This window comes from Schistocerca piceifrons, chromosome 7 (genome assembly GCF_021461385.2).
Source record: "Schistocerca piceifrons isolate TAMUIC-IGC-003096 chromosome 7, iqSchPice1.1, whole genome shotgun sequence".
Taxonomy (NCBI): domain Eukaryota; kingdom Metazoa; phylum Arthropoda; class Insecta; order Orthoptera; family Acrididae; genus Schistocerca; species Schistocerca piceifrons.
Genome location: NC_060144.1, coordinates 259,457,208 through 259,745,565, shown reverse-complemented (window position 1 = coordinate 259,745,565; position 288,358 = coordinate 259,457,208). Strand labels below are relative to the sequence as shown.

The 288,358-nt window shown below is 42.6% G+C and overlaps 2 protein-coding genes across 5 annotated transcripts; one reads left to right on the top strand and one right to left on the bottom strand.

The window, feature by feature from the left end:
• The first annotated feature begins 159,698 nt into the window (after window positions 1-159,698).
• On the top strand, window positions 159,699-253,217 carry LOC124804955 (vascular endothelial growth factor D-like). Its single transcript, XM_047265342.1, has 7 exons — window positions 159,699-159,897; window positions 239,699-239,804; window positions 248,356-248,382; window positions 248,584-248,768; window positions 249,610-249,720; window positions 251,782-251,966; window positions 252,755-253,217. The coding sequence occupies exons 1-7, from the start codon at window positions 159,715-159,717 to the stop codon at window positions 252,819-252,821; spliced, it is 864 nt and encodes a 287-aa protein (XP_047121298.1). The 5' UTR covers window positions 159,699-159,714; the 3' UTR covers window positions 252,822-253,217.
• Window positions 246,385-280,446, bottom strand: LOC124804956. 4 transcript variants are annotated; one of them, XM_047265343.1, is made up of 5 exons: window positions 280,401-280,428; window positions 273,941-273,997; window positions 273,791-273,846; window positions 273,505-273,689; window positions 246,385-248,310 (listed from the first exon to the last, which is right to left on the bottom strand). In XM_047265343.1, the coding sequence occupies exon 5, from the start codon at window positions 248,283-248,285 to the stop codon at window positions 247,560-247,562; it is 726 nt and encodes a 241-aa protein (XP_047121299.1). In that variant the 5' UTR covers window positions 248,286-248,310; window positions 273,505-273,689; window positions 273,791-273,846; window positions 273,941-273,997; window positions 280,401-280,428; the 3' UTR covers window positions 246,385-247,559. The 4 variants fall into 4 exon arrangements, with proteins under 4 accessions (XP_047121299.1, XP_047121300.1, XP_047121302.1 ...); XM_047265344.1 differs by lacking the exon at window positions 280,401-280,428 and adding an exon at window positions 279,948-280,289; XM_047265346.1 differs by lacking the exons at window positions 273,791-273,846; window positions 273,941-273,997 and having other exon boundaries at window positions 280,401-280,446.
• Window positions 280,447-288,358: the final 7,912 nt, after the last annotated feature.

The window sequence follows — 288,358 nt, the reverse complement described above, 5'->3', positions numbered from 1 at the left end:
GGCATTCAAGATGGTCCACATAGTACAGGCACTCCCACTGCCATCAGCTATTGGATGCAGCCTCCAAGCCGCATTTGGAAACTTTCTTAAGGCCGGTACTTCTTTAAGGTCCGTTATGAAATGCTCACCTTCCCTCCGCGAGCGGGATGGCTCGGCCTTGCTAATGTGCGACTCCAAGTGGCATCTTTGTACATGGCCACCATGCACAAACAGTGGAATGGGGCGTCTCCCGTATCCGCACCTTGCTGGACATTATTATACGCCGCTCGTGCCAGTAGGCCATCTGGCGCACATTTTTGATTTCGTTGTTGACTTCTGTTATGCCCACACTCCGCACTCACCAAGTACGCGCCTTCCTGGAACCAAACATTTCTGCGACAACGTCGAGCTTACACATCCATCGACGCAGTAGTCTATGGTTTATCGTCATGTCCTCCAGTCTTTTCTTCCCTCCAACGTCCAGGCAACATGGTGCCATGTCGCTTGCTGAAAATTCACCATAAATCAACGTCTTCACGCGATAGGACTGTCGGACACTCCACTTTGTACTACTTGCCACCTCATGGATAAGTATTCCCACCACCTGACTTGTGGTTTCACCAAATGACGTCTGGAAACAGGGTCGCCATTTCGTTGCCTAGTACCTCCGCGTTCCACCATGCTCGATTGACCCATGGACTTTTATCACTCCTGAGGAACTTATTTCCCCACCACCAAAAATCGTGCCATTTTATGGATCAAAGGATGGGTGTCACTTATCTGTATACGATGGCGATAAGTTATGCCTTGACTTCTGGCAGTATTTTCAAACCACTCACAATGAAATAGAGTACCGACCGCGATACCTTCTTCGCCAGTCACCTTAGCGCAATCTTTACGTCAGCCCCGCTCAGCTGGATGGTGCCACACGCGGACGGCACTTCCAGTCCACCTACCACCCCACCCCCCCGCTGACGTCTGAGACTGCACGTGCTACATTTCTATATCGTACACCACAGCGAGATGGGCGCAAGCGGCCCTTTCTTTTATGCACTATACCAGAAGATGCTGGGCATTCCCCTAGCTTTATTGTCCCCTCCCCTTTGGTTTCAGTTGTCCTTTCGTGCGCTTCTGCCTGGTAGTGGTGCCAGGGACGCTGTGGCCAGACCTCGCTCTTTCCCCATCTGCCAAGCAGGAGGTTGCATGCATGTCTTGCCATGCCCCCAACCCTTTTTCCCTCTCTGTCTCTCTGTCAGACCTCTTAGTTTACTTTCAGCATTTTTTTTTTCATTGCCCCATTATCTCGTTAATGAAGTTCGAGTGTTGTGTCTAATGTTGGTTCTGCAGGAAGGACGGCTTTTACGTTGTATTTACGCTTGTACGAATAAAGATGTTTTGTTTAACCTGTTTCCTGTCTTCCTCCCCCCCCCCTCCAAAAAATAAAATGTTATCAGAGGAGACCAGTTCAGAGATGGGAAGATGGAGATATCGTGGCCCAGCCTCGAGTTTCGATCCCTGCCCACACTGTCTCCACCTGCTCGAAGCGGACCATTCCAATTCCCATTTCATTCTCAAAAAAAGAAAAAAAACTTCTGTAGAGCACTTGCCTTTGGAACCATAGGTCCCAAGTTCGACTTTCAATCCGGCACACAATTTTAACCTGCCAGGAAGTTTTAGGGCATCTGTTCTTTATGTGTAAGTTTAGCAACCGTACAGGATGTTTCTGCAGGATATTTCCGGAAATGGTAAAATAGACTAATTCTAAGAAAACATACAATATAACATATGTCCAATAGGTATAAGTTTCTATTTCCGTGTTGGGTGCATTTAGCAATTTTGAGTTCTGCTTATGAAGCTGTACTTGAGTTTACATAAATAAATTTTTCAAATGTAATTGTGATTTATTGGCATGTTGTGTTACCGCGTTGTCTTTCAGGACCAATAAATACTGGACACACGTCATATGGCCTCTTTTATTAGAATTCATCTATACTAACACCTGAAATATTTACTCTCGAAACACCCTACATACTAACTAGAGATAGAGAGAGAGAGAGAGAGAGAGAGAGAGAGAGAGAGAGAGCAGCAAAGGTCTCTACAAACCTCACAGTGCTCACCTCAGTTTTGCGCTTAAGCGAGATGTTATATTTACAGATCTTCCGTCTTTTCTGGATGAAGTCAACAACGGTGAACAAGGCGTAATCAGCTCAGTCGACGAAACATACTTTTAGCTGCGACTAAATGACACGTTCATTGTATGGCTGTGAAGAGGTATCCATTTTCCACGTTTTTCAGGAGAATTAATTACGCTATGATAAAAGAAATTGCTGTGAGAATCTTTAGCTGAAATACCAAGTTCCAACTTTGTCAGTTCCTCCTTAAAGAGAACCCAACGTAAACTTAACGTATGCTCTAGCTGCCTTAATAAATTACCGCGCTGACGACAGAGCTCTTGCGTAGCAGCAAACGGTAGTTCCCCTACGTCCTTTACAAGCGTTGCCTCGCGATTGCTGAAGACCGAACATCGCAACCATTCAGTTTCTTCTTTCCGCTCAATGACTGACAATATTTATTAGGACGTATTTATTACATTCACATATATCATGTGCATAACAACAAATGTTATCAGCATTTTGCAGCTAAATGTTTATTTGATTATTACCAAACATAATTTACATATCCATACAAGGCATAATTAGTTGTCTATAGAACTAAGAAAATTATTTAATTATTGTTATCTTATTAGGAGATACGTAATGTTGTCTGACAGCAGTTTTAAGTTTCCTATTTACAATAAATCATAACCCTTTAATTGTAAAGAACTAGACAATTTAATAGGAGATACTACATATCTCTTAACAAAAGATAAATTTCCTTATTTTATAGACCACTGCAGATGCTTAGACGAATAGTTGTAATATATTTAGCACAATAAAAATTCACATTTACTTGCAAAAGACGGATAACATTTGTTCCTACCAACCTGATTAACATAACTGAAATAGCAACTGACGAAATAGGCTGCAACTATTAACGATAATCTTTATTCCATTGTATTTGATTTTGCTGTATACCATAACATACACAGGAGGAAAGGAAATTAAATAGCAATAGTTATTACTGTAGGGAAATCAATGCAGCTGTAGTTTCTAGCCGATTTTCGGCATTAATTCTGTAAAATTCTTAGTTAATGTTTTGTAAACTCATGCAACCTAAACGCTACAGGACTGTTTCGTTCGACTTCACTTCGGCTTCTTGAGTGGTGGAACTATAAATTGCTGTAAGAGTTTTCACTCAGTTTAATAATAATAATAATAATTATTATTATTATTATTATTATTATTATTATAACTATTATTACTATTATTATTGCAATGCTAATGTCGTAAATATTCTTCACAAAATCTCGCGAGACTGAAGCTCCTAGTATTAACTCACGAGTTTAAGTAGCCTCAGAGAATGAAATCATGGCCTTCCGAATAACTGGTTAACAGCTATACCTCGCTGATACCTGCTGGAGCCTTCTACATACATAAAAAAAAAGTTTTGCATCACCCCGGTTTCCAGAACTACTGAAGATAGACGTTGACTGTGGATATTGCATCACAGACACAGTCTCTTTGAGTGTTCAGAGATCTCACTAAATCCGTCCAAACATGTAAACAGCAGTGGATGAACAGCGCCTATTAGACAGAGGGGGTCAGACAGCCGATTAGTTCCGGTCATTCCACTAGGAAGGAGGTACACGGCTCGTGTTGTCTGTAGTTCAACCATGCCTATACGGTCAATACCGCGGTTCGATCACGTCCGCATTGTTACTTTGTGCCAGGAAGGGATCTCAACGAGGAAAATGTCCAGGCGTCTCGGAGTGAACCAAAGTGATGTTATTCGGACTTGGTGAAGATACAGAGAGACAGGAACTGTCGATGACATGCCTCGCTCAGGCTGCCCAAGGGCTACTATTGCAGTGGATGAGCGCTACCTACGAATTATCGGTCGGAGGAACCCTGACAGCAACGCCGCCATGTTGAATAACGCTTTTCGTGCAGCCACAGGACGTCGTGTTACGGATCAAACTGTGCGCAATAGGCTGCATGATGCGCTACTTCACTCCCGATGTCCATCTCTGCAACTGCGACACCATGCAGCGCGGTACAGATGGGCCCAACAACAAGCCTAATGGATCGCTCAGGACTAGCACCACGTTCTCTTCAGCAATGAGTGTCGCACATGCCTTCAACCAGACAATCTTCGGAGACGTGTTTGGAGAAAACACAATCAGGCTGAACGCCTCAGACACACTATCCAGCGAGTGCAGCAAGGTGACGGTTCCCTGTTGTTTTGGGGTGGCATTATGTGGGGTCGACGTACGCCGCTGGTGGTCATGGAAGGCGCCATATCGGCTGTACGATACGTGAATGCCATCCTCCGACCTATAGTGTAACCACATCGGCAGCATATTGGCGAGGCATTCGTCTTTATGGACGACATCCAGTTCTTCCGCGCCGGCCGAAGTGGCCGAGCGGTTCTAGGCGCACAGTCTGGAACCGGGCGACCGCTAACGTCGCAGGTTCGAATCCTGCCTCGGGCAGGGATGTGTGTGATGTCCTTAGGTTAGTTAGGTTTAAGTAGTTCTAAGTTCTAGGGGACTGATGACCTCAGAAGTTGGGGGGGGGGGGGGGTGGCTGTTTGGGGAAGGAGACCAGACAGCGAGGTCATCGGTCTCATCGGATTAGGGAAGGATTTTTTTATTTAGCGTATGGCTATACATGCAACATTAATACATCAAGTGTTAGACATTAAAATCTTATAACAATCATAAATATATTTTATGTTTATATTGGTCAGTTAAAAGGTTATATCGAGGTTTGAGATCCATTCTAGCGCCGATGGGGATGCCTCCGGGAAGTCGGACCAGTTCCCTGCATATGCTCGCAAGGAGCATTCACCAGGGAAGGATGGGGAAGGAAGTCGGCCGTGCCCTTTCAAAGGAACCATCCCGGCATTTGCCTGGAGCGATTTAGGGCAATCACGGAAAACCAAACCTCAGAAGTTAAGTCCCATAGTGCTCAGAGCCATTTGAACCATTTGAACGACAATTCCCACCCCCATCGTGTACATCTTGTGAATGACTTCCTTCAGGGTAACGGCATCGCTCGACTAGAGGGGCCAGCATGTTCTCCAGACACGAACCCTGTCGAACATGCCTGGGGTGGATTGAAAATGGCTGCTTATGGACGACGTGACTCACCAACTACTGAGGGATCTACGCCTAATCGCCGTTGAGGAATGGGACAATTTGGACCAAAAGTGCCTTGATGAACTTGGGGATAGTATGCCACGACGAATACAGGCATGCATCAATGCAAGGAGACGAGCTGTTGGGTATTAGAGGTACAGTTTTGTACAGCAATCTGGACCACCACCTCTGAAGGTCTCGCTGTGCGGTGTGCAACGTGTGGTTTTCATGAGCAATAAAAAGGGTGGAAATGATGTTTATGTTGACCTCTGCTCCAATTTTCTGTACACGTTCCGGAACTCTCGGAAACGAGGTGATGCAAAACGTTTTTTCATATGTGTACATTTACATTCATGATATGTGGTGGAGGTTACGTTTGGTAGCATTATCATTTCTCCTTTGTTCCATTCGCGAATGACAATGGGGAAGACTGAACGTCGGCAGAGCTCCGAATTTAGTCCAACTTCTGTTATCCCCGTCTCGGTCATTTCGATAGTTTTATGTGATAGGGAGTATTTTAACGATTAACTCTCCTAGGAACATACTGTACTCTTTCATAACTTGTACAAGACACCATTCCGTGGTACCAACTCCTCTCTTGAAACGCATGCCACTGGATTCTTAAGATGACTCTGACGCTCTCGTGCTTCTTGAGACGAAACACAACTCTTTTCTGTAGATCTTCTAAACTCTTCTACAGGGTCGGCAAACAAAAGTGGCCCGGACGAGCGGATAAGATTGGATGTGAATGTTTGCATTTAACCACAAACAGTGACGAGTGCAACCACGCGTACGCTCGCCAAACCTTGGAAAACATCCACAAAAACCTTGGAAAACATCCACATAATCTTGACACGTGACAGTTATCAGCAGAGGTCAGTCTGGTCGCAGTCCTAGCTGGCCACCCAGGTCACCTGATCCATCAGTGTGCGATTACTCTGTGTGGGGAGCCCTCTTGTTTAAGGTGTACCGCAACAGCCCTCACGGTCTTCTAGAACTGCAGCAGAACATTTCGGATGAGACCGTAGCAGTTTCAGCAGTCCAGCTTCGATCCGTCTTCAGCGACTTACTGAACAGAGTTCAAACGTGCCAAGAGATGAATGGTGGTGACTTTCAATATCTGCTGTAGTCAGGTAGTACCGTATTTTCTTTCCTCTGTTGATTTTCTTTGCACCCTGGAACCCTGTATTACCAATTTTTATTTTAAGTTGACGTTATTGAGTTAAATACTATTTTCTGAAGCGAGCAGAGAGATTTTCTCCACTAAACAATTTTCCAGACTTTAACTACGCTTTTACACTCTTATAAATAACTCAATTTAGAGCTCAAGCCTGGAAGAAGTCAAGGATAAACCACTTCCAGTAGGGCCACTGTAAGTAAAGCAATAACGTTCAAACACATCTTCGGACTGTGAAGGCTTTACTTCATTTACACAAGTTCCTGTAATAAGTTGTCGGTAAGTTTCTGGTGATGTAGGTGAGAGTGTTGAACCTATGCGATAGTGTACCTAGGAACACATGACGTTTATTGCTCTGTATTTCAGTCTAGTGACTGGTTTTGGAATCGTATGGAGGAATGCGCACTGGAGACAGCCGTAAGCAGTTACCACCTTTTCTACAGTTTTTTTGTTGCTGCATTTGTAAATATTTTTATTTCAACATATTTAAGTGCTGTATTACCATTAACCCTATTGGAATACATAGTTAATTCGTCACTTACTGAATTTTATGGCAAATAAAAGACTATATGTTTTTAAAAAGGTCTCCGTTGTTTCCCAATATCCTTAGCTACTGCAGTCCCCTTAAATTTCCTTTCCCCAGAACTCGCTGAATCAGAAAACATCTATGTCGCACCCATGTAATTTTTTTATACCTGCCATTATAGTTATTGTTATTATTGTCATTATTATTATTATTATTGTTATTGTTATTACTGTTGTCTCTATTAGTGGGAGCAGATGCAATAGTACAGCTGCTGCCATTATTAACTTTATTAGTTCATAGACAGTATTATTTACTTACATTGCCACTTCAGATACTCAATTTTAATATTGTTTGTCATATTAAAATTGTTATTTTCAGGCAACTATGATGTTAAATATGTACTGTATGTGTGAAACCTTGGTTTGATATAAGACAGGGCCTGATGCTCTTATCAGATCTGGTTAAATGAATTAATAAAATCATTTAAATTAGTTGCGTTGCGTGTGGATGGTTAATCCTTACCTCGTCGGTCTGCACCGTCTTTTACCTTTACCTTTACCGTTTACAACCGAACATGTTATATCTACAAATTAATTGAATTTCGTTAATTCTTAATTTTACCTGTATTGATAATGGAAATTTGTGTTAGTTTCCAGTAGCTCCAGTTTCAAAATTTATTTAATTTTAACTGGCTTCTGCGTAATAGTTCTGCTTAATTTGATTTCATCTACCCATTATTTGCGTTTAGTAGAGTAATAATGTACCAGACAGAAGACTAAATACAGTATTTTCGCCATTGCAACGCTTTTAAATTTCAATAGAGTACTTATTTCTAGGTACGTAACCACGTTCCAGTGTTATCACATTTGTAAAACCTTTATTTTCCAGAGAAACCTTTGTAAATGCAGAAAGAAACTGCAGTACCATACATAAAAAATTAACGTCATTATGGCAAAACAAAGTAAGAAAATATGTTAAACCTCTGTTGCAGGTATGTCTAGAGACGAAAGTTTGGAAACATATTCCAAGGTTCAACACTTACCCCTTCTATTACACATAAAAGCAAGAAGAAAGCAAACTGCTACAATCGCACAACGTAAGACCCGTCTTCGCGATGACTTACGTTGCTTCCCACAGTTACTAGAATTTTGAGAAACTTCAAGGACTTTGTGTCAGACAATCTCGAAAACTCAAATTGTAATATGGTTTTTTGAGAAAGAACACATAAACAGTTAAAAGCATAATGAAATACGAGTGTATGCCGTGTTACCGAGGTAGTCAAGAAAACGAGAAACAATTCCAGTGCGGTACCAAGAACGTTATACGAACCCATTCAGAGGTAGTCGATATACAAATTAAGGAGGAAAATTAATGTAAAATCGGACACCGTTGTATTTTATCATTTCTCTCCATCTGTACTAGTTTACAGGTGAATCGTTCCAAAATGCTATTCATACCTGCAATCTCTCACGCAAAAGGTCTTTCGAGTGAGTAGACCACTTCTTTCTCCAGTCATCGTCACGGACAGGATAGTCCATTGAGTTAAGGTTTGGATACTGAAAGGTGCCATACACCACCTTACATCCTTATTTCATCTCCATCACAAAGAAGCGCAATTTGCATGTCAGGGAATCTCGAATTGATTCCATATTGCCGGCCGCGGTGGTCTCGCGGTTAAGGCGCTCAGTCCGGAACCGCGCGACTGCTACGGTCGCAGGTTCGAATCCTGCCTCGGGCATGGATGTGTGTGATGTCCTTAGGTTAGTTAGGTTTAAATAGTTCTAAGTTCTAGGGGACTGATGACCACAGAAGTTAAGTCCCATAGTGCTCAGAGCCATTTGAACCATTTTTTTTATTCCATATTTCCATAAGAATTTTGACACCGTTCCTCATAAGCGATTCCGAATATCACGAGTTTCTAAAAATCAGTTGAGAAAGACCAATTGGTCTCATACAAGGTTGCGGCCAGTTTCGTTCCGTGGGCTTAAATGGTAGTATCGTAATGGCGGGAAACAACGTTCAGAACGGAGCCAACATCCTTATTTCGGTTTTCAGTACCTCTTTATCCTACTGATTATGCGTTTCATAAACACTTAAAAGCAGATGTATAAATGATGTTTTATGTTAGGACCGTAACCAGTTGAGTAAAGACAATATTTGTTTTGCCAGGCTCGTTTCACCTCAGTGTAATAAGGCATCATCATTGGCCTGAAATACATATACGTTTTCATTTGCATGCAGCACTTTCCAGTTAAATATTCTGCTGTTGCATATGTAAGTCACAAACAATTGTGACCGAGGTACTTTTTGCTCATTATGTGTCTTTTTACGTAGGGACTTCAGAAAGTAAGTTACACATCTCGTCGCACTCTAGAGCAATTACGCAACAAGAGAAGCGCATTGCCAGTAGAGAGAACTTGTTCCGGATGTCCTACAGAGACATTTCAGCTGCGGTACGAATAACAGGTGCATCACAATGTCCGTTTGAAATAGCGTGGCAACTGGAAACATATTTCAAGGATGTAGTGTGTGGGACAGTGTGATTCTTGAGCACGGAAGTTTTAAATTACAGAGTCACCTGAAATTCTGGCGGTATGCGGACAAAATGCAGAGTCACTCTCAGCAGTAGTGAAGTGATGCTAACAATCTGACGAAATTCGCATCGACCTGGGTGATCCGACGGAGAAGTACAGATCTTGCTCCATGTGGACACCATCTTTTCGATAATCTGAAAGTACGTCTGGAGGGAAAGAGGTTTTCCAGAGATGAGGACGCATTCACACATCAGTTCCCGAATGGCTTCGTGACAAAGGGCAGGATTTTACAGTCGAGGAATACAACCATTTCTAGAACCTTCCGAGCGTTGTTTGCAGAGACTTGGTGACTATGTTGAAAAATAGTGGCATGTATCTTTGTCACTTTTACGCGCGGTGCCGGCCGGAGTGGCCGAACGGTTCTAGGCGCTACAGCCTGGAACCACGCGACCGCTAAGGTCGCAGATTTGAATCCTGCCTCGGGCATGGATGTGTTTGATGTCCTTAGATTAGTTAGGTTGAAGTAGTTCTAAGTTCTAGGAGACTGATGACCTCAGAAGTTAAATCCCATAGTGCTCAGAGCTATTTTTTTAAGCGCAGTGCACCATGCAACAATGGTTGGACTGCTATGGTAATGTGTAACTTCCTGTTTGAAGTCCGCTTGTACCTCCTGTGTGTACTGATGTTCTACATGTGCTCCTACTTTACTGCTAGTGAAGACGTTATTCTGTCTGTAACAGTAAAAACAGACAGACAACATTAAAGATGTTACGTAACGACCTATTCTTTCAGTCTCATTTTTAGGGAAAGTTTCGCTCTAAACCATCTCGCTGTCGATTGGATGTTAAATAATGCAAAATTATTTTAAAACAACGTTACTTCTCTGATTATCGACTGATATAAACAACTCATCTCTTTTCACAGTATCGCCACCAACAAATTATTTCATAACAAGAACGTAAAGATTTGGAAAAAAATAAATAAGTATTCAGGATCGAGTACAGGTCCAGGACACACTTTTAATCTATCAAGAAGGTCTTAAGAGTATTATTCCATTGGAGACTGAGCCAACATCATTGCTTTCATATTCTGTGTCCCCAAACAACAAAACATTTTTTACAGATAGGCCTGTTTCAAAATAAGTTGCTTAATTTTTTTCCAGACACGAAATATTCGAAACTTAATTGGCATGTACGTCGCCTAACATTTTTGACAACTATGAATAGCAGAGGACAATACTTCTGATCAGTATTTTGTAATCAATGAGGATCAGATATTTGTCGACCTTGCAAAATCTTTCTCCCTATAATACACTGATGAAAAAAAAAATGGTTCAAATGGCTCTGAGCACTATGGAACTTAACATCTGTAGTCATCAGTCCTAGAACTTAGAACTACTTAAACCTAACTAACCTAAGGACATCACACACATCCATGCCCGAAGCAGGATTCGAACCTGCGACCGTAGCGGTCACGCGGCTCCAGACTGAAGCGCCTAGAACTGCACGGCCACACCGGCCGGCACACTGATGAAAAACTCAAATGTGTATAAACGGGGCGTACATTACAAATGCGGGCTTCCAAGATCACTAGCGCTTCCCTACAATTTCCACGAACGCGGGGTTATGGTGTAAAGAAGGAATGAATATTGGGTTTAACGTCCCGTCGGCATCGAAGTCATTAGAGACGGAGCGCAAACAAGGAAGGTGTCAAGGACTGCGAAGGAAATCGGCGTGCACTTTCAAAAGAACAACCCCGGCATTTACCTGGAGCGATTTAGCGAAATCACAAAAACTCTAAATCTAGATGGCCGGACGCGGTTTTGAACCGTAGTCCTCGCGAATGCGAGTACAGTATATGGGGTCATGCGTTAAGGTGTCCCCCATAGTGACATCTTAGCCAGCTGACAATAACAAACACATTGGTCTAATGTATTGGGGGCAGGGAGGCCCCGTTATCATCTCGCTTATATTTAGGTCCAAACAGTACGCTTCCCGATGGTAATTTGTGAAACAAAAAAACACAGGATAGTAAGTCATTTTGTAAGATACTTAAAAATAATGAGAAGGTCGATTACACTTAAACATTTAAACATTGTAACGTCATCTGTACTAGAACTAAATTCGTTTTCCAACGATGTATGACGCATATAACCTGTAAAAAAGAATAACACAAGAACTTCCACATTCTTCATAAAATAATTGTAACATAAGTTGTTTCAGAATCACTGAAATACAAGCCAGCAGCAAAGTAGGTCCTATCAGTAATACGCTGAGTGTTTCATCTACGTTAATGAGTGTTATGAAACGTAAGACGAAGGCCACACACCTATTTACGAAATTTCGATCACGCCACACCCAGAAACCGGTCCGTGTGAGATTTTCTTACTTTCAACACTCCTCTAATACATAATACATATCAAGTACCGTTTAAGTGCCCGAATACGCATTAAAATTTATTTATTAATTCTTTTCTCTCAAATCCACGTTGAGTCCATAATGCACAACTAGCATCTGCGTGCTAATGTCTAACATGATCAAAACCACCAGATGTTTCACGAACAATGGCTGCAGCTTCAACCAAACTGGCAACCAGCTCTTCTGGGGTATCTGTCAGTATTCTCGTATAGCAAGCAAATGCCACTTTCGCTTTGATGTAAACGTACTACATTTTCAGCAGCACCTCTAAAACAGTACTCAAGCAGCAGTCTGAACGCCTTTTCTGAACTATTCTAAACTCAAGGCCTTCACAGACCCCTAGTGGGGAAACGGTGCATCTACGATTTTTTGTCGCATAAAAAGCGTCTTTCTACCTCCTCTGAAGACTCTAAAATTTTGTATACGTAGTCTTTTTACACCCTGCATATATACTGTGCGACGACGCTGCACAGCAATACGACCAGAGACCAGTAGCAATGAAAACCATTCAGCACTCAACAATCACTTAAATTGTCATGAAAACTGCAACAACTAAATAAGTCAAGAATTATAAGGCGTTTCCACGAGGCGCATAGTAATATGAAAGTTTTGAGTCACTATACACGCATCTTCAGATTTAGCTAACAAGAATACAAACTGTGTGAAATTTTTTTGAAATGATAGAAATGTAGAAACATAGTATTGGTATTCAACAAGAAACAATCACAAGTACTCACTACGGTTGTATTTTCATAATGTAGATGAACAATCACAGATTCTCAGCGTTTGCAAAGTTAACCACATTAAGAGTCCAAGCGCAGTGGAGGATGGTCATAATAAAACTGAGTACACTCAAAAGATGCTTGTCAAGATGTGCAAAGCACGGCTACTGAACGAGCCAGGCCTAGCAAAAAGCGGGGGAAAAACAATGATTGGGACGCTAGTGAGAGCGGGGATAAAATGCTTAAAAATTAACTAACATCTGTTGTTGTGGTCTTCAGTCCTGAGACCGGTTTGATGCAGCACTCCATGCTACTCTATTCTGTGCAAGCTTCTTCATCTCCCAGTACCTACTGCAACCTACATCCTTCTGAATCTGCTTAGTGTATTCATCTCTTTGTCTCCCTCTACGATTTTTACCCTCCACGCTGCCCTCCAATACTAAATTGGTGATCCCTTGATGCCTTAGAACATGTCCAACCAACCGATCCCTTCTTCTAGTCAAGTAGTGAGTACCCATCTAATCTTCAGCATTCCTCTGTAGCACCACATTTCGAAAGCTTCTATTCTCTTCTTGTCTAAACTATTTATCGTCCATGTTTCACTTCCATAGATGGCTACACTCCATACAAATACTTTCAGAAACGACTTCCTGACATTTAAATCTATACTCGATGTTAACAAATTTCTCTTCTTCAGAAACGCTTTCCTTGCCATTGCCAGTCTACATTTTATATCCTCTCTACTTCGGCCATCATCAGTTATTTTGCTCCCCAAATAGCGAAACTCCTTTACTACTTTAAGTGTCTCATTTCCTAATCTAATTCCCTCAGCATCACCCCACTTAATTCGACTACATTCCATTATCCTCGTTTTGCTTTTGTTGATGTTCATCTTATATCCTCCTTTCAAAACACTGTCCATTCCGTTCAACTATTCTTCCAAGTCCTTTGCTGTCTCTGACAGAATTACAATGTCATCGGCGAACCTCAAAGTTTTTATTTCTTCTCCATGGATATTAATACCTACTCCGAATTTTTCTTTTGTTTCCTTTACTGCTTGCTCAATATACAGATTGAATAGCATCGGGGAGAGGCTACAACCTGTCTCACTCCCTTCCAACCACTGCGTCCCTTTCATGTCCCTCGACTCTTATAACTGCCATCTGCTTTCTGTACAAACTGTAAATAGCCTTTCTCTCCCTGTATTTTACCCCTGCCACCTTCAGAATTTGAAAGAGAGTATTCCACTCAACATTATCAAAAGCTTTCTCTAAGTCTACAAATTCTAGAAACGTAGGTTTGCCGTTCCTTAATCTTTCTTCTAAGATAAGTCGTAGGGTCAGTATTGCCTCACGTGTTCCAGAATTTCTACGGAATCCACACTGATCTTCCCCGAGTTCGGCTTCTACCAGTTTTTCCATTCGTCTGTAAAGAATTCGCGTTAGTATTTTTCAGCTGTGACTGATTAAACCGATAGTTCGGTAATTTTCACATCTGTCAACACCTGCTTTCTTTGGGTTTGGAATTATTATATTCTGCTTGAAGTCTGGGGGAATTTCACCTGTCTCATACATCTTGCTCACCAGATGGTAGAGTTTTGTCAGGACTGGCTCTCCCAAGGCTATCAGTAGTTCTAATGGAATGTTGTCTACTCCCGGGGACTTATTTCGACTCAGGTCTTTCAGTGCTCTGTCGAACTCTTCACGCAGTATCGTATCTCCCATTTTATCTTCATCTACATCCTCTTTTATTTCCATAATATTGTCCTCAAGAACATGACCCCTGTATTGACACTCTATATACTGCTTCCACCTTTCTGCTTTCCCTTCTTTGCTTAGAACTGGGTTTCCATCTGAGCTCTTGATATTCATGCAAGTGGTTCTCTTTTCTCCAAAGGTCTCTTTAGTTGTCCTGTAGGCAGTATCTATCTTACCCCTCGTGGGATAAGCCTCTACATTCTTACATTTGTCCTCTAGCCATCGCTGCTTAGCCATTTTGCACTTTCTGTCGATATCATTTTTGAGACGTTTGTATCCCTTTTTGCCTGCTTCATTTACTGCATTTTTGTATTTTCTCCTTTCATCAATTAATTTCAGTATCTCTTCTGTTACCCATGGATTTCTACTAGCCCTCGTCTTTTTACCTACTTGATCCTCTGCTGCCTTCACTATTCCATCCCTCAAAGCTACCCATTCTTCTTCTACTGTATTTATTTCCCCCATTCCTGTCAATTGTTCCCTTATGCTCTCATTGATACTCTGTACAACCTCTGGTTCTTTCAGTTTATCCAGGTCCCATCTCCTTAAATTCCCACCTTTTTGCAGTTTCTTCAGTTTTAATCTACAGTTCATAACCAATAGATTGTGGTCAGAGTCCACATATGCCCCTGGAAATGTCTTGCAATTTAAAACCTGGTTCCTAAATCTCTGTCTTACCATTATATAATCTAACCGAAACGTTCTAGTATCTCCAGGGTTCTTCCATGTATACAACCTTCTATTACGATTCTTGAACCAAGTGTTAGCTATGATGAAGTTATGCTCTGTGCAAAAATCTACCAGGCGGCTTCCTCTTTCATTTCTTAGCCCCATATTCACCTACTACGTTTCCTTCTCTTACTCCTTTTCCTACTGTCGAATTCCAGTCACCCATGACTATTAAATTTTCGTCTCTCTTCACTACCTGAATAATTTCTTTTATCTCATCATACATTTCATCAATCTCTTCGTCATCTGCGGAGCTAGTTGGCATATAAACTTGTACTACTGTAGTAGACGTGGGCCACAATAATGCGTTCACTATGCTGTTTGTAGTAGCTTACCTGCACTCCTATTTTCCTATTCACTATTAAATCTACTCTTGCATTACCCCTATTTGATTTTGTATTTATAACCCTGTATTCACCTGACCAAAAGTTTGTTCCTCCTACGACCGAACTTCACTAAGTCCCACTATATCCAACTTTAACCTTTCCAGTTCCCTTTTTAAATTTTCTAATCTGCCTGCCCTATTAAGGGATCTCACATTCCACGCTCCGATCCGTAGAACGCCAGTTTTCTTTCTCCTGATAACGACGTCCTCTTGAGTAGTCCCCGCCCGGGGATCCGAATGGGGGACTATTTTACCTCCGGAATATTTTACCCAAGAGGACGCCTCATCATTTAATCATACAGTAAGGCTGCATGCCCTCGGGAAAACTTACGGCTGTAGTTTCCCCTTGCTTTCAGCCGTTCGCAGTACCAGCACAGCAAGGCCGTTTTGGTTAGTGTTACAAGGCCAGATCAGTCAATCACCCAGACTGTTGCCCCTGCAACTACTGAAAAGGCTGCTGCCCCTCTTCAGGAACCACAAGCTTGTCTGGCCTCTCAACAGATACCCCTCCGTTGTGGTTGCACCTACGGCACGGCTATCTGTATCGTTGAGGCACGCAAGCCTCCCCACCAACGGCAAGGTCCGTGGGTCATTGGGGGGGGGGGGGGGGGGGAGGGGGGGGGAGGGACTACCGTCTAGTGCGTTCATAAAAAAACTGGGTAGAGTCATTTGAAGAGCTTAAGATCACCCACCATCTCTGGAAGTGATGGAATTAAGTTCGTTCGTTGTCGACCAGGATAAGACTTGCCTGAGTGCGTCACTGTCAGTATGAAGTATCCCATAGGTGTCACGGTCAGGGGCTGCATGGCAAAGCATGCCATTGGGCGCATGTAAGTGTTACAGGGAAACATAAACGCCAAAAAGAACCAAGAGGAAGCCTTAGTGTTGAAGTTGCTGCCCTCTACCCGTGATTTATTTTTCAAGGTAACAACGAACAGAATAGCTTTCAGGAAGACAGTGTGTTATTTCATCGCTAGAATTAATAAGAAATGGTTCGCTGAGCATCGCGTTAGTACGTTGATTTAGCCTGTCAATAGTCCCTACCTAAACCCTATAGATAACTTCTGGTCAAGGCTGAAAATTTTAGTTTCACGACGCAATCCCAGTAGAGGTCATCGTCAATTCACGTTTGAGAGAGGCCAAAACAGAAGATCTCCGACATTTGGTAGACTCAGTACCACGCGGAATAGAGACAATGATTAATAAAAAGATATCCCACAAAATACAGGGAAGCATTGCAATAACTTCTTTACAACCAAATTGTAACTTTCTGTCTGAACATGTTTAATTGTGAGAATTTGGATTGATTTTTTAATTGTTTTACTTATTTTCTTATATTTTAATTCAAATTTCCAAACATCAGACATTGGAGTACGTGTCATGAATATCTATAATGAATTAGAATGTATATGTCAGCTAAAAAAAAAAAAAACCTAAATGTAATATTCAAACAATCTCTTCAAAGTATCCACAATTAACGCCACTGCACAGGGTGATTCAGCAGCCCATACCGTTGGGTTCACGTAACCTGCAACACCTTCAAATACCATCTGCAAGATTTCCGTTTTCTCTCACGCACTACGCACAATCTGTTAGTTCTATACAAAAAATGAACAGGGTCTCTTTGGAGGAAATTTAATGTAGTTAAACTTTATACTAGGATATGTTTTCTCTGGAGGCTTTAGTTTTCGAAAACTTACAAAAGTGACCTTCGAGCGCATTGAATTGCTTTAACCGTGGCCTCCAGCGAAAACGTACCCGAGTATGAAATTTAACTATATCAAATTTCCTAGAATAAAGTTCTGCTGTTTCTTCTGTAGGTCTCACAGCTTGCACGTAGCAAGCGAGAGAATATGAAAATCTTGCGTATGGTATTTCAAGGCATTGCAAGTTGCATAAAACACAGTGGTAACCGCAGCTGACTCACCTTGTATAATATACACTGAAGAGCCAAAGAAACTGGTACACCTGCCTAATATCGTGTAGGGCCCCCGCGAGCACGCAGAAGTGCCGCAACACGACGTGGCGTGGACTCGACTACTATCTGAAGTAGTGCTGAAGGGAACTGACACGATGAATCCTGCAATGCTGTCTATAAATAGAGATCTCTTTTGAACAGCACGTTGCAAGGCATCCCATGTATGTTCAATAATGTTTATATCTGGGGAGTTAGATGGCTAGCGGAAGTGTATAACTCAGAAGAATGTTCCTGGAGTCACTCTGTAGCAACTCCGGACGTGTGGGGTGTCGCATTGTCCTGTTGGAATAGCCCAAGTCCGTGGAAACGCACTATGAACATAAATGGATGCAGGTGATCAGACAGGATGCTACGTACATGTCACCTATCAGATTTGTGTGTAGACGTATCAGGGGTCCCATATCACCCCAACTCCACAACGCTCCACACCATTACAGGTCCTACACTAGCTTGAACAGTTCCCTGCTGAAATGCAGGGTCCCTGGATTCATGATGTCGCCTCCATACCCGTACACGTCCATCGACTCGATACAATTTGAAACGACATTCGTCTGACCAGGCAACATGTTTCCAGTCACCAACAGCCCAAAGTCAGTGCTGAGGCGCCCAGGTGATGCGTAAAGGTTTGTGTCGTGCAGTCGTCATGGGTACACGAGTGGACCTTCGGCTCCGAAAGCCCATATCGATGATGTTTCGTTGAATGACACGCGTTGATGGCCGAGCATTGAAATCTGCAGCAATTTGCGGAAGGGTTGCATTTCTGTAATTTTGAACGATTCTCTTCAGTCGTCGTTGGTCTCGTTGTTGCAGGATCTTTTTCCGGTTGCAGTGATGTCGGAGATTTGATGTTTTACCGGATTCCTGATATTCGCGGTACAGTCGTTAAATGGCCGTACAGCAAAATCCCCACTTTATCGCTGCCTCGGAGATGCTGTGTCCCATCAGTACAGAAAACAGTACTTAAGATATATTCAAAAATTATAAACCAGAAATTAAGCAAAATAGGAGAAAGCACATTAGTGTAGGAGTAAACTCGGTTTCGCAGAGGAAAATCACACACAGGGAAGCTATTCACCCCCCAGCCAAACAATTGAAAATCGACAGTATCAAAAAGAAACACTATAGAGCTTGATATAGTCAGTCGAGAAACATTATGTATCATCCTACTGAACAGACGCATCCCTGTGCATCTGACTGAAGTAAACTTCGACAATAGTCATTGTCATAAAGGAAGATTAAAAGAATTACATAGATTTAGGTGTAAAATGTCATCAGTGGATTTTGTTTTGCATGTAGATGATGTGTCACGTATCTTGATTAACACGACTAAAGCCACGACGTTCAAAAGATAAGAATCGATTAAGTGCAAAATTTTCATTGGAAATCAAGACAACAAGAAGGAGTTAACACCTTTTTTTGACGCTCACTATCTTTCAGAGAAAATATGGTCAATGGTGAAAATACAAGTAGAAGGTTTTAATTTTATCACTGACATATATTGTAACCTCCCCACCGAAATTTAAAAGAAATGCCAATATTATTTAGGAATGCTAATGGACATTGCGCTAAGTGTAACCTCTCCACTGAAATTTTAAAGACAGAAATAATAAATGAATAGGAGCCAAGAATAACCCCCCTGCAATGAAATGTACTGACAAAGGCAACAAAAATGTGAAATTCGCAATCTGACTCTGGTGTAAGCTCCCACAAAAATAATAAAAAACACTTCAGTGCTAATGAAATTCAATTAAACCGAAATATCGGTCTTTGGCCCTGTGCAAAATCAGAATTAAATTCTTACCTCATTGTAACTGCTAGTCAAATTTCTGCTCTTATTCTTGCGCACGGCTTGGAGGAACTGCATTGCAAATAATAATATTCCTTTTTTTTGTGATTTTACTGAAATTTTTCTTTAACGGAAGTGGAATGAAATGGGAAGTGCAATTAAATAAATTTTGTTTTGTAAAAACTGCTTTGGAATAAAAATTATTATTGGGGCATTTGTTGGAAATTAATTACAATAAATAAACTTTACTTTATCTGATGATTACGTTAATTAACAATATACCTCATTCAGCCTCTTGACCAGAATGCCAACAGCCTACATCACACAACCGCACTGGGCTGCTACCACTGACCGACCGCTCTGCATGACGACTACTAGCGTACTGCACGCCACTGAACAGAGCTACTGACTGCAACGACTACTGACAGAGTACAGCTCGTAACACTCGCACGGTCAAGCGCATACACTCTGGTCAGAGACGCTGCAATGCCACGCCATCGCTGCTACGTTACATACGTGTTTCAATATACAGAAGTTTAAAAAAATAAAATTTTAAAGGGAGACAACAACGTAATTCTATTAAAGCATGTCCATTCCTACAATGCTGTGTGACAGTCAAATATGAGAAATACAAGAAACAGAGTTACAGATACCGGGGATGAGATTTTCATAAAGTACAGCAGGTGACAAAAGACAAGAAGGTTACAAAAGAAAAGAAATGAGGGCGTATATACTAATACAAAGCACTAATGAAAGCATTTAGGACTACTAAAGAAATGGAAAAGCTGCTTAGACGGGAGGGACTACAATCGTATTCCGAAAATGATGTACATGTATCAGCTTAATGGTAGCCCAAATAAAAGACTGAAACAAAATCAGTAGTTGCCTAATTCAAGAAAGAGAGAAGAAGACGAAGTAATCTATACAGTTCACCGCAGACGATATCTCTTGCAAAACCTGAGACTAATACAGATCGAAAGGAGAGTCTCCAGTGACGACCAGAGTCCGATTGCGGAACGCAGACGCTTGTGCAACAACGTTCCGGAATCGTCTGAATCATTCTCGCTCTGCAACGCGCTAGAGAAGCGAACACACGGCGACCCTTTCAGCAGACACACAGTCTGATTGTGCGAATCGCTTGCATCCTATCGGGAGGATACACGTCACTCATACCTGTTTACCCGGCCAGTTTCTCTGTTGACAGTACACACACAAATACAGACGTCACTCAGCGACTGGCGCGTATCTCGTATTCCTGGATTTTGTATATTTATAGACACGTTGGTCTCCGCATATTATTTTTGATGACTTCATTCTGTTAGAGAAGAATCTACGTTAACACATTTCGAGTTCGCTGAGTGCCACCAAAGTAAAAAGAAAAGCACAGCTGTAGCTTTTTCTTCATTTTCCAAACACATTTAGGCAATAAAATACACCGTTTCATAATGTTCTGAATGTTAAATAGTTAATATGTCAATAAATCTCAGACTGCCTGTCCTATATGACCTCCTGTTGCGTAATATTAAACAACAATTTTAAAAAAATTCAGCTTGTTACATAAACTCCTCTTACCTTCCGGCCAGTGCCTGCAACGAAACGGACACACCATAAAGTTGAAATAATAATTAAAGTTATAGAAACAAAGTTTTACAGAAGTTATAGAACGCAACAGGGTGTATTTTATACTTTCAATACTGCTGAGGCCTTTATACAGCTAACGTCTTTTACCAAATAGTATGATGCAGTATTCCAGTATTCTCGCAAAGAAGTGCATAGTGATATAACATTTGATACTCTTCCTGTATAGTTTCATTTTATGGGAGGATGTTCCCGAAAATGTAAACATTTCTTTTAAAAACTTTACTACCGTAATTAGTAAGGTATAGACCTGAACTTTTGCGTGTGCAAAGGAAAAGAACTGTATTTTACTGGAAAGAATGTAGTAAAAGACCTGGTATTAGTATTTTTACACACATGTTGAGTTCTAATTTGTATTCTGTTTATAAAAGCTATAAATGAAATTTTAATCATGAAATGAATTTGAAAATTTTATTGCAGTCATAAGACAATCGCTGAACCACAATCATTAATTTATGTTATAATTGCACTGTCTGCGAAGTTATGAATTTTACACAAACAAAATTAATAATTTTTTGGAAAAGTGCAGTCCTATTAGTCAGAACTGAAACAAAAGATATAACATTTCTTTAGTTCCAATGAGACAGCAACATATTTTGAGCTGCTGAAAATTTCAGAGCATTAGCTAATATACTTTTAGAGAAATGGCTTCAAAAAATACAAAAAAATGTAAAATAGAGAAAAAGTGCCGTTTAAAGATTTATTTCTAATACGAGTATTTCAACTTGTAATATGCTTCCCCGCATTTTAAAATACTTCTTGTTGGTACTGCTTATCCTCTGAGTTTCTCCCCTTTCTCTTTCTATCCGTCTGGACTGTATTTTTAAATCAGACAGTGCTCTGTGAAGTTTCTTCATCCTGCTCTGATCGATGGTGTAAAATGCTTTTGCGGTAAACGTGACTAGATTTACACCAGTTCTCTTCAGTACTTCAATTCTATCATTTTTCTCTTATTTAAATATAAAACTGCATCATAGACTCCTGTATTCAGTACATTAAGTCTACAAATTGTTCTTTTTGAACATCTGATCCAAATTAAATTATATAGGCTCTCACTCGCATTTTCCCCATGAAGACACTTGCTCAGTAAATCATGATTTGCAATAAACCTTTGTGGGATAGGGGGGAGGGGGTGGGAAGGGGGGGGGGAGATAAACTGGATTCACAACAGGTCCTCGTAGTGAGTGCTTGCTTATGTGAGTAGGTTTCATTGCTTATGTTGTACTTGCACCTATCGACATTCGGGCACAGATTATGCATTGGTGTTTGGCCGGTAGATATTCTGTGAAACTAAAATGTCCAGACAACACGCCTCACTGCCTCTAAATTCTTTGTATTTTTCCTAATAGATATCCCATAAAACAACTGAAACAATCAATTGCCGGCCGTTGTGGCCGTGCGGTTCTAAGCACTTCAGTTTGGAACCGCGTGACCGCTACGGTCGCTGGTTCGAATCCTGTCTCGGGCATGGATGTGTGTGATGTCCTTAGGTTAGTTAGGTTTAAGTAGTTCTAAGTTCTAGGGGACTGATGACCTCAGAAGTTAAGTCCCATAGTGCTTAGAGCCATTTGAACCATTTTTTTTTTTTTGACAATCAATTTAATTAAGAGTAAACTTAAGTTTTCCTCCTAGAGATTTTTCATCTTCACGCACTCATTTTTCATCTCCTCGGCAAGTGACAAAATTTACCACCGTGCCTCTTTTAGATGTGATCAACACATTGCAACTTTTACGTTGGAGTATTTTATGTTTATTTTATCTATTAACGTTTTGAAAGAAGAGTCCTCTTCACCAAAGTGTTTATTATGCCTAACATCATAATGGTCCTCAGATTAGGAGAACTCACAACTACTAAGTCCTCCCTGCCTCCGCTTGAGCCACAATAATTTTTAGAACATACTACTGGATGCTTTTCTTGACACAATTTTTCATGCCTTAGTGCTAGATTTTCTCTCGTTTCACCTTGGTGGCAGTATTAAGACACTATTACTTTGTACTACATCCAAAATTTTACCCAAATCAATGTCAGCTTTGGGGGCAACACGCTGTAGAGATGTGAGCCCTCTCTTCAATGCCTGCATGAAGAGAAACACGCTGATCAGTAGTATTTGTAGGAGATCCACTATTATGGACATATACCCCAGCATCTGTTTCTTTTTGGTGTATTTCCACCATTCCTTGTGACACTACCTGAAGGTTTCCTGCTGCTGAGTTGCTCTTTTAAAGAGCATCTCATAGGAGCAAACTAGTTTCGTCTTTACTTCATCCAAGATGCACAAAAACTAAGTCCATTTCGTAATCACAATACATGAAATATTGACCAGCTCAAAACAGTTCATAGTTTAACATGATGATTTACAGATTAACATATGTGATATAAAGAAAAGTAACTCATCCTCAGTTCCGTGGTACAAGCGGAAAAAGTTATATTCTCGAATGAATTCAGACATCTCGAAACGTAAAGTCCCTTCAAAAGTTGAGAGTATTGTAGTCGCCGTTCACCGTCCACACTCTATCAACAACCTGACAGAATATCACATTTTATTACAGGCAGGTCTGCCTTCTTTCAAAATGAACATCCAAGAGTTCAGAATCGCTCAGTCGAACACTTTGTTTGAAAAGCCCAGTCTCTACTTGCGTAGTGTTCCATTACTGTTTGCTTCTCCGTTGGCTGAATGCTGTCCCCACCAAAAATGCGTCGTTCTTAAATTCTACAGACATGATTTGACTTAACTTGAATGCTTCCCAGACTAAACAAATATATTACAACAAAACGTAAATAAAGAAATGTTATAAATATTCAGTCACAGTCAGATCATTCACAATTATTACAAATAGAGGTTTGTTGAGAGTTGGCAATACTCTCTTAGGATGTAAAGGTTGGCTACAGAGCGCATACTCAAGCTCTGAAATCTAAGAAATTGTTGTCGCGCCTCGCAGCGCACGGATTAACTAGTGGCAGTTTTGAAGCCAGTGTAGGAGCCCGCCTACTGTGGTGCGCACGTGTGTTGGGCGAGGGGTCGTCGCCAAGCTGCTGTACTGCCATCTCCGCCAGCAGCGACACAAGATTTGGTATTTAGTTGAAATTTTTTATAATTTGCAGCGCGCTTATTAATTTAAAGAAAAGGGTTTGTGTATGTGCGTAGCAGCAGACGGTAATTTTGATAATGATAGGAGTTGAATTCTTAAAGGGAAACCATTGTTAGACTAAGTATTGATTTTTGTCACTGATTTCTTTTGTAATTGTCATGGAATTGTTTCACTATGTATTCAATTGAGAAGTATTTCAGTCTGTCTCAAGATTTTGATTAATTTGTAATATTGCTTTAATGCCACTGGAGGCAGATTTACAAAGAAAGCGATTGTTCAAAGAGCTTCTAGCGTTTTGTTAATTGAATGAGAAGGAATCGCTATTAGAATATAGTTTTTTGTTTGTGTTATCATTTATCTAGCTTAGACTCGACCAAACCCTTTCTCTTGAATTATATGTAGTTGTAGTAAGCAGCAGCAGCCGCAGCAACAGCAGGAGCCACCATACAGAACATGCATTGCACTCAGCATGAATAATAGGTTTTTTATGTTTTTGTTAAATGATGGAATGCAGCAGATCAAGCAGTGGCAGCAGAAAGACCAAGTAAGTTATTTGTTGCGCACAGGACCAATAAAAAAAATAAAGTTTTGGCGATGTCTGTAATAGTAAAGTTAACAAGAGTACAAGCACGAGATTTTCAGTAGAAAACACGAGATAAGAAGATAGAGCTCGCAACTTTCATTGTTCATAAATAAATAAGCCAGTACTCTTGTGCAAGTGCATACAGAACATGCATTGCACTCAGCATGAATAATAGGTTTTTTATGTTTTTGTTAAATGATGGAATGCAGTAGATCAAGCAGTGGCAGCAGAAAGACCAAGTAAGTTATTTGTTGCGCACAGGACCAATAAAAAAAAATAAAGTTTTGGCGATGTCTGTAATAGTAAAGTTAACAAGAGTACAAGCACGAGATTTTCAGTAGAAAACACGAGATAAGAAGATAGAGCTCGCAACTTTCATTGTTCATAAATAAATAAGCCAGTACTCTTGTGCAAGTGCATACAGAACATGCATTGCACTCAGCATGAATAATAGGTTTTTTATGTTTTTGTTAAATGATGGAATGCAGCAGATCAAGCAGTGGCAGCAGAAAGACCAAGTAAGTTATTTGTTGCGCACAGGACCAATAAAAAAAATAAAGTTTTGGCGATGTCTGTAATAGTAAAGTTAACAAGAGTACAAGCACGAGATTTTCAGTAGAAAACACGAGATAAGAAGATAGAGCTCGCAACTTTCATTGTTCATAAATAAATAAGCCAGTACTCTTGTGCAAGTGCAAAAAATAACAATGAAATGTCGTTAAATATTGTTTAATAGTAAACTGTTTATTAAATAAGTACAGAAAAATGACTTATGTGAGGTATTCATGTTGTATTCATTTGCTGTGTAATTTTGGAGAATATGATGTTGTGACAAACATTTGCATAATAAAAAATATATAAAAGACCTCATAAGTCAATAAATAAAAGAGTGGCTTTCAGAGATGATGGCTATCAACAATGCTATTGTCTGAGATACCGTTTGTTGAAATCGCATGAAGTCTTTAAAGATTGTTAATTCAGAGGTTCATTGTGAAAATAAACATTTCTGCTGTGAAATATTAATTTCTGTAGTTTTAAAGATGTTGAAAATATTAAGTGTCATTAGATGTGCCCCTTGCTGCTCGTTGTCCCATAATATGGCAGGAAAGCAGACTGAGACCTATATAAGCGGAAAACCACGCCAGCCCCAGCAGTCAGTGGTCTTTTACTCCCAGCGATGATGGTGGAGATCGAAAGGTCGAACGGTTTATTTAAAACGACGTGACTTTAAAACGGTTAAGATTTTATTCAGTTACACTTTCATCAGTAGCACCATCGACTACGCGAACCCCTGACCTGTGAGCTGCCAGCTAATCCTGATGGTTCCAAACTTCGAACTGGCACTGCCGAGGCGAGAACTCTCAGTGGATACCATAGCATGACACTCCATCCAGCCTGAGAGACTCGTGGGTTCGAATCAGGGTTACTGTATGCCTCTGCCAGCTCCCTTTGGATTGAGGCAGAGTCCAACCGTAAACTCGTTGCTTGCATCAGCGAGGCTGCCATCGCCGCCAACCGCTGCCTCAGTGGACTCAATCGCTGCTTCTGGCTACGGTCAGCACCTGGTCCGTAGTCACGGACCTCCTGCATGAAAGCAGCGATTAATGAACAATGCTGTTGCTGAGTAAGCATTCTTGACTCTGCACTACTTTGATACTAAATATCACACCGCACAGTTCCCTGCACACGCCTCTTTGAAGACAGGAGTTGTCACCCTGCAACACTGGCGGTCAACACAAACACGACACCATTACAGAAACTTTGGTAGTATCACGTACAGCTTCTGAAATGTCTTTATTTTTTTAACCCTTTCATAAGTAGGGGGTACTTTCAGGAAACCACAGAATAAATTACCTCCTTCCCTACCCTGTCCAGGACATCTTGTAGCGGTACTGAACTGGTCTCTGCTTGGTAACACCGCGCTTGATCTCCGCAAAGCTAGTCAAGTCTCCGAAGTAAACACTGCAAAGACGATTTCACGGAAATCCAGATATTGATGGCTCCAGTATGCAAGTATTGACATACTTGACTGTGAAGTGCAGAGGGGCCTGAAGATGGCGTTACTGAGATGCCGACACTGGTTGTCTAAATAAAATAACTTCTCAAAACATAAGGTTGTTTGGCGGCGAGTTTCCTTGGTAAATATTTCGTAGGCTGCTGTCCCAATTCCGCAATAGACCAACTGAGAGTAATAATAAAGAATGAGATTTTCACTCTGCAGCGGAGTGTGCGCTGGTATGAAACTTCCTGGCAGATTAAAACTGTGTGCCGGACCGAGACTCGAACTCGGTCCCGAGCTCGAGTTTTAATCTGCCAGGAAGTTTCAATAATAATAAAGTCTCCCCCTCTGCAGGAATCACAGCAACTGTTTGAGTGCAAGACGCGGTCATTCGCTAACATAATATGGAGATTTGGGTCGACCCTGCAGCGAATAGCCGAAGTGATTAATGCGACCACTCGCATAAAGCGCTAAATAGGGGTTCGAGTCCCGGTCTGGCCCAAATTTTCATTTGTCATTAATAAATAGTATAGCTGCAGTCTAATCGTATTCACAATTCCGAATACGTTTCTTCCACTTCGTATAGCTGTCGACTGTAACAGTGTCTGCTCCTTCAGAGATGCGTGCCTGTCTGAAGGACATTGCATAATACACGGTAAAACTCAGACACTACAGACAGTAGATTTCTCGAAGTCTACAAATGCTATACACACGTTTGCCTTTCCTTAACATTTCTTCTAAAAGAAGTCGTATAGTCAGTACTGTCTCACGTGTTTCTACATTACTCTGGAACTCAAACTTATCTTTCACGGAGTCGGGTTCTACCAGTTTCTCCAGTCTTCCGTAAATAACTCGTGTCAATATTCTGCAACCATGACTTGTTAAACCTTGTAGTGGGACGAAATTAAGCGTCACCCATCCACCAAAGTCAGCCCAGTTTGCAGGTGACTATAAGTTTAATTTAGTTTTGTTTATGTGTTTTCTTATTATTTATAATAGATGTGAATTATCTAAAAGTTTTGTATTTTTTTATGTGTTTCATGTACGGAGAGATCGGCGCAACGAACGGGGACAGCATCTTCGTTGCCGCGACCAGAGAGGAAATTGCTGGCCGCTATACGTCGCGGGTCGACAGCCAAGGAGCAACAGAAGATCCTGGAACCGAGTTGTTGCGTCGTGTTTCTAAAAATTAAAAATGAATTTTTATACTCTTTTTGTACAACAATGAAAAAAAAAAAAATAGAGCTTAATCTTATTGAGAAGTCAGTCACTGTCTGTCAACGCTCAAGTTCACATCTGTATGTGTAGGAAGCTAATAAAATAGTGTATGCTATTAAAGTCGAAACCCGTGTCTTGAAGATTTATTTATGAAGAGTTATGTGAACGGATTAATAATATATTTGACAAGATTATTGATTCCGAGAGCGTTGGCCGAAACTTTGAATCTAAAAAGTTTATTTAATGTGTGATTCTGATATCGATTAGATCAAGATAACGTGTGTCGATATAATTTTCTGAGGAGAAACAAACGAAATTTAAAATCGGAAAATTTACGAAAAAACCAATTGGCCCAAGTGATGTAATTCTCTGCACACGACTCAACTGATGTTTTACAGTTTCGTTCAAGAACCATCCTATGACAATTTAAAAAGAATATGAATCATTTTTGAAGTGGGTTGTAACTGACGTAGGTGACGAAGTCTGCACATGGTCATACATATATCAAACGAAAACCTAAATACGTAACGTTACACCGCACCGTGGCGACCTTAGAAACAGGACTTGTGTGCAACTAAGGCACACAGGTACGAAACAAAACATCAAGAGTCCTTCGGAAGTCAACGCGAGTTTTCGTGGAGCCTTCACCAGCCAGCGGCGACTTCGTGGGTGTGGGCATCTGACGGAGTGCAGCCAAGCAGTACGGTCACGCAGTTGTTCCACGAGAAGGCGCATCTGTTGGGCAGCAGCTGAACGCTGCAAACCCCGACAACCTTTTTTCTCCCTAAACTAATAGGCCCAGTACGTCAGCTGCGGGGCGTTCCTCCGGCTGGTGTTAGAGGTGTTGCTGAGGGCTTCGCCTGTCTACGGCGGTGCCGGGCGTGGTTGCAGCCAGCGACGTTTTCGGTGTTCGACTCAGCGTCCTGCCGGTTGCGGAAGCGGGGTCGCAGCATCTCAGCGGCTGCATCGACGGCTGTTACATCTGCAGCCCATAGCAGCACACTGATCATCGAGAACTACAAATTACAATATTAGTGTCCGGTGAGTTTGTTTCAAGTTGGAAGTGGAGTGTTGTACATAGGAAGTGTGCTTTTACAGGATTGTTGATTACAAGTTTGCGTGTGTAAATAGTTAATATCTTACAATAATGTCGGGAAGTGAAATGTCAGACGAAGAGCAATCTATGTCCGATAGGAGCGTGAGATCCCTTTTTAGGGCGATCGCTAAATTGAAACAGTCTAACGAAGAATCTATGGCTAGATTAAAACAGTCTAACGAGGAATCTACTGCTAGATTGAAAGAGGAACTAAAACAGGAATTAAAACAGTCTAACGAGGAATCTACTGCTAGATTGAAAGGGGAGCTAACAAAATCAACAGACAGGTTGCAGGAATATCTTAATGAAACCAGTCGAGAATTAAGTGATAAAATAGAGTCTTCTAAAGTTGAAATGCAGGAAAAATTAGTAGGACTTAGTAATAAGATTGCTGATAATTGTAAAAGGTTAGAAGAGCATATCCAGGAATCGCGCGAGGAAAAAGCTCGCATGCGAAACGATATCACTGACTTAACCGAGAGACTAGATAGTGTAAATATCTTAGTTGTAAATGAAATACAGAAAAATAACGATATGTTACGAGATGAATTTTCTATGCAAACAGAAACTGTTCGCAGAGAATTATTGAAATCTATTAAAGAGGTCTCTACCAAACCTGTAGAGATTTCTTCAATAGATAATGTAGAATTAGAAACATTAACTCATCAAGTAGAAAAGGACCATACCGAAATCGAAAACATGAAATTTTTAATTACTGAAATATGCAGTAATCTTGAGACTGCCAAAGATAATAATATTGACGAAGGTACAGAGCGTTCACATCGTGAGCACAGTGAAGAATCGATATTAGCTAATCGCGTATCCAATACAGAAATGCGGATACAGGAAATTACTAAACGGTTATCGGAATTAGATAATAACGAGAACATTTCAGGTAGCAGAGGTAATAACATAATCAGAGACAACAGTCGCATCGAATTTGCTAGCACGGATGACAACAATATGAACAAGGCAATCACGGCAAGCCAATCCGATGCAACTCCGTCTCTGTCAGCTGAACAAAATCCGACTATTTCTCTCGCAGAATGTCTGGATGACATAACAACAAATTCAAACGTAGCAAGTCGATTTCCTGTATTCAAACCAGGAGGCGAACTGCACCCTATAATCTTTATAAAAGCTTTTGAAACATCATTATCTCCTAAATGGAGTAATGAAAAACGCATTCAATTTGTAATAGGACATTTAGAAGCAGAAGCTGCGGAATGGGCAGTACTGCATAGAACTGAATTCAGGGATTGGGATGATTTTGTTAAGCAGTTTAAACAAAATTATTGGTCAAGAGGAAAACAACAACACTTAACTTTAGAGTTGTTAGACCCTCCTCCATATTCTAAACGGTGGGGAGGTTATAGGAATTATTTTGAATGGCCTTTAAACTGTGCTAAATTAATTGAAGAACCAATTATTGAAAGTCATTTAATACGAGTCCTAAGTAATAGGTTACCGTATTACAAAAAGGAAAGAAAAATGTTATTCTACGAATTATACAAAACCTTAATAATGGGGACGAAACAGTTAACACCCGGGGTGTGTGGTTATATTTTAACGACTTGTTGTATTGGAAAGCACAGAGGGAACACCAGAGATGGAAAATCTGCATTCCGAAAACTGTTGTGGACGAGTTAATTACTTATATTCATGAAGGTTACGGGCATTTTGGGATTCATAAATGTATTAAACATCTAATGAAGTATTATTATTTCAAAAATATGTCCCGTATTGTGAGAAGTATTATTAGGGCTTGTGAACCTGTCAAAAGGTTAAAGTTAATAACAAATCCAAGCGTTATAAATTATATGCTGTAATTCCTCGAGGTTTGTGGGATCTACTGTCATTAGATTTTTTTCGGCCCTCTGCCTCAGAGTTCAGGAGGATTAACATGTGTTTGTTGTAATGGAATGTTGGTCCAAACATGTGAAACTGTATACTTTGAAACGAGCGAATACAGCAAGCGTTATACGCTGCCTCACCCGAAATTACTTTGTTAACTGGGGCATTCCTAAACGACTTATGTCTGACAACGGTAGTGCCTTTATTAGTCAAAGATTTCAAGATATGTTTGATTAGGGCTTCGCCTGTCTACGGCGGTGCCGGGCGTGGTTGCAGCCAGCGACGTTTTCGGTGTTCGACTCAGCGTCCTGCCGGTTGCGGAAGCGGGGTCGCAGCATCTCAGCGGCTGCATCGACGGCTGTTACATCTGCAGCCCATAGCAGCACACTGATCATCGAGAACTACAAATTACAATATTAGTGTCCAGTGAGTTTGTTTCAAGTTGGAAGTGGAGTGTTGTACATAGGAAGTGTGCTTTTACAGGATTGTTGATTACAAGTTTGCGTGTGTAAATAGTTAATATCTTACAATAATGTCGGGAAGTGAAATGTCAGACGAAGAGCAATCTATGTCCGATAGGAGCGTGAGATCCCTTTTTAGGGCGATCGCTAAATTGAAACAGTCTAACGAAGAATCTATGGCTAGATTAAAACAGTCTAACGAGGAATCTACTGCTAGATTGAAAGAGGAACTAAAACAGGAATTAAAACAGTCTAACGAGGAATCTACTGCTAGATTGAAAGGGGAGCTAACAAAATCAACAGACAGGTTGCAGGAATATCTTAATGAAACCAGTCGAGAATTAAGTGATAAAATAGAGTCTTCTAAAGTTGAAATGCAGGAAAAATTAGTAGGACTTAGTAATAAGATTGCTGATAATTGTAAAAGGTTAGAAGAGCATATCCAGGAATCGCGCGAGGAAAAAGCTCGCATGCGAAACGATATCACTGACTTAACCGAGAGACTAGATAGTGTAAATATCTTAGTTGTAAATGAAATACAGAAAAATAACGATATGTTACGAGATGAATTTTCTATGCAAACAGAAACTGTTCGCAGAGAATTATTGAAATCTATTAAAGAGGTCTCTACCAAACCTGTAGAGATTTCTTCAATAGATAATGTAGAATTAGAAACATTAACTCATCAAGTAGAAAAGGACCACACCGAAATCGAAAACATGAAATTTTTAATTACTGAAATATGCAGTAATCTTGAGACTGCCAAAGATAATAATATTGACGAAGGTACAGAGCGTTCACATCGTGAGCACAGTGAAGAATCGATATTAGCTAATCGCGTATCCAATACAGAAATGCGGATACAGGAAATTACTAAACGGTTATCGGAATTAGATAATAACGAGAACATTTCAGGTAGCAGAGGTAATAACATAATCAGAGACAACAGTCGCATCGAATTTGCTAGCACGGATGACAACAATATGAATAAGGCAATCACGGCAAGCCAATCCGATGCAACTCCGTCTCTGTCAGCTGAACAAAATCCGACTATTTCTCTCGCAGAATGTCTGGATGACATAACAACAAATTCAAACGTAGCAAGTCGATTTCCTGTATTCAAACCAGGAGGCGAACTGCACCCTATAATCTTTATAAAAGCTTTTGAAACATCATTATCTCCTAAATGGAGTAATGAAAAACGCATTCAATTTGTAATAGGACATTTAGAAGCAGAAGCTGCGGAATGGGCAGTACTGCATAGAACTGAATTCAGGGATTGGGATGATTTTGTTAAGCAGTTTAAACAAAATTATTGGTCAAGAGGAAAACAACAACACTTAACTTTAGAGTTGTTAGACCCTCCTCCATATTCTAAACGGTGGGGAGGTTATAGGAATTATTTTGAATGGCCTTTAAACCGTGCTAAATTAATTGAAGAACCAATTATTGAAAGTCATTTAATACGAGTCCTAAGTAGTAGGTTACCGTATTACATAAAGGAAAGAAAAATGTTATTCTACGAATTATACAAAACCTTAATAATGGGGACGAAACAGTTAACACCCGGGGTGTGTGGTTATATTTTAACGACTTGTTGTATTGGAAAGCACAGAGGGAACACCAGAGATGGAAAATCTGCATTCCGAAAACTGTTGTGGACGAGTTAATTACTTATATTCATGAAGGTTACGGGCATTTTGGGATTCATAAATGTATTAAACATCTAATGAAGTATTATTATTTCAAAAATATGTCCCGTATTGTGAGAAGTATTATTAGGGCTTGTGAAACCTGTCAAAAGGTTAAAGTTAATAACAAATCCAAGCGTTATAAATTATATGCTGTAATTCCTCGAGGTTTGTGGGATCTACTGTCATTAGATTTTTTCGGCCCTCTGCCTCGGAGTTCAGGAGGATTAACATATGTGTTTGTTGTAATGGAATGTTGGTCCAAACATGTGAAACTGTATACTTTGAAACGAGCGAATACAGCAAGCGTTATACGCTGCCTCACCCGAAATTACTTTGTTAACTGGGGCATTCCTAAACGACTTATGTCTGACAACGGTAGTGCCTTTATTAGTCAAAGATTTCAAGATATGATAAGACAATATGGAATCAAACATATCTTAATTTCGAAATATCACCCTCAAAGTAATTTAGTAGAAAGAGTCATGAAAGAATTAGGACGATTATGTAGAACTTATTGTGCACATAAACATACTCGGTGGGCCAAACTAATGCCTAAATTCGAAAAGATATTAAATGAATTGCTTCACCTAACGACGGGATTATCACCTATAGAAATTTTAGGCAAACGAATTATAGGTGAGCCTTTACTAGCTGCTTTACCTTGGCCACCAGTAAATGAGATACAACAAGATATTCCAGACGAAAAAGTTTGCGAACAGATTGTAAAAAATGCCGAACGGGGAATTAAAAGTTATAATCAACAGGCTGTAGAACCCTCATTTCAGGTAGGAGATCTTGTGTTAGTACGATCTCATCCTAAAAGTTCTAAGATCGATAAGGAATGTAGAAAATTCTTCTTTATCTTTGAAGGTCCATATGTTGTACATAAGATTGTACATCCCAAAGCATTACTTCTTATGGAACCTTCATCAGGTGTAATTAAAGGATTATATAGTGTTGATCAAATGAAACCCTTCATTCCTAGATAAGTTAATAATTAGTATATGCCACACACGGAAGAGCATTCATAGTTTATTCATGTGAAGTTTTTCGTGATAGTTACGTATTATTTTAAAGAATGAAACAGAAAGCTTAAACAAGTGTTCTACAATAATCTACTGGTACTTCAAAAAAAGAGAAAGATAACCAAAAGGGGGATTTATATGGAGGAAATTTTGCTCTTAGGTCTAAAGGAATTTTGCGTATTTTAAATTTACTCGGATAGTAGGAACCAAAGGGGATGGTTGATAGTTTTAGGGACCATGGGCGTCCAGAGCTATATGGCTCACGAGAACATAGCAGAGTGCCTTTAATAGAGGTTTGTAATAGTGTTAATATAGAACACACCAAACGGGGCTCTCTCGCTTGTTTCTCCTAAATAAATGGCCATTACCCAACAAGGTGTCCGAAGGTAAAGAAAGCCGTGCCGAGATTCTAAAGAAAGTTTTGCTTGATTTCTTCTTGACCTCAGGCATAAATAAGGCATTAGGGAAAAGAATGACGTAAAGTAAATAGTACTATTAGTTATTGTGAGAAACGTATTGGTAATATACATTCTTGGAAAGAATAACTCTAGTAAATAAATGAAACTATAACTAATCTATCACAATTTGAATGCTCTGTCCTAATGTACAACGTTAAAGAACGTACTAAATTAGTATTTATTAGCAACTATTAACTGAAGAGGAGCAATCTCCCTATATTCGGCTACGAATTACCATAATAGCACAATTAAGAGTAAATGACAAATAGTCACAACAATATCGTATTAAAAGGATTAAATCTATCTAAGAGCAAGGGCTCTAGGTTACGTAAAATGTGAGAAAAATGTATTAACAGTTAAATATTGTATATTGAAAAGTTTTAATTTCGGTTAAAACCTGACAAACTGAGCTTGTGGGTGGGGTATGTAGTGGGACGAAATTAAGCGTCACCCATCCACCAAAGTCAGCCCAGTTTGCAGGTGACTATAAGTTTAATTTAGTTTTGTTTATGTGTTTTCTTATTATTTATAATAGATGTGAATTATCTAAAAGTTTTGTATTTTTTTATGTGTTTCATGTACGGAGAGATCGGCGCAACGAACGGGGACAGCATCTTCGTTGCCGCGACCAGAGAGGAAATTGCTGGCCGCTATACGTCGCGGGTCGACAGCCAAGGAGCAACAGAAGATCCTGGAACCGAGTTGTTGCGTCGTGTTTCTAAAAATTAAAAATGAATTTTTATACTCTTTTTGTACAACAATGAAAAAAAAATAGAGCTTAATCTTATTGAGAAGTCAGTCACTGTCTGTCAACGCTCAAGTTCACATCTGTATGTGTAGGAAGCTAATAAAATAGTGTATGCTATTAAAGTCGAAACCCGTGTCTTGAAGATTTATTTATGAAGAGTTATGTGAACGGATTAATAATATATTTGACAAGATTATTGATTCCGACAGCGTTGGCCGAAACTTTGAATCTAAAAAGTTTATTTAATGTGTGATTCTGATATCGATTAGATCAAGATAACGTGTGTCGATATAATTTTCTGAGGAGAAACAAACGAAATTTAAAATCGGAAAATTTACGAAAAAACCAATTGGCCCAAGTGATGTAATTCTCTGCACACGACTCAACTGATGTTTTACAGTTTCGTTCAAGAACCATCCTATGACAATTTAAAAAGAATATGAATCATTTTTGAAGTGGGTTGTAACAGACGTAGGTGACGAAGTCTGCACATGGTCATACATACATCGAACGAAAACCTAAATACGTCGTTACACTACAACCTATGAGTCTATAGTATTCACACCTCTCAGCGCCTGCCGTCTTTAGTACTGGAATTATTTAATTTTTCTTGAAGTCGGGGGGTATGTCACCTATCTCAAATATCTTGCACACGAGGAGGAATAACTGTGTGACTCTCCAAGAATGTCAATTATTGTGAGGGAATACCGTCTACTCGGGACCATGTTCCCACCTAGGTCTTCCAGTTATCTGCCAATATTACCAAGCGTTATGTCACTTTACTCATCTTTCAAGAGATTTCGAATGCTGTTAACAGAAGTATAAAAAAATGGCTCTGAGCGCTATGGGACTTAACGTCTGAGGTCATCAGTCCCCTAGAACTAAAAACTACTTAAACCTAACTAACCTAAGAACATCACACACATCCATGCCCGAGGCAGGATTCGAATCTGCGATCGTAGCGGTCGCGAGGCTCCAGACTGTACCGCCTAGAACCGCTCGACCACTCCGGCCGGCAAGAAAAGTATAAAAAGCGTGTTTAGATATATATGTCGTTGTATTTTTTAAAAACTTAGCTGGTTCAATATTTCAGTTCATACAAGAGTTAAGAGCATGAAACGTGCAACAAAATCGTTTGCCGTTATTGCATAGTATCAATCGCCGAAAACATTGTTTCGACATCTTCAATCGTTCATGTCTTACGCGAGTCACTTTGCATATAGTAAAGTGGACAGTACTGTCTACCAAACATTTTAGAGCGAATCGCAGAGCATAGGTGTAGATACACCCCAGGGGCTACTAAAACCAGCAAGTTGTTCCTTAGTTCTAAGGACAATAGTCAATAAAGTCTACGTCGCTATGACTATCAAGGAAAGAGCTCAGGAGAGAACCCACGCATTTAGAAGAAGCAAAAAATGTGTCAGTTTACAAGCTGAAGGGAGCGAACAGACGAAACTGCTGAGTCACTCTGGCTAAGCCGCACCCATTAGGTGAGTAAAGAACGTGGGGACAGTGCCCTCGAGTCAGGCCAGGAAATCCTGCTCATGTGGAACACCGCTGTACGTGGAAACACGGCGCTGCTGGTACATCTCCAGTTCGTTTTATTGCAACATGTCTCATTTCTGTCGTCAGTGCAAACAGCCTTCTCAAGGTGGTGGTGCACTGCCGGGGAATGGCTCTTCCAGCGCCAGCACTTAGCTGGATACGGGACGAAACAAGCTGACGATTTGTAGACAGAAGTTTTACCTATGTCCTGGGCTAAATTCCTAAGTTTTACGTAGTGCTCCGCGGAGTGATACTGCTGATAGGGATCCAAAGATCGAATGGGGATGTTAAGATATACGAAGTTAATAACGTTTGTTTTATAAAAAAAAACTTAAAAGTTTTCATATGAAAAATTCGGAGGCATTACTTTTCGGCACGCCCTCGTGTGATTCTGGCCTTATCACAGGGCAGTTATCCTCCTGAAAGTTACCGCCGCCACCGGGGATCAAGCATGAGTGTGTTCAGGTGGTCCGTACTAATGATCACATAGTCAATACCTGTCGCGGTGCCTCGATTACTACCAACGACGTACCTGCAGCCGTCCCGTAGTGCTTACAGGGTGTCCACAATGAGACTCCAACATTTGAACTCATAAATCTAAGAGGAAACGCAATTTATTGACGAACAAATAAAGGGAAATCATACAGCTGCTCATCAAGTTTTCATACACAGGTGGACGGTTCAGTACACTTGAAAATGGGCGCCACGTGTAGCGCGAAGAATATCAAGTCTATAATCGATTTCGTGCCATGTGTTGCGGAGCATCTGTTCTGTGACAGAGTTTATGACAATTCTTATGCGCTGTTTCAAGTCTTGCAGGCCCTTTACTGATGTAGCGTACACCCGGTCTTTCACATAACCCCACAAGAAAAAATCGAGGGGGGTTATGTCGGGCGAACGTGGCGGCCAAGGAATTGGACCTCCACGGCCAATCCATCGTTGCGGGAATGTGTCCTTTAAAAATTTCCGGACATCAAAGCTTCAGTGGGATGGTTCACCGTCCTGTTGAAACATCACATTTGGCTGCAGGTCTGTTATCTGTGGCACGGCAAATTGTTCCAACAGGTCCAGGTAGATGGCTCCATCCACAGTCGGCTCCTGAAAGAAAAACGGCCAAAAATGCGATTTATCATCAAACCACACCACACATTAAGTTTCGGACTGTCGCGCATGTGTTCCCTAGGTGCATGTGGATTTTCGGACCCCCAGATGAGCACATTGTGACGATTGACAGCCCCTGACACGTGAAAGGTTGCCTCGTCAGTAAACATCACGCGTGATAAAAATGTCTCGTCCGCGGCAATACGATCTAACATGACACATGCAAATGCTTCTCGCTTTTGTCGATCATCAGGCTTGATTTCTTGCACAACCTGCACTTTATATGCGTACAAACGTAATCGCTGATGAAGCACTTTGTGCACTGTTGAACGTTTCATACGAAGTTCTCGTGTTGCCTGTCGCACTGACTGCTGTGGACTTTGTTCGAATGCCCGCCGCCCTTGTTCGACATGATGTTCGCTGATCCCAGGCTTACCACCACCATGCCCTTTCGCAACACTCCCAGTAGCCAAAAACTGATCACACCACTTGTTTATAGTCTTGAACGACGGGGGCGCTTTGTTGTAAACTCGACGAAAGTTTCTTTGCACTTGGGTCGCCGATTTTGTCTCTGCATACCACCAGACCACTTGTGCACGCTGCTTCATATCCTCCATTTTGCTAAAACAATTGACTGCAGCTCCACTACGGCCACTTGGCGTATCAAATTTGCACACCACAAACTTGTTGAGTTGCTCTGTCTGCCCCTTCAGGATTCACAGGTCCACCATCTGAAATGAGAAAGATGTAGGATATTAAAATGTTGGAGTCTCATTGTGGACACCCTGCTTATTTCGAGTAGTCGTTAGCCTGCATGATAATGTAATGGCACAACGTCGTAAAAAGAAACGTGATTCATCCGATTCGGCGACACATTTCGATTGATCCACGATCCAGCTTCAGTGATGCCGTGTTCACTGGAATCGTAGTGTGGTTGGGTCAACGTCGGTGCCTGCAGGGGTCGTCTGCTGCTGAGCTCAAATCTTTCAAATGGCTCTGAGAACTGCGGGACTTAACAACTGAGGTCAGCAGTCCCCTAGACACATAACTACCTAAAACTAACCTAAGGACATCACACACATCCATACCGGAGGCATGGTAGTAGCCACGTGGTTCCGGACTGAAGCGCCTAGAACCGCTCGGCCACAGTGGACGTCTTCTGCGGAGTCACCCAGGTTCAACAACGTTCGCTGAGCGGTGTGCTCCGCAACACTTGTGCCTGCACCAGCATCGTCCTCTGTCGCCGGATCTACTACAAATCGCCAACTATCCCGCTTTACAGAGCGGGCAAGTCTCCGGCTCCACGTTTTGCGCAAGACGTGGACGGCCAACACCTACACCCGGTTTCACGATCCTTCAGCCGCTTTCCATAGATGCTCATGACAGTAGCACGAGCACAGCCAATCAGTTCACCATTTCCGAGAAGCTCGTCGTCAGGCGACGGGTCACAGCAACCTGCCCTTTGCAGAGTGGATTACGTCGGTGGGTTTTACCATTTGTGGACTGTGCCTCCACTAAAACCATTTCCCATTCGTCTCTGCTCCGTTTATATAATTTCCTTACAGCGTCACGTGCCCTCAAAGCCATTAGGCGGCATTCGCTCTCCGTGGCCAGCGGACATAACGCTTTGGCTTATAAGAGAAGGTATAAGAATATGTCGTTATTGTTTATTTATTTATTTATCACTTATTTAGCCTGGCCGGCTAAAGTTTGGACAGCAACGAGTGTTTGTTAGTTTTGAAATTATACAAAACAGTCATCCTAACTTCACAGGATTGGTCATGGACTACGGCTTCACACCTACGTGCTCATCCTAGCCAAAGTTATGTATGCATTTGATAGTTACTTGTGTTTTTGACTCTATTAAAAGTGTTAAAGTTACATGCAGCACCGGAGTGCTTCACCTCTCCTGCTCCTACTCACTTCCTTCACTCTCGGCCTATATTACAGAAGCAGTTCACAGGAGCAGACCCACGCACCGCCTATCCAGGCGGGATAGAAAACCATGTTTAGTATTATCAGAAGCGGAATGGGTAAACAAGAGGAGCTGATTGAAATGATAGTGACAGTGTCCGTTAGGAATGAACCTGACTGAAATGGGGAAGTACTCCAACTGGAGGTAAGGAAAAGTTGTGGTGGAGGGAGACTGACAAGAGTGAACTGCATGGTATGAGAGAGACAGCTGTTGTGACAGAAGGTGGAACGTCAGCTGTTGTTTAGCAGGAATTTTATTTCTCTAATATTTTGAAGAAGATTATTCCAAAGGTGGGTTCCTGATACAGAAAATTATTTAGAGTTGCGTTTCGCAACCTTTTTAGCTGTGTGGACCACATATTTTGTAAAAACAACTTAGAGTCCAGTAACTAAATATACAAATAAAAAATATAAACAAATACCCACATTCAAATATACAGAGTGATTTACGAAGATATGCAAATATTTTAATGTTATTCTACAAATAAAACTAAAGAAAAAAGTTCATATAAACATAGGTCGGCAAATGTTTAGTTACGGAGTCACGGCTAATAAAAGATTTTGCCTGAAATTTAGCAACTTCGCTAATATGAAGCCATTGTAAAACTGTACGAGGTTAAAGTAAAGCACGATTACCATTTATTTTGTTGTTATTGGTCTGGTGAATCTAATAAAACATGTCGCAGACGTTTATCTGAAGTATATCCAGTTGTTGTTGTACTTGCTGGCACGCATTCAAGACACGACCATGTACTGTCCGCATATCGTTGACTGGTGTGGCGTAGACCAATTCCTTAAAGTGTCCCCATAACCAAAAGTCTAGGGGTTTTTAGGTCTGGCATGGAGAAGGTGAGGGCCGCCTTCCCCCCCCCCCCCCCGCCCCCCCCCCCCCCCATCAAACTAGCGGTCCTGAAATGTCTGCGTCAGATCTTCGCGTCGATTGTGACTCAATTGTGCTGGTGCGCCATTATACATGAACCACATTTGTATTCGTTGCTGCAATGGCATAGCCTCCAGCAGTGTAGGCAATACATTGAGAAAGTTCAGATAATGCGCCCCAGTTAACCTTTATGATAGCACGTATGACCCTATTAACCTATCGCCAAATACGCCTGCCCATACGTTGATTTCGAATCGGTGTTGACGCGCTCTTTCCTGAATTGCTTGTGGGTTTACATCTGCTCATACATGCTGGCTATGGAAAATCACAATACCGTCTCTTGTGAACCCTTCGTCATCGGTAAAATGTCTTTGATATGAACAGTGGATCTGCGGCCCACTTCTCCAACAGCCATTGACAGAACCGCCATCTGCCATGATGATCCTATGGCCTTAATGCCTGAATGCGCTGTAGGTGATGTGGGTGAAGCAACTGTTCAAGAAGTACCACCCAGATTGAGGTAAGCCTTCTGCTGCTGCTAATAGTCGTAGGTGCTCCCAAGGGTTTCTTCCACCGAACGTAGCGTATAGTCCTCCACTTCAGGCGTGCGGATTGTGGAGGGCTTTCCACTGTCAGTCTTCTGATGTACAAGGGTACCTGTGTCTCTCAGACACTGGAAAAGTCTGCCAAACACCTTGTCAGAGGGCACTCTGCGTTGTGAATATTTTTCAGCGTGGAAGGCACGGGTGCGCAGGCTTCATGCATTTGATAAACCATAACAGGGTATCATATCCGTCACTTCACTTGTCGAGTAGTAGACTTACATTCCATACAGATGGTGGAAGAAAGAAAATACAGATGTACTACACCATATGTACGTATAAACAGTGCAGTAACAGTGAACACATAAGAGAATCCGCCTTCGGAAGAAGGTAAAAGATCATGATACGTATCCAGGGTTGACGGTACTGTACAATAAGGTACACAAACATGACGGAAACTAACGTAGCCTAGAACTCGACTCGAACCACACAACTGTCTGTAGACCACCTAATGGTAGATAGAGTACTGTGAGTAAGACATCATAATACCCTTCCGACACATTGATGGAGCGCCAATGCCACGACTGTCCCAATATCCGCAACCAAGCGTCGCGCAACCCTTCCGATAAACACGTGTTTATCTCGGAAAGTATGCGTTTCCAGACCCATGTTTACTGGACTTATTTTTCTTGTTTCGATGAGTACTATCACCTCTCAAAATATTCGACACTTTTTTGAACACCCAGTATACGTGTGTGTGAATGTGTGGTGTGTGTGTGTGTGTGTGTGTGTGTGTGTGTGTGTACTAAGCTTAATTAGTAAATCACACTGTGCAAGAAAGATTGAAATTATATTTTTTTTTATAAAGAAAAGAATTTTATTATGTTTACTTAGCTGTCACGATTAGATGAAAGCCCAAAATCTAGTGATGAAAGTTAAAAAGAGCTCAGTGGGACTTTTAACACTGTTGATACCCACGAGAAAACGAATATCTTGATTAAAACTGGTTAGCTGTAGCCTCAAACCACTATCTATAATGAATCTACTCCTGTACTTATATTTCAAAAAAAAAGTAAATAGCGGTTCATCAGTATCTCCACCGGACTAATCGAAGTGGCACAGTGGCTAACGTTCTCAACTCTCATTCGAGAGACCCGAGTTCAATTCTAGGGTCGCTCTTGCAGATATCGGTTTTCTGCCATCACCCATGACACTCCATGCAAATGGCGGGATGGCTGCTTAAATAGGGCCACGGCCGCTTCTTCCCCTCCAGTAGGAATCAAAACGAGCAAAGCTCTGTCTCTCATAATCTTGGACATGGACGGGACGTACAGCACCAACCGTCCTTACTATTTCTTGCTTCAGGATATTAAATGATCGAATTCAGGCGAGTTGTTCTTGTGAACAGTTGTGTCCGAGAAACTACCAAGTCGATAGTTTACGATCGGATCCTGGGATCTTATGTGTTTACCCCATGAGCGACAAGCCTACGCCACCCTCTGTAGTGCAGTCTGTAGGGGTGTACACTTCCAGCCGCCGTTGGCACACGATATTGGTAATTTTCAACATTAAAGAAAATACTGGCAGTCCTTCTTAGCAACTTCTTTCGATCTATTCTCTCTCTCTCTCTCTCTCTGTCTGCCTCTGTGTGTGTGTGTGTGTGTGTGTGTGTGTGTGTGTGTGTGTGTTGTGTGTAAAAAAAAGAAAAGAAAAGAAAAAAAACAGGGTAGGTTTTGACATGACAGAATGAACCATTCCCCTGCCGCGCGTGGCAGCCGCGCGGTTTTGGAAGCCTTGCCACGGTTCGTGCGGCTCCCCCCGTCGGAGGTTCGAGTCCTCCCTGGGCATGGGTCTGTGTGTTGTCCTTAGCGTAAGTTAGTTTAAGTAGCATGTAAGCTTAGGGACCGATGACCACAGCAGTTTGGCCCCGTAGGAACTTACAACAAATTTCCAAATTTTCAACCAGTCCCCTGTGAGTGCTGTAGGCTAGCGACACAGCATTTCAACTCCTATTTCAACTCGCTGACCTACACGACTGACGAGTGAAACCTTCTGAAGCTCCTGATAATTTTTATCTTGTCTTCTAGTCTCGGCCAGTGCTCACGAATGGTTCAAATGGCTCTGAACACTATGGGACTCAACTGCTGTGGTCATAAGTCCCCTAGAACTTAGAACTACTTAAACCTAACTAACCTAAGGACATCACACACATCCATGCCCGAGGCAGGATTCGAACCTGCGACCGTGGCGGTCGTGCGGTTCCAGACTGTAGCGCCTTTAACCGCTCGGCCACTTCGGCCGGCCCAGTGCTCACGACCCAGTGCCATAATGCCCACGCACTGCTAGCGTGTCGGTGCCCACAGGTTGGGAATCGCCGATTTAGAAAACATGACAGCGTTATGTGATGGTACAGAGAGAATTTTACTTTGTTGTAAACAAGTATTTCTGCTGTGCTGTTTCGATAGTAGCGTAAGAGTTGAAGACATAAGAGGAAGAGCAATGATTAAGAAGGCGATAAAGCAAATATAGAGTAGGATAGTCTCTATGCTTATCGGCGCATAGCCATGGTAACTGTTTGTAGGCAGGTGTGATGTGGTCGAAAAAGTGTACGTCATAAGTGTATTGTACACAAGCATGTTACGATTATATTGTGGCGAAGAAAAATATAGAATAATCTGTAATCAGAGCCTACGCTGCGCTCTAGCATGTGTCTGAACGACAGTTTTCCGAAACAGTTAACAAAACGCAGCCGTACTAAAGAACATACAGCTCACACAAATGGTTTCCAGCTAAAATCGTCTTGTGCTTCGTTTCAGTGTACTGATGGTGTGTCTGTCTCGTGGTAAAGTGCTAGAGTGATGAAAAGAACATAGATATGCAAAGAGAAACAAGTACCAAGGAATCATTTCTTGTGTACTTCAGTAATAAAGCGATCTGATTCATACGCGGAGGGCAATCGTTCGGTTCCGCGTACCCGCCAAAGATATTTCCTTGGTGGCAAGAGCGCCAGATAAGGATAACGTAAGAGTTTTTTTTTTTTTTTTAAACAAGTGCCTTAGGTTCGAAACGGCCGCGAGCATTAAAAACATGCCCCTTCTGATTCTTATCCCGTAAATCGCATCAAAATAAAGATAGAATGCTAGAGTGCATTGTGCATCAGAATGCCAATTGTTCTGAGGTGGGATGAGTCACAGAGGCTGCAGTGGGAGTGGAAATGATCATGTTTAGTTTGTAGTTAAGATATGATTTAAACAACATTCTCCGCCGAAGCTGATTCTTCGCGTTATAGACTTATTTTTCCCTTCGCAGTTCGCTGCAAGAATAATCGGATATCAACAACAACAAAAATTCAGACTGCAACTTCTAAGAGAAATGTTGCAAATGTGCATATCGTAGCATACTGATGGCGCGAAATCGCCACATCAACAAGCCTTCGCTTTCCAGCGGAATTAATCTAATTAAACATCTCATAAGCTAGCAGAGGCAATTAGTGATATAAAAAGCACAAATTTAATAAATTTTGGTGGCTAACTCATTATGTCAAGGGGGATAAAAAGCTGACACACATGGCGGGGTATAAGCTATAGCACGGGATGGAGCAGAAGGTAAAGTTACGTGAGAATAAAGCGTCAGCGATAGGAGTGAAAGAGGAGAAAGACCCATAGAGTTTTGCAGTAAATTTCAGCTTTTAATAGTAGATATACTGTTCAAAATTCACTAGAGAAAGAGGTCTATTTCAAAAAGCTAAGGGGCACTGAAGATGCGGGTATCATCATGGTTAGACAGAGATTCTATAATCAGATACTGATTTATAAGGTGTAACCAGGACCTAATACGATCTCAGTTCACACTTATGTAATGATTCCCAACCAAAGTTGTATGAAGCTGCATAATACTATGATAATGGATACCACAACAGATGGTTTACTTCAGGAAGAGGAACGAATGTAAGAAGTTAAAAATATTAAGGAAAAGAAGGGAACACAGCAATTTATGTTACTAGGGAATTAAATCAAAGTGACATGTAAGGACGCTGAAGATAAATGGGGGCAGGAAAGAGGAAACGACCGTCTGGAGGACACAATCTGCATAAGGAAAAGATAAAATAAATTTCGAAGAATTGAAGAACAATGGCTATCACATCAAGGGCGCAAAAGGTATTCTGTTGTTAAAGGCAGATGAGAGAGCAGACAGACGGAAAAAAGCTCAACGGACAAAAAATTAATCACTCCACGAGATCATTACAAGCATGATTCAATACCGTGTAATTCCATCCCTGGACTTGATAATCGCCAGGATTCGGTTTCTAAGTGAGCCCACTATGTTGTTCAAATACATCACATACAGGTTAAGCTACACGTTGAAGATTTGATCGCACAGTTCCACCGAATTGCAGGGACGCTGATGTCGACGTTCTACCCGCTGTTCCACGTCCAACAGATTTTCTATGGGATTCAAGCCAGGTGATTTTGCAGGCCCGTCGAGATGTAATAGGGTGAGGGAGTGTCAGAAAACTAGTCACATGTTCTTCCAGACCGATGAATTGCTTCGCTATTGTCTTAATGTGCCTGTGTGAACAATGGCCTCTTGCGAGATGACCGACTTCAAATGTTCCTTGCATGTAATTCCCCTCACAGTGTTGTCTCGCTTACAGGCGGGCCTCGGTGGCCGTGCGGTTCTAGGCGCTGCAGTCCGGAACCGCGGGACTGCTATGGTCGCAGGTTCGAATCCTGCCTAGGGATGGATGTGTGTGATGTCCTTAGGTTAGTTAGGTTTAACTAGTTCTAAGTTCTAGGGGACTGATGACCTAAGATGTTAAGTCCCATACTGCTCAGAGCCATTTTGTTGTCTCGCTTACAGGTAGAGATGCTGCCTGCAGCAATTCCTGTCGGGTTTGAAAGTGATTTTGATTCTCAAGTGGTGAAAGAGCCTCCAGTCCCTCAGAGACAGGGTATTTTTCCGACTATAATTCTGACGTCGTGTTTCGTCGCCATGTGCATTACACCATTGGTTGTAGACACGTTGAACAGTACACCGCGAAACACCAACAAATCCCTCAACTTTACACGCCGTATAACCACGGGCACGACCAAACGCAATTGCTGCTTTTTGCCACGGTCACGTCCTTACATTTATTCGTGTTTACGTGCAATATCCACTTGAAACACAAATGTCTCACTGATCGCTACTGCCTTATGCTCACGTAGAGGCACTGCGCGTGCGGCTGAGAACGTAATTCGATCGCAGCGCCATATGTAAAGGTTTAACGATTCGTCTGTGCGAGGGCATTAGGATGACTTAACTTTTTGTGCGATGAGATTATTACAGCGGACTTCATGTGGTGCAGTTATGGCCTCTCTGCTAGGAAGAAGGTGCGCCATAAGCTCCGAAGTACATTCTAATATTCTTACGAAATTTGAATAAAGAAAGTTCAGCTCAACCGCGTCGCTCAAATAAACCTGACCTCCATTCGTTAATCATATACTCGCCATAATACTGTTGCGACAAGAAACCCGAGAAGATTTTATTGCTCTCACACGCCGCGAGAACATTCGTTTCCATGTCTGTCGCATTCGTAAGTTACAGCTGCATCGGATGTAATGCAAGTGTTCAGGTGTAAAAGGTGGAGTACAATGCTGCGGAACTGCTAAATGAGTTCTGTTCTTTCGTACAGCATGTGCGCATTGCTCTGCGTAGAGCATCACCCACACAAAAAAGACGACCTACAATGGACTCGAGAAGGCAAATAGTAGTGTGTTCACTGGCTACACGCTTGGGATGCTGCAGACGTGATTTCTGTCTATCAGAGTTCCCTGTCCAGCTTCATCTCGCAGGGCAGTCAGGTACTTCATTAGGTAGCTATATGCCACTGCTGCAACTTGGTAGGTGTATTTTTCTTTTTTTCTAAGGTGGAAGCCTCTCCACGCTCGCACAAGCATGGTGACCAACTCAAAAGGTCTACTATCACCTGTGCATTGTTAATAATTAGACTCGAGGAGATCGCAGGAACGAGGAACTGCGCTGTTATCCGTACGTCTGGGTAAGATTAGCTATTAATACGGGCGCATCTGGGTGATAGAAATGGTCGAAAAAGCTTGACAGACTCAAGCTTGAAAGAAGAGTGGTTTTAAGGGCAGAGGGAAAAAAGTGCCAAGGGGAAAAAAAACCTCTGCGACAGTGTCAGGGCAGGTAGTAAGGGCAGTAGCGGTTTCTTGCTATCTGCGACAGATCGTGCAAGATAAGGTTATGTTAGTGGTTGGGTATCACGCGCCAGTACCATAGAAGCAATGCCAGATTGTCATAGAATGATCAGTCCTGTCGAGGAGTTAAGCGCTGCTGCTGCTGGCACCGCTGGCACCGACGTCGTCTCCTGGGCCACCTGCTGCTGCTCCTCCTATGTCGCTGCGTGTTCCGGTTGCTGCGGCTGGGCTCGTGTGGATTCTCCTGGGCCTGCTGCAGTGGCTTCGTCCCTGTAACAAGGAACTTAGTGCATCAACGCATGCGTTGCCATTACGCCCATAACACTACCGTCCGCTACTGCTATACCATAACCTTAAAGTTGGAGACAGGTCGTGAAATAAAACTATATTGTTGAAGCAATTATGGTATAACTTAACAGAGCAGTGTTACCCTATGAGAGGAATTTTGTTATGTTGGCCGTGTTGTACCTAACGGAGGTGGCTTATCGGAAGTGGAAGTTAGAATTGCTTAAATGTTAAGTAGTCACAAACAATAATTTACCTATCTACACTGTTCAAAGAGTAAGGAAAACGGCCGCCAGCCTAATTAGGCAAGAGAATTATTGACATTCTTGTTTATGAAAATAGGTATGAGTAACTTTAACGGACAAACACAACCTGTAGTTTGCCATACGGGAGTGCAATGAACTCTGTCACCTGCACATGTTCACGTTAAAGAAAAAGCTAACAGTTATAAGATAACATGGCTATTTGCATAATGGCATCAGAAAACGACATATACTTTTGCCTTCCAGGTTTGTTCAAACTGAATGGTCTCAATCATATTACTATCAATATTCACTGTAGAATCATAAAATCGTCATAGGTTCAATATTACTTTCCAAACATTTTCCTGTCTTATAAAAAAAAGTTGTATATGTAGTTCACTGCAAAATTATGAACTGGTCATAAGTCTCTCTCTCTCTCAGCTAAATACTTTTCTAATTAGAATGAATGTTAAATGTATTTCACTAACAAAAAATTTCAACTGAATTTAGAATAAAAGAAGTTACTGTTTTCATAGATAGTGGTCTTTCTATTAATTGTTATTTAGCATGAGCACAATAGACGAACTATAGATCCTGTTACAACATTAATATGTACTTTTAATACACAAGGGGATTCCAGTGTTGTATAGAAGTTCACTTGAATAGGAAGAGTAATTGAAACTTGCTATAAATAAGTAGCATTGTACATTTGAACTACTGTCAGTGGAGGGGGGGGGGGGGCTTAATCTTGACCACTGTAACAGAGCATACTAAACACACTTTCAACACACTAAAGAAACAAGATATTAGTTCTCAACTCTTACTGCAGTAAAACACAACTTGACATATCTGTAAGAAACTGACTCACCTTTGCGATTTGCAACAAGCAGCAATGTAATCATTTACTAAGCAAAACTTTACCATCCTCAGTTTTAATAACTTTTAATTTTGAAATTGGCAACAACAGATTAATAAGCAGTTTTAATAATAAAATTATTTTCAGCAGGCATCATGTACTTCAGCACACTCTCTTGCCACATTAACTTTAACTTTCTTTCAATGTAGGACACTCGGTAAGCACTTTAGAGTGGGAGGGACCCTAAGTGGATCTGTGGCTGAGGATAAATCACGGTAGGTACAAGAGTTCAGTTAAATTTTACTTTGTATTTGAGTACACTAAACATCCAATGCGCTGATCCTTCACTGTACATTATTATAGTGTTCCGTTACAGTGATTGCGCAATGTTGTGGCGATTGCATGTTGGTAGGTGGATTTGCAGGTAGAATTGCTGGACTCTGTCACTTCTTGGTGGCGATGATAGACATCAATTCCAGAATAGCTCCGGCTCTTTATTCATCCATCTGAGGCATGGGAAAGCGCCAGGAAAAGCCTCTCTCAGAACCAACACAATATACAACTTTTACATGGGCAGTTCACAGTTCGGTAGGTCGTCCCCGACTGACTCTTGGTTCCACCTTTTCTACCTAGGCCAACCACAATTTGCGCGCGCTACGCAGTTCCGTTCCCGAGGGGAACCACAACACCTTATATATACATAAAATAACTAAGAACCCTAAGTGAAGGTCAGCAATTTACATAACAGCAAACTAACATTTTAAATGAAACAGAACATTTGCATATATTGGTTGATCTACACAAAATTATTTAAATAAAATTATTTAATTTTAAAGATAACCAAAGAGATTATATGAGGAAGACAAAAGATCATTCGCTCATATTGTGCATATTACAGAGATTACACTTCATTACAGTATCGTAGTAATCGTACACTATTTACAGAAGTTCAACGATGGGTTGTTGAACAAAATAGAAAGCTAAATGAATCAACAAAAGGTATGTAGTGTCTAAGCTATGGTGTTACACGCCCTCTGCTGCGCCGCGTCGTCAGTGACTTGGCACAGCTTCATCAGGCTGGTGCTGAACAGCGGCAGCCCGCCGCCGTTCGGCTTCCTCCTCTACAGCATTGTGCAGCTCTGCCGCATCTGAACCTCCAGCAGCTCCGCTTGTTCGGTGAGCTGCGCCGCTTGAGCGTCGGAGAAATGCACGCCGCTCGCTCGCGCTTGCGCGATGAGGGCTGCCTCTTTGGCTTCTCGGTCCCTTGCGAGGGCCGCCACCACGGCGATCGGCGTCGCCGTCGATACCGCTGGGGCGGCGGTTGTCTTCTTTGCGCCTTTCACCTGCGGTGCTGCTGGGGCAGCCGCTGGGACAGGCACGCGAACGTCCTTCTACGAGGTCGCAGGAGTGTTCGTAGGTTCTACTGCACGGAGGCCTTGAGCGAGGACTGCACGCAGTTGCCTCAAGGCCCCTTCCTTCTCTGCAGCCACGGCGGCTGCGAAGGCAGCCCTCTCTGCCGCCATGACGGCTTTTAGGGCTGCGGTGGTCTCCTTCACGGCGGTGCCGAGGTCGAGGCCACAGTTCTTCTCGGGGGCGCAAGCTGCATCCCGACTGCCCGTCGCCGGGCGGTCGTCCCCGCTCCTGGCTGGTGGAGCAGCTTCTGCGCTGTCCCTCAGCTGCGCCGGGCTGGTCTGAGCCCTACGTCGTTGCCGACGTCGTCTTCTCTTCTTCCGCTGCGTCGGTGTGGCCGCCGCCGCCTCGCCGCTTTCGGCACGGTTGCGGCTTGAGAAAGCCGGGCAGCCGCGCCCGCTGGCGACGTTCGGACCGCCACATCGGACGCAAGTCGGCAGAAAGTTACTACCGCGGTCGCAGGCGCGGCTGTCGTGCTCACCTGAGCACTTGACACACCGTGCCGCGTTGCGGCAATACTTCGCGACATGGCCCTCGCCCTGGCACCTGAAGCACTGGGGCTGGGGTTCCATGGCGGTCGGGAGAGCGTCTGTCGTAACAGGAAAGCCTAGCAACTTCCAGAAGCCAAAGATGTAGCTCTCGCCGTCGGCAGTTTGCACGTTCACGGCGTAGAGCGGAGCCCTCTTCCTGTTGGTCCGGTTGTGCAACCTTGTAGTTGCATTGCCAAACCCAGCTCGCAGCAGCCCTTCCCGGACCACTGCCTCGTCACAGCACCAAGGTAACCCCCTTCGGAGTGCCTCGGTCGTCTTCTTCCTTCCGACTGAAGGTGCCTTCTCACGCGCTGGCGGTGCATCGACAATGTGGTCGGCCACTGCGACCTCGATCGCCCTGTGGTCAGCCACGTTCGCGGCCCGAACGCAAACCAGCGAGTCTGTATCTACAGACTCGTAGACTACCTCGTTCCTAGCGCAATTCGTCATTGTGTCGAACAGCGCTGCCCACCCGCCTTTGCACTTGACGTACAAAGGGAGGACAGGCCGCGACTCGTCTTCTCGGGGCTTCCTTGCTCGGTCGGCAGACTCAGTGAGTTGCACAACCGAAGGACCCTTCGTAGCAGCAGGTTTCCTCTGCGATACTTCTTTCCCATGCTGTGGGGCGTAGAACACGACAATCTGCAGACGTTGTGAAAACAGCACACACAGCACAGAAACTTCTTCACAAGCTCTCAACGGCCGAGTAAGCGTAGCGCGCAGCGGCAGCGATGGGTACACCTCGCTAACTCAGGCCGCTCTAGGTGTAGATCACCTACAACAAGCATGGACAATCTTTGGTGACCCGCGGAAGTGAATCATATTTACTAAGGGTCACGGGCCGCCACGCCAGGTGACGTGACAACGCTCCTTGTCAGAACTAAATAGTCCGTAGACGAAGCACAAGATCGGATTAAGCGAAGGACGAAGCAGGAAACTGGCCGCGTCCTTAGCACAGGTACCGTCAAGGCAAGCGAATGCACGGAAAACCTAAATTCGGATAGCCAGGCGGCAATTTGAACTGCCCTGCATGAAAATAAAATGAATGTTATAAGGAAAAAGTGGAAAACCATGAGAAGATGAAGAAGATAAAAAAATTTACGCAGGCTAGACACTACATTTCTTCAGTTAAGATGCCACATTTACTTAAAATAGGGGTAAAATTTTATAAGTTTTCCAAGGATTCCTTAAATATTTGTATAGTTCAGCAGATAATCGGAAACACTGTTCGCTATTAATGAAAATAATGTCATTCTCAAAATTGTCTCGAATGAGATGTTAGAGCCATTCGAGATATGAAGAAGGGAAAGCCACCTGGAAATAATACTGTTTCAATAAAATGATTACGAAGGCTTTGGTTCACTTTCAATAAAACCATACCAAATCCCTGAGAAACAGGTCAGTTATTAAACTTACGTTAATACACCGAAGAGTTGTTACACCTCTCGTTTGATTCCATCACAGTATTTTCTGAAACTATGAACTGAAAGACGAGACAGGAAACCAGTTTCCATATCACCAAAACTATTCTGAACAGTCCTAGACAGAAATTTTAGTTCCTTAAACTGAAAAAACGGAATAGTGTTAATGGATCGTATCTGAAGCATCTTAATTTCGATCATGACACACTACTGTTTGCCTCTAATGCATATAACTACCAACAACACATAGAGGAAATAGGGAAAGTTTAAAAGCAGGCTTGCAAATCAACTGCAATATGATTACATTAACGTGTAGTGAGCATAAAGAAAAGAAAAATTTACAAACTAACAATGGAGTCATGATATGAGCTGATGATTTTTTGTATTTAGAGCAGTTGAAGACAGCGATAGGACATGTAGGAAATGAAATAAATATGAAAGTAGAAACTGGGTGGAGTACTTTCAGTAAACCAAACAGCGTTTTAAAAATGAAGATTAAACTTGAAGCGGGTTGTTTTAGTATTGAAAATGATCTACTTCTTTGAGTAGTTAGATAGAGCCCTGATCTATGAAGCTACGCCCTAATATATGTTCAAAGCCCAGTACTGGATTGAAAGCGAAATGTGACCACAACTAATTCAAGAAAATTATTGCAGTAACACATTACCTTACGTAAATTTGCGTAACGGTAAATGAAATTTGCATAGCAGTGTACTCGTGCATCAAAATGTACGTAATCATTCGTTAAGCTCTACGAAAAACTACTGAATGTGGATGCTTTTACCTTTTAACCAAAAGTAGTGCAATGAGGATGTTTCCTCGTGACTGCAATTACTGAATTTATACTCGAAAAATTCATCACTGAAATGCTTCGTCAGATCAATAGAATGATAACTTAGTTCAAAGACACAAACTGTACGTACGTGAAAATGGGGGCTAGCCTCACTACCTCGTGATACATCTAATCTAACGTTAGATCGCCTTACCAAAGCGATCAGCAATCAAGGTCCACACTTACCTATACGCATCTGTCGATTAAGCATGCATAGAGTGTTATGTTAACTGTTAATGAAGTAAAAGAGTTGTGTACGGCTGAAGAATTTGACGATTTGCGCACTGATTTGTCACTGATGGAACAAAGAAAGATCTTAGTAAAAGGTGTCGATATGGCTCCACACCTAGCATGCATCTATTTTGTGTGTAACACAAAGAAATGGTTTAGGAAGAGAGAAGAAGTAGCAGGAATACCGAAATAGTTAGTATATTGTTCTCAAATTGATCAAACAAATGATACAAGTCACGTGGATTCTCAGTACCAATGACATGAATCGAAATTTTAGTAGAAGCCAAGAAATTATAGGTCTTCTAACATTCTGCGTGGTGTCTGTTTGTTCTATATCGTGTCTCCCTACCACTTTCGCGCAACGACGCTCTGACCGTGTTTTTTAGGTAATTGACTAGTTTGAACCTGGGACCTGTTGCTGGTAAGAAGACGCCAGACCACACATGACATGTAGAGTTCAGTGAGACTAGCGATGATATAACCAAATACTTAATGATTTCAGCGTCAGCTCCACTGCACTCCCTGTAAAAGAATCTTAATACTAACTAAATTTAGTCGAAGGGGTTCAAGGCTTTCCTATTTTTAGTTAGCTGGTAAAATAACGTCGAAAAAGCAGTTAAGTTTACCATTGGAAATTTTATTCTACTCACAAAACATTGTTTATAAATTGCACTATTGATAAAAGGAAATGTTTTAATACAGGATGGTAAAAAGCAACTGCGTTCAACAAAAAATGTGAACGAATATTCCCTGAATGGGTTTCCAAGTTCTACAATGGATCGAAGGATGACCTATGCCATATCACATCTATAATCTAGGTTTAAATAAAGTTTCACAAAAGAGAAAACTATCAAAATGGTCTACAGTGACCCTCAATTATCTTTAATTACTTATCTAACTTGTCGTAAATTACAGTGGCTGATGTGGCTTCTCAATAACTATATAACAGAAAAATCATCGCGTTTCAGATTTTTACTTCAAGTGGCAAATGTGAACACCATGAGATTTAATTGACGATCGACACTAGTATTACGTAAAAAGGGGGTGTAACAGATGAGACTTCTGCAGTTCTGAGTGAAGATTTACGCGCTGTTATGCGGCATCGCGTGCGTTCATTACCTTGTCAGTGTTCGTCAGGGGGCAGTGGGCAGCACATCTCCGCTCACCTCGCCGTCTCGGAAGCAACTCTCTCCTAACTTCTCCTTACTACAATTTACCGAAGTTGGTTTAAAAAAACTATCTGGCTGTGTTTTCATCTGACCAATCAGGGTCTCAATGTTAACCTTAAGCTCTGCCTACCAAAATTCTGTCTATCCAATGAGAAACGTTATACTTTTCGTGGGGGGGGGGGGGCAATGCTTTTAAAGTTTGTAACGTAACAGAGACGCGAAAAAGTCTCACGCTAAAACTTGCAGCTGGTGTGGTCCTTTTAGTGTTATCGTAAGATCTATACTGTTCTTCTGGAGGGCTCTATCTTTTAACATGGGCTGGGGGGGGGGGTGGTCCTGACGTAACAGAGACGCGAAAAAGTCTCACGCTAAAAGTTGCGGTTGGGGTGGCCCTTTTTATGTTATCGTAAGATCTATGCTGTTCTTCTGGAGGGCTCTAGCTTTTAACATGGGCTGGGGGGTGGCCCTGACGTAACAGAGACGCGAAAAAGTGTCACGCTAAAACTTGCGGATGGGGTGTGGTCCTAGCGGTTAGCTGGCCACGTGGGTGTCCGTCCCTTATCGTAGGACCTTCCAGCTTAGCACGGGTCTGCTCCCGGCTTCTGTTCTCGTTTCTCCCCTCGGAACTGCGTCTGTCTCACGGTGGGAGGGTATGACATGCATTTAGGCATTCTTGGGTTAGTCTGTGGTATTCCATTTGCTCACTCGTTACTCGTATTACTTTGGTTAATTTAATGTCACGATTTATTCGGAGTTATGTGACATACTACTGGATTTGCTTATCATGTCAGGGTTTTCATGGAAGGTGTTGGATTTGCCTGACACCTTACAGTCTCTATACACGTCTACCAGTAAAGCAATAACCTAACCTTATGCAAGAGAGGACGATAAGACCGAGAGTATAGTGCAACGGTATAGAGTACATATTACTGTATCCCACAATCAGCTTCCTGCTTACGAAAAACGTGCGGTCTCCTAGCCTTTATGATGCCACTTGCCCGACCACCGAGTCATGTTACAAATTATTACAGGTTCTTCATTCGGAAGTACTACAGAAAAAACTTTATAGATATTTACGTCACACAAATGAAATGACCTAAGCATTGTCTACGAATAACCATGGTAAAATGACTGGAGTGAATCTCACCACAACCACCAACATCGCATACGTCGCCTCTCACCCGCCTCGCTTCGAGTTCAGGAACACAGTGTCCCATTCAGACACACACAGCCTCATGGCGCAGACAACCACCCGCGTCCCTCATTTCCTGAAGACCCGAGCGCCACGTCAAAGATGAAAACTCGCATCAGCAGTGCCACAAAGAGATAACCCAATGTAAACTAACGGGGCCAACGTGCTGTAAATGTCGTATGACTAGGGCCTCCCGCCGGGTAGACCGTTCGCCGGGTGCAAGTCTTTCGATTTGACGCCACTTCGGCGACTTGCGCGTCGATGGGGATGAAATGATGATGATTAGGACAACACTACACCCAGTCCCTGAGCGGAGAAAATCTACGACCCAGCCAGAAATCGAACCCGGGCCTGTCGCGCTGACCACTCAGCTACTGGGGGCGGACTAACGTGCTGTTACTCTTTTCTTTGTTGCCGAAGGACAAACACCGGTAGGCATCCGTTGGGTAAAGAAGAAAGTATATGGGGCAGCATGTCTGTTGAAAACCACCTTATGAAATAGTGCGCCAAGTTCCGTGCTGCTGCTCCATGATAACGCACGTCCCCACATCGGAAGTGTTGTAACGCAGAAGTTACACCATTTCAAGTGGAAGACACTCGAGCACCCGCTGTATAATCCTGATCTCTCCAGATGTGATTATCACGCCTTTAGTCCCATAAAACAGTCTTGAATGGTCGACTATTCCCGTCGGACGAGGAGGGGCCGCAGGCAGTTACGGACTGCTTCACGCAGCAGGACACGGTGTTTCACCAAACGGGTATCGTCAACATGGTGCGTCCTCAATGGTAACGGCGAGTTTGCCTGATTAGCATACCACTTGTGGACTGTTCACCATTCGAAATGAAACTTTTTGATTGTCCTTTATACTGTGCCGCGATTTAAAGAAAGTCATAAAACTTTGTGTAAAAAAGACAGCGCAGTTTAACATCCAACTTCCTCACTGTATCTAAAAAAAAAAAAATGCACATAGCATTTGTTACCAACCATGAATTATGCCTATGCCTGTGAGACATGGATTTTTGAAGCCAAAGCTATTCAAAAACTGAGAGCTTCTCGGCGACCAAAGGAAAGAAGATGCAAGTTGGGAATTACTACGAAAGGCAGGAAAGCAAAGGAACTGGACAAGCATGGGTTGAAGACTGCACATTTAGCCAGGCGAATACATGGTATATGGTTGGATGAAGTCTTCTGCAGGATTCCAAGATAGGCCTAACAAAGGGCCGTGAGGACGTCCTTATCTCAGGTGGGTAGACGACATTAGGAAACACGCAGGAAAACTATGACGCGCTCAATAACTGATATTAGTCTTGACCACCGTACTTATTAATTTTCTTCTGCCACACGCTTTTACACTTGTTTATTCATATAAGAAACCTAAAATGGATTTGTCGAACGCTGATACAAGGTGTCTGGTCTACATTACATGGTGATATTTCAGTTTGCAATCACATCTCATCACGTAATGTATACTACGGAAGCGAAATAGGTAGCAAAATAAAAAATAAATAAAAATTGAATGCTGCAAGGCAGTGTGCTCGCCTCTTCTCTAGGTAACATCTACACTAACAACCAGCTTTTGCCCGAAGATACAAACAGCTGTACCTATGCGTATAAGACAGTGAAAACAGCGCAAGGAAGATCGTTGGCGGATGTGGAACAAAAAACTTAAAAGCACTTAAAAGCTTGGATCAGCACCGTATAGAAAACAAGCTGAAGTCAGACAGTACTAGCACGAAAGTTCGTGCGTCTCATTTTGGCAACCGACAAGCCTCAAGTGAACTGAGAATCCCATGGTGAGATACGATATTAGAGCCCCGTGGTATTGTAGTTGTAAATTGTCGTAGCTGTGTTGGGAAAGAACGAGAGCTCCAAGCCCTAACAGAAAGCACTAAGGCTCAAATAGTTGTGGGTACAGACAGCTGGCTAAAGCCGCAAATAAGTTCAACCGAAATTTTTTCAAACGATCTAACAGTGTTCAGAAAGGATAGATTAAATACGGTTGGTGGTGGAGTATTTATTGCTGCCAGAGGTAGTTTGCCTTGTAGCGAAGTTGAAGTAGATAGTTCGTGTGAAATAGTATGGGTAGAGGTTACATTTGACAAGCGGACTAAACTATTAATTGGATCGTTTCACCGACCTCCCGACTCAGAAGATATAGTTACTGAACAGTTCAAAGAAAACTTGAGTCTCTTATCAAATAAGTACCCCGCTCATAAAATTATAGTCGGTGGTGACTTCAGTCTACCCTCGATATGCTGGAAAAATTATACGTTTGAAGCCGGCGGCAGGCATAAAACGTCATCCGAAATTGTACTGAATGCTTTCTCAGAAAATTATTTTGAACAATTAGTTCATGAGCCCACTCGAAGCGTAAATGATTGCGAAAGCATACTTGACCTTTTAGCAACAAATAATCCTGGACAAATAGTGAGTATTGTGACGAATACAGGGATTAGCGACCACAAGGCAGTTGCTGCTAGACTGAATACCGTAACACGTACAACCATCAAAAAGAAACGAAAAGTATATCTATTTAAAAAAGCTGATAAAAATGCTGTTAACGCCTTTTTAAGAGACAGTCTTCACTCCTTCCGATCTGATCATGTAAGTGTCGAAAAGTTGTAGAATGTTTTCAAAGAGATAGTATCGACAGCAATTTAAAGATATATTCCGCATAAATTAATAATTGATGGTACTGATCCCCCATGGTACACAAAACGGGTCAGATCGTTGTTGCAGAAGCAACGAAAAAGGCATGCCAAATTTAAAAGAATGCGAAATCCCCGAGATTGGTAAAGTCTTACAGAAGTTCGAAATATAGTGTGTACTTCAATGCGAGACGCTTTTAATAATTTCCACAACGAAATTCTGTCTCTAAATCTGGCAGAAAACTCAAAGAGATTCTGGCCATACATAAAGCACACCAGTGGCAAGATGCAACCAATACCTTCACTGTGCGATAACAACGATGAAGTCACTGATGACAGTGGCACTAAAGCGGAGTTATTAAACACGGTTTTCCGAAATTCCTTCACCAAAGAAGACGAAGTAAATATTCCTGTACTCCATTCAAGAACAACTGCCAAGATGAGAAACATAGAAGTAGATATCCTCGGCCGGTGTGGCCGTGCGGTTCTAAGCGCGTCAGTTTGGAACCGCGTGACCGCTACGGTCGTAGGTTCGAATCCTGCCTCGGGAATGGATGTGTGTGATGTCCTTAGGTTAGTTAGGTTTAAGTAGTTCTAAGTTCTAGGGGACTGATGACCTCAGTAGTTAAGTCCCGTAGTTCTCAGAGCCATTTGATATCCTCGGTGTAACGAAGCTGCTTAAATCACTTAATAAAGGCAAGGTCTCCGGTCCAGATTGTTGCAGAAGCAACGAAAAAAGCATGCCAAATCTAAAAGAACGCAAAGTCCCCAATATTGGCAAAGTTTTACAATCTGGACCGGAGGCCTTGCCTTTATTAAGTGATTTAAGCTGCTTCGTTACACCTAGGACATCTACTTCTATGTTTCTCATCTTGGCAGTTGTTCTTGAATGGAATTCAGGAATATTTACTTCGTCTTCTTTGGTGAAGGAGTTTCGGAAAACCGTGTTTAATAACTCTGCTTTTGTGGCACAATATTCCTCTCAGAATATTCTGATAAAATATCTCCATATTTAGCAATTATATACAACCGCTCGCTCACAGAAAGATCCGTACCTAAAGACTGGAAAATTGCTCAAGTCACACCAATACCCAAAAAGGGAAGTAGGAGTAATCCGCTGAATTATAGGCCTACATCACTAATCGATTTGCAGTAGGGTTTTGGAACATATACTGTATTCGAACATTATGAAGTACCTCGAAGAAAACGATTTATTGACGCATAGTCGGCACGGTTTCAGAAAATATTATTCTTGTGAAACACAACTAGCTCTTTATACTCATGAAGTAGTGCGTGCTGTCCACAGGGGATTTCAAATTGATTCCATATTTTTAGATTTCCAGAGGGCTTTCGCCACCGTTCCTCACAAGCGTCTTCTAACCAAACTGCGTGCCTACGGAGTATCGCCTCAGTTGTGCGACTGGATTCGTGATTTCGTGTCAGAAAGGTCACAGTTCGTAGTAATAGACGGTAAGTCATCGAGTAAAACAGAAGTAATATCCGGCGTTCCCCAAGGAAGTGTTATAGGCCCTCTATTGATCCTGATCTATATTACCGACATAGGAGACAATCTGAGTAGCAGTCTTAGATTGTTTGCAGATGATGCCGTCATTTACCATCTTGTAAAGTTATCAGATGATCAAAACGAATTGCAAAATGATTTAGATAAGATATTTGCATGGTGCGAAAAGTGGCAGTTGACCCTGAATAAGGAAAAGTGTGAAGTTATTCACATGAGTACTAAAAGAAATCAGCTAAATTTCGATTACGCGATAAGTCACACAAATCTGAAGGTTGTAAATTGAACTTAATACTTAGGGATTACAATTACAAATAACCTAAATTGGAATGATCACATAAATAATGTTGTGGGGAGAGCAAACCAAAGACTGCGATTCATTGGCAGAACACTTAGAAGGTGCAACAGTTCTACTAAAGAGACTGCTTACACCACGCTTGCCCGCCGTATTATGGAGTATTGCTGTACGGTGTGGGATCCGCATCAGGTGGTACTGACGAATGACATCGAAAAAGTACAAAGAAGGGCAGCTCGTTTTGTATTATCGCGAAATAGGGGAGATAGTGTCACAGACATGGTACGTGAATTGGAGTGGCAATTATTAAAACAAAGGCGTTTTTCGTTGCGACGGGATCTTCTCATGAAATTTCAATCACCAGTTTTCTCCTCCGATTGCGAAAACATTCTGTTGGCACCCACCTACATAGGGAAAAATGATCATCACGATAAAATAAGAGAAATCAGGGTTCGCACAGAAAAATTTAGCTGCTCGTTTTACCCGCGTGCCGTTCAAGAGTGGAACGGTAAAGAGAAAGCTTGAAGGTGGTTCATTGAACCCTCTGCCAGGCACTTTATTGTGAATAGCAGAGTAATCACGTATATGTAGATGTAGATGTTTCTCCACTGGTAAGTATGGTACCGCAGCACACGCAGCTGGCTGCCTACGACCAACTTCAACTGACAATGAGAAACTTCTTTGACCTGGCTGGTTTCCTGTCGCCATCCATCAGAAGGGAAACAGCAGTACTAGCGGACAGTCAAACAATCTACTTCAGCTTCACGTTACACAACTAGTTATTCCGCACGTAGTTTTATTAGGAAACAATTACGTGCTGTCCATGGACATTAAGTGATTTATTCATTATGATATTTTATTTCATTAAATTTTATATAATACAGTCACATGTGTCTGTGGCGTATAAAAGATATGGAAAAATAAAATACCAATTCTATTAGATTTACTGCAGACTCCAAGGAACAAACCACTTTCCGACTGGAGAGGTGGATAAAATCCAAGGAACGCCTCTAGAACCTACTATCAGAAGAGCTACAGGGCAAACTGGACATCGTGGACATGTTTGAGTCGTCTTCGAACTGGTCCTCCTAGATACAGCGAAACACTGTTCCTTGGTGTTCAATGACCTTGTGAATGTGGTGCAACACGTACATTTACACGTATGAACTTCTTTCTTCAATGCCTTACCTAGTGTTCTTAGGAAGATCTTGTTTTCCCGCAACTCATTGTAAAGGAAATGGCTCAATTCTGAACTTAAACCATATACTGCATGATTATGAAATAGTTGTTGCAATATATGTGACGCTCCTGACACTATTGGTAATAATAATAATTCTTGATATCATTTCGGCCATCTGCAGACCATGTTGCTTCAACTGTCGTTTTTATTTTCTTTGTGCCATGAATTTAACAGTAGACTAGTATTCCCGCAGTCACTTCTTGTGCTGTTCTTTCCATGCTTCAGTCCACGTTTCTCCTAGTTTTCATTTTAAACTTCCATTTGCAACCAAGGTACCCTTGGAGTTTCTCCTGGAGCAGAAATCGCTTCTGGATATCCTACTGTGTTATCCATGATTCTTTCAGGTCTTTTTGTATCTCACTGAACCACATTTCCTTGGCTTTCTTGTTGAGGAAGTAGCGCAAGATACAAATTCTCAACCGTGTATGAATATACAGAGTGCTCGAAGGAAGTGTCTCACACACTGAGAGGCGGCAGTGCTCAACTAAATAAGAAAAATAAGTCCAATAAACATGGATCCGGAAATGCATGCTTTCTGCGATAAAAACGTGTTTACAGGAGGTGCTCAACGTGGCGTCCATTCATGACAATACACCCCCCCCCCCTTCCCTCCGGCGTAAGGAATGACGCGTTCTTTGAAGTACACTCGGTTGTTGTTGTACCTGCTGGCACCCATTGAAGAGGCAACCCTGTACTGTCCGTACATCGTTGACTGGCGTGGTGTATGCCAATTTCTTCAAGTGTCTCCACAAACAAAAGTCTAGGGGATATACGTCTGGGGAACGAGCAGTCCAGCGGTACTGAAATTTCTGCATCAGATGTTAGCACACTTTGTGACGAAAGTAGTAGCACGTATGGCCCCTTTAGTCTATCACTAAGCAGGCCTGCCCATACACGATTGCGAATAGGTGTTGATGCCCTCTTTCCTGAATTGTTTGTGGATTTACGTCTGCCCTTACATGCATTATGGAAATGCACACCATCCCTTGTGAAACCTCCCTCATCGGTAAAAAAACTTTGATATGAGCAGTGGATCTGCGGCACACTTCTGCAACAGCCATTGACAGAACCGCCGTCTGCCACGGTGATCCCATGGCCTTGTGGCCTGAACGCGCTGTAGATGATATGGCTACAGCAATTGTTTCTTCCACCGAACGTAGCACACGCTCCTACATGTCAAGTGTGTGGACTATGCGGAGCTTTCCACTGTCAGTCTTCCGAGGTGCAAGGGCACACGCGTCCCTCAGAAGCTGAAAAAGTCTTCAGAGGGCCTCTGCGCTTTGTATATAGAGGGCACGAGCTCACAGGCTACGTCCATTTGCTAAACTATAGCAGAATACCATATCTGCCATTTCACTTGTCGAATAGTAGGCTTCTACTCCTAATGAGTGGCGGAAGAGAGAAAATTTAAATGTACTACACCATTTATACGTAAAAACAGCGCAATAACTGTAACAACAGTAAACACACGAGGAAATTCGCGTTTGTAAGAAGGTAAAACATCACGATACGTACCCAGGATTGACAGTACTGTACAAAAAGGCGCACAAACACGACTAAAACTAACGTAGCCTACAACACGACTCAAATCACACAATTGACTGCAGACCATCACATGGCTGGTATAGTACTGTGACTAAAGACATCATAATACCCTGCTAACTCATTTGACAGAGCGCCAATGCAACGACTGTACTAACATCCGCAACCAAGTGTTGCGAAGCCTTCCTGCAAACACGTGTTCATCAAGGAAAGGATGCGTTTCCAGCTCCATGTTTATTGTTTGGATGAGTACTACCACCTCTAGAAGCATTCGAAAATTTTTTGAACACCCTGTATAACAATGTGGCCATAGAAAATTACCCCCCCCCCCCCCCCCGTAATAATTGTGTCTATAAACTTTTCCGCATGTGAGTTCATGGTAGAGTAATCTTCTTAACTCACAATTTTTCTTGCCTGGACCTCGTATTTTCTTCAGAATCTGTCTTTATATAATTTCCAGTTTCTCTGTTAGATCATTTCTATTCATAGCAAGACATTTTGCGGCACATAGAGCCTCCGGTCTTATTACTGTGCAGCAGTGTCGTGTCTTGTCATCAATCGACATTAATTTCTTCTCGTAGACATTTTAGACATTTTTTACTAATTGGCACGCCGTTTCCATTTCCCTGATTCGCGAAGCGTAGGCTCCTTTCTTGGAGGCGTTGGAGTGTATTCCTCTTTTAGGTATTTAATTTCCACCGTCTGTTTGATTTTCCGTTTTTCCGCCTCTAGTTCACTGATTAGTGACTCGATATTTATTATAAATTCTGTTGTCTCGAAAGACATAAATTATGGATTCCTACCATTATTACTTGGGTATTAAGTTCATTCATTTGTTCTATAGCTGTGTCTAGGAATCAGAGAATAATTGTGGGAGTGTCTGAAAAGGCCAAGGAATCACTTGCAAGTTCTATAGCCACCTTTGTTGCTCATTCCTTTTCATCACCCGTACAGATTTGAAAAGTGGAGGAGAAGGACCATCTACTTGCCTGGCTTCCGTCTTGATATCAAAAGCATCTGAAATCTCTTCCATAATAATTTTGAAAGTCAATCAGATAACAGACCTTGTTTGGCTCCCGGTATCCAAGCCAAATTATATCAGAATTTCCGTGGAATCGTAAGGGTTTCTTTAAATCCACGAAGATCACCACGAATTTCTTAGTTTTGTTTCAGGTAAGAGGTAACACATTTAAAATTCAATAATTCCTTCCTAATGAATAATGTGGCTTGATGGCTACGTGGTGAAGAGCCATACTAGGGATTTACACATCTTGGGATCGGACTTTTGTGTCATTTATCACTTTCTTCACCTCCTTTATGTTAAAATGCCAAGTTCTATCACGAACCGGAGTCCACGTTAAACTGCAGTGCCCTCAAATAATGTTTGGGTAAGTCAGTCCAAACTATGGAGGAGAGCACCACCTCCTGCAGATGAATATTTGGCAAAGAATTGTGGCGTTCAAAAAACCTTACAGTTAATGGCAGCTTTATCTTACCTTCTGTTTCCAAAGCTGGTCTGCACGGCACATGAACTTCTCTTCTCAAACCCTCGTTGGTACTCATTCAGCTGTGAGACCAATTGGTTTTCTGACCTGGAATGAAGCTCATTCGAAAGAATCTGGTATCTAAATTGTATTGAAAATTCTTAAAGAGGAACAGTAATTGTAAAATAGACTTCAGAAATGATGTAAGGTTGCTGAAAAATATTCAGTGTTTTTTTTGTAAAACAATAAAGAAATTCATAAATATGTTAAGCAATCTTACAGCATTTTTAAGTATATATAAGTATTATTCAGAATCAACAATAATAATTGAAGGCATTGGTGCAATAATTGTCGAAAATTAGTTTGTACCATCTCTGCGTACTTTTCAAATTGTTCTGTCATGTGATGCAAGAACAATGGGGACCAATTCAGAATGACTTATGGAATGGACTTGACGACGTCGGGTGTTTGGAGCAAAAACGAGGCATATCCAGAGCTTGACTTGTCACTGCAGCAAACTGCAGTCAGATTCTGGCAAGTAAAATACAACAAAGAAGTTTATTGTGGTTGATGTAAACGAGATTTACTTTTAGACTTTTTGTTCCATATAAAAATGCACTTTCGGTCTTACAGAAACTGTGCTGATAATGAGAAGTTTATTCTTTCAAAGTACATGTTCTTTGAGTATATTACTGCACACAAGCATGTAGTTCGATACAGTGCATCATTATCACGACTTATCTATCGCGATTTAGTCTTTCAGACAGCCTCAACTACATTCACTTTCCTGAGGAAAAACTTCATACAGTGCCTCTACCAGGGCAATCGAAGAAATATGAAGGTGTGATTAAGTTTGGCTAGAAGTACGTGCTAGCCACAGACATGGAATTCTCTAATAAGTAGGTCTGTGACAGAACTGTTACGAATGCTACATACAGTTAATCAGAAGGAGTAGCAAAATGAAACTTCCAGACCCGTGACTTCTATTAACGTAACCATTTTTTTAATACTCAGACTCCCCATCGTAATCATTAACCTGTAAATTGCTGATAGTTATTGGTACAAGAGTGAGACAAGTCCATTTTTTTAAAAATTCAAGAAATGTCATAGTAAGTCTTTGTTTAATTGCATAATAAGTTGTTATAGTGTGCTGGTGGCATAAATAAACGTTGGGAAAAGACAAGAAAAATGAATGGTTTTACAATTTCGGGATAGATTTTTTGTTTTATTCGAAAGTGTGTAAACGTGACTTATCTGACTTATGTCGTAATTGCACCAGTGCATTCAGTTACAATAACGTCTGTAATATATCTTGATTCAAACAATTACTGTTACGAAACAGGACGACGGTGCTGAAAGTAATTTAGAATTAGAGTAATGATTGTCTCGTCACCGATGCATGTTGTCGACTCATGAAGTCAGGTATTTGTTGTTATCACTGAGGAGACTCACAACCCACATCATCATGCCCTGGTAGAAGCTTAGTAAAACTCAGTAAGGGCATTTTTAAAAACGTAGCCCTTATGTGCAGCTACATCTGTACTCCGCAAGATCAGTAGGATGTTTAGGGAAGGTCTTACGGTGTACAGGAATTATTTTTCTCCGTCTTGTTTCAATCACAGATGATACGCGGGAACCAAGTTCGTCGGTCCTGCTCTGCATATGTCCTCTTTTTATCACTGTGGTCATAACGCGAGACATAAGTTGAAGGAAGTAGTCTACTTATTGTTTCAGTGGGGGCTAGCAGAAATCTGCAAGCAAGGCTCTGCATAATACACTGACGGGGAACAAAAGAACAGCAACAAGAAAAACGAGCTGTGCTACATAAACGAGAGTTAGTAGGCGTGTTTCTACGTCTGAAAGATGATGTCTATTCACTTTTCGCGCCAGTTGCCGTTATGAGGATGCAAGTGATGTTTGTTACCTTTGGTATCGAACGTGCTAAGTTGATGTTAGTCAAGAATGCCATGACGGCGACGAGCCATTATCAACACCTCCCTCAGTTTGAACAAGATCTTGCAATAAGGCTACGAGAAGCTGGATGTTCCATCTGTGATATTACAGGAACACTTGGCAGGAATGTGGCCACTGCGCATGATTGTTGCTGTGAGCAATGCTCACGAGCATGTACGATTGCAAGAAGCTCGGACTTCGGATGGCCACGTGGCCGTACTGAGAGGGAAGACGATCGTGTTCGCGATATGTCTCGGGTGTATCTGCAGCAGCAATTTGAGCAGAAGTTGGCATCACAATAACACAGCGACCTGTCACAAAGCGGCTACTTGAACGGCAGCCACGAGCCAGACGCGCTGTAGCGTGCATGCATGCCACTGACCCGAAACTACCGCCGTTTGCGACTTCATTGTTGTCAAGCGAGATCTCACTGGAGGGTAAGGTACAGATATATTGAGTTTACTGATGAAGTCTGCCGTGTGTTGGTTGGAAAGAGGCAAATTGAGGACCTGCAACCAACCTGTCTGCGTGCTAGACACATTGGACCTGTACTTGGAGTTAAGGTCTGTGGCGCCATTTCGTACGACAGCGACAGCATTCTCGTGGTTAACCCGCGTACCCTGACTGCAAATTTTTACGTCAGTCTGGTAATTCGAGGTGTTGTGCTGCCATTACATGAACGGCATTCCAGGGGGTGTTTTCCAATAGGATAACGCTCGCCCAAATACCGCTGATGTAAGCGAACATGCTCTACAGAACGCTGAAGTATTGCCATCGTGTTCCACAGACAGCATTAACCGTCCCAGTATTGACCGACCAAGTGCAGCAGGCATGGAACTCCATCCCACAGACTGACATCCGGCAGCTCTACAACACAATGAATGCACGTTTGCACACTTGCATTCGACATTCTGGCAGTTACACCAGTTATTAAACTACCAGAATTTCAGATCTGCAACGGCTTTCTCGTACTTACATTAACCTGTGATCTTACAATGTCAATCTCTTAAATATGTTACGTAGACAAACGTATTCCCGAAATTTCATTACTCTACATCAATTATTTTTTGATTTTTGCAATTTTCTCTGTCATTCTATATTCTGGATGAAGGGGTGCGCTCTTGCTCTACGCCTTTGATATTATTTCTTTCATAACTAGATCACATTAATTACATAATTCATAACTGTGTAATGGCGGCTGCCAACAATGCCTAGACGGTACAAAATAATATACCCCTCAGACATCGACTGTCTGGTTCAAGCTCTCGTACAGAAGTAAGTGTACCTCAGTTCAGTTTTAGTGAATAGTCATTTCACGCCGTTAACACCGCAATGGAAAGAGCGCCGAGTACTCGCGCAGGTGAACCGACAATGTCCACCGCATCTCTCTGGAGACTAATTCGCGGTATATCGTAAAACTATTGTTTATTTTTTTCTTCAGAGTTATAAAATATCGTTTTACAATTGACAAACAATATGCGATATTTTACAGGTACGAGAGTCTCGTTACTGGGAGACTGACAACCCGCACCATCGTGCCGTAGGAGAGGGTTATTAAAACTCAGTAGGGTTACAAAAAAAAAAAAAAAAAAAAAAACCAGTCCATATCTGCACTTGCATCCATACTCCATAAGACACACCTGGGACGTTTAGAGAAGATTGTCCTGTGTACGGGAATTCTTTTCTTCCACATTATTCCAATTGCGGACGATGCGCGGGAAGAAAGGTTGTCGGTTCTGCTCTGTATGTGGCTTACTTTTCTCATCGTCGTCATAACGCGAGAAATAAGCTGGAGGAAGCAGTGTGTTCACTGATTCAGTGGGAGCTAGAGAAAATCTCCCAGCAAGGCTCTGCATAACAGTTCGAGGAAACTTTTTTTCTGTGATTCCTTGCATAAGAGACTTTCTGGCAGACCGCAACAAATGTCTGTAGTAAATTCAGCTCGTCAGCTTTAGATGGAACGCATCACAGAGTAAGAACCCTTAGGCAGGTGAAAAACAGTCGTGCATTATCTCTATATGACAAATACCTATTGCAACACCACGAACACAGTACGAAATAAACGTGAAATTGCATGAAGGGACCTAATGTTTGGCTGTGCAAATGATTAGCATTCATTTCAGTGCAAGGGGTAATGCCATGTGCAATCCGTATTCAAGGAAAAATACACAGCAGGTTTCTGAGTCAGAAGTTGCATTAGAATTTTCTTGTTTTGTGAGGTCATGTAATAGGGCTACGGGAAGCTGGATGTTCCTTCTGCGATTTCGCAGAATGACGTGGCAGGGGTGTAGCCACTATATATGATTGTTGGCAGCAGTGGTCGCGAGCATGTACGGTTGCAAGAAGATCGGGCTCCGGACTGCCAAGTGACACTACGGAGAGGGAAGACCATCGTGCTCGGGATATGACGCTGCTGCATCGTATTGCATTTGGAGCAGCAATATGAGCAGAAGTTGCCACCACAGTGACACAGCGAACTGTCATAAATCGGTTACTTCAAGGACAGCCACGAGCCAGACGGGCAATACCGTGCATTCCACTGACCCAAACTACCGCCATTTGCGACTTTAGTGATGTCAAGCGAGAACTCATTGGAGGGCGGGGTAGAGATCTGTTGAGTTTATTGAACTCTGGTTGTGCCTCCGTGCCAATGATGACCGTGCATTGGACAGAAGGAGGCCAGTAAGGGGCCTGCAGCCAGCTAGTCCGCTTCCAAGCCACACTGGACCTACTACACTAGGAGTTATGGAGTTACGGCCTGGGGCGCCATTTCGTACGACCGCAGGATCATTCTCGTGGTTAACCCAGGCACCCTGACTGCAAATTTTTACTCAATCTGGCGATTCGACTTGTAATGCTGCCATTTCATGAACAGTATTCCAGGGGGTGTATTCCAGCAGGATAACGCTCGTCCATATAACGCTTTTGTAACCCAGCATGCTCTATAGAGTGTCGACATATTACATTGGCCTGGTCGATCACCAAATCTGACTCCAATCGAACGCATATGGGACATGATCGGAGGACAACTCCACCGTGTTCCACAAACAGCATTAACCGTTCCTGTACTGACCGACCATTTGCAGTAGGTATGGAACTCCATACCACAAACTGACATCCGGCACCTGTGCAATACGATGCATGCACGTTTGCATGCTTGCATACAACAATGTGGCGGTTACACCGATTACTAATGTGCCAGTATTTCACATTTGTCTCGAGGAAGAAGGAGAAACGTCGTACAGTACTTTCAGAATTTGGCAGCTGCAGAACCGTGGCTTATCGAGACTGCGCTTTATAGCTGCGCGAGACTGTATTTGGAGTTAGTCGGCTGTCATGAGAAAAAGGAGTCGAGGGTTTCAGGAGAGCAATTCAGCACCACGCAGGATCTCAGCACCTTTGCGCTACGAGGGCCGTTTGGAAAGTCTGTGCAAAAATAAAAACTACTTACGTGTTTGGGGTAAACCTTTTTTATTTTTCGACATAGTCTCCTTTTAGTAGACTTATACACTTCGCCCAATGCTGTTCTAATTTGTTGATACCTCCAGAATAATAGGAATTGTCCAAGTCTGCAAAATAGCTATTAGTTGCTGCAATCACCTCCTCGTTTGAATAAAATCTTTGTTCCGCCAGCCATTTCTTCAAATTGGGGAACAAATAGTAGTCCGAGGGAGCCATGTCTGGAGAATAGGGAGGATGTGAAACGAGTTGGAATCCTATTTCCATTAATTTTGCGACCACAACTGCTGAGGTGTGCGCTGGTGCATTGTCGTGATGGAAAAGGATTTTTTTTGCACTCCAATCGCCAGCGTTTTTCTTGCAGCTCGGTTTTCAAACGGTCCAATAACGATGAATAATATGCACCTGTAATAGTTTTACCCTTTTCCAGATGTTCGATGATAACTATCCCTTGCGAATCCCAAAAGACAGTCGCTTTAACCTTTCTGGATGAAGGAATGGTCTTCGCCTTTTTTGGTGCAGATTCTCCCTTGGTAACCCATTGTCTAGATAGTTGTTTGGTCTCAGGACTGTAGTAATGCATCCATGTTTCATCCACAGTGACGAAACGACACTTAAAGTCCTGCGGATTCTTCCTGAACAGTTGGAAACCATCGTTGCAACACTTCACACGATTCCATTTTTGGTCAAGCGTGAGCAGTCGTGGAACCCATCTTGCTGATAGCTTTCTCATGTCCAAATGTTTATGCAAAATATTATGTATCCGTTCATTCTAGATGCCCACAGCACTAGCAATCTCACGCACCGTAACTCTTCTGTCATCCATCTCCATATCACGGATTTAATCAATGATTTCTGGAGTCGTAACCTCCACAGGGTGTCCAGAACGTTCAGCAACACTTGTGCGCCTATGGCCACTCCGAAAATTTTGAAACCACTTATAAACTGTTCTAATCGAAGGTGCAGAGTCACCATAATGTTATCCAGCTTCTCTTTAGTCTCCTGAGGCGTTTTGCCTTTCATAAAGTAATGTTTAATCACCACATGAAATTCTTTTTCGTCCATTTTTTGACAATCACTCGACTTCCTTGATTCACACGAATGCCAAACACAAAGAAATAGACCAATATGGCTGAAACTTGGTGTGTTTTCTTTCCAAAGATGCTACTAACTAAACACGGCCTGAAACGCGCCGGTGGTGCCATCTCTCGGACTTTGCACGGACTTTTCAAACGCCCCTCGTAGTTTCTGTGTGGACGGACATATTGCTCGATCGAGAATGCAGCACCGTACTGCTACGTCACTTATCCTGAGCCAGGAATTGGGCTATCGTGCATTAGGACCAGTAATCGACACGGACAGCACGAAGACGTCTGTCTGCAGCGCCACAGACTGTCAATGCGATGGTGTTGTTCTACTTCCTTTGACACTGCAAGGAAGATAAAGCGCGCCGACACCATCTTTCAATAAAATAACGCAAGACCACGTGTTCAGAAATAGTATCTGTCATGCTGATCGGTCGTTAAGATTCTTTGTTACCTGTGGAAGAGTATTTGCTCTGTTTGGAAACATCGCACGGAATTTGCTAAAAGCTAGGTACTGTTAGGTCAAGGGAGGGCAACCGGCGGCCCGCGAAAGAAATTTGAAACATCGAGGGAGAGAGAGAGAGAGAGAGAGAGAGAGAAAGAGACCTCTCACTGTACTCCGCCCGGGACTCGTTTTCAGATATTACCTCCAACGCTCCTCTCGCCCCTGGTTTGCAGCCCATCACGCAGGCCAGTGAAATTTTTGTGTACTCCACGCATACTCAGAGCCATTTCGTCTCCGCTCTATTTGAACAACAAAGAGAAACGCGTTTCCATTCTTAGCACGATGTTATGGCCCATGTGGTCATGTGTGTGCGGGGGAAACAGGTCGTTACCTTGAGGGTCTGCGGGAAGGAGTATTTTCGCCTTTGGATCGGTGCTAACATTCACACGTTATTTACTGCTTATGGAAACAATCCATACCGATGCTATCAGTTATCAAAAGTAGTTTTAGACAAAATATTTAAAAAGTGTTTCGCTCGTAGTGGTTGTGGATATTAATTCACTAAATTTCAAATAAACTAAAGACCTGTCTGAGACCAAAAATTGCAAAGATACTCCGAATGGTTTTCCGACTGAGACTCTCTGTCTCATCGCCGTATCTTGTTTTTCTGCTCTTTCTCGTATAACATTATAAGTAACTAGCGAATCCAGCAATGCTTTGCAACTGTTAGATATCGTAATGTCCTTCTCTCCCACCTCCTCTCTCTATCCTTCTCCTCCTCTCATCTCCCTTTATCCATCTTCTCCACTTTCCACCTATATCTGTCCATCATCTTTTCCCCTCCCTCAAATGGTTCAAATGGCTCTGAGCACTATGGGACTTAACATCTATGGTCATCAGTCCCCTAGACTTAGTACTACTTAAGCCTAACTAACCTAAGGACATCACACACATCCATGCCCGAGGCAGGATTCGAACCTGTGACCGAAGCAGCAGCGCGGTTCTGGACTGAAACGCCTAGAACCGCTTAGCCGCAACGGCCGGCTCCGTCCCCTCTTCCCACATTAATCTGTCTATATCCTCCTTCCTCTTTTTTATATCCACTTCCTCTCCCCTTTTCTGTCCATCTCCTCCGCCCCGTTTTCTCTGGCCTCGTTCATTGTTATTGCAAACGCAGCCGAGCCTTCATTGGCAGAATTCAAAGCGAATGGATTAAATCGGTTGGAATCATTAGTAAGCAAGGTATGAGACAGGCCCTCCTAGCTGCTGGATCTGTGAGGATAATAGCTTTAATAACAGCGTTTCGCATGGTTTTAATCTACGAACAGGTAGGATTATAATATTAGCCGTAAACATAACTTTTTTGTTTCCTGTTAAAAAATACTGCGAAAACAAAACAAAAACGCACATTTTCGTATCACACAGCTTAGCATGCTCTTTCTAGGAGCCGGTTTAACAGAAAGTGTTAATGTTTAATATGTCTATATCTCCAACGATTTAGGTTGCGTGTAGTTAGTCAACCAAGCAGCTGGCGCTGATTCAAAAGTGGGACCTGTGTTCGAACTGACTGGCTAAAAGTATTTCGATTGCATTGCTTTTCATCAGTCCACCAGTCCGCTGGTGCTGATTGAAATGTACGAGTGACTCAAAACACCTCGATCGTGTTGCCGTTGTCATCCAGTCATGGAGCGATTACGCGCTGGCATTCCTAATTCGTGCAACACGTGCCAGACATCATCAGACTCAAATCCCGCCTTGTTGTGCTACTCCACGCAAAATTCAATTTCGGCATTCGCTGTTGTTGTATGCACTCGATGTTGTATGCTGTCTTCGGCCATATTGCCTTATATTTGTTGCATGGAAATGATGATTGCAAAAAGTAGTCGAATTTGACGTACAGTAGATGAAATAACAGCATCAGCGTGGGTATGATCTGACTGAATGTCACCCTCGAGCAAATGTAAACACTGATAGGCTTCTCGACGTCTTGTGCGCAACTCACCATTGATAGTTCATAAAAATTCAAATGAAGTCGGTCCACGAACGTTACAGAATAAGAAACGCAGGTAAAAATATTCGCCATTGATCGGATGAACTGTATAAATGCGCCCTGGCGCGACGGTTCAGTATACATTCACGTATACAGGAACAGGCTTTCCGTGTTTCCAGCGTTGCAATTTTTTTAATGATGTGTTCCATATGAAATACGAGGCGTGTTTTTTAAGTAAGGTCCGTTTGAACATAATTACACAATGAAAGGTTATTTCAGAAAACTAAATTTATTTTCAGAAAGTACCTCTTCACTCTATCTTTTCGACATAGTTGCCAAGTTTCTTCAAACATGTATCGTATCTCTCAACCAATGTTAAAATATCCTCTTCATAAAAACTTGTCATCTGCTCCGATAACCAAGAGTTCACTGCCATTTTAAAGTCGTCGTAATTATTGTAACGGTTGCCACTGAGTTGTTATTTGAGGTGGAGGAACAGATGGTACCGCTCAGTGTAAGATCAGCACTGTAGGGTGGGTGGTGTGGTCTAAAACTTCCCAGCCAAAACGATCCAATAAATCGCGGGTCTAACCTGCAGTACGAGGTCTTTCACTGTTATGGAGAAGGACAATTCCCTTTGTCAGCATGCCGCGTCTTTTGTTTTGAATCGGTCTGCGTAGCTTTCTCAGGGTTGGCAGTTTGCTTCTGCATTGATAGTGGTTCCTCGTTGCATGAAGTCAACCAACAAAACATCATGCCTATCCCAAAACAATGACGCCATGATTTTGCATTGGGACAGAGTCTGTTTGGCCTTCACCTCTACAGGTGAGTGTATGTGTCTCCATTCCATGCTCTGTCGCTTCGATTCGGGCGTGATATGCGAAACCTATGTTTCGTCTCCTGTTACGATCTGACTCAAGAAACGGTCACCTTCTCCGTGATAACGAGTCAAGAACTTCATCACACACTCAGATCTTTGGTTTTTGTGGTCCTCTATTAGGAGTTTCAGGACCTAGTGGGAGCACAGTTTCCTAAAGTTTAGGTGTTCAGAAACAATGTTGTAAAGCACTGATCTCGACACGTCAGAGAGACATGTCATTATGAAGTGCCTCTTCTCACGAATCCTCGCTTCAACTGAAGCCACCAAATCGCCTGTAATCAAAGACGGAGAGGTCCTCATCATGGACGTTGTCACAGCCATCTTTGAATTCTCGTACACACTTACGCACTTTGCTTTCACTCATAACAGTTATCACCGTACACTTCGCAAATCTGTCGATGAATTTCTGCAGCAGACAGGTTCCTTGCTGACAAAAACCGTGTCACTGAGCGAACCTCACACATGGCGGGCGAGTTGATAGTCTTAAACATTTTGAAAGCACAGAATAGAACCGTACAGGTTAGCTACAGAGCTGAAACTGAGCACAGTTGTTCCCGAGGCATGCCGGTACATGACGCACGTGCTCATTGCGGTATGCGCGCGTACTACTAGTGTCTACGACCAAACGTACTTAAAAAACACGCCTCGTATCTACGAGTAAAGCAGCGATCTTGTAAATGGATCAGTTACGCATGTCGTGAAGAAGCTTGTCAGCATTGTCGCTGGTGGTTGCTAAGCTGTCTACCCTGCGTTTGCTGCCGTGAAATAAACTCGCTGTCCATTCTCCAGGCACACAGCTAAACGAACACAATGTGATGATGTTCGTGTATGGTGAATAAAAAGATTCTTCAAACCGCTTCATTGCTGCTAACATATCTTCCCATCTGATATTGTGAAACTTCATGGTTGGCATCAGGAACTGCAATAACAAATATAGTCATGTGGCTTCCTTTAGTGACGTACTTGCAGACGTATTTGATGGACTTCACAGAACTCCAGTACTCAACATTGCAATGCGCTATAAATGTTTTGGAAAGCAGCGGAGGATACGAAACAATCCAGCTGTTGTCGACTACAGCGTCCTTATTTTTCATTTTCAACGTTACGCAGTTATCCTGTGCAAAGCCATGAGAACCGTCATTGCCTGTGATTTAGTCAGCCAATTAAGCATGCTAATAACGTTGGAACATTTGTTTTCGATCATGCACGGTGATTTCCGGTTGTGATAGCCACAGGGTCATCAATCATATTCGTTGTCACTACTTCATACAGCTCTGGATCTGTTTCGGGATCAGGAATTTCTGCGCAAATGATGGCGACAATTTCACGCGGTCTAATTCTCTCGACCATCCACAAGAGAATATGTGCATGTGGCAGGCCTCTTTCTTGCAGCTCCACAGACTACGCCGATCATCGCAGATCAACGAAGGCATGATACTCCGTAATGTAGTCCATGAGCGCCTTGAGTTTCTGATTGAATGCTCGTGTTGTAATGTCGTGGCGATCGCTGGATGATAGACAGGACAGTAACAGCTGCGTCATTTCGATCTATTTCAGGTTGCAAATGAAAGTGATGGATAAGTCTGGTCGACCGTACTGGCGGACTTAGGTCATCGCATCTTGCGCGTATTCGTGCATGTGCCTCGGGATTCCAACATACCTCGCTGGCAAATGGTAAGTCGGTCGCAGATGAATGTATTCTTCCAAACACTATTTTTGCTGGTTTAAAAGTATGCGTATCAGATATTCTGTTTTGATTTTGACGTAAATATCAGCAGTGAACTGATGAAACAATCTGCGGCATTTCAATATGTGATTGTTCTCTTTTCGACGTATCATCAAACGGTAGGCGTAAAAATTTATACAGCTGGCCTTTTTTTTTTGTGCCTCGACTTATAAGTGAACAATGAACTTTTGTTAGGAACTGAATTGAAATACGACTAACATCACTGCTACTTCCCGTTTAATGGCTTGATTATCGTATCGGTTGACAGATGCAATGAAATGAAATGTCATGTGACGAGGGCCTTAATCATTTTCATCAAAAAATGCTATCCTTCCTCTCCTCAGCAAAATATCAGCGGATATTGTGATGCATCACACGAACGATGGGCTTCGCAGATACGCTAAAGGTTATCACCATCACGCCGTCGAAGCACACTGTCGCGAGACACCAAATTCTCGTCAATAGTCACAATAACATCTTCATGCAACGTCGGTGCTTGAAGGGTCTTTCATGTTCGCCTTCTGGTCTTTATCACTATTTTGAGACCATTGGCCGGCATCATTTCTAGTCCAGTCTTGAACAGTTTGACCAATTGGTTGTGTTCATATAAGAGTTGTTATAGTTGCGGTATAATCTCTCGCTTTACTGCACGACTGATGACACAACGTTGATTGATGCCATCATCACAACCTATGAGGAAATAAATGTGAATAAATTTGTGATCAGCTTTCACTGGCGGCAACAGTGCTCCTCCTCGACGGTGAATTTGTCGTTGAATCTGCAAAAATGAAGACAAATTGTTGATTTATGAGCCTCGTTGAAATTTTGTTAATCGTTGATGTTTGTTTGTGTGATGCATTTGTGTATGTGATAAGTGATGCAGTTGAAAGGGAATTTACCTTAAAAGTTGGGTTGAAACATTGTTCTTCGATAATAGTCTCCCCAAATGACGTCATTTGTAAGGAACTGTTGTTATTTTGTATATTCTGCAGGAAATGCTTCGATCGAGGCTCTTGGTCAGTTCAAGGATGCCTGTAGCTGTGGCGACGGTGTCAATTGTGGTAATTTGACCACGCTCGTGCCATAAAGCAAGGATGCTAGGAGATGTAGCGATGGTGTCAATTGTGGTAATTTGATCTTTCCTCTCGCACAACATGATCCTCGTGGTTTGCGTCGAAATATCAAAGCATTGCAATGTTGGTAAACATTGTTCCTTCTTCCGACGTCCACCAATAGATCCGCAGCGGAATCGAGTGTTGGATTGTATCTGAAAGCCAAACTTTCAGTTCGAATAGTTACGTTTGATCGTCTGTTTTGCCAATGTTGCAAATCATCTTGTGCTTAAGCGAGACGAATTCCGGAGTCGTAATGGATCGCGCTTGAGAAACTATTACTCGATTTGCCTGCAAACGCTGTCTACGCGCTTCGTCAGTCTCATTGACTCGACGATGACGTAGCTGGCCTGCGTTGCGCGTATGCCCACCGATATTCCGACGCCTCACTGGTGGCCCAAAGAAATAAACCACAAACTGAAATCAATTGAATGTTTTCAACACAGCAAATTATCACGAACTGACGTCGCTTGCTCCATTGTACCGTTCAGAGGAGTTGTGCTCGCTCATGTAACAAAGTGTACAGGGGAGCGTATGTGGTTTTACGTTGTATTTTAGGCTATCCTCATTATGTGTGTTATAGCGCAATTCGCCTCATACGGTCAACGTGTGGGCGCTGAAGACCACGATATTGAGCGCCCTCCAGATACAGCAACATCAACAACTGACATCAATGCAATCTTTGCAACACACCAACGATATTATGATCGCCACTGATAACACACTGATATGTCGCTTTCAGTTGTATTATTTTTCGTAAAATATCAGTATTCAATGCGGAATTTGTTGTTGTTATAAAATACGCGGCAGCAGAACTGTTAAACAAACGTCAAATTTTTTTGTTATGACAACGTGACAGCAGGACTGTTAAACTGACCATCACATTTCGTTCATTGAGATTTTCATACAGAAATGTTATCCAGTTTGCCGACTTTTCCGGTGAATGCTCCAAAAGCTTTCTTTCATACAAACCTTCTGAGAACTACGGGAAAAAAGAAACCCAGCCGAATAGGTCGAGCATTATCAAATGATGATCTTACATGCGGCAATTGATTTCTATTTGTATAGATTCTTGTCAATTACGGATGTGTTACAACACTGTTACTGTTAAAACTGAAGATAATTTAATGAATTAGCTGCAATCAGTTGCTTTCGTAGGCCTTTATTTTTCCTTGGTGACATTTCAAGATGTCTACCAGCCAATATTGAGACGTTTATTTTTACTTGTGTTTAATGAATATTGTTTCTTTACTAACGGCGTTGTAGAATTTAACAACGAAAGTTTCTACGACAGCTGCTGTAAAACGTGATATGTGGTTGGTATGTGGAGAAACAATGTTCACGTGCCATAAATGAATGTTAACATCTGAAGATTGAGTGAACGCAAAATCAATGTACACTCGAAAATGCGCTTCTTGAGATATAACTGGCGTGGTATGTCGGGAAAGGGGTGTCATTTATATCTGTGCATTATCCCACAACCATTAACGTCTCTAATGACATAGTCAACGAGATTTCGAACCTCAAACATCTTTCTTTTTGTTACCTCGTCACACCCTATTGAGATCCGCCCCAATAGCTAAGTGGTCAGCGTGACGGATTACCGTCCTAGGGGCCCGGGTTCGATTCTAGGCTGGGTCGGGGATTTTTTTCCGCTCAGGGACTGGGTGTTGTGTTGGCTTCATCCCCATCCGGCACGCAGGTCGCCCAACGTGGCGTCGAATGCAATAAGACCTGCCCCGTGAGGGGCCTCCCGGCCAATGACGCCAAACACTCATTTCCATTTTTACCTTACTGAGACATTATGGTTGCCGTGGAATAAACTAATGGCATGCTCTCATTAAGGCCATAAATTGTTTTGTGTGTGTATCCAAAACTACGTTGTAAAAATGCAAGAGAGGGCCTGGATACTCTTATCAGGCCAGAGAAATAACAGACTGAATCACTAGTGGTTAGCACACTGGACTCGCATTCGGGAGGACGACGGTTCAATCCCGTCTCCAGCCATCCTGATTTAGGTTTTCCGTGATTTCCCTAAATCGTTTCAGGCAAATGCCGGGATGGTTCCTTTGAAAGGGTACGGCCGATTTCCTTCCCAATCCTTCCCTAACCCGAGCTTGCGCTCCGTCTCTAATGACCTCGTTGTCGACGGGACGTTAAACACTAACCACCACCACCACCTGAATCACTAAATAAAGTAATTTAGAGGCTCTTCACTATCCAACACGTGTATAGAAGACGTGAGCATGGACAGTGTTCCTCGGGAACTAGTCGAAAAATTGAAGAGTGAAAATGTCGAACAAAAGTTCTAATAGCTAAATCTCACACTTGTCGCGAAGAAGCAATGTATCTGTTTCTGTATACAACGTACCTACATTCAAAAAAATTAGAAGGTAATCTGATACTACAGAATTATGTTGCTCGTCTCATCACTGCAAAAAATGATGAGGCAAATTAGAAAATGAATAATTTATTAAGAACGTTCTAGGTGCCGTACCGGGGAACCGATTCGTTCTAAGTGCCAATAAGAAAATTTTTGTTTCAAGTGCCATTAATACTGAGGCACTAAGCTATGATAAAAAAAATTCCAGAAATACAGCAGTAATGTTTTAAATAGTAGAAACATGTCTCGTGTCTTTTCAGCTTTTTTATAAGAGAATAAACAAAACAAACAAAAACACAGCGGTTAGTGTAAGTTTAACACGAAATGTGTTGGAAAAACGCCGAAAATCAGTCGTCATGGAGACACAAACTACCTAAGTACAACTCCAGGGCAGCACATTTTCATTAATAACGTCACAAATCGCCAATGAAGATCTTCACAAATCAAAAAAAGGGAAACGCATATGGACATAGAAACAGCCTTGCATTTAGTTACAGTAGACGAACCACATCTTAAGAACAAAAATTCTAGGAAAATCCTATCAATGCAGACGTTTCTCACACAACTCCATACTTGGGATCGTGTGTCGCTAAGTTTACTGCAAGTTTCGAGGAAGAATTAGCAACATTGTCAACAGGTCTTTCTGATTTGCAACTGATAAACATAGCTGCTCTTGAGATACAGTACGATATGGCATACATCAGCCATGATCTTCCTTGTTTTGAATACTCTGACATTTAATGTAACGCTCTGTAATATCTACTTGAAATGGATGAGTGAGAGACATTTCGACCATACTATTTTTGAAGATCCTAAACACCTGCATTGACAAGGATGTTTCAGCAGCATCTTCAAAATCAAAGAACATCGTTGTTTAGTGGCTGTTTCTCAGTAACTCAGTTTTTTTTTCTTTTATAACATTTTTCAGACAGGCATTATTTTTTGTATGTCTAGTCTTCTGACAGTTTGCGGGGTTTCAGCTGTTTACCTATGTAATGAAGTGAAACACCTGCAGCCGTGGTTCTGATGTTATTTTACTGTGTTGGAACCAGTTGTGATGACACCATTCACTATCTACAAGCCCTAACTGACGCTGAGGTGGTGAACTCTGTGCTGACGTAAACTGTCGCCAACACACCGGTCGGCAAAACTAAAGCGAAGATCGATTAGTAGGCGCTGGATCAAGCACGCCTATCGCGAGAAAAGCCAGAGACACACCCGCAAGTAATGCTCCGCCAACGTCCTCTCGACAGCATGTATTTAGACCGCCGCCGCTGACCGGAGGGCGTCATGTGCTCACTCACTCATCCAGTTTGGCGTCTGTCAGTTTATGTGCTGAGTGGGCTTAGTACATCACAGACCACGGCAACCAGATCAGTGACTATAGCGGGACTATTACTGATGAGCTTGTACCACAAACATGTACTCTTTTCAAGATAAGTGAACGTTTCCAGTTCAAGTAATAAAGAACCGTATTAATCCATGTGTGCATTTGTGTTGTAGAAAGAGGATACCAGCCATCCATAACAACGTCCTCCCCCTTGCTTCTTTGCGGTACAAGACTCTTCGGTGGAGAACGAGGATAATTCAGTGGCGATCGAAGTTAATCAACTTGGCCAAAGATTTTGCTTGCTTCTCTTGTGTTTTAGTTTGCAGGGGTGATCGTGTACAAGTGTTTCTATTTGCTAATATGCTGTTGTATTCTTGCATGCATTCCAGGAGGGAAGCCACAGAACTAATTAAATTTCTCTTTTCAGAGGCTTTGCTTGCTTTTTGATATAAAGTATTTGTGTAAACCACGAATTCTCTGCCTCCTCCATCCCCATCCCTGAGCCTCAGCCGCAGACAATGTGATGGATCTAATGCAAGTTTTTCAATTTCACAACCAACAAATCGTTACCTTACCGACGATGGTACAAAGACTACTGGCTACACAAATTACATCGGCTGCACAACCACAACTGACCACCCAACCAGCCCAAGAAGTGGCCGCCAACCAATATACCATCGTTCCGGCAATTTAAGGAAACAGAAGAGGAGTAGGTTGAATACCTGACTCAGTTCCAAGCACATTGTCAAGTTCATCGCATTCAAGGTACAGTAAAATTACAATACTTCCTTTCGATTGTGGGGTTCCCAGTCTTCAGGTTAATAGAAAAACTATTACCAACAGCATCTCCCAACAAACTCGTCTATGACCAAGTAATTGCTGCATTAACTCAATATTATAACCAATAAGTCCAAGAAGCTGCAGCTAAATATCAATTCTTTCACTTGTAGAGGAATCCGGAACCGACGTACTGCCAGTGGAACACCGACTTAAAGGGTATGACTAGGAAGTCTAAATTTAAGTGTATTTGTGGCAACTTTTTCAGTGATTTAATGATATGTGATGCAATAACATTCAGCGTCACACATAGTAGAATATGGGAAGAGGTCTTCAACTACTCTGATCCATCACTTCCGCAAGTACTGCAAATCTTAGAACAATATGATTCGAGTGCCATAGCAGCCGATAAGTTTGACCAAGACCCGATTTGTCGGGACGAGTCTCCCCTTGTTTGCGACCGCCCCAAGCAACCACAACAATGAAGGCGTACACAGCCGCGTGGACAGCCATGTAGATATGTAAACAGGCCTGCGAATTTAGCGAAGTCTTGCCCTTGATGTTTTGCTCGCCATAAAAGACAGGGTTGCCCATCACCTAATGCAACGTGTTATACGTGTGGAAAAAAAGGCCATGTCCAAGCAGTTTGTTTGCAATAGCATATTAACTCCAATTTTGCCCACTCCCAGAAAAAGCAGGCTCGTGCACATGCAGTGACCGCTGTGTTTTCAAAACGTACAACAGGTTCTGACAAAAGTAAGATTAAGGTTGTGCCTCCTTCTCGCCCTAGTGTTGTGCAACGACATTCTAATAAACTATTTACCACATTATGAATTGCTGGCCATCGTGTGAACTTTCAGTGAGACACAGGTGCCTCACTAGCTCTGCTTTATCGCACCATGTACAAACAGTTAGGCTCACCACACTTCCTAAATCTAGCAACCACCTCACTGCTTACAACGGACAGGAAATTCCAGTGCCTGGACAGTGCAGTTTCCCTGCCACTTGTAAATCTCACACTAGGATAGTGAATTTTACTGTTCTGATATCAAGAGACAATGAGAACATATTCGGTTTAGATGCCTTTGATTTCTCTGGACTTAGCACCCGTAACAACATACTTTCTCTGTCGGCTTTTGAACCAAAAGACAGTGTAGCTAGCTTGTTAAAGAATTTCCTGAACTATTTTCAGAAGGAATGGGAGAAGCTAATAACCTTGTAGTGCATGTTACGTTGGAAGACAATGCACAGCCTAAGATTTTGCAGACTCTCCCCATTCCAATTGCTTTAAGAGACAAAGTAGCCAGTGAATTGAAAGAACTGCAGGATGATGGTGTAATTGCTCCTATTCAAGCTAGCCGATATGGGCAAGTCCTTTCGTTTTGTTGCCTAAGTCTTCTGGTTGCATTCGCATTTGCGTTGACTTCAAGTCCACAGTCAACCCGCAGACAGTAGTTGCCACCTATCCGTTACCTCGCCCTGAGGAACTCATGGACACGCTTGGTGCAGAACGCTAATTTCCTAAGATAGATTTGCGTAATGCCTACTTGTAAATTCCATTGGATGAAGAATCACAGAAAGTGTTTGTTGTAAATGCACACTTAGGACTGCTCGAGTATTGGCGCTTGCCCTTTGGCAGTGCTTATGCACCCGCCATTTTACAACTTTAATGGGAAGATCTGACTGCAAAAGTGTCATTTGTTCAAACTACCTTGACGATATTGTCGTCACAGGTCGTACGCTAGAGGAACACATTGCCAATTTGTGTACTCTTTTTCGAGTGATGTCAGATGCAGGTCTCAAGTGTCATCTCGAAAAGTGTGACTTTTTTCAAACTAAACTACAATACTAAGGTCTTGTGATAAACAGTCAGGGTGTGCACCCCATCCAATCTCATTTGCTTGCAATCTGTGACCTGCATTTTCCTCGCAATGTGTCTGAAATGCAGTCAGTACTAGGTGAAATGACATACTTCATTTTTTTCATTCTGAACGCTTCACAGATCACAGCTCGCAGCTCATTTATACATCCAGCGTCCTGCTGCCCCCCCCCCCTCCCCCTGTCTTTCGCATCCTCCCTACACGACAACAGTGCAGGAATGTACTGGTGTATGCTGTCGCCAGCATACTAGTCTGCAAAGATTAAGTGAAGATCGATTTGTAGGCGCTGGATCAAGGATTTATATCTCAAGAGAGGTCAGAGACACGCCCACAAGCAACATGCTGCCAACGCCCTCTCGACAGTTTGTATTTAGACCGCCCCCGCTGATCGGAGGGCCTCACTCACTCATTCACTCATCCAGTTTAGCGCCTATCAGTTTACTCACAGAGTGGTCTTAGTTCATCACTGGCTACGACGGTACATTGCGACCAGATTAGTGACTAGCAAGACTATTACTGATGAGGTTGTACCACAAACAGGGACACTTTTCAAGTTAAGTAAATGTTTCCAGTTGGTGTAAATAAAGAACAGTATTAATCCACGTGTCATTTGTGTTGTAGGAAGTGGATACTGGCCACCCATAACAGCATCGTCTCCCTTATTTCCTTACGTTACAAGTATCTACAAACTCAAACGCCATTAGCGACCAACGTCTATGAGCTGGCTACTGTAGACTACTGTAAGAGTGATGTGTCTGCGACCATATCATAAAATAACACCAAAACGACGACTGCAGGTGCTTCACTTTACTACTCCTCTAACTTTTTTATATTATTTTTGAATCCCAATTACAAGGGCGTGCTGAAAAGTAATGTTTCCGAATTTTTTATTCTGTTCACAATATCGTTTGAGGTAATATATGTCATGCGGTCGATTTTCCCGCTTCGCTGAAGTTGCATCCCTCTGCCGTTAGAAGGCTCCGAATTGTAGCGCTTAACATGACGTTTTTCAGGGTAATTACGTCGCTCTGTGAGAAACAGCGAGCTGTAACCTCTCAGAAAACTGAAAGCACGAATTCTAAATCTTCTTCCATACGTGGATCACCTTCTCCTTCAGCATGACAGTGCCAGACTGCACACGAGCGCCGCGACATCTGCAACAAACCGAAGTTTTCGGTCCATTTTCATCGATTATCCTCCATGCAGTCCCATCTTTGCTCCATCCGATATTCAACTGGTTCCACAACCTGCAGAACACTTTCGAGGGCTTCACTTTGACAGTGATGAAGCGCTGCAAGAAGAGGTGAGACTGTGGTTCCGTCAACAGAGTCAAACATTCTACAGTTTCGGTATCAAGAAACAGGTCTCTCCTTGGGAGAAATGTGTTCGTCGCCAGGGTGACTGTGTTGAGAAGTAAATAGTTAGATATGAAAGATAAGATGTTGGATGATAATAACGTTTGTTGTATTTAAAAAGTTTTAAGAGTTTTCGCATAAAAATTCGAAGGCATCTCGTATCTCCTTCGGCTACAGAGATGTTTTACGTCTACATCTACATTTATACCCCGTAAGCCACCCATCGGTGTGTGGCGGAGGGCACTTTACGTGCCACTGTCATTACCACCCTTTCCTGTTCCAGTCGCCTATGGTTCGCGGGAAAAACGACTGCCGGAAAGCCTCCGTGCGCTCTCGAATCTCTCTAATTTTACATTCGTGATCTCCTCGGGAGGTATAAGTAGGAGGGAAGCAATATATTCGATACCTCATCCAGAAATGCTCCCTCTCGAAACCTGGACGCGATGCAGAGCGCCTCTCTTGCAGATTCTGCCACTTGAGTTTGCTAAACATCTCCGTAACGCTATCATGCTTACCAAATAACCCTGTGACGAAACGCGCCGCTCTTCTTTGGATCTTCTCTATCTCCTCTGCCAACCCGACCTGGGACGGATGCCACACTGATGAGCAATAGTCAAGTATAGGTCGAACGAGTGTTTTGTAAGCCACCTCTTTTGTTGATGGACTACATTTTCTAAGGACTCTCCCAATGAATCTCAACCTGGCACCCGCCTTACCAACAATTAATTTTATATGATCATTCCACTTCAAATCGTTCCGTACGCATACTCCCAGATATTTTACGGAAGTAACTGCTACCAGTGTTTGTTTCGCTATCATATAATGATACAATAAAGGATCCTTCTTTCTATGTACTCGTAATACATTACATTTGTCTATGTTAAAGGTCAGTTGCCACTCCCTGCACCAAGTGCCTATCCGCTGCAGATCTTCCTGCATTTCGCTGCAATTTTCTAATGCTGCAACTTCTCTGTATACTACAGCATCATCCGCGAAAAGCCACATGGAACTTCCGACACTATCTACTAGGTCATTTCTATATATTGTGAAAAGCAATGGCCCCATAACACTTCCCTGTGGCACGCCAGAGGTTACTTTAACGTCTGTAGACGTCTCTCCATTGAGAACAACAAGCTGTGTTGACACAAAACAAAAACTTAGTTGCACTCTGATTACTACACAAACTGTGCATCAATTACATGGAAGAGACCTTGATGCACAGCACTTGTAACTCCAGAAGGAAGAAAAGCTTGTGACAAACCCCATGTGACAGCTTTAAATAAATGCCTTGAGTAGTTTCTCTATGATTCGACACTTGAAACTAGTCTTGGAACGTTCAACAGAGTACCGGGAACACAATAGCATTCAAAGTGCGTTTTGACAAAAATTTTCATCCTTCAACAGACCTGTTGACATACAAAGCTGATGAACATATTGGGATCGTGCCTCACGAGAGCTGTGGCTATATCAATGCGTAAGTGCGGAGGTGCTTGCGTGAGCGCGCGGGCGGCGTGGGCAGAGCATGAGAAAGAGAGGGGCGGAAGAGGGAATGGAAATACGCATTGTTGCAACCAGGTGTCGTTAAGCTGCGCCGGATGTCAGCACCAAACAAAGACACCGGGATGTGGGCGTCACTTCCTGGTCAAGTGCAATAACGTGTGACGCGGCAGTCTTTATGAAGTCCGATGTGCGGGTGACCCTCAACGATCATAAACAAGTTAGTTGGTTGATGTTGGCCAGAGTACCACAAAACTGTCAACGTCTCTTCATTTTCACATGATGAAAGCCTAATGACGGCATTTTTCTCTGGATAAGTTCACTGATTGTTGCCGACAGGAAACGAGGAAGTTGGTGGCATCTCTTTCTGTTCATAAATTCACTGATTGCTGTCGATTGGAAACGAGGAACTCAAGTGTGCGCTATTAAAAATCGTCCACTATGGTCATTGAGTACAGAACTTGTTCTAGGATAAAGGTCCTGAACATCCGTACACAAGAAACAATGTACATCGCTTTGCTACAGAATTCTTGAACACATACTGAGTATGAATATAAGAAATTTCCTTGAGACAGAAAAACTTCAGTTTACAAATGAGCGCGGATTTAGAAAGCTTCGCTCGTGCGAAACAGCTTGCTCTTTTCTCACATGATATCCTACAAACCATGAATGCAGGGCAACACACAGATCCCACATTCCTAGATTTTCGGAATGCGTTTGACACAGGCCCTACCGCAGATTGCTGACGAAGCTCCGAGCATATAGATTAGGTTCTCAAATACGTTAAGTGAGACTTTTTAAGTAATACAACACAGTACGTTGTCCTCGAAGGGGAGTGTTCATCAGAGACAAGGGTATAGTCAGGGGTTCCCCAAGGAAGTATAACAGGGCCGCTCTTATTCAGTACATACATAAATGATCTGGCAGACAGGGTAAGCAGCAATTTACGGCTGTTTGCTGACGACGCTCTGGTGTGCTGGAAGGTGTTGTCGATGAGCGATTGTAGTAGGGTACGAGATGTCTTAGAAGTTCTACTTGAATGGCAGACTGCTCTAAATGTAGAACAAAGTAAGGTAACGCGGAGGAATAGAAAAAACAATCCTGTAATGTTCAAATAAAGATTTAGTTGTGTGCTGCTTGACAAGTGACATCGATTAGGTAACTAGGCACAACGCTACAAATAAATATGAAATGGAATGTGCACGTCACATTACTAGTAGGAAAGGCAACTCCTCGACTTCGTTTTATTGGGAGAATATTGAGGACGGCGTATAGAACACCATGTGACCCATTCTTGAACAGTGTTCGAATGTTAGGGATCACCACCGGGTCGAATTAAAGGAAGACACCGAAGCAATTCAGAGACATACTGCTAGACTTGTTACCGGTAGGTTAGATCATCACGTAAGTATTACGGAAATGCTTCGTGGACTCAAATGGGGATCCCTGGAGAGAGACGAGGCTCTTTTCGCGAGGCACTCAAAAATGGTTCAAATGGCTCTGAGCACTATGGGACTTAACTTCTGAGGTCATCACTCCCCTAGAACTTAGAACTACTTAAACCTAACTAACCTAAGGACATCACACACATCCATGCCCGAGGCAGGATACGAACCTGCGACCGTAGCGGTCGCTCGGTTCCAGACTGTAGCGCCTAGAACCGCTCGGCCACTCCGACAGGCTCCGCGAGACACTATCGCGGAAATATAGAGAACCAGCGTTTGAGACCGACTGCAGAACGATTCTACTGCCACCGACGTATATTTCTCGTAAGAACCACGAAGATAAGGTGAGAGAAATTAGCGCACGTTCGGAAACTTATAGTCACCCGTTTTTCTCAAGCTCTGTTTGCTAGTGGAACAGGAAAGAGAACGACTGGTAGTACGTGGTGCCCTCCCCCATGCACCATATGGTGGCTTGCAGAGTATTTACGTAGACATAGATGCAGATGTCGCGCATTCAAGACGAATGTGACGATTTACAGATCGTTGTCAGAGAACTGTTGCCGAACTATTCTCTCCGCCTTCCTTGTAAGGTCCTTATCAATCTACAGAAAGAGGATGTGCTTCACACATATTACTCATTCATGACTTTGTACCATATGAAATATTCAATTTTTTCCGTTTTCTGTCATTCCTTAGTTGCTTCAAAACTCAGCAACTAAAAGAAAGGCAGTTTGTTTTTTGCCATAAGCGTTTCACTTCTTTTATTTGTGAAGCATATCCAGGTTTCTATTTACACATAAAATAAATGTATTATCTAGCAGTTACAATAAGTTCCTATGTTACATTTTGTCAAGTTTTCTGTTGTATTTCAGATTATAAACAACTTTTGTAGCACAAATTTTGTAGTGTTAAATTACCTTTTGGTGTTAACTAGCGATTTCCTAAGTTGTTAGTCCGTATGTGCGCTCCTGGAGATTTGTTCAATCGGTTCCCATGCTCCAGCTGGCCGAGTTTCGGCATTTTTTCACCGACATTTATTATAACACTTGACTCGCACTTTTCATTTTGTGATCAACATGTGTGTGTTTGGAGAGTGTAGTGTTGGCAACTGTCGCTGTGTGTTTATCTTGTATTTGTGTTGTGTATGTGGTTTGATGTTTTTTATTTGTTGTGAGTGTCACTGTCTGTGTGTGTGTGTGCGTGTGTGTGTGTGTGTGTGTGTGTGTGTGTGTGTGTGTGTATTTTTATGTATCGTTCGCTGTCTATTTTTTTAAAAATCGGAAATCGGTCAGCTGGAGCATGGGTACCGAATGAACATATATCCAGGACCACACATGTGGACTAACAACACTGGAAATCGCAAGTAACTCCAATAGATAATTTAGCATCACAAAATTTGCGCTACAAAAGTTGTTTCTAATCTGAAAAACAACATAAAAACATGACACAGTGTAACGTAGTAACATACTATAGGTAATGCGTAATACATTTACTATTTGTATAAAAAGAAACATATATTACAGGCCACTGAAGATGCTTCATAACTCAAAGAACCGAAACGCATATGGCAAAAAACTACCTTTCATTTAGTTCCATAGACGGAACATACCTTCACTAACAATGTATAAGTTTGAACCTAATGGATAGAGAGACCCTGAACACGGAGAACTGCGCATACATTGCAGCACGCAAGGAGTTTTTAGTCGCAAAGCCCAGTTTCACAACGACGAGATTTTAATGGCTCGAAAGAAGGTTGTTGTGAGATGCTAAATGTGGCCACGGCTTTTTGGTGGTGTCGGCCAGTGTGTAAGTATTCAAGTAACAGTCACTCACGCAGTAGTTGTCCTCGACGTAATGTCGTATTTCAGGAAAATGTAACAGCCCTACTTCGTTCACACTATAGGGCACGAGCAATGCTGATCGCCATCTGGTCGTTCTGAGAGAGTTGCATTCTGCAATGTCGCTGTTTCCGTTTCGGGGAAAGCTTAGTTGAGTGAAAAGCGCTGTTACGAAGAAGCCTGAGAAATCTTTATTGGTCTGTTTGCTTTCACCGTAACACTCAACTTGCTTCTCACAGGAGTCACGGCCAGAACGTACAACTTCCTTCAGCTGTTCTAAAAGGAAAGCAGTTCCTTTCTTCAACATGTAATTACATCGTAGCTGCACTGCACATAAACTTATTATTTACTTGTCAGAAACATAGCGATATAGTGCACCTCCAGTGTAAACATGCTTTTTGACATTCGTAGGAATGGAAGGAAGGAAGTTAAGTGTTTTAACGTTCCGTCAACGTCGAGGTCATTATAGACGAAGCGCTACCTCGGATTGTGAGTGATGTGGAACAAAATCGGATGTGTCCTTTTGAAAAGAACCATCCTGATATTTCCTTAATCAGTGTAGGTTCAAATGGCTCTGACCACTATAGGACTTAACTTCTGAGGTCATCAGTCCCCAAGAACTTAGAACTACTTAAAGCTAACTAACCTAAGAACATCACACACATCCATGCCCGAGGCAGGATTCGAACCTGCGACCGTAGCGGTCGCGCGGTTCCAGACTGTAGCGCCTAGAACCGCTCGGCCACACCGGCCGGCAATCGGTGTAGGGAACAGGTGGAAATCCTAAATCTGGATCGAGACACAGAAATCAGAACTATTGTCTCCCAAAATGCGAGTCAAGTGTCGCTCTGCTTTCGCTATTTGCGTCATTCCTTTCTGCATCAGTATCGTTCAAAATAATACTCAAGGAATACAGGTACACTTGCTTCACTTAATTAAAATGAACAGCTGATTGGAACAGAAAACAAAAAAATATGAGTGTATTACAAAAAAATATGTCAATAATGCAGCATTTACTCAACATTTTCGAAAATTTTCACTTCATCTAATGCAACTGTTCAACCTTCTAAACCAGAAATAAAAGTATATGTGGAGTATCTTCTGGAAATTGATTACAGTCAACGTTCTTTGCCTTCAGAGCCTCTTAATTTCTAGAGATCAGGGCTCCTCCTAGCCAGAGCATCTCGTGAGAAATCCAGTATTGCCACGTGGTTAGAAGACGAAGACCAGAGGGTGGATTTAAGAAATTTTAGACGTGTTCGAACAAATTACGGTAGATAAACTTCTGACACATCTTCTTATGCACTGTGAAGAAGCTTCGGTCAGTGGATGAGTTAAGGAGCTCTAGAACGTTGTGGCAGGCTTGTTCTCCATCTCCTTCTCCTTCTCCATCATCATCATCATCTTCTCTCTCTCTCTCTCTCTCTCTCTCTCTCTCCCTCACACATTCACACACATTTGACCTCTCTACATTCTTTCTCGTTTTTCGCTCTCATTATCTGTCCCTCTCTCTCCATGTATATCTTTATCTCATTATCCCACACTTCCTGTTCTATCTCCCTTGCTCCCTTTGTCTCCTTTAGATCATTTTGTTTCCTGTCTCACTTTTTTTCTTCATTTCTCTCTATTTTTATTGTATCCCTCTCACTTTACATCCATTCTCTTTCTCTCCCCTAGTCTCTCCCTCTCAGTTTCTTTTTCTTTTTTTCCTTTCTGTCTCCCAAAGTCTACTAAGTGCGTCGCAGGGGTCACTTCTTATGGTATAATACATTAAAGTTCCTTTACATTCTTCAAAAACATTAAGTAAGTTGGGGAAGGGGGGGCGATTCATATGAGAATTGGAGGGAGGAGAGGGGAAACTGGACAGGTCGAGAGGGAGGTGGATATATTTACAGTATACGCCCTGAGGTCCAGTTTCTAAAATTCTCTACGCACATTTCCTCAAGATTCAAATGCCCAAAGTTATAGGTTTTCAGCATTTCTGTCACCTATCGCGCCAGTAGACATAATTGTGAGCATTCTATATTATCTCTTTCTCTATATTCTCTCTCTCTCATATATATATATATATATATATATATATATATATATATATATATATATATGTACACAAGGTATATATATGTACACAAGGTATAAAAGGGCACAGCCGAAGCTGTCCTTTGTACTCAGGTGATTCATGTGCGAAAACGTTTCCACACGACGGAAATTAACAGACTTCGAACGCGGAATGATAGTTGGAGCTAGGCGCATGGGACATATCATTTCGAAAACCGATAGGGAATTCAATATTCCCGATACAAAGTGTCAAGAGTGTGCCGAGAATATCAGATTTGAGGTAATACCTCACACCACGGACAAAACAGTGGCCGACAGCCTTCACTTAACGATCGAGAGAAGCGGCGTTTGCGTCGAGATGTCAGTGCGAACAGACAAGCAACCCTGTGTGAAATAACTCATAAATCAATATGGGACGTACCACGAACGTATCCGTTAGGGCAGTGCGAGGAAATTTGGCATTAATGGGCCACGGCAGCAGGCGACCGGCGTGAGTGCCTTTGCTAACAGCACGATAACGCCTTCAACGCCTCTCCTGGGTTCGTATGGGTTGGACCCTATACGACTGGAAAACCGTGGTCTGGTCACATAAGTTCCAATCCCAGTTGTTAGGAACTGATGGCAGGTTTCGAGTACAGCGCAGACCCCACGAAGCCATGGACCCAAATTGTCAACAGGGCACTGTGCAAACTAGTGGTGGCTCCATAATGGGTGTGGCCTGTGTTTACGTGGCATGAACTGTATCCTCAGGTCCGACCGAACCGATCATTGACTGAAAATGGTTATGTTCGGGTACTTGGAGACTATTTGCAGCCATTCATGGACTTCATGCTCTGAAATAACGATCTCATATCACTGCACCACAATTGTTCACGATTGGTTTGAAGTAGATTCTGAACATTTCGAGCGAATGATTTGGCCTCACAGATCACTCGACATGAATCCCATCCAACATTTACGGCACATAATAGTGAAGCTAGTTAGTACACTAAATCGTGCACCGGCAACACTCGCTTTTATGGACGCTAAAGAGGTAGCAAGGCTCGATATTTCTGCAGGGAATTTCCAACGACTTGTTGAGTGCATTGAAACCTGTTTGGTAGGTACTCAGAGAGCGCGCAGGATAAAGTTACGGTTGTGGATGGGGCCGTAAACAGTTACTGTGAGCTGCACAATCAAACACGCAACTTTATTTTTCTAAGAACCACTTACTTACACATTGCTTTAAAGATCACAATTAACAATATGGCTGAAGGCCTAGTTAAAGAATACTTGAGATGCTTTCCGGGCTGAAGGCCTGGCTTAGAAATCAAAAGCCATTAAAAATAGAAAGTAAAAAATATTTTAAAAAAATACATGCAATTGAAACAATTAGCGGCTGAAGACCTACACTACACGTCTGAAGGAAGACTACAATTAAAACACATTAATAAACAATTTTACTAACCAAGATATTTCCTTTTAAACTTACAACAGAATGGCCGAAAGCCTAATGAAAGAAATATTAACTAATTGCACGACTGAAGGCCACAAACAAATATGAAACAACGGCTGAAGGCCTGAACAACAAGTCAGACAAACAATTTAAAATAAACCCTTCCCTTCTTATAAAAAATTTTTCCTTTAAAGAATACACACGGCTGAGGGCCTTATTAAAAGGGGTTCACGTAAATCCTCGGCTGAAGGCCACGCATAACACATCGATCAACTACCGGCTTAGGGCCTGGATTATAAACAATTTCAGATAGAACTAATTTTAAGGAAAATTTTATTTTATAAAATAAAATCAGTCTTCAAAATTTTAATTTAACACAGCTGAAGACTTTATGAAAAATTTAAAAGAACTGAATTAACAGACGGCTGAAGGCCTTGCACAATACTAACATGAAAATCACAATCTAAAGCATACAGAACAAATTGTGCTCAGTAGTGCTCCAAGGGTCGGTCTAAGAAGGTAGCTCAAACGTAAGGTGAGGAGAGACAGGCAACCAAGAGTTGAAGTTAAATAATCGGATGGCAACCCAAACTAGGGACGGCCCAAGGACAGACCAACAATTTAACCAATCCCCTTCCGTCCGACCAACGGCACAACGATGGAAAATATCGACCGAGGACGAGGATACGAACAGCACTACGCCTTCAGAAATTGGCGACTAAGAACAGCCAAGGGAACAATAACCACTCTCAGCGAAATATGAACCAAACAAAAGGCTGTCAAACTAAACGCCGTGCCGGACAGCATCAAAACGATGATGAAAGGCACACTGCCGGAAAACTACACTAGCGACCAGGGCAGGTAACTGGAGCGTTAACGGCCACAGGGCAGAAAATACCGCTGGTGCACTTCACTAGCAAGTAACAGTCAATTTAATAATTAATCGCAATATAGGAAGAAGGCTACAAGATTTCACCGACTCCAACACATCATATGTTGCTGCCAGCCCGAACAGCCCAGGGAGCAACAACGTGCAAATCAACGAAGAGATGTCACAATAGCTGAGGTTTCATAACAGGTTAACTGATCCCTCAACTTCAGTGTACAGGTTCGGTGGGCAACGAAAATTTTTGCTCTCGCAGCTACGGTCTTAAGACATCTTCCTTCTGAACAATAACAGACGTTATTTTGAGATTTTTTTTCTAAAGTGTTGGTATGGAATCGGCCATGTTGCTAAAGGTAGATGTTAGCAATCGGTATAAAACTTTAGTCAATCATGTACACTACAAGAAAATACTAAAAAGTAAAGATAAAAGCACTCTAGAATGAACAAGGAGAAAACAAAAGAGAACTGTGTAATCCTTCCACCTTGGGGAGAGAATTTTCAGAAGGTTAAGTGAAACTTCAACTAAAAATTACTTTCCGAATTTCCAATATACTAGAAGCTAAAATCCTTGATTACGACCGAGCGAGGTGGCGCAGTGGTTAGCACACTGGACTCGCATTCGGGAGGACGACGGTTCAATCCCGTCTCCGGCCATCCTGATTTAGGTTTTCCGTGATTTCCCTAAATCGTTTCAGGCAAATATCGAGATGGTTCCTTTGAAAGGGCACGGCCGATTTCCTTCCCAATCCTTCCCTAACCCGAGCTTGCGCTCCGTCTCTAATGACCTCGTTGTCGACGGGACGTTAAACACTAACCACCACCACTTTGATTACGTAAGAAGTACATCTTGTAAACATATATAGACTAAAGAATATTATATGTCGACATTTAATATTCACTTCAGAAGGGAAAGTCCATAGAAAATGATGTCACTAAGAAATTAGTGGTGTTATATTAAGAAAAGGGTCTATTTCACAAACTGGAGGAACTTGAAATTTATCAACTCTGGACTGAAACACAAGACAACATATTCAAGGAGCAAACAGAACTTCAGAATATATGTAAGTACAATTCCAATACGATCTTGAGTAATGTTGTGTCTAACGTAAAATGTTAACAATTGTATGTACATTCTTGAATGTGTGATCTACTATGATAATATCGCAGGACATTGTAATCACAGTGTAAAGGTGCCTATAAGGAGGAAAAATATAAACCATTTTTTCACAGTTTATTTCACAACCAAAAAGGTAATACGCCACTTATACGTTCTAATATTACACAGATCATGCACATATATACCTGCTATAAGTATTATCCCTGTGTAACACTTCTAGATGAGGCGTTTTCACTAGTAGAAAGTTTGCCTAAGAAGAAATAACATACATGAGGTATGTTCCTTTTCCTCTAGTTGATATTCTGTGACCTGCTCTTTCTAATTTCTTAATTATTTATCTAATCGTAACTGTTTTGATAATTTACTGAATGAAACACCATATCATGAGTTATATTCTTTTACAAATTACATGTTTTACAGCATAATTAGCATAATATTGTAAGAAGTGCTGATATAGAATCTTGTCAGATAAGCATTAATTAAATTACAATCTTACATCTCCACCTTAAATAGTAGTAGCAAAGAATACTATTGAATGGTATTGAGCACAGTTGTAAATATTGTTAACTCTCTGTGACTGTATGCAGCATATCATATTAGATAGTCTTTGAAGTTCGAAAGCATCTCTGGTAAGTGGTGTTTTGATGGGTACATTCGACTGGCAGTTGACTTAGTGTTTTCGAATAGTCATCTGATTGACGATTATTTCACTTCTACTACCATTATGTTCTCTTTGCATAAGAAATGTATCAGCCACTACGTGGCAACATATGCAAAGTAAGAGAAAAAATTCATTAGAATGTCTGGTGCTTACTTTTTATAGACTATATCTCAACAACACTGAATGGTTTGAATGCATATGTTATAAAACATTCAATTTTTGAGACACGTGTTTGTATATAAAATAAATAACGGACTTTGATCATTGTATGTTTGCATACATAAATTAGTCTTTCATACATCAATGTCATTACGTGTCACAAAAAATTACCGTCATGAGAAGCAAACAGTACATTTTAATGACGCTGATTTCAAATACAGGTACGGGAAGTCAGGGCGGAGTGGGATACTTAACGTTTAAAAATTTTTGTAAAATAAAGAAGCAGAAGAAAACACTTCTCGTATAAAAATTCGCCTTGTAGTATAATCTAACGTATCTTATTTGGAAGTCGCTTAAAACTATACATAACGTATTTTTTACATTTTTTTCCTATTCTGCCTCACTCATGAAGCGGAGTAGGATAAGGGAATTTTTGTGAAATTATTGCATAAATTGTTAGAAAGAACTTCTTAAAACTAAAACATAAAGTTGTTTCTGAAAAGGTAAGAAAAAGGAATATGGAATCATCAAAAAATCGCAAATAATAACAAAATATTGTAATGTCATTTTGCAAAATGTACAGTTGTTTTTAGTACTTAATATCGAGTTACTCTTTCTGTTTCTTTATTGGATCCGATCGGTTGTGCACCACATATATTTTTTGGTTTGCGAATAGGTAATATGAGATGTCTAGTGACAAATCCCAAAACCCAGTCCTGGCCAAGTAGACAAGTTTCTTCCTCAAATCTGTGTGGTGAGCCGTTTCTTTCGCTAGCTGACAGGCTAAAGATTGAGAATGAGATATTTCATCATTGAACTAAAATATCTACTCTCCAGAGACTTCAGTTACGCTACTGGCTCGTCTTTTTTTCAGCATTGAGCACGTTTTTATAGTTCTCATCTGATTTGTCAAGTCTTTATTTAGGATTATTCTTAGTTTCACGAACGTATCTTTGCAATGTTGATTTGGGTATGTTAAAAATCCTTAAATGCTTTTAAAACTCCATTTCATAAGACAAAATGGCTAACGCTGCCATTTCCATTGATCTAAAATCCCATCGCTGTCTATCAGCCTTTTAATGTAAGTTGGCAGCATCTGGAACACCTATGGAAAAGAAAATATTACATAGTTTGAAATCTACTTGCAACAAAAAATGACTGTGCAGAACGGGACACTGTCTCAGTCTGCTCCGTCCCATTTAACCCCAAGAGTGCATTTCATATCAACAGTTTTTATGAAACATAATAACTGAAGGATTTAAACGTTTTATATAACTAGTGTGCAGCAAATGGGATGTACTTTAGTGATTAGCTGTCATTTAAGAGCGTAAAATTACGAATTAACAAGTTATTTTGCATCTAAACTCACCAAGAGCTATAAAAACGTAAATGAAAAAGTGAAGGACAGCCGTTCACATACAAGTCGTAATTCAAGCCAAATCAAAATGGCTGTCACACCTTCCCTTTGATTCTGAGACATTGCTACATGTCACTACAGTAGACTGCAGTAGTCTCCAGTCTAGAAAATAACACAGTACCGTCGTGCACAGTTACCCTGTTCCGCCCCCAGTTCCCCTACTTAGCTTTCATATACCATTTCTACCTTAAGCAATAAAGATATTGCATAATATAAACAATATCGAATGACAATATTACTCAAAGTAAGATTTATGGAATCGTACCTTTTTGGGAAGCTACTTGGATGAGAACACGTACAGATAATAATACTGAGGAGTGAATGAATGCAAATTATTATTATAAGTTATTCAAACTGATAAATATCAGAAATAATTTCGGCAGAGCAGAATTTATGACGATTAAGAGAAGTAACACCTTGAGTAGGTTGGTATGGGTCTACAGCTTTGGTTGCTAGGCTTAATTTCATAAATAAGAAATCATCTAAAGAATATTTTAAGCTAGTGAATTGTACAAAATTAATTGTGTATTTTATACATCTATAGCTGTAATAGAGATTATTTTACTCATTTCACCAACCGTCATTACAAACTTTTAGTACAGTCATACACTGAACTGGATTGTGGTAAAGGATATAAAATTGTGTTTTAATAATACTGCCAATTTAATTTACCATATGACAACTTAAGGTTACCGGAAGTGATTTATCTAACTGGTTCCACATTTTAACACTTCCCACAAATAACAGATTTAGCATTATATTGGAAACAAAGTCCCATGCTTCTTGACAGAGTGAAGGGGGACGATGCGAGATACTCGCACTGCCGTACTAGGCAAGGTCCTAATGGAGGTGGCTTGGCGTTGCCATCCTCCGACCGTAACGTGGATGAATGAGATGATGAAGACGGCACAACAACACCCAGTCATCTCGGGTATGACTGACCCCGCCGGGAATCGATCCCAGGACCCCATGCTCGGGAACCGAGAACGCTACCGCGAGACCACGAGCTGCGGACAGCATCATATTACTGAACAAAAAGAAGAGGGGTAAGTGGTGACCATATTACTGAATCTGTAAGCCTTCAGTACAATGAGTAATGCTCACTGTTAAGCAGTGTCAGATAAAATTTTCAGCTGTCGATGATAAGCGTTTTGTACTTGATGGTAATGTAAGTATCTTGTCTTTGGTAACAATAACTCAAAGAAATGATATGCTGTCATTTAATGTTCTCTCCTCCAATACGCTAACTTTCGTATGTCCTGAAAGATTCAGAAGATATTTAAAAAATGTCTCTGTTTATTCTGCTGAGAGACTGGTATGACATAGAGAGAAATTTTATTTCTGCAATAGTGAAGACACATGCATCACGAGCTGGGACGTCTACTGCTGGTACAGAATGTGCGAATGTTCATAAGAGAAATAGTTCTAAATCGTTGCGGAGGAAATTGCGTCTGTTTGTACCTCAATACTCATATCAATGACAAACGATTTCAGTGTATCATCATGAGACCAAAAGCCAACAAAAAATGTGAGATGCCACCACATGTCAGTGCAACTTATTACCGGCGTTTCGCACCACTTATTTCTACTCTCTTCTTCTCCTGACAACATCACACTTTATGAAATACTGTTACTGAAAATTATTATTCGTTTCATATGCTTTTGCAGTTTTTCAAGCGATGATAAGAAATGAACCATGCTCTTCTGAATATTTAGATGAGGTTAGATACATCCAAAATGAAATTTCACTGTGCATCAGAGTTTGGGCAGAACTGAACTTCCTGGCAGTTGAAAACTATTCGAATCTTTAAAACAGTTGCAAGCTGCCAGGAAAATTTGGAGTTCAGATATACCTTTAAGTTACATTCATAACAACCAGTATATCGATTCTGAGATAATCGAATTTTTTTGCAATAAATAGGAAAATTATGCATCTGGCTGTTTCAAATCCTTTCCTACATTTAAACTGCTATGTCAGTTAATTAATTATTAATCCAACATTAAATGGAAATCAGGAATTATTAAAATGAAGCTATATTTGGAATTACTTAGAAATACACTTTTGTTACAACTTGCGACAAATTTAGACCATAATAAGTATCAACAGATTATAAGTCTTCATCTAGTATGATCGACTCCAATCTGTACTCAAGATGACATTTTGGCATCCTCTTGTTACACGCTTCTATGTTAACAGACCTCAGTATATTTTTGAAGGTGGTTATAATCGGTCATAACTGATAATCTATTGATATTCTTCCATTCACTGACTGGGACTTCTGTGCTGTTTGTCACATTTCCCGTAATTAATAACTCACTTTCCTATCTTTAAATCTGCGATATCTGTCTCTGCCTCCTTAATACTAAATACTCTCCATAGACCTACACACTGAATATTTTATGGGAGATATGAAACCTCTTTTAATTCCTCTATCAGTTTTAGCAGAATCAGTGTTTCTAATCTTCAGGGTAGTTTTAGGTTTTGATCCATATATAAATTGCCTCTTAGTAAAAGATCTCTCCAGTCTGTCGTTTAATATTTTCAGCTGTAGTTAGAACGCCTCTGTTCTGAAAGGGATGCTAGCGTGGCTGTTGGTAACAGCCTGGTCATACGTGTGAGGGCTGCAGGTGGATGTATACAGCATCAGGTGCACATCGCAGGACTAATAGCTCACCCTGCAGCTTCTGAAGTTGGATGTACCTCTTGCAGAAGAACACACACACACACATTTATGAAGTGGTGGCTCAAACTGGTCTGGGCGGACACTTGTCTGTTTACCAGAAAAGAGAACATAAATTCATTTTAAGGAATGCCATTGATTTATTCAGCACCGTAATTCTTACCAAAACACTGGTCAAAGTACAATCTCGAAATTTTACACAACATTCCACGTCACTGTTATCCGGTCCCGGTAGCTGAGTGGTCAGCCCGGGTTCGATTGCCGACTGGGTCGGAGATATTCTCCGCTCAGGGACTGGGTGTTGTGTTGTCCTAATCATCATCATTTCATCCCCATCGACGCGCAAGTCACCGAAGTGGCGTCAAATCGAAAGACTTGCACCCGGCGAACGGTCTACCCGACGGGGGGCCCTAATCACACGACATTTACATTTTTATTTACGTCACTGTTTGTGTCACATGTCACAAACTTAACTTGCTAATTATATTGTCGATCACAGTTTAACATCACCGAATGAGTAATGATCAATGGTGATTGTTCTGAGCAGTTCACAAACTTCTGCTCAATTAGTAATAATGGCGTCGTGCACACAACCACTCTTGGCTATGGCTACCATCCAGTTCTATTGTAAGCAGCAGTGGAGTATGTCTCCAAAGGAAAAGCTATGCTACCGTATTAGGCCATGCTGCACTCATGCAAAGAGGAGTGGAGACGCTTTCTGCAAGTGAGCTGTCTCGCCTTACCTCGCGACCAAGAAGCAATAACGTCGCAATACGCTCCCCAACAGAAGGGCTTGAGATATATTCCACAACATTATGACTTTCCTTGTTCCTTTTTTTGCTATAAGCTTTACGGAGTGTTCAGTTGACAAGGTCAAAATCATGTTGATACGTAATGAAACAAAATCACAAATTCTTGTTTTAATCTAAACTGATTCCAATACTACAGGGTGACTCAAAAAGAATACCAGAACTTTAGGAATTTAAAACTCTGCAACGACAAAAGGCAGAGCTAAGCACTATCTGTCGGCGAATTAAGGGAGCTATAAAGTTTCATTTAGTTGTACATTTGTTCGCTTGAGGCGCTGTTGACTAGGCGTCAGCGTCAGTTGATGCTAAGATGGCGACCGCTACTGTAACTGGACTACAGTATCTGAGATGTTAGAGAATTGGCTGTTCCCTCAGCTCGAACAAGAAGCACAACATTTCATATTTCAGCAGGATGGAGCGCCACCACATTGGCACTTATCTGTCCGTAACTACCTGAACGTCAACTACCCGAGGCGATGGATCGGCCGCCAGGCAGCCCGTGACAGAGCACTTCATCACTGGCCTCCAAGAAGCCCTGATCTTACCCCCTGCGATTTTTTCTTATGGGGGTATGTTAAGGATATGGTGTTTCGGCCACCTCTCCCAGTCACCATTGGTGATTTGAAACGAGAAATAACAGCAGCTATCCAAACTGTTACGCCTGATATGCTACAGAGAGTGTGGAACGAGTTGGAGTATCGGGTTGATATTGCTCGAGTGTCTGGAGGGGGCCATATTGAACATTTCTGAACTTGTTTTCAGTGAAAAAAAACCTTTTTAAATACTCTTTGTAATGATGTATAACAGAAGGTTATATTATGTTTCTTTCATTAAATACACATTTTTAAAGTTGTGGTATTCTTTTTGAATCACCCTGTATAATCAGAGAATCAACACCGCCTCTTGCCACATTTCCTTTTCTAAACCTAATTCAAACTACTTCTAAGTATGTTACATGGTATCTTTATACTGGGCCTGATAGTCAGGCCACCATATTACATGCCACATTGCTGTTTGCAGTGTGTGTGTGTGTGTGTGTGTGTGTGTGTGTGTGTGTGTGTGTTATCTTAAGAGAATTGTTCTGCAAGCCGAGGTTTTAAGTTTCCTCGCACAGCTCTTTCCCGCTGCAGTTTTGCCTTGAAATTGACAAGGTGGTCTCCTGTTGAAACACCAGTGTTTGTTGACAACGTCACACGGCAATGTTCCCATTAAGTTATTTGAGCATTATCTACGACGGGAGAAATTCAAGTCTCACACATAATAGGTGTTTATGTCTTTCTCTGCATGGGGTTATCTCACACCATATGTCTGGAGAGACAAGTGGAGATAAATGGAAGAGTGTATCCCATGGTGCAGACACTCAGTAAATAAGTCTACCCGACTCGCTAAGAGCACGTGTTTAACAAGGGCAAAATTATACCTGTCGGGGATAGAATATTCACCAGCAGCGAAACACAAAAATAAAGCTGTAGTTTTAACTGTTTTTGCTGCTGCAGCCGCCCAGGATGTTTCCGGAATTTGTTGTTTCTTGCCGGTTTTTTGTTTTCTTGCGTTCAGACAGTGCTGCTTGAAACTCAATGTGCCGTCAAGAGTGACCCCAACATATATTGGCTCGAAACTATGTTCGAGCGGAACTCTTCTCCAAGTCACTCGAAGTTTCCTGAGGCTTTGTCTGTTCCTCAGAAGGAATGTGCACGCCTATGTTTCGCTGGGACTTGGTTGTCACTGTTTATTACATTAATATTTATCTTATGAATACAAAGAAGCATTAAGATTTAGTTCCATCTGTTTAAAGTCTCACTCTGGGAACATAGGGTAAGATCATTGCCACAGATGACACTTCTTTTATTATTAGGCAGTGGTTGGTCGCTGATATAAATATTAAGTAACAGAGGAGCCAAAACACTGCCCTATGGTAAATCGTTCGTTTGGTCCCTTCATCGACTGCGTTAATCTTGAAATTCCACGAAAATCCGTCTATTTTGAAGGATGTCTTGAATTCTTCGTGTGAGATGGCAATCTTTAGTGATTCCATACTTTTTGCGCAGGTACATTTGATGGTTGATTGTGTCATAAGTTGCTGTTATGTCAGTTAATGCTCCCCAGTGACCTTTCTTGTATCAAAGCCATCTTCACTACTCTGGGCTAGATTTAATACTCCTTACCAGATATAAACCTAACTTGCTGTTGTATTAAGAGGGTTTCAACTGCTTCTAAGAGGCCATTATGAATCATCCGTTCAAAGATCTTCTAGATATGATGTAGACTGGTCTGTCACTCCCTGGTTTGAAAATGGCGACAACGCAAGCTTCCTCGATAACTCTGAGATCAGACGGTTACTGAGATAGTTGTTGAAGAAGCTAAGGAGCCAATCATCCGGTTTTGTACCAAAATGTTTTACCTGCTCGACTCTTGTATCGTCTAAGCCAGCAGCTTCGCCATCTTTAGCAAGTGATATTGCCCTCTCCAGTTCTGCTTAAGGTCGTCTTCCGGAAATGTGCGTTTTTCAGTTGAAGACTTATGAATGCGGCAGTCTGGTTTACCATTCTCAAGCAGGGTACCAGGTATCTGACCAGCAGCAACGTTGGCGTACGTATATTTCTTAGTCGGATCATTATTTAATTTCCTCAGCAGTCTCCATGATTTTTGACTACTTCTGGAGATATCTTGTTCTTCCATGAGTTCTAAGCACTTCCCTCTTTTGGCGGCAGCGATTGAGCTGTTTCAGCGTTGGCCAGATAGAATCGTTTCCATGCCCCATCGGTCTTCCTCGAAAAGTTAAAGGTACTTCTTTAGGTGTCGCTTTATGCTCGGAGTAAATCTCTGTAAGTTATTAGTTCTGCAGCCGCTGGCGATAGTCATCCGTGAGCATTTATGTACTATTTCAGCAAATTGGTCACAGGGCACGGTGTGGAGAATGGTTCAGTTATCTTCTGATCCAATATGGCTTTGAATTTCTCCAAGTTTGCCTTTCTGAAGTTAAACCTTCAACAGAATGGTACTACCTGTGGTCTTATTGTCGACATAACTCGAGATTTTGGTCGATGTTGGGTGTTTGGGACTGGATTGCACATTGTTCAGCAATGTTATCGTCAACATACAGAAGGTCAGGATTGTAGCCACACCTCCATCTACCGCTATTGAACGATACGGGTTGTTTGTTGTCAGCTGACAAGAGTCTGCCCGTTGGAGAACAATGTCAGTTTTCATCGTTCTCATTGCGACCCTATATAGTACTATGATTAATGAAATATCCAATTACGAACTTCACTTTTCCTTTATTAAATTCTCAGGTTCATCGAAATCAAATTTGATAGGTGGAGGTTTATATACAGAGGCACTAACAATCGTTAAGTTCAACGGTGATAATCGCTAAGTTGTTTCTTTTGCTAACATCAGTGGATAAGACCTATACCAGGTTTCGCAAACACTGTCGAGGGACCTCTCAGAAACTGGAGTTTGACGTCTGTGTCTATGGGTTTCTTCGCTGCACAAGACATCACATTTCTGATCGATGGATAGTTGCTACAGCAGACGTGCTTTAATTGCACATAAGCTTTCAACGTTGATAGAAATTATTGTTATCTTTGACCCTGATGAGGACTGAAATTTAGCTGGAAGGTTACGTTCCATTTTAGGGATGCATTTGTGTGAAAGGATGAGCCGGTAGTTTGACCGTTCTCCAAGGGACGCCCGATTTCAATTAACTCCAAAAGTGTTATAAAAAATGGACGTGACAGAGTAGAACTGTCGCACTGAGGGTGTAAAAACTTAATTACGTATACAGACAATTCATCCACTCCAGGAATCGAGGATGTCGACGACTTTTGCCTGATATTGACACTGATACTGGCAACATGTGGGTCCCAAGGACTCCAAGACTTTCGGGAATGATTTAATTCCAAGTTTAAAGTCTTATAACAAATGAAAAAAGAAACGTTTTTTCGTATCATATAATTACAAATAACAAATTCCTTATTTCTTTCTTTACTTATACTGTGAAATATTTCTTCTTGCCAAACGTCATGATCCTACATCAAGGGGAAGTACTCTATAGATTTTAATGAGGCAGTTTGCGAGTGTTAAAATATGCGACGTAAATGGCCGTATCTTTTGACTGCAAAGTTTTTACACCACTAGAGGACTAAAGACCTCAGTATGTGACATAAATTGAAACTTGACACGTCTACCCGTTCCTGAGAAAGAGAGGTTTAACAGATGAAGGGATAGGTACAGTCGGATAGCAAATGACAATTTTTTGAGTGTTATAATTACAAAGTTACACTTTCGAATTTTTTCCTTTATTTGTACTGTAAAACCTCTTTTCTTCGCAAATTTCATGATTCTAGACCTACGGGAATTACCCTATTGGTTTTGACATATAAGTTTGCGAGTATTAAAAGAAGTGACATAAATGGCCGTATCTTTTGACAGCATTGACTTAGAAGCGTAAACGTTTTACACTATTAAGGGACCCTAGACCTTAGTATGTAACATAAATTTCAATTTGACAAAAAGGGGTCGTAACAATCGGACAGACAGACAGTTTTACCAACTGAGCTACGGAACCTTAAAAATGGATGTGTGTGTGTGTGTGTGTGTGTGTGTGTGTGTGTGTGTGTGTGTGTGTGTGTGTATCACATTTCCTCCTAAACCTCTGGACCGATTTCAACCAAACTTTGTACACATATCCCTTACTGTCAGGCAACAATCTCTGTGGCTGTTGGGGAGTAAGAAGCACCTACCTATTATCACAGTTCAGAAAATATGACATTACAAACAATGAGGTCCGCGAAAAACTGACGTATGATGCTTAAATTTATTACTCCTGTGCTACTCACTGCATCCGCAATAAATCTCGCAGGCAGCGTCCGCAAATGCCACGCACCATTTTATCAAAAACCAGAAATTAAAATTCGTTGTTCTCGGATGCTAATTTACATTTTTGCACTTTCAGTTGGTTCAGAGATCTACAGACACGCTACGCACTGTTTTGGCTTTTCACCACGGCTATTCTTCAGGAAATGCTGAAGCAGCAACAAAACAGAATACCAAAATTTTCCGTGTTTTTCCAGGCTTGGTAATAAGGATTCATAGCCTAAGGTCTCTACTTTGTTTTTCAATGTTTTCAGCCGCAGTGTTCTCACTTCCACGCCCAGCCTCCCCAGCACTGCCTTTCATCTACACAAAATACACAAGCAACGCATCAGAACTTCAAGTACAGTGCGTCTCCTCTCAGTTTTCTGTGTGACGACGTGGTGAGCAAACATTTTGGTGAGCAAACATTTCCTCGTCCACGTCTTTACCAATCGAAGCAACAACAGGATATTTCCGCAACTGCGTCGTCATTGCGCCAGCTGAACAAGAACGTGTAGCGGAAGTTTTATAAACCTCAAACTGCAAGGCTAGCAATATCTAACGTAGTACTTCCCTTCAAAGACATTGGAAACTGAGATCCCTGTAATTCTTGAGATCTACCTATGTTGCATTTGCAAAAAGCATCCCCTTATCAGCCGACTCTCAAATTCACAACTCCGATGGATTTACTTATCCTGTCGTCACTGATTGTCCAGAGCTACAGGTCCACGAATCCATTTTATCACAGGTGATCTTGGTTTTATAAACAGCAAACAAAACTTTGAGTAGTACTGTTTATCATTATCCACTTCAAAAACAAAAACTTCTTGCACATGGTTTTGTTGCCAACATACTATTTAATAAAATCCAAAAAACAGACGCACCTGCCTAACTGACTCAACACTCTTCCACTATCCACAAAACTGCCCGTCTTCGGCGGAGGCTCCTTCTTTTATTCTGATGGTTTGTGACGTCACCGCCACGGCATCAAACAAGTCCACCCGTGTTATGAATCAAATTAAGTTTTTCATAGGTTTAAGTTACGCTGATGGTCAATTCTACGGATAATCAGAGCATGTAAATCACATTCGGACTCCGTCACAAACTGCTGGTTCTATTCACATGCAAATCGTGTTTACAATATATTGATTTAACCGACTTGAAAGCGGTTGGAAGGTATAAAACATACAAAAACAAAAATCACTACGAAAATGCCAAAAAATAATCATTACATATAATGTTACTGCGATGTGTATCCGACTGAAAAGGATGATTCTTCTTCGTTTTTCGAGCTTTAGTCCCGTATCGGCACAGGGTCGGCATAGTTATTAACGGATGTGGCACGGTTAGTTTGAAGGAGTGACTGGGTACCCTTCCTGCCACCACTCCGTTACGCCCTGGGACGGAATGTGTGTACCCCAACTGTTTACGTTTAGTGTAATTCATGTGAAAGTGAGCGTAAGTTTTCTAAATGTTTGTGAATCGTGTCAACTGTGGCGGGACTCGGGAACCGGCTCGGTATTCATGTAGTGAGATGTGGGGAACCGCCTAAAAACCACATCCAGGCTGGCCGGAACACCGGCCCTGTCCTTTATTCCGCCGGGCGGATTCGATCCGGGGCCGGCGCACCTTCTCGTCATGGAAGCGGCGCTTTGAAACGGACGGCCGTCCGGGAAGATTTGCTTGATGATAGCATTACGAAATAGTTGTTGCATTCCGTTCAGGCAAGCTGTGTGTGAATTATCTATGTGATCCTATCGATGTTTTAATTAATTGAAAGTAATTAAAACATTCCATCGGCCTTGCCATAGTGATAACACAGGTTCCCATCAGATCACTAAATTCAGCGCTGTCGCCCGCATCTCGTGGTCGTGCGGTAGCGTTCTCGCTTCCCACGCCCGGGTTCCCGGGTTCGATTCCCGGCGGGGTCAGGGATTTTCTCTGCCTCGTGATGGCTGGGTGTTGTGTGCTGTCCTTAGGTTAGTTAGGTTTAACTAGTTCTAAGTTCTAGGGGACTGATGACCATAGATGTTAAGTCCCATGGTGCTCAGAGCCAGCCATCAGCGCTGTCGGGCTTTGCTTTCACTTGGATGGGTGAACGTCCGGTCTGCCGACCGCTGTTGGCAAGCAGGTTGCACTCGGCCGTCTCTGAGGCAAATTGAGGAACTACTTGACTGAGAAGCAGCGGTGCCAGTCACGAAAACTGACAACGACCGGGAGGGCGCTAAATAAAATGTAAATGTCGTGTGACTAGGGCCTCCCGTCGGGTAGATCGTTCGCCGGGTGCAAGTCTTTCGATTTGACGCCATTTTGGCGACTTGCGCGTCGATGGGGATGAAATGATGATGATTAGGACAACACATCACCCAGTCCCTGGGGGGAGAAAAATCTCCGACCCACCCGGGAATCGAACCCGGGACATTAGGATTGACATTCTGCCACGCTGACCACTTTATTTATTTATTTATTTATTATCAATAAAGATCACTCCGTTAAAAGGAACATGTAGATCATTCATGGTATAGTATGTGCAATACATATTGAGTGGTGAGAGAAGCGTGAGATTCATTATCAGCTGTCAAATATGCACACCGGGTGACTCCCGGCACATCCCAACTGCGTGGTGGGTCGAGGAAGACTGCCTGAAGATAGTCGGCAAAGGTTTTCCGATAGTATGACCATCTATGAACCTCATTGTGGGCTTGCTGCAAGAAATACCAAAAATCAAGTCGCGACTTGGCAGCATCCCCATAGAGGTACGCGGTCGTGCAACCTTTGACCTAGACCACTCAGCTACCGGGGGCGAACGGAAGCGCGGTGTGCTGACTTGACACCCCTTCATATCCGCATTCCGTAACGCCTACAGACTGAGGATGACACGGCGATCGGTCAGTGCCGTAAGGGTCTCCCGAGACCTGTTCGGACGGAGTTTAGTTTAGAGTTTAGCCAATTAAAACATAGTTTTTTAAGTAAAACTATTCGGAAATCTGAGGTATTTTTACTGCATACTTCGATTATAGCTCAATCCACGAATGATGGCGGTTCGCGCAGGTCGAGAAATGGACGGAAAATGCACAGTTGCCGGTTACAAGCGACAGTTGCGGTACGCGCATACACGTGCTTTGCGCTTGGTGAAATTATGTCTGACGCATGCTTGCACAGAATTTGTCGCGCACCACCACCACCTGCCATGACAACTTACAACAAACGGAATATAAATTCACTAAATAACTCGTTAGGATCACGTTTAAAGATTGCATTGGGTAAGACATTTACAGCAGAGTGCTCAGAACACTACTAAACGCTCATTGACTGTCGGAGAATACGTGACGTAGATGCGCAGAACAAGCCTAAACTTGAGCGCCATCGTTTGTGACTGTAGAATACCTCAACTGCTTCCAAAGGCTTCCCTAAAAAAGCATCAAAATTAAGGTGAGCAGTGCTCTCGTGCCAGACTTTTTAGGACTAGTTCATTGAAGCCATATCCCAAAAAATCTTTGATGTCACTGTGATTATACCTGGTTCTAATCTCCAGTACATGTTAGTAAAGCACGAGATAATTTCTACAAGAGACTCTAAATATGAAATCCTGAACCACACGCAAAAGGCTGATAAAGTAAACACAAGTAAAGAAATCGATATGGAAAGAGACACGATTTCAAGCAAATCTGTGAAGTGAGCGAAGGTGTCTGTTATATTACTTCAGAACAGGCTTTTACTAAGTATAATTTTAGCTTGTAATTTACAAAGGAGTTTTCAACTGAAGCAGTTAATTTAGGGAAAATAGTGTGGTCGCAATCGGTCACGCATTCATTAAACACATCAAAAGACGTTTTGCATCACCTCTGTTCCTAGAGTTACAGAACCTGTACAGAAAACTGGAACAGAGATCAACATAAACATCATTTCCGCCCTTTTTATTGCTCATGAAAACCACACATTGCATTTGTACCACCATAGAGCGAGACCTTCAGAGGTGGTGGTCCAGATTGCTGTACACAGCAGTACCTCTAATACCCAGTACCACGTACTCTTGCACTGAAGTATGCCTGTATTCGTCGGGGCATACTATACACGTGTTCATCAATGCACTGTTGGTCCAGACTGTCCCACCCCTCAACGGTGATTTGGCGTAGATCCCTCAGAGCGGTTGGTGGGTAACGTCGTCCATAAACAGCCCTTTTCCATCTACCCCAGGCATGTTCCATAGGGTTCATGTCTGGAGAACATGCTTGTCTCTCTAGTCGAGCCATGTCGTTATCCTGAAGGGAGTCACTCACAGATGTGCACGATGGGAGCGCGAATTGTCTTCCATAAAGACGAATTCCTCGCCAATATGCTGCCGATATGGTTGCACTACCGGTCGGAGCATGGATTCACGTCTCGTACAGCCATTACGGCACCTTCCATGAATAATAGCGGCGTACGTCGGCCCCACGTAATGCCACCCCAAAAGAGCAGGGAACCTCCACCTTGCTGCACTCGCTGCACACTGTGTATAAGGCGTTCAGCCTGACCGGGTTGCCTCCAAACACGTCTCCGACTATTTTCTGGTTGAAGGCATATGCGACACTCATCGATGAAGAGAACGTGATGCCAATCTTAAACGGTCCAGTCGGCATGTTGTCGGGGCCCATCTGTACCGCGCTGCACGGTGTCGTGGTTGCAAAGATGGTTGCGCATCATGCAGCCTACTGCGCACAGTTTGAGTCGTAACACGACGTCTTGTGGCTGCACGAAAAGCATTATTCAACATGGTGGCGTTGCTGTCAGAGTTCCTCCTAGCCATAATCTGTAGGTAGCGGTCATCCACTGCAGTAGAAGCCCTTGGGCGGCCTGAGAGAGGCTTGTCATTGACAGTCACTGTCTCTCTGTATCTCATGTCCGAAAAACATCGCCTTGGTTCACTCCGAGACGCCTGGACACTTCCCTTGTTGAGAGCCCTTCCTGGCACAAAGTAACAATGCGGACGCGGTCGAACCGCGGTATTGACCGTCTGGGCATGGTTGAAACACAGACAACACGAGCCTCCTTCCTGGTGGAATGACTGGAACTGATCGGCTGTCGGACACCCTTCATCTAATAGGCGCTGCTCATACACGGTTGTTTACATCTTTGGGCGGTTTTAGTGACATCTCTGTTTTAACAGTCAATGGTCTGTGTCTGTGATACAATATCCACAGTCAACGTCCATCTTCAGGAGTTCTGGGAACGAGGTATTGTAAAACTGTTTTTGATGCATATAAAAAGAGCGGCGAGTTAAGTAGAATTATATCACACTGTGTCTCATGGCTTCCTTGCCAATGCACTAGCAGGCTGCTTGTTTGGCCCGTTACGAACTGTGACATATCATTCACCTGTATATCTGTATGGGAAGCGTGACTATTGTGATCGCTTGCACAGTGCGTTGTATTTGTGTTACGTGGAAGGCGGACCACGGCACCGGTAGCTATCCTCCAATGCAGGATATTACAATACTGACGCCCACATCTATTTGACGGGTGAACCACTATCGAGTGTGTTCAGACCACGGCCGGTTTAAGGCCCAAGCGGCTTAAGCCTCCGCTTGGCTCCAAGCTAAGAGGGCGCCGAGGACGCCACAACTGTGAGATTTCTATACGGGAAGTATTGTAATTAGAAGCGGCCGCTTGGGTCGCCGAGCTGACAAGGGGATCGTACAAACTTCTCACCGATTTCGATCGTATTGACGCGGTGTGTAACATATGAATAGGACTTCAACATATGAAAACAGGAACAGGCAACTCTCAATCGTTGTCGAGAAAATCGAGTATGAAACTCTTAGGTGATCTTATACAATCTGTACGGTCATTAGAGTTCAAGAAATCCGCAGTCAAGCGAATAAGCGCAAAGTTTCATAATCGGCAGGCCTCTGGATTGAATTTCACTGCCGATACTTTTTTTAATTCTCACGTATTTCTAATAAGATAAAACTTCCTTACGCTGAAAATTACTACCCGTGGTCTTCGCTGGCAAGACACCAATTGCTCGTTTCGATCAAGGCTGAAAAAAAAAAACAGCTGATTAGTACGAATACATATACAAGAAACGTTACGATAACAAGGTCCGACAAACTCACAACAGCATAATACAAGAATTTGCTAAGCGACATCTTGCAGCGATACGTGAGACAAGAGCAATTTATTTTGCTTCTCCATTCATGGAGAGGGAAAACGAATACGGGTTTGTATGACTAAACCTCTTAACATGTAGTATTAAAGTAGTTCCTCAAAAACGCACTCCGCTGGTTCAGCCTTGCGACGTTTGTTTTTACAGGTAGGTGAAGAACCTTATAAAACGACTGCAAAATTAGGTACACATCATGGAACAAAATAGAGAGACAGAATCTGGATAAAATCGCATAAAAATTCAATCAACAGTTGTCAGCACAAATAATTGTTGATATGCTTCGATGTGTGTGGTACGCTGCGGAACTGTGTAACGATTTACAAACGTTTATGAATGTAAACCAAGACTGTTCTGCAATAAACACACTGAAAAGCCACGCACATGCAAAAATTCAGCGTTCATTACATGTCCTGTATGTTGCAATAATTATTGTTTTCCCTGTTTCTACAATAAGCGTCATTCTGACACGTGCAGAGCTCCCAAGGTCACACGTTACACTTGCCACAAATGTGGATACCATAAAATAAATGAAATGACTATACTGATTTGAGTGAAAGTTCTCATGTATCCTTTTTTTTCAGAGGCCTTAAGAAACATTTTTTATTCCTTTTTAAGGTTACAGACTATAAAACTAATAAACGAATCATTAACTAATGATAATTTGTACAGCCATAATAAATCTGTCGTTAGAATTACGTCTGAATGAAAAAAAAAACAGCAGCGAGATTCGATCCATAGTCCTTGGGTTTGTGAAGTTTAGAGCGTATTCACGCAGCTGCAGATTGATTGACACCTAGCGACCATGCAAAGTATATAAACACGCCAAAAATTTTCAAACTCGATTTTGTCGGAAACGGCTGACAGTTGCGTCTTCCTGTTTACATATGTTGAAGTTCTAGTCGTATTCTAGTCGTACCCTTCACATCCTGTCAATATGAATCAAATTGGCTTGGGGTGGGGGGGGGGGGGGCGGAGGGAAGTTGGTACGGTCCCAATAAGAGAGGAGCGCCGCAGTGCAGGTACAGTGCGTATCCAAATTAGTAGTGAAAACAGCCATGGGTGAAAGTGTGTGACGAAAAAGAGAAGGAGGTGTGGTGGCAAATGATAAGTCTCTTCTGTGGAAAATGTTTTGCTGGAACCGGCCCTGGTTATGACTTTACTTCAGAAGGCGCATCGAGGAAATCTAGGATCGTACTAAGAATACCAATCCCCAATATAATGATACGCCAGGCACTTGTAATTTTTGGCCAAACTGTAGAACTGAAAACGTCGTACACTACACAGAGTGAAGCCTAAATCTTCGGACAAAATTTCGTTTTTTGTTTAGAAATGTGTTCTGAGTATTTCGGCTTAAAGGACCCTTAGTCTCCGGTGGCTCGTTGCAGAGCTGCCCTTTTTTTCCTTGGACTTTATCCCGTATCTTCATAGGGTCAGTAAATTGACTATGTTAGTGGTACAGGGTGGCCCTCCCTGTGCACCTCAACGGTCTGCATCTGGTGTTATTCAATCTGAAGGTGTGCGAACGTTTTCTAAATGCTTGCGAATGGTGTAACCTAGGTGGCACGTGGGTAAGAGCCGAGTATTCGCCTAGTCGGATGTGGGAGACCGCATAAAAACCACATCTAGGATGACCGACAAATCGGCCCTGGTCGTTAATTCGTCGAACGTATTTGATCCGGGGCCGGCGTGCCTCTGCGAATCCCGTAAGCGGCGTGCTTACGCGCGCAGTTATCCGGGCCGGTCGGGCTCGTGCGGGAGTAGCAATGTAACAACCATTTTCTCGGTCTGCCGTCCCAGTTACCTCTGTTTCTGCGAAAATGCCTTCACGACAGTGAAAGGCCTGTGACATTCACTCAGCAAAAAGTACAAATTAAAATACAGTAAAACTCTCAGATACAAGTGCTATGATGCGAATATCGTAGTTTTGGAAAGAGTTCAGCATAGCGTCGTTGTGTGATTCAGCATTGCATTCAGTGAGCCCATATATGAGGTGCATATTGGCCAGCTCTTCCTCGGCAAACCAATCCATTCCGCCGTGTTTCACCGTTAATGTAAACCAAACACTGCTGGAATAAACAATCCCGAGACAGAACCGAGTTGTACAGAATGCAAACTTGAGAACTGCAGAAGGGCCGAGTGGAGACATTTCTGCGCGAAGTCACGATAGCAGTTGGGTACCTGTGAAGCGTCTCTGACACTAGTAAAACATTGTCAAAGTTAGATTATTTATTAACTATGTTTACAGTCGTCTTTTTGCACACCGGTGCCAGCCGGTGTGGCCGAGCGGTTCTAGGCGCTTCAGTCTGGAACCGCGCGACCGCTACGGTCGCAGGTTCGAATCCTGCCTCGGGCATGGATGTGTGTGATGTCCTTAGGTTAGTTAGGTTTAACTAGTTCTAAGTTCTAGGGGACTGATGACCTCAGATGTTAGGTCCCATAGTGCTCAGAGCCATTTGAACCATTTTTGCACACTGGTCCTGTAGCCGACACCTCATTCAACAGCGTGTTGGATTGCCGCTGACGGCTGCCGAGTCAGTTCCTCGTCTGCAGGCCGAGGAAAAGAGTGAGTGTCCTCGCGCCCCGGCGCGGTGCCGGCGCGGCTATGGTCCAGCGCAAATGTCTCGTACTAGCGGCTGGAGTGTGCTCGATCCCACTCTGAATTATATGTTGACTCTTAATGACACATTAGCGATGTGGTGTTGGAAGCCGTGTGGTGGTCTATCTCCTTCCTACTAGCCAGGTAGGTTTCAGTACCCGGAGGCGCTTAAATGTTGAACATGAACGTGACCTCACGTGGCACTACAGCCAGTTTCCGCTCTGAAGTCCGGTGCTGTCAGCACTCCACGATGTAATGTTGCCGGACGACAGTCAGCTTCTCCACCAGCAATGGTGGGTGGCAAACAGAATGAAGTTCATCAGGCGAAGACCATCATCTCAGGTACATGTCCGCCTTGGTTCGTAGACTGTTCTGGAGTATCTAGGACATCGATTCGCTAAAGTATCGTAATCATGGAATCGAGTGCTACTACTGTGAACACCATCGATCCCTACGATCAACTCCTTGAGAGATGGAGAGCGCGAGTATTTAAAGAGAGCTAACGTGAGGCTATGACGCGATGCTCGGTTCGTAATGACCACGTGTATTGTTCTTAATCTGCTACATTCGCTTAAAAGGCTCTTAACTGCTGTTTAGGTTCTCTGGTGCTGGTCCAAATGGCTCCAAGCACTATGGGACTTAACATCTAAGGCCATCAGTCCCCTAGACTAAGAACTACTTAAACGTAACTAACCTAGCGACATTACACACATCCATGCCCGAGGCAGGATTCGAACCTGCGATCGTAGCAGCAGCGCGGTTCCTGGCTGAAACGCCTAGAACCGCTCGGCCACAGCGGCCGGCTCTGGTGCTGGTTCTTAGGAAATAGATACAGTTTCTTAAGACATCTCTTATGAGCCAAACGAATATGCGTGTCACGTTTCCGTTGGTTTTCTGTCCCGAGCTGTTTTCTGCTGAGCTCGTCCTCTCTCTCTCTCTCTCTCTCTCTCTCTCTCTCTCTCTCTCGCCGCGATATTGTAACGTGCCGAGGCCTCACCCACTTACGACATAATGCTTATTTTCTGGTTCTGTCTCTGGCTCTAGTGTGACCACAGTTTTTCTTGTAGCAAAGCGAATGAGTTTTAATAAAATTTTCTAATTTTTGACTTCTTACTATTCTGTGCCGCAACAGAACGAAGAGTAAAACGGGCATTACTGTTGCCAACAGTAAATACCATGCCTAAATGGAACATGTTTGTTTCCAGACAAGACATAGTGCACATCTGACATTTTCATTGTTATACATACATTTTCAGAGAAATACAGATACCAAAAAAAAGGGAGTAAAATGATCAAACGAAATGTAATTATTCTGCAATGAGCACCAAGAAGAGCACGGTTGCCTTACACCAAAATACTGGGTCAGTTCATGTCGTTTTTACAATGTCATGAGTTTATTTTGTTAGTATAAAATACACTGCATTGAATTACATTAGACAATAATAAGCCTGATACACTACTCCGTGATATAACCCCTTATCTTTCTCAACCACCTCCTGCCAACGTCGAGATAAGAGTGCTGTGAATCTCCTGTAGAACCGTTGTGGCTTCGAGTTGAAGAAATCTGTTACCCAGTTGCTTAGAAAAGCTTCATCATGAAACAATTGTCCCTGAATGTTGTTGGACTGGAAGGATAATAATCAGGAATGGCTACGTCTGGTGAATATAGATGGCGGGGCAGTGGTTCCCAAACAAGTTCAGCCATCGAATCTATGGTGATTCTGGGCAGAAACGGTCGTGCATGGTCACAGAACACGGTTTTACACGATGTTTTATTTCCAAATAACAACAGCGAAACGGGTTGACTGTTCAGTAAAAGGAGTAGTTTTTATCGTTTCATTTCTTTGTAGCAGTTCATGTTGAAGAATGCCAGTTTAGTCCCACCCAACGCACATATTTTTAGAACCTTGTTTTTTACTTTTTAGGGGGTGCATCATCTTTCATGTGAAGCGTTGCTTTTATCAATGGGCTGAGCCGTTCTTTCCTCTTCTGGAATTTCACGTACAAACACAATTTCTCATCTCCTGAAACTATGTTCCCAAGGAATAGCTGGCGCTTACGATAAGCCAATCAGGTCAGCAAAGACGAGCATTACGATTACTTGCTGATTATGTTGGTGTAGCTTGATACATGTGGAACTCACGTAACCAGATTTTGCACCATACCCAACTGACGCAAATGGAGCACAGTGCTTGTATGATCATATTCCATGATTTGTGCCAATTTTCGCTTTTTTTTTTTTTTTTTTTTTTGCGTGGATTGTTGTGAGCCAAGTGATTTACGTGCTTTCCAACAAGAAGAGAATGAGGTCCATGATATCAAATTTTTTCTTCTCAGAAACGGAAAACCATTTCGCGCTGTCCTCTCAGCAAATTCTTCCCTCCGAACACACCACAAGTTATTATCGATTATCGATTAAAGTCGATTATGATTAAACTCTAAGAGTAAAACGTGTCGGTTTCTTTTTCTATACTTGACACTCCGCACTGATTAGCCCTGAAACGGCCATAACGAGTTCCGATACTTCTCTGAATTTTTGTTGCTGAACTTCCGTGCCAGATTTACTAATCTGTCACTCCTTCTTTCATAGTTCATAGGCAATTTCTTGCTCTTTGTTCCATTCTTGCTTTGTCTTTGTTTAATTTTGTGCCTACCTTTGACTTGTAAAATTACCGCGAGAAACTGCCAACAGTACATCGCGATGCGTAATGAGTGTAAAAGCCGACTTGAATAATTTGACTGATAATACTAGCGACGCTCAGTATCATAATGATAATCAGTGCTTGCCGACCTTCAGTAATGATTCTAATCTAAATGATGAGCAAACAAATTCAATTATGACCACAGAAAATTTAACGACAATTAATGACGCGGCACGTTCCGCTACAATGAACGCTGCCCAGTTTGATACAACCTGATTTGCAAAATTTACACAGTGAACAGATAAATGTTTCTAACGAAGATGAACAATGTACTCAAAATACTTCTGATTTCTTTGATTCCGATGTAGTGACCAACAGTGCACATACAATTGGCAAACCTTTTCATGAATCAGACAATAACCAAATGGTTACACAAAACGTGACTGATGTAGATACACCATCACACAGCACAGAGAATAGAGTCGCTAATTTTGGCATGGATCAAGTGATGGCAGTATTGCTACAACTTAATGAAAATCTCAAACAGTCGAATGAAAAACAAGACAACAATCACAGACAACTTAATGAATCAAACAAACAATTCAGTAAACAGATTACTACCGTTGCCGTCCAGTGTCATGATACTAGAGAACAATTACGTGAGGAAATTAAGGCTTGTGCTGGGAACAGTAATGAAGAAATTAGATCTGTTGCACAACAATTACGTAACACATACATCCACAACGAAATTACTTAGAGATGAAATCAGTGCAGTTGTTAAACAATGTTCAGAAAACGCAACACAGTTACGCGACGAGTTTAAATTTATGTCAGCAGAACTTTCACGCACTCTGGATGCGAAAGTCGATAAGAAATTTGAACAACAGAACAACCAAATTGACGAACGCTTTAATCACCACCTACAAAACAGTGAAATTCGTTACCGTAAATTCATACAGGAACAGAATAAAGTAAAGAAACAAGTCACGGAAACAATTACTGCACAGAGACAGGAAAAGAAGCATAAGTTGTTTACGAAAGCAAAAACATACTTAGACACCAACATTGCTACAGTATCAGACGAAATCAATACTATCAAACAGTTGAACACTGAATTGCACAGTGGATACATTCCTGCCAAGTCATTCTGCAAAACAGCAGAAGGAACATCCAGCTTCTCGTAGCCCTATTACACGACCTGTTCAATCTCAGTGAGGCCTTGATAACGGCGTCTTTGTCGCCTCAAAGGCATTCTTGACTAGCATCAACTCACCACGTCCAATCTCAAAGGTAGTCACCGCAGCGATTACTTACAACAAACCTTATTTGCATCCTCTTAGCGGTGCTACTAACGCCACTCTTATTCAACTGGTGCGAAATTCGAATAGATTTTCGTTTATGCCGCGCAGCTCCTTCTTTGTGTTTCTTTTTTTTTCCCGTCAGTGTATTTCATATCCTTAAAAACTGGTACTGCGCATCTCTTTCCTAGAGCCCTTTCTTATGGTGCTTTTATCTGACGATCTGTTACTTGAAGTGGAAACACGTTGACTTTCGCCAACTTGTTCTTGATGCTTCTCAAGTGTAAATGTAAAGAGTAGCATAGGATTATTTCTCGTTCCATTTTGTGGTTGACTTAACTGTGACAAGTGATGGAAACGAAGCTCATTAACTGTTAGTGGACACCTCTTCTCCAAAAGTAGTGCCTAGCCTGTAGTACCTTCCCAGCAAGACTGTCACTGCTTCACAGCGTCTTATGCACCCACTCCATATTACACTGCGAGAAAAACTGAGACAGCCCCAACACTATTGAGTATGCTGGCGGTCGGGAATTCTGTGCCGTCACCTCTGGATTGTGCACTGGCGGTTGACGTGTTCTAATAACGGCTAACGGCAAGCAATTCTGGGGACGTGGGTCGCGTCAGTTGAGCAAAATGACCACGTAGACTACGATCCAGGTACGGATTCGTATACCGTATTTATGTTCCGTGTTACGTCAAAGGCGCCTCTGTTAATGAGAAGTTACCACAGCACTCTTTCCGTGAGGTGCAAGGCTGGCGCCGTAGAGGGAGAAAGGAGCCGGCGGACTGCAAAACCCACAGTGTGGCAGCAGCACACAGCTTACGTCACACCAGGAGGAGGGGGAGGAGATTAGTGTTTAACGTCCCGTCGACAGCGAGGTCATTAGAGATGGAGCACAAGTTCGGATTACGGAAGGATGGAGAAGGAAAGCAGCCGTGCCCTTTCGAAGGGACCATCCCGGCATTTGCCTTAAGTGGCTTATGTAAATCACGGAAAACTTAAATCAGAATGTCAGCACGCCGCTCTGAACCGTCGTCCTCCCGAATGCAAATCCAATGTGCTAACCACTGCGTTACCCCACTCGCTACGTCACACAAGAGCAGGCATTGATGCTACACATGCAATATAGAAGTATCGTTCACAAAGAAGCAACGCATTTATTGATAGTGTGAAATAATCTCAGTACTGATTCTGGATAAATTTATTCATGCAGATGGTAAATTCTGAGACAGAATGAAAACGCCCTTGGAAATAAACTGAACACTGCACTTCATAGGGTTCTGAAAACATATCTGAAGCGTCTCAATCTGGCATTTGGTGTCGCCTCCTCTCAGCGAAACATAAAGATGCGCACAGAATGTCACCAAAGATCGTTTACAACATTTCATATGGTAACGATGAGCTCCTCGTCCCGGCCCTGGACGCCTAAGCGATGTATTCGGTCGCTGTTGATCCTCTGCCTTTAGGTAGGGTGTCATACACAGTCGACGAACGACATACGCACTACTAATTTAACAATTTCATAAAACAAAAATTTAATCATGATTCTCACTGTAAGGTGCTTGATATGACAGTTCAAAACGAAGAGCCATTGTTCCTACACAAAAAAATGTACTTCAGTATGTAGGTTCAAAAATAAGTAATCTGATTACATACAAAAGGTTAAATAATGGATTATGTTTCAACGTGTTGTGTGCTTACATGCACTAGCATGTATCAGTGTAAAGGACATCTTTACTGGCACAATAAATTATGCTTCATTCTCATTATAGCATAGGAGACAAATTAACCAAATTGGTAATTACAGAAAATTTGACATGTTTTACCTTAATTGTAATTTCTATATAGTTCTAGTCACAGTCATTCATGAGTGTGTTCAGGAGATTAAATAAAGAGATTGAGTATCACTGTGTGTGTCTATGCACGTTAACATCTGTCACTATACAAACATCTATGAGCACTGTCAGTCGTGCTCCCCTATAAATAAGTGATGTCACAAAGACCAAAATTAGGGAGAGTTTAACGTAAAATTACTATCAAGTGTGAGTGCACTAAACATAATCCTCATGTGGACTATATTACAAGAAACGAAACTTACAAAAACAGATAATAACACAAACCATTAGACTTAATTGATTTAACATGGAATGAAAAACATTACAAAATCTATACAGTTACCACAGTCATTTGAGGCGTAACACAGTTTATTTCGTGGACTCTTCACATCACAATAACTCTCATATGCGTATCACAGACCTGTAATGGAAAGGAAGGGGGTGAAAAGCTTCATAAGGATTGATGGCTCTTCATAAGGTGAAAAACATGGATCGCGGTTATGGAGAGAACGGAAAAGGGCTCAAATACGGCTTCCATACAGTCTATCCTACCAGTCCCAAGAAAGTCACTCCCAGGCCACACGAGATCCAAGGCATTCCTTCAAAAATCGACACCTTTCTGTCTTTCAACTGACTCCACCGTTACTTGACCTAGACTCGTTAATGACTGTTCATTAAGGCCCTCAATTTGCAATTTACAGTGGACCACGCCTATTTTCACTGTGAAAAGTGTTCTCGCAGGAGCCACACTGCCACCACTCACTAAAATCGTGTCCATGACTTCCACAGTTCAAATGCTCATGAACTGACCAAGCATTGCATACTCTTCATAGGCATCCGATTGGAGTAATGAATATTTTTAATCTGCCCAAACATCTTTTTTGTTTTTAATAAAGCAAAGTCACAGTGCAAGAAACAGTTGGCGTAGACAGTAATTAGTGTTCTTCTTAACCACATCATTGGTCACATTATTATCTGAATACAGGTACGTATTACAACGAGCCAATATAAGACTCTCGTTTACATAATGTTCATTACTCGAACGCCAGTGTATCGGCCTGTTAGAAATGGTTGTCCCACCACAACAAATTATTTGTAGACCAGCTATTTTTGGCAAGATTACCATTGCGGATATATCTGTGTTCACAGATAATAACGAGTTTCAGTCGCTCACCTGGAGGTGGCGTCATAAGTTGTCCTGCTGGGAAGAGAATCCATTGTGAGTCGCGGCCATCCTGCTAGGGCGGGGGTATCGTCAGTGCTTCAAGCTAGCAGGCACTTGCCTCGGGTGGCAGGCGTGTCGCCGGCGACGTCTGTCTGGAAGCAGCTCACTGCAGGTGAGTGACCCCCATGGTGTTAAGAGCAGCAGACGTGGCCCAGGGGAAGCGAGTCAGCCCTTCACTTTACCTGCTACGCGAGTCTCCTCTTGCGTCTGCTCGCAGCCCATCGGATCATGCAACAGTCACAAGATTCAATCAAAAAGTTATCCAACTGCACCCAACATTACAGTGGCACATGATAATCTTGATGTTAAACGTTCCCATGAGTGACCTTAAGGTGAATGTGAATCCCCAAAAATGAGAAAAAATTTAATGAAAGAGAACTTTAGCTTGATGTTTTATTGCTAGTTTATAATACATCATTAATCGAGGCAAAGAAAGCACGGTTTCCACAGCAAAAGTCAGGTGCAAATCCTGACTCAGACTCATTACTCACTACCTTGTATTGTATGTTAACCGGGGACCTAGAAACGACGGAGAGGCTCCGTCTCCGCTGCAGCCGCAGTGGTCCACAACCCCACGACGACTACTGCAGTCCATTTCACCCCTCCGTCGCCCCACACCGAACCCAGGGTTATAGTACGGTTCGGCCCCCGTTGGACACCCCAGGGAACGTCTCACACCATACGAGTGTAACCCCTATGTTTGCATGGTAGAGTAATGGTGGTGTACGCGTACGTGGAGAACTTGTTTGCGCAGCAATCGCCGACATAGTGTAACTGAGGCGGAATAAGGGGAACCAGCCCGCATTCGCCGAGGCAGATGGAAAACCAACTAAAAACCCACCACAGACTGCGCGGTTCACCAGAACTCGCCACAGATCCGCCGGGTGGATTCGTGCCGGGGACCAGGCGCTCCTTCCCACCCTGACAGTCGTGCGTTAGACAGCACGGCCAACCGGGCGGGCACTCATTCTTGTTGTGGTCTTCAGTCCTGAGACTGGTCAGTAAAGCTGCATTACCTTACTCAAATCTCATTACACCAAAAAAACTTAAATTTAAAAAAAATACTGGTGCTATCAAAGTCAGTCCATCTGATGGCTTAAGTGAGACATGCTCTATGCATAGCAAGTTCAAAGATGGTGGTGTAATCCAAATTAGACAACACATGCCAGCAGTACAGGCTGGTGCAACTACGAAAATAATGCAGAGGAAGATACAATTCCTAAAATAAATATCGTTAAGATCACTCAGCGTTCGATTGGCAAAAGCTGGCGTCAGGCAAATCGTCAAAACATCTCAGCAAGTACCCCAGGGTATAATTCGCATCTGGCTGTTGGCCAAGAACTCATAATAACATGTGGAGTGCGTTCTATGACCACGCAAAACAAAAAAATCCGTAAATGTACCACACACAAAAGTCATCTCTCGTGTCACAATACGACTGGCTGCAGTGCTACACCTTTGCAAACTGTAACATAAGTGGCAGAAACTAACGGTTTCCCTAAAGAAAGCTTTACCACGTCGCAACAAAACTTATTTCACACAACAAGAGGACAGAAAGCCAGAAGGAAAATGAGGTGAGCCACCGTAAAAAATACAATTCTACAGGAATAATACATTACACTCTGTTACCTTACACGTCCTTTATGCTTCTGAAAGAGAAGAAATAATACGTATCGTTAGGACCCGCCGACGAGTGACCGTAGCTACACCTCACTATCCAAAACATTTGCGAGACAGGCATTAAACTCATTGAATAAGTGATTACCACGTCATTAGACCGGTAAACATGCAACTAAAGAACATGATTTGTGAGGAACATTTAGCTCAAAATCCTTAAGCATCATTTCACCCATGACTTATCAGCAACCACAAGTTCATAAAAACAACTTACATAAAAACTTTTTGCTAAACACAAATAAGAACTTTACCAATTTTAATATATGTGGCAGGACACACTTCAGCTTTTGGTGTTGCCCACCTCAGCCACCAGGTCGTCTCTGACTTCATCATACTTTAGCACAAAGTGAGTACTTGGCCCCTCCATGCACACATTTTCAGCTCATTCTTTCGTCAAGTTTGTTGATTATAGTCCAGAGCTGCGTTCCGTATTTCCCCTATCAGCACTACTCCATTTTCCCTCTCCATCGGCTGTCCCTGCCAACAATTTCCGAGACAGGACCTTTCCTCTTAATTTGTCAGTATCTGGCTTCTTCAATCATTATTTTGATTTCTAAATCACCTCCCATTGCTGCTTTCACCCACGTTAACAATAATAATGTCATTGTCCTATGAGCTTATGTACTGGTATCTTTCTGTTGCCAAACTCGCTCTCCTGTTTTCCCTCATGTACTCGTCGAAGTGTATTCAGATTAATTTAAGTGGTTCCATATCACTCTCTTCAACACAAAGCGAGATTCTGTTGGCTTCGTGTTAATTACCAACTGAATCAGCTCCCCGCTGCTGTAGAGCTGGTCGATGCGCTGATCCATTTTAGAATTTCGTCGAAATACGTTGATTAAGACTAAAATCGCTGTGCTGCCAGTGGTGGGGTTTTCATGATGCTTAGTATCACCCTATTTTGTTCCACACTGAAGCAGAACAGTTTCATAAATTCGAATTCAAAATCTGTGAAGGTTCGACAGTAACTTGTGACCGGTAATATTATCACAATCACTTTTACTTTCATGTCACATCTCTTACTGTTACCATCTTTGGTCGTGACTTTCATGAGAGTGTGTTTATGAACAGTCCATGTCGTTCTGTAGTTTGAGTGATATAGCGTAATAAAGCACCTTATTCCCTACCAAAATCAAACACCTTATTCCTTCATTACCTAATAAGATTATTGTGTTGTGCGAATGTGCGTGTGGTACTATTTTAATTAGTTGTTACTGTAGCTGATTACACAGTTGACCTTATTTCGCGTTTTTCATTGTTTGTGGGACAGTATTTAAGGTAAAACTCATGTTTGACAACTACTTATTCATAATTCGTTATTTATATTTTATAAGCAACCGCTGGTTTTTAATTATTTACGAGTATAAAGAAATATACTATACACTCTTTCAGTGAGCAAACATAGTACACCAAATTTTCTGTATTTTCGGCAATTCAGATACTTTAATGCTGATTTCGTTGAAATGTAACAAGCGCGGTTGTGTCAGCTGTAATATAACACCGTAGATAAGAAAGTGCTGATGCTGATGTCAGCACTTTCCTACTCGGAAACTAGAGTGACCCCTACTGACATTAAAATTTCTTACATCAACGTTTGCGTGCAATGTTATTTCGCAGGATTGTTACACTACTGGTCATTAAAATTGCTACACCACGAAGATGACGTGCTACAGACGCGAAATTTAACCGACAGGAAGAAGATGCTGTGATATGCAAATGATTAGCTTTTCAGAGCATTCACACAAGGTTGGCGCCGGTGGCGACACCTACAACGTGCTGATATGAGGAAAGTTTCCAACCGATATCTCATACACAAAAAGCAGTTGACCGGCGTTGCCCGGTGAAACGTTGTTGTGATGCCTCGTGTAAGGAGGAGAAATGCGTACCATCACGTTTCCGCCTTTGATAAAGGTCGGATTATAGCCTATCGCGATTGCGGTTTATCGTATCGCGGCATTGCTGCTCGCGTTGGTCGATATCCAATGACTGTTAGCAGAATATGGAATCGGTGGCTTCAGGAGGGTAATATGGAACGCCGTGGTGGATTCCAACGGCCTCGTATCACTAGCAGTAGAGATGACAGGCATCTTATCCGCATAGATGTAACGGATCGTGCTGACACGTCTCGATCCCTGAGTCAACAGATGGGGACGATTGCAACACAACAACCATCTGCACGAACAGTTCGACAACGTTTGCAGCAGCATGGACTATCAGCAAGGAGACCATGGCTGCGGTTACCCTTGACGCTGCATCACAGACAGTAGCGCCTGCGATGGTGTACTCAACGACGAACCTGGGTGCACGAATGGCAAAACATCATTTTTTCGGATGAATCCAGGTTCTGTTTACAGCATCATGATGGTCGCATCCGTGTTTGGCGACATCAAGGTGAAAGCACATTGGAAGCGTGTATTCGTCATCGCCACACTGGCGTATCACCCGGCATGATGGTATGGGGTGCCACTGGTTACACGTTTGGGTCACCCCTTGTTCGCATTGACGGCGCTTTGAACAGTGGGCGTTACATTTCAGATGTGTTACGACCCGTGGCTCTACCCTTCATTCGATCCCTGCGAAACCCCACATTTCAGCAGGATAATGCACGACAGCATGTTGCAGGTCCTGTACGTGCCTTTCTGAATACAGAAAACGTTCGACTACTGCCCTGGCCAGCACATTCTACAGATCTCTCACCAATTGAAAACGTCAGTGGTGACCGAGCAACTGGCTCGTCACAATACGCCAGTCACTACTCTTGATGAACTGTGGTATCGTGTTGAAGCTGCATGGGCAGCTGTACCTGTACATGCCATCCAAGCTCAATGCCCAGGCGTATCAAGGCCGTTATTACGTCCAGAGGTGGTTGTTCTGGGTACTGATTTCTCAGGATCTATGCACCCAAATTGCATGAAAATGTAATCACATGTTAGTTCTAGTATAATATATTTGTCCAATGAATACTCGTTTATCATCTGCATTTCATCTTGGTGTAGCAGTTTTAATGGCCAGTAGTGTAGTTAAGTAGCCTTGAAACAACATACAGCAAACTTATAATCCTAGGGGAAATCAACACAGCTCTCCCTGGTCATTAACCAGATTTATAATCAAGCAAGATGAGTGAGTGCAACACTTGTTACCTTCACTGAGTAGTAAGAGTTTTGGGCACTGTACACAATGATAACATCGTCACAGTGCGAACAACAAGCTTAGATGTGTACCTTGTTACGTTTATTGTTAGTGGCTCGTCCGACCATGGAAAAGTTTTACAATTTACAAATTTGAAATCAAAGTCAAGACATATTAAAAAACATTTGTTTGCTCGAATAACTGACATAAATCACAATAGAATTATCAGATAACAAGAATGTCTAAAACTCAAATGAAATTATAAAATGATGATAACACTGTAGGGAGTTACCAAAAAGTGTGGAAGGCTATATGGAGAAAGCACAACAAGATCTGCTCATATGGGTAAATCACAAAATCAGAGTTAATGATAGAATAAGAAGTCAAAAATAATAAGAAAAGTAGAGTGGCAAAATAAGCAAGTAACGAGCCTCCCAGAAAGTCAAAATTTTGACGCTTAGATTTCCCTAACAGCAGTACGGTGATCAGCACCAGATGGTGGACTGCAGAGGAAATGCGCAGCACGGCGGCAGGGAGCAAAATGGCCCAGAATCTTCGTTCACAGCCCTCAACTGCCTAACTTTCGAAAATACCATGTGGAGGGGATAATTCATTGCTATTGCCATTGGGACGGACTAGAATATCCTTATTTCAGGAAAAACATGCGAACACTTACGCAAATGTTCATTCTTGGTGTACAAAACGCAAATTAACAAAGGCGAGGCTGGTACTGGGTTGTAGCAGTGACTCCTCAATTGGCCGGCTTCTTCACGCCAAGCACAGTAGCTGCGCAACTCAGTTCAACTGGTTGACCAAAATTTTGGAGCGAAGCAAATGAATTTCTTACACTGGCCCCGAGACGACGCGGCAACTCTACTTTTGATGTTTGTGCAGAAAAAGTAAAAACGTAAATTAAACTGTCTGGGAATAGCATTAGCGGCAAAGCGCCCCTACCTTCAGCTAGAAAAGATGCCAGCTCTGCTCAGAAAACCTCAAAGCAGGCTTCACTTCCGTGAAAACTGCCCTTCTTCCTTGGGAGGTTTGATTTTTCTAATGAGATTCCCTCACGGCCCTCTGCCGACATCAGGACCCTGAGCCCACACTGGGTGCGAAAAATGCAAGGCCTCCCTCCCAAGCCCACATGGCCATTACTGAATAAAGTAACCATCAATAAATGGCAGAAAATGAAGCAATATTGCTTAGCAATTTTGGCATGTAAAGCATATATTTTGTGAAGATATAGCGGACGAGATTACTTGGACTCTGCAAAAATAATGAAGATGAGTGGTATCCACATATTATCTCTGGTGCTGTGCTTTGTGTAACGGGGTATACAATTCTGACTTCAGTTATAATGGGGTTCTAGGATAGCTGGGTGTGGGCGGCGATTTTCTGGCGAAGATGGCTGCAGGTACAGCGGGAGAAGGCAGTTTATTGACACGACAAATTCTTTATTGCAATTTTTTTGCAGTCACTGAACTTCGAAGCTGCTAGTATGAATGAAGAGCGAGGAGAAAAAACAGTCACAGCATCTCGTAGTAGATCGGCCTCCTCTCCGGTCTTGCTGATGGAAGCACTGAAGGGCGCTCTAGCTGTGGCTGCTGCTGTGTCGCTGGAGACGCGTGTTTCCTGGTCATAGTGTGGATGGACACATCTACTTGCTTTGCAGTGAATACGTCAGTCTGCGAGTAGCCGCCCAATGGTACTTGGTGAGCAAGTGCTTTGTTGTTACCTCAGCAAAGGCAGGGATGGGTGGATTACTGCGACGTAATTCCATGAAGGTGGTGTAACCTCCCAACAGATAAATTCCGTAACCTTGCATTAATAAACTGAGTAACCTCCAAATAAAAATATGACTCATATACAAACTTTCAAAAGAAATCTCGTAATGTAACCTTTGAATAATTGACTGACTGTGAATCTAAACTGGTAAATCTGGACGTCAGCAGTGCTGCGTCATGGCCCTGAAAAATCATTCTGAATAAACTGAAAATTCTTACCTCAATGACGTCGCCGGATAACGCGTATACAGGGTGGTCCATTGATAGTGACCGGGCCAAATCTTCAAATGTGTGTGAAATCTTATGGGACATAACTGTTAAGGTCATCAGCCCCTAAGCTTACACACTACTTAAACTAAATTATCCTAAGGACAAACACACACAACCATGCCCGAAGGAGGACGCGAGCCTCCGCCGGGACTAACCGCACAGTCCATGACTGCAGCGCCTGAGACCGCTCGGCTAATCCCGCGCGGCCCGGGCCAAATATCTCAAGAAATAAGCATCAAACGAAAAAAAACTACAAAGAACGAAACTCGTCTAGCTTGAAAGGGGGAAACCAGATGGTGCTATGGTTGGCCCGCTAGATGGCGCTGCCATAGGTCAAACGGATATCAACTGTGTTTATTTAAATAGGAACCCCCTTTTTTATTACATATTCGTGTAGTACGTAAAGCCCGCATCTCGTGGTCGTGCGGTAGCGTTCTCGCTTCCCACGCCCGGGTTCCCGGGTTCGATTCCCGGCGGGGTCAGGGATTTTCTCTGCCTCGTGATGGCTGGGTGTTGTGTGCTGTCCTTAGGTTAGTTAGGTTTAAGTAGTTCTAAGTTCTAGGGGACTGATGACCATAGATGTTAAGTCCCATAGTGCTCAGAGCCAGCCAGTACGTAAAGAAATATGAATGTTTTAGTTGAACCACTTTTTTCGTTTTGTGATAGATGGCGCTGTAAAAGTCACAAACGTATAAGTACGTGGTATCGCGTAACATTCCGCCAGTGCGGACGGTATTTGCTTCGTGATACATTACCCGTGTTAAAATGAACCGTTTACCAATTTCGGAAATGGTCGATATCGTGTTGATGTATGGCTATTGTCATCAAAAGGCCCAACGGGCGTGTGCTATGTATGCTGCTCGGTATCCTGGACGACATCATACAAGTGTCCGGACCGTTCGCCGGTTAGTTACGTTATTTAAGGAAACAGGAAGTGTTCAGCCACATGTGAAACGTCAACCACGACCTGCAACAAATGATGATGCCCAAGCGGGTGTTTTAGCTGCTGTCGCGGCTAATCCACACGTCAGTAGCAGACAAATTGCGCCAGAATTGGGAATCTCAAAAACGTCGGTGTTGAGCATGTTAAATCAACATCGATTGCACCCGTACCATATTTCTATGCACCAGGAATTGCATGACGACGACTTTGAACGTCGCGTACAGTTCTGCCACTGGGCACAAGAGAAATTACGGGACGATGACAAATTTTTTGCACGCGTTCTATTTAGCGACGAAGCGTCATTCACCAACAGCGGTTACGTAAACCGGCATAATATGTACTACTGGGCGACGGAAAATCCACATTGGCTGCGACAAGTGGAACATCAGCAACCTTGGCGGGTTAATGTATGGTGTGGCATTACGGAAGGAAGGATAATTGGCCCCATTTTATCGATGGCAATCTAAATGGTGCAATGTATGCTGATTTCCTACTTAATGTTCTACCGATGTTATTACAAGATGTTTCACTGCATGACAGAATGGCGATGTACTTCCAACATGATGGATGTCCGACACATAGCTCTCGTGCGGTTGAAGCGGTATTGAGTACCATATTTCATGACAGGTGGATTGGTCGTCGAAGCACCATACCATGGCCCGCACGTTCACCGGATCTGACGTCCCCGGATTTCTTTCTGTGGGGAAAGTTGAAGGATATTTGCTATCGTGATGCACCGACAACGCCTGACAACATGCGTCAGCGCATTGTCAATGCATGTGCGAACATTACGGAAGGCGAACTACTCGCTGTTGAGAGGAATATCGTTACACGTATTGCAAAATACATTGAGGTTGACGGACATCATTTTGAGCATTTATTGCATCAATGTGGTATTTACACGTAATCACGCTGTAACAGCATGCGTTCTCAAAAATGATAAGTTCACAAACATACATGTATCACTTTGGAACAACCGAAATAAAATGTTCAGATGTACCCACGTTCTGTATTTTAATTTAAAAAACCTACCTGTTACGAACTGTTCGTCTAAAATTGTGAGCCATATGTTTGTGACTATTACAGCGCCATCTATCACAAAGCGAAAAAAGTGGTCCAACTAAAACATTTATATTTCTTTACGTACTACACGAATATGTAATAAAAAAATGGGGGTTCCTATTTTTAAAAAACGCAGTTGATATCCGTTTGACCTATGGCAGAGGCATCTAGCGGGCCATCTGGTTTCCTCCTTCAAGCTAGACAAGTTTCGTTCTTTGTAATTATTCCTTTTGCCCTTATTTCGTGAGATATTTGGCCCGGTTACGATCAATGGACCATCCTGTATATCTACTCCTACAAGAAGTTTTTCTGGCACAGACCAGTGCAATGCTGGCCGCTGGATTTTGTTATGTATCAAGAAAACTGATTTTATTTACTATGGCATGACTATGGACAGTAGAAATTACTAAAAACTTTAAATTCAAATGAATGACTGTCAAAAGTTATCTTTATAAGAAAGATTATTATTGAAAGATTTTTTTAAAAAACACCTACATGGGACTTTGATATAACAATATTACAAAAATCAGTTGTAGCAATTAAATATGCGCGCGGGAATAAAGAACAATAACAATATGCTTTTACCTTATACTACATCGCCCAGGCACCACCATCGTTCTCCACGACCGGCCTTGGTAATTCCACAATTCTAGTACTCTCTACGAGCGACCTGACCCAACCTCCCGACTGCGAGCTACTACTACTACTACTACTGCTGCTGCCGACACTGCTCTCGATTCTATTGTAGCTTACATATCGCAGGCAGCGCGTGAGCAATCCATCTGCTCGAGTGCGCTAGCAATAAATCCTTTAGTCATGGACCTTTTACAGTGGCAAAGAGCTGATCTGCCCGAGTGCCCGACAGATTAGGCGGAGGGCGGAGATTTGGGGCCCAGTGGCGGAGGCGACATAACCACTGCGCTGTCCAACACAGACTGGACATCACAGTGCTGCTCATCTCTTCAACGATCACGGCTAGTCCCACAGGGCTTTCTATTCAGCTGCTCCCAGTTGATTTTGCGGAAGTGTCTGCGTGTATGCCATGTGGGAATGTTCTGGATTAGAGGCTGTGCCCAAGCTCCGGCTGCTGTAGCTTCTTGTGGGCTGTTCCACTCCCACTCAGCAGTCTGACGACACGGGTGCAGCGACTTCTTTTGAATTGCCGAAATGGCTGGGGTAGTGGTTTCTCCCATTGCAATTGTATCTGAAAAGGAGGCTCCTGTCATACTTAATAGCTCTGGGCGTCTTTCGGTTTAGCACACGCCAATGTGTACTGAATTTTTTAGCCATTTTGCAGCTTTTGTAGTTACTGAATAAATATAGCGGCGGTCTACTTTAATTTTCTGAGGTGTATCGGTTTGGCGCCGAGGAAAATTATGGTTTTATAATCCTGTCCTAATAACCTTTACTACCATTTACTCGTACTATTCTTCAAAATCATTTCCTTAGCATTTCAGTTACATTAAATAAAGTAAGTACCACATGCGTGTGTTAAAATATGTGTTAATGTCATAATGGTTGATTAAGAAATGAAGCGGAGATCTGGCACATAGCTTATTCCTCCAGAATTGTCACAATAGCATCGAGACTCAATCTAAAAAGAACACCATGAGCGATATCACGTATCTTTGTCTTCATAAGACACATAACGAGGTTTTAAATCCGCCCCTTGCTAGATAATTATGCCGATTCGTCAGTAATGTACTTCAGCCATCGGGATTTGAATGGACTACCAATAAACCAAAGGGTTAGTCACCTAGCTACTGAACATTTCCAAGTATTGAGTAGCACTATACCTTGAACTAAGCGATCTGGATACTTCGTTAAGGAATTTAGCTTCATTTGCATTGAAGATCTCTATATTGGCCTCGAAACAGCGCTGACCCTTCGTCCAGAGCGCAATCGCCGTGCGGCCAAACCGACATACGTTTTCTGTTGCCTCCCAGAACAACTTAAGGAAAATGCTGGGACGGTTTCTTTGAAGACGCCACTGTCGCTTTCTGTCCTTTCCGTGTAAATTCTAATTTTCTGTCCTTGATTCTTACACACTGTATCCGAAAGAATCTACAGTTTAACCTTCCATTTCGTATACTTGAAAGAAAACAGCCCTCGGTCACTATTTTTAACGAATTAACCGGGTTTTGACACTGCTAGGAGTCTCTTCCTCAGAATTTAAATCAAAGAATGATCTATAACATGGCCACAGAATTATGACTAAAAACGTCTGATACAGAGTATGAGTACAGAATCAACGTGAAAGATTGGCAGTACTTGTATGTCATTTATGAAATAATAAATATTCCAAAAGGGCATTAGTCACAAAGAAATTTAAGACAAAATACTGTGATGGCGAGCCACTAAGGGCTGCTCGTTACTTGCGTGGTTACAGGCTGCAAAGGTCCGTTCGCAGCCTGTAACCACTGCAGTCGTAACCTCCACAGGGCGTCCAGAATGTTCAGAAACGCTTATGACCATATGGCCACTCCTAAAATTTTGAAACTACTTATAAACAGTTCTAATCGAAGATGCAGAGTCACCGTAATGTTTATCAAGCTTCTTTTTAGTCTCCTGAGGCGTTTTGCCTTTCATAAAGTAATATTTAATCACCACATGAAATTCTTTTTCGTCCATTTTTTGACAACCACTCGGCTTCCTAGTTTCACACGAATGCCAAACACAAAGAAATAGACCAATATGGCTGAAACTTGGTGTGCGTTCTTTCCAAAGATGCTACTAACTAAACATGACCTCGATACGTGCCGGTGGTGTCATCTCTCGGACTTCGCACGGACTTTTCAAACGTCCCTCGTATAGGCTGATCTGAAAAAATTAATTATTCTGGCCCAGAAACCTCCGTATTCCGCCTCCGTCGCTCATTTGGTTTTCGATTCAGAACATGTAATGATGGATGAAAAATTTAAACGAGATGCAGAGACTGCTGAAGCAAGATTGAAATTTTTGCGTACCTTGCATTATTTCTGAGGACAACAGGCTTGCAGTATAATGAAATAAAAGGTGGATTTCACAAAAGCATTTGAACAAATACGAGCGCGTTCTGAAAAGTAATGGCCCCTAATTTTTTACCCTGTTTTCAGTATAGGCTTAGGTACTGGATGACATGAATATTGCTTGGTTGACTTTCCTTCTTTTTTTATCTCCGGCGGTACTGCGAAAGGAAACTGCCCTTCGATTGTGCCATTCCAGCACTAATCGAAGCGCTAGGTTTTCAGGTACCAGCCAGCCAGCCAGCCGAGCAGCAGCAGCAGCGGTCCCGGCCAGCAGCAGCAGCGATACCGGCCAGCAGCAGCGGTCCAGCTGGCAGGAGCGGTCCAGCCAGCCACCCCTCCAGCAGCAGCAGTCCAGCCAGCCAGCCCTCCAGCAGCAGCGGCGGCGGCGGCGGCGGCGGCGGCGGCAGCGGCCCCGGCCCGGTCCGCGGCAGCAGCAGCAGCAGCAGCTGCGGCATTCCCTGCCAGCCGACGCCAGCGCCAGCGCCAGTAGCGTGGGACTCTGGTCTTCGTCCGTCTTCGTCTTCGTCTTCGTCCTTCTTCGTCTGTCCCCAGTTTTTTCCCCTCCTTTTCGTCCTGTGCTTTTTTGTTTATCCCTGTCGACATGTCATCTCGCACCACCACTGCCACTACTACAACCACTGCCATTGTGTACACGTCGCCCTCCGCCGCCACCACCACCATTACATGGTGTTCCCAGTCACACCCCCCCTCTTTCCCTCCCTCCTCTTCTCACTCTCCCTTTGCCCTCGCTCTTTGTCGCCCCCCTCTCCAGCTTCTTCCCTCCCGCTCCTCTCCCTCTGATCCTTTCCCCCCACTCCCACAGCCTGTCACTGCAGCTCCAGCTAGAGTGGTGGCCCGTCGGGCCACTGCCCATGCCCTACTCTCCCCCATCGCCTTCGCCATCACCACCACCACCGTCGCCGTCGCCTTCACTGTCGCCATCTCCAGCGCCGACTGCTGCATCCACGCTGGGACCTGCCCCTTCCCGCCACCTCCCTATAGCTCCCGTGCCTCATGTCACCACCCACCCTTCTGCCGCCGTTAAATGCCCTAGTGGCACCTCTACCTCGTCCACTCCCAAAAAGGCCCCGCCCTGTCCTCCTTCCCCCCCCCCCCCCAGCATGCCATGGATGTCTCCCCACCTGGCCCTGCTCCCTCCACCTCCTCCTCCTCCTCCTCCTCCTCCTCCCCCCCTCTTTATACAAATACCTCCTCTCCCGTCCTGATCCTTCCCTTCTCGAGGCCCGGAATCTCTCCCTCCTCCTCCGCCAACACTTTCCTGGTGCCCCCATCCCCTCCTCACTCCCAGACGGGATTCAGTTCTCATCTCCTCCCCCAGCCCCACCCTCCATACTGACATCCTCTCCCGCCTCCCCATTACCCGTTTTGGCCCCAACGCCTCCCTCACCCCAGCTCCTTCTCCATCTCCTACCCGCCAACCCCAACCCCCGCGTCGCCCGCCGACCCTCACCGCCGTGATCAATCGGCTTAGTCTGACGATCACGGAGGCAGAGGTGTTGGAGGAGCTCAAGGCGCATCCCACGCTGGAGGTGCGGGCAGTCCGCCGCATTTTTTACTCGACCGGCCCCACCCGCCTTATGCGGGTTTTCTCTGAGGACACCCCCTCCATTGACCGTCTCCTGAAGGAGGGTGCCCTCCTCTTCAACCAGCGCTATAAGGTCGACCCCTCCCATTCCCCTCCTCAATCTCTGCGCTGCCAGATGTGTCTGCACTATAACGCACACCCAACAGCCGAGTGCCGTGAGGCCCCCACCTGCCCGCATTGTAGGCAAGCGCACTTCCTCTGGCAGTGCCCTAACCTTCAATCCCCTCCCTCCTGTAATACCTGAAATCTCCCCCATCCCACCTACTCCCAAAAGTGTAAAGCCCAACCCCCTCCGACCACTCTGAACTCACTGTCCCTGTCCGACCTCTGGACGCCCCCACCCCTCCTGGCAATTCCCTTCGTCCCCCCCCCCCCCCGCCGCTGAGGACATCATCAGGTTCCTCACCATTGTCCTACAAAACGTCCACCCTTTCCAGCGCCTTCACACCCTCCAACAGGTCTCCCTCGCCGCCCGTTTAGTCTTCCACCTCAAAATGTATGCTACCTAATCCCACAACCAGGCCCAGTTCACCTTCTCCCATCTTGATGCCCTCGTTTAAATCCCTGTTATGGCGCGACAGCACCATATCCTTTTCAACAACATTCGCTCCCTTCCCGCCAACAAGAACCTCTTCCTGCATACCCTTGCCACCCACCGCGTGGATGCCTTCCTCCTCAACGAAACCTTGCTCCAACCCCACCACACCATCCACACATTGCCCTACCTTCTTCACCGCTCCGATAATCCCCTCCCGATTGCACGTGGCGGAGTTACCATTGGTCACCACCGCCAGATCCCAGTTCGGCTCCAACCTCTCCTTCCCGACCCCACCGAACACCTGATCCTTAGTCTCTCCTTCCCCAGCCTTACCGTCACCTGCGCCACCATCTATGTCCGTCCTAACGCCCCTATTCCCTTTGACTTCCTCTCCCATATTGACCGTACCTTCTCCTCCTACGTGATCGCCGCCGACCTCAACATCCATAGTCGTTCTGCCGCCCAGTTACGGCGGTGGCATCGGTTCCTCTCCTCCCTACAAGGCGACCTCATCCCCATCCCCCAGCACACCCGTCCCAAATCCAACTCCACTCCCGATGTTATCCTTTCCTCCCCTAACCTACTTGGCCGCATAACGGTGGGTGTCCTGGAGCCTATTGGTAGCGACCATCTCCCTGTCCTCCTCACCGTTTCAGACGGTCATCGCCCCCGCCCCGACCCTCGTAATAACCCTCCCCCAAAGTACGTCCATGGCTATTCCCGTGCCTACTGGAATGCCTACCGGGATACCCTCTCCACCCAGGTCGATAGCCACCCCTTCACCTACCACCACCCTGACGATGTAACCCATGACGCCTGCTTTCTCCAGCAGACCTTGTCTGAGGCCGTGGAGGCCCATGTCCCTACTGTCGCCATCCACCCCCACCGTCCTACCTTACCCCCACAGGCCGTCCTCCTACTCTGTGAATCCCGCCGTCTCTACCGTGCCTTCCTCCACACGTGTGACCCGGACACACTCCTATGCCACTGGCAACTCCGGCGATACATTCGAAATTTTCTCATGGCTAAGAAACGCCGGGACTGGCGACAGACATGCACCCATTTAAATGCTACCCTACCTATAAACTCTTCCAACTTATGGTCAGCCTTATGTCGCCTTACCGGAACTAAACCCTCCCCCTACTATCCTCTTCTCCATGATGATCACCCCTTCCCTGCCACCCTTAGTAAGGCCAATCACTTTGCCTCTTACCTCTCTGATGTCTTTTCCATCCCCAATGATACCCAGTTCGATTACTCCCTCTTCCCGGATGTCCGCAATCGAACTGACACGTCTGTCCCTCCCCTCGCACTGGTTTCCAGTACTTGGACAACATTGCACACACGGAACTCAATGCCCCTATCACTACACAGGATCTCATTGTTACACTCTGCACGAAACGCAACATCGCTCCTGGTCACGATCGTGTCACCTACCGTCACCTTCATGAAGCTCCTGTCTCTTTCCTCTCCACCCTGGCCAGGCTCTACAATATAGTCCTGTCCACCGGTTACTACCCCGACCTGTGGAAAACCTCCCGTATCCTGATGTTCCGTAAACCTGGTAAACCGCCGTCTGCCGTCTCCTCCTACCGTCCCATCAGCCTTACCTCGGTCTTCAGCAAGGTCCTGGAATCTATCCTCACCCGCAGGATCCACCAGCATCTCCGCCAGCACCTCCTCCTTCCCGTTACCCAGTGTGGCTTTTGGCCGTCCTTCTCTTCCGACGACCTTCTCCTTCACCTCACTCATCTCCTTTCTGAACAGCTTAATTCCCGTTGCTCCACAAACTTCCTCTCCCTGGACCTCGAACGTGCTTATGACCGCGTATGGCATTCCAGTCTCCTTTTCAAGCTCCAAATCTTCGCCCTTCCCATTAACTACATCCGTCTGATCGGCTCCTTTCTCTCTCACCGTCCTTCCTACGTCACCATCCATAACACGGATTCCTACACCTTTTTTCCCTCCGCCAGTGTGCCCCAAGGCTCCGTCCTCTCCCCCCTTCTGTACTTTTTATATACGGCGGACATGCCGCCGCCGTCACCCCCCGTCCACCTTCTCCAGTTTGCCGATGACACCTTCCTTGCCCTTGCCCCACCCTGCAGCGCTCCCAGCACCTTCTCCAATCCCATCTTGACCGGTTCACCGCTTGGTGCAACCAGTGGTTGCTCAAGGTCGATCCCTCCAAAACCCAGGTGATCATTGTAGGCAAAACCACCTCTTCCTTTCGCCTTCTTGATTTCTATCTCACCATCTATGGCCGTCCTATCGCCCTCACCCCCACCCTTAAGTACCTTGGCGTCACCCTCGACCGTCGCCTCTCCTGGACCCCCCATCTCCAGACGATCCAAGTCAAGGCACACTCCCGACTCCGTCTCCTCAAGCTCCTTTCCGGCCGTACGTGGGGTCTGGACCCCTCCACCATACTCCACACCTATAAATCCCCCATCTGCCCTATCCTTTGTTACGCCCATCCGGCCTGGATCTCCGCCCCCCCCTTCCTTTTATAAATCCTTTCAAATCCTTGAACGCCATGCTCTCCACCTCGCCTATCGCATCCGTCTCCCCTCCCCCACGCGGATCCTGTATGATCTCATTCCATTCCCCCACCTCCTCCCTTCCCTTGAAAGGATACGGATCCTGTCCACCTCCCGTAAACTCGATCCTCCTCACCCGCTTCTCTCTCCCATCCTCTCCCACCCCCACCAGCTGCTGCGCCTGTATTCCCACATCCCACCCGGTCTCCATCTCTCCACCCTCCTTACACTCGCCCAAGGTGGCTTCCGCCAGCTTCCCCTCCCTGACGATGCCCTCCTCCCCTCCATCTACCCCTCCTACCAACTTTGATCCTCCCTCCCTCTTCCTGTGTTTAATCCTTTGGGCACCCTCCCTCTCTCCTCCATTTCTCCCCACTCCTCCCCCGGGCTTCCCCTCCCCTGTCCCTCTACTCCTCCCATCTCCTCAGCCATTGCCATCTTTGTTCTCCCTTCTCCACCCCTCTCACCCTTCTTCCCCTCTTGGCAGGTCAGCGGACTCGCACACGCTACGTGGACTTTCGCGCGCTGGAGGTCATCGCCATCAGTGTCTCGTGTGTGCCGTCATGTTTAGTGTTCAGTGTACACCGTCGCACTCCATCGTTCACCTGTGCCATCGCCATCTTCAGTGTTTGTGCGTCGTGTCAACAGTTTGCAGTGTGGTTTATCGTCGAGTGTGAACGGCTCCGTGTTTGTCTTTATGTGTCTACTGTTTTTATTGCCCACCATTCTGTAACTTCTGTGTATTCTTTCTGTTTTTTCTCATTGTGTATTCTATAGCTGAAGAGCAGCGTAGAATGCTGCTGACAGCCTGCCCGTTGTACAGGTTTTAAAATAACAATAAAGAAAAAACAAAACTTTCCTTCTTCGCTGATGCAAGTTGCAACCCTCTGCCACTAGAGGGCTCCGAATTGTAGCTTGTAATAAAGCTCTGTATGGGGAAAGTACGGCCAACTTGCCAATGGCCGCCATTTTGGGCCCACTGCGCCGTTGGTGATACATGTGTTTTAGCTTGTAACATGGCGGTGTGTAACCCAACTATGTTGGTGCATGAGAAACACCATGCTATAATCGAGTTCCTAACGGGAGAAAACGTGCCTCCAATTGAAATCCATACAAGAATGAAAGTTGCATATGGTGATGATTGTATCAACATCAGTAATGTGGGATGCCGTAATGAAGAAAAAGGTGGTGTTAACGTGTGTGACAGATCTCAGAGTGTAGGGCCGCCCACGGAAACTGACGAGACTCATCGGAGTCTGGTAACAAAGACACAGCTCTCAGGTGTACAGTCCATCGTTACCGAACTGCGGTACAGAAAACTTTGTGCACGGTGGGTGCCTCGAATGCTCACTCCTGACATGAAACAGAGCAAATTGGGCATCTGTGAAAAATTTGTTTTGTGATTGGAGCTTGACAATGATTGGTTCCATAACAACAATGTGACAGGTGATGAAAACTGGGATCACCATTTTCACCCCGAAAATAAGAGACCATCAATGGAGTTCCGCCACAAGGGATTATCGACGGCTAAAAAGTTCGATGGCATCTCATCAGTGCCAAAGTCATGCTAACAGTGTTCTGAGATGTTCAAGCTGTGCTACAGTAGTAATTCGTGCCTATGGGCACCACAATAAACTCTGAAAGGTACTACGAGATCCTCAGAAAACTGAAAGCACGAATTCGAAGAGCCTGTCCACACATGGAGCACCCTCTCCGTCAGCAAGACAATGCGAGACACCACATAATCGCGGTGGCATCAATAACAACCATTGCCTTGGGCTCGCTGTCCCGACTTTCAAATTTTCATGTTTCCAAAAGTTAAAGAACACTTTCCAGGACTTCACTTTGATAGTGACGAAGCGATACAAGTAGAGGTGACGTTGTGGCTCCGTCAACAAAGTGACAGTGATGGTATCAACAAACTGATCCCTCGTTGGGATAAATATGTTCGTTGCCGGAACGACTGATTAGGAAATAAATATGCCGATGTGAAGAATAAAGATATAGAAAGTTAATATTTTTTATTTGAAACACTTTAAGAATTTTCACATAAAAATTCGAAGGCATTACTGTTCAGCACGCCTTCGTATACTTTGAGGTGGCGCAGTGGTTAGACACTGGACTCGCATTCGGGAGGACGACGGTTCAATCTCGCGTCCGGCCATCCTGATTTAGGTTTTCGTGATTTCCCTAAATCACTCCAGGCAAATGCCGGGATGGTTCCTCTGAAAGGGCACCGCCGACTTCCTTCCCCATCCTTCCCCAATCCGATGAGACCGATGACCACGCTGTCTGGTCTCCTTCCCCAAACAACCAACCAACCAACCAACCGTATATTTTGATCGACTTCAATGGAAATAATGGCTTGAAAGTAGCTGCCGGTACCTTTCCTATGTAGCACATCGGCGTCGTGAGTGATGTTTGCAATGCTGAATGGTCTGCTCACGAATACCTCTCCTGTGCCAAAATTTTTATCTCGTCATCCCAGAGTAGCACTTGCAACCTACTTCTCAATTATTTGCTGGATGTATTCCAGTCTCTGCTTTCTACACAGTTTTTACCCTCTAAAGCTCCCTTTAGTACCATAGAAGTTATTCCCAGACGTCTTAACGGATGTCCTATCGTCCCCCTTGTCTTTCCATACACGTTGAACACTGTAAGCTACCGAGCGAGGTGGCCCAGTGGTTAGCACACTGGACTCGCATTCGGGAGGACGACGGTTCAATCCCGTCTCCAGCCATCCTGATTTAGGTTTTCCGTGATTTCCCTAAATCGCTTCAGGCAAATGCCGGGATGGTTCCTTTGAAAGGGCACGGCCGATTTCCTTCCCAATCCTTCCCTAACCCGAGCATGAGCTCCGTCTCTAATGACCTCGTTGTCGACGGGACGTTAAACACTAACCGCCACCACCACCACCACCACCACCACCACCACACTGTCAGCTTTTCTACAGAAAAGTATGTCATCTTTCTTCATTACTAATGCTTTGCCTAGTAAACCACTGAGTTGGTAATAAATCTATAACAGCTATAGCCTGTGTCACTTTCGCAAACCATCCTAACAAGCAACCCACAATTTGGAAACATTGCAGGTTTGTACGTTCGAAACCTTAGGCATCCTCTCCATAGAATCATCCCCTGATCCAAAGGCAACTATTTATTTGGTTTTAAAGTGTGCTGAATTTATCGAGGAAATAATCCTGCATGGATTAAACTCTGAAGAGTATCCCAGAGCTATTGTTCAATTACTTATTGCCATTAAAACGCCAGAATGTCAAAATATGTTCAAATCTATTGCGACTCCGAGTCTACGAAAATGTTGGGGTGGTTATTAGAGGGTCAGTTGACCAATAATCTTTCCACCGCTGTTTTCTTGTTTGTCCCAAAAGAATAATTAGATCGAAGAATTTATTCTTATCTTTTTGTGTATCAGAAGGTCACTGGAGTTCTTTAGGCGACGTTTTACGTTTCGCTGATGTTTGATCATAATATATATACAACTCCTCGCAGAATGATGCAACCAAGTCGTCACCAAAGATCAGGTTAACCACATTGGCTACAGTATCACATGGCGTTGGAAATGCAATGACACCTGGATCACCTCCAAGCAGTTGCATTTGACAGCATTGCCATGTTACACTTCTTTACAGTTTAAAAATGTCACTATCACTGGAATCGTCCTCAGAACCATAAATTCATTTCTTCACACAGTCATTCGGATTTTCATTCCCACTAAGAACATCTGAATATGCATCGTCAAAACCTCCAAAAATATTTCAGAGTCGTTCATTTCCTTCCTTTTCTGAATAGGGCCATATCCAGAACAGGAAGAATTTCAAGATAAAAATGATACCTTTTTGAAGTATCAAAATACACTCACAATGCTAATTAGAAAAGGGTAAATGAAGGCAATCACTTTTTCTACTTTCCCTATGGGTGTAAACACCTAATTCGACGAAGTCTACAGGTAGCGTGTGTGGCAAACACAAGTTATCTCGCAATCCCTCTGCAACCGACGGTGCGCGAGAAAGGAGTAAACTTGGATCCTTCCCCAGTACATTAATGTAAAGACTGTAAATGAACTATAACCGTATTTTCTATCATTTGCATTTAGTACAAGTAATCATATATAATTAAAGCAGGATAAGAAGCATTGCTGGTAACACTTAAGACAGGGCATTATTGCTCTATCGTTGCGTAATTTTGTTGTTGCTGTCTTAAGTTCGAAGACGGTTTGATGCAGTTTTTCCTCAATTCGATTCAGTACTTCCTCATTAGTTATTCGATCTATTCATCAAATCATAAGCATTCTTCTGTAACGCCACGTTTCAAAACCTTTTATTCTCTTCCTGTCTGAGGCGTTTATCGTCCACGTTTCACTTCTGGGCAAGACTACATTCAAATACATTCAAAAACGACTTCAAAAGCTTAAATTTACATAAGATGTTGACAAATTCCATTTTTCAGAAACGATTTTCTTACTATTGCCAGTCTGCATTGTATAAACTCTCAACTTCTGCCATCATTAGTTATTTTTCTGCCCAAATGCCAAAACTCATCTATTACTCTTCAGGGTCTCATTTCTTAATCTAATTCTCTCAGCATTGCCTCATTTAACTCGACTATATTCCGTTACCCTATATTTACTTTTATTGACATTTATTTAATAGCATCATTTCAAGACACTACCCATTTCGTGCAGCTGCTCTTCGAAATTCTTTGCCTTCCCTGACAGAATTACAATGTCGCGGACATAGAGCATAGATTACAAAAATGTCTCACTCCTTTTTCTATTTGTGTTTTTCTTTCATTTACTTTTCATGTCCTTCGACTCTTATAACTGCAGCCTAGATTCTGTACAAGTCATAAATCACCTTTCGCTCTCTGTATTTTATCTCTGCTACCTTCAGAATTTCAAAGCGCATATATCATTCAATTAGTAATAGCCCAGAATAGGCAGCAAGTAAAGATAGCAGTAGGTTATGATCACGATAGAACTTTCTCGCTCTTTTCCTGCAGCAAGAATGGACTTTTAAAAGTGAATAAAAAGTGATGCCAGACGAAAACTGAACGAAGGCTAGTATAAAAATTGCGGATGTAGCAGTTTTACCACAGTAACAGTAGAACTACACTGAAGCGCCAAAGAAACTAATACACCTGAATAATATCATGTAGGCCCCCGTGAGCACGCAGAAGTGCCGCAACACGACGTGGCATGGACTCAACTAACGTCTGAAGTATTGCTGGAGGGAACTGACACCACGAATCCTGCAGAGCTGTCTATAAATCCGTAAGATTACAAGGGGGTGGAGATCGCTTCTGAACAACACGTTGCAAAGCATTCCAGATATGCTCAATAATGTTCATGTCTGGGGAGTTTGGCGGCCAGCGGAAGTGTTTAAGCTCAGAAGAGTGTTCCTGGAGCCACTTGTAGCAATTCTGGATGTGTGGGGTGTTGCATTGTTCTGCTGTAATCGCCCAAGTCCCTCGGAATGCACAACGGACATGAATAGACACAGGTGATCAAACAGGATGCTTACGTATGTGTCACCTGTCAGAGTCGTATCTAGAAGTATCAGGGGTCCCATATCAATCCAACTACACACGTCCCACATCATTACAGAGCCTCCACCAGCTGTAACAGACCCTTGCTTACATGCAGGGTCCATGGATGCATGAGGTTGTCTCCATACCCGTACACGTGCAGCCTTCGTCTCCGAAAGCCCATATCGATGATGTTTCGTTGAATGGTTCGCCCGCTGTCACTTGTTGATCGTCCAGCATTGAAATCTGTAGAAATTTACGGAAAGGCTGCACTTCCGTCACCTTGAACGATTCTCTTCAGTCGTCGTTGGTCCCGTTCTTGCAGGATCTTTTTCAAGCCGCAGCCATGTCGGAGATTTGGTGCTTTACCGGATTCCTGATATTCACGGTACACTCATGAAATGGTGGTAAGGGGAAAATCCTCACTTCATCGCTACCTCGGAGATGCTGTGTCCCATGGCTCTTGCGCCGACTACAACACCATGCTCAAACTCACTTAAATCTTGATAACCTGCCATTGTAGCAGCAGTAACAGATCTAAAACAGCGCCAGACACCTGTTGTCTTATATAGGCGTTGCCGACTGCACCGCCGTATTCTGCCTGTTTACACATCTCTGTATTTGAATACGCGTGACTATACCAGTTTCTTTGGCGCTTCAGTGAATTAGGTTGCTTCATAAGGTCGTACCGTTTTTCCATAAGGTTAATAAACACAACAGATGCACATAACAGAGACTTTAGTCATCAAGTTTATATTCTCCTTCAATATTTACAACAATCTGCCAACGCTGGGGTAACTGTTCGATTCCGCAACTATAGAAAACACGTAATTTTGAGGCGAAAAACTCGCCTAGCCATTACGGAGCGCATTTTCATCCGGAAATGGAGTTCTTTGAAGGTTGTTCGATAAGGAGCCGAAAAGGTAGAAACCTGAACCGGCAAGATCAGGTGAATAGGATGGGTGCGCAATGAATTCCCAACCGAAGTCCTGTATACCATTTTTTGTCAGTCTAGCAGAATGCGAGCGGCGTTATCGTGGGTAACATTATTTCACGCAGTCTTCCTGCTCGTTGTTCTTGGACTGCGTCTGCAAGACGGCTCAGCCCCAATAAACGTCAGCGATGATCGTTACACCTAGGGAAAGAATTCTAGTGCACCGCACCGTCGATGTTCCACCAGGTGCAAAACGTTATCCTTTGTGGACGCGCGAAGGTCTTAGTACGAGGAGTTGCTGTTTTGTTTGGAATCAACCATTCCTTTCTTTCCCTTGTCTTACCATAAAGACACCATTTCTCATCACAAGTAACGGTAAAGGATAGGAATGGTCCGTGTTGCTCAGGAGCCAATTGTTGACAAGCCGCTGATTTTTGTGATTTTGGCTTAGGGTATACGGTAGCAATACACTAGATTTTGAACCTTTCTCACTGCATCCAATGTCACACGATGATGGAATGATCACGGTTCATCACATTTGCCATTTGTCGACTACACTGACGTGAATCATTGTGGATTAACACATTTAAACGATCTTCATCGAACCACGAAGGTCTCCTGAACGTGGAGAGTCGTTAATGTCAAAACGATCCTCCTTAAAACGAGAAAACCATTTTCTTTCCGTACTCAGTCCGGTGACATTATCCTCATACACGGCGCAAATGTTTCTGGCTACCTCCGCTGCTGTCACCCCCCTGTCGAACTCAAACAGAACAATATGTCGGAAATGTTCCGATTTCTCTTCATGGCACTCCATTTGCTAGTGTCCACACCTTCATTCACTATTTCCAAATGACAAAATACCAATATGTAAACTCAAATAGGAACAGTGAACTAAATATAAAAAATGACAATCTATAAATAAACCCTTAGTAACCGGGATACCAACAAGCAAAACAAAATCGCTACTAACTTATGCACCAACCTAATAGAAAAAAAATTGCAAATGTAAAACGAAAAACAAACTTTTTTAGCGAATAACTATAAACTATAACGATACATTTTAGTCATCTTGCTAACAGACGCAACGTCAATCAAATTTGCAACTTTAATGTTCTGGTCTGCTTCTTTCAATTTCTTTTGTCTGCCTACAGTGTCTCTTCTGCCATTTCCTCTAAATGAACAAACTTTTGGCATTATGTTCAGGTGCGAGAGCCATTTTTCTTTATTTTATTTTATTCCTTCTTCGATTTTAAAAATATGCTATTCTTTCCGAATAATGTCATTATCAAAACTGTTCAGTCTCGTGTATTCTTCTCGGACTTCAAGGCATCTCATTTCTCATGTGAGTATATCATTAACAAGATGTTTTGTATTCGTCAGCCAAGTCTTGAGCGTACAGGAAACTTTATACTTCCTCTTTCTCCTAGACATTGTTCTGAAGATTGTCGTGGTACTTTTCAGTTTCTGATCGATGTTACTATCAGTGTCATACGTTATATCGCAGCCAAAGTATTAGAACTGAGACCTCATTCAATATGTTTATTATCTAGAGTTACTATAGTTCAGTCTGGATATTTGCCCCTAAAAGCCTTGGCCTCCTGTACACTGATTTTTGTGGTATAATCGTATCTCGAGTAGATCTGTTGAAGATAGTACTCGGATCTTTAAAGGTCGTCCTCAGTTTTCTTAGAAAACATTACAAGCAAATAGTATTGAATTACAAGAAATACTTCAGTTGATTGATGAAAGGAGGAAGTACAAAGATGTTCCGGGAAAATCAGGAATACAGAAATACAAGTCGCTGAGGAATGAAATAAATAGGAAGTGCAGGGAAGCTAAGACGAAATGGCTGCAGGAAAAATGTAAAGACATCGAAAAAGATATGATTGTCGGAAGGACAGACTCAGCATACAGGAAAGTCAAAACAACCTTTGGTGACATTAAAAGCAACGGTGGTAACATTAAGAGTGCAACGGGAATTCCACTGTTAAATGCAGAGGAGAGAGTAGATAGGTGGAAAGAATACATTGAAAGCCTCTATGAGGGTGAAGATTTGTCTGATGTGATAGAAGAAGAAACAGGAGTCGATTTAAAAGAGATAGGGGATCCAGTATTAGAATCGGAATTTAAAAGAGCTTTGGAGGACTTACGGTCAAATAAGGCAGAAGGGATAGATAACATTCCATCAGAATTTCTAAAATCATTGGGGGAAGTGGCAACAAAACGACTATTCACGTTGGTGTGTAGAATATATGAGTCTGGCGACATACCATCTGACTTTCGGAAAAGCATCATCCACACAATTCCGAAGACGGCAAGAGCTGACAAGTGCGAGAATTATCGCACAATCAGCTTAACAGCTCATGCATGGAAGCTGCTTACAAGAATAATATACAGAAGAATGGAAAAGAAAATTGAGAATGCGCCAGGTGACGATCTGTTTGGTTTAGGAAAAGTAAAGGGACGAGAGAGGCAATTCTGACGGTACGGCTAATAATGGAAGCAAGGCTACAGAAAAATCAAGACACTTGCATAGGATTTGTCGACCTGGAAAAAGCGTTCGACAATATAAAATGGTGCAAGCTGTTCGAGATTCTGAAAAAAGTAGGGGTAAGCTATAGGGAGAGACGGGTCATATACAATATGTACAACAACCAAGAGGAAATAATAAGAGTGGACGATCAAGAACGAAGTGCTCGTATTAAGAAGGGTGTAAGACAAGGCTGTAGCCTTTCGCCACTACTCTTCTATCTGTACATCGAGGAAGCAATGATGGAAATAAAAGAAAGGTTCAGGAGTGGAATTAAAATACAAGGTGAAAGGATATCAATGATACGATTCGCTGATGACATTGCTATCCTGAGTGAAAGTGTAGAATTACATGGTCTGCTGAACGGAATGAACAGTCTAATGAGTACACAGTATGGTTTGAGAGTAAATCGGAGGAAGACGAAGGTAATGAGAAGTAGTAGAAATGAGAACAGCGAGAAACTTCACATCAGGATTGATGGCCACGAAGTCAATGAAGTTAAGGAATTCTGCTACCTAGGCAGTAAAATAACCAATGACGGACGGAGCAAGGAGGACATCAAAAGCAGACTCGCTATGGCAAAAAAGGCATTTCTGGCCAAGAGAAGTGTACTAATATCAAATACCGGCCTTAATTTGAGGAAGAAATTTCTGAGGATGTACGTCTGGAGTACAGCATTGTGTGGTAGTGAAACATGGACTGTGGGAAAACCAGAACAGAAGAGAATCGAGGCATTTGAGATGTGGTGCTATAGACGAATGTTGAAAATTAGGTGGACTGACAAGGTAAGGAATGAGGAGGTTCTATGCAGAATCGGAGAGGAAAGGAATATGTGGAAAACACTGATAAGGAGAAGGGACAGGATGATAGGACATCTGCTAAGACATGAGGGAATGATTTCCATGGTACTAGAGGGAGCTGTAGAGGGCAAAAACTGTAGAGGAAGACAGAGATTGGAATACGTCAAGCAAATAATTGAGGACGTAGGTTGCAAGTGCTACTCTGAGATGAAGAGGTTAGCACAGGAACGGAATTCGTGGCGGGCCGCATCAAACCAGTCAGCAGACTGATGACCAAAAAAAAAAGTATTGAATTTAAGCGCATTTATTTATGTGGTTTAATTGCTCCATTCTCTAATTACGTCATCTATGCAAATGGTAAGATATAAACCACGTTCTTCACGTGTTCCCCAGGTGATATCCTGGTCTTTTAATGTAAAACAAATTTCTTTTACTTCCGTCAATGATCACTAAACTTTTGGTCGTTAAATACCGCTTTCGGTCAGCAATGACCTTCTTCAGATCTGCAGCAAAAAATGGGAAATGAAAAATAGCTAGTGGACAGACTACTTCTTAAAACAATAAAATATGCCTTAGTGAAAAACTGTTACTCGCTACTGTTCCTAACAAACTGCAGTTTTCATTTTAAGTGATGAGTCTGCAAGTGATGAGTCTCCGTTCTCGAGCCACGGCCAGACCCAAACTTCCATACGTCGTCATTCGTGCGTTACAACATGCACTCGTACACACATTGTGTAATTCCTGTACAGGGGAGGCTATCTGAACTGAAAGTCGCTGCCTGGTATCGACGGATAAATACGATATTGCAATGCCTGTGTTGTTAAGAAGAACGGTGCGATGTTCCTTTGGATACGCAAGCAATACGAAAAAAAACAGGCACTATGGCGACCACAGCAGTTATGAAATACATGAAATGTATTCGCAGCTCTAATACGGAATGACAGTAAAAATTTGTGCCTGACCGGGACTCGAACCAGTATTTCCCGCTTTACGCGAGTAGTCACCTTAACCGATTTCGCTACCGGTGCACGACCGACGGCTAGACGCAAAGTTCCTTATGTCGTCTTTCCTGCGTGCTTGCCCGAAGGAACATTGTGTAATTCTTCTTAACCGCTTGGAATATCGTGTCAGATTTGACAGAGGCTGCAGACGGATGACCGTTCTAATGTGGGGTTGGATGGATGGGGAAGAGTTATAGTTGAGAGGATGGATAAATTTCGGATTTCATTATCTGGGAAAGTGAATCGCTTAATAATAATGGGCGTATGGCATTGGTGGCCGGGAGACGCCTCGCGGGGCGGTTCGGCCGTCGCTCCACAAGTTCTTCAACGCCTCTACGGCGACTTGCGAGTGAATGAAGGTGAATTGATGATGAAAGACACACAACACCCAGTCATCTCGAGCCAGGGAAAATCCCTGACCCCGCCGGGAATCGAACCCGGGACCCCGTGCGCGTGAAGCGAGAACGCTACCGCAAGACCACGAGCCGCGGACAATCGGTTAATGTTTCATTGTAAAAGGAAATGGAGAGTGTAGTTGTGGCATTGGTGGAATGCGTCAGTATAGAGGTATGACAGTATTCGAAATTGGAGGGGAGGCAATAGGATTGTTGGAGTCGAGTTTGTGAATAGTGTGGGATGTATGGAGGCGTTCAATGTGTGTGAGGGAGGTAGGAATTAGACGTGATGTAAAACATCCATATGGGAGGAAGGTAAGGCAGCGTGCATGGCGTTCAAGGATTTGGAGGGAGTGACAGAACTTTGGTGGAACAGATTTCCATCTGACATTGGTGCAGGAAGGGATACGTCGGATCAAGGTTTGAAAGACTAGAGGAGAGTGGGTAGCCGCAATTTCCATGTCACCCAGTTACACTACTGGTCATTAAAATTGCTACACCACGAAGATGACGTGCTACAGACGCGAAATTTAACCGACAGGAATAAGATGCTGTGATGTGCAAATGATTAGCTTTTCAGAGCATTCACACAAGGTTGGCGCCGGTGGCGACACCTACAACGTGCTGACATGAGGAAAGTTTCCAACCGATTTCTCATACACAAACAGCAGTTGACCCGCGTTGCCCGGTGAAACGTTGTTGTGATGCCTCGTGTAAGGAGGAGATATGCGTACCATCACGTTTCCGACTTTGATAAGGTTCGGATTGTAGCCTATCGCGATTGCGGTTTATCGTATCGCGACATTGCTGCTCGCGTTGGTCGAGATCCAATGACTGTTAGTAGAATATGGAATCAGTGGCTTCAGGAGAGTAATACGGAACGCCGTGCTGGATCCCAACGGCCTAGTATCACTAAAGTCGAGATGACAGGCATCTTATCCGCATGGCTGTAACGGATCGTGCAGCCACGTCTCGAACCCTGAGTCAACAGATGGGGACGTTTGCAAGACAACAACCATCTGTACGAACAGTTCGACGACGTTTGCATCAGCATGGACTATCAGCTCGGAGACCATGGTTGCGGATACCCTTGACGCTGCATCACAGACAGGAATGCCTGCGATGGTGTACTCAACGACGCAACTGGGTGCACCAATAGCAAAACGTCATTTTTTCTGATGAATCCAGGTTCTGTTTACAGCATCATGATGGTCGCATCTGTGTTTGGCGACATCGCGGTGAACGCACATTAGAAGCGTGTAATCGTCATCGCCATACTGGCGTATCACCCGGCGTCATGGTATGGGGTGCCATTGATTACACTGTAAGTAGGCTGTTTAGGTTTTTATATTGGTAACACCACGTAGCGCTCTGTATGAAAATCACTGGCTGTGCTGTGTGCAGTCTGTGGCTAGTTTGCGTTATTGTCTGCCATTGTAGTGTTGGGCTGTTGGCTGTTAACAGCGCGTAGCGTTGCGCAGTTGGAGGTGAGCCGCCAGCAGTGGTGGATGTGGGGAAGTGAGATGGCGGATTTTTGAGAATGGATAATCTGGAGATGTGTCCATCAGAAACAGTACATTTGTAAGAATGGATGTCATGAACTGCTATATATATTATGACTATTAAGGTAAATACATTGTTTGTTCTCTAGTAAAACCTTTCATTTGCTAACTATGCCTATCAGTAGTTAGTGTCTTCTGTAGTTTGAATCTTTTATTTAGCTGGCAGTAGTGGCGCTCGCTGTATTGCAGTAGTTTGAGTAACGAAGATTTTTGTGAGGTAAGTGATTTGTGGAAGGTATAGGTTAATGTTAGTCAGGGCCATTCTTTTGTAGGGATTATTGAAAGTCAGATTCCGTTGCGCTAAAAATATTGTGTGTCAGTTTAAGCACAGTCCTGTATAATTTTTCTAAAGGGACGTTTCATATGTCGACTCTTAGCCGAGGATACCTCACTGGAATCTTCTGATTTTTTTCTTGTAGTTTGTGTAATTAGTGTAGCTATTGTTTATTGCTAGCGCGTAATTGTAGAGAGAATCTCCTTTGTAGTTGCAGTCTTTCATTGTTGTACAGTAAAACAGTTGTGGCATGCAGGTAGATTTGCACCAAGTATTTCGTAGCTGCACTAGCAATTAACGAGATATGATTTTCAGTGCTTTGTTAATGTGTTCTCTTATTTTTGCTCTTCAAATTGTGCTTTTCTGTGTTATCGTGTGAAATATTGTGGCAATAATGGCGTGTGAAAAACGTAACACTAGGTTCCAAAGTTAACTGAGAAATAATAGTGACGACGAGCGTAGCTTATCAGCACCACTGTGTAATGAATTAACAGACATTCCAAGTAGTAATTTGGTAATTGTGCATAGGGAAATGGAGCGGGCGGCAAATAATGGTGTAGACAGTGAAACAAGTAGTGAACAGGGAAGGATTATCGATCGATCGGACGGCAACAGCTCGCCTCAGGAATCCGAAATGACAGAACACAATATTGCAAATACTGTAGACTCAGGTTTTGGGTCCTCACCGTTTTCTCAAATGAGTCAAGACACATTTTCTGCTTGTCAAAATGTTAATGTTGCCGGTGAAAATGCACTGCCAAAAAGCATAGAGAAACAGATTTCAGACACTAATACATTATTATTGCAATTATTGCAACAAATGGAACAAAATCACAGACAAACACAGCAAAAGCTTCAAAAGTTAGACACAATGCTTGAACAAACACGTGAAGATTTAACTACTGAGTTACATAACATTGAATGGAAATGTCAAAAAGTCTGTAATGACGTAAAAACACAAATTTGTGAGCATTTTCAACCTATTTTTTCGCGGCATGAAAATGCATTACAGAATCACGAAGCAGCCATAAAAGAACTGCAAACTATTGTTCATGAAAATCATGAGACCTTGCAAGCTAAAATTGACTCAGTTGCATCTACCGATTCGGTTACACAACTTGCAAAAACTCAGGAAAACTTAAAGGACACAGTAGATACTCTGAAAATTGGTTCAGAAAGACACATGGAGGAAATTAGTTCATTATCAGAGAAAGTAGTTGAACTTTCGGATCAGCTAAATAATTTATCTACGAAGGTAGATGATAATCTAAATGACACAAAACTGGTAGTCTTTAATGACACAGAAGAGTGCGAACAAATTAGGAAATTCAAACAAAATCAGAATCAAATTAATACGCAACACCAAAGAGAAATCCGGGAAGTACAAGATCAGCTGACACAGGTAACACAAGAATTACGTATTTCAGAGGACACTCGCACTCGAATACGGGAAGAGGGACATAGAAATACGGAACAGCCACAAAATAATAACACAGGGCATTTCGAAAATTATGAAAGAAATTGGCAAGGTACACCGAATTTTGAGATGAAACCGCCGAAACGACGCATCAATAACCGATATGCGACTCGCCGACACGATGATTTTGACTATAAGCTGTTCATTACTACACGTAAATTCAAAACATATAAGAATTCTGGCAACGACATTCATCCACAAGCGTGGCTTCATCAATTCTCTCATTGTTTTCCGCCCAACTGGTCATTAGAGCATAGATTAGAATTTATGTGTGGTTACTTACAGAATGAACCAGCTGTGAGAATGCTATCGGTCATTCACGATTGTCACAGTGAAGGAGAATTTTATCATGCCTTCCTATCAGCATATTGGTCTCAAGCTACACAAGACCGAGTAAAACATAGCATCATAATGATGAAACATTTCGAACAATCTGAATTTTCCAGTCTTGTGAAATATTTTGAAGACATGTTGCACAAGAATCAGTACCTGTCAAACCCATACAGCCCCTCAGAACCCATCTGCATTTGCTTAATCAAATTACCTGAACATTTACGACATATTATTTTAGCAGGACGTTGCAAAGACGACATTGAAGCTTTTCAGGGACTCTTACAAGAATTAGAAATTGACACTGACAATCACGGAATGCGAAAACAGGAACACAACAATTACAGGTCACATCCGTCGCAATTCCGCAATGAAAGAAATAATAACTGGACACGACAAGGCTAATCTCACAACACAAATGGTGACCAAAACAGACACCACCCGTATGACAATCGTTGGCAGAGTAGTAATAATTACAGGGAAAGATCACCTTTCCATGGTAGTGACTATCACAGAGACAATCAGAGAAACAGATAATCTGGGAACCAAAATAATTATTATCAAGGGAGACAGAATAACTTTAGATGCAACGGTCCAGCGCGCAGTTACGATTCAGGAAGAAATTCTCCACCACTTAACCGACAAGAAAGAAACTACAGGAACTACCGACATGACTACAGAAGATATAATCATAACGACAGACCTGAATTTCGTCAGAACTGGCGGGATTCAAACAGGGCTGGGCCCTCTCGGGAAGGCGAATTTGTAGAAGTTAGGTCTCCTAATCCCAGTAACTACGCGCGACAACAAAGGTAACAGACAATGACCCGCACCGCAGGCAGCCACCTGCGCTGGCTCGGCTTGAGGAAAATAACATAAGCTAACCTTGAGAAAAATTCCAGTATTCCTTACTGACGTATGCAACATGATAATTACTTTGAAGTTGATACTCTGTGCTCTAGAAAGAGTAAAAGTTTACACAATATTTCACATGTAAAACCGTTTATTGAAAGATAATCTGCTTTTTAACTTTGCCTTTGCCATAAAACTTTTCACTTCACATTTCTAGTATGCTTTGTCAGACTTAGAATCTGTTAACATGCAACAATGTTTGAAGATAAATATCCAGTCAAGAATCAAGAGAACTTATTTAAACAGAAATTACGAATGCATTGTTGTAGTGAACAGACGACACAGTGTTGTTATTTGGACATTCTTGCTTGTTAGTAGCACGATTACATAACGACTATCAGGCTTACGTACTTAGAACATATACTGCTAATGAGATTTTAATGCAACATTTTGGTTTACTTGAAAAGATAGTCTTTATTTGAAGTACATTCAGTGACATTAAAGATGACTTAGCATTTGGTTTCTTTGATAGCTACACGATTATATCACGACGCCACTAATATGTGGCACAATTTACATTGTTGCTTTTGTGGTGTATCTGTTTTATATGTGCACAGTTTTTCTGAATTCTTCTGGAAGGTAAAACATGTTTTAATAGTAACTTTTGTGGTATAGCTACAATGAGACAGCCTTTTCCGTAGCACAACAATACGTTACATTATAGTACTTTCTTGATCATGGTAAGGTATGTAATAACTACGATATCTATACGCAAACAATTTCACTTTCGTTTATGATGAGGTAAGTACATTGACTTCAGCAGAATTTTGCTTACAGAGGAAGATAACTACGACACTCCCACAGAATTATCTTACAGCAAGACGCACATTTAGCGCTACAGGACACGCATTTGAGTGATTAATTTTGCACTTAAACCATTTATTTTTCAAGATTTTTGAATTACAAAGGAAGTTTTCCGTGATATATTTCATTCCATTGCTGTAATCTGTAACAACTGAGGGTATAATTACCTTAATCCTCAGGGGGGTACACGCTTACTTTGTGTACCATGTGTTTGGCAAGCACAAGGAGCCCTAGCTAATATGGTATTTGCTTATACAACTTTACACATCGGTACCATATTTCTCTAACACAGAATTACACAGCTATCTGATTATTTAACAGAGAAACAAAAAATTTTTTACTATGTCAGTGACACATGTTTACGCAATTACACAGTTGGATAATTTCACACTTACGAAATTGTATTTTGTCTGTACTTTGTGAACAGTTCATATTTTTCGGAACCATTGTGATACTATGAGAGCTTTGAATGATGTATTTGGTATGGGATAATGATCTTTAAAGTACGTTTGAGGTAGATGACACTATTGAAATGAGCAGAGAATTTTTGAAATTATTGTAGAAAGCTACGACGTTTTTGAGATTTGGCTGAGTTTTTATGATGCTGAGGTATGTTTATGATCAATAAGCTGATGCTATATGAGGAATTTGATTATGCTATGTACAGGGCTATTACAAATGGCTGAAGCGATTTCATAAATTCACTGTAGCTCAATTCATTGGCATATGGTCACGACACACTACAGATACGTAGAAAAATGCATAAAGTTTTGTTCGGCTGAAGCCGCACTTCAGGTTTCTGCCGCCAGAGCGCTCGAGAGCACAGTGAGACAAAATGGCGACAGGAGCCGAGAAAATGTATGTCGTACTTGAAATGCACTCACATCAGTCAGTCATAACAGTGCAACGACACTTCAGGACGAGGTTCAACAAAGATCCACCAACTGCTAACTCCATTCGGCGATGGTATGCGCAGTTTAAAGCTTCTGGATGCCTCTGTAAGGGGAAATCAACGGGTCGGCCTGCAGTGAGCGAAGAAACGGTTGAACGCGTGTTGGCAAGTTTCACGCGTAGCCCGCGAAAGTCGACGAATAAAGCAAGCAGGGAGCTAAACGTACCACAGCCGACGGTTTGGAAAAGGCTAAAGCAGGAGCCTTACCGTTTACAATTGCTACAAGCCCAGACACCTGATGACAAAGTCAAACGCTTTGAATTTTCGGCGCGGTTGCAACAGCTCATGGAAGAGGATGTGTTCAGTGCGAAACTTGTTTTCAGTAATGAAGCAACATTTTTTCTTAATGGTGAAGTGAACAGACACAATGTGCGAATCTGGGCGGTAGAGAATCCTCATGCATTCGTGCAGCAAATTCACAATTCACCAAAAGTTAACGTGTTTTGTGCAATCTCACACTTTAAAGTTTACGGCCCCTTTTTCTTCTGCGAAAAAAACGTTACAGGACACATGTATCTGGAAATGCTGGAAGATTGGCTCATGCCACAACTGGAGACCGACAGCGCCGACTTCATCTTTCAACAGGATGGTGCTCCACCACACTTCCATCACAATGTTCGGCATTTCTTAAACAGGAGATTGGAAAACCGATGGATCGGTCGTGGTGGAGATCATGATCAGCAATTCATTTCATGGCCTCCACACTCTCCCGACTTAACCCCATGCGATTTCTTTCTGTGGGGTTATGTGAAGGATTCAGTGCTGAAACCTCCTCTACCAAGAAACGTGCCAGAACTGCGAGCTCGCATCAACGATGCTTTCGAACTCATTGATGGGGACATGCTGCGCCGAGTGTGGAAGGAACTTGATTATCGGCGTGATGTCTGCCGAATCACTAAAGGGGCACATATCAAACATTTGTGAATGCCTAAAAAAACTTTTTAAGTTTGTGTGTGTATGTGCAAAGCATTGTGAAATATCTCAAATAATAAAGTTATTGTAGAGCTGTGAAATCGCTTCAGTCATTTGTAAAAACCCTGTATTTATTATGATGAAATATTGAAGTGTCACCGCAAGATTGACGTGTCGACAAATATGTACATGTGTAATAAGGTAAGGAGTAATGAATATTGATTAGGGACTCTGATATGTGAAAAAGGATGTTGGAAACCAAGAATCGTACTTTAAGAGTTATGAAATGTGTGTACATGCGTGAATGTATCACAATGCTGCCGAAAATTTTTTGGACACTGTTATATTTATAGGATTTTGTTTCTACAGATTCGTAACGCAAATATTTCGACCTGTGAAATTTTATTTGTATCAAACTGTCACTGTAGCAGAAACTGATGTTGTAAATATTTCAGTAAGGAAGGTAGGTCACTGTAAGCACCCAGCTGCGCGACAGTCGCCTGGAAGAAAGACGTTAGTGTGTGCCTTTCAGAGGCACAGGTGGAGAAAAAAGAGGCCATTAACCTCGCTATTGACATTCCTTTGTAGAAAGCATCGCAAATATGACACGCTCAAACTTGAAAACATGATTACACTGTAGAGTTCTTAATTTATGATATTTACTGAAATGAAATGATGAGAAACATTTCACATCTATTGTCTTGCTAGTTGAAAGATTGTTTACTGCATTATGAAATGCCATATGGCTAGTGAATGACGTTTAACGCCTTGCTTTGCCTATTTTGTTTAATATCTAGTTTCTAGCTGCACTGCAGCATTGGTTAAAATAAAATTTTATAGATGTACTAATATAAATATTTTCTGTCTACAGATCCAGTAAATAATAATTTTGTGATATACTTCCAAAAAAATGAGGGAGCACAAAAAGACATTTCCCTTCACAGGAACTGCATACATAATTTTGTTTTCAAGTACTTGGTAATTTATTTCACAGAATAAGTTTTTGTGGTGCACCCCTTTAATTACATAGACATTAAGATGTAAATATACATTTCCCTTATCTGTATTGTTGTCTTTAGTGTAATATTTTTTCTGCTTGAGCTTTGTCGTATTTAGGTATAAGTTATAGCATTTGCTCCTGCTGTTTGCCAGGCATAGTGTTACTGAATTTGACTTTGTATTACTCTGTTAAGCCAGTTTTACTACTGATTTATTTTTCTTGTTTGCTGCACAGTGCCTTATATTAGTTGTAATATTGCAATTGGTTTGCTAATTTAGATTTCCTGCTGCTTCCTTTGCCAATCTGAATTTTTTGTCATTGCTGTTTGTAGTAATTGTTTTCTGCTGCTGCATTGCCTCGTCCCTTAGTTTAACATTTGAGCTCAGTAGATTTAAGTTAGCTTAAGATGGGGTAGGCTACATAAGAGAACGAGTTGTGATGAATTGGAAGAAATGCATTGAGAAGCTATAAGAAAATGGTTTGGCCAAAAAAGTATTTTGAAAGAGGATATGAACAAAAAAGTAGGGTTTAGGGACAACAGGTTTAGGTAGGATTTTCTTGTAAATAAATGATGAGGTAAGATAATGGAAAATAAATAATGAGGTAAGAAATATGTGAACATATAAATACAGAAAGCAAGCTTGGATTGGATTTTTTTGGTGGAAACAAATGTTGAAATAAGACGAAAGATCTATGGAATGAAGTTTTGGGTTGGACTGCAGTACCAAATGTTACACTGAAAACAAACCCTGCCCTTTCCTCTTGTGTTATTCTGCTATGTGTTTGTGTACCCTTGTGTATTTGTGTTTTTCCTGTCTTTATGTGTTTAACTAATAAGATTTATGTTGTAGAATTTTTCAAATACTATGTTATTTACTTTGTAAAGACGTTTCAACACGTCTCGGTTACCTGTTGTTCGCATTGACGGCACTTTGAATAGTGGACGTTACATTTCAGATATGTTGGCTTTACCCTTCATTTGATCCCTGCGAAACCCTACATTTCAGCAGGATAATGCACGACCGCATGTTGCAGGTCCTGTATGGACCTTTCTGGATACAGAAAATGTTCGACTGCTGCCCTGGCCAGCACATTCTCCAATCTCTCACCAACTGAAAACGCCTGGTCAATGGTGGCCAAGCAACTGGCTCGTCACGATACGCCAGTCACTACTCTTGATGAAGTGTGGTATCGTGTTGAAATTGCATGGGCAGCTGTACCTGTACACGCCATCCAAGCTCTGTTTGGCTCAATGCCCAGGAGTATCAAGGCCGTTATTACGGCCAGAGGTGGTTGCTCTGGGTACTGACTTCTCACGATCTATGCACCCAAATTTCGTGAAAATCTAATCACATGTCAGTTCTAGTATAATATATTTGTCCAATGAATACTCGTTTATCATCTACACTTCTTCTTGGTGTAGCAATTTTAATGGCCAGTAGTGTAGTAATTTATTGTAGACTTGCTGTTGGATAGTTAGCATGTGGGGTTATAATAGTTGTCAGTCAAATGCTGGTACAACATATTTTAGTGTTTCTTAGTAGGGTAAGATAATCGTAACTGGCGATGATGATGATGTTTAGTTTGTGGAGCGCTCAACTGTGCGGTCATCATCACCTGTACAAAGTCCCAACTTTTACACTACCCAATTTTTTTTACACAGTCCAACCTAGCCACTGTCACGAATGATGAGGGTGATGAAATGATGAGGACAACACAAACAACCAATCCCCAGACAGAGAAAATCTCCAACTCTGCCGGGAATCGAACCCAGAACCCCGTGATCCAGAGGCAGCAACGCTAGCCACTAGACCAAGATGCGGATGTATAGCTGGTGAGGTAGTCCTCATGGGAGAGAAAGCTCTGAGCGGTTGGTCCAATAATTATTGCTTGAGTTTTGCAAGGGTTTCGGTTGAGAAGTCACTGCTTACACGAGCAGGTAAATAGTTTAAGATATATCTGGAGGAATCAATGGGATTACTGGAGTGTAGAGTAGAAGGTTAGGAAAGCGGTGTCGTCAGCTTATTGATGGAGGTGAACAGGTTGTGTTTGTAGCATATCGGCAGTGTAGAGAATATAAGGAAGGGGAGAGAGGAAAATCCCTTTGGGTACGCCTGCAGTAGGGTGGAAGGTGTGGGAATTGGTACTGTTAATGTTGACAAACTCATGACCTCCATTATCTAATTACCTCATATATGCACATATCAAAAAGAGTAGGTGATATGACACAATTCTGACGTACTCCTCGGCTGACATTCTGGTCATCCTAATACAGCTCTGCGTGTCTCACAATTCCCGAGAAATCCGCGGGGACGACGTCTCCTGCGTCTCGACGACTTCCGTCCACTGGAGTCGAGAGCGGAGCCCGTCAATCTTTTCGGGGAAGCCCGAAGATACTGGACGTGACGCAAACTGCGAGTCCCTTCACGCCAGGTGGCAGCAGCTTCGCCTCGAGCCGTTCTACTTGTCTGCCGGTGCGCCGCGGCAGGTGTTCAGTAGCTCTACGACAGTCGGCCGGTGAGGATGGTGTCAGCTGCGCGCAGGGGAGCGTTCTGCGCGGCGACTGCGCTGCTACTGCTGCTGCAGGTGGTGGGCGCGGCAGAGTACGCCAGGCAGGGCTACAGCAGGCGACGGGGCATCAAGATACCGCGCATCACCACCACGTCGACGACGAGCACCCAGGCTCCAGAACACCCGCCAATGCAGGTATGCGAGTGCTAAGACCCGCGCCTATCGGTATATTTTCTGCTCCGTTTCCACTCGATTGCTGCAGTCGAACGCAGCGCTTTGACAGCTGTGGCTACGATCGTGGTAGGCGTTCACGCTTCTCAGCTACGTCCTTCACGCTGACACCCGCACCTGTTTACATTACCGTGAGTCTTGATGGTGGCCGGCCGCAACGGAGAGCTTCGCTGCGGTTTCTGGTTCCTACATGATTATATAGAGTTCAAGCAATGTTAAAAAATATATCGGCTCAACCACTTGTTGAGCCGATATATTTTTTAACATTGTCATTCACAAGCACGACCACTCATCCAGTATGGATAAAATCAAAGAGTTCAAGCAGTTTGCCCCGCTCCTCCCCCCCCCCCCCCCTCCGCCGTCTCTCTCTCTCTCTCTCTCTCTCATTGTTGTTGTTGTGGTCTTCATTCCTGAGACTGGTTTGGTGCAGCTCTCCATGCTACTCTATCCTGTGCAAGCTACTTCACCTCCCAGTACTTACTGCAACCTACATCCTTCTGAATCTGATTAGTGTATTCATCTCTTGGTCTCCCTCTACGATTTTTACCCTCCACGCTGCCCTCCAATGCTAAATTTGTGATCCCTTGATGCCTCAAAACATGTCCTACCAACCGATCCCTTCTTCTAGTCAAGTTGTGCCACAAGCTTCTCTTCTCCCCAATCCTATTCAATACCTCCTCATTAGTTACGTGATCTACCCACCGTATCTTCAGCATTCTTCTGTGGTGGTGGTGGTTAGTGTTTAACGTCCCGTCGACAACGAGGTCATTAGAGACGGCATTCTTCTGTAGCACCACATTTCGAAAGCTTCTATTCTCTTCTTGTCCAAACTAGTTATCGTCAATGTTTCACTTCCATACATGGCCACACTCCATACAAAGACTTTCAGAAAGGACTTCCTGACACTTCAATCTATACTCGATGTTAACAAATTTCTCTTCTTCAGAAACGATTTCCTTGCCATTGCTCTCTCTCATATACATATCTATTTCTCTGTGAAATCTTAGTTGTGGCGCCGGCCGCGGTGGTCTAGCGGTTCTAGGCGCTCAGTCCAGAACCGCGGGACTGCTACGGTCGCAGGTTCGAATCCTGCCTCGGGCATGGATGTGTGTGATGTCCTTAGGTTAGTTAGGTTTAAGTAGTTCTAAGTTCTAGGGGACTGATGACCACAGATGTTAAGTTTTTTTTTTTTTTTTTTTTTTTTTTTAGTTGTGGCGACGGATAGGTTTGTAGCGTTAACTCAATGTCTAGGATAGGATTAAAGGTGATAATTCTGTTGCGAGTTGGCGGGGCCGACGAATGTGGCTCCGAAGTAAAGGCTGTGCTAACAGATTGATCTATAGCGTAACATGTCAAAGTAAGCTCCATATGAAACTTAGTCTGACATTTATCGACGGGTATTTAAAATCCATGTATGCAATTTCTAAACAAGAACAAAACAAAAAAAAAATATGCACTTATTACGATACGCGTTTCATTTCACTGATTTAAAACGCCGACAGTGGTAGCATTTTTGTTATATTTCCACTTCGTCTGTTCGCACACTTTCGAGGTACTGTCACGGTTGTTTTTGATTTAATGTTACATTGGTTGCCACCACTACAAATTTCGTGAAACACGACAAAATGTGGTACCAATAGTGTTTGTTTACGTTCTCGTGGTTAAAATTACGTCTGTATGTTGTGTATGTGTAGTGTTGCCAACTGAAGGCTAGTTTTCGGATACTATGGCCACACAAATGAAGAAATCACTTTGGCATATTTACCTAACCTGTCGCTTTAAAAGCTAAAACTGCACCGCACATTTAGAAAAGCTCTATTACGAACACAAATCTGCGTCGAGTATTTTTGTGCGTTTTATGTAGATGCACCGTATGGAAACGCTGCATAGCTCTAACCACCATAATTTGTTTCCAATGTGTATGTTGAATTTGCCGGGAGAAAGTAGTGACAGCTAAGGCACATCCGTTTCGCGAATCAGTTTCATGAGCCATCCTTGCATAAACGGACAGATTGATGAGATATCTTTTTTTATTTCCTACTCGGGGGTTAAAGGCTTAGTCGGAAAGTCATGATATGTCAGTGAGTGAAACAGTTCTTGTTCCGCATTAACTTCAGTGAGACGAAAATACAAAGAACACACTAAACTTCGTCAATAACGGCAAGTGAACTACAATTGCTAGCTATGAAAGTGAAAACATCTGCTACTAAATACATTGTATGTGTAACATTTTTTTTAATAGGAAACTACATGCCAGGGCGAACTAGAGCCCAAAATAGCTGCCTATTCGCGAGTCTTCTGCAAACTCACTACGGTCCGGAAAATCTAGGTTTTGATTTGGCACTGTTTTGGCGTATCGAATGTAGTAAGCGCATCGTAGGAGTAAAAGAAAAACGTCATTATTTTCAAAACTGGTCAAGAGACACAAAGAAACAGAAGTGTGCTACAAAACATCACTTAATTTGAATGAATGCGTGTTTCGGTAAATAACTTAGAAAAATTCACTATCCCAACGTCGTATTAAATGTGTTAAAAATTTAAATATAAGTTACAGCCAAAAATAGGTACAAAAGATACTTTTCGCACAGCAGGGGTAGTGTTGTGCTGCACGGTACCGGCTCTGCAAGGTACGTTGGCTTCTGGCCTCCCCCCCAACCCCTCGCCACCCCTTCCCTCTGACCCACAAAAAAAGATCAGTTTTAGCAGTACACACGTACTGCGGAAAACGAAGCTCTAAACTGTAATATTATACTGATCAGATAAAAGTAACAGTTCTAATACATAAGTTAATTCAGTGATAAGAAGTAAGATGTAATTATAAAAAAGAACAGCATAGAAACACCACGAGAAACAATAATACAAAAAATTAATTGTGGCTGGTACCGTGGTAATTTTCTCGACAATTTTATTTTTGTGTCTGTGCCACTAATGTAAGTTCGGTCACGAAATATGAGGTTTTAAGCTTTTAGTATGACAAGTGTAAGATAGTTTTTGAGTTCGAAGGAAAATGTGTTAAACCTCAAGTGGTTTTTAACAACTGACATACGAGAGGCAGACACTCTGGCAGCTCATCTACAAGTACCAGGGGATAAACAGCCTACAACGTAACTTTACAAGGCAATTTTTAATAATTTCTCGAATTTCTGCCCAAATTTCGACGTCCTACGCAACTATCTAGCGCTGCGAACTACATATAACGCATTCGTGTGGAATTAGTGCTGGAGTTCGATGTGTTGAATTTACAGTCTCAATTTTTTGTGTTTCACAGGATTATTTTTGATTATGTTGAGTTTATTTGCAACATCCCTCACCGACGAACCAGAACCAATATTAACAGGATAGGACTGTCTCGAAATAAAATTGTAGGAGTCTAACTAGTTCGGATTAGCAAACAGTTTGTTGCTGTTACAGTTTTATCTCTGTCGGCAAAGTCTTTATTTACAATTTCACGTTTGGCAGTGATGCGTAAAGGGTCTGCTCTGTTCAAGGAATTATCCCATTTATAACAAGGAGTAAACTGAAATCATGATAGAGGTTCGAATATTGTCCACTGCCGACCAGGCTGTTATTACCACTGTAGCGCCTCGTGGATCTTCCTCGCACGAAATATTTGTGACAATTCTACGTAAACATTCTGTGTGCATGTCTGTGCGCGTGTGTGTATTGCCACGCACGCTGAAGTTCTGTGTCCGACTGTGAAGTGTTTTCATCAGAACGGTACAAAATTTTCTGATTTTATTCTGTATTATATTTTTTTTTTATTTTGCTGCGGTTAGGCGTCCCTTCTGCGTAGAAATGCCAGTGGTGCCCGCCAGACTACACCGGCAAAGCTGCAGTAGCCATAAACAAGTTCGGATTAAAAGAGTTGCGTGCTACCAGCACTGGGTTACGTATTTCGAAGCCGCAGGATCCGGTCTTCGTCGGGACTTCCTTCCGCTGTTTGTCATAAATCGATACAGAGCCAAATACGTCGTCCAGAACAGTAAAAATACAAGACTGTTCCACCAGGTATTTGAAAGAAACTTAATCTTTGAAAATTCCAGCCAAACATATAGATTCCTATAGTCTTCATATTTGGCTATCTTTGTGTGTAGTGTAGGATGGATAAACAATGTGCACTTAGGTTTCCACAAAGGTCTGATCCGACTATTTGCTCCAGGGCAGCGTTTCTCAACTTTTTTTTTCAGTGAGGTATACCAAAGTAAGTTTCAAACTTCCGCGACCCCTACATGTGATTTTTTTCCGCGATTCAAAAAACCAAACACACACAATACATTTTTTAGTGGCGAACTACTATGAGCTACAAATTTGGCAACTTTATTACTCCAAGAAATGATTTGGCCATAAATTTGTTCTGTTCTAGATCTTTTATCTGCGGTAGATTAGAAGACAAAAAAATCTAGCGTCACACCTGACTCGTGTTCGCGAGACGGTGGTTGAGAAACGCAGTAGGATTCTTTCACTTCCTTCATCGACTTGCCTAAGAGATCTATATGACAATAACTTGTTCTGTAGATTATTTTGATTACATAAACTCTCTATCATACTCAATGGAGTCTTGATATCAACTGCACATACACCCTTACCAAACCCCAAAATATCCCGCGTTCGAACATATGCTAGTGAAAACAGGAGATGCGATTAGAAATGAGTGCTTATTCTCCACGCGAATTCATCTGTCAAATATCTAATCGGAAGCATCTGACTCCCTTTCCACAAATTCAAAGCATGGTTAGTCTGCAGAAATCTAGTATAGCGTTGTGTAAATTTTTGACGATATGCTTCCTTCCAGATTTGGTCACTATGTTTTGGAGCTGCCGTGGTTTCTTTACTGTTAAACATCACAAAGTGTTCATGTCGCAGTAATTTTGTACATACGAAGTATTGCTTTGACCCAACAAAATAGCTGAGAAATCAGTTTAATTCGGACAGTGTGTATTTAAGTTTTTAATTGCAATGAAAATATGTCAACGATGCAGGAACATCGAATGTCATACGCTTCAGAATTTTATAAGTGAAAGATCAGAACAATAAAACGTCGAACTATCAAATGCCAAAACGAAAATAACAATAACCACAATAATAATCATATTGCTTAAACGAATTTGGAAAATCTCAGTTCAGGATAGCGGGATTAAGGAATAAATCCTTAATTTTCTTCACATTTTCTCTTACCTTCCATTTTACATTCAACGTAACACAATCAAACAGACCTAAGGTGCCTGCATCGTTTGTATTCTAAAACGCAAACAGGCGTAAATGTTCACTGCTCCATGAGAATTTTGTTCATATTTGATCAAACTCTATCAAATTTACGTTTTCAACAGGTTCGTTGGCCTGGGTGAATGTGGTTTCCTTATTCTGTAGCAGTGAACTCCTTAATCGACGTCACATTCTCCCATTGAAGCAGCGATGTACTTCAACACAGTTTCTGTTTTATGTCCGCGGAAGTGAAAGGGGGAGGTGAAAGTTAATGTTAGCATGGGTAGCCGTTATACAATAACCTTGAAACGTGGCCTCGGAAGACACGATTATCCGCTTCGGTTGCAACATCGAGGCCTTGATTAAAATGTCTACCAGCTTAGAAGCATGCGTGCAATGATCGGGACTTGCCAGTTACACTGCACTCCTGAAATCTGGTCGTCAGCTGTTTGTACCTCCTATCTTCAGTCGATATTTGCTGTGTTTAAGTCGTTCCTTTGAACTGGAACGAGATAGGCGAAGCAGCAGCGGTTTGTTGGCCCCCAGTTTTCAACTAGCGCTTGAGTGACAACGGTTCGTCGGAAAAAAACCTAAATAGTGAAATCTGTAGATAATTTTACATACTTCCATTATGAACAGGGTGTCATTTACGAAAAGATGATAGTTTTAGAGTTATGGAAAAAAAACGCCAATAAATATTTTCACATTCGCATTTTTCAAGGTAGCGTCACGAAATTTTGTTAACAAACCACAGATTCGGATTCAGCACCGCAAAACGATATAGAATGGAAGAAATCAAAAGTACCCCACAATTTTCCGGCTAGGGGACTTGCTGATCACATATTGATTGTATTAGTGCGGACGGTTATTATATTTCAAAGATGATTCGACGAGAATTCAATGTAAGCGGTCTTTTATTTTGGTCACACTTGTCGAACCGAAAGAAGCAAGGGAAGCTGACCTTACTCCCATAACGAAATCGTTTAACAAGTAGTACAAGCTCGGATTTAGACAAGCGTGGGATAGGAAAATCTGCTACTGTCATCTCAAGCTCAACAGAGACAACAGAAGGAATCGCCCGCGGCATTGCCGAGAGAGTCGTGCGGAAGAAGCGATTTAAGAAAACCACGAAATGAAGGTAACCATCCGTTCTCCTCACCTTTTACGGAGATATTAAAGCCTAAATTCAAAGCTGTTGCGAAGATTTCTTCTCGTGCCGCTAAGAGACCGACGTCGGGATCTGCTTTCAGATCATCAGCGTTGCAGCCAGGGGCGTTGGAAGCAGACAATGAGCGTAGCCGGGGTAAACATGAATACAAGTTTTCCCCAGGACAGCAGGTATTTGGCCCTCGGCCGCAGCTGCTAATCTCAACTGCTGTTGACCGACCCTTTCAACAAAAGATGCAGAACACCATGAGCCGGACCCTTTTCAAATCTGCATTACTGACCGTTGATGCCGGGAGCGAACATAGTATCCCTGTGAGAACATCCTGGTTTTCCTACAGCATCAGAGGATGGATTCATAAACAGTACGTTGTCGCTTCTTTTCCTCTGTCCTTAAGATACCGACGTTCACGAGATGTTAAATTCTAGTCTTCCTCATGTTTCCGTTTAACATCATCATAAGAGATTTTCTGGATGTCTTGTCGAAAAGTTCACGTGATACATTAGTTGAAATTATGTCTTATTTAGCTCTTATTCTGCAGCATCGCCTCCAAATGTAGTCCCCACGGGAGTTGAATACACCGTTCTCAACTTTTCTGTCACTTTTGAAATGCACCACGGAAGTCTTTTTTTTTTTTTTTTTTTTTTTTTTTTTTTTATTAGGCTGCTTAATACCCTCTGCAATTCCGCTTAAATCTCTTCCACCGGTAAATCGTCACCTCTTTTACCCGATGTTCATCCTGTGGAAGGGGAAGGAAGTCACACACAGCTAAGTCTGGCGAGTTCAGCGAGTGTATAATACTGCAAACGTTCTAAAACATCACGATATACCAGTTGCATGTGAAATGTACGGTGAATGGTTCAAATGGCTCTGAGCACTATGGGACTTAACAGCTGTGGTCATCAGTCCCCTAGGACTTAGAACTACTTAAACCTAACTAACCTAAGGACATCACACACATCCATGCCCGAGGCAGGATTCGAACCTGCGACCGTAGCAGTCGCGCGGTTCCGGACTGCGCGCCTAGAACCGCGAGACCATCGCGGCCGGCTGCGGTGAATGGTCTCTGACAATAAAGGAAAGAAGAGTTACAGACAAAATACCTTCACTGGCCTTCAAAGGAATCACTCCTAGCTACAACAGACTTTTAACATAGGTCGTAAAGCTGTTTGACACGTTTAGCAAACCTACTTGCGGAATCGCTCGAGGTGCTGTGGTCACGGAACTTTCCAGACGCAGCTCGTATATACATATTACGGGAGAGAGGGAGAGGAGGCGGCGGCGGCTTAACGCTACTCTTGTCTCCGGTTCAAGTTGAAGGAATCTTTCATTGTAGCTATTGCTGCGTGTGTCTCAGTAATAGTGCTAGACCACATCTTCAAAGGTCTTGGTTGGATCCCCAGTTAGACCTAGGGTTTTAGTGTCATTTATTACTTTTTTCCTCTAGCAATGTTTGTTGACGTGAAAAATGCCGGAGTTGCACCATGGTTCGGATTCCACATTAAACTGCAAGTCCAACTATAACTGACCATTATGTCTAGTAAAGCATTACGATGTTTAAACCAACTTTCGGGCTGATGCCAACATTTCCTTCAGCCATATTTGCAGTAGCAACCTTTGAAAGTAGTAAGTTTGAATCGCTTCGAAGCAGTCGTTTTAATTTCCCTATAGACTGCTGATGACCTTGAAGCAGTCGTATCACATTTCCCCGCAGTCCTTCTCATGTTAAATACTTCTCACAGGATACATTCATAAGTTCTAACATAAAACGTTGTTACCAAAAGCTTGCTTCAACATTTGTGCGTTTCTGCAGCGGTTTTCGCAAGTTTAAAACAAATTTGTACACACATGCTGCTTTCTCAGGTCATCCATTGCCAAACCGCAAACTCGTAGACACGCAATAGAAGTAAGCCCACCATCTAAGGTAACCACTCGACTCGCACCCGCTTGGCCACAGATGCAAGGTGGTCATATCGGTATTTCGGTGCACTAGTAACCATTTGCGAGCGAAAGTCAAACTTGGGAAACTTTGGGTAACACACAGAATGTAGAAATAAGACTTCGGCAGTGTGTTCAGCCTGCATTGTTATAATCTGTCTTGTAGTGACAGGTGTTCTCTTGAAAGCGAAAGCTAGTTCATCACTTTGTCATAACTGGATCTGTGTGTTTCGCCATTTCGTAACAGGAAAAATGATTGATGAAAGCTGCAGATGATGATTTAAAGCAATATGGCCTCCCGCACTGCCAAACTGACCTTAAAATCTGTTCTAACAATTTTGAGTTCCAACTTAAGCGCCATCGAGATTAAGAAGCAAAGGGTTGTTTAATTAAAGTTTCGCTACTTGACAGGCACCCCATGAAAAACGAGTCATCGTAGGACAATGAAACTTTGTGGAGGGATTGTCATCATTCGCGGAAGGGAACTAACGAATAAACCATTGAAAGGAACACATTCTAATTTCCACATTAGAGATTGACATTTGTTAATTGCGTGCCATGCTTACGTTCCACGTTGCAAATGTTGCTCCGTGTAACAGCCATCTGCATACACAACAGCCTAGAACCAAACTAGAGATACAATTTTACAGTCTTACGCAGCACTTTTCGAACGGTGGGCTATGGAATAGTCATGCCATGACAGTTCGTGCACTCCTTTAAGATCACACATTGCGTCCAGCATTCTCAGCCATGGCAACAGTAACTTCAACAGTTTGTGGTGCAATTGGCCGTCGGCCTCTCCCAGGAGCTATTCCCAAATCGCCAGTTACTTCGAACTTCCGAGGTATGTTCTTCAAACACAATGCGTAAAGAGGACCTGTCTGTATTCCTTTAATGGGTCAATGCTCGCAAAGAGTAGCACCATTATTGTTGATATATTGATAATACAGCTTTACGAGTTAAACCCTGCTCACCTTGTCTAGACACACGTTAACTGTCTTCAACTGTAATGCACACCGATGCTTGTATCGAAGCCCTACGTCGCCATAACAGTACCGGCGCATATCAGCAAGTCATAATACCGACGCTACTAACAAATTTTGCATCGCACAGTCTGAACACCATTCCTATAAAATTTGATACCCATTGAGTAAATAATAGAGGTGGAGTAGTATATATATATAACGAAAATGGTACCGATTACAGCGCGTGAGAAAACAGGATAAGAGAGTCTAACAAAGTTCGCGTTTGACACAGGTCAGACTCACAACGTAAATATCCATATCGGACTCTCGGTAAGGAATATGCCTTTTTTTTAGTCATCAGTCTTCTGATTGATTCCTCTCCAGTGTCAGCCTCTACATCTGAGTAACACTTGCAACCTACGTCCTCAATTACTTGCCGGAAGTATTCCAATATCTGTCTTCCCCTACAGTTCTTACCCTCTACAGCTCCATCTAGTACCATGGGAGTTATTTCTTGATGTCTTAACAGATGTCATACCACCCTGTCCCTGTGCCCTCGCAGGTACTAATGCACATTTTGCACCTGTTATTCAAGCTGGCTACAAAACTATTAAAGACTCCATGGGAGATGTTGTCCTGCTTCTCTCCCAAGGCTGGTTTCAATTCTTGCACGGCTCGGGGAGGTGGTAGTCGTTGAGAAGCACGTCTGTCAAGGGCATTCCAGGCATGCGCTGTAGTGTGTAGGATTTATGTCCGGGAGGTACGCAGATCATTCCATAGTTCAATGTCTTCACTTTCCAGCGAGTCACACCCCTCAGTGGTCCCCTGTAGGCGGGCGTTGTCGCCCATAATCGAAAAGTCGGGACCTACCGCACTCATAAACAGACGGATATGACCCAGAATAATCTCCATGCAATACCGCTGTGCTGTAACGGTACCTCGCGCAAAGATACGCGGCGGCCATTATGCATAATGCCTGCGCACACCATAAAGCTTCGCCATATGGATGGCGTTCATAAACATTCTGTGGAGTGTAACGTGTTTTCTCTTCTCTCCACACCAACTGGTGGTGAAAATCACTTATCTTAGCGAAAATCACTCTGGGCCATTACTGCTGACTCCAACCAACATTCTCCCTACTCTCTTCCACAACGATTGTGTGGTTGTGAGACGCATTTAACAGGCTTCCGACCATACTAACCAGCCTGATTCAATCGCGCGTAATACACTACTGGCCATTAAAATTGCTACACCACGAAGATGGCGTGCGACAGAGGCGAAATTTAACAGACAGGAAGAAGACGCTTTGATATGCAAATGATTAGCTTTTTAGAGCATTCACACATGGTTGGCGCCGGTGGCGACACCTACAACGTGCTGACGTGAGAAAAGTTTCCAACCGATTTCTCATACACAAACAGCAGTTGCCTGGTGAAACGTTGTTGTGCCGCCTTGTGTAAGGAGGAGAAATGCGTACCATCACGTTTCAGACTTTGATAAAGGTCGGTTTGTAGCCTATCGCGATTGCGGTTTATTGTATCGCGACATTGCTGCTCGCGTTGGTCGAGATCCAATGACTGTTACCAGAATATGGAATCGGTGGGTTCAGGACGGAACGCTGTGCTGGATCCCAATGGCCTCGTATCACTAGCAGTCTAGATGACAGGCATCCTATCCGCATGGCTGTAACGGATCGTGCAGCCACGTCTCGATCCCTGAGACAACAGATGGGGACGTTTGCAAACAACAACCATCTGCACGAACAGTTCGACGACGTTTGCAGCAGCATGGACTATCAGCTCGGAGACCATGCCTGTGGTTACCCTTGACGCTGTATCACAGATAGGAGCGCCTGCGATGGTGTACTCAACGACGAACCTGGGTGCACGAATGGCAAAACGTCATTCTTTCGGATGAATCCAGGTTCTGTTTACAGCATATGATGGTCGCATCCGTGTTTCCTCCCTGCGGGTCCGGGGATTAGAATAGGCCCGAGGTATTCCTGCCTGTCGTAAGAGGCGACTAAAAGGAGTCCCACCCCCTCAAGGGGGTCGTTAGCGCCTGCGTCCGGAGACGGACGGTTCCACGACCTCTATTTGCGGTCATTTTGCTTTTTCACTTCTCGTTTCTTCCTTCCTTTGGTTGGTTCCTTTCTTTGCTCTTCTCCATCTCACTGTCTTCCTTACTCTTTCCCTTGTCTTCTTCTCCTTGCCTTCTCATTGCCTTCTTCTCCTTGCCTTCTCATTGCCTTCTTCTCCTTGCCTTCTCATTGCCTTCTTCTCCTTGCCTTCTCATTGCCTTCTTCTCCTTGCCTTCTCCTCCTTGCCTTCTCTGGTCTCCGCCTCGGCGTTTGAGACAGTCTGTCCTCTCTCTCCCTTTCTCTCTTCTTTTTCCTCTTGTTCCTTCCTCCCTGTGCGTGCCTGAAGGCCGACCCACGCGTTCGCACGCGTAGCCGGTGACGGGGTAACGCGTAATTCCCCGCCCTGGGTAGACATGTAAGGCACGCACATACCCCCTGGTAAAGGCCAGGCCCAGGGAGGGGTGATTGCCTGAGCTGATACCTTCTGACCATGCCGATTGGTCCCTCCGTCTGTTTCTCGGGAGGTGTGACCTGAGGTGTAAACATTCACCTAAGGCGGGAGTGCCCTCTGAGAGGGTCCCCACAAGGAAGGAGTGCGCCATCGGAGACGCTGGCAATCATGGGGGATTCCTCCGCAATGGATTTCACTCCATCTGTCTCGACTTCTGCCCAAAAACGGAAACGTGACCAGCCACCAGTGACTAATGTACTACCGCCTGCCCCACAGTTCCTCGTCGTTTCTCGATCTGAGGACGGAAAGGATTTTTCCTCTGTCAACCCTTTCGTTATCCCGAAGGGCGTAGATGCCATAGCCGGATCTGTCAAATCTTGTACCAGGTTGCGTAACGGTACCTTATTACTAGAAACTGAGAGCGCCTTTCAGGCACAGAAACTGCTTCGGGCCACACTCCTGTACACGTTCCCTGTGTGGGTGGAGGCTCACCGAACTTTGAATTCGTCTCGTGGTGTGGTCTATACTAGCTCCCTCGACGGATTGACTAACGAGGAGATTCAATCTTTCCTCGCTGAGCAGGGCGTGACGGCTGTCCATAGGGTCAGAAAAAGGTCAACAATGACCTTGTACCGACCCGGACACTTTTCTTGACCTTCGATAGTGTTAAGCTGCCATCGCGCATCAAGGCGGGCTACGAGGTTATTTCTGTTTGCCCCTATGTCCCGACACCTACGCGCTGCTACCAGTGTCAGCGTTTCAATCACACTCGACAGTCTTGTTCCAATGCGGCTAAATGTGTCACTTGTGGCACAGATGCCCATGAGGGTGACTGTCCACCTCCGTCTCCTCGTTGTGTGAACTGTCAGGGTGACCATGCCGCATCCTCCCGCGACTGTGTCCTGTCTATAAGGAAGAACGCTCTATCCAAGAAATTCGGGTCAAAGAGAAAGTGTCCACCTCGGCTGCTCGCAAGCTATTGGCTAGTAGGAAGCCCACGCTGCTCCCAGCGGGGAAATACAGTACTGTCCTCGCCTCTCCTCGGACTACCAGGGAGGTGGCAACCCAAACATGCGATCTGACCTTCAGCACCACGGTCGTCCGTTCGGCCAGTGCTAAGATCGCGCGGTCGACGTCTCCTCTTCCACCCATCACCCCACAGACACCAGCCCCTTCATCAGCTTCTGCTAAGACGAAGACCCCGAAGTCAGATGCACGGGCCTTCAAGAAGGAACCGTCCCGTGCAGACTTCCTACGTACCTCGACCTCCCAGCCTTCGACCGGTACTTCCACCAAACGTCCTTCCAAGAAGGCTCATAGGAAGCACAGTTCTCCTTCTCCGCCACGGCGCATTTCTTCTCCTGCGCCACCCAGCGGTTGCCGCCCCAGGCCGTCATCCGTTTCGCCTGGCCGCACCGCTGGTAGCCGAACATCTGGCCGTTCACCGGCCGAGGAAGCTCCCCCTCCCGGCCATCTTCCCAAGATGGCCGATGAACCTATAGACCCAATGGACGATGACTGTCCGCCTACTGATAGCGGCGGCAGTGCTCGCTCAAAGCCAGGCCCTCAGCGGCCTTCGAGGTGACCCCTTCTTTCATCTTCCTTTTCTTCTTATGATGGCACTTATTCACTGGAATATTCGCAGCCTTCGCTCCAACCGAGAGGACTTGAAGTTGCTGCTCTGCTTGCACCGTCCGCTCGTCCTGGCCCTCCAGGAAACGAAGCTACGCCCATGCGATCAAATTGCCTTGGCACACTACACCTCTGTGCGTTTTGACCTACCCCCTGTGGTAGGTATCCCGGCTCATGGAGGGGTTATGTTGCTGGTCCGGGATGAAATTTACTACGATCCCATCACGTTGCACACCGGCCTGCAGGCAGTTGCCATCCGCATTACTCTCCCCACTTTTCCATTTTCCATTTGTACCGTTTACACTCCATCGTCATCTGCCGTTACCAGGGCAGACATGATGCAACTTATTGCTCAGCTACCTGCACCATTTTTGTTAACTGGAGACTTCAATGCCCACCATCCCCTTTGGGGCTCTCCAGCATCCTGCCCGAGGGGCTCCCTGTTAGCAGATCTTTTCAACCAGCTCAATCTTGTCTGCCTCAATACTGGCGCCCCTACTTTTCTTTCGGACACATCTCACGCCTATTCCCATTTAGACCTCTCTATATGTACTCCCCAACTTGCACGCCGGTTTGAGTGGTATGCACTTTCTGATACATATTCGAGCGACCACTTCCCGTGTGTTATCCATCTCCTGCAGCATACCCCCTCTCCGTGCTCATCTAGTTGGACCATCTCCAAAGCAGACTGGGGGCTCTTCTCTTCCAGGGCGACCTTTCAGGATCAAACCTTCACAAGCTGCGATCGTCAGGTCGCACACCTCACGGAAGTCATTCTCGCTGCTGCTGAATATTCCATCCCTCACCCTACTTCTTCTCCACGTCGCGTACCGGTCCCCTGGTGGACCGCAGCATGTAGAGACGCTTTACGTGCTCGTCGACGTGCTTTACGCACCCTTAAACGCCACCCTACAGTGGCAAATTGTATCAATTATAAACGATTACGTGCACAGTGTCGTCGTATTATTAAAGAAAGCAAGAAAGCCAGCTGGGCTGCTTTCACAAGCACCTTCAACAGTTTTACTCCTTCTTCTGTTGTCTGGGGTAGCCTGCGCCGGCTATCTGGCACTAAGGTCCACTCACCAGTTTCTGGCTTGACGGTCGCGAATGACATCCTTGTGGCCCCTGAGGATGTCTCCAATGCCTTCGGCCGCTTTTTCGCAGAGGTTTCGAGCTCCGCTCATTACCACCCTGCCTTCCTCCCCCGCAAACAGGCAGAGGAGGCTAGGCCACCTAACTTCCTCTCCTCGAATCGTGAAAGTTATAATGCCCCATTCACCATGCGGGAACTCGAATACGCACTTGGCCGATCACGGTCCTCCGCTCCAGGGCCTGATTCTATTCATATTCAGATGCTGAAGAACCTTTCTCCTGCGGGTAAAGGTTTTCTTCTTCGTACTTACAATCGCATCTGGATTGAGGGACACGTTCCCGCATGCTGGCGCGAGTCTATTGTTGTCCCGATTCCTAAGCCGGGGAAGGACAAGCACTTGCCTTCCAGTTATCGACCCATCTCGCTTACCAGCTGTGTCTGTAAAGTGATGGAGCGAATGGTTAACTCTCGATTGGTTTGGCTGCTCGAGTCTCGACGCCTACTTACCAATGTACAATGTGGAGTTCGTAGGCGCCGCTCTGCTGTTGACCATCTGGTTACCTTGTCGACCTTCATTATGAACAACTTCTTGCGGAAGCGCCCGACCGCGGCTGTGTTCTTTGATTTGGAGAAGGCTTACGACACCTGTTGGAGGGCGGGCATTCTCCGCACCATGCATACATGGGGCCTTCGCGGTCGCCTCCCTCTTCTTATTCGTTCCTTTTTAATGGATCGACAGTTCAGGGTACGTGTGGGTTCTGTCCTGTCAGACACCTTTCGCCAGGAGAATGGGGTGCCACAGGGTCAGTTCTGAGCGTCGCTCTCTTCGCCATCGCGATCAATCCAATAATGGATTGCCTCCCAGCTGATGTATCAGGCTCCCTTTTCGTGGACGATTTTACCATCTATTGCAGCGCGCAGTGTACAAGTGTCCTGGAGCGCTGTCTTCAGCGTTCTCTTGACCGTCTTTACTCTTGGAGCGTCGCCAATGGCTTCCGTTTTTCTGCCGAGAAGACGGTCTGTATTAACTTCTGGCGCTACAAAGAATTTCTCCCACCGTCCTTACGACTCGGTCCCGTTGCTCTCCCAATCGTGGAGACAACAAAATTTTTAGGTTTTACATTTGACAGGAAACTTAGCTGGTCTCCACATGTGTCATATTTGGCTGCCCGTTGTACCCGTTCTTTAAATGTCCTCCGTGTTCTCAGTGGTATGTCGTGGGGAGCGGATCGAACCGTCCTACTTCGTCTATATCGGTCGATCGTCCGCTCCAAGCTGGATTATGGGAGCTTCGTATACTCCTCTGCACGGCCATCCATCTTACGCCGCCTCAACTCCATACAACATCGGGGTTTACGACTTGAGCGTTTTATACTAGTCCCGTAGAGAGTCTTCATGCTGACGCTGGCGAATTGCCACTCACCTACCGGCGCGATATACTGCTTTGTCGGTATGCCTGTAGGCTACTGTCAATGCCCGACCACCCGTCTTATCGTTCCTTTTTTGACGACTCTCTCGACCGTCAATACGGGTTGTATGTCTCTGCCCTGCTACCCCCTGGAGTTCGCTTTCGTCGCCTCCTTCAACACCTTAATTTTTCACTCCCTGCAACCTTTCGAGTGGGCAAGAGCCACACGCCACCTTGGCTCCAGGCTCAGGTCCGCGTTCACCTTGACCTCAGCTCGCTCCCAAAAGAGGTTACCCCCGGTTCGGTCTACCACTCCCGTTTTGTTGAACTTCGTTCGAAGTTCATCAATATGACCATTTATACAGATGGCTCAAAGACCAATGACGGGGTCGGGTGTTCTTTTATTGTCGGGGCACAAAGTTTCAAATACCGGCTCCACGGCCATTGTTCGGTCTTCACAGCTGCGCTCTTTGCCCTCTACCAGGCTGTTCTTTACGTCTGCCGCCACCGACATTCTGCTTATGTCATCTGCTCCGATTCCCTGAGCGCCATCCAGAGCCTCAGTGATCCGTATCCGGTTCACCCTTTCGCGCACCGGATCCAACGCTCTCTTCAGCAGCTGGTGGACGTCAGTTCTCCGGTTAGCTTTATGTGGGTCCCTGGCCATGTCGGTATCCCTGGGAACGAAGCTGCAGATGCCGCGGCCAAGGCTGCGGTCCTCCAGCCTCGGACAGCTTCTTGTTGTGTCCCTTCGTCGGATTGTAGCGGGGTAATTTGTCGGCGCATTTTATCGCTGTGGCATGCCGATTGGGCTGCACTTACAGACAACAAGCTTCGGGCCTTGAAACCTCTTCCCGCGGCTTGGACGTCCTCCTCCCGCCCTTCTCGGCGGGAGGAGGTCGTTTTGGCCCGGTTACGCATTGGACACTGCCGGTTCAGCCATCGCCATCTGCTGACGGCTGCGCCGGCGCCGTTCTGCCCATGTGGGCAATTGCTGACGGTCCGCCACATTTTAATGTCCTGTCCGGATTTTAACACACTGCGTCTTGATCTTAGCCTGCTATGTACTCTAGATGCCATTTTAGCGGATGACCCACGAGCAGCTGCTCGCGTTCTTCGTTTTATCAATTTGACAAACCTCTCTAAGGACATTTGATGATGCTGTTTTTTAATCCTATGCCTGTCAGTCTGTCTTTTATGGTGTTTTCCCTTTTAGTTGTTGTTTTAAACTTGTGCCTCGCGGTGCATTCTTAACGTAGTCAGGGCGCTAATTACGATTGAAGTTGTGCGCCCTAAAACCACAAAAAAAAGCATCCGTGTTTGGGGACATCGCGGTGAACGCACATTGGAAGCGTGTATTCGTCATCGCCACACTGGCGTATCACCCGGTGTGATGGTATGGGGTTCCATTGGTTACACGTCTCGGTCACCTCTTGTTCGCATTGACGGCACTTTGAACAGTGGACGTTACGTTTCAGATGTGTTACGACCCGTGGCTCTACCCATCATTCGATCCCTGCGAAACCCTACCTTTCAGCAGGATAATGCATGACCGCATGTTGCAGGTCCTGTACGGGCCCTTCTGGATACAGAAAATGTTCGACTACTGCCCTGGACAGCACATTCTCCAGATCTCTCACCAACCGAAAACGTCTTGTCAATTGTGGCCAAGCAACTGGCTCGTCACAATATGCCAGTCACTGTTCTTGATGAACTGTGGTATCGTGCTGAAGCTGCATGGGTAGTTGTACCTGTACACGCCATCCAAGCTCTGTTTGACTCGATGCCTAGGCGTATCGAGGCCGTTATTACGGCCAGAGGTGGTTGCTCTGGGTACTGATTTCTCAGGATCTATCCACCCAAACTGCGTGAAAATGTAACCACACGCCAGTTCTAGTATAATATATTTGTCCAATGAATACTCGTTTATCATCTGCATTTCTTCTGGGTGTAGCAGTTTTAATGGCCAGTAGTGTAGTTGTGGCGGAGACTAGTGTACGGGTAGCGCTTGCAAGGACCGCACCGATCTGCCTAGGAGTGAGATGTCTGTTCGCTTCCGCCACTAGGGCTACGAATCGATTCTGTTGAGGTGTGCTGTTCCGTCTACGGCACCGGCATGCTTTCGCCTAGCATTTGCACCTCCAGCTGCCTTTCTTAATCACGAAATGACACTCTTGGAAAACACATTTCTGCAGCCACAGTAGTGACATTTCGACTGGTTTAGAGTCGTTCAACTAGTCGTCGACGACCGTAATCGTACAAATGGTGTCTTGTAGACGTGTTCCGTACCACACGGAATGTGGCACTGATCAGTTCCGCAACGTCATTCGTCAGACATCGTACTGCACGAACTGTCGAATGCATACAGAGCGTTCGAGCAGAGGCTTCGCTACAGTTAACAGGTCCCGACCTCTACGTTTGCTTTTACTATCACTGATCGCCAGTTCCGTTGCAATTGTCGGTCGTTCTGTAACAACTGGCAATTCTTCCTTAGCAAGTGTAACTTGTTCCTTAGCAATTGTGAAGCAGTGCAATTTTCCTCGTGCATTGGTTCAAGTATATTACATACAGGGTTGTTGAACCGTTGGAAATCGACGCAAAACAAATGTGTAAAATTCGTTTCAGTGAATGCACGCAGTGGGATCACAGGTAATGCAGTTTTGGACGTCTGTCCAAAGAAAGTACTGCCGTAGGGCGCATAACTTGGACTTAAATAACATGAAAATATAAGAATGCTTAGTCTCGCAGAGATAAATATTGATTATATTTTGTCGGGCTTCAGTCACTTAGTGGTTTAAAATCGGCAAGCTTGCGAAGGAGTAATTCTTGGCCATTGTGAAGTGATTTGACCCCACTTGACAATGGCTGAGGAGTACTCTGTCAAAAGCTCGTGGATTTTAAAGCAGCTGTTGCGACTGGAAGCCCGAGAATTTTATCAACAAGTAAAGATTATTAAAGGACACTGTTTGGAGGCGTGATAAAACACTAGTAACGCGAATAACAGCCGGTTACAAGATAAAAAGGGAACAACTATGCACCAGTTTACACGACTGTTCCTGTCAATGAAATAGCCTACCTTCCATATTCCGGCCCTTACGTGGATGGCTTCTTTAACTACTGAACGGTGACACTTTTTTGATCTTGAAAGGAAGACACCAATCACCTTTTTATCTGTCTGTGCCAAAAGACACAGAATTACTGCAGTTCTTACATGAAGTCGTGGAGCTTAGTCACCAGTCTGTGTTTACAGGAATCCCTTAACAACGAAAGATCACAGAATTTGCGAAGGGTTGTTCAGATACGTACTCTTCCTACCGACATCCACATCTGATACTGACATACTGTAGCCAGCCATATGCAAAAAATGTTTCATAATATTTTACTTTGCCTTACAGTGCAACCTGATTGCACTGAGCGAGGTGGCTAGTGGTAATACAATGGACTCATGCTCAGGAGAGTGGAGGCTCAAACCCCCTTCCGAACCATGAGTGATATCTCTAAACCACTTAAGGCGAATTCTGTCATAATTCCTTTCAAAGGGCACGGTCGACTTTCTTCCCCAATCCGAGCTTGTGCTCCGTTTGCATTTACCTCATCGCCGACGGAAAGTTATACCCTAACCTTCCAGTTGACCTCTGATTCTGTCGTTTGGGTAGTCCATAAACGTATGCCTGTGTAACTGCGTGCATGCGTGCCCATCCACTTGTGAAAAATATCAAATTTAGCTCGGTATCGGCATCCCGGAGTGACTTTCAGAAGTAGGTAGACGATCAAAAACCTGGGATAGACACTTCTGAATTACTAGCGTAACACTAAACAGACTAATCTACCGATATACAATAAATTCGTTTAATTTGATTTTTTATTGCCACTCAAAGGTTCTCAAACATTTTGTTAATACCACCCTGTTCACCATGCTATATATTCTTTTCTTCACTGACTGACCGCAGTTTCAGCAAAATTCACTATCAACATATTTTTGTGTTACGCTTAGATATTTTCATGAGGTACGAAAATGTAATTTACTCGGTGTGGTAGTAATATTATTTAGTTAAAACGATGGTCATAATATTAATTTCCTTTCACAGAGGGAGTGCTCTTCACAATGGGGCAAATGCATGCTGATACACACTGACGACCAAGCGTTTAGAAAAAACAGCATTTCTTGTGCGGCTCGGTTGATGCATGAGCCATTTATATTAGCGTCCTTTCAAGGCAACGTTTAGCTCAGTCGGCTCTCTATGTGGAAACTTCTTTTAATTCCATATTTTCCGAAATTTACCTTAATTAGGTTACAAATATGAGTAAACCGGTATAACGCTCAATACGTTGATTTCATTAATATTTTCATAACGCTCCAGAAAAGGAAAGGGGGAAAGGAAATTTGAGATTGCGAATACATTTCCAGGATGGAATTGTAAGGCCTACATAAAAGCTTCGTATATAAAATTAGGTACTTATTTTACAGTGGACGATTTAAGCGTGCTGGGAAGATGTTGATCGTAAAAACAGGTAAGCTGTAATTTTATTGGTGGTCCTTGCACACGTTATAAAGGCCGCATTTTATTTATTACATGGCTGTATTAATCTATACAAAAACAAACTTTCTTTACGTTCATAAATGGTTGTCGCACACTTTGGCAGCAAACGACGCACAACGAATCATTTGGCAAGTACAGCTAATGAAGTACAGCGGAAAGTATTTTGATGCACTTTCTAGAGATGTGATTTTTTTTGTCCTTAGCTATGAAATAAGGGCAGTTTTTAAACTTTTTTTTAGCAAACTCCTTACCTGACAATAAAAACGGACACCGGAGGGTTGCACTAGCGGAGTGCATTTGTTGTGACTTGGCAAGACAGCCAAGCCACTAGGAGGTAGCCGAAAGGCACGCGTTTAAGCTCACGCAGGCTGGCGTGAGGTCTGGAACAGTTAAAGGAGTCGAGTCTAGTAAAAAAAGTACGTAGCTTCTGGAATACTTAACTTTAATCCATAATTGGTGAACATCGGTCTGACGGTACATGCATCACAAGATAAATAGCAAATGATAATGGCGCCTTGCTAGGTCGTAGCAAATGACTTAGCTGAAGGCTATGCTAACTATCGTCTCGGCAAATGAGAGCGTAATTTGTCAGTGAACCATCGCTAGCAAAGTCGGCTGTACAACTGGGGCGAGTGCTAGAACGTCTCTCTAGACCTGCTGTGTGGCGGCGCTCGGTCTGCAAACACTGACAGTGGCGACACGCGGGTCCGACGTATACTAACGGACCGCGGCCGATTTAAAGGCTACCACCTAGCAAGTGTGGTGTCTGGTGGTGACACCACAGCATTAGGGTGTATCACTTCAACACTGCACCAAGACAATACTTCTTTGTCTGGAAAAATCTCATCGTATAGTTATGGAATTGTTTGACCTCCCCACGAGTCAATTAAAAGAAGAAATTTGTTTTCCTGTACGTAGGGCTTCATCGCATCAGTCAGAAATTTTTGGTGTAAGGCTGTTGTTAGTTTCCCATATTTTGATGACAATAATGAACGACACTCCTATATTTTGTCGAGCGTTCATTCACCGCTTCTTGAATCCTCGGTCCGAGAGAGCCAGAACTCTCTTGGAGAAATACCAACCAGCTCCGTTGCCGTAGCTTGCGTGAACCCCAACGTCCGATAGCCAATGTTACAGCACAGAAAAGCTATTTCTAGAGTGCCACTGCCAAGGATTACTCGAAGATCAAAATAAAACTAAAGGCACCCATGCATAGGCCTACCAGTCGGCCGACACTTGACTCTTCAAACGCTGTCGTGGGCTCTCATTGATGTCTGGGAACAGATACCGCAATGTGACCTCCGTAGGCGTACAAGGAGCATGGCACATAGGCGTCGGGCAGTGATAAACGCTCACGGATGGACTACACATTATTGAAGCTCTCCAAGTCCAATGAAAAGCACGCAGGAATACGGGATGAATGATTGTTTCCACTTTGTTTTCCTCATCTGTCGCACATTCAGTTCTTTCTTACGTAAACAATCGAGGCTGTAATAATGTTTTGTTGTATACTACTTGATTTGTGAAAGATAAAAGTATAATTTGATAACATACACAGTCAGTAATTATTGCTCAATGGAGTATAGCAGACGCCCAAAGTCATGTTCCCCTAATTTTTTTGAGCAGTGTACGTTGACATCTCAATCTTTCCTTCAATTATTCCATAGAAATTGAGAATGTCATAGGAAGAAACCCTGTCACATACATGTACACGCATATCATTCACACGTTCTGTCAACCAAAACAAAGAATACACCAAAAATAATAATGTAATAAATAACAAAGTAAATTGTATTAAATATTATCGATATGAGTGGTTTCTTTACTGATACTTGTTTTTTTTTATATATTCTTTTGGTGCTTATCATGTAGGAAATATTTTTCTTTCATTCCACCTCTGAAGAAGATTGTGGGCTGCAAGTTTTCAGCCAATAGTTGTAGTTTGTGCTGTTGTGACACCATTCATTTAGGACAATCCTGTGCTTTTTTAATTTTGTAGGATTTATAGAGCGATTGTTGAGAGTAAGATTCTGTTCATTAAGTTTCCTTAATTCCAAATCCCGGAATTTGTCCCTTACGGCTGAGGGGGTGAAAACCTCTGTCGAGAAAACCTCAGCTGGGACTGGTTACATGTTGTTCGGCTTAAAGTTCTTCATATTATGTCAGTGGTCAAGAAAATCTAGTAGATGTAGCGAATATTGTCTTCTATTGGATTTGATTGAAGCAGTTTCGCTCAGTATGTTGTTCTTTCTATATCAGGCAGCTACATCATCCCAAATCCACGGCGTTCTTGGTCTGTTGACAATTTCATTAATTTCTTCGTTTTCCAAACGATTCTGTTGGTGAATTCGATACTGCGTCTTTGAATTTCGCAAACGTAAACGTTGTAGGATCTTGCTTAAACTGCATAAAATTAAACATTGTAGGGTCGTGCTGTAGGAGTGATTTTTCCTTCATGTGTCATTCCTGTCCCTTATGAGGAGAGGCGGGCGCACAGATGACCTAATGCCATTTTGACGCCTTAACACTTATCTTAACTGTTGGGACTCTGTCTTTGAACATAGGGGTTGATTTCTTATGTTCTTCTCTTATATTCTATTCTTATCTATTGTATTCTGTTTTAGCTTTTGTATTTTTGGTTGGTAATTCTTTGAGCTGGCTTCTGGTTTCTGTTGTCTGGTATTTTTTCTCATAGTTAGTTTTATTTTGTTTTCGGTTTCTCTTCATTTTTCAGATCTGGATTTTCTTGCCTAAGGTTAACTCTCTCTATACTTTTTGTCTAATTTGATCTTCTTTAAAAAGTCTTCTCAGAAAAGTTCCTCTAATTCTTGAACTTTAATATTATGTACGCCTGCACAGGTGCACTGCTGTAGTATGTTATGATCTGGTGAATATCAAACAATTCACTACATTTTAAATGCCATCGCTTTTTATACAATAATCGTGATTTCCTACTCATATATAAATGTTTAGTTTCGTTGTTGTTGTGGTGGTGGTGGTCTTCAGTCCTGAGACTGGTTTGATGCAGCTCTCCATGCTACTCTACCCTGTGCGAGCTTCATCATCTCCCAGTACCTACTGCAGCCTACATCCTTCTGAATCTGCTTAGTGTATTCATCTCTTGGTCTCCCTCGACGATTTTTACCCTCCACGCTGCCCTTCAATACTAAATTGGTGATCCCTCGATGTCTCAGAACATGTCCTACTAACCGATCCCTACTTCTAGTCAAGTTGTGCCACAAGCTCCTCTTCTCCCCAATTCTATTCAATACCTCCTTATTAGTTATGTCATCTACCCATCTAATCTTCAGCATTCTTCTGTAGCACCACATTTCGAAAGCTTCTATTCTCTTCTTGTCTAAGCTATTTATCGTCCACGTTTCACTTCCATACTTGGCTACACTCCATACAAATACTTTCAGAAACGTCTTCCTGACATTTAAATCAATACTCGATGTTAACAAATTTTTCTTCTTCAGAAACGCTTTCCTTATCATTGCCAGTCTACATTTTATATCCTCTCTACTTCGACCATCATCAGTTATTTTGCTCCCCAAATAGAAAAACTCCTTTACTACTTTACGTGTCTCATTTCCTAATCTAATTCCCACAGCATCACCTGATTTAATTCGACTACATTCCGCTATCATCGTTTTGCATTTGTTGATGTTCATCTTATATCCTCCTTTCAAGACACTGTCCATTCCGTTCAACTGCTCTTCAAAGTCCTCTGCTGTCTCTGACAGAATCACTATGTCATCGGCGAACCTCAAAGTTTTTATTTCTTCTCCATGGATTTTAATACCTACTCCGAACTTTTCTTTTGTTTCCTTTATTGCTTACTCAATATTTTCGTTTCATACTTGCTGAAAACTCACTTTTATGATTGTTGCAAAAAATATCTCGGTTGAAAATTTGAGAATTTCATACAGTTATTTCCTATGATGCAGTTGGTTTTCTGTATCACCATCTCCAGATATGTAGCGGAGTTCCCTTACAGTTTCGTTTGTAATGGTAGTATGCTGCTGTCATGCTCCTAATCATGAATCGTCTGCTCTTCCGTTCTCCTGTACCTCAGTTCTGAAGATCGCAGTTTATACACACGTCTGGTCATTCTTCTAATAGGCTTTCTTCCTCTCTTAGTCGTGACACGCAATTTAAATTATCACTGTTAACCTCCGTTAATGATGGAACAGTCCACCATTTCCTTAACGATGGATCACACTGAATCACGTTTCCAGTCTCCAAATCGACATCATTCGGTAACCACTTGCCAACTCTTTCATGACTTACAAAGTAATTTCTGGATCGTATTAACCACGAATTCCCTCAAAAATGGATTAAAGTTTCCGAAATTTGCGCTCACAGTATCATCCCATTGTCCACCTACCAGCACGGCTACTCAGACTCTCGCTGCTTAACAAAGTAATATCCTGCTTTATTAAGGTAGTGCAGATATTATGTGCTTAATTAGACCATCTCGTTACATTAAACCCAGTATACTGTTTTGGTTCATATTTTATACAAAATTCTAATAAATTTTCATAAAATATGTAGTGTACAGAATATTTTTTATACAGTTGGTGACCTATTTCCACCAATATATATATATATATATAAAATAATAACACAAGAAAATAACGAAAGAGTGACTTACAATACAGGTAACGTATTAATAAAACAAAAGTGTACCAAAAAAATCGCTCCGCCACATGCGATAGATTTTCCTGGAACTATTGTATAGCATATCAATAATAATAAAAATAAAACAAATAAAAATAATTGGTGATGCGAAAACTATTGAGGCTTTTTCAATAAAACGTTATTAACGTCTTTATATTTCATATCTACATGTTTATTCCTCAACATAGTCACCTTGGCAACGAATACGTTTCTTCCAATGAGAGACAAGTTTCTTGATACGGTTACTGTAGAATGTTTGATTTCGTTGACGGAGCAACAACCTTTGCACTGCTTCGTCACTATCAAAGTGAAGTCCTCGACGGTGTTCTTTGTTTCGGAAATAGATGAAAATCGGATGGGACCAAGTCGGGGTATAATCGATGACTGTGAACCCAGGGCCTAGGATTCTTGCAGATGGCGCGGCGCTCGTGTGTGGTTTGGCATTGTCTTGCTGAATGGCAGTGTGTTCCATACGTTGACGAACTCTGGATTCGCTGTTTTTCATGCATCGACATAGTAAGATTACACAACACCGTGTTACACGCTACAATTGGGCGCCGTCTAGCGGCAGAGGGCTCCAGATATGTAGGCATGAAGAATAAACAGATAGAATGTTAATAACGTTTGTTTTATTTAAAATGCTATAAGTCTTCATATAAATTTGAAGGCATTACTTTTCGCACGCCCAGCGTACGATGCTAATTCCGGTTCCAGTCTGTCGGAGACATAATGAGAGACCTTTCGTTCGAAGAACTAAAATCTGCGAAACTTACTAAATAGCGGCGGATGACTCGCCAAGAAGTTCCTGCTGACTCATACGCACTGAAAGAACACTCAGGTTTGCGGTCAAAGGCTTTCTGGCGCGCTTCTGGTATTGCCGGCATGTCGCCACCGGCTTACGCAACGGAAGGCGAAGGATCGCGATGGTTACAGTAAAGAACGCCTTCATTTACACGCTCGTAGTTGGCAACAGACTGAAAGAGTAATATATTTGCCCGTTTTGGCCTATCCCTGTTATCATCGTACGACCCAAGACGCTTATCGACTGAGGTTAGAACAAAAATTGGTAGATATCCGGTAAGACTCGTGATACTAACGAATACTATAAGCTTGGGACCATTCATGTTGAACTATCCAACCCCAGCAAAGGTGTTGAGGCTTCTTCTGGACAACACACTACAATATATCGAACAGTTATCAGGTTATTACGAAAACATGAAAAGCTTCGAATATGTCAAGCGCTATGAGTTGTGTGCCACGGGAAGCCCAAACGGACAGCATCAGAATCTTATACTAGGGACTGATGAACTCTGTAAGGCACTACAGGAGTTTCCTTTCGGTAAGTGCGTACTACAAAAACTAACTATACTTAAATTTCGGCCAATTAGGCTGTGCCGGGGAGCGACGAGGTCGTAATCAACTAACGCCCATCTAATAACAGCCAAATAAATGCCTTTTGACATGCATAGACAACTATCATCTGAAAAGTTCCTGCTTCAGCATTCCTTAATAACTGACAGATTCATTGGCAAAGCTCAGCGTTTGGCAAAGAGAGGATACACAGAAGAAATCAGAGTGAGATAATGGACCGCATATTCGCATACGAGCTGTCCCTGACAAACGTAGGATATTTGGTACTGCTGAAATCTTTGGAAGGCATTGTGGTTAACCAGGCGACACATGAAGTAAGCTGCAAATCCTACGTCGATTACTGAATCAGAATTAGTGACTCATTAATCATTTAGATAGACTTCTTATAAACAATCATTGTGTAAGAAATATCACAGGGCATCACAGACATACGCTACCGTGACGCCCTCTGTAAAGGATGTTGCAACAAATTCTGATCGACAGGAGAACAGTGCCGCTGTCCATGAGAGCTAACTATTTCCAATGCCAGATTCCACATTTTATCACGAGTAATGAAATCACTCCTCGAACGTATTTCAGTGGCACATCTGAAAACCGAATCACAGAAGGATGACGTCAGATTTTAAAAATCACAGTTCTTTTCCAGATCCATGGAAATTGGATGTTCCCGTGAATGGAATTCTGATGGTACAAGAATTCATGAAGATTGTCATCGCCATGGAGCCATAGTACAAAAGTATCACCCCATGCCTCAAAGGGAGGACAGATTTAAAAATTGCGGACGATAACGCATTCTTCTCAGTCTTCCATAAAAAAATATGGCCTCCGGCACTGGCAATAGTTAGGTCTCGTAGACAATGGTACAGTTCCCCTGTTAAGCCGAATTTGACACACACCCTTTACAGAGGGCTTCGCTGTAACACATCTTTGCCGCCCGTCTGGTATTGCTTCCACTATTACATTCCGTGTACTTTTGCGCAAACTGACCTCCATATCGGTATATAAGGTGGCCGGTAGCGATTTACCGTCATCCTGAAAACCTCTTTGAGAAGGCTTACACTTTGCCCCATTATCTCACTTATCAGTTAGGTACACATCACCCCGACACTTCAAATAAGACCTTCACGCTCAAAATACAATTTGAACTATAATAGATTACAGATAACCATGATATATGCAAATAATCTTTCAGATACATAAAAACCGCATCTTTATTACTCATTAAGCCAGCCGGGTACAGCCCCACGGTGCTTTCATGAGACAGTTCAGAGTCGTCTGAATTGTGTACAGCCGAAATATTAGCTGAAGGCAGTCTGATTAAGGCTGAATTACCGCAGTTTTATGGATCGACTACTATGCCGCTCTCTCGGTAGCTGTCACATTATTATGGCTGTTCGGTGTGAGAATAATGTCCCACCTACCTTGTAATAAAAAACAATTACATTCTTGGTAATTTGCTATTTCCGCGTCATACTCTCATATGTAAATAATACATTTGCATCCCAATCTTTGGACTATCTCCTACACTCACAAAATTACCGTTTTAAAGTACTGTCTTCTCATCGCCTTGAGTAATTATAACAGGAACGCTTCACCTACGTGAGCCAAAGACTGCTATTTTTTCTGGCATTCAGTTACGATGCGCTGCAACAGCTAAGCAATATTTAGACATCGTACGGGCTATGGAAATTGCGCAGAAAGCCGTATAGTCAACCGACAGGTGAAAACAACGGAAATGAAAGAAAAGTGGCCTTGTCCCTTCGTTTCAGTTTTACCCCAACTAAATAGATATCACATGCTCCCTAAAATCGTGTAAAATAATTTTCATGCCGCGTATCTTGTGCTACTCAACAAATCGATTTAGGGTATGTGACTGCATGGCCACGCTGTTTTTTGGACCAAAATTTCGGCGCCTTTTGCAAGCGTACACCGCACTGATAAATACCACTTCCAGCAATTGCTGAAATATTAGTCTGTAAACCTACATGACGATGCGATCAATTATCTGAATCCTTACTCTCTACTGAAGATTACAACGGCCGCGGAGGCCTACACATGCTCTTATTGTCTTCTGTCAAGATGTCAGCAGGTAACCAGACTGGAAAGAGGAGAGAGAGAGAGAGGAAAGAAAGTCACTTGTAACGCGTAGTGGAGTGCTACACTGAAGATCAGCGGTCAGTGAAACTGTGGTATCATTGTTATATATTGCTGCTGCTAACAGCTTGGAAAAGGACATTGTTTGTGCAATCGTACGTTGTACTAGCAACAGTTAAGATAACACACTCTGACCCCTCACGTAGCAGTGAAAGGTACTTGTCACTACTCTTGTATCTGGCTCGCGTCTGTTTCACCTCGTCGGTTCAACACATTGAGCAGCGTGCCAAACTCTGTCGTACTTCATCAAGACGTATGTAGCAGCAAACATCACATGTGCGGAGGAGCAAAACAGAACCGCAGAGACGATGGCTTTATAGGCTGAGCTTCCTTTCCACGTAAAACAGGGTAATCACCTTTCCCGGAGACCTCGTAAAAACTGTCGGCACGCTCGCCGACATTCAATGGGGGCCATTGTTTTCTTATCCTGTTATCGACTGAGCAGGTTAACTTTATAGTGGAGACATGAAGCAAGAAAGAGCCAAGCTGTGCTTGCACACTGCAATGGAAAAAGAGAACGTAGATGAATGGGTTAATACCTTCATCTGGTAGCGTTCCGTCCATCCAAGAGCTGTGAGGCGTCAGCAAGATAAACGTTATAATATGAAATGTCAATTCAGAAACCATACAACACTTTTTCAAAAATGAAAAAAATATTTGACTACATATCGGCCATGTATGCGATTCTTGCTTTATAAATGACTAATTGTAAAGGGCTGTCAAATAAGAGACAATGGTAAAAAGTAAATAAACTGTTCATTATTTAAAAAGCAATCGCTATAGCTGATAACACATTTATTTCACTGTACGACAAGACTCAATGCTTACATGGAAAAATGCCTGCTGTTGATGGGAACTGACTGTACCCAGGGGTGCACCTCTTCGTCAGAAGCAAATAGACGGCCAAGAGTGTCTTCCTTCAGGACTTCAAAATTATGGAAATCGTATGGAGAAAAATCTGATCTGTCTGGAGGATGTGTAAGGTCTTCCCAGCGAAACTTCTACAGCGTAGTCGAAACAATCTTGGCATCGTGTCGGCGGTCGTTTTCCTGCAACAGAATTATACTGTCCGTCAACATTCCTGGTTGTTTGAACTAGACGATGTGCTTCACTTTTGCAAAGTGTCCACGTCGGCATGTGATTTCCATATTTTTGGGACCCTGAAAAAGACATTCGTCATTTTAGATTTTCTTTGGACGAAGAGCTGCACGCCTGGGTACAGTCATGGCTCCGTAGGCAACTGCGAACATTTTCCCTTGAAGCTATTGGCCAACTTGTCTTTCAGGGGTATAAATGTGTCAACTTATAGCGAATACTTCCGAAATAATAAACAATCTTTTCCCTTCTGTCTCGTTTGTGAGTGCCCCTTATTCTTCTATTTAAGAATTCCTCCGTTTTGTATAGGAGGAGATGTTAAGGCGAAATATTTGAAAACATTTCACCGCCGTCTGTATTGTTACGGAAAGATTGGGTCATGCGTCCTTTTCACGAGGAACAAAGGCACGATTTTGTCCATATACGTTCCAGCTGTTAACTATTTCGCAGCGCACTACAGTGTCCTATTGACGGAACGAAAGAGACACTCACGCTCAGGTAGACTTCTATGGTCACTTAAGGTCGCTATTTTGCGTCCAGTTGCTTTTTCCAAGGTTCCCCGCAGCTAAGAGGATACCTGATCGGGTGTCTTGTAAACAAGAAGCGGCAGTTGGCTCTGGTTTCATTGCTAGAGTTCGACCTAGCTCTGAATTTGCTCCGTTTGTTTCCAGTGTTTGTAAGCTGAGTACACGGTAGTTAAATTGTATGTTAGGGACACTCCCGTGGCGTTAGCAACATCACATCGTGGCTGACGACTATTCTTACCTGTGGTTTGCGCGGGGACCGCTCGACTGCGCCCACTACCTGCCAACCTCATTGTTCTTCACCCCATTTTACTATTGTATTCGCGTGCTACTGTCGTCCATTATGTGTTTAGCATCTATGGCAGCCGCCGAAGTGGCCGATCGGTTCTAGACGCATTAGTCTGGAACCGCGCGACCGCTACGGTCGCAGGTTCGAATCCTGCCTAGGGGATGGATGTGTGTGATGTCTTTAGGTTAATTAGGTTTAAGTAGTTCTAAGTTCTATGGGACTGATGACCTCAGAAGTTAAGTCCCCTAGTGCTCAGAGCCTTTTGAAATATCTATGGCAGTTCTCTAAGGACTTGCCTTCTTGAGTGGCGCCTTCAGCGATGTCTCGATTGTCTTTACGCATAGACAATGGCTTTCACTTTTCCACTGACAAAACTGTTTGAATTTCTGGCTGCGTAATGAGTTTGTTCCACCGTCTTTACATCTGAGACGTGGTGCTCTTCCGTTCGTTGAAATTACGAAATTTCTGGGGCTCATGCTCGATCGGATACTTTCTTGGTCCTCCCATGTGTCTGTTCTCCCGCTGTACGCAGTCCCTCAATGTCCTTCGTGTCCTCAGCGATAGTTTGGAGCTGATCGGACCACCCTCCTCAATTTGCACCGCTCTCTTGTCCCTTCGAAACTAGACTCTGCACGTCCGTACAACAATACAGTCCATCATCGTGGCGTACGTTCGGCCACTGGCGCCTTTTACACTAGCGTGGTTGAGAGTCTGTAATGCAGAAGCTGCAAAACTACCGCTGTCATACCGTCGTGATTTTCTCCCCAGCAGATAAGCATGCCGTTTGTTTGCCATGCCTGGCCACCCATCCTATGCCGCCTCCTTCAATGACTCGTTTGATCGGCAGCATGGGGCGCGTCCCTCTTCTGTTGCCTCCAGGAGTTCGCTTTCGACTATTGCTCCGACAGCTTAACTTCACGCTACCTGCCACTTTCCCGATGGGTGTGAACCCGTCACCACCTTGGCTTCGTGCGGCGGCCCGTGTTCACCTCGGCCTTCATTCGCATCCTAGGGACACTACTCCAGACTCGCTCTATCGCCGTAAGTTTCTCGTCCTTCGCACGGAACTTCGCGATAGTACCTTTGTGTACACTGACTCTCGAACTGCCATGATGTCGGGTGTGCCATCGTCATTGGCACTGAAGATTTTCGGTATCGGCTTCCGGAACACTGCTCGGTACTTACAGCGGAGTTCTTCGCTCTGTATCAGGCCACACAGTACATCCCGCGACACAGGTTTTGCAGTCATCTGCTCCGACCCTCTCAGTGCCCTTCAGAGCCTGTGTGTGCTGTACACCGTCCATCCCTTAGTGCAACGGGTCCGGGAAAGTTCACTTGCTCATTCTTGATGGAGCCATTGTGATGTTTGTGGGTCCATGGTCACGTCGGTCTGACGGGAAACTTGGCCGCTGACGCTGCTGCCAAGGCTGCAGTCTTCGTACCTCGGCCGCTAGTTCTTCCATTCCCTCCGATGATTTCTGTGTTGCCGTCTGCCAGCAGGTAGTGTCGCTGTGGCATCATCAATGGTGTTCACTTCGTGGGAACAAGCTCTGGGGAATTAAACCTCGGGCACGGATGACCACAGAAGTTAAGTCCCATAGTGCTCAGAGCCAATTAAACCTCACCCAGCAACTTCACAGACCTCCTCCCGCCCATCTCGCCGCGATGAGATCATTATAGCTAGGTTGTTTATCTGGCGCTGTCTGTTTAGCCATCGCAATCTGTTAAGTGGTTGACCCCCACCACTTTGAACTCATTTCCTCAACCTTTGACGGTTCGCCATTCCCTTACGGAATGTCCGTTTTTTTAACCACTTACGTTCTAATATACGGCTGCCGTCTGAGTTACCGGCCGTTTTATCTAACGACGCGCGGTCTTTTTATCCGTCGTAACAATATGGCGAAGGACAGTTAATTTTGTTCTTATAGTGTGTTTATGACCATTTCTCCGAGAGAAAGTCCCTGTTTTTAGCTATCTTTCCTTCCGTCGATTGGGCTTAACGTGTAGTCGCTTTTAACCCTTTTTTCGTCTTCGTGTTCTACGGTTCTGACATGGATGCGTATTATCTTGATTGTTTTTGCGCCCTGAAGCAAAACAAAAAATGCGTGTTTAGCATTTTTACTTTTACTATTACGCATCTCCCGGCTATCAGGAATTACTTATCAGTTTAGAGTCTTTCCCGACTCGGATTGGTCGTGGGGGAGGGGAGAGGTGAGCGGTGACGAGTTTGGTTTCATACGTAGCGGAGTTATCTTTGGACATAGACGATCGTCTGATCTCTGATCTGCAGACTGGTCCTCTATTTGTGTTTAAAGTATTCTTTAGCGCTGGCGTCAATATTGTTTTCAGTGCCTCGATTTCACCAAGCGTACACACGGTCAAATTTCTGGCTGACATCACTAACTCCAGATCGGCTACAACTAGAACAAAAGACTAAAGACCTCTTTGTTTATCCCTCAAAGGTAACAACCTACGGCTCACAATGCCACAGATTCAATGAAATCGTGCTGTCGAAACTTAATATAACATCTTTTACTCATAGAGAGAACAGTGCGGCTCTGTGTGTACCATTACTTTAGCAAGAATCCGCATATTAGTTAAAAGAATAATTTTACATGCCAATGTTAGAAGAAGGCGTTTTCCTACTTTTCCGGCCGGCCGGTGTGGCCGAGCGGTTCTAGGCGCTTCAGTTTGGAGCCGCGCGACCGCTACGGTCGCAGGTTCTAATCCTGCCTCGGGCATGGATGTGTGTGCTGTCCTTAGGTTAGTTAGGTTTAAGTAGTTCTAAGTTCTAGGTGACTGATGACCTCAGATGTTAAGTCTCATAGTGCTCAGAGCCATCTTACTTTTCCTGGTCAGTACTGAAGTATTGTTTACAAATCTGTTGCACAAAATTCCCCACCCCTTCCTAGTTGCATAAGAATATGAGTGACCCCACCCCTATTTTTCCGCTATTGTGTGTTTCTAACAAAAACTGTTAGTTATATCCAGGACATTAGTACGGTATTGAACTGGTACACAAAATTTTGTGGAATGCAAGCGATTTGTCACCGATTCATGCGCCTTAGAGTTTGACTTCACGAATTGAAATATCTGCTCATTTAGATAAGGATTTAGGCTAAATATTGTTACGGTACGGCGTTGTTGAAGGCACCGAATAGGCCTGGTGGGATTTTGGAAAACTACTCAAAAATTAAATGAGAATGACGCAACTGGAATTTGAACACGCTCTTCTCAAGCGTGAAGCCACGGACTCCACCTCTGCCTCGTGGCACTTGACTGTCGAGAAAATAGAACTTAACTTGTATTATACATGGGGCTTCTTTCTTGCGAATCGAACGGACAGATGCATGAGGGAACAGAGGGATTCGCCTAGCTGCATACAACTATAAAAGATCAGTCATGGATTTAAGTAACGCACAAATCGAAGGATGGATATACTGACCGTAGGTCTGAGATAACGATCCAACGCAAAATTGGTAGATGAAATTAGCTAACATACAGATTTATTTGAATGAGTTTACCTGAAGACCATAATGCATACGAAAGTCTAGAGGAGGGAGCGGATGCCAGTTGATACGACGATCATGGCGATGAATCTTTAAGACCTGTTTTGTAATTTGCTCCTCCATAAGTCGCTGAACTTCATCCGCACTAAAGATGAACAGCTAGGAGCCGTCCGCTGAATACATGTGGTTCAGACAGGTTCAATAACACATTTTCCTTTTTTAAGATCTGAAAACTTCCTCTACGACTGCTGAAAATGCAAGCTCCTCCCACGACGGTTCTTTCAGTTCTCATTTCCCACGGTTCTCACGAAATGTAACGGAAGCTGGAGCATTTAAGTATATATAGTGCGTCCAGAAAGTTCAGAGACTGACTTTATTTCCGGCGTATAAGCGCCGTCAGCGCAGTGACTACAGTGGCAGCTTGGACTAACAACTGAAAACAACAGATGTGCATTCTACAAGTCAGCTGTAAACAAGCAGTATTAAGTAGTAAACATGTGACTGTAGAGTGTCAGTATGGTTACAAATAGCAGTGCAGCAACATCTCTAAATTATGGTTAAAGATATTCTGGAGATCGCCGTGAAGAAGAGAAAAGTTTGTGTAAAGTTTGTCTCGCACACCTTAACACCCAAACAAAAAAAGAAGATACGAAGAAGACGCATGCCGCGAACTTACTGAAATAGAAAAGCGCAGACAGTTGATTTCTGGAAAATCTTCTCTCGCGACGAGACTTGGTGTCATGAAAACCACAAAGTGCAGACATTCACATGAAAGGTCAGCGCTTTGACGACATAACCGACATTCAAGCCGATGTGACGCGCGATTGAATAACGCCCCAAAGAAGGACTTAACTGACAGATTAACACGGTTCTATGCGTTGTACTGGAGTAGGGGAAGACAATGTAGAAAACCTGAAGCATTAAAAACTGCATACTTACTTTTCTCTACTTCATTAATAAAGTCGCAAAACTAACGTACGAGGTATGTTGAACCCATACCTTGTTTCTCAAAGGCTGTCACGGCAAGATTTTGTTGGAAATCTTGATAGTTGTCTGTGAACTTACAACAAAATGTTAATTACGGGTCATGTTTTCAAAGTAAGAAACGTTTTGTAATACGGCATAGTCGTAAAGTACGTTGATCGAGCGAGGTGGCGCAGTGGTTAGCACACTGGACTCGCATTCGGGAGGACGACGGTTCAATCCCGAGTACAGCCACCCTAATTTAGGTTTTCCGTGATTTCCCTAAATCGCTCCAGGTAAATTCCGGGATGGTTCCTCTGAAAGGGCACGGCCGACTTCCTTCCCCGTCCTTCCCTAATCCGATGAGACTGATGACCTCGATGTTTGGTCTCTTCCTCCAAACAACCCGAAGTACGTTGAAGTGTTTCCAAAAACGTCACTGCGGTACCTTTCGCTTGCGTGAACATGTATTTATACGCGTTTAGAATGTACCTGCCGACTGAAAATGCCGCAGACAGTGAAATACGCGTTATTATTAGTTTTTTGCGTGCAAGAGACGTGAAAGCTGCCGAAATGAATTGACAGATAAGTACACGGACAAAACGCTATGAGCGCTGGTATGGTTAGAAAATGGTGCAGATCATTTAAAGGTAACGGCACAAATGTGCACGATGAGAGACAAAGCGGGCGACTCTTCATTACTGCTGACCTGCTGCAGAAAGCCTATAAAATTTCGGAGACAGACGCTGCGCGACTTCGATTTCATCATCAGCTCACACTCTTCCTTACATTTCAAGAAGCGTTCCGTGGTGCGGAATTGCGACACAAGCTTACATTATCGGAAGAGGTGCGTACGCTGGGTTCCAAAAATGTTCATTGATTTGCAAAAAAACAATTGTTTAGCCAGTGCTTCCTCCGGAAGTACTGTCTCGAATGGTTTAAGTTTTTAAATTATATTGTGACTGATGAAACTTGGGTTGTTCACGTTACTTCGAAATCAAAACTGCAGTCCTTGGAATGGAGGAATTTAACATTCCCCAAGAAACTGAAGTTCCAGCAATTTCAACCCAAAAAATCATGTGTATTGTGCTTTGAGATAGGTAGGGTGTTTAGTGTTTGTTTTTCGCCTCGGGGTAGCACACTAAATGCAGACAGTTTTGGGATCTTAGACACTGCGCAGTGAAAAGCAGAATAAAAGTTGTGGCATGCTGAATATAGGGATAGTTTTGCTGCATGACGACGGCAGACACCACGTGGCCAATCGTACTCAGTATCTCGTCGCGCCTTATGGTTGGGAACAATTTGATCCCCATCCGTATAGCCCTCACGTAGCTCCTAGTGATAATCATTTTGTTCTTGTTCTTAAAGAGGTACCCTTCTAATAAGTGGTACGAGAAACATGTCAAAACGTCAGTGTAGGACTCGTTAAAATATCAGACGATAGATTTCTAGGATGAATTGGTGTTAGAAGCTAATCATTCGAAGTGATAAGTGGTTTCATATAGGTGGTAATTATACTGAAAAGTGGATTAAGGTCCAGGCTTTCAAGTAAAAATAGCTTTTGTAATATTTTTGTTTTTGTTCTATAACTATACTTACCTTAAAAACGTGCCTCTTAGTATCCATTGAATCGTTTCTAAATTTCTTAGACGTGCAAGGGCCGATTATGCAACATATATTTCTAAACGCAGCTTATTCTTTTGCTTGATTGAAATCCATTTTTTCTATATATTGCTGCTCCACGACCATGTAATTTTTAACGACGTTAGTGGGAAAAGTTTTACTACAGATACTCTTGTCCAGACAAGACCACTTCTTCTGTTCCAGAACTTGAAACTAGTAAGGCAACAAGAAGTGCAAAAGTTCAACAGGGAATTAAGTTTATTTTTCCTGCACCGCAGTCAGCCCCGTGTAAATTTGACACTCCTATACGAAGACGTGTGCTCACGTGGCGTAATGCATACTGTTTCCGTTGGATGTAAGCAGATCACTATTTCGTTCTGGTGAGGAACTGCAGTAGAAAACTACGTTATAAAATGTTTACGATTTGAAACTCAGTTGTACGCCGCCATTTATCCACAACGGTAGACTCAGTGACTGCCCATTTGACTGATGTCCCGCTGGTACTTCATGGCCGCTGGCTGAGAAACAGTGAACAGAAACTACGCAGTTACTCTACACAACACTTTGTGAATGGCAGACTGTATTGTGTCGAAGTTATTGCAAGGTTTATATTTCCATAGGAAGCAAGAAAGCTGAATAAGGTGGTTACAACCTCTGAGATAACTTGCTGAGAAAGTTTTTCTGTTACTGTTGCTCCTTTACTCTATACAGCACTGTCTCGAGTTGGAATAAAGGAATTAACTTCTCTATAGTAAAATGTGGGCTTTGTCAGGAAAGAGACAAGCACTGGATTCTTCGAAGAAGTCAGAAATATCAAACTGCAAAGGTATTCCAAATTGGAATAATGCGTTTCGGAAAAAAGAAAAGATATAAAAAACTACAGGCCTAACATCTTCCATTTTGCTGGGTAAAAGATAGACTAAAATTATCAACTGCTTACGAAAAACATTAACTTTTAGTAGAACAAGCTTGCCTTGGAAGTGAACACAACACGGTTGAACATTTGCAAATTGTTAACGAAACTATAACAGAGCATTGAGAATAAATTACCTCTTTGCCCAGAATTAATTGGTTTTGAGAATTCTGTGGGCTGGTTTTCAACATCTGAACTGACCGCCTTTCGAAACAAGGCACACATTCAGTACATATTAATATATTGGATATCATATACGTCAATGCTCCAGCTTCGATCACACTTGATCAGGATGGTAGATGATTCAGATAAGGATGTTCCGCATCGTGTAGAGTATTCTCAGAAGTCCTAGAGACAATTTCCGGTTTCATCACTTGAAAAAATGAAGAAAAGTTAATGGAACACAGCACAACCACCTTGGGTTTGCTGGCGACGTTGCACAGTTTGCCTGTATTGCAGATGAACCTCTACGGTAGATCCAAGAATTTAATAGACCAATTTCGACATCAGTTCTTAAAATCAGTTGTCTTTAATGACTGTGCTGTCGACGCTAAAATTAACACTAACCTTCCTTCCTTCCTCCCTGGAAAACAGTTACAATAAAGAGAAAATAATGTAAAGCAAGTATTTCAAAACGAAAACATTGAAAATTATCAGTAAAGCCAGACAAACAGTGAAAGCATCTTTTTTACAGTAGTTGAAGATAATGACTAGGCAGACAGAAAGAAACTGTTAAAGCATATGTTTGGTCCGCCAAATAAGGTTTACGCAATAAGCTTCTGATGTACGTGAAAAGGAAGTTTACGTTTAATTCTGGTACTGAGAACGGAATTTTTACTGTAAAAACACCCCTTGGTCTATCCAAGAACTTCTCGCCGATCTTGGCGATGCTGCTTGTTCGGTTGATTTCCTTTCGGTTCCCGCACAGCTTGGGTATCCTGAGTAATAAACTTGCTGGTCGTGTGGCTTAGAGTGGGAGGGGGGGGGGCAGCTACCCCTCCGTTCTCCGTGACCCCTCCTAGAGCCGATTTGCGACTTAACGTCAAATCCCTTTTTTCTCTGTTGTGGGCCGAATCTTATGGAGCTACCCCTCTGTTTAATAAACTTTGTGCAATCAAGGAGACTCACACCACGTGGCATTCTTCCATTCGACTCTCCCGCTGGGAATCTTACCATCCTCTGCCGTCTTCGTATCGGCCGTATTCGATTGACTCATGGTTTTTTACTCCACAATGAGCTGGCCCCCTCCCGTTTGTAGTTCTCCCCCCCCCCCCCCCCTCACAGTGATCAGTATTATTTTGCTAGAATGCCTCCACCTTCCTCGTCCTGGTTGTTAGTGGATGACCTCGAATGCTTGCATTTGTCTTCGCGAAAGTGCTTTGTCCTCCCACGCTTAAGTGCTTGAATTTCCCTCTGGAACTGGAGTCCATAGGTTAGTCTTGGCGTTGAATATAGAGGCCTTGCTTCCACAACAGCAAGCTTCTCCCTGCCCCCCGCCCCATTTTCCCCATGTTTTATCTTGCATTTTGTGCAGTTTTGTTCCCCAATTTCTTCTTCTTCTGCCCCTGGTGTTGTCCCTGCTGTGTCGTGATCGTGGTATGATGTGGGGATCGGGAAGGCTCAGTGGCGATGTTGGTGTCCCAACGAGTGTAGCATTTCTGGGGCGCTCCTGCTGTAGCCGTCCCCTCTCCCTCCCCCCTTCTTTCCTCTTTGTGCTGCCCTGACGTTCCTTTTACCACTCTGCCTGTTTTCCCATCCCCTTGACTGGACTTTACTATTTTTGTTGTTCCTCTCTTGGTTTCTGTCACCTTACATCATGGGACCAATGACGTAGCTGTTTGATCCCCTCCCACAATCAATCAATCAACCAACCAACCAACCAACCAACCAACCCCGTACAAAGCTACTTCAACATTTTACCATACAGGTACTACATCTGCTCACCTGCAATCGCTTAGGCGGGAAGTACACCAGTGTGAAAGCTCCACCGTCTTGTCACTCTTAAACTACCACGACCTGCTCTCCTCTCGAAACATTTAACATATTGCGTTCGTGCGATCACATTCCTTGGAATCCAGTTTCTGTTCCTGTCTATTTCGAAGGCTTAGATTCCACACAAAATATTGAAATAAGAGTGCGTGCTCCTTTCTTTCCTCCACTAGTTTGTAGGAAACAAATGTAGTGAACAAGACACAGGGACGATGTTAATGCATGGCGAGCAGTTTCATGAGCCGTAAGCTGTTGTGGTTCGCACCTGTCACCGTGCAGGTAGCAGCTTCCTTCGGCCGCAGTGTTTCGTAACACCGTTGCGGAATGTTCGAAGAAGAGCTGCGACGCACGACTCAGAGGGCCGCTTTCTCGTTTTGGCGCCGGCGTACTGCCGCGACCTCGCCGTCAGTAACGGAGCGGCGCCCACTGGCTTTGGAGTAAGGTGCACCTAGCTGGCACTCGACCAAGGCGGCGCAGCCGGTTCGCGGCCCCGGCGCCGACGAGCAGTGCCAACCTCCCGGCGTCTCTCATTGCGGAACGAACCACTCGCAGCGCACACTTGCAGTTATAGATTTCCGTTTCGCGAGAACGTTTCTGAGAACTCTAGAAAGCCCAGGTTTCACGTTTCTCTGCGGATGCAAATTACATACTACACGCACTCTGAATCACTGGTGCCGTCACGGTAGCTGCCGGATCCACTGTGCAAGCTCAACTGCCTCCGAACTTCTATTCACGTTGATTGATAATCACGGAATTGTTGGCAACCATTTTCGCCAAATTACGGAAACACGGCCGCATACATTAAAATTAAAGCGTAAGAGAAATTCACCTTGAAAACAAAGTGACTCGTCGTCCTTTATACCTCATCTGATAAAAAGCATCCGCACACTCGTATGTAATGCGGAACTGACCACCAGGTGTCACCCGAAAAGGACCCGGACCCTCCAGTATAAAAGGAGACAGGAAGTTTTGCACTGTCAGCAGAGGAGGGAATGATTCGGTCAGGACAGCTCAGCGACGTAGAATTGGACTAGCCGTTGGATGTCACCTGAGTAACAAATCCATAAAGGACATTTTGAATCCGTCTAAAGCTGCCTAAGTCGACTGTTGGAGACGTGATTGTGAAGTGGAAACGCGAAGGAACAGCAGCAGCCAAACCTATAGCTGGTAGACTAACGGACGAAACCATCGATCATGGCAGAACGTCATTGGAAAAAGAATAGCTAGAAACGCGTGGACGGGATCGTTCGTCAGTTCCAAAGTGCTCCCAGCAATCAAAGTAGCATAATGACTCTACTTACTGAATTAAAGAATGAGGTACAGTGATCGAGCAGATACTTACAGGCCACACGTTTCCATAATCAATGCTTAGCGACGTTCGAGGTGGCGTAAAGAGTGACGCCACTGGACGGTGGATGAATAGAAACGGGTGATTTGGAGTGACGAATCACCCTGTACACTGTGGTAATCTGATGGTAGAGTTTAGATTCGGTAAAGGACTCGAGAATGTTATCTGCCATAGTGCGTAGCACCAACAGGAAGTACGGAGGAGATGGTGTTGGGGTACAGTGGTGATTTTCGTCGTTAGAGTGCAGTCCCCGTATTGCGCTTAAGAGCCCACTAAGTGTGGGAGGATATGAATCCATTTTACACGCCGGCTGCTGTGGCCGAACTGTTCTAGTCGCTTCAGTACGGAACCGCGCTGCTGCTACGGTTGCAGGTTAGAATCCTGCCTCGGGCATGGATGTGTGTGATGTCCTTAGGTTAGTTAGATTTAAGTAGTTCTAAGTTCTAGGGGACTGATGACCTCAGATGTTAAGTCACATAGTGCTTAGAGCCATATGAACCATTTTACACACTGTTTACTATGTACAGTAGAGCAATAGTTTCGAGGCGATGATTTTTCTTATCAGTGTGACACTACACACCACCATAAAGAATGCGAGGCAATGGTTTGTGGAGAATAACGTTCCTGACAATGACTGGCGTGCCTACAGTTCTCACCTGAACCCAACACGTTTGAAAAGAGTTCTAACATCGACTTCTCTCCAGGCGCCAGCTTCCAACATCACTACCTTCTCCGATTTCGGCTCTTCAAGAAAAATGGATTTCCATTCCTCCACAGATATTCCGACGCCTCACTGAAAGTATACACAGACGAGGTCAAGGCATCAAAAGGCGAATGGGTGCACATGTCCACTAATAGGTGCGCAGATACCTTCGATCAGATAGTGTATAACAGACATTCCACCTTTAAACAAACTGCAAAGGGATCGTTAATACTCCACTAGATTTTTCTCCTTGCTTATTCGTTATTTACAGAGTGAAGTGCTGCAATAGCTAATGCACTGGATTCGCAGTTGGGAGTTGAGGTTCAAATACCCCATCTGGAATAAGATATTCATTGTCACGCAAAATAGCTTAAGGCAAAACGCAGCATAATTCATTTGAAAAGGAAACTGCCGATTTCTATTCCCACGATTGTCCAATCCAATCTTGTGCACCACTTTTAAAAAAAACCTGTTGTCTACGTGATCTTAAATACACATCTTCCTTCCTTTCTAACAGTTAACACTAAACACACTGAAATATTTATGGCATGAGTGTCACATGTAGTTCTGCTTCTTCGTGGTTATTGTATTGATAATATTGGGAGAAAATATTTGTGTGTTTCCCACTGGGAAAATGCACTGCTGGTGTGGTCTCTTGTTCCTGTTGGTCGGCAGAAGGCGGTCAGGGAGTGTCAATAGGAGGGCCGAATGTCCCCGGGGAGTCGAGCAGTTTCGCAGAAGTGGGGCCCTGGCTCACTCCGTGCTTTTGTTGCCTACGTCGGCGTGCCACCGTGTCGTTACTGCCTTTTATGCACGGACATGTAATGATACCACCCGAGCAGCGTGAGAAAGTCTGTTACTTCCACTTAAAAATTTTTGATGTATCCAACCAAATGAGTGGCCCTCATCCACGCTTTGCGTGAAGAAGTTAACCAATGAGAGGAACATTGCTCCATGCCAGTACCAACCTCTGACAAACGTCAGTTGGTCTTCTCTGTGATAATCGTCCAACATTATTTTGCTATGATCACTTTTTCGCTCAAAGTTCCTTACATTTTTATGGGTTTGTACTTCCGATCAACTTACTACTGTTGAATTACAAACTAAAAATTTCTTTGTGATAAGTACCTTCTAGTGCAACATCCAACTGTTTTAGTTCGTTTTTAACTCTCCGTTCCAGGTCATAGTGTTTATTTTTGGATTATTCCTACTGTCAAAAAATTCAGCTACAGTACTTGTCCACGAAGTATAACTGGTTTGACCTTTTTTTATATGATACAATTTTAACCGTCCTGTTCTAATGTCACAGTAAATGTTTCTGTGCAGTTTGATCTCCTGGTTGCTTCTTAGCCGGAACTGTTGGACTATGAATTTCACTTCCAGAAATTTTCTTGCAATTGTTCCTTCTCTATTTTTAATATTTTCGATGTTTGCTTTTTTATTCAAAAACAAAATTTCTAATTATACACACATCCTGTTTCAATGGTGGAACTGTAATGATACAGTTCTGTGTATGGAGATCGACCTCTTGTCGTAGCTATTTTGAGTTGGACGTTAAGGTATATTGTGTTTTTTTGCAGTTCATAATGGCTGGCAGTCTACATGCGTCATCCTCCATGAGGCCCCACCTATGTCTAACGTAGTTGCACAATACACGCGCCCTATGTTATCTGTAAAGATTTCTCAGAATGTAGTCCTCAGGCGACCAACTGCGTCTACATGGTTGCGAGTGGGGCAGTGATGTCAATGACCAATCGACTGTGCTGAGTGTGGAGCTTCTAAATATTGATTATGCTTCAGCCTGAGGATGTATAAAAGGAAAAAGTGTGGCATCGTCTGGTAAAATCGAAAATTAACTATTTCTAGCCGGGCTCTCTCCTATTATAGTAAAGGATCTTGCGATTTCGTTATTTACTTTGTTTTCGTGATTGACTGCACAGTGGACAGGTAACTTTCGTACTAGTGAACTTCCACAGGACAGCCAAAGTATCTGACAGAAAAAGTTATTTACATTTTACAGTACCCTAGACAAAGAAGAAGCCTTCATTATGAGTAAATAACAACTGAAATAGATAAAAAAATATTGAACATTGTTTTAACTGTGAAAAAGTCAAACGAGAAAAATGGTTTTCGAAGTTCTTACATTCTTAGAAAGCAAATAATATGCAAAGGGTGAAGCAAACAGGCGATATTTACTGCTTTAGAAATTCTGTTTGATGTGTTCTTATTTATAGACTGTTTCAAGTCTTTGCGTCAAACATGTAGGGGTAATAGATCGCGTCATGGGGGACAACTTTTGTTAGAGACAGAAGTTTGCTAATACTCCCTGACGCCGTCAGGCGTCGTTTAACGCCGGTCATGCCCCTGAAAGGCGGCAGAGAATATGGACTCTGTGGCGTTCGTATGCAATATGTGTTGCCTACATCCAGTTATCTGCACCACGTGAAAGGCGGTAGGTAACAAAATTGAAGTTCCTGATTCGCTTCTAAGACATCTTGCTCCGCGTAGACACGCTCGCTCTTATTGTTTTCTTGTTGAAAAACACTCTACCAGTTTCCTGGAATAAGTAATACGCAGCACACCTGCTTAGTGGACTCTGTTAATTCGGTGAGGTCTCGTCGACCCAGGACCAACGAATTCACCAAAAAGACACCTAGCGTCGCCAGGAAGAGTCAGCGAACATTTTGTTTCTAAAACGAAGTTGTTCCCCGCTTTGTATGACACATACACGTTTGACGCAAAGACTTTGACACCCTGTTTTCTCGAGCAGATAAATGTACAGGGTGGGCTATAAGTCCCTGTAGCCCTGTAACCCCTATTTAGTATCATGTTACCTCTTATCAGTTGGAATTCATGTTTTCGCAGTCTACTTTTAATTTGTAGCTATGGTAGACGCGAGAGGTCATAGACTATTCAGGAGCGCTTAGTGAAAAGGGTGTGCGTGTGCGCGTGCAAACACATGGGAGTGGCAGTGAGACAGATTAATGAACCATTCCAGGAAAGATTCAATAAAGTTACACGGCGAAAGTCAAGGCATTTGGATTGGGAAAGACGCGCTTTTAGTTTTGGCAGTGTTAAATACAGACCGCGGAGAAGAGGACACGAGACGAAACATGTGCTGGAATTAACCGCTTCGACCGAACAATCTCCTGTGAAGTCGAAACGTAAATGTGCTTCGGAACTCAGTATGCCGAGGACAACAATGCGAGATCACATGGAAAAATACCGTAAGTCTGATCTTTTCGATCAACGTTCGTAAACGAGTTATCGCATACAGACTGCGAAGAGCGCATTTTAGCATGCCGTGCTTTCTTAACTCAAGTTTACAAATACAGTGAACCGTACCAGCGTTATGTTTTCAGATGAATGTGCCATTTATCGCAGCTCGCGTGCTAGAAATACTGTTGCCTGGGCCAAAGAATCCTTATTACAATATCTAGTTACAAAGGAACCTGCCCCCGCATAATGATATGGGCAGCGAAGACACATCTGCTTGTACCATACTCTTCCGAAGGGACTGTGAATGGTGCAAATTCTTTACACATGTTACAAACATCGTTAGTACCTCAGCTTGAGGAAAGGGACATCACGGAAAGAATGTGCAGCAAGACGGAGCGCCACCTCACCACGCTCTTGCAGTGCGCGAGTTTCTAAATGAACACTTTCCATGACGGTGTATAGATCGTGGTTCATCAGCAGCACAACTTCCTTGAAACGGCCACCAAGAAGTTCTGACCTCACGACACCTGGCAATATAGGGAGTCATAAGGCGCATGTATCTGCACGTCGTTGTGGCACAAACGAAGAACTGCGTACTATTGTTAAGGATACATTTCGCACTACGGCACCGGACATGATTAAATATGTCAAGAAGAACGTGGACGCGTATGGAAATGCGTCTGCAGCATAATGGGAACACACCGATTTATTGACACTTAATAAGTAAGTACTTGGGCTAAAACAAATCATATCAATTTGCATTCGATGCTGGAGGGTACAGGGACTTCCCGCTCACCCTGTGTATGCTTCGAAATGTTTGGACGATGCGTTTCCTATTCCTTCAGTTCTCAGTAGGCTATAGTTCGTCATACAATTTCTGTCAAGATTGCCCACTTCGATTTTGGTCAGTAATAACCTCTATTATCAGTACTTGTCCATATATTGTTCTTGTTGTTGGTGTTGTTGTGGTCTTCAGTCCTGAGACTGGATTGATGCAGCTCTCCATGCTACTCTATCCTGTGCAAGCTCTTCATCTCCCAGTACGTACTGCAGCTTACATCCTTCTGAATCTGCTTAGTGTATTCATCTCTTGGTCTCCCTCTACAATTTTTACCCTCCACGCTGCCCTCCAATGCTAAATTGGTGATCCCTTGATGCCTCAGAACATGTCCTACCAACGTTAGTTATGTGATCTACCCCTCTAATCTTCAGCATTCTTCTGTAGCACCACGTTTCGAAAGCTTCTATTCTCTTCTTGTCCAAACTATTTATTGTCCATGTTTCACTTCCATACATGGCTACACTCCATACAAATACTTTCAGAAACGACTTCCTGACACTTAAATCTATACTCGTTGTTAACAAATTTCTCTTCTTCAAAAACGCTTTCCTTCGCATTGCCAGTCTACATTTTGTATACTCTCTACTTCGGCCATCATCAGTTATTTTGCTCCCCAAATAGCGAAACTCCTTTACTACTTTAAGTGTCTCATTTCCTAATCTAATTCCCGCAGCATCACCCGATTTAATTCGACTACATTCCATTATCCTCGTTTTGCTTTTGCTGTTAACCGCGCGACTACTACGGTCGCAGGTTCGAATCCTGCCTCGGGCATGGCTGTGTGTGACGTCCTTAGGTTAGTTAGGTTTAAGTAGTTCTAAGTTCTAGGGGACTGATGATCACAGCTGTTAAGTCCCATAGTGCTCAGAGCCATTTGAACCATTTGCTTTTGCTGATGTTCATCTTATATCCTCCTTTCAAGACACTGTCCATTCCGTTCAGCTACTCTTCCGGGTCCTTTGCTGTCTCTGACAGAATTACAATGTCATCGGCGAACCTCAAAGTTTTTATTTCTTCTCCATGGATTTTAATTCCTACTCCGAATTTTTCTTTTGTTTCCTTTACTCCTTGCTCAATATAAAGATTGAATAATATCGGGAAGAGGCTACAACCCTGTCTCACTCCCTTCCCAACCACTGCTTCCCTTTCATGCCCCTCGACTCTAATAACTGTCATCTGGTTTCTGTACAAATTGTAAATAGCTTTTCGCTCCCTGTATTTTACCCCTGCCACCTTCAGAATTTGAAAGAGAGTATTCCAGTCAACATCGTCAAAAGCTTTCTCTAAGTCTACAAATGCTAGAAACGTCGGTTTGCCTTTCCTTAATCTTTCTTTCAAGGTAAGTCGTAAGGTCAGTATTGCCTCACGTGTTCCAACATTTCTACGGAATCCAAACTGATCTTCCCCGAGGCCGGCTTCTACCAGTTTTTCCATTCGTCTGTAAGGAATTCGCGTTAGTATTTTGCAGCTGTGACTTATTAAACTGATAGTTCGGTAATTTTCACATCTGTCAACACCTGCTTTCTTTGGGATTGGAATTATTATATTCTTCTTGAAGTCTGAGGGTATTTCGCCTGTCTCATACGTCTTGTCCATATAAAGTTACTGTAATAAGGCTTCCACGTAAAAAAAAGAAGTCCCTCGTACCCTGACTTTCGCCAATGAGGTGCAGCTGACAACTCTCACAACACAGTGTTGACGCCAAAGTGTTAATGAAGACGACCACTGGTGAGTCTTCATCTCTTAGTATGCCCTCTACCGTTGTTAGTTCCGGCTTTGAACGACGCGAAAATTGGTAGTAATGAAAGTCACCTGAAGCCGGAGCACGGTGCTAGCTGCTGCAAGGCGGACACTCGCCGTCGCGTCAGATGTTCCGCGAAGCCTGGTTCGCGCTGCCGGTTGGCAACCGGACGTTAACGGGGTCACCGGTCTGGGCCGAGCTGCGGCGCCGGCCCGGAAGGTCGCAGACGACGCGGCGGCCGCAGTCTCCGTCGCAGCGCTGAGTCACGAGCGGGCCCACGTTGGCGGAGCGGCGGGGCATGCTTGCGTGCTTCCTGCGGCCGAAGCCTTCCGGCGCACCGCGCTGGGCGTTGACCACACAGCTCCGCTTACAGGAAACACGAGCATTTCGTCAGTTCCGCCTAGAATTTAGGGCTGGAGATACACTACTGGACATTAAAATTACTGCACCACGAAGATGACGTGCTACATACGCGAAATTTAACCGACAGGAAGAAGATGCTGTGATGTGCAAATGATCAGCTTTTCAGAGCATTCACACAAGGTTGGCGCCGTTGGCGACACCTACAACGTGCTGACACGAGGAAAGTTTCCACCCGATTTCTCATACACAAACAGCAGTTGACCGGCGTTGCCTGGAGAAACGTTGTTGTGATACCTCGTGTAAGGAAGAGAAATGCGTACCATCACGTTTCCGACTTTGATAAAGGTTGGATTGTAGCCTATCGCGATTACGATTTATCGTATTGCGACATTGCTGCTCGCGTTGGTCGAGATCCAATGACTGTTAGCAGAATATGGGATCGGTGGCTTCAGGAGGGTAATACGGAACGCCGTGCTAGATTCAAACGGCCTCGTATCACTAGCAGTCGAGATGAAGGGGACGTTTGCAAGAAAACAACCATCTGCACGAACAGTTCGACGACGTTTGCAGGAGCATGGACTATCAGCTCGGAGACCATTGCTGCGGTTACCCTTGACGCTGCATCACGGACAGGAGCGCCTGATATGGTGTACTCAGCGACGAACCTGGGTGCACGAATGGCAAAACGTCATTTTTTCGGATGAATTCAGGTTCTGTTTACAGCATCATGATGGTCGCACCCGTGTTTGGCGACATCGCGGTGAACGCACATTGGAAGCATGTATTCGTCATCGCCGCACTGGCGTATCACCCGGCGTGATGGTATGGGGTGCCATTGGTTACACGTCTCGGTCACCTCTTGTCCGCATTGACGGCACTTTGAACATTGGACGCTTCATTTCAGATGTATTACGACCCGTGACTCTACCCTTCATTCGATCCCTGCGAAACCCTACATTTCAGCAGGATAATGCACGACCGCATGTTGCAGGTCCTGTACGGGCCTTTCTGGATACAGAAAACGTTAGACTGCTGCCTTGGCCAGAGCATTCTCCAGATCTCTCATCAACTGAAAACGTCTGGTCAATGGTGGCCGAGCAACTGGCTCGTCACAATACGCCAGTTACTACTCTTGATGAACTGTGGTATCGTGTTGAAGCTGCATGGGCAGCTGTACCTGTACACGCCATCCAAGTTCTGTTTGACTCAACGCCCAGGCGTATCAAGGCCAGAGGTGGTTGTTCTGGGTACTGATTTCTCAGGATCTGTGCACCCAAATTGCGTGAAAATGTAATCACATGTCAGTTCTAGTATAATATATTTGTCCAATGAATACCCGTTTATCATCTTGGTGTAGCAATTTTAATGGCCAGTAGTGTATTTCTCTTGCTCGTTGGGTTACGTTGGCTTGTTGCGTCGAAGCAGTTAAGGGATAACACCACTGTAACGGCCTTGAAAAAAGCGTGTTCTTGATTTTTTTTTTCGGAAGGAAAAGTGATGGAGAAATAATGCTTGCGGTAACTGAGCCTGTATTTAACTATTTTACAAAAAAAGGTCGGAAAATATTACAAAATGGCGACACTGCAGCAGTTCTCCCGAGGCATGTTGAATTTGAGACGATCTGCGGCACGCACTGTAACTGGTGCCAATTTGAATCTGGGAATAAAAAATCGATGTAATGTACATGAGGACAGTTAGTGAATCCGTAGGGGTTTTAGAAATATTGATATTTGTGAAGCTGGCGAGTGTCTGAATAAAACCGCTCAATTTTCACCCAAAAACAGGGGAGTCATCTGTTAATAACGATTGTTTAAATTAACTAATCTAAAATGCCGTACGTGGTTCACTTTGAAATGTTATTTGAAAGTTGTGGTTAAATTTTCGAGTAAAAAAATCGAAAATTGTTGGTTATGCTGCGTGCCGTTTAAAAAAATCAAATTCCGAGAAAAACGCGTTTGAAGTTTTCAAATGTGTTAGACATGAGCAAATGAAAAAATTCTTGTTTTACAAAAACTAACCATTAATCTGCTACCCCAGAACTGGCCTGTCGTACTGTTGCCGTTGCGATTGATATCATATTCCCTAGTTTATCACAGAACGATTGAAATATCCGTCGTGGCAATTCCATGAACGCTTAAAATTTTAGTTTCGTTCTCCCTCACTCGAAGCAGGCGTATCGCTAGGACCATTAGATTGTTCATTTCACATGCGTTCGGTATAAACTTTTTGTTATATCAACTTCTGGGCAGTTTGGACAAGCATTAATTATTGTGAATCCTAAGCGTCGAGTACCGTACCTTGTACTTGCAACGTGATGTCTGCATTGCACATTTTACATTGAGTGTGTTGAGAAATAACAGAGAAAACAGCAAGAAAATTTATACTTGTATGGCTCAATCCGTAATTCACACAAAATCCTGGTCATTGTCTTTGTTCCGTAGCAGAGGCACTTCCGAACTGCTCTCAGCCTCATATCTATTCTTTGGACGCTATGATGACATTGCTTCCACACCGCGTTGGATACGATGTTTTCGTACTTTTCTGCCCGAATGTATTTTCTAATGGTTCTAATGGCTCTGAGCACTATGGGACTTAACTTCTGAGGTCATCATCCCCCTAGAACTTAGAACTATTTAAATCTAACTAACCTAAGAACATCACACACATCCATGCCCGAGGCAGGATTCGAACCTGCGACCGTAGCGGTCGCGCGCCTCCAGACTGCAGCACCTAGAACCGCTCGGCCAATCCGGCCGGCGAATGTACTTTCTTACCACTCATTCTTACTTGAAAGACAGAACTGTATACTATAAGATCAGAAACTAAATAAATCAATATAGCACATAAAAATGAGTAGAAGCGAAATAATTGTCTTTTTCGTACACTGACACTTGCTGACGCCAAGTTGATGTATTATTCTTGTGAAACGTTACTAACTACGCTCACACGCTACGGAAGGTATCAAGTTGGCGCAGAAAGGCCGTTTCGCGTCATTCGAGACGCCAGAGCAGCAGCACAAAATTCGATAGGCCAATTTTTTTTTAAGGGATTAGACTTCTTGCCTCATATTTTAGAAGGTTCAAAGCAACTTTTAAGCCAATAAGACTCTTTTTAAAATTATACAGTGGTGTTTCGAATTAAGAGAACGCTGGTGGCTTTGGAACACTGTAGACGGTGTAGAACCAGGCTTTCACGTGCCCCACCTTTGCTGACGTTTAAGTCGCTGCAGTGAATTGGTGTGTATGTGCCAGTGCAGTGGGTTGTATAGGCGTGACAGAAGGGCAGAAAAGAGGTGTTGCTTCGGACGTTCCCAGGAACACATCGTGATTGATTTTGACCGATTTGTTGTTATATAAATGCGCAGTGTCGAGAGTCCCTACAAGAAATAACTTCCCACACCTAGCCGTGTAACACGATATAAAAACAGTGGTAGTAGGAAGATCCTAAATAGCAACGACCGGAGACGGTGGTCATTGACAATAGACTTCAAACCTGACAAGAATTGCCGCAATCACTGAATGCATGTCCACCTGAACCAATTCGAAAGCGAACATTGCGAAGGGAATTACAAGCAGTTTATATTTGAGTACGTCGCAAATGGTCATTCGCCATACACACACAAAGCTGCCCATTTGTAAGGGGTCAAAAAAACACAGACAGGACAGTAGCTGGCTACGGACGTACAGCATAGTTCGACGAGTCGCGCTTCTAATTTCTTTTAAAATGATGTGAGGTGTCGGTTGCACCGATGGCCCAACGAGACGTTAAACCTGCAGTGTGTGGAGGATTTAGTTTTCTGACCGTGACATGGGTTGGGTCATTCAGGTTATCGTAAACATGCTCCAGGGTGTTCGATTCAGCATTTTCGCGGACCAGTTGTCATTTTCTGATGAGAACTCTATGCACACTCCACGTTGCACGATTACAGCCATGTTCACAGGTCTGCACGCATACATGTACGGATTGACGAATACTCGATCATCCAATCGTACCTCGACTGCCAGACTGAATCGTCCCATCTTAATCACACAGAAAATGTTCGGTACTATTTACAACAGCGAATGGAAAGTAGCAATCAACATCCCTGGAGTTCGATAGCTCTACGGGATCAAGGAGTGCCTTCAGCTGGATATGGTTTTGAAACCAAATTAATCTCACAGTAAGAATTTTTCTTACGCCACCACAATGTTTTAGTTCATCCATTCGAACAAAACACGACACGAGTGCTATAGCTGTTTCGCTGATGAACTCGATATCTGAAACTTGCTCGCAGTTTAAAACTGTGTAGACAGGGACTCGAATGTGTAATGTTGCCTACGGTGAGCAATGAGCTTACCGACTGAGCTATTCAGGCACGACTCACCATCCGCATTCACAGCACGGACTCTACCGACACCTCTCTCCTATGTCGTTAATTTCAGGGAGGCTTTGCTGGATTCCTCGCGGGAGTAGAACTTATGGAAGAAAGGGCATTCCGAAGGAATGGCTTAGTAACAGCCTAGGAGACGGAATACTGAAGGTGTGATACGCATTGTGCCACGTGAGCTCAGCCTTTAAGGGTAGGTTCGTATCCAGATCCGGTGCACAGCTCTAATCTGCAACAAAGCTTCAAAACAGCGCCCACTCAACTGCACAGTGAATAATTCATTCTGGTAACTATACAGTTGTTTTTGCGCAACCTGTTCAAATAGCTCTAAGCACTATGGGACTTAAACTCTGAGGTCATCATTCCCCTAGACTTCGAACTACTTAAACTTAACTAACCTAAGAACATCACACACATCCATGCCCGAGCCAGGATTCGAACCTGCGACCGTAGCAGCAGCGCGGTTCCGGACCTATAACCGCTCCGTCACAGCGGCCGGCTTGCGCAATCTGTACAACTTAAAAATTTCAATGGTATCGACACCAGCCCTGAGCTTGACAGAGATCCTGTCACCTTGTTCTCGTAAGAATGCCACGCCTGTCGGATAGCTAGCATAATACTGTCAAGTTTCTAAGAGCTTGGTGCCGAGGGCGTTAAGAACCCCCATCACAGCTGATACTATAAATCCACCAATCAATTCCATTCTGATAACGAAAAGACATACGGTTGGGGGCACGCTCGCACGGCAGCATACAGCGAGAGCTTTCGTCCATCACACAGCACTGGTACGCTACGGCAAACCGACCTAACCCTATCAGCAGAAATCTCCAGCCGCACATTGTAAGCTGGAATAATGAAATCCTCATGTCACATTTTCTACCGTTCTCCTGGACGATCGCCTCCCCTCTTCTCCCCCCTCCCCCCCCCCCTCCTCCTCCTCCTCCTCCTCCTCCTCCTCCTCTGCAGTTGTAGGGAGAGGCTGGCTTTGCAGCATCGCCACACACACCAGAGACTACTGAGGTCCTTGTCAGACCAAACACAATGAAAGGGTTGTTTCTGGTTCTGCAGGGGGGGGGGGGGGGGGGGGACGGTCCATGGGAAGCTATCTGCAGCGTGCATGGAACACAGACGCTTCCGTTGACTGCCCCCTCTCCCTTATTTTATATATCTCACTATATCTCACATTCAGTAGCTACTAAACACAAAACTTCATTGTTCGTTGTAAAACGAGTACAACAGATTTCTGATGATGAATTCAATCCACTTTGTGTGTTCCATCTTCTTTCGTCACACAGAGTAGGGAGTAGCTTCTGTGTAACATTTCATCAAATTTTCATCAAATTAAATGTAACTGGACATAAAAATAAACTGCTGTGGCAGCCACGTTAAACACACACACACACACACACACACACACACACACACACACATTGTTTACCAGTCTTACACCCGATACCCGAGTTTGATCAAATGAATGAGCTGAAAAGCAGTACTGAGTATCATTTAATGTCTCATATGCTGCTGAATTAATCTCTTGTTGCATCGATAGCCTTCCAAAAATAAACTTCCTTCACTAGCATGTTGGAAACGAAGCATATGAACAGTTTTAAGACTTAAATCGGAAATTAATCAGTTGACAAACTAGTAAGACGTTAATATTTTATTGGGCGCTAATGACCATAGAAGTTTTGCGCCCTAAAACCACAAACAAAAAAAGTTAATATTTTATAATGTTTTACTGCATGATATTTTTCAGCATTCATTTACTATATGTCAAGCGGAATTGTGGTGGCTGCTCAACGGTAACCATCAGATCATAACGTCACAATGATCTTAACTGCTTGTAAGCACGTACCTCTCGAGAACATCCATCTTTTAACTCACTGTATCGTATCAGTCTACAAGGAACAGCTGCAATTCAGTTACCAGACCGAGTATCCCGATTTCGAGCTTCAGACTTCTCTTTGTCACTGCGGTGGATCGCAGGCTCTTTTCACATTGTAATCAGTTAACCGACCTCCATTGATAAAGGTCTAATAAAAAAAACGTAACCAGGGACGTTCTTACTTCTACTCTCGCATTATCCATTAGAAGAAATTTGCCTGCTCTATTCCAGTGTCTCAAAATTCCGTAACAAATGGACTGATATGTGGAGTATTTCAAAAATGCATAGAAAGGCAGTTGGCTTTTATAACGTGAAGACCGTAAAACTAAAAAAAAAAAACTTAAATCGTGTGGTGGTGAGGGAATTAGATTAGGAAATGAGACACTTAAAGTAGTAAAGGAGTTTTGCTATTTGGGGAGCAAAATAACTGATGATGGTCGCAGTGGAGGATATAAAATGTAGACTGGCAATGGCAAGGAAAGGGTTTCTGAAAAAGAAAAATTTGTTAACATCGAGTATAGATTTAAGTGTCAGGAAGTCGTTTCTGAAAGTATTTGTATGGAGTGTAGCCATGTATGGAAGTGAAACATGGACGATAAATAGTTTGGACAAGAAGAAAATAGCTTTCGAAATGTGGTGCTACAGACGAATGCTGAAGATTAGATGGGTAGATCACATAACCAATGAGGAGGTACTGAATAGAATTAGGGAGAAGAGAAATTTGTGGCACAACTTGACTAGAAGAAGGGATCGCTTGGGAGGACATATTGTGAGGCATCAAGGGATCACAAATTTAGTATTGGAGGGCAGCGTGGAGGGTAAAAATTGTAGAAGAGACCAAGAGATGGATACACTAAGCAGATTCAGAAGGATGTAGGTTGCAGTAGGTACTGGGAGATGAAGAAGCTTGCACAGGATATAGTAGCATGGAGAGCTGCACCAAATCAGTCTCGGGACTGAAGACGATGACAACAACAACAACAACAACCTATACATGACGCTGGTCTTCCACTTTTTGTTCTACTGTATTAGTATTTATTACTAATCCACTATAGTAGTTCTCACTGTAAATCGGAAATTTCTGGTCAGTTCCTATGGGACCAAACTGTTGAGGTCATCGCTCCCGAGGCTTACACACTACGCTAAGGAACACACACACACACACACACACACACACACACACACACACACACACACACACACACGGCCGTGGGGGGAGGGGGGGGGGAAGGGACTCCAACCTCAGATTGGAGGAGCCGCGCGAACCGTGGCAAGGCGCCTACAACCGTGGCAAGGCGCCCACAACCGAGCGGATGGTTTCTGCTGTGCTCGCAACTTTAAACTATATTGTCTGACAAGTTATGCAGGCGATTAAGAACTCCAATACTAGAGTGTATCACAAGGCTTACCAATAAAGCGTGTGAGCAACCAAAAAGGCCGCCGCCCAGTGTTGTTACCGTTCGCAGGTGTTAAGTTCTCTGGTCAAGAAGGAAGGTTACCTGGCCGCGAAACGTTGCCGAAGCCGTGACATAAAAGCGCTAGTCCCTGGGTGAAGGCACGTGCTACGCATAGGCAATTCTCATCTTGTTGGACACGTGGAGGCCATTTTTCAGCCGACACCTGCTTTGATGCTTCCTAGGTAACAGTTCTGGGTCCGAAATTTCTGATCCTTTGATGTAAAAGACTACATAACGATATTTTCGATATTCGTCCGGTTCTTAACAGTCTTAAAACATAATGAAATTTGTTGCTGTCAGCGGAAAAGGGCACGTTTTTACCGTGCACGAAACAGATTTGAAAACGTTAGGAACGTCTTAGAGCTATTAGAAAAACTTTCTTTCTAGAACAGCTACTATTTTTGGGACAGAAACTTTGTTGTATTGGTTGCGGAAGATTACTGGTACTGGAATTGGAATTCTAGACCAAAAGATAAACAGGAACGGCTTCTGCAGGGAAGATGAGCTGAGAACATCCAGCTAGAAGATTGCGTGCTGAAGACGTCACTTATAAGATGACTGCAAGAAAACACCAAGAAGGGGACTCGCGAGATAATAGGAGTAGGAAACAGGAAAACGGCAAGAGCTGACAGTCGAAAATAATAAATTGACAAAGCGTTTCGTCTCAGACAACTACCGTCAATCAACTGCAGCATGGATTTTGATCAAACCAGAATACCTGCAGTTATTTAAGGTGTGTAAAGGATTTTTTGCTACATCTCGTCAGAGAATCATAGGCTTCGCCATGCGTCGGACACTAAGACTTCTTTAATTTCTTAAAAAAGTAATGATGATGCTGTAGTATGGGCCAAAAACACAAGGCAATGAGGTTAATTTCTTTCATGTAGTACGTCAAGAATTAAAATCTATATTACAAAACGACTATCCCGAACGCATTTGCAGGCTGCCTGCTTAATGGCCTCGAGGGGGGGGGGGGGATTGATTTTGTTACTTCGCGTAGTTATTGACTGAATTTTTTTTAAAAACAGGTTCCAATGGCTCTGAGCACTATGGGACTCAACATCTGAGGTCATTAGCCCCCTAGAACTTAGAACTACTTAAACCTAACTAACCTAAGGACATCACACACATCCATGCCCGAGGCAGGATTCGAACCTGCGACCGTAGCGGTCGCTTGGTTCCAGACTGAAGCGCCTAGAACCGCTCGGCCACCCAAGCCGACGGTTAACTAGTTGCTATTGTCCCTACGATTTAAATTTACCGTTAACATCAACCTCCCATTCAGACGAAAGAAAAGAATGTGTTTGTAGTGATCCAGCAGCAGTCAGAGAGAATAGGATAATGTTGGTGTAGCCGTCGAGAGGAGTAACACCTGCGGAAGATTTTGGAGAGGAAAGAAACCTTTGTGAAGTGGTAGAAGAGTCTCGTTTGAGGAGAGGAAACTGATCTGGAACTGAGGAGGAAAGTAGAGCGCTCCAGGATTTTCCCGAACGAAAAGACGTAAGTGAAAATAGCGAAAGTAAGTAGATGATGAATTTAAGAGGTTAAGTTCATTCATCGGCCTTTGTCCACATATTCGACCTGTTAGATTTCTGTAGTGTTGCCTTTTCTTTTGAACGAATAATAAGTCAATTTGCGGTAGGTTAATTTACAGTCGTGTGTTATTCAAAGACACTTTTATGTGCTGTGTACTGACTGAGAAGTGACGATTTCTATGAACGTTTGTTATTCCATAGTGTAAGATGTGTAGGTCGTTGGGACGGAGGATTTACAAATGACTACTAGCTATTGCGTCGTTAGCCTCTGGGCGTAAGCGGCAGCAGCTTGCCAAAGGAAGATTAATGCTAGAACGTGATAATAGTTAAAGATACCTATAGGCCGTGCTAAGGCACTGACGCATTTCTATGGCTGCCAGAGGAACGCGACTCACGTCCGCTACCGACTCACCCGAGCTGTCAAGGCCGCGCGCGCCGCATGCTAATGAGCACCGACCCAAACAGCTGAGTCAAGGCTGTTCCTCCAATTTGGCCCACCCTATCGCCTTCCTAGGTTTCCGTGGCTACCAACTGTGTGTGTTCTCACATGCTGCAAGCGCTATAAGAATTTCTCATTTTTAAAAAGCAATATTTGGAAGATAGGAAGAGGGGAAACACCTGACAAGGGAACCTCCCCATCGCACCCCCCTCAGATTTAGTTATAAGTTGGCACAGTGGATAGGCCTTGAAAACCTGAATACAGATCAATCGAGAAAACAGGAAGAAGTTGTGTGGCACTATGAAAAAAATAGGCAAAATATGCTAACTGAATAGTCCATGCGTAAGACAGGCAACATCAAGGATAACGTGAGTTTAGAAGCGCTGTGGTCCGTGGTTAGCGTGAGCAGCTGCGAAACGAGAGGTCCTTGGTTCAAATCTTCCCTCAAGTGAAAAGTTTAATTTTTTATTTTCGGACAATTATTATCTGTCCGTCCGATGGGAGGTAACTGCGCCGTGGTATGGGGACGCTACACCTAAACAAACATCGAAACACACGACGTCAGTCGATTACAGCGCACGGAAGAGAGAGTATTCCTGCTAACGAGGCTCCCTGGCTGGCAGTTGACTGTTCGCTACTTTGGACGAGAGTGCATGAAATACGTGAGATGTATTCCGTGGGCAATATGAATCCAGCAAATATAGCTCGCGACTTCAATAACAATCGCATGGTTTTGCGGTGCGGTCACAAAACACAGACACTAGACTTATTACAGTGAACAGAGACGTTAATGAACGAACGGACAGGTCATAACTTTGCGAAAATAAAGAAAGTAAACTTTTTACTCGAGGGAAGACTTGAAGCAAGGACCTCTCGTCCTGCAGCTGCTCACGCTAACCACGGGACCACGTCGCTCCTTAGTTGACACTATCCTTGATGTTGCCAATCTTGCGCATGGACAACTCAGTTTGTATATTTTGCCTATTTTTTTCATAGTTCCACACAACTTCTTCCTGTTTTTTCGATTGATCTGCGTTCAGTTTTTCAAGGCCTATCCACTGTGCCAACTTATAACTAAATCTGAGGGGGGGGGGGGGGGGGGGTGCGATGGGGAAGTTCCCTTGTTGTGAGTTACTAACTTGAAATTGTGAGGAGGGGTCCTCTGCTTAGGCGGCAGAGATGGCGTTTTTATGAACGAAATTTTATTTCCATTATGTTATGGTATGACCACTATCATCTTTGTCATTGGAATAGTCATCTTGTAAAGTAACCATGTTTTATGAGTTTCGTTCAAACGAATTAAGAAGAAATCTGTGTCGCCATAAAAATTCTGTTTTGACGATTTATGGCAAGTTTAGAATCATCCTTCCTGTTGAAAAGTTACGAAGTCGATAGCCGAATTGAAACGTGGCCGTCGTACCTTTGAAGATGATCCCCTTGAAAGCAGTCTCAAAACTGAAAATGCAATTAGAAAATGCAGAAATCGTACTGCCCGACAGACTTCTTTAGAAGGTGACGCCATATACTTACCACAAGAAAGAGCTTTGAAAGAATAACTACGAGACGGCTTTGTTAAAGGTGAGTACCGCGTTTCATGAATGCTCACCAGAAGCAGATAGAAAAATTAAGATCAAAGCCATTCTAAAGACATAAGTATCGCCATTCTGGCCACAGACGGGCTAATCGGGACTCCCGGCCGCTGTCTCATTGCCTGCCAATGGCGTCATTTAAATGCGGTGTGGAGGGGTGGAGTCGGCACACCCTCTCCAGACCGCTATCGGTTTAGTGGACCTGGTGCCGCTACTACTCAGTCAAGCAGTTTCTAAACTGGCACAGCGATGCTGAGTGCTAGTACTTAGAATCGAACCCGGATCCTCCGTATGGCAGGTAGCCGCGCAGCCCACTCAGGTACTGGGACAGACTTTTAAAAAAAGCATAAATTGTAGCCAGAAACTCAAAGGCAATCTAATGAAAGGGTAAAAATCTGTGTATCAGCTCGGTGGGTTTAATAATTTAAGAAGGGAAAGGGAAACGTTGAAATCACAAACAGCATGAATTAGTAAGTGCCGCGACGAGACTTTCAATCGGGTGAGTATAGGCTTATAAATACAAACTCAGAGGTAATGCAGAAGTAGATCTAATGATGAATAATAGGAATTTGGGTAATATACTTTGAACAACATAGTCAGCGCATTATCATGGTCTGGAGAGATACGAAGCTCAAATGTTCAAATGGCTCTGAGCACTATGGGACTCAACTGCTGAGGTCATCAGTCCCCTAGAACTTAGAACTAGTTAAACCTAACTAACCTAAGGACATCACAAACATCCACGCCCGAGGCAGGATTCGAACCTGCGACCGTAGCGGTCTTGCGGTTCCAGACTGCAGCGCCTTTAACCGCACGGCCACTTCGGCCGGCCAGATACGAAGCCAGCACCCACCAAACAGTATATGCTTATGTATCAACGAGCTTCGCAGACGATGAAGAGATTGGAAGAGTGTATGATCAGATAAAGGAAATTATTGGGATAGTTAAGGGAGACAAAAATTTGTTGTGGGCGATTGAATTTGACTATACAGAAAAGGAAGAGAAACAAACAGTGGAACATGGACTAGGGTAAAGGAATGAAGCCGCCTGGTAGAATTTTGCACAGAGCATAAGTTAATCATCGCTACCACTTGTTCAAGGATCAAGTAAGAAAATTGTATACGCGGTAGAGACCATGAGGTACTGGAAGGGTTCAGATTGGTTATATAAGACAGAGATTTCTAAACCAGATTTTAAACTGTGAAACATTTCCTTGGGCAGATGACAACTCTAACCACAATTTATTAATTATAAACTGATGATTAAAACTGAAAAATAGTGAAAAGCTGTGCGGTATGGGTCCTTACCAGGGAGCACTGACGGAGGGCGAAGAAAAATTCAAAGAAGGGCAGCTCGTTTTGTGTTATCGCGATACAGAGGAGTGAGTGTCACGGATATGACACGCAAGTTGGAGTGGCAATCATAAAAACAAATTATTCTTTCTTTGCAGCGAGATCTTTTCGCGAAATTCGAATCACCAGCTTTTCAGTGAACGTGAAAATATTTTACTGCCGGCAGTTTACATTGGGAGAAATAATCATCGTAATAAAATAAACCAGAGCTCCTACAGAGAGATTACAGTGCTCATTTTTCCCACGTGCTGTTGCCAATTGGGACGTTAGGGAAACAGTCTGAAAGTGGTTCGAGGAATCCTATGTGAGGCACTAAGTGAGAATTGCCGTTGCAGACTTCTAGGACTTGTATATTTTGAATAAGAATTCATATCCGAAAGCGTACTGTTTCCGTTCTACGACTGTTTCAATTCAGATGTTTAACCCGTCCGCTTGTGCTCGAGGAATTGAATTAAGCGTGACAGTACAATTGCTAGGTAACAATCTGAAAGGAAATATAACGAAACATCCATTTATCACTTACGCATATTTGTTTGTATTAACACTGAAACATTACGTGTTTACATTATTCCAAAACAAAACAAAAAAACACAGCATACTGTACTACTGCATTAAAACAGCGGCTCGATGCTGCGACCACCAACTTTGTTACAAACATTGTAGCTACGAATCATGTTCTGGTACACTCTCTTTATCCCACCTGGTCTCTCTCCAGTTTCTAGTGCAGCGGTTACAACTTGTGCCAGCAGATTTCCTCTGTCTCTACAGGAATCTCACAAATTAAACTTGGCATATGTGCCCACAAGAAGTAGTCGCTATGAGTTGAATCCGACGATCGCGGCGCCCACGCGGTTGGACCACCTCGTCCAATCTATCTTTCACCGTATAGTCTGTATAGATGTCTCCGACGCATGTGAGAAGTGGTGCACCATCACGCTGAAACCACATTTCCTGATGAACATGGAAGTGGCACCTCACTGCCTACTGGACTTTCCTTTCTCCCTCAGCAGACGCGTAAGCGTTACACATCTAAATTGAAACTGTAGTAGAACGGAAACGATAGGTTTCCAGACCTGGGTTCCTACCAAAATATGTGCTGGGTTTAGCTGACGGCCAATGCAGAAAGTGATACCTGTTGCGTGTAGAAACTAGCTTAAATGCTGTTCACTTCATCTCCGATATATGTCGATATCGTTACACTCTAAGGACTGTCACAGATGAGCAATGATAGGAGGGGAAAAATATCGGCTGTTCACTTCTTAAAGGAATCATTCTGCCGTTCGCTAAAAGTGTTTTAGGGAAACCATAAAAAACTGTCAGGATAGACGTCGATTTGACTCACGTCCTTCCCTAGTAAGGGTTATGTTATTTTGTGTATGCAGTAAAATTGTTCTTCAGAAAAATTTTGTCGTCTTGAGAAGGCCATCGGCGAATGTAGGATGTTGTATCAAAGATTTCGAAAAGATTTGTCCAGTTTAATATCCTTACGTATTTCCAAATTTTCATTCATTTGAAAAAGAAACAACTTCCTCATATCAGTGAGGAGGTGCCAGAAAACTCATAGCCGGATGAGCTATATGGATTTTTCTAACGATATACAGATTGAAAAAATGGACAAACTGGAATCCACAGGTTTGTGTCTCCACGTTTGTAAGTTAAATCTCCTTATGAAACCTAGGTTTCAGAAAGTATTGTCTAAGCTCCTGTAGATTTGAGTCTCTTTTTCTTGTCTAAGGACATTTTGCTCCGGGTTACTACAGAGAACATAATCCACGAAATTAGGCTAGTTTTTACAGTCTGTTTAAAGCGGTTATTGCCTTTCCGTCGCCAGCAGCAGAACAAACATTATACTGTTGGAAATGTCTTACCGGAACTCACTTGTGCGAGTCTATGTGGCCTTGGTTGTAGCTGCAGGTGCCAAAGGAGACGATGTGTTGCAAGAGGACTGCGTCAGCGAACCATCGTGAAAAATTGCTTCTGTCATGTTCCCTGTACCTGATCCCCTCGCTTTAGTTATGCTTTTTCTCTCGACTGTCCGTGTTACATAAGATTTCCAAGGGACGTTGCTCATCTTGCAAGCGCAGGAAATTACCGTATAAAACTCGTGGCTGTGGCAAGGAATTTGCCAGGACCGGTGGTACTGAGAGGAAGAGGGGACATGGAGGTGGATATTAACCAGCCCCCCTCCAGAGACTCGTGCCATCCACCGTAGTGGAGGAACAGGTTCCGACCCTACTCAAACATTCTCTCTGATGTCGCATTTGGAAAGAGCTACTGAACATGACAATCCGAATTTCTCTATTAATGCTAATGTTTCTTAACTGACATCACTTGAAGTGGAAAAAGAGACAACACAAAAATTTCGCTGTTCCCGGATACTACCTACTAATACGGAGCTAATGGGTTAATTGTGATTACACTAAATTAAAAAAATATCGAATTTATAGATTCGTCTGAATGATAAAAGGGTTCTTTGGTTTATGAACACGTTAATGTCAATGTGTTATTTACGTTATCTGTTCGCTTTACTTACCTTCATAACAGTTCACCATGCCTCCCTGCTGTAAAATCTCAAGGTGTGTTATGAGCCGCCAGTACATCTGATTAACAGTCATGTTGGCTCTTGCGCATTTCGAATTACGGCGAACTATCGGTGGCTCATTGAGTTGTTCCATCCATGACTGCTGCGGGTAATCTAGAGCTATAATACCTAGAGTCTCGAAAATTCTGGAATTCATTGGACAACTTCGTATGATGGCCTTAATAGTGGTGAAAAAATAGAACATACTATTGGCCGACTGGTGCCATTAAAATGGCACCTCAGCCCGATCTGCGTACAGAGAATGCTTGTCGACGGCAATAGTGAGACAAGAACTGCAGACGTGAGCTATTTACGGTAAAACTACTATCATCTTCCATCGCGAAAATCAGGAGAATGTGAAGGAATGACTGCAGACGTGGAAGAAACTCAAAGACCTTGGATTACCTACTAAAGTGGGCGAAAGTGTCTACACCAGTGGTTCCCATAGGGGTAAGCAGTCCCTGAGGAGTAAAATTAAATATTGAGAGGTATAAAAAAAAAGATTCACTCGTGTTTGTCACGAAACTACTTTTAAAAAAAATTGTTAGTAATATCTCTATTACGTAAGATTATAACGATTTGCGTAAGTTAAAATTACTTTTTTTTTTCCCACGATACTAGCACTAAAGTGCGATACAATGGCACAACTTGTGAAATGAATGTATGAACCATCTCTTCCTCCAAAGCCCACCCACAACACAGAAATTTTATAGTTTGTACTATGCATCTGACAGTAAAATTGGAATCATGTTTAATATAGAGTAATGACATTTCGGGACTACATTTGTCTAGGTAATATATTTAAGTGATTAACATTACAAGATCACAGGTTAATGCAGGTGTAAGATAAGCCATGGCAAATAAGAAATACCGGTACATTAATAACGGGTGTAACAGCCAGAATGTTGATGCAAGAGTGCAGACGTGCATGCATTGTGTTGTACAGGGTCGGACGCCAGTTTGTGTGATCGAGTTCCACGAGTGTTCCACTTTGTCGGTCAATACAGGGACGGTTAATGCTCTCTGTGGGAGACGCTGGAGTTGTCGTCCAATGATGTTCCATATGTGCTCGACTGGAGACAAATCCGGTGATAGTGCAGGCCAAGGCAATATGTCGGCATTCTGTAAAGCATGTTGGTTTACCACAGCAGTATGTGGGCGAGCGTAATCCTGTTGTAAAACACCCCCTGGAATGGTGTTAACGAATGTCACCACAACAGGCCGAATCACTAGATAGACGTACAAATTTGCAGTCAGGGTACGTGGGATAACCACGAAATTGTTCCTGCTGTCATACGAAATCGTAACCCAGACCATAACTGCAGGTGTGGGTCCAGTGTGTATAGGTCTCAGATAGGCTGGTTACAGCACCTCACGTGGCGTCCTCCTAACCAATACACGGCCATCACCTGCGCCGAAGTAGAACCAGCTTTCATCAGAAAACATAAGACCTCCACCCTGCCCTTCAGTGAGCTCTCGCTTGACACCGCTGACGTCGCTGAGATATTAGGTAACGCTTGTCTGAACTCGGACTCGGCAGTAATGGTGTCAGAAATATTGGGAACCACTGGTCTACTCGTACATAGCTCTCAACCATGTGACGTAGTTACCTACGAAGACTAGAAGCGAAAAACAAAACGACGGGAACAAAACCTCAATGAAAACGTGGTGCTTTGATAATAATATGAATTGTCAGAGACTTGTTTACAGTAGTTTCTGTGGTTCACTAGAACAAAAGTTTACTGATAAATTTTATACAATCGCTTTAAACGGCCATGTTTACTCATTGACACAGATATTGCTCCCAGCTGAGTAGCGAAAATTCCAAGTGACAACTCCATACTTGCGTATGGATGTGTGTGTTACTGTTTCGTTTAGTGTGTGAATGAAGCAACCTCATCATCCTCCCCCCCCCCCCCCCCCCCCCTCCATTTTCGCCGGATCTGAGAAGTACCTAACAACCGTGATCTGTATTGGTAAAGCAGAGGAACCGTCACATTGCTCTAGTATCTTTTATTGAGTACTAAAATTCTATATTCTGGACTTACGTGCATTTATGCGTAGGAACGTTCAGGCTGTTTGCTGTGCTAAGGGTGGTTCCGCACAAGTTTTCCTGTGTCTATTAATTTGTGCAATATCCTTAAATAGGAGAGAAGTTTCACTAACAAACAACAAATGGCCCATTAAGCTGTCGGTATCTACAATGTTTCTGCGATATTCATAAACTCACGCACCAGAAGGAAGCCAAAGGCTACTGTTTTCTTCGAATCCGTAGCTCCCCGATTCTTGTCGCTCGACATCACTCAGCCGAAGAATAATGAATCACAACAAATACAAATTCCCTCTTCAGAGCTGCCGCTAGTTAGCATCCAAATAGCCAATTATCCTGCGTTCTCAGTACCTGTTGTTTTCGCTATTAGCAAGAATCTTCTTAATGTGTCTCACATGGCCTAATCCATCACCTCCAAATTGCTGTCTTACTGACCATGGAAACAAAAATGAATGTGCACATGTTTGGCAGGACTTAAAAATCAGCTCGAAATGATGTATGGTGCTGCATAGTCCTGGGCCGTACAAGAGAGGTAGCGAGCATTTTTGTACGTGCAGAGAAGGTGGAAATACTTTCAATAAGTGTTATCACTTACATAGAAAGCACACCTTTCTCGACAGCAACTGTCCTGTGGCATCCTCCTAGGGTGAATATACAGGCTTCGCCAAAACCTGCGCCGTCAGCAAAGGATAAGAGACTCAGTTCAACAAGATAACGTTCGTAAAAAACCTCGCAATAATGGTTCTAGCATGTCCGTGAAGTCTAAAGGGGTAGAATGATCGTACTGTAATAAATGAGGTTTCTTGTATACTTTCGCTTTCGATTCATACAGGTTACAGTAAGACAGCGATGAGTGAGCGTAACGAATAAATACACTCCTGGAAATTGAAATAAGAACACCGTGAATTCATTGTCCCAGGAAGGGGAAACTTTATTGACACATTCCTGGGGTCAGATACATCACATGATCACACTGACAGAACCACAGGCACATAGACACAGGCAACAGAGCATGCACAATGTCGGCACTAGTACAGTGTATATCCACCTTTCGCAGCAATGCAGGCTGCTATTCTCCCATGGAGACGATCGTAGAGATGCTGGATGTAGTCCTGTGGAACGGCTTGCCATGCCATTTCCACCTGGCGCCTCAGTTGGACCAGCGTTCGTGCTGGACGTGCAGACCGCGTGAGACGACGCTTCATCCAGTCCCAAACATGCTCAATGGGGGACAGATCCGGAGATCTTGCTGGTCAGGGTAGTTGACTTACACCTTCTAGAGCACGTTGGGTGGCACGGGATACATGCGGACGTGCATTGTCCTGTTGGAACAGCAAGTTCCCTTGCCGGTCTAGGAATGGTAGAACGATGGGTTCGATGACGGTTTGGATGTACCGTGCACTATTCAGTGTCCCCTCGACGATCACCAGTGGTGTACGGCCAGTGTAGTAGATCGCTCCCCACACCATGATGCCGGGTGTTGGCCCTGTGTGCCTCGGTCGTATGCAGTCCTGATTGTGGCGCTCACCTGCACGGCGCCAAACACGCATACGACCATCATTGGCACCAAGGCAGAAGCGACTCTCATCGCTGAAGACGACACGTCTCCATTCGTCCCTCCATTCACGCCTGTCGCGACACCACTGGAGGCGGGCTGCACGATGTTGGGGCGTGAGCGGAAGACGGCCTAACGGTGTGCGGGACCGTAGCCCAGCTTCATGGAGACGGTTGCGAATGGTCCTCGCCGATACCCCAGGAGCAACAGTGTCCCTAATTTGCTGGGAAGTGGCAGTGCGGTCCCCTACGGCACTGCGTAGGATCCTACGGTCTTGGCGTGCATCCGTGCGTCGCTGCGGTCCGGTCCCAGGTCGACGGGCACGTGCACCTTCCGCCGACCACTGGCGACAACATCGATGTACTGTGGAGACCTCACGCCCCACGTGTTGAGCAATTCGGCGGTACGTCCACCCGGCCTCCCGCGTGCCCACTATACGCCCTCGCTCAAAGTCCGTCAACTGCACATACGGTTCACGTCCACGCTGTCGCGGCATGCTACCAGTGTTAAAGACTGCGATGGAGCTCCGTATGCCACGGAAAACTGGCTGACACTGACGGCGGCGGTGCGCAAATGCTGCGCAGCTAGCGCCATTCGACGGCCAACACCGCGGTTCCTGGTGTGTCCGCTGTGCCGTGCGTGTGATCATTGCTTGTACAGCCCTCTCGCAGTGTCCGGAGCAAGTATGGTGGGTCTGACACACCGGTGTCAATGTGTTCTTTTTTCCATTTCCAGGAGTGTAGGAGTGTACTCGGCGCCGAATGGTTATTGGACCACATTACATATTACAGTATTGGGGGACGACCATATTGTTCATGTGGTAATAACGGTCCATTCATTAATGTTCGTAGTGTTGTCTCGACGCTGGAGGACTGCAACTCGTGCACCGCTATCCGTGTCAGCCGCACAACGCCGTCCCTGAAAACTGGACCAATGGTACATAGGCACAGAAAGAGCGAACGCCTCAGGCTGTAAGCGGCAAGTGGACAAAATGTCTTCCAGGCGAGTCCCCATTCTTTTGCTTGACAGTGACAGCCGCTAACGAGTTCGACGCTACTGGGATGATAGTAATCCGGCGGCCAGCACTGGTGACAGTAACTGTGATAGATTGTCTTTAAAAAATGAAAAATCTCTCAGATGCTTAGTCATAAAGGTACCTAAATCAATAAATATGACATGGCGTGTAATATTTGACCTATTTGACCACTATTGTTTCCTTGACGATTAACTGCTGTATTACTACTATCGTCGTACATAAAAATGTTTTTTTTTTTGTATGTGTTCACGTGCAGGTAAATAGTTTATTTGCGTAATTTGGCTTAAGTATTTCATTCGATTTAGAATTTAATTTTATTCGTAGTAAATCGAGCAGCTCTAACGACCATTGTCAACAGTGGCATTGTGTGCTTCAGCAGATATAAATCCTCAGTTATTAAACGCTGAACAAATTAGTCCCCACAGAGCTAGGTGGAGTGCATCTTAGAATCTCGAGGTCCATAGCAGAGGAGTTCAAACTCCCATCCGGAGATAATGTCAAGGTGAATGCCCAGATGGTTCCTTTGAAACGCGTGCAGTTGATTTGTTTCTTCCCTTCTTTGCTTTATCTGAAATTGTGCTTAGCCTCTAACTTTATCGTCGATGGGATATGTAATCCTAATCATTCTATACAAATAGTCCCGAAAAATGCACTGTGATAATTCGTGGTAAGATTGTTGGGTTAGACGCTGGATTCTCAAATTAGTCTGACATAATTCTTCAACGTTTCGCACAACTGGGCTTTCAGCAATCGAAATCAACGATAGGGCATTCAACTTGTAGAAATACCTGGGAAAAACGACTTATTGGGGGGGGGGGATACGAAATGGAATAGTCACGCAGGCTCGTCATAGATCAGGGACAGACTTTGGTTCATTGGTAGACTACTAAGAAAAACATAACCATTCTACACAGGAGGCTGTTTAGAGCAGACTTGTGTGACATCCCTAGAATATTGCTTAAGCGTTTGGGATTACAAAATCCCACTGAGAAAACACGAGGTTTTGAAGGGCAACACAAGAGGTGAAAGGTCCGCATGATCCATAGGAGAGTCACCGAAATGCTGATAAACCTAAACTGCCGAATAGTTGCAACTGGACACCAACTATATCTCGCAAATGCCTACTTACTAAGTATCAAAACCCAGCGTTAAATGACGAATCTAGGTATATACGAGAGCTGCCCACCTCTCTTGCAGGGACCACAAAGAACAATTAATGTAATTACGGTGCACACAGAGATATGTAAGCAGTAATTCTTATCGTGCTCGCAGTCTTCAAATGCGGAGCCGTCGCCTCAGTGCATGCCGCAGAAAGCCCACAGAACATGCGTTCATCAACTGCCATCAATGCAGTACATTCGTTAGGACGCTGGGCCCAAGAATACTTCCGATGCTGACAGCTTTCCAGAAGCTACCGAACACCTGAAGTCCGTATTTGAAAGGTATGGTACTTTAAGCAGGTTTTCCGAGCCGTGAAGTTTGGACCATTGCTAGACGTACAGGAAAATGGAGATACAGTGAAATGTACTACGAGGCAGTATGCTGTGAGAACGCGTAGCCCTGAGTTTAATTACAGGCAGAAGTAATGGGTGTTTTTGGCCACTGCTGAAATATCGCGAAACAACAGTTGGTGTGTTTCCAGAAACATTACTACTATATAACCTTACAATTACAATTTCAGAGAGCCAAATTTCGATGAGATCAAATAATGGCACTGAGTGTATCCAGACATTGGTTATTACAAACAGAACTCTTAAAACAATTTCAGTGTCCTATATACACAAATAGAAATAAGCAGTCAATAGACATATTACAACTGCACATGGTAGAGCACATCTTGCTGTTTTCGTAGCGCTGGTTCCTTGTATCAAGCACCCTAGTTAAGACAGTAAACAGTTAGGAATCAGTTGTTTTCGTCGTGTGTCACGTTCAGGAAGTCAGGCGGCTTTAAACCATCCCGCAGTAGGGAGTCTGAGTCCTTGAAGCACGATAGGAGTGCTATAACAAAGCAGAGCGTGTTACATCAGCTCGGCGTGACATCACTGCAACACGGAGTGCAGCGAACAGGTCATCCCACCGATGCATGTCACACATTGGCAGAAATAGCTGCATTATCTCAAGGAACTAAACAGCTGTTGAATAAATAGCAGTTCCTGCGCACTAATTAATTCCATCGCTAAAATAGAAACGTTGTGAGACTTCTTATTCTAGTGGCGAAATTCATCGTCTCAGCATCGCCACTGTTAACAACATACTGGTAGCAGTACCGTTACTTATTTTTCTAAGTTGCCATAATACCAAGCTCCTGTGTGACTATCTGCTACACTTTCCTTCAAATCACCACTGAAATATGTTTCTGCACTGAAGCAGATACACCCAGAGCCTGCTATCTACCACAAAGATCTCTTTCGCCTTTGCTTCGAAAATCTAGTGCTCACACTGAGTATGTAAGCGTTCCAACATCAATAGTGGTGACATCTGTCTACGTTCAAACCAGGGGCTTCTATTTTTATGACTGCTCTACTTCGGAAAGAATTTATCAGCACTAATGAGCTGAGAACCTTTCTGAACTTAAGAGATGACTGTGCAACTATGAGCCTTTTAGTTTAACTCATTTCAGTCACCATCATTAGTTAAGTGGAGCCCTGTGCTTACTGGAGCCAACCATTGACATTGCTCTATATTTTGACCCAATGCCGATTTTATGACTGTTCATGTTTTACTTTTTAGTCGTTGTAGGAATATGGCGAAGGAAATCTAATCTTCAAACTCAATTATTTACTGGATGTATTCCAATTTCTCTCTACCTCTACAGCTCCCTCTAGTGCTATGGAAGTCATTCCCCGATGTCTTAACGTATGTCCTGTCATCCTGTCCCTTCTCCTTGTCAGTGTGTTTCTTATATTCCTTTCTTTCTAGATTCTTCACAGAACCTCCCCATTCCTTACCTTATCATTCCACCTATTTTCAACATTCGTCTGTAGCACCACATCTCAAATGCTTCGATTCTCTTCTGTTCCAGTTTCCCCTCAGTCCAGCTTCACTACGAAACAATGCTGTACTCCAGACATACATTCTCAGAAATTTCTTCCTCAAATTATGGCCTATGTTTGATACTAGTAGACTTCTCTTAGCCACGAATACCCTTTTTGCCAGTGCTAGTCTGCTTTTATGTCATGTGATAAAACCTACAACGAATCAATGTTTTAAAAAATACTGTTCTGAAATTTATATTTTTTACAACATAATTTCTTATACTCAACACAATAAAAAGGAAATAAGATTTCGCGAAATCACATTAAACAGATGCTTATGTTAAAACACTCCTCGCCTTATTTATTTCTCATTGACACACACAACACGATACGTCGTCATAAACAAGAGTCGACACGGAGGTCATCGATATGTACAGAGTCACAAGAAATTTCCGGTGCCGACTTTTTCCAGTGAGTTCAAACAAAAAATCCCTAGGGGGTACAGGAACGCCGATCCAGCCTAAATTAAGCCTTGGTGCAGCTTGTAGTGCGTGGCGGAGTGTACAGTACTACACAGTAATTTCAAAGGCTAGCCTTTCTATTCATTGCACGTGTAGACTGAAGACAGGAGGGAAAAAAAATAACCGTCCGGGGCGCGTACTGGGGCATAATTTATAATCTTTGTCTTCCTGACCTTTCACATGACACAATGGAGGTGACGAAATTGTTGCAATCTTTCTTTAATACTAGTTCTCTCAACTTTTCTTGATAAGGTTATTGACGTCGTATTTAGTACTTACCTTTGCTCTTTGGAGACAGATGAACATTTAAATGATTCCAAACTTCCGATCAATCATGAAATGCTGTTCATCAGCGCACTGAAGCTCTGCTGTTTATTTCATTTAAAAAATAAATTTCAATCATGTGTACAAATGGTAACATACACTAAGCTACTTAAGAGGTGTGTAATTGAAGTAAATGGTAAAAGATGAGAATTTATGCCACACCGGGATTCGAACCCGGTTCTCCTGCTCACTAGACAGTTGCGTTGACTACTAAGCCATCCGGACAAAGTGGTCATTGCACCTGTATGGACTACCCTTGAATGCCTCTCGTCAGACCCAAATTCTCAATTAATCCACACGCTACTAATGTAGTGCCTCTGCCCATTATTCTCATTACTCGCGACATTTTTGCCGATTCCCGTAATAGTTCGATCATGGTGTGCATCTGCACTGAACAGATTATTGGCAAACTTTGCCTTAATAGTGTGTGTGTGTGTGTGTGTGACTGGGAAATGCTACACATCTCTTAACATAATTCATTTAAAAAAATTGGTCACATGCATTATTCCTATCCTTGATAAGAACGTCCATACAAAAAAAACCTAAGGATACAGAACATATCAGTACATTCTTCTTTGGCAGTTTTAAGATTTCCAAGGTAAAATGTCAGTTTCTTTCTCGAAGTAGTTTTTATCTGCCTTGCATTAGACTGACCATCTCCTTTTTGACCATCCTAAAACTGAACCCATCACTTTGCCGAATTTATAGAACTCTAATTCCTTGTAGCCTACTGCTAACTGTGCTGCACCACAAGTAAATTATTTTCAATAGTACCTGTACTACATAATTTTCTGAGAGTTACCAACCATTAGTTGTGCAGCACTGTCAGCCAAGCTCTTTGCACCTACTTATATCCTTGTTGGGTCTTTGATGTAAAATATTCACAACTCTTTTACGAGTAAATCTGTGATCCCAACCAACTGCAGTTATTCCTTCCCTGTCTAGCATGCTTGTAGGATGTAGATTCTGGTGTGTCCCACTTTTGTTTCCTAAATTTCCACCACATATTTCTATTAATTTATGTTCAGTCCTCACAATTGAGTTTGACCCTCGCATCTTTTCAAAATTGTTATAAGGACTGAGTAGGCCATGTGGGAATGTCATCCATTACCAAATACAGTAACAAGCCCATGTGGGGGGAGGGGAGGGGATATCACCAGTACAAATTTGGTGGTAGCCATGTTGGCTATGAGGAGATCACACTGTTGCTGCCAAAGTTTTCACTTTCACTTGCACATGCATGTCAAGCAGTAGATACCTGTTCATTTTGGGACTGACCTTGAAAATAGGCCATAACAGCAGCTGGTATTCGTTTTGGCTGAGTGGCGCCCAAGGAGGAAGCCCTTATTCAGAGTAGTCAGCATCATGGAAGATCTCTGATGCTATGAAACTACCACAGTTATCAGCTGGTGGACGCAAGGCCCTGGCAGTCAACTTATGGAAAACAAAACCAAGTGACGTGTGGACAGATACTCCCCTCAGCTCTGGGATCCTTTCTGCACTGAACAAATGGTCTCTGTGGAGTATATTGAAAACATATTTAGTGAACACTCTTCCCCCATAAAATCGTAAAGTGGCTCCATCTTAATGAAGATGGCAAGCTCAGTCCTGGACGTTATTCGTTTGTAAATAGCTTGATGTTCCTATTGCCATCACACCCCATTGTTAACAACCTCAACATGAATTAATTTTGCACCAGGGCTTAATGCTGCAGGCAGATGAACTATGCAAACCCTTAGAGGGGCGAGAAATCACTTCGTATATCGTATTTAAGTCGTGTACATAGAGGCCAGTCAGACAACAGTATAGACACCAACACCTTCATATTCCATTTTGAAGGGGATTCGGTTCCAGAAAAAGGCACAATCTTGTGTTACCACCGTGATGTTAAGCCGCATTTCCCCACCCTCCTACACAGTATTTTAAATGCCAGCATTTAGGGCATATGGTGTACATATGACCAGATTTATGGAGACTGTGGCGGGCCATTTCATGAAAAATCAGGATATGTTTTACAACCTGTGAGTCTCGAGCATGGGAATGACTGTCCTCTCCAATACCCGAGCTGAAGTATAGTACCCTAATAGAGGAATGCAAAATCGAGAAATGAAGGTTACATGTCCTCATATTTTCAATCTCGGAAAAAAATACAAACGTTTGTATCAAGTCTGTGGTATCGACCTTTGCGATTACTGCAGCCAGGTCATTGGCAGTACCCGGCCTATTTACTCCCTCAAGGTAGTTGTGCAAATAAACTTTAACATGGAGGTGAAAGGCTCTACCTCTCAGAAGTGTGTTGGCCCCAAGAGAGATTTTGGAGGGATCTATACATAGATTAGCTATGAGTGTGATCAGCGAGTGGTTTCCCCTTCATATCACACTGGAAGCAAATAGCCGAGAGAATGCAAATGACCCCAGCAATCACTGTTCATAATATTACTTTCAGGCTGGGAACACTCTTACATTCAGATGGCTACAGGAGCCTTCTGAGTGACCAGCTTACCTCTCTCTCATCAGTGACTGTACTCCTTCCTACATCAGTGCTGCCCATGGCACTTTTTCAGCTATCAACCATCTCTTCCCCTAATGTAATGGCTTAATTACAACAATCTCTACACAGTGATCTTCAAGATGATCACTTTCTAGTGATCCCGTTACTTCCTTGTCAGTCTGAAACTAATCGGTATGTTGGGCTCTCTGAAGAACCAATTGGCAGTTGTATGCTCTGCTGTCACCTTCACCCCTTATCTGTCAGATTGCATTATCGAGGTTGTGAGAGATGTTTCCGATGAGATCACCCACGCAAGCTACTGCCCTTTCTAGACATCATCCACCACAGGCCGGTATCACTATGGACCAAAGACACTGACAATCTAACACTGTTCAAGAGCATGCTCTTCTTTCTTAAATGGTTTTGTGCTAAGGCTCACTATCACATACATTAACAACAAATGCTAGGAGCATTGTCTTCTTCTTGGGAACATTTGCGTCCTCATTCCAGGTGTGAGCCAAGTTCTGCAGTCTTCCGGGCAACCAAAGGCAACTGTGTCAGTTCTCTTCCTTGAAGGTGGTATTTACATAGATTCCTATGACCCAATTTGTGACTGTCTACATCCCCTCCTTACCTGACAACCTTTAAAGTCACCCTTTTTCAATTCATAATCAAATTATCTAACATTAGAATGTTAAGCAAGGAATGACTCTACTAAGGGGCTTCAACTGTATTTGGCTAGAATGTGTTTTTCCTTCACAATGGCTAGACAGTACTATCATCCCAATCCTTGTGCCAGGCAAAAACCCTATATCTATCAACTACTACCAACGAAACTGCCTCATCAACTTGATCTGCAAATTGCTTGAAAGGATGACAGCCAATGATAGTGATGGGTTTTCAAATCATGGGGCCTTTTGTCCCCTTACAGGTCTGCCTAAGGGAAGGATTCACAGGCCACCTAATTACATTGGAAACGGCGATCCAACAGGATTTTTCTGAATGTCAACACTTCACTGCATTTTTTTTTTTTTTAATCTTTATAAGGAATACCACACAGCTTCATGCCATTACATTTTACTTACTGTCCATTAAGGGCTTTCATGGCTCCATAGTCAGATTAGTTGGTGCATCACTCTGATCCCAGAGCTCTGTGCTGTGTGTTACACTCTCTTCCTCATTGCCATCAGTGAGACCATTGGTCAACTCCGCACTGTCGGCGATATTTGCATTTGCTATAGCTCCCAGTCTATAGCTGCAGTTGAATGCTATCTGAAAGGTCTCCACTTGTACCAATTTCCATGGGTTTCAGCCAAGAGACAGGAATTTCTGATCACTTCCTTGGGTGTAAGTCCTGCTACTTTCCTCCACACCCTATCCCAAATAGACTATGGTAGCAAAGTGTACAGCTTACTCGCACTTCCACCTTCAAAGTTGTTGCACCCAGTTCATTTTGGAGTCTGATTAGCCACTCATGTCTTCTGGACTAGATCATAGACAGTTGCATTGTCAAAGTGAGGATTTTACACCTCAAGTTCCAATAGTAACAACTCATGCTCCGAGAACGTCAATCATCCAACCTATCAAATTTACTTTGCATACATGGAGGAGTGAACCCCTGACACTTGCCCTTGGGTGGGATTAATATTTGGAATGGGCCCCGGGGTATTCTGCTGGGACCACTGCCTAATCTCTTATAATGTGCCCCTCATGTTTACCTCCCATTCCTCTGTCAGTACCAAGACCACACATTATGACCTATTGTTTGAAGGATCTACTTTCAGTGGCCCTAAGTGTGTATTCCTCTCAGTTCTTCAGAGGTGTTAGCCATTTACACTAACAGCTCCAAAACAAAGGGTCGGGCAGTATATGCATCTCCAGCCATTTAGAAACATCCAGTGTTTTTTAATGCGTGAGGTGTATTATTTTGAAGATGTCTGAAAGAACAGACACCATTCATGATGCTGCAGCCCTATGTACATGATGAAAGTGAAATTCTGACACTAGCTGCAACTGGGATTAATATAAATCCAATGGCAAGTCAAATTTGAGCTGGAGGAGGACTCTAATTCAGAGTATTGCAAGTGTTCATCACCTTACCCTCTTTGGCTATGCAAGCACACTACCCATCCAGATTAACCCATTTTATTTTCTGGAATGAGCCACTGCCATATTGCGGATGCAAAGACTTAAGACAGCAGGTTGTCCTCCTGGCTCTTCATGCTAAACATGGGCTTCCGGAGTCACTGTCTCTAATATTAGTTGATGACTCAGGCAGTTGAACAAGCGGTTTCTCTCAAACGTGGTTTCTGTTCTCAGATACAAACTTCTTTCATGGCAGGATGGGTAGGTTGGGATGTTCCCAATAGTATGTTAGGTCTCTGGGACCTCAATCCTACCTCATTTGCCAGCTGCCTCAATGATCCTTCTTTTCCTATTGTAATTGCTTTTACATGTGGTTATTCCCTTCTCCTGCTACATCCTATTTTCCATGTCATGGGTAGCACTTCAGTGAATAGTGGCTGTTGTTCCTCTCTTTAATGCTTAGACTGTGTGGCATACCACCTGCTTGCTAGGAGTGTCAAATGATTTGTGGTGCTACAGTCACCTAGAGTATGCTGAAGGTGTGGTTGCAGCTTGTAGCTAGCACCACTGCAGGTCGAGCTAAGGCAGCCTGGGCTGGTGGGAGTTGACCAGCACATAATCTGGATGAATCTTGGATTGACCAGCAGATGAGCCAGACAGAGCAGCTGGGTCTTGGGCAGTTAGCATCAGCACATTGTGTACATCTTTCACGATACCACATCACATGGCAGCATGGAGTTCTCTTGCAAACAGCAGGGGCTGTCCATGAAGTCTGGTGTTTGCCTGTAGAGCAGCTGGAGGAAGGCAGTTAAGTTGTGGAGAGTAAGTGAGGAAGGAAGCAGGTAGGGTGGCTGGACAGCACAGATGGAGCTGCAAGTTGTCTGGCATTGGGACAACGAGGTGCAGTGGCCAGGCCTGAGCTAGTGGCAACGTCTTACCAACATGCCGAGACTGGTTTATGCCCTGAATAGGCAGACCATGTCCAGCGTCATGGTTCCTTTGAAGGCTGGACTGGTTATGCACACACGAAATCAACCCATGGTGTGGATCCCTGCATGGTAGCACACTAAGGTATCGCAGTGGTGTCTGACAGGAACATCAATTGTGCACATGGGCTGTGATGTTGCTTCAGGAAGTGTCATCCAGTGCTGTTCTGTGTATGATTCGCTTAAGGGCAGAGCTGCTGAAAGTTCAAGTTTGGCTGTCTTAAAATACACTTCTGTCATAGTGTGTTCAATGTTAAACAACCCCAGGTCGTTCCATTCCTTACATTTAGTCTATGGTGTAGTATTACTGTAGCTATTACATCCTTTTTGTTGCCCCCATATCCCAGCAAGTAAAGGTCTCCTCTGCACTACTTGAAATTTACTGCCACTACATTTACTTTGGACCACAAAATTAAGCTTTTGGGGATATCAGTGTTCACACTGCTTTAGTTTGGAAATAGTATTCCAGAGCTTTTTTTATATCACTGTTCTTCACAATCGTATAGTTATTATTACAGTTACAGGTCTGTTGACTGATTCTGTTTGATCACTTTAATGTGAGGCGACATTTACAGTGTGCAGAAAGTTCTTACCAAGAACGCATTTGCTACAAAATATCCTGTGTCCTCTCATAAAGCAATACTATGTTTATAATTTTGTCAAGTAATCTTTACGATTTTGAGTGCAACACGTTTTCTGTGTTACTGGTAAGGTGCCCTGATCAATGGTTGGATCATTAATAGATTATTACAAGGCCCAGAATTATTTAGACCCCCCAACCACTTACTACTCCCAACATTCCCTGTGCCACTAAGAGCGGGGCCAAGACAATTGAGAGGAACAGTCCCATCACTTGCAGAAGCTCAATTGTCACTCCCTGGCTTCTGCTAAACATTATCTCTCACCTTGTGTTTTATTGTTGAGAGACCACAAAGTGTCCATTAAGTTTTCAGCTTTCTCACTTGTACTATTATGTCTCTCCTAGTTAGAAAGCTTTCTTCATTCTGTCACTGTCTACACACTTAATCCAGTTGGCATGAGGTCATATATGGGTGGCGTTTTTCTTGTCACAGAGGAGCCTGACACCCCTTGTGTATTGTGACTTTTATTTAAATTACTTCTCAGCTGTGTCATCAATATTGAATTTAATGCAATTTTATCTCTTACATGCTTTCATAATCTGATCAGATTTGCGGCGGACATCACTCACTGGCTACATATGAACCCCACTGACAAAGGGACTCATGAACTCTGTGATTAATCTCTTAACCACCAACACCCATTTTAAATACCAGTTACAACTACTATGACAGGAACATTCAAAAATATTTTACACTATATGCAATTATTCCCAAGAATTGATTAAAGAATCGACTTTCCACAAGTGCACTGTCTCACAGACTTCTAAACATGCATTCCTAAAGCCTGAGAAAAGTGAGGTGAAGACAGCTATTGCCAGAATTAAACTTTGTGTATTAGGGTACACCGAAATCCTTAGGCACTTAATTTCTAAACAGTTACACATTGCTTCTCAAAAACCCTATCGGTTTCAAGAGAATACACAAATGTTAAATTACAAACTTCGTGAGGACAAGCTATGCCTTAATGCACCAGCTTTACAAAGAAACAAAGACCAAGCTTCAATATTTCTGCACATCTCAGCCTTAAAACTAGTGCTCAAATCAAATAAATCCTCATCTCCATAAGGCAGCTCACTCTATATAATATGATTAATACGGTCTTTGTGAAAGAGCAAGTGTGCATCACACTAAAGTTACTGAACCGTTAAACACTGATGTCCAATAAAACAATACAATGGGTGCCCTGCTGAAGTTAGTAATGTAACATTTCTGTAGTGTCTTGAAACTTGAGAGTTGTTTACGATGCATCGTACCTGTTTTGAAATTTTACTGTCAATAGCTCTTCAGCAGTGCATGTTTAGAATCTATGCAGCAGGGTACATGTGTGGAAAGCTGATGCTTCAATCAGCTCTTTCAAAAAAGTATATATTCTTAAAGATATTCAAATAATCTTGTCATAATTTAGATGCATAGAGTGGTTTTGGCCTGAAGATCAGTGACAGAAAAAGGAAATGCGGGGACTCCAGGTAGAAAGCCTCACATCCAACACATGCAATCATTTGTAGCAGAGATAAAATATTATAGTGGTCACTTTCAGACACATAAGTGATTCCTAACATAACATCAGTTAACTCCAACTCTGAGCATTGTTTTACCGATAAAGTTGAATAACTGTCGCATGTGTCCAACTGCAGAAAACACAGGTCAAAAAACAGGTGGCAACTAATGGAGGAGATGGTTCTAGGTAGGTATGAATTTTGGACTAGAGAAAAGAATCCTTAAGCGTTTTTGCACCTGTAGGCTATGGCATCTTGAGAGACTGCATTAAAGTGGAGAATTTACACCCCCTGCATGTGCTCTTGAAACAGCATTGCTTAAGAAGGCGAAATAAAAAATGATTGAATCAAGACATGTTACACCAAGCTTAGGGTCTTCATCAGACTTAGTTTACCACTTCATCCCATTGTTTGACACAGAAATCTGCTACTGCATGACTGATATAAGTAAACATGATGAACTTGCTATGAACAGGTAGCCTTCTATTACAGTAAAGTAGCATCATTTCTCTGCCCCCCCCCCCCCCCCCCAAGTCCTCCTTCATACTGTCTCAAATTAAAAGGATATCACACCAATTTTGGGCTTCTTTTATTACAGATACCATTAGACATCATCATGAGACTGAGCGAAATTGAAAACATCACAGACTTCCTCGAGCATTTCGTCGACAGGAACTCTGTTTCACAAGATGACTTTCTTGCAAGTGAGTAAAATGCAAAATATTTAAAGTGATTAACGCTTTTCAGTGGCAGACAAATTTTACACAATTTTTTTTTTTTATTTTACTATAGCTGAACACTGCTATTTTATATAAAACATTGCTTCCTCTTCTGTACTGAAGTTCTTCTATCTTCTGTTGTCCTTATTTCGCATCTATTGCCTTGTTGGTGTGCATTTAACAGGCTCTCATACTTGGTCCAATCGTATTAACTTACCCACCTGCATTTACAGCCAATATCAGGCCCTAGTAGGCAAGCTTCCTGGACATTTGCATCTAAATGTCTTTAGAATCAATAGTCTAAATAATAATTAGAATCAGGTAGTAACATTTCCCTCCAATCAAAACTGTTCCACAGTATTGCATAAATACGTAGACAAGAGAACTTACTTGATGCTGCCCTTGACACAAAAAAAGTCCAGACCACCAAAATGAAAATGTTTAACATTCATTTCAGTTACAGAAATTATATCATTACACTGACCGTATGTACACAATTCCAGCAGATTATATTGACAGTAAACGTTATAAACTATATTTCCTTTCAAATTTTTGCATCAGTTTGTATAGGAACTGCTGTATGCTTCAAGTTTTAGTTTAATCACAATGTTTAAAACATTTGTACATAACACTTTCCATGCATATTTTTTCTAGATACTAACATTAACTGAAGCTTGTTTACTGCCAGCACTATTTCCTATGACTGAAAAAGCAAAAGACAATTGTATACATACTAAAAGGGCAATTTCTGAACAGATACATGTATTTAGGTCACATGTTACTTAACTGACAAGAGGTGTCTGAAAGTCTCTTCCTCCAGTATGTCCTCTTACTGTTCCACTTTTCAACTTTGAGTGACTAAAATCGGTCACTCCTCCTCATTTACTACTTTATAATCTCATTCCGCAATTTCGAGATGAATGTGTGGACCATAAGGAGAAGTATTAATGTCACTTTGACATAAAATTTAAAGTCGCATTCAAAATGTTATGACTTTCTCTTTCCCTCTTGATTGGTCCAACTCTTAATTAGACCAATCTTGCTGGGGGCGGTGACAGAGGGGTTCTAGGTGCTTCAGTTCGGAACCGCGCAACTGCTGCAGTTACAGGTTCAAACCCTGCCTCAGACATGGATATGTATGGTGTACTTAGGTTAGTTAGGTTTAAGTAGTTCTAAGTGCCAGGGGACTGATGACCTCAGATGTTAAGTACCATAGTGCTTAAGAGCCATTTGAAGCAATTTTTTAGACTAATCTTGTCTTTGTGTGTCATTCCCCCAACATTGTTAAATGGGAGGTTGTAGCATATTCCTAGACTCCTCCCATGCACTGGTTCTTAAATTTTATAGGTAATCTGTTATTGGATAGTTGGCATCTTCAACAATTTGCCGTTTGAGGTTAATCAGCATCCACCCACAGCTCAAACAAGTGTATGACCACTTGTACTGCTCTTCTTTGTTTACATTGAGAATCTCCTGTTCCTCTCGTTTGATATAGGTCCCACACACTTGAGCAATATTCTAGGAATGGTCAGAAGTGTATTCAAAACAGCCTCCTTTGTAGAGTGGCTGCATGTTTGTAGAAGTCTACAAATGAACGGAAGTCTGCTACCGTAAGGGACAGAGCATTTAGTTAACTCAGCCAAAGCCTTATCTAAGGAACTACCCAGCATTCTATTAAAACGATTTAATGAACCCATTACTTGATCCAGGGATCATATTTGTGATGCATATTATGCTGGGGAGAGGCATTCCACTCAAGTGGCCAAGAGATAAGGGTGAGAAAATAATGAACAGTATGTGCAGTGGCTTGCTTACTTATGTTTTCAATTTGTTTTAGGAAATGGTAAAGTCGTGGGGTGCTTACAATCATAAAATCAGAAGTCCCAGCCTGAGGAAGGAAGTCAATTAATATTATTTTACTTGCACACTCCAGAACTTTTAGGTAATTGCAGCTGTAAGAAAGCAAAAACAATAAATTTTAGGCACATGCCTGTACAGACAAGAAATTCAGCAGTGGCTGTATAAGTAGTCTGAGTAACTTCTTAATCAGACTGAGCAACAGAACAGAAAATAACAATCTCTGTAGACTGTCCAACTTCCTCTGTTGGTACCAGACTCCAACGTGAGCGATACATACGAATAATGATCGAAGTTCATCCGATCAAATTTTACCTTTCACTGCCATCTTGTAGTAGAAACGAACTACTTCCAGACGACGGAATTTTAACTTCAGAGAAATGTTTGATGTCCACTTATTTCAGTCTCAAAGTTGTTGTGTACTTAGCTCATTCTTCCAATGTCACATTACTTCTTTGGAAGGGTGATAGTCCACAAATTCAGCTGCTAATTATTGTTTGTGCTGTAGGTGCATGTTAAGATAGTTGGATAATGTCAAGCAGCAGTCATGATGAAGCTTCTACTGCACAACTTGGAACAATTCACAAAACCAGAAAGTTTCACTGACCACTTTCAGATGTATCAAAATGCATTTGAACTGTGAGTCATAATACTGCTTACAGCTGTAAGTGTTCATGTTTGAAATGTTTTGCAAATAGCACTAGCACAGAAAGAAATGCACTGATTAAAGAATTTAATGAAATAAGATGTTATGACAAAATACACATCTAGGCTAACCACTTATATCCAGCATGTACCTCCAAGGTGTACATGTGGACAAAAGGAGGAAAAAAATCCTGGTTAAAAATACTGTTTCTTGGGTGTAAATACATTGTTTCCCAGATAAAAGTACTCTATACCCCCGTGGAAGAGCATTTCTTTTTTTTTTTCCTTCGTGTTAAATGACAATGCACTTTCCCTTGGAACTGTAAAACTCAACACAAAATATTCAGGACATAGGATGTGTGATGTAGTCAGTCAGTAGCAATACATTGTTAAATAGCACAAACATACAAATGGAAAAATTTAATGGTTTAAATTAACATACATACAGTATAGCTACAAGAAAATCTAATCTTTCACATCTACTATTGTTTGCCAAATTTATTAATTTATTTTGCTGTTTTTTTTCTGAGGATGTGATAATAAGTGCACAGCATGAGTTGTAGCAACAGATTTTTTTCTGAGAAGCACAGGTTTATAATTTCACTGTAGTGCAATGAACATTTCGTGAGTTACCTGGCTGAATACATGTTCTGTGGAGCACTGCGACTTTTACACAGAAAAGCCAATTACATGTGAAATTGCATGATTTGTAGTCTATGAAAGAACTAAAATAAATTTGAAAAGCTGTCTCTCTAGTGACTGTTATCCTTTCAGGTATATCAAACACACATGTACCGGTAAAATTTTAAAGAATGGCATAAATGGCTGGTCTCTTGGGCTCCAAATTATTCACGTGCCCGGTCCTCAGCATTAAGTTTTTAATGCGCTGTGATTTAAGGAATTCATCACACATGATATAATTCATCTTGCATAAAAGGAAATTTACTTTTGAAAGTAACCCTTCTCAAATTACCATTCGCAATAGTTTTTCTGCAACCTGTTAGGAATGTAAACAGTTGTAACGCCACACTCATAGAAATGACTCGCAAGAAAGATGCATTGTACGCAGTTTATTGTTACAAAATATTGCATAGTCTTTGATATATTTTGCTGTGTTTTTTTATTATAAACGGCACATTTTCTTGGCGACTGAAGTTTTATTTTGGTGTTACTAACTTTTTGCTGCAGAATTATTCTGCAATAGTGGGCTTTAGTAAAACTATTAGAGTATTAGTTCTTACCAGTAAGAATTACAAAAATTTAACTGAAAACTAAAACAATAAAAGCTTCTCAGAATTCTGAAAAATTCCTGGGTTTTTACCAGTTGTCCCAGGGCATATACACACTGATACTGCACAGGAGATGAAGAAGTAACTCTGATGAAACACAAAATTGGGACTTCTCCTACAATTACAAAGTTTGGTTGATAACAGATGGAAAGACAATTCAAATACCAGTTTGTCATGCACCACTTCTGTCCATCCATAGCATTACGAATCAACCCCTCATCACTTTGAAACTTTACCCAGCCACTACAGGCAAAGCACACGTTTGAGACCAGGGGTAAACACGGTAACAGACCACACAAACCTTTAGATGAAAAAACAGCCAAAGCTCAGAAGCATGTAAAATCACTAAAAGGCCAACTCTCTTTATCTGAAGACCTTAATGAAAATAAGTTACAGCAGATGTACTTAAATTCCTGGACAATCCAAATCCTGTGAACATAGAAATTAAATACTATGACAAAATGTAACATAGCTTTCACCTACTAAAGAACTGACACCTGCAGCATTTGCAATAAAATCCAAGCCACTGTTGCTGAAGTTGATTCACAGATAGCTAGCAGTCGCGTTGAGATTTCTCTGAAGGATCTGATTAGGAGGAGGAAATGCCTATCTGTTTAAAATGAACAGTGCAAGAGAGAGGCTAACAAATTTTGTAGGGTGTTTACAAGGGGCAGGGAAAAATCCTCGGATTTTTCCCATTTAAAATACGCTTTATCCTGGGTGACAGCACATTCTTACCATGTTAAGTGACAATATACTTTCCCTCAAAACAGGAAAGCTTCCTGCCACTTTAGGAAACAATACCCAGCAAAAAAGTTTTTTTTAGTGGTAACATGTACAGTGCATATTTTCATATTACAAAGGTATAAATAAGAATTCTACCACATACAGCACAGTAGCTTCCGAAGCACTGAAATAAAGATTGACTGACTGCTCACGTTACGTGATTTCACCACAGAGCATGGGACACATGAAGAAGTCAGCCAGTAGCAGCATGAAGTGTGAACACACAAATAAGGAATGTTCATGGTTTAAAGTAATATACACACAGTATTGCTACAAAAGAAGGCAAGCTTTCATGTAAAACATTGGAATATCTTTTAGTCTGTGCTACCCTTTAAGATATATCTAACACAAATGTGCCAGAAATATTTCACATGCGAAAGACCACCAATGCCTTATTTAAAATTTTACTGAGCGGAGTGATCCTGAAAGTGTCATCTTGCTGTTGGCAGACACTTGTGTGTGCACTGTTGTTGTAAATTGCACATTTTCTTTGCAACTTAAGTTTTATTTTGGTGTTATTCTCTTATGTTTTATTTCTGCAGTATTATTCTGTAGCAGCCAGCTAGAATAAAATTTTTTTGTTAAAATATCAGTTCATACCAGTCAAATTTACAAAACATTAATTGAAAACTAAAGAATGAAAACACCTAAAGTTCCAAAAAAAATTCCCTGTTGTCCTGTGGCATATAAATCTTTTTTATGAAATAAAAAACACAGTTGCAATTATGACCAATTATCAGAAAATTCCCCAATATCTCAACGAATAAGGTTTAATATCAATGGCAGCGGTTATTTTACTCATTTAATATACATTGCCTTGTTACAGAGGATACCTTTAATCAAACTGTTTCAAAGAAAAGTCCAGATGAAGTTTATTCTATGCTGTGGCATTAACCTACTAAAGTCATATCCAGCAATGTATGAGATATCAGTGTATTCTGCAATTCTTGCTAAAGACAGAACAAGGACGTCAGTGTGTTTCATGTTTTGTTGAAGGCTAAAGAAAGATTTGACCATATTCTTGTAAACTTTTTCCAGTGAAGAGTCACTCTTATCTTGAATGTGTCAAAAGGATGAGCCTAGTAAATACTAATACAATATGTGAAATGCAAGGAGACTTCCAGAACCATGCAAGAAAGACTTTTTCTGCAATGGGGACAGTTTGTTAGTGAAAATTAAAAATAGAAATGTCCTGTTGGTGAGAGAACTACCCCAAAGTTTCTCGTAATGGAGAGTCATACTTTGGTCCACGTGAAACCTACAAGATCTCTGATGGTCCTGAACTGCAAGAATCAAAGTACGTTCCTAGCTGCAAAATATCACCTACAGCTTCTTGGCCATTCCTAAAGCAAATACGATGACTTGCAAATTTTGAAGCATTTTATGTCTGAGAAGCTTAACAATATCGTTTTATGTCAGTGAAACCACAATGAAGATGACAGGATGTTTCATAAGTTTACAGGCACTGTAACTCTGAACTAGACTTTTTTGGCCTACTTACAGTATTAATTAATACTACTGTTCTACACCATTAAACAGCAACTTACGTGTCATACAAAATTGAGTAATTCAGAAAAAACTGGCTCATTATAACAAAACCCTAGCAATGGTTTCTAGGCCTTCAAATTAATTTCAGAGATTTAAGGACATTACAATGCAAAATTAAATCTGTGTATTGCATTATTGTTCTAATTTTTTTCACTGACATACAGTATTATTGGAAGTAGACCTACCATCATGTCGAGATAAGATTGCTTTACTCAATATATCCTGCGTGTACAGTGATACAGTGGTGGTAATGTTCAGAAAAAGTGATTTCTAGGCTTTTAAATTTGTTTATGAATGGAGCTAGCTCATTTTTATCCCACAAATTCTATGTATTAGTGTGTACTGTTTATTGTAAGTGGCTATTACACCTTGACAACACACAAAGTAAACAACTTTTGGGATTATAAATTTCTTATCATAAATAAAGTTTAAATTTTCTCAGAATCTTGTAAACTGGACTTGAATAGTTACTCCTGTGTAACCTTCAAGTAGGTTTTTCTTATTATCAGTGATATCACATTTAATTAGTTGTCCTTGCCTTATACCCCTCTCAATTACTTGAGAATATTAAAGAGACAGTCAGGTGTTATATCTCAAGCATTGCGTGAAGAACCTTCTTTTTTCCCCCCTGAGCATCCATTACACAATACAGGCACTGGGTGGACTGAACTTCTTGTTTCGTAAATATTGCTTTTAATTAACATGAGATTCCATTTGCATAAAATTTTTAAATGGCTTACATATAAAAGAACAGAAAGTAACCTGGCTTAAATTTACAGGAACAGAAATTAACTTACAAGTACTTATACTGCCGTTATGTCAAAAAATAAGACATGTGATTTCATAAGCCAAACTACAATGCTTCTGTCACTTAAAAAGAAATAATACATATGCATAAATTATCTAAAAATTATTTGTACTTTAAACCTTCAGTACTTACACGTCTGACAACTACTATTGCAATACCACTGCTCACATAAAAAAGAATATATATTCTGCTAACAGAGTAAAAAATATATATATATATATAATACATAATCACAGAAGTAATGTCAAATGTCTATCATGTGATCATGGAAAACAGAAGTGACACATGATTGCAAGAGATGAACTGACAACACACTAGTTCATTCCACCTTTTGAATTAATACTTGCTTTTCCACTGAACAAACTGTCAAAAGTCCATAATGTTAATTAAAAACTGAAACATCTTCAATCTCTGGTGATCAGCAACATTTTTTTCTTACAGTAGCACCACATTTTTGAAGTTTCATTTACTACTACATTACTGTAGCAATTAAATTCTCATACCAAGTAAATGGTAACCACACATATGAAAGAGCCATTAAACTGCACCTATGAAATGAGCTAATTCCTTCAACTGTACAGAAATACAAAAGGGTGTGAAATTAGTCTAGAACATATCAGTACCAATACGGAGTATCTTTCTTTCTCCAATAACTAAAAAGGATTCTCTCAGTATCTCCCACATTGAAAACAGAACAAGTAATACACAGATCATGGTTCAAACAGCTACATAATGGACAACCAGCAAATTATGGAGTCTATTTTACAAAGTTATCACAGTACTGAAATCTTTCTGTCCCATGCATTTTTATGCTTGGCTAAATGCCTGAAAGAGATTCTTCCTGCAACGGCTTGTGCTGCTATAAATTATTTGAAAAATTTCCAAGTTTCTGACAGGATCAAGACCTTCGTTTTTTGGGAGTATGCAAGAAAGATGCAATTTAAAGTTCCGCTCCCACTTGGACGAGTCAGCAATTAACTTAAGATTTTTTGGTGATGTAGGGGACTGTTTTGTAATAGCAAATTCTATTGTACCACTAGCTTCAAGAAAATAGTTCTCTTCATCACCTTGTCCTCTTTCACACCTACTAAGAGGCAAAGCAGATCTGTATGTTTCTTTGGATACCTGTACAGGTATCCTGGGGAATTTCTTACCTGTATGGTAAAACGGAAGTTTAGGCTCACTTTCTGGAAACTTATCTTCTACTTTAGAGCATTCATCTGTGAATATTGTTTCTTTAAGATCAGGTACACATTGTTTTCTCAGCTTTCGAATTGCTGGCCTTCTCTGAATTTTAACATAACCTGCTGGTTCAACTGATACCAGTTTGTGTTCCATATGAGTCTCTTGTTGAAAGAAATTCAGCAGCATTTCCTTTCCTGCAATGGTTCTTCCAAACCAGTCCAGTACCACATCATCTGATAGATGGCGCACCAGATGCTCACGGTGATGATCGACAAGATCACAATAAATATTTGCACACTGTTCTGCTGTCAACTTGTCTCGATCAGGAAACTTCTTAGTTAGCTCCATTTTATTTTTTTTTTTTTGAAGAAATCTGTAACAAACAGTCATGTAAATAATTCTGTTTCTTTGGTTTCAGGTCGATTTGGTGAAACTGATGAACGAAGTAAGTTACTTTCGTTTTTCAAATTTGACTAGAATTATGTATTAGTAATACACAGTGAAGTAACAGTTATCTATACAAGTATTTATACTGACTGCTTAACAAAAATCACACAAATGTGGGTAGTCAGAATATAGCATTAGAGATCATACGAGTCATGTTTTTCATTTAATTCAGGCTAAGAAACTGATTTTCCTTTTACAGAGGCAATCCAGCATGCTAAACTAGCAGTCTGCAAACCCGAGCTCCAGACAGTGCGACTATATCCGAATGACAATCCACTTGAGGTGGCTTACCCGTCATGCACACGGATCGAAAGATGTGGAGGGTGTTGTGGACACAGCTTACTCAGCTGTCAACCAACGGACAGCGAAATAGTAAATTTTCAGGTAAAAAAAAAAGTTACGTATGGTTATGGTAACTGAATGATTTCCGTAGTGAGATAATGGTGAATAAATAAGACCAAAAATTTCTAACAAAGGTGTTAGATATTACATACATAAACAAGTAAAATCTATACACTTCCATTAAATGTTGCCGAAGTGCAGAAAAGGAAAATACATAGCCCAGGCTGTAAAATTTTGTACATTTAGTTGTCCAGTGAAATGACCTGCCTTTTTAACAGATAAAATTAGTGAAAACAAAAACTTTTAATGAAAACTTCAAAAATAACTATAGGCTGCCGGAGGGCAATGAAATGGAACTTGCTTAATATACCACCTACCTAGAGTATTTGTTGATGATCACAGGTCTGTAATGCCCACCCACCTTATTTTGAATAATACCAAAAGAAATTGACATGGGTCAAACTTCCCCAAAGAGTAAACAAAAAATTGAGAAAGTCAAGGCTTCTTCAGATTCTAACTTATCTGTACACAACAACAGTAGTAGTAGTAGTACACATGTGGAATAAATACATTTATAAAAATAGATGGGATGCAATCTACAGCAAATGGTCACTTGGACTGTGCCTTACTTGCTGCCTAGCTTATGCAAAACAAGAAAGGTCATACCTGAAATCAGCAAGTAAGTAAACACCAATCCTGAAAGACAGTATCATTTGAACTCCACTGCAGCAGACAGAATACCATAATTTTTAGATGTTTTCTGAAATAAACTGTTATACACCGATTCTGATGCACAGCTGTTGCCCCCACAAAGTGTGTGTTTTTACAGCAAACATGTAATTAGTGACAAACAAAAATCTATATAAAGATCCTATCATTGCAGGTCTACATTACAGAATACAGAGGTGGAGACCTTCTACAGCAGCAACGTAAAGAAGTTGTTTCTGTGGAACGGCACCTTAAATGCAAGTGCAGCTGTATAATTAAGGAGGAGGTATGAATAAAATAAAATCCAGTTCATTCTGTTGTTTAAAATCTGTAAAATAAGCGACTTTAAAGGATTCTAATCTGTCTTGGTATAAATAGAGCTCCAGCATGAGATAAAAAGAAATGATGGTAGACAATTATGGAGAGGGAGGGCTATAGTGATGGGGAGTATTATCCTTCTACTGGTAGGACAACTAAGATCTGCTCGAGTTACGCTTAAAATTACATACCTAGAAACAAAAGTATTTAAAGCTACTCTCCCACTTCTATCATAATCTTTTTACTGTCACAGAAGGAAAATGGCTGGAAACAATTTCCTCCACCTCCTCTCTCCCATTAATGATCACCGCTTCTATTCAGTGACAGAATTCTTAAACCATGTGAAATACCAACAGACATGTTTGAAGCAAGAATATGTAAAAACTACTACAGCTGCTGAAAAAAGATCAAATATGTAGTGTGTGTGTGTGTGTGTGTGTGTGTGTGTGTGTGTGTGTTTTTACAAATGACATCCCACAATGTGTTGAGATTTACTGAATGAATGGATGAGGTTACTTCAACCGTAGGGTTAGGTATGGACAATTTTATATAAAATAAGTTCCACATTCAACCTTCATTATATTTTGTTTGTGAACTGATGAGCAGGTGCTGGTGGATGTCACCATCTTTCCTGGCAAATAAAACTAATGCCATACAGGATGCCTAAGCATAAGTTTCGGCAGGACAGCACACCAATGTGTGGTAATTTAAGTAAATTCTGTTCTGTCTGTTATGTAATTAATAATGCTGTATAGTGTTAATGCATGTTTGCAAGTGCATCATACTAAAACTTTTGTGACACTGCCTGTTCCTTCTGATATACACTGAGGGGACAAAAGTCATGGGATACCTCCTAATATGTCACACCTCTTTTTGCTAGGCAACACACAGCAATTCCATGTGGCATGGACTGAACAAGTCTCCTGCAGAAATATTTAGCCATGCTGCCTCTATAGCTGTCTATAACTGTGAAAGTATTGCTGGTGCAGAATTTTGTGCACAAACTGGCCTCTAGATTATGTACCATAAATCTTCAACGAGATTCATTCACGCAAACTGACCAGAATGTTCTCCAATTGACATCTGGTGACATAGCGCACTGTCAACCACAAAAATTCCATTGAATGGCTGCAAATGGTCTCCAAGTAGCCAAACATAACCATTTCCAGTCAATGATTAGGTCCATTGGACCAGAAGACCAGTCCATTTCATGTAAACACAGCTAGCTTTCACATTGCCTTGTTAACAAGCTTGGTCCATGGCTTTTTTGAGTCTGTGCCAGACTAACTGTGCCACCAGTTCTTATTAACTGAAATTGGGACTTATCCAACTAGGTGACTGTTTTCCAGCCTCCAATTGATACGGTCATGAGCCCAGGAGAGGTGCTGCAAGCTATGTCGTGCTGTCAGCAAAGGCACTCGCATTGGTCATCTGCTGCCATAGCCCATTAACACTGAATTTAACTGCACTGTCATACTGGATATGTCCCACATTGGTTTGTTACTATTTTATACTGTGTTGCTTGTGTTTTAGCACTGACAACTCTACACAAACACTGTTCTCTGTTGCTAAGTGAAGGCCATGGTGAGAGGTAATGCCTGAGATTTGGTATTCTCAGCACACTCTAGACAATGTAGCTCTCAGAACACTGAATTCTCTAACGATTTCCAAAATAAAATGTCCCATGTGTCTGTTCCAATTACTACTCCACATTCACGTCTGAACATATTTTCACATGAATCACCTACGTACAAATGATAGCTCAACCAATGCACTGTCCTTTTCGACCTTATGTATGTGATACTACTGCCATCTGTAAGTGTGTGTACCGCTATCCCTCGACTTCCATCACCTCAGTGCTCACCTCAGTGCAATAAGGTAGAGAGACACAGAAACAACTGCTGGCTCTTCAGTTTACAGACAGACTATATTACATCCACCTACATTTCTTGCATGTTTGTAATGACCTGCCTGTTATTAACTAAAGTTGATGTGAAAAACTATTTACGATATCTTCCTGTGCTTCTAGGACTGCAACAAATTACAGAAATATATACCCAATGAATGTGCCTGTACATGCCAAAATACAGATGAGGAAGAAAAATGTACAAATCAGCAAAATATCAAACTGTGGGATCCGCATGAATGCTCGTGCAAATGTAGAAATACTAGGGAATGTACCACAGGATTCTTTTTTGATCCTGACTCCTGCAGGTAAAGCACCATTTCTTTATAAAAATGATTACACCTAGATCAGTTTTCACAGGAACTGTGATAAGTGTGGGAAAAGAAACTTTAATATTGGTAGGTTTGTTTCATAATCCCTACCTTCCTCTTCAGAAAATTTAATATGTCCTTCATTTCATCTCTGGAGTAAGATTAACTGGTATAAAATGTTCTTTTATATTCTGATTGTCTATGACCATATGTTCTACAAAGGCAATAATTAATCAATACACAATTCCAGAGAAGGGAAATGAAATGATATGTACACGATACAAAAGGGAAGCTCAATGTGTTCTGTCAAGTATTTACTCTGCCGTCCCAAAGCTTTTTACAAAAATTCCTCAGCATCATGTAGAATTATTAATTACCACAAAGGTAGTGTGTGGCAGACAAGCGAATTTAAAGTATTTAAAAGTAGACCAAGCTCTTGGATAGAGTACTTACTCATAAACTGTCATCTCTTGGCTCAATAACTGAACTGCTTAGTCTACTTTGAAATGTCCTTTAAATGTGTGGGCTGTTCAATGCTTCCCCTATGGTAACAATCTACTGTATTTTGTAAAATTACCTTAGCTGTCAGAGCACAAAACAGTGACAATTGGTTAACAGCATCCTCTAAACAAAACAACAATTCCAGCAATCTCAAGATAAGCCAGCTAATAAAAAACACACTGGTCAGAAATATCAGTGTTCCAGAGAAACTGACAGTTAATCCTGTATCAATGTACTGCAGCAACTATTCTGAATTTTCAATCCAATTTTCTTAATTTTTGCAGCTGCCAACCATCAAACCGATGGCGAACACCTGGAGTTGAGTTCCCTGGTTCAAGTGTCATTTGGTGATAATCAACAGGAAAACATTCCAGTGTAATTAAAAGACCAGGGGAAACTGTTGCAGTAAGCATGAATTAACAATATCATAAAATTTTACAAACCAGACCAAAGAGACAAATCCTCATTTGCAGCTTAGACTGACTGTATAAATTATTCCTTCTTGTTCTAATGAATAAGAACTGTGAGAAACATAGAATACAGTTACAGAGGAGAGAAATGTTGAACTGTGACATTAGCAAATGCTACTCTATACACTGCAAGGTTAAATTTCAGCTGTACATAACTTGAGTGCGTGTAATGTGAGTTAACTCACAAAAATGTGTAATGCAATTTCATATGTATTTATTTTGTAAATACTTGTTAATGTATTAAACTAGAGGTTATAATAATGTTGAAATAAAATGTTGTAGGTGATCACTGTAGAATAAAGTTCTAATACACCTTAATCCTATACAGAACTACTAAACATAACATTCATTCCACTGTAACTTTGCATGTTCTCCCTAGAACCTGCAGTGACAAATCAAAACTTATTTGTTCATAATTGCAGTTCTCCAAGCATGTTAGCTTCTTGTCAATGCAGAAGAACACCAAACTACTGGGATTGAATGGGAAAAACAACAGAAACCTGGGCAAGCTGTTACAAGCAAAGTTTGAGTTAACAGCGTGTAGCAACTTTTTTTCCCACCAAATGGTAGCCGTGCTCAAAGCAGTTCTCCTGCCAAACACTAGAGGACAGGCTGTCAATATTAGACTGCACGAGGAAACTTTACTAGTGTTCTTAATTTGTTTCTTGTGCAAATATTTTTTAATAGCAATGTCCCTGTTTGCATATCACTGCATTTAGTAAAGATGTTAACTGCAACAGAATGATGAAGAGGTAAGTTTCTCCGAAAGTGGAAACTGATGCTTATCTGTAACTGAATATGAATTGGCAAAGTATATGGAAATTTGTTTGTTTTGTTGTGGCTAGTTTGTGTAGTGTAAGCAAATGCCCTGTGACATGTTCGGTTTCTTGCGTAGGCAGTGACATAAATTGTAAACAGAAGTCAATGGCCCAATGCCAAAGAAGCATATACTGAAGGAGAAAAGAAATAATTGCTGGGTCTCAATTGGGGAGGGCGTCAACATAAATGTCTGGGTGCTAGTGCTACAGTGAAAGGACAGTTCTCTCTCAATGCAAGGAGTGAGAGGGAGGGCATAAGAAAAATGCATTTGTCGCCAGAGAAGTATTCTTCCCTGTTGTACAAAGGTTGCCCCTTTAGTATACACAAAATTTTGGTCCTAAATTGTTCGACTGGTAGTGACTGTATCCTTAGGGAGTGCATTAAATAATTTTAGGGCGACTATCGGGAAGCTGTTGTGTGTCAGTTAATTGACATCTTGGTCTGTCTATACCGTCTTCATAGCAATTGCTGTACTAATGAATTGCACTTCTTTCTGTATGTCTCATTTGTCTCTGTGTGAACAACGCAGTTGAAAATATATTGGCTGAAAAGTTACAACTCCACACCTGGCAAAAAATTGGTTTGTAATGGTCAGTATATTTGCTTGAGGTAATGATCCGCATGGCCTTTTTTGTAATAAAAAAACACATTCTTGCAGCCTGCAGAATAGCCCCACATAACAGCCCATAGCTGATTCGACTGTTGCTAGGTACTGGTGTGGAACAGCATTTCTTTAAGTTTCCGCAAACGGTCTGTGACATGTTGGTTTGGAACATACAAGTTTGATGTGCTGTTGCCAAGTTAACATTGTATCAATCAAAAAGCCCAGAATCTGCTGTCACACCCAGTGCATATCATCCTCTGTTTTATCCTCATTAATTTTCATATTGTTCATAATGGACCGGGCCTTGGCTTCACTGAATAAGACTTCTGCTTGTTGAACAGCTTGAAGTCATTCTCCCCTTTGGAAACCAAAGTTGTCATATGTAAACTGCCTATGCCATTAATGAAGATTAAGAACATGGGTCCTATTACAGACCACTGTTGTACACCATGTTTTAGCTTCATGTCATCGATTCTACTCCTTGCACTGATAGTCATCTGTTGTTTACGTAGGATTAGAGTGTTTGTAGAACAGCTCCCTCAATACCATATCAGGGTGTATACATGGACAAGGAAAAAAAATTCTGGATTTCCCGGTTAAAAATACACTTTCTCCCGAGTGACAGTATATTTTCCCTTATCAAACCTTTGAATGGTTATGGTTTTATACACGGGCGTACAATTTCCCGGCAATTTAGAAATCTAAACTCAGGGAAAAAGACACATTTTGGAAACATCTTTGATGTTCAGCAACATGTACGCTGCGTATTTTCGTATTACGAAAGTATACCCTGGAATTCCAGCAAACACCGCATGTTACTTTCCGAATCTTGAAATCGAGATTTCGCTGCGCTTTTGTAGGCCGTTTGTAGCTCATGTCACGTGATCTCGCCAGCCGATGACAGCGGATATTCAGAGCATAGGACATGTGATGTAGTCAGCCAACACAAACATCACTGTTGCATGAACACACAAACAGGGAAAGTTAATAGTTTAAATTAATATACATAGTGTTGCTACAAGGAAAATAGTTTTCTCACATAATATTGTTCTCAAGCTGCAAGAGAAGCTAAGCTTTCGCATATACTGTAGATCTTTTTTACGCGTGTCACAGTTCAAGATATATCACACACGTGCCAGTAAAATTTTTAATAATGACGTAATGTCTGATCTTCAGGGTTCGAAATTCTTCAAAAAATGGTGCGTCATCAAAGAGTTGATTTTTAAATGAGAGTCAAACGCTCTGTGATTTAATAAATTCATGGTACATTCTTGCACATAGTTAAACTTATGTAAAAGGATATTTACTTTGAAAGTAAAGCTTTTCAAACCACTATTCGCAATATTTTCCGGCGACCTGCTACAAATAGGTTCATTTCAGCAGTTGCCACAAAGCGCAGATAACAGGCAACATCGCACTTGGGGTAGCTATCATGACGTAGGAAGCCAGTATGTAAGCATGTGTAAAACAGCGAAAGATCATACATTATGTCGTAAAAGGAACAAGACATCAGAGGATACTGCAAGAGCATTTTATGAACAATATTAAAATGTGCACAATAAAAGTGCATACTTAAAGTGCACATTCGTATGTCCGGATTCCCAATGAAGTAGACCTCGACCTGATATTAAGCTTTTCAGTGTGGTTTTCAGGATGTAAATTTTCTTGGAGCACCAGTACCTCAGCGAACAGTTGACACAAGCCAGTATTGTGGAATTAAACATTTCATTTCAAATACATTGACTGCCTCTGCGGAAAAGATTAACAAAAGTCAAATTTCTTTAGCAAACAGACAAAAAATAACTTCATTGTTCCGCAAGGCAATTAACGCTTGACTGTCAGTTTCAGATTTTATTTTATTTCCACCTTTCTAATGACATATTTTAGCCTTTCGTAATTATGTGAACATGTTTTAATTCACTTGATAGCTTCCGGCCACAGATATCCGTTTTGTTTTCATTTGACGTGACAGTAAACGAAGGGGAAACAGCAGAATCACTAAATGTAAACACAGGTCATGTGGAGACTACCCACTACAACTCAGACTGCTCTGCACATCAGCCCCGGATCTACGACATTTGTGAACAGTCAATATTTAAAAAAAAAAATCTAATTTTCAAAATATGTTCATCTTGTAGCACACATCTTTCTGAAAAGCCTGAAACATATGTATTCGAGGAAATGTAAGACATTATTTGGTCTTAAGTATGCCAAAGTGCAGTGCCACGCCTCTTCACAAAGCCATTTCTCTACCACACGTCCAAACTATATTCACGTGAGTGGAAAATGAAATGTCCTGTGGTGCCTCTCCTGCTTTAGGTCGGCCGGTTTGACAGCCTGCCCCTCTTAAAAAAAGAATCTCGCAATTAATAGCAGATGGGGTTATTTGTAATCAAGAGAACAAGAACTCTTCAAAAAATCTGAACTCCTTATTAGTTACTAACTTGCTGTTCTGTGTGACATAAAATTAAATATAGGATATACAAAACCAATACTGGCAAGAGATAAGCAAGAAGTTACACATTCCTTGAAACCTTAGCTCCTAGCATTTTCTCTCTCTAATCTTGCTACAACTTTACATGGCGTGCTTTCCTTTCTGTGAAAAAAATCTATTACCTCATCAAAGTTCGCCAAATGTTTTGCTACATGAAAAATCAAAATGTCGCTATCTAATACTGTAAAAGCTGTTAATACAAATAGTACCCAAGAGTGGTGTGGTTTCTTGATCTGATTACATCTATTTTGTCACTGTCTGTTAGATAAAACAAAATAGGCCTTTCTAATATGGCAGCAATTTTGTAACAAACCAAATAAACGAGACTGTTTTTGGCACAAATGGCCATTTTTATAACACGACAGAATATCAAATGCCTATTACGCCTACTACAAACAAAAAGCTTTATACGCACCAGCTTCTCAAGCATGACATCGAAAAGTAGTATTACGAAATTTTTATATAAATTTGGAATCGTCTTATTCTTCCATAATTTGTGTGATGTCCCCATTTCTTCTCTTTCCCCATTCTAACAATCTTGTCATCGCCAATTCTGTAGCTATTGCTGCCATTGTCAAAATTCGTTCGCCGATTAACTTCACTAACCCTGTCGGAATCACAGGTGTAGTTATCCCGCGGTTATTTTCCGGTTAGGCATTATTACGTGTTCGAACAATACGTTTTCCGCATTACTTCCAGAATAGAACTTACACGTCTGCTAGCTGGGGACTGTACAACTGGTCCTTACTAGTGTAGCGATCTCGCCAAAAATTTGTCAATTTCATTTTCTTGGATTCACAGAGAAGATAATACGTAATCTTTCTCACCTGTTATTCCTGTCAGTAATTATAACAATGCTGATCATTCGCAAATCCAATCAACCACATAATCAGACAGCGATTGGCATTCATCTGTTCGGCTTTACTCCCTCAGCTCGTATTGCCCCGCCCTCTTTTGTCTGCGGAAAGTTTTTTTTTCTAGATGCAACGAGGATTCTCCTGACAGAGACATCACATACACTTTGCATGCATTCTAAAGTCAACATTTGATCCATTCAGAAAGCAACTTAAAATGTGTTCAAAACTGTTCAAAAACCAACAGGGAAGCATTTCCCAATCATATGAATAATCGATGGACAAACGTGCGCTGGATGCTAGGCGCTTTGTGAAACAAGTTTTTTTTTCCTCAAGAATATGAATTGGCGCCCCCCCCCCCCCCTTTTCCCGGTAGCATCTAGCTGCTTGCTGTGACTGCTTGCACTTCCAACAGCCACATTCCTGTAGCCAGAAGCGGGAGAATCTACTACTCAAACATGATTCAACTGCGCACGGGCAAGAGCCCAGGCGTAACTGCTAAAACAAATCAAATGTAAACAGTTGCGACTTCGCGCTCATTGAAGGCAATTTGTTGTTATGAAGCACTGCATAATCTTCCTAAAGCCTTTGACACATTTTCAATTGGCAGATGCTTGCATGAGCACTGTGTGTCGTCGCATATGGCGCATTTCCTTTGCAATTTAAATTATTTTCGTTTGTTTTTCTCTCGTTTATGTTTTATTGTTGAAGCATTGTTCTGCAGTGGCAGGATACAGTAATATCCTTTGTTAGAGTATCGGTTCTTACCAGTCCAAATTACAAAAATTTAACTGAAAACTCAAACAATGGAAAAATTCTCGGAATTCTAAAAATATCCCGGGTTTTTCCTGGATCTCCCAGTTGTCCCGGGTCGTATACACCCTGCATATGATTTTAGCTTGCTGAGCAGGGCATTGTGGGATACAATCAAATGCCTTACTAAGGACACAGAGTACCACTGCTATAAATAAGTTGTCTCCAAAACTCTGACTTATGTTTGTAACTAAGTCAAGCACTGCCATTGTAGCTGACATACCCTTCTGAAAGCTGTGCTGCATATCATAAAATAGGTTATTTCCTTCAAAGTAACTCAATAGCTAATATAGCATTACGACTCCATCACCTTAACTAGCACTGGTATTATGGAATAGGCCTGTAGCTTGGCACTACATGTGGATTACCTTTTTGTAAATTGGTACTGTGCAGTGTATTTACAGGAAATATGAAAATTCCCACATTCAGCCTTTTATTTATTACTACTGACAGCGGTTGATCAATTTCTCAGACTATAGCTTCCAAAATACTTTAGGACACGCATAAATATCACGGCTCCCTGTGTTTGTAGTCTTCTGGAAACACTCTTCCACATTACTGTGCTGCATCCATTTCCAAATTTCACAGCAACTGCAGGCGCTGTTCTAAAGTCAAGAATTTCACCTACTGTTCTTTCTACTATGTTTATAAAATATTCATTAAATTCAGCTGACCTACAAGAATTTGAGAAAGAGGTGGGCTTTCGCCTATTTTCATTAATCAGATGCCATGTTGTCTTGCAAGGACTGTGGGCTGCTTCTATAAAACTGGATTTGCTTCCCTTCTCTACTTTCCTGTACATTCTTTTGGGCTTTATAGATAATAACAGTGTAGCCTGTCACTGATGCCAATATCTTCAGTGGCTTTGACAATCATTTAGTGGGAGACAAGGTACTGGTAGAAGTAAAGCTGTGAGGATGGGGCACGAGTCGTGATTGGGTAGCTCAGATGGTCTCGGTCCGGCACCCAGTTTTAATCTGCCAGGAAGTTTGTCATTTAGTAGTTGTACAATGAATTTTATTTCAGCAAATCTACAGATATACCAGCTCTTTACTTAGACAGTTGTCTGTGTGTATTTTGATTTAGGTTTTCGTGGAAAAATTTCACCAAATTTGGCTTTGAGTCTGGAACATAAGACTGAATGTATCATTTGGTGCCAATTCTTCACACATTTGATGTCAGTCTGTTGACACCATGGCTCTGAAATCATCTAAATTTTTCTTTGTAATAACCCTACTTCTGAAGACATATTTGAATGCCAGCTGGGAATTTGTCTAGTACTTACTGAGTTTTTCCTTTGGTTCATGATTTCTGCACTGTGATCTGCAAGCAGAGGGTCAACCAGCCTTACTTTGTAGTACCAACTGTTTAGGTCTGTAACAACTGTATCAAGACAGACATCTGCAATTTGTAGATAACATGCCACAAATAGTCCATAGCTGCTTACTAAGTTCATAAAAGCTTTCTCTTTGTCACTATCTTCCCCTAAATGGATGTTGAAGTCTCCACATAAGGCAGTTTTTGCTTCTAGGTGAACTAGATGACACAACTTCCCAATTTGTTGATGAAGTTTTCAAAATTTACATTTGGGAATGGTACAGAAACAACAATTAAGTTAGAATCTGGCAGCCCCAAAGCAGCCAATTCTGATCCAAGGCCACAAAGATTCTTACAATAATTTTCTTGGCACTTAGCTTACCATTTGCATATACAGACACGCCGCCATGTGCCCGCCATTTCCAGACATCAATAACACTTAATATGGGTTATCAACAGATACAAAGAATGCCACCACAAATGGTCACAGGTTTGAATCTCAGAACTGCCAGCAGATACTTTAAGAAACACTGCGTCCTTAAGGAGGGCGTTGACTACCACCCTGGTGAATCTGTATGCCACATAAGGTTTGCTCATAACATTTTAATTCGGAGATGGCAAATACTTGGACAATCAGTTTAACAGACTGGAGATCAAGTGCAGTCTTATTAAATCAAGTGATGCTGGAAAAACAGGATTAGGAAATGAGATGTTGAAAGTAGTATATAAGTTTTTATTTGGGCAGCAAAATGCAAAATAACTGATGGTATATCAAACCCTAAATTACAAAAACAAAAAAAAAAAACCACACACACACACACACACACACACACACACACACACACACACACACAGAGAGAGAGAGAGAGAGAGAGAGAGAGAGAGAGAGAGATCGGATTAAGGGGGGGGGGGGGGAGACCAAACTAAGAGGTCATCAGTCCCTTGTTCCGAATAAAACAAACAAGACTGACAACTCAAAACAGAATGAAAGGAAAAATAACAAGAACGATGAAGGGCAACAAACATGTAAATGGACAAAAAGGGACAAGAAAACCAAAGAAACGCAAGAAACAGGATGAAGAGATTAAAACAACAAAGCAGATTACTATGGCTGGCTGACTATGAAAATAAAAAAGAAGCTGTCCACTCTGCAACACGTTAATACCTCCTCCCTAAAAGCACTAGGGTGGAGGAAACAGAGGGACAAAGGACATGCGCTAAAACTTGGACCAAATGATAAATCATAAAACTAAATACGGGTGCCACACTGACACACTTGGACACGTAAGGTACGGAGTGACATGAAATTCTGGATAAAAATCAGCAGCCTGCCTCGGAGACCCCACCCACATAATGTAGCAAGGATACGATGTGGCCAGGTCATGTCATACACTTTGCATAGATAAAAAAAGATGGCAAGAAGGTGTTGGTGTCTGGAAAAAGCTGTTCAGATGGCAGACTCGAGGGACACAATATTATCAGTGGTAGAGCTACCCTGGCAGAAGCCACCCTGACATGGAGCCAGTAGCCCACGTGACTCCAGGAGCCAACCCAGTCGCCAACACCCCATATGTTCCAGCAGCTTACAACCAACCTTGGTGAAGCTGATGAGCCAACAGCTATCCACATAAAGCAGATTTTTGCCGAGTTTGAGCACCAGAACGATGGAAAGATGCCATTGCACTAGATATGGTTGAAGATGACGAGGAGATGGCACTTGAGTCAGACGAGAGATGTTTGATCATCTGACTGTGTATCCGATCCGGCCCGGGAGCTGTGTCAGGGCAACGTGAAAGTGCGCTGAGGAGCTCCTACTTTGTAAATGGGGCGTTATAGGGTTCAGTGTAGCATATGAGAGGATGTTCCTTTCCATCCACCATTTAAGGTTGCGAAAGGCTAGGGGGTAGTTCTCCAACGCAGAGGCTCAAGCAAAGTGATCAGCGAAGTGCTCGGCAATCGTGTTTGCATCGGTACATAGTACACCATTGATGGTAACGCCTGTTGGGGCCTGGTACCCAAAAAGACGTCTGATCTTCGTTCAAACTTGGAAAGGTGACATATGGCATCCAATGGTTGACACGTACCTCTCCCAACACTCCTGTTTCCGTCGTTTTATAAGCTGGCGTACGCGGACACGAAGCTGCTTAAAGGCTATCAGATGCTCTAAGGAAGGGTGTTGCTTATGTCACAGTAGAGCTCGCCAACACACTGTAATTGCCTCAGTGACTTCCGGTGATCACCAAGGGACTGTCTTTCGCCGGGGACACCCGAAAGAGCAAGGGATCATGTTTCCTGCCACAGAAACGGTTGTGGTGGTTAGCTGCTCAACCATCACATCAATGTCAACGGGAACCACGTTTCCTGGAGGGCAATGCAGATAGCAGGTGTAAAGCTTAACAGTTGCCGTGGTGGAAATAAACCGCCATAATTCCACTGGAGAATGACATCATCATGAGACTGGGAAGGCATGGAACATTCAATGAGGCAATTTACACCTCAAGGTTACCAACTGCCACCGACTTTTTTGCCTGAGCAGTCTATATACATTGTGTCTGAGGGTCCGGCGAGATCTAGGTCCTCAGCAGATGCCAGAATCTCCACCCCATCCTCAGATGCAGAGCTTGTAGGTAGCGGTGGTGTGGGTGCCACTGCAAATTCCTTGTTCTTAGGGGTCTTCTTTTTCGATTTCTCGCACTGTTCCTTGTGTTTCCCTGGCTGGGAGGACTTCACTGGATCAGTCTTCGGGATTGAGGATGAGGGTGAAGCCCTTATGACCAGCTGCTTTTGAGCTCTTCAGCCGCTGGCGGGTGTCATCTTTCCCACTAGCAGAAACCTGGGAAGGGACCCCTTCCTACTGAGGAGCCAAAGAAGCCTTATGCTTCTCTGGCTTGGAAGTGTGGACTGAAATCCCTGATGGTTGGGGGAGGGGGGTGGGTGGGGTGGGGGTGTGTTGCTCCTGAAGTAGGTGGTACGGGAGCAACAGGGAGGGAAGTGCCCCCCACCATCAAGGGGGCAGGTGTAGTCTCCCAGTTCTGAGAGGTGACAGAAATTCGAGGAACTGATGGAGCGACAACTGTTCTTGTAGCAGAGGCATATGAGGAGGTCATAGCCCCAGGATGTAGGCGCTCAAATTTCCTCTTAGCCTCAGTGTAGGTCAGTTGGGCCAGGGTCTTATATTCCATGATTTTCCTCTTTTTCCTGTAGTCTAGCGAGGTAGGTGAATGATGCTCTCCCAGTTGCCATGCTATGGATGTCCACAATCTCGACAGGTGGGGCTGTAAGTACAGTGGGAAGACTATTTAAGCTCTTATGAGGCGTGATGGTAGCAGAAACATCCCCAACTTTAGTAAATCTTTCATAATGCAGGGTCACAGTCGCAATATATTTCTTTAAAGACAGTACCACCATTAGAATGTTGTTTATTTTCAGTGTTACATTTACATTTACACTTACACAATCATGATTTCGGCTTCAAAGCACCATTATCAAGTGTTTTAAGCGTTAAACAGTGCCTAAGATGGTATACTGTCGTATTTAAAATACACTATTAGACACACTGTCTAAGGGTCAATATTTCTAGTAATGACTACTGCTTTGTTTCATCACTGAGAAATATCGACCCTTACACAATGTGTCTAATAGTGTATTTTAAATATGACAGTATGCCATCTTAGGCACTGTTTAACACTTAAAACACTTGATAACGACACTTTGAAGCCGAAATCATGATTGTGTACGTATAAATGTAACACTGTAAATAAAAAAAAAAAAAAAAAGTCTAATAGCGCTACTAACTTTAAAAAAATCCCCCACTTGCCACAGGCAAGTAATGCCGTGACTGCGCAGAGTATGCTGTTTTTATCAAAACTGACCCAGAGTGCACTTTGGACAAGTCCTCCACCTCCCCAGTCCTGTCCTCCAAATGCTACACAGAAAAACTGAGGCTTCATGGACATGAAAAATTCCCATCAACTCTCGTACATACGAGGTACCGGAGCGAATAAACTTCACTGCTATCCTTAGCCTGGCATTCTTCCCATGGTGTGGCCAGGGAGGGGAACGACTTGGTGTCATATTTCTTAGCATTAAAGTTACACTTTGCCCACTTAGAGACTGCTGGTGGCAGACTGCCAGCAAGAGATGACTTACTACACTTCATGGCATGTCATCCACCCTGATGCCACCCACTCCAACCAGGGACCCTCCCCACAGGCGCCACCCAGCCACAGCAAAGGCCACCTGGCAGGATGGTATTGCTGGGAGTCCCGACGCCCCAGGGTGACGAGCATCTACTCCTTGGCATACGTGGAGAGTTAGCAGCGCAGGCATCAGCAGAGCGATCCCTGTGTTGTCAGGGGGTTATAGCCAACAGGGTACATGGTGGCCCCACAACAGAGTGACTACCATGCTGGATATAAGGAATAAAGAAGTCCATGGTCATCACCGGCACAGAAAGTGACACTGCATAGTGCATGGTGGAAAATGCACCCAGGAGATTAAGGATGAGCGCGACGAAGTGGGCCAAAGATCTCAATGAATGATTGACACGATGGACCATGTAAGGCACTCTTCCCCAATTGACTCGCTCTTCAGGAATATTTTGAAAAATGGAGGTCAAACCCTAGAAAGGACCATCATACAAAGGCCGAAAGGTGTGAGAGACTTTTTAGTCACCTCTTACGAAAGGCAGGAATACCTCAGGCCTATTCTAACCCCCAGGCCCGCACAGGGTTTTTTACGTGTACATGTAGGATAAAGTTGAATCTCTGTATCTCTGAAACAGATAAAGATATCAAGAAAATTTTCAAGGATGTTCAATATCAGGATATTAGGAATATATCACAAAGTTTCAGCCATTTACTGTACAGAGACATCTTGGAATTGATAGCTCAGTTTTGGCTAAAAAAAATAAAAAAATGGAAAAAACGCTTTTTTTGCGTTTTCTAAGGAGTGGCCAATGAACTAATGGTGCCCCCATTAGACTCACCATAGACCACATGAAATGCAAAACGAACCATCCAATTTGCTTAAGCTGGAGGCAGTGTGTAATATTCATAGTTTGAACCTGTACTGTAGGATATTGGCACTAAGACGGTGTCAGTTAGGAATACTAATGGTCCTTGGCCAAAGTGCTATCCAAAACACTTAGCCCCAATTTTCTATCACCAATAGAATGCAAGGTAAGATCCCCAGAAAAATCCCATTTCGATGCACAGCATTTTGGAATATACCAGTAAGCATACTGTTACATGCTTACTGATTGCTTCAGCATCCACTTGCCAACCTACGATAGCCTACAATACCATAGTGAAGCAGCAACAAAGACTCCACTATTGCGTATGAGCAGGGGTGTAGGAAGTTCTGTGTGAACGCAGAAAATCTTGTATTGGACAAACAATCCACACAACCGAAGATCAACATGTAAAACATGAGCAGCACACCTGCTTACTGCAGTCCAACTAGTCTGCAATAGCAGAACACAGCACTGAAAATGGACATAAAATGAATTATCTGCACACAGTCCTGGCTACCGCTGATAAATTTTTTGACAGCATTTTCAAAGAAGCAATTGAAATTTATGTGACTGACGATATTTCATCAACATGGACACTGGCTTCCAACTGAGAAAGGTATGGGAGCCAACACTAAGCTCCATCAAAGAAAAACTTGAGTTGCAACAGGGATGGTGGGAAAAAACAACTGAGACTCTCCCCACCACTGTGTCACAGCCGCTTGCACCCAACAACAAAGCAGGGTGCTGGGCTGATGTGGCCTGAAGTCTGGACTGGCAGGTATAAATGCCACGAGCCTGCAGGAGACACTTCATTTCATCAGCACAACCTGAAGATGATTAAATAGTTGTCCAAAATATTGTGGACTTTTGGCAGCTGGATCTGGCAGTACACCCAAGAACCTTGGAAGCACCAGGTAAGCCTCAGAACACATACAACCCACAGTTTAGATACGACTCCATTCCATTTAAGTTTCTATGAAGAGAAGCGAACTTTCACATTTGCCTTTTTCTCATGTAAAAATGCTATAAATGTGAGGGCTAGGGCTAGTTTCTAATATTTTCCACCAATAATTATTTAATATTGAAACTAGATCTCTATTTTTTTTTCTCTGGGGTTAAGTTCACCTTTGACACTCAACTGACCATTTAATTCTCATGTTAAAAGAACCGATGACCTAGATACATCATCAGACAAGAAAACCTCGTTACAATTTTATTACTTAATATTACATTCCCCAATACTTTTACACGACAAACTGTATGAAGGTAAGTCGGTTTGAAGAGATGTTCCACATACAGCATCAATTAATCTGAGTATTTTCACGGTACAGAAGCATAAAAGTGAAAACCATCAAACATGGCAATATATTTTTGCGATCATGAAAATGGTGCTAGCTAGGTTTGCTTCCAACAGGATATATGATGGCATGTGAGCTCCACTGTTGTCACATGATAGATGGAATACTTAAAACTATGACTGCTACCTGCAGAAACACTGGTTTCTGTCTCCAGTCTCTTTTCAACTTAAGTTAGTTTTAGGGCTACACAAACATAAAGGAGACAAGTCTTCATTCTCTTTTGTGTGTGCACCTGTCAATGACTTTGTTCACCAAATAACAAGTCTCCTTTATTCCTGCATGTTTTTATTCTATGAGTATTTTCCTTATTGAAAGAAATATACACAGTGCCCTGTAGTACTACCAGAAACACATTTGTGTAATGTCATGTGCTCTGTGCAATGCTGTGACTGTAATGCTATAATTAAACCAAGCAAGCACCATGTTGATTTTCATGTAGCCAAGTGCTGTAGTCAATGGCTTTCATATTTATAAAACGTGTCTCAAAAGGAAGTTTATCCTTGATGTGTCAGGAAATATACAGTTACAGAATGAACAAAATTTTGCGGACAAATCGACGTGTAAACACTGGATGGTTGCCACTTCACTACGGATAATTTCTCTCAATTGCTCTATGAAGTTTGATTATTGACATACACTTTAGATCTGTGGATGTGTGTGCTGTGGCTCTATCTTACTGAAGCCACGTTCTTTGGTTGTAATAAGGAAAGTTTTGCAATTCAGGCAGCACAAAATTACCCAACATCGCCACATAACATTCCTAATTCACTGTAAATGCACGACTGATCTTGTCTTGAAAACAAATGGGCCAATAATTCCTTGAGCCAATGTCGCAACGCATACAGTAGCTTTTGGCAAATAAAGGGGTTTCTCAGCTTCTGTTTAGGATTCACTCACTGCAGTAGTGGCTATTTTGCTTACAGAAATGACTGTTCATGTGAAAATTAGCCTCATCAGAAAACAGATGAAGGGCACTCAGTCACTTAATTAACAAACTGTGCCCTACGTCTGGCATTCTGAAGCTTTAATTCTTGCACAAATTGGATTTTGTAAGGGTCCAGTTTTGAGGTCTTTTTGCAGAAGTCAATGCAGTGATGATCTATGCATGTTTAAAGAACATGAACTCTTAGAATGGAGAGTCAGAATCACCAAGAACAGACCAATTTACACTCTCCACAGATTCATCAGTTCTTTATGACCTCCATCATCCACATTTCGGTTTGGCCAGTGTTGAAACAGTCTCCTTGAATGTTCTGATCAATTTCCAGATAAGGGGAACCATGGAGCACGATTTATTTTGTGCAATCCGCAATCACTGCAAAATTTTCTCTATGCCACAGTTGGTGCATCAACATTTTTGTAAAATTTTCACACGCAGAATGCACAGTAGTCTGCTCTATGTCGACTGAATTCCTATAGGCCAAGCAAGCGATGAACACAACCAACCCCCCCTCCCCCCTCTGATTTCCTGGTACATGCACAGAGAGCTCTTCAAATATAAACTTTCTTTTGAGACACAATGTGCTTGTGCACCCCCACAAACCATGGCTCTTACAAAGCTCGGGCTGCCCACTTGCAACCACAACAGAGAAGAATCTATCCAGAAGCCAGGCTAACCTGTGGTTCTTGAAGAGTGGCAGCAGCCTTCTCAGTAGTTGCAGGGAAAACAACTTGTATGATTAACTGACCTGCCAGTGTAAAACTAGCCAACATGGGCTTGCAGTGTTGTAGCTGAAAGCAATGGAAAAACCATAGCCTCTATTTTTCCTGAGAGTGTGAAGCTCCACTGCAGCAGGAGAAGGAAGAGAAGCAAAAAGGGTAATATAACATGGAATAGGGAAAGGGATGCAAAAAGGAAGCAGTGTGGTACAACAACTATTTGTTAAAGTATCATGAATGAAAGCTGTATAAATAAATGAGACCTCGAGATGTCAGAGGTTTTCAGATTGTTTAAATAATGGTAGGACAGATTTCAAAGCCATATTTTAAACTATAAAACATTTCCAGAAACAGGTGTTGACTGGCCATAATTAGTTGGCTGTGATCTGCAGTTTAAAACTGAAGGAATTGGAAAAATGCTGGCAATCAAGGAGATGGGACCTGGATAAATTGAAAGTACTTGATAGTTTCAGAGGGAGTATTAGATTACGACTTATCGAAATTAGAAAGGAATAGAACAAAAGATGAAAGGGTAGGCTTTGAGAGAAATATATATAATATATATATATGGTTATAATAGAGGGAAACGTTCCACGCAGGAAAAATATATCTAAAAACAAAGATGATGTGACTTACCAAATGAAAGTGCTGGCAGGTCGACAGACACACAAACAAACACAAACATAAACACAAAATTCAAGCTTTCACAACAAACTGTTGCCTCATCAGGAAAGAGGGAAGGAGAGGGAAAGACGAAAGGATGTGGGTTTTAAGGGAGAGGGTAAGGAGTCATTCCAATCCCGGGAGCGGAAAGACTTACCTTAGGGGGAAAAAAGGACAGGTATACACTCGCACACACGCACATATCCATCCACACATACAGACACAAGCAGACATATATATATATATATATATATATATATAATAGAGGGAAACATTCCACGTGGGAAAAATGTATCTAAAAACAAAGATTCTGTAACTTACCAAACGAAAGTGTTGGTACGTTGATAGAAACAATAACAAACACAAACACACACACAAATTTCAAGCTTTCGCAACCCACGGTTGCTTCATCAGGAAAAAGGGAAGGAGAGGGAAAGACGAAAGGATGTGGGTTTTAAGGGAGATGGTAAGCAGTCATTCCAATCCCGAGAGCGGAAAGACTTACCTCAGGGGGGAAAAAGGGACGGGTGTACACACACACACACACACACATATATATACAGACACAAGCAAACATATGTAAAGGTGGGATGGGGTAAGTAGCGGAAAGGAGAGAAATAAAAAGACTGGGTGTGACAGTGAAATGATGGCTGTGTAGTGCTGGAATGGGAACAGGGAGGGGGCTGGATGGGCGAGGACAGTGACTAATGAAGGTTGAGGCCAGGCCAGGACGGTTACGGGAATGTAGGACGTATTGCAGAGAAAGTTCCCACCTGCGTAATTCAGAAAAGCTGGTGTTGGTGGGAAGGATCCATATGGCACAGGCTGTGGAGCAATCATTGAGATGAGGGATATCATGTTTGGCAGCGTGTTCAGCAACAGGGCGGTCCACTTGTTTTTTGGCCATAGTTTTTTCGGTGGCCGTTCATGCAGACAGACAGCTTGTCGGTTGTCATGCCTACATAGAATGCAGTACAGTGGTTGCAGCTTAGCTTGTAAATCACATGACTGGTTTCACAGGTAGCTCTGCCTTTGACGGGATAGGCGATGTTAGTGACTGGACTGGAGTGGGTGATGGTAGGAGGATGTATGGGACAGGTCTTGCATCTAAGTCTATTACAAGGGTATGAGCCTTGAGGTAAGGGATTGGGAGCAAGAGTTGCATAAGGATGGACGAGTATATTGTGTAGGTTTGGTGGACGGCGGAATACCACAGTAGGAGGGGTGGGAAGGATAGTGGGCAGGACATTTCTCATTTCAGGGCACAATGAGACGTAATCGAAACCCTGGCAGAGAATGTAATTCAGTTGCTCCAGTCCCGGATGGTACTGAGTTACGAGGGGAATGTTCCTCTGTGGCTGGACTGTGGGACTTTGGGATGTGGTGGGAGACTGGAAAGATAAGGCACGGGAGATTTGTTTTTGTACAAGGATAGGAGGATAACTACAGTCAGTGAAGGCTTCAGTGAGACCCTCGGTATATTTTGAGAGGGACTGCTCATTACTGCAGATGCAATGACCACAGCTCACTAGGCTGTATGGAAGGGACTTCTCGGTATGGAATGGGTGGCAGCTGTTGAAGTGGAGGTATTGCTGGTGATTAGTAGGTTTGGTATGGATGGAGGTACTGATGTAGCCATCTTTGAGTTGGAGGTCAACATCTAGGAAGGTGGTTTGTTGGGTTGAGTAGGACCAGGTGAAGCAAATGGGGGAGAAGTTGTAGAGGTTCTGGAGGAATGTGAATAAGGTGTCCTCACCTTCAATCCAGATAGCAAAGTTGTCATCAATGAATCTGACTCAGGTGAGGGGTTTAGGATTCTAGGTTTTTAGGAAGGATTCCTCTAGATGGCCCATGACTAGGTTAGCATAGGATAGTGCCATGCGAGTGCTCATAGCCATACCGCGAATTTGTTGTAGGTAATGCCTTCAAAGGAGAAGTAACTGTGGGTGAGGATACAGTTGGTCATGGAGACTAGGAACAAGGTTGTTGGTTTGGAATCCATAGGGTGTCTAGAAAGGTAGTGTTCGATAGCAATAAGGCCATGGGCATTAGGTATGTTAGTGTACAGGGACAGGAACTGTGGAGAGTCGGTTGAAGAAATGGTTGGTATCTTTTATATAGGAGGATAGGTTCCGGGTAATAGGTTGAAGTTGTTGGTCTACGAGAGCGGAGATTCTCTCAGTGCGGGCACAGTAACCGGCCACAATGGGGCGTCCTGGGTGGTTGGATTTATAGACTGTAGGAAGCATGTAGAAGGTGGGAGTGCAGGGAGTGGTAGGGGTAAGTAGAGAGACATACTCTGGAGAGAGGTTCTGGGATGGGCCTAAGGATTTGAGTAGTGACTGGAGATCCTGCCGTATTACTGGAATGAGATCACTGTGGCATGGTTTGTAGGTGGAAGTATCTGACAGCTGGAGTCCTGCCACGTAATCCTTGCAGTTCACAACAAAGGTGGTAGAGACTTTGTCTGCAGGTAGGATTATAAGGTCGGGATCAGTTTTTAGATGATGGACTGCGGTTCTTTCTGCGGTTGTAAGGTTAGTTTGCATGTTGAGGGATTTGGGGAATGACGGTGAGCCAAGGTTCAAGGTTAAGAAATTCTGGGGAAGTTACAGGGGATGGATCACGGTTGGATGGAGGAGTGAACTGAGTTAGGCAAGGTTCAATATTGGTCTTTGGTTGAGTCTGATTGGTCAGGTTGGTGGCGAAAAAGTGTTTCCACTGTAGGGACCGGGAGAAGGAGAGAAGGTCTTTAAGTAGTCCTGTATGGCTGAATTTGGGAGTGGGGCAAAAGGTGATTCCTTTGGAAAGGACTGATATTTCTGTGGGACTATGCCTTCTGGAGGGAATATCTGAGAGACCTCTCATGCTGTAAAAGTAAGAAACAAATAGCGACAACAATGCCAGATTCCTGGCACATGTAGCTTACCATCAAATAGGAAACAAACACACACACACACACACACACACACACACACACACACACACACACACACACACAGAGTTGGTCAAAGAATATCGGTTAAACCACAACAAGGGAATGGAGCAGAACAAAGAATTTGTGCAGCAGAGGCCGTCAACCGTCAACATGTTAGATTCTTACGGAAGAACTGTTACACCAGTTCTAAATTCAATTCCAATGATAACACAATCACATCAAAGAATGAATTATCGACTACCATAGACTTCTTTCGATCAACACAAACAATCGATTGTACAGAAGTGGGATGGTCATCCAATGTTAACATATCAAATTTTTGTCTTTGAAGTTATAAAATGACACTGTCCACCCGTACAATGCTGCAATTTCCATAAATTTTATGAATAAACTGTAAAAGTCAGCAGGTTTGATTACCTCTGAGAAGATAGTCCAAGTTCTAGAAAAACCTAGGAATATAGTACACATGAATAGACATCAGTTTTTTCAATGCAACTCTTAAGGGGATTAATACATTCACCTGGTTGGTAAAAAGTCACAACTTTACTTATGATGGTGTCTCATCAGAACATTAAAATTGTGCCAACATGAAAAGTATTACCCTTTAGCCAAATTTGTAATCAATCAACGACTCACTGCATATTTTTGATAGATATAAATAACGTGAAGTAACATTCATTTACATAATTAAAGATAAGCAAAGAGCCCCTTATTGCAGACCTATTCACTCCTGTTTTCAAAAATGGTTGAGAAAGCGGTTTATGAAGGAATACTGAATCATTTAACTGAACAGAACTTGTCAACTGCCTCTCGGCATAGCTTCCATACAGAGTTCTCAACAAAGAAAGCAATGAAAGACCCAATGAATAAAGTGTTAGCAAAGCTAAATTATCCGAACTATATGCGATTTGGGTCCATTTTGATACAAAACACTTTTGTTTTTATTTATTTCATTTTATTTCTCAAACTAGTTTCAGTGACAATATTGCTGTCATCAGTCGGTTTCTTTGTATCTTTACTCTAAAACATGCATTTTCTATATTTAAAAGCAACTGCAAGCCGACCAACAAATATGACTACATGATAAATTATGTAACAACCTACTGCACACCAAAACTGTATTCTTAACACTACTACAATTCCCATTAGTGTAACACTGACATAAAAAAGTTCACTTTTTCGTGTTTGATAATAACAACCATACAGTTGCAGATGACAATGTATTCTGAACAAACAACAACCAAAACAAAACAAATGCTGGAAAATAACAGCAACAAACCTAAAAGCCTCAGAGTGACAAAGTAAGATATTATTAAACTATTCAGAGAATACAATATTTGGAACCACACAGTACATACGTTAATGATGTTTTATAATGTTTGTAATGACACTATTTTTGCATGTTTTAGGGAAAAAATGCTGATGGTGATATTGTCGGTGAAACTAGTTTGGGGAAGAAAATAGAGCAAATAAAAAGAAAAGTTTTTTTTAAATACACAATAAGTTTCCAGATAAAATAAGTTATCCAACTGATTTATATTTTGCAATCTTTCCACAGCCTTTCATTGCACTGATGGCAAAATGAAATGTTAATAGCATTGTAGAGAATGCACTTGTGTGTTCAGAGTCTCACCTTACAACACAAAGCAGACTGTCCTAGATTGAGTCACAACAATGACTCTATACAAGGGTTGAAAACTTTTGTTAGTTATATGGCAATAATTATAGGAATAAAGTAGTCATTAACTGATAGATGGGTGATAAAGGACAGTAAGAAAGTGAAAATTAGAAACATCTCACAGTAGCATAGCAGAATCCCACATCCTGTGAACCAACCAGCCAAAAATCAAACACCAAGAGTCCATAAAGCAGGGAAGGCGGGAGGAATCAGGGTATGAAAATCCAGTATTTGATAGCATTGCTTAATCAAGCACGTCGTACATATGCAGAAAAACCTCTTTCCTGAGGACAACCCAAGTCATATAGCTACATGACTAAAGGCTACAAAAACAGACCAAACTGCTCACTCACACAGTGTCAGAGCATGTGCTTCATCACTCTCACTAGTCAGCAATACTGTTGTTCCCACACTGATTATTTTGTTTGTTCAGTACACAAACTGGTGCAAAAAGAGACGTGGTCACGCAAGTCATGGTATATTCTCTGTACCAACTTTTAGGAAGCTCCATTGGAATGTCCCATTGCTGCCCAACAAACTACGTAAAGAAGAAATAATGTTAAAAATTATATGAATGACATTTTTATCCTATACATTACCATACACTTGCTTAAACAAGGTATGCTAAGGCTGACATACCTCACTGTTCGAACTTGCAAGCAAGTTTTGTTGAAAATCATCAAGTCATGGGGTATCTGTGTATATGTCAAAGAAAATTTTAAATCCAATGAAAGTGATATAGAACACATTATAGCTTAATTATGAAAGCAAAATAAAATTATTATTTACTTGTACAGGTCACCAGATGGAGAGAAGACCATGTTGTATAATCAAACAGAGGAACTTCTGGAAGAAATAAACACTCAAAAGGAAAATGTAATTATATGTGGTGACTTGAATACTGATTTCTTAATATCTAATAAATTCAAAGACAATATTTGCTCCAGTCACTCAACGTAAGCCCAAGTGTAACTGAAACGAGTCAGGAAAAAGCTACCATCAGAGTGATAAAGAAAGGTTAATGAAGGGATTCCTGTATACCCAAAGTCTACAAATACTGCCTGTCTTGTTTGTATCATATATGAAATACTTATTTTTAAAAAAGGGCATCTTAAAAAAAGATCAAATGTTTGAACTAACTGTGAACTACATGCATATGAAATGAGGCAACTTAACCTATGTATACGTACATACAAACTCATGGAAAAGAAGACACCATACAGGAGCTGTTGTACAGAGCGATTCAAAAAAATGTTTGCAAACTGACATGGCACATCAGGCATATAACAAGAATCAGTAAGCACACAGAAAATGGGAGGTTGCAGAGGCCATCTGCACTACTAAATGGCACTGCAGTTATTTAGTTACATGTTACAAATGGATGTCCACTACAGGCAATGCTTGAAGTTTTGTCTAAATGCATCGAAACACACCTGACATTGACGCTCCATGGGACAGCACACCCTCTGAAAGATACCTGGTGCATCTCGAAGACATACCACTGCTGCAACAATCCTGCCCACTAGGTCCTCTGGTGATGTAACAAGTGTTTCATACATAAGGCCCTTCAGATTCCCCCCCCCCCCCCCCACCCCACAGGAAAAACCATCAAGGTGGCCATGTGACTGATCCACTGTGATCAAGCAAGTGGCCAGGATAGATTGCCTGCAGATGTGCTCACATTTGCCTGCTGCAATGCATGGGGGGAGGGGGGTGGGGGGAGGGGGGCGCTGAAATCGAATGCAGTGACAAATAGGCATGGGAACATCATTCAGTATGTTCGACAGAACGTATCACAGGAATACAAGATATGTGGGACCATAGAGTCAGTTCAGGAGAATGTACGACCCAATTACACAGTCTCCGAAGATGCCAGCCCAAAATTTAAGGGTAAATTAGCATTTTGAGAAATGAGAACACGTAGCACATGAATTAACATCCACCCCCGTAGCAGGTTGTGATTGGTCATCACACCCTTGAGTGAGAATGCAGCCTTATTAGTGAGAAGTATACTCACTGTGAAACTTCTGTCTGGAAGAAATTCCTGCAGAAACCACCACACAAACCCTACAGCACTTTTAGTCTTCCAGTTGTAATGCCTGGATGCAATGGAAATGAAATGGATGCAGTCCTTTGTTGTGTACAATACGCCTGACAAAGGGTTGGGGGACATAAGTGGCATGCGATACACTTCATGTACTTGTTGATGGCATATGCAGCACCCTTTCGAGAATGCTTTCCTCCGCACAACTGTCTGTGTTGTTCACTGGTGACCAGATTCTGGGTTGTGCATGTGGAAGAGCCAGTTTTGCACAATTGGTAATGCAGGGTGCCAAATAATGAATGGCATGAAATATTTCTATCGACAATTTTGCATGATACAATCACATGGCTTCTCATCCACTGCAGTGGGTCACACCATACATCGAATGCTTCTCCGCCATTTTGCAGCATTTGTAGTTAGCCATGTTACTTCCAACGTTTCCAAGCCATGAATGGCGACGGTATCCATGCGCGTTTGCTTAGCAACACCCTCTCTTAATTGTAGCGGCATCCCATGGCTTTGCAGTACCCAGTACGTATGTGATTACTGATCCTTGTTGTATGCCTGATGTGCAATGCCATTTAGTAAACTTTTTTTGAATCATCCTTTTTACTGTATGTCTTCTGACTTCAAATTCATGTAGAAATTAAATATTTAAGGTAAAGAAAACTGTTCTTGCTTGGTGTTGTCTCTGAACTTCTGGAACTCATAAGTAGGAACTTAATCCTGATTTATCAAATACTGTTTATTTATCACACGTAAAAATTGTACTAAAATGATTTCGTGGTTCCAATGAATAAATTAATAATAACATACTGCAAACTGGGCTGTGTTTTTACAGATGAAAGTAATTATTTCCTCTCAAAAATACCTGTCATCAAGTAAATTTTAGCTACCAATAGGACATTTGGCAACTTGAGATAGCTGAGGCTTTTTCAAAGAAGCAACTCTCTTTAATTGTAACCGATTACATTTACCTGCGATAAGAATAAATATCAAGAAGCAACACACAGCAAGAGCTTATGTGACTTACTTGTATTTTGTTAATGTGTACTGATTCTTTCCACATGCCGGAAGGTTCTCCTTGATAGGATGTACATCAATGTGATGGGTGAATAAATCACTGGTCTTACAACACAAAAGCAGTAAACACAAAATTACCATCAAAAAGCAGCACTTTACCTACCTTCCTTCAAGAATTGTAAAAATATTTGTCAAAAATTTGCAATCACTTGCAACAAATAAATTTTATTTCTGTAACAATTTCATGCACCTAGTGTCCTTCAGAAGATTAGTGTAAAAAATAATACCATATCTGTACATGTACTGTCGTCCATATGACACTTGATAATAATGTGTTGATTCTGATTTTCTGAAGAAGGGCACAGGCGCCTGAAACTGGTAAAGAAATAGAATTTCTTTCACGCAACTGTTTAAAAAAAACTGGCCCCACATCAATTTACACTATCTCAATAGAATATTCAATAATTGAGGCACTGCAAGTGTCCACTGCAAGCGGCCGATTCCACCCGTCTGCTTTGACCCATGACGTCACCAATATGGCAGAAACCACCATTCACAACAACTCCCATATGGCGCTTATGACGTCATTACGTAAACGTGACAACAAACACGAAAATAGATCAAAAAACCATCACACACATCATCCTCCAAAAATATAATGAAACTAACGGGGGTTTTTGGGTGGGGACAAACTGAATATAAACACATGCCACTGTACCAAAAGACACAAAACGACAAAATAAAATGACCCCACAACCTTCCCAAATTCCACTACACACCACATCCTCTGGAATCGGTCACTTCCCTTGACCTATATAGCCCAACAGCAACTATTGATATCACATTATAAAACTCCGAAACGATCACCAATGCCACAATTATTGCTTAAAAAACCCTAGAGAAACCAAATTGGAGTCAAACATTTCCCTTGACCTATACATGTCAACAGCAGCTCACAATACCAAAACACCAATACCTACGACCACACACTGGAATCAAACACACTCTTCGACCTATAAAGCTCAACAGCAGTTCACTACACTACCCATGCTACAACCACACATTGGAATCGAACACTTCCCTTGACCTATATATGTCAACAGGAAACAAATAAAAACCAAAAAAATCTCAATCACACACTACAACTCAACAACAACTGCAACAAAAGACATCCCCCACAACAAAATCACAAAACAACCACCACCCCCCACCCCCCTACCTCCAAAATACCTTGCCAGCAACTAAACCCCCCCCCCCCTCCGAGCCACAGCCACCCACCCCCCCCCCGACACCTTCGGCCTATAAATACTACTAACTGCCCTTAAAAAAACCCTAAAAATACAACAGCCCTCAGAGACGCTCTTCCGCAAACAGAACTCGTCTAAATGAGACTGAAGGTTAGAAGAGTGCCTCCAAAAACCCCTCTATTGTATTCGTACACGCCCAGGTCTCACAATTTTTAAACTCAACAGTATGATTACCTGCTAAATGAGTGTACCCCCGCTCACACAACCCCCTATAAGACGAAAATGTGTCTCCAATTATGGTACTCCCCTCTTCTATGAAATCCTCAATTAATCCCACTAATTCCCTTTTTGTCTGCCCCTCCAAAACCCTAAATAACATCCTGAAAAACCACCCCCACACTCCAATACAACAGCCCCCCCACACCCCGATACAACAGCCCTCCCACACCCATACACCAACCACAGACTAACCCCTCCCATACTACTTCCTCCCAAACTGTGACTCGTCAACCTCCACCACCACCCCAGGCCACCCAACTTACCCCTGTACTTAATATACTCCGAACACACTTCACGACAAAATGAAAACCATTCAAGCACAGTCCTCTCACTCACACCAATCCCATGCACACAGAAACTGTGGGAGGGTAACAAAAATGATAAGTCATTAACACAATTTCTCGAATGCTCAACTTAAGACTTCTCGAACCAGGAAGCTCGCCTTATAGAGTGTCATAGGTTATTCCTACGGCACCTCTACATGTAGTCGTCCCTGGTCCGAGATGCCGGAACTTTCGTCAATCACATTTCCTCCAGACAGACAGAGCACTTCACCCCTTTGGCCAACAGCCCAAAAAGCTGGAGAAACTTCATGAGGGACAAAGCACTGTTCCCCCATCTACGCACACAAACACTTGTCAGTCATATCCACACCTAAAATGCATAAACAAATCACACAAGACAAACAGCAAACAACACTACAATAACTTGGGCACAACAAAAACTAAATCGTTAACTCACTGGAAACTATTCCTGCAAATGCATAGTCAACACAAATACCGAACGCGTCAAGGACTAACATGCAACTAAACCCCCATACACCACATAACACGCAACCCATAAAAACCCCAAGTGAGAGCACCACCGACCGCATCGAAACAATACCTATAGACCCGCCACACTCACAAGCTGGATGCCACGCCGTCGTGACGTCACACATCACAATAGGATTAAGTCACGGGTCAAAGCCAACAGGTGGGATCAGGTGCTTCCATTGACTCATCCAAAATAACCATTATCATATAAAATATAAGAGTTCTTTAGACACGATTGAGAATAACAAAGCTATTAACAGTCACTGGCTCACTAGTAAACAAGCATTGTCTGTTGCTGCAGCCAACTGCTACTTTAACCATAGTAAATATATTCATATAATTCCCAAGATCATAACAATATTAAGACTTCGCTGCACATTTTCATTCCTAACTTGTTACATACTGCTGAGAACAGATAGTATATATCGTAGATACACAAATTACACAAAGCAAATAAATCATGGAAGTTACATTAACACAGCAATTGTCATTCGCATCCGACGGTGGTACTTACACCCGCCACCAGTAGCATCAGAGATAGCAGAGCAACTAATTTGTCAAAATAACAGGAGTAACTACTTCTCAGAATGACTGCTGCTGTAGGAGCTGCACTGTAAACAAATATCTGTAGCTACCATGTTAGGCCCTAATCTTATTCAAGTACAGTACACAGAAAATTAAAGCATCATTACTGAAGAAAGTTGTACAGTGAATCTTGCCAACAGGATGAAAAACAGCACAGAATTTCGATATTCAATAACAGACACTAATATAAAAACATAACAGTGAAAGAGGAATGGTATGTAAAAAGAAGAAATAAAGTATAGTAACATACATTCACACACGACAGAAAAGAAATGTTTGAAAAATTAGTTGATAACATAATATGCAAAATCAGTTTATGCTGACAGTAATGCCTGTAGCTACATATCCAAAACAATGTTGTCAAGACATGTATTGGGGAGGGGGGGAGGAGATATTTTGCAGATTCATGAGCTGCGAGTTTTTTCTATATATTCACAAAAACACAGTGCGCTGCCTTACATAAACATTTCACCACACCAGTTTGTAAATAAAACTAACACCTTGTATATCAGACAATGTAGAACAAGAAAATTATTCCTAACGACTTAAGTCTGACTATTTTCCTTCCTCCCAAAATGTTGTCCACGTTATTCTCATTACCCTGATCATTAAAATACGTGCAACAATGCCACAATGTTGCAAATATTGTCGTGTCTACGTAACTAACAGACGTCATAACTTTCGTAGCAACTGATGGTTCCAAAAAGTAAACCTGACTCTCTTACTTTTGCTTTTTTGTACAACTATATTAGATGTGTTTGGATAGTAACACAAAACTACAAAACATGAGCAATTAAATTTACCTCTAGATTCGAAAATACTCCTAATACATCACACTACTCAGCTTCTTGTTACTAAGGATCATCGTAGTATACAGTGTTTGATGGCACTGGTGTCTTCTGGTGACCGCCTGCGATAAAGATAGTGCAATATGCAGCAATCTGCTTACCACAACCAATTCTTTAATACTATTTCTTACGACCATGTACATTAGTTGTTCCACTGCTCCTAGCTTGTACGTTTAATATGAAAACACCTCATACGTGTTTACTCTTGCTACAAGGTCTTAACAATTTGACCTGAACGACACTGACACGTGAAGTCTGTCATAACTCTTTCCACAAAATTAACATTTGTCCGTATACATGCATGTCTGTATTTAAACAGATTATAAAACTAGGTTCGAAATCTCAAATCTAGAGTGTACAATCAATTAAAACATTGTATAAATCATTGCAAAACGCACACAACTTTACCTTCACAACAGTAACTTTTTCCCGCCCACAATAACTTAGTTTACCGCCAACCAGAGATTTATTTACCGCGCTACAGAGATTCATTTTTTTTGCGTACACTGTTAGTAGTCGATATAGTTAACCGAAGACCATGTGGAAGAAATAAGTTTGATGAGGAACTAGATCACTATAATGAGATGAAACTTTACACTTTTCGAAATAAAACACGTTATATCACGTTACATACTTGGGATGACAACCCCCGCAACACCTCGAACGAACCAGCTACTCAATTACACACTAAACATTTTCATTCTGAGAAGTTATTAAATAAATTTGAAAATAGTCCAGTGTTATGGCCGATTCTGTAGAGTTGAATGTGTGAACTTAACATAAAGAGACATTTATAAGTGCTTATGAGCAATACCAATGCCTCAATCTCAAACCAGATCACTCAAATTTAAGGGAAAAAGATGTTGGCCGGATTACTATTTTGGTAAAAGATGTTTAGTTATTCTTAAAATAGAAGTTGTTATATACCTTATAGGCTCCTGCACTGTGTATAATATATTGAATCATTTCCCCTATGGCCTTGCCTTGAGTGAAGCATTATATGCCGACGATATAACTTTATATTCAGCGATGCGGAAGGCCGTAGATAAAAATCGATGTGAACGAGCGTTATACCACGAAAATACTGGTGACAATATTTCTCTACATAGGTCGAAGTAAAATGATTTGTATTTGAACAAGAGCATATTATAAAAAATTAATATTCGTAAAGATTTTCCCCCCTGTGGGGGGCAATGAAACCTACCAGAATAACATACTGTAAGTTATATCAACACAATACACATGGCTGCGTAGGACGCCTTGAAATAACAATGATACAACGAATTATTGCTTGTTGATTTCTGAGACGCACCTGGCAACTGGACACCATGCAATCTAATTGGGAAATGCTCTGCAATACAAAGATGAGAAATGGTAAAAAATGGAATCTGTGCACTACAATTTGTGGCAAAGAGAATAAACAAATAGCGCAATTTGACAACAAAAGGTTAAATTTTAGGTTAATAGAGGGGAAACTAAAAGAATACTGTGACTGTTGTTCATGAAAAGTACGTAATTAGCAAAACTGTTGAGCCTCTTTATGGCGCAATCCCTCTCCACTTTCAGGTAACGTCTCTCTATCTCTTTCGGTATTATCCGATTTTCAGGTGCTATTTACGACCCCTTCCATATAAAATTCTATACAACCCTTATGGAGAGCAGGTGTGCGTTGTGGCCAAAAACTTAAGGAGGTTCGTGTTCTCTTCTCTTTTTCTTTGGACCAGGGTTTCTCACATACATCAAAGGTCCCTATGAAATAGCAGTTTTAATAAGACAAATAGTATTACCACAGTCTAATGCGTATAATCACAACATTCTCTTGTGCGAAAGTTGTTACTATTTGACAGCTGGAACGACACTAGCGCAGAAAGTAATATGCGTTGTAGGCATAATGTTTGTTCTTAATTATTTTGTACTTGATTAACAAAATAGTTAATATATCTTCCGTTCCGTGTGTTGATATATTATCAAGAGACAAGAATAATCTCAAAGGACATGTAAAAACAGCCAAACACACAGATTCAAAGACAAAAGCTACAACTTATTCATGATTAAATATTTTCAGATACGTGTGTATTGGAACTTACTGCGCTGAAATCAAGAAAATACAGACACGTATTTCATGCACGAAAAGCGTTTATTCCTGCTGTTCTTTGTTGTTATTATCATAGGTATTTTCCTTGGCATTTAAATTTTTTTATGGAGTCTTTATGATTCGACCATTTTTATATTTCAATCGACTTCCTAATACACGAATATTTTCGTAAATATAATTACTCTTGCCTCAAAAGCAAATGTGTTGAAGGTTCTTGCTGTTTGTGGCTCAGATTTAGTAACAAGCGTGGGATTTGTTTCTTCTGTGTTGGGAAAGAGTTTTGTTGCTTTTGGCAACTTATTATCAAACCTATGTGGTTTCGCTTAAGCTACAGGCATGGTGGCTTATTTGTTACGTTAAACAATATAGATATTAAATTCCATATAAGTTTCCTACATTCCACATTCACTGATTTGGCTGACAGCGAGGTAAATAAAACTCCACATTGTTGGATAGGTAAATGGCGTCTTTCTGCAAAAGGACAGGCCTTCTGAAGTTTTAGCAAATTTTTGTTATTAAAGGAAAAAGGCAGTACTCAGTAAATTTATGTAAGTTAGAAGAGAATCGCAAATAAACTGAACTTTAATGTACCATTTTGTATCTCCAAGGGTTCTCAGGACACTAAATAATTACAAATATGGTGTAATCTTTTAATTATTGTCGATTTTTATGGCACTACATACATTCCCTATTGTAAGAAGTATGTTATAAATCAGTATAAACGTTACTTTTCGCACTATTCGATGTCGTATTCAGAATTGTCGCTTGCTGGCTGCTTCGGGCGCTGCTCTCGCTGGGGTAACAAAAACCAGACGGAGTGTCGCCACTGTTATGTTAGACTGAGGTTTTACAATGATTTAAGTGTCTGTAGTGGCAGTGTGAGTAAATAGTGTTGATTATGAACTAATAGAGTTAGTACTGGTTATATTTGTACCACTGCTGCTGTTGCCACTAACAGTGCTAATAGGAGTAATAACAGTAACTATTATTATTATTATTATTTTGACCATAATAACAAGAATGGTAGTTGTAGGTAAAAAAGCGTTTATAGATGTACAAAAGATATGGTTTCTGATACAGCGAGTTATGGGGAAGTAGAATTTAAGAACACAGCACCAGCTAAGAATAGTGGGAAATGAGGAAGTTCCACCATCACTGTCTCTCTGCTATTTTCTTTCAGTACAAAAAACCGGGAATATGTTGGTATACCAAAACTTTGGTAAGGAAGGCGGAATAAGGATTGAGGCAGCTGGTTGCCCACTTTTACGTCAGAGTCTTTTAAAGAGACCATATTCGCCTTTTTGCGCTTTTCAGGTCGATTTTTCAGCTACTTCCCTCTTTCCCCTGTTACGGCAGGTTTCGCTACTTATACAAAACGAATTCTGAAGGCCACTAAAGTTTTGACAGTTGGTTTATACACTTTGACACATTTACATACTTTGACATATATAAGCAACACTTAAGTATACATGATATAAGGTTAATACAAAATCGTTTTCCACCAACCCGAGTTCACACTTTACACAACTTGATATAAAATGTACAACTTTTTTACCTAAACCTAGAGTATAGCAATAAATGCAATGAGTCCTGTCTGACTTCCCACACAGTCAGTACCACCTTGTAATATTGGAAGCAGGCTTGCAGATTCCATCAGTAAATTACATTCCCTGCCACCGCTGGGAATTTCAAAAAGCAAAGTCATCTGACTTCTCTAGAAACCTTGATAAGATCTTCTTATGGATTCCTGCCTTGAGCAGCAACTATGGAATATTTGTGGGTGCACAGCAAGAAAGTTTACTTTCAGAAATTACTGGAAGGAATGCATTCCTGTATGGTCAGTGATAAACTGTATGAGGACTTCCTCTCAACTGGAGGGCAATAAACAGCAGACAAACTGCTGCATAGTCTAGACACCATGCACAGCCAGTAATGGCTGGACACTGTCAAAAAACTAGACTTCAAACAATCAAGCAGACAAGTCCGGTCCCTGTTACGCAACTTTTCGGGGTGCAAATCGAATAACAAGCAGCAACATCCTCATAAAACCGAATACAGCTGCTGCAAACATCATCTCGACAACTAAACCATTTATTTTCCGACCTCACACCACACAAGTTTAAATGAGAAATGGGAATTATAATGGCAGAATGTCCAATCATAGCCCATATTCTCTCCTCTTCATTCCTGAACATATTTCAACAGCTTTACAATACATTACATCAAGTGAAGCTCCAGCACTGTGGTAAATATGCTAAAACATGGTTAGCCCAAATTTTCCCCAAGATTCTGAAAAAAGGGTCCATTCCACGATTAATGAAACAGATGAAGATCATTGGTATCTTAAAACCAGGTAATGCCCACAACAAATCTCAGAGTTATACCATTCTGAGAGCATAACAGAACACACGCTGAGTTACGTGGAAAGATTTCTGTGAAAAATACCATTCCATCCAAACCAAAGCTCTGTGGAGCAAGAACTTTTATTGACAACTTACATAGAAGATGGCTTCCAGAAGCAACCAAAGATTTCTGCTGTATTTATTGACCTGTCTGCAGTTTATGCCAACTGACACACAATTTCAGGTAATTATAAGCAGCACCATTAGTGACAAAAGGATCTCCAACAATGGCCTACATCAAGGCTCAGTCCTACCTTTACTGTTATTTAACTTGTACGTCGTAGATATCCCAGCCACTCAGTCATTGAAGTTTGGTTATGCTGACAACTGGGTAACGCAACACAGCACAAATAGAACACAGCACAAACAAACCAAGTTCATCAGAGATATATTAACAAAAGACTTAAGTGTGTAAAATGAGACAAATCATAAATGGAGACTGAATTAATTTGCTTTCATCTGAGTCATATACTAGCCAACTGAGAACTGGAAATATTTTTCGATGATCACCACCTGGCCCATTACAGATATCTACAGTGCTATGGAGTTACATTTTACAGAACATTCTCATGTAAACAGCATTTAAAGAAGACTGCAGGTAAATTGAGGTCAAGAAACAATATTCTGGAAAAGTTTTGTGGTATAATCATTCACCCTCAACCTTGTCTATTTAGCGGCAGTGTATTGCAGTCTGGATAAACAGCAGTCACATGAAGGTGGTAGATACACGACTAAATCAAACAATAATGGTTGTTACTTGCACAATGAAGTCCACCCCGTGTTCTGCCTACCTACCCTGAGCTGCATTCCACAATCTAACCTGAGAAGAAAGAATAATCTTCTCATGGAATGTAAGAAAATCTGATACAACTAGCAGCTGCCAATTATGACATGTCTAGATCAACAGATTCTACTCCAGACTCCGCCACTCAGGACAGCTAGCAACCTGGTTCAGTCTCCATAAAACGTGATGGTACCAGAGCTTCAGTGCTTTCTCCATGCTAACAAGAAACTGTGGGAATATGCTCTGCCTCATAGGACACAGAGTACACTTGTTGGAACTACATGTAAAATAATACCCCTGACAAGTGATTTCTCTTCACAGAGCACAATCTTGGACTCTGTTGTGTGAGAAGGCATTGTGGTCTATGCTGTCTTGTAATGCAGATGTGTCCTGTTATTCTGTAATATTTGTGAAAATAAAGTGTCATTATTTCGCTATGCCACGTCACATGTCTATTGCATGTCCTCTGTACCATACAGGAGTACAATGGTGATCTATGATGATCGCAAATTACGGCACATACGCCTTCAACTGGATACCGAACAACAACAATGCAGCCAATGGCCAGCTATGTGTGTCGCTATTCGCAATATTCGCCCACGAGTGCAACATTATATCATACGGTGCTCTATAACGAAATTTCCAACAAAGTGTTTTAGTAAAAACTGATAGTGACACTTGTCAGTGAAGGAAATCAACAAACGACGTCGGTGCCGACAATGGCGTCCTACTGCGGACTTACTGTGCAATTTTGACACCACCACCACTTCGCATGTGGTGCATACTGAACATTTACCATGTGTTCTCCCATACACTGGATTACCTACCATGAGTGATAGTTCTACCACGCTGTGTGAACCAAATCTCAAATTGGTGCCACTGCAGCTGCCCATGCAATCGCAATTCACTCATGCTATCAATCTCGCTGCACAAGGCAATGTGACATACAACTGCATTATCACCATACATGCTTCCATGGCAACAGATTTAATGAACCACTGATTTCAACCCTTAGCCATTTGGCATTCAACTAAAGCTTCCACCATTACATTTGGCTCAGCTCTTGTATGGTTTGCCATAGTGCATAGCATCCTTTCTGCCCACAACGTCACAAGTGACATGCAGAGTTGTTTAGTGACATCGTCCTGGCGCCAAAGGCAGAAAAAAATTCGACAGGAAGATCAAAACTACTATATCGTCTCTCCAGGACACTGGATCTCCAATTAAAACATGTAATACACAATGAACATTTAATGGACAACAGGCCCTCTCAACTATGGTGTCAACTATGCGGTTAATGCCTGATCATGTATTATGGACATTGTAGGTAGCCAAACTCCCAACTCAGGTTCAAATTGCAAAGATCATCAAAGAGTGGGAGACATTTGATCATAAACTTAAATTGGCCATCAGAAGTTTCGCTGTTATGCAACACAATGTATCAAATTTGATGATAACAACGCCACCGCATACAGCCAGTACCATCAGTCTCAATGTACTTTACTTACAACACCTGCTGAGACAATGTGCAATGTGACTGTCCCTGTTGATTGCCGACCGCAACTTTATAGCCCCTGCCCAGAACAGTGACCTCCCCATCCTGCCGAGACGACAACTGGCACATTCAGGAGGACGACGGTTCAATCCCGAGTCCGGCCATCCTGATTTAGGTTTTCCGTGATTTCCCTAAATCGCTCCAGGCAAATGCCAGGATGGTTCCTTTCAAAGGATACGGCCGACTTCCTTCCCCATCCTTCCCTACTCTGATGAGACCGATGACCTCGCTGTCTGGTCTCCTTCCCCAAAACAACCAACCAACCGACAACTGGCAACCATGTTCTGCTGGGTATGCCGGCCGCGGTGGTCTCGCGGTTCTAGGCGCGCAGTCCGGAACCGTGCGACTGCTATGATCGCAGGTTCGAATCCTGCCTCGGGCATGGATGTGTGTGATGTCCTTAGGTTAGTTAGGTTTAAGTAGTTCTAAGTTCTAGGGGACTGATGACCACATCTGTTAAGTCCCATCGTGCTCAGAGCCATTTGAACCATTTGAACCATTTCTGCTGGGTATCTCCACTACTGCTGGTATCATGCAAAGTTTGGTGGCGCCTCCCGTACCTGTTAACCACCGTGCTCAAGCGGATGTTGAAAGTTGGGCTAATTTACTTACTGGTGTCATCCTTGATGCGATCGTCAGATACACGAACCAATAAACAGGTGTTACCAAGGATCTTTACTCCAGTCAGAGATTCTACATTTCGATAGGTGCCATTGAACTTAAGCTCTTTCATTGGCTAGCTGTACCTGGCAGAAGCGTACAGAGAGAGTTATCAAAGTTTGGAGGAGATTCGGGAGACTGAATAAGACGGAGTTGAAAGCTTCAGCCTCGTGACGAATCTCATATGGCTTAAGACCCTGATATGTTGACGTAATTTTGACGATTGAACTGCCAGAGCACAAATGTAATACTTTGATTGCTTTGCTCCAATTCGTGATGCATATGAACAGTTCGCAGAAAATTTGTAAGGAGAGAGCTATTGCACCAGGGGTAACATCATTTTAAATGTAGTGTTTCCATGTTTCCATGATAGGTAAGTTTACCAGAAGTACATACTCTTAAAACCAAAGGAATATGAGACAAAACATTGTACTCTCCACGTTTAAATGGACAATGACACACTTCAAAAGGTGATACAAACAAGATCTGATGAGATTGCTGTAGCATATCTTCGTCTCCACGACCTGCAGCCAACTGCAGCCATCGATAATGGCTCCACCACCCTGATGCCACAAAGCCTTGGCATGCCCATCTTGCAGCAAGTGCCACAGCCTACACTATCTTTGCACAGCAATAAGGTCAGTAATGCGCTTCCCACATGTGAGCACCTCACTTCAACCCTACCCATTCTGCATCGGCAGCCATTCGCAGACCTTCCACAAGTGACTTTCTCCAAATGTGCAGACACAAACAGTACAGTACAAGGATTCCTTACGATGCCAGGGCGCCCAGTTCAGCACAGACAACGCTGGCTCCCACCTGATAAACTTTGCAAAGTGGAAACAGTGGTGATGATCTTTTAAAAGCTTG

Excerpts from the sequence above, each read along its gene's own strand:
- LOC124804956 (XM_047265346.1), bottom strand. The coding sequence starts at position 248,285 with ATGGAGCTAACTAAGAAGTTTCCTGATCGAGACAAGTTGACAGCAGAA.
- LOC124804955 (XM_047265342.1), top strand. The coding sequence starts at position 159,715 with ATGGTGTCAGCTGCGCGCAGGGGAGCGTTCTGCGCGGCGACTGCGCTG. Across the intron at positions 239,805-248,355 it reads ACAAGATGACTTTCTTGCAA|GTCGATTTGGTGAAACTGAT; the intron begins GTGAGTAAAATG and ends CTTTGGTTTCAG. Across the intron at positions 248,383-248,583 it reads TGGTGAAACTGATGAACGAA|AGGCAATCCAGCATGCTAAA; the intron begins GTAAGTTACTTT and ends TTCCTTTTACAG.